At 36.5% G+C, this 215,477-nt stretch overlaps 4 protein-coding genes and 1 long non-coding RNA gene across 11 annotated transcripts; 1 reads left to right on the top strand and 4 right to left on the bottom strand.

Annotated features, from left to right (window-relative positions):
* Positions 1–1,590: 1,590 nt before the first annotated feature.
* Positions 1,591–13,126, bottom strand: LOC114248263 (lysosomal alpha-glucosidase). The gene is made up of 7 exons (XM_089736297.1): positions 13,015–13,126; positions 10,667–10,768; positions 7,214–8,147; positions 4,505–4,718; positions 3,711–4,040; positions 2,865–3,632; positions 1,591–2,139 (listed from the first exon to the last, which is right to left on the bottom strand). The coding sequence occupies exons 2-7, from the start codon at positions 10,740–10,742 to the stop codon at positions 1,621–1,623; spliced, it is 2,841 nt and encodes a 946-aa protein (XP_089592423.1). The 5' UTR covers positions 10,743–10,768; positions 13,015–13,126; the 3' UTR covers positions 1,591–1,620.
* A 4,838-nt stretch (positions 13,127–17,964) lies between these two features.
* NGR-A28 (neuropeptide receptor A28) lies at positions 17,965–60,745 on the top strand. Of its 2 annotated transcripts, XM_028181437.2 has the most exons (8): positions 17,965–18,284; positions 40,545–40,666; positions 44,743–44,848; positions 46,679–46,883; positions 47,924–48,077; positions 50,571–50,758; positions 56,433–56,485; positions 59,433–60,745. In XM_028181437.2, exons 1-8 carry the CDS (start codon positions 18,036–18,038, stop codon positions 59,610–59,612), a joined length of 1,257 nt encoding a protein of 418 aa, XP_028037238.2. In that variant the 5' UTR covers positions 17,965–18,035; the 3' UTR covers positions 59,613–60,745. The 2 variants fall into 2 exon arrangements, with proteins under 2 accessions (XP_028037238.2, XP_089592359.1); XM_089736233.1 differs by lacking the exon at positions 56,433–56,485 and having other exon boundaries at positions 59,433–59,605.
* Positions 60,746–66,895: 6,150 nt separating this feature from the next.
* On the bottom strand, positions 66,896–111,722 carry LOC114248250 (actin-binding Rho-activating protein). Its single transcript, XM_028181436.2, has 5 exons — positions 111,520–111,722; positions 86,103–86,239; positions 83,820–83,997; positions 70,450–70,542; positions 66,896–69,734 (listed from the first exon to the last, which is right to left on the bottom strand). The coding sequence occupies exons 1-5, from the start codon at positions 111,574–111,576 to the stop codon at positions 69,621–69,623; spliced, it is 579 nt and encodes a 192-aa protein (XP_028037237.2). The 5' UTR covers positions 111,577–111,722; the 3' UTR covers positions 66,896–69,620.
* Positions 111,723–113,517: 1,795 nt separating this feature from the next.
* Positions 113,518–192,635, bottom strand: unc-13 (protein unc13 homolog). Of its 6 annotated transcripts, XM_028181462.2 has the most exons (29): positions 192,199–192,635; positions 168,027–172,825; positions 165,392–165,435; positions 164,430–164,520; positions 163,634–163,642; positions 162,797–162,871; positions 162,373–162,592; positions 158,878–158,998; positions 158,205–158,311; positions 156,566–156,707; positions 156,236–156,362; positions 154,792–154,932; positions 132,424–132,602; positions 131,378–131,528; positions 129,153–129,311; positions 128,481–128,606; positions 127,479–127,646; positions 126,862–126,975; positions 125,846–126,013; positions 124,933–125,154; positions 123,801–123,967; positions 122,569–122,710; positions 121,431–121,562; positions 120,457–120,600; positions 119,663–119,882; positions 119,043–119,141; positions 118,404–118,566; positions 117,193–117,319; positions 113,518–116,436 (listed from the first exon to the last, which is right to left on the bottom strand). In XM_028181462.2, the coding sequence occupies exons 2-29, from the start codon at positions 172,581–172,583 to the stop codon at positions 116,260–116,262; spliced, it is 8,292 nt and encodes a 2,763-aa protein (XP_028037263.2). In that variant the 5' UTR covers positions 172,584–172,825; positions 192,199–192,635; the 3' UTR covers positions 113,518–116,259. The 6 variants fall into 6 exon arrangements, with proteins under 6 accessions (XP_028037263.2, XP_028037267.2, XP_028037266.2 ...); XM_028181466.2 differs by lacking the exons at positions 158,205–158,311; positions 163,634–163,642 and adding an exon at positions 158,455–158,561; XM_028181465.2 differs by lacking the exon at positions 163,634–163,642.
* On the bottom strand, positions 185,199–185,988 carry LOC149500466 (uncharacterized). The gene is made up of 2 exons (XR_016324916.1): positions 185,670–185,988; positions 185,199–185,601 (listed from the first exon to the last, which is right to left on the bottom strand). It is a non-coding gene; the product is annotated as an uncharacterized LOC149500466 (long non-coding RNA).
* Positions 192,636–215,477: the final 22,842 nt, after the last annotated feature.

Raw genomic sequence — 215,477 nt, 5'->3', positions numbered from 1 at the left:
CACCTACACAACTACTTGGCGGTTTAATGTAGTATTTTGTTTGCTTCAAAATTATTTCGAAGAAGTTTTAATGTCTTAGTACAGTTAAGTTCTTTCGTTACAAGTAACCGCAGGCTATGCTGAATTCTACTAGCGTTATGCACAGTACACAATTATATGGGTTTGACATTTGGTCTAATGTATCTAAAATCATTGTATGGCCCCCGGCAAGCGGAATCCACTGGCACCAGAACGTAAATGCTAATCCATCTTGCCATCTTGCCCATCTTGAGATTTGAGGTATCGCTTCACAGTTCCATAAATAGCGCTTATCCATTATCTAACTGTATGGAAAATAGTTTGAATTGAAATTGAAAATTATGTCATTTTACATGCGTTTTGTATGCACGATTTTATTTTGGCGAAATCATGAACTTTTAAAAACTTTCATGATGTGTATCGTAACAATATTTTGAAAAGTAGACAATTTGCTGTTATTTTCTAATTAAGTGAAAGATTATAACTTCTTAGATCGAAGGATCAGAGACTCTTCAGGTCAGAGACAATTGTTTGTCCCGGGAAAATTATAAGTATAATTATAATTATAAGTATGCAACTTGCTCCATCCACCTCAGCTGCTTTCACGAAATTACATTTTCATAACTGTACTTGTACTATTCTCAATTACCTCTTTCCAATTTTTTGGACCTCACCTCTAACATCTCTTGATTTTACGAGAGTACGCCTCTTGATGGGTTTTTGTTTTTGGAGCGAAATGATGATGTTCAATTACTTTCACCTCATGTTACGATGGGTAGCGGAAATTGCTCTGTGATTTCTGTTTTTTCGGTATACACATAAACTGTCAGACTCAGAGTGAGATTCCATGAAGAATGAGTAGGGTAGTTTATACAGAATTTAACTATAATGGTTTCTTGGAATTGCGGTAGATTATTTAGTAACAAACGGTATTGTTGCGAGGAGATAAGAAGGTCGGGGGACGTGTTAAATTATTTTATTATTTCATCATTTTTCAGCTAACCAATCTGTAAACAATAATATTCGACTAAAATATTTTTATTGTTGTAATGTTTTATTATTTTGTTTATTTTACACTGTAAATATATCTGGTATAGATAAGTATGTTATTTATTTTACAAAACTGATGTATAAGCTCATGGTTCACCTGGTGTTCCATGGTTCATCGATGTCACCACGTGGTCAACAATGAGGTCTAAGTCTTAATTTTTTTGTACAGCCGCTGTCATAATACTTCAAAGCAGAACATTGGACTGCTTCGCGGTATATATAGAAAATGAAATAGAATACGTGTGAATAAATGTCAGTTTATTTTATTATACGTTTGAAGCTTACTACCCACACAATGCTATGCCTTGTCCGGTACGTGTATCACGCAGTCTTTCAGCAAAAGATAAAAAACAACAACTTCTAAAAAAAATTATGTAAGTATCATTACGTACCCTGTTAAATACCAATGCATGTCTTTAAGACATATTACTTATAACGCCAATGCTTTTAATTAACAGCTCATCAACATTTCTCATTTCACCAACAACTTTCAGCATTAGAAGATCATAATTGAAAAGAAAATTCGATTCATAATCACACATGTTTATTATGTTAGTTATCGTAATAAAATACAATTTGAGTTTCAGTTTGCAACTGACATAAATTTATGGAGGTCCTTATTTGTTTAAAATTATCAAAATTATTCAAATCTTCATTTAAACCATATAAAATGATTTCTCTGATAACATTAGCCCATAATGCACCACTCGGTTTACAAAGAATATCAAAATCTTCTCCTTCTGCTTGTATTGTAAGGCTCTTGTCATCGGCCTTAAAAATCATGGTCATTGATTCAGACATAAATAATTCTCCTTTAGCATGGCATTTCATGTCAGTTTCTGTATTTTTTTCTTCTTCATCTTCATCGGCCTCTTCCTCTATGACTTCTTTTTGTTTCATTCTGTGTTGTTTCCTCACTGTTTCTTCACCTTCGTTTACTTTGTCTTCCCCTTCTTCTTCTTCCTTTTTCTCTTCTGTCTCATCGATTAATGTTTCATTGCTACATTTAAGAGCTATTGTAAGAGAATATTGAGAACGAAGGCGCGTATCAACAGCAGTTAGTGTTACATCCTGTAAATTAAAAATTATTTCATTTGTTGACGATGGCTTGAGGTTGCTTTAAGAATGAACTCATACGCAGGTGACTTAAACGTTTTTAAAGTTTACTTCAATATACATTTAAGGTTAGTTTGATATTTCTTATTATATACGTAGTGTCAACAAAGAAAATCTTATTACTTTAATACAAAAATATGAATTGAGCGACGTGCTAGAAGGATTGGATTTGTCCATTTTAATATTTGTAATAGTGAATAAAAAACCAAAATATTCCGAATTGATTTAACTGAGCTTATAGAGAAAATCAAGGAATTGGCTGTCAATAAAATATATTTAATTCTTCATTTAAATATTACTCTGCGTGAAACTTAATTATCCACAACACCAGCGTAGTTTTAATTTCGTCGTTGATTATTCAACGGAGTTTAGTACCTCTCTTGAGTTAGTACCTCTACTTACGTATGCGTTTATGGCACCGCGAGTACTGGGTCGTATATGCACAATTGATTCCAAAGCTGGTAAGTGACAATTAAAAAATAATAATTGACAAAAATGTCAATAACTTAATCAATGAGTGAGTGATTGAAGGTTAAGCCTGAGGCTAACCGGAGTACTTGTCTCGATATCGTTTCCCGGTTATATATGTACGAGTCTTCTTAATTTTTTTAAATATATTTAACTAGGTGTTAGAAACTTTTTGATACATGTATTGGGAATAACTCTTGGGATAAACTCACCTTCTGCAAAACGATGATAGATCCTGCACGTACCATAGTTAAGAAGTCAGATTCTGTTGTTGTCATAGTCACTGCGTCTCCTACGTTACCTTCAATTTTTAAACCACTCCATAGCTCATACCACGACTCGGATGGCAACCAAACATGTACGTGACTTTGTGTTGGTTGCAAATTCGGAACTATTAACAAGTCATTCCCAACACTAAACTGTGTGCTGGTATCCTTTAGCTGATCTATTTCTGGATATTGGAAAAACATTGGCCTGAGAAGTGGCCCATTCTGTAATACAGTGTAGAAGTAAGGGGCTAAACTGATTCTCGTTCTCATGGCATTGATCATCAAAGTCCTATGGGTCCCTTCAAAAGATAATGGGTCTCTGCCCCCATCCCTAGAATGAATTTTTATCATTGGCATGTAAGTTGCTGCCATGTACCATTTCACGCACAGATTATTATGTGTGTTGATTTCCAAATGCTCGGTGTCCCCGCAAATCGGAGACGACCATAACCAATTGCCTGATGCACCTCCCAAGGCTGCTTCTGTGATTTCTCGATGTAGACCAGACCAAGTAGTGGAGACATTTTGACGGTTAATTATGATTTTGCCGCTTAAAAATTGACTGGATGTAAACGTGGAAACTTCTCCTAGAACTTCTTTTAGAGAATCAACGTAATAGTTCCCGTATTCATTGTGGTTATGCATGTATATTTTGCCATCCGTGCGAGTTGCGTTCCATTTTGGAGTATGGTTAAAAGCAGCTTCTAGATACTGGAAAAAAAGCATTTATATTTATTTATCTTCAAATTTTAAAAGAAAGTTATTAGTGTACACAACGGTAATAATTACCTTATTGAAATATGGAAGGTAATTCTGCATGTTGTCGACTTTTTTATCACTTTCATCCAAAGGCCATGTATCTTCTAATAGCATTCCGTCTATTGGTAGATTGTACACCCACATTTTCTGAATGAATTCTAGACTAATATTTTTGTAATCTGGATAAATTACTTTTTCATCTTTCACCAATCCTTTGTAGAAGCCACCAGAATTGCTTTGAAGCATCATACTTCTAAATGGTCTTACATCGAAACAGGCAGGGGGTCGTGTGGCTGTTCTCGGGAGTACTATCTCTGGCTCTTCTTCTTCCTCTTGCTCCATTTCTTCGTGATAAATTATCTAAACAAAACAAATCTCATTAGGTTTAGGTGGACGAGCTCACAGCCCATCTGGTGTTAAGTGGTTACTGGAGCACATAGACAACTACGGCGCATTTACCGCACACCTTGAGATATCAGTTCTAAGGTCTCAGTATAGTTACAACGGCTGCCCCACCCTTCAAACCGAAACGCATTACTGCTTCACGGCAGAAATAGGTTGGGTGGTGGTACCTACCCGTGCGGACTCACAAGAGGTCCGACCACCAGTAAAAAGTGTTACTCGTTCCGAATGAACTAGGCATCCTATATGCTAGTGCTTGAGGAATATCTTAAATAAAGTAATTTTAAAACGTAAACGTTTTTTTAAATTGATACAGCAAACCGAAGAGAGAAAATAGCTTTAAAATGTGCCGAAAATCGCGCCCGTTTTTGTAGTTAGGTGCGTTTCGGTAGCAGTTTTTTAAAAACATCAAACATACGCACGTATGGCTTCATGTGTGGAATAAAACGTTTCCTGGAGTTCCTCACGGCTCGAGCACCGTTGTTGACGAGAGTGACTTTCGCCCGAGTGCAATCGTTATCCCATATGATCGGAGAAACACCACAGTGACTATCGAAGGGCACGTTCTGACGACCGAGGGTATTTATAAAGTTATTGAGTTGGGTAACGGTCAGAGCTGTGTTTGGTGTCGTTTCACTGAAATATACAATTGGAATAAAAAAAATATTATTATTTTTTGCTTAGAACGTGGACTTACTCACAGCCCACCTGGTGTTAAGTGGTTACTGGAGCCCATAGACATCTACAACGCAAATGCGCCACCCAGCTTGAGATATAAGTTCTAAGATGTCAGTATAGTTCATTTTTATTACACGATGTTATTCCTTCACCGTGGAAGTCAATCGTGAACATTTGTTGAGTACGTATTTCATTAGAAAAATTGGAACCCACCTGAGATTCGAACACCGGTGCATCGCTCTACACGAATGCGACGGACGTCTTATCCGTTAAGCCACGACGACTTCAAAAATGTCCTGATGATCTTATGTGGCCTGAAGGCTTTTCTAGTTTCACCAGGACAGGTGTGCGAGCAAAGGCTGAGTCAGGAGGGAAGGGATTTGATAACAGCTGCTCGAGAGCCTCCGGAGGAGACCTAATACCTCAATTGCAGCTGCCTCGCGAATGAATTTACTACCGTATCGGGATCGTCGCCCCCTGAAAAGATCCAGCGAGAAAATCTGCGGGCAACTCAGCGGGCTGATGATGTATATGGGTTAGGTTGCCTGTCGACGGGGCATGGATGCTTCGGGAGGTATCTGTGGAGAGTCTGCGGAAGGGAGCCACATCCGGGCTGCCACCAGTGCGGGCACCCGAACGATGACGCCCAGCACGCGCTAGAAGTGTGCCCACGGTGGGAGCACCCGCGGCGAAACCTCGTCGCGGTGTTGGGGCAGGACCTCTCTTTGAGGGCTATCGTCGCCCGTATGGTAGAGGACCGGAGTTCGTGGGAGGCCATGGCTGGGTTTTGTGACTTGGTCATGGCGCTTCGTGAGGCTGAGGAGCGCGAAAGGGAATGGGATCCCTCTTCGGCTCCTCAGCGCAGAAGGCGGGGTGGACGGCGCGTGCGAGAGGCCGCCGCTCAGCCCTCGTAGGGACTATCGAGTGCCGGGTGCGGGGGCGCCCGGCACTCGACTGTTGGTCCGGTGGTGAAGCGGTGCAAGGTGGCTCCTGTGCGCCGCTCACGGTGTGTCTCCCGAGACGAGGTTCTACGGGATTTTCCCGGGGATGAAATCCCGTCTTAACATCAGTACGGGTACCGCCTAAGGCGAGACTTTCGGCGCGCATCGCGGTACCGTTAGTTTCGTGTAGTCGGTGTGGTGGAGCTCGATGGGGTTTAGTCGGTAGTCGTTCTGCGGGGCAAGTGCTTCGCGCGCCTTTTTCAAGGCGTAGTCTCCTGTGAGAAATTGGGGGAGGTGAAGGACCTCGGTCCTTCTCTTCTCCCCATCTTCCTCTCAGGAGGCGCCGGAGTCCGACATAACCCGGTCCGTTACCCCCCTCGACCGGGTATCCGTAAATGGATTCCCCAGCGTTATTGCCTGTCGAAATTTTTACAAAGTTCAACGAGTACAGTTACTAGAGTCTCTAAGCCTGCTCCTAAGGTTTTAGAGCTGAAGGCGTTTAATACAAAAGTTATTACGAGAGACGTGTTTAGGGCGGCAACATATAAGATTGGTCCGTCTGCTCTGCTAAAAATAAGTTATACATTATGTATCAAAACTATGAAAGATAAAGTGTAGTCCATTAAAGCAAATGTTACACATGACCATACCAAGTTAATTAAGCTTGAGTTGAGTTAAGATGTGTCTTTAAAGTTGATAAACGAAGCCTCTATTTTTTAGACTTCTATTGGCACATTCTAGAAAAATACAGAGTATAAAACTAATCAGGAACAAGATTAATTTTGTAAAACGTATTTACGTTCAATGGCCAAATTTTGTAAAACGTCAATATAAATTGACATTGTGATATTTTCGGTTAGACTCTGTTAACGATTAAGAGAAAACAAGATAAATAACCTTTCTAGTTTCTTTGAAATTCAATCTTTAACGTAGATACGGACCTTTACGAAGCTTACTTTTCAAGAACTGCCCAAAGTTATTTTTATCTCCTTTTTAGTTTCAGATCATAAGCATTGCAGAAATTTATTCATTAATTTCTTTCATCTGGTGTGAATCTTTGAGTGTATTACTCGAAATAAATAATCGATGCTCTTTGGTTTTTTTTATTGAAACCTGACGATTATTGCATTAGCCGTTGTTGCTTTAGGAATTACTTTTCGTTATCATTCTTGAAATCGGTATTTCCGTAGTACTTCGTTTAAAATATTTGTTTTTGTACTATGAAATCTGGATATAATAATATGTTTTGTTTTTAATGATTGGGGGGACGAGCTCTCTGCCTACCTGGTGCTAAGTAGATACCGGAGTCCATAGACATCAACAACGTCAATGTCGCTATCCACTTTGAGACATGAGTTCTAGTCCCGGTTTTACACAGCGACTTCCCCACCCTTCAAACCGAAACGCATTACTGCTTCACGGCAGAAATAGGCGGTAGTGGTGGTACCTACCCGTGCAAGCTCACAAGACGCCCTACCACCAGTAAATATATTTTAAAGTATAAAAACTCACCTGCAGATATGGGCTCCGAACATCCAATACTCCATTCGTTTATTTACTCCGAGTAAATTCCTTACATCTCGCATTATATCCGCAGGCTTCGGACCCACAAACAAATGTAATTTCACTCCCAAACTTGTTATACTCCGGAGTACGATTTGATTTTCTTTTCGAATTGTTATAACAGTGGGTGCTACTGCCTCAACCAATATCCCGTGGTAACTATGACCTGACTTTGCGAAAATTAATGGAATCCCACTGATTCCGCCGTTATGATTGTAAAGAACTTTAGTTGTTTTTTCCAATGGTATTTCGCCCAGGCCGTACATAGATTCATTTGTCAACCAAAATGTTAGCTCCCATATGTTTTGTGATGCAACAAGAGGACCTCTGTTCGTATTGAAAATCATTCTTTCAGTAGAATTTACTACCACGTTCAATTCTGGTGAAGCAACATCGTAAAAGTAATTCTTTTCTTCTAATCTATTACCGTGAGGTATTTCGACTAATGCTGGATTGTAAAAGTTTAACGATAAATGACTTTTGGATACCTCGTCAATTGACAGTTTGATTCTTGGTAAACTATTCTGAAACGAGAACGGAATGGTCGCTACTCTGGCTGATAATACGACATCTTCGTCCCACACTCGGTCCATGACGTAGGAGAACCTTGATGGGAATCTATGGAAGCAAGTTTTGCTCCTAAAGTCATAGCAGCAATGTGGATGGCATTGCTCGGAGTTCACATTAGCATAGCCGCACGGCAGTCTTAAAGGTCTGGCTACGAGACAGGAGCCAAATGAAAAACCATCTGCGGGAGGTAAATCAATGCTGGTGAAGAATAGGAATCGGTAGATCAAAACTGGAGCAACAACGGCTACTACCAACGAAATTAATATCACTTTAATTGGTCTGTTTAGCAAAATTTTATCGTACCATCTGATCTCTGAAACAACACAGTACAAAGTCATTATATATTTTAGAGAAAATTTACTATGAATTGATGCTGGAGGTAGATTTACGATTTACTACAGGTAATCTGAAAATTAGTACATGTCAAGATACTTTGATTGTAGCCTATATTGCCTAGCCTGTACTGACTATTATAAATTTATATGGCACAAGTAAGAAGCTGGTCACAAATTACACAAGTGTTAACATAATTAGAAAAATAATAGTGCGAAAAGGTTTTCAGAATGGTACTTTCTGTATAAAGTTTACTTAAAAATTATGATTCCAACGTCAGAAACATCCAGAAAAATACAAAAATCACAATGGAGATAAAACCGTTTTGTTTTTTAAAACTAGATCCAACCTTATATTGGGGAGTCCAGATTTTAAACCACATACCTATAAAAACTGTAATGTACAATATCGACGCTTGAAAGGCAAACGTGACTAAGCGACAATGCGTGAACTTTACAGTAGACTAATTTAAAGTTGAAATACCTGAAAAAAAATCTATTTTAACGAATCTAGCTGTAGGATTGAAATGATTTTAATAGACTTAGAAATATATATTTTTTGCGCATCGAATATGGTTATTGCCTATCATTTATGTACAAAGCAGTTATTGTCGCTTAATCACGTTTGCCTTTCAAACGTCGATATGTATATACATATAATATGTAGATATATGTTCTTAGCACTCTTAAGCACCTGATACAAATATAATAGCACACATTCAAATCATCGCATTTAAGCACTCTATTCCACACTTTCAAATTTTCATTGCATAGATGCGTGAGTGAATTCACTGCCCGTTTGACGGTAAGTGGTTACCAAATTATCGTAACTTGAATGTGGATAGGATTGCTTAACGACTGTACCGCTCTTAAAAAAGACATGACTGCTTCGTAGAAATTTACAGGATTGTATTATCCACCCGTGCGGGCGTATCCCGAGGGTGTAGTGCGAGTTTGTTAACGTTCTCGGTAGCGTAAAAGTTAACTCAAATTTATATGAAGTTGGAACAGTGCCCCTAGCGCCAAACGTAGGCAAACGTTCCAACTGCATACTAATTTGGGTTAACTATTACGCTATGGAGATGTTGAAAAACTCGCACTAAGCACACCGGTGAGTTAACTTTTCTAAGCACGACTACGTAATTTTGTAGTCTAGTTTGAATATTTAGGATTCCGTTTCAGATAGCAGAAAAGATAGCCAATTCAATATGTATAGACGACGCCCGAACTTAGCTCGGTTTTTTGTTGTTGATAAATTGTGTTTTTTAGAAATTATATTTAAATACGAATTACATATTGGTAAAATGATGAAATATTCGAAGATCCTTTAGGCATTTTTAAGTGAACAAGTGAGTTAAAAAGACACAAATAATATAAATAAACAATTCATTTTCTTGGTCTAACCTTAAACCAAACACTATTGGCTTCGGGTGGCTTAACAACGCCATCTGCTGAAATAGCTTTAGTCAATGGCGGATCCAGGGGGGGGGGTCATGGGGGTCATGACCACCCCCTGAGCTGGTTCCAGGACTTAGGTGGGCCACTAATTGAATATAATGATTTTATTTATATATTTTGTCAACATACAGATTTTATGTAACTACATACCTTCAATATTTAATTAATTTAATATAATATAATAACTTTGTATAATGGCAAACGTTTGGGAACGAACGCATCTAAATTTGACTATTTGACCCCCTCCTGTCGCCAAAGCTGGATCCGCCCTTGGCTTTAGTGTTATTGTGTCTTGCTCTCAATTATGAAACGTAGTATTATTATTCACCAATAGATGTCGGGAAGAGTCATAAAGTTGATTATCGATAAAATTGATTATTGAAAACACGAATAAAACAACATTTTCTGAAAATAAATCGTAGCTAGATCGATTTATCGCCTCCGAAATTCCCTGTATACTAAATTTTACAAAAATGATTGGAGCCGTTTCCGAGATTCAGATTATATATATATACACAAGAATTGCTCGTTTAAAGGTATAAGATAAGATAAAGTGCACGAATACGTCCTACCACCAGCAAAAAGCCTAGAAACCAAGCCTAAGAAAGCGGAAATTAATGCAAAGTGTTCCGCCTATTTTGGCCGCCAAGCAAACATCGTTCCGGCTTAATATATAATATAACCGATATAATTGAGACCTGGATTTTATAGCCTAAGGTAGGTATCGCCGAACCTGGAACCACACAACATTATGTATGCTGTGTGCTAATCCGGGATAATAGAGAAATAAGATTTTGTTGGATTTGTTTTAACGATATTCACAGATTAGCTTTTCGGTCGTAGCTTCGCCCTTTTGAACTGTACTTTGTATGGTGTGGATTGAGTCTTAAGATGAAATAATTCTTTCGCGGGGTTCGAACGATTTCCATACCGAATTTCGTCAAAATCGATTCTATAGTGTGTGCGTGAAAACACAACATACAGACAGAGCTGGCTATATTGTTATGTTCAATAAAAGTGTGTATTAACCAAGTTTGCTCACGTTTAGTTTTCTCGTATTCAAATTCATAATCATCTTCTTGAGTCTCGTTCAAAGGTTTTGGTGCGTGCGGTATCATATTTCATGTTTGTTTTCTGTTTAGATCTGAAAAATTCAACGAATATCTTATTTTGAAATATTCCAATTTTTCTTATATCTATCTTAAATGTGTGCGTTGATTCTATTTTCGTTGTACTAAGCCATATCGCCTTTTCGCATTAAAAGTGTACAATTTAAAAAAATATTCGAAATTGAGTTAATATGTGGTATCATTTGGTATCACTAGTATTTTTCTCATAAATACTGTCAAAAGAGCGTAGTTTAGTTTTAGTTTTTATTTATTAGTTTACTTATGTTTTGACTACTATTAACAAAATTAATGCATAATTTATCTTACTTTAAAAGACAGATAATGTAAACAATAAAAAAAATGTTGCAAAAATGATTAATATTAAAAATATCACATGTAAGAACCTTTAAAACACCTGTAAAATTAGTAAGTTTTGAGATTATACAGTTTTAATGCGAGAAGACGATATGCTTAATCAAAGACGTTATCAAAGACGACCGCGTGTTGTCTCTACAGAATACGGTCTTGATGTATCTAAAGTAATGATATTTCAATGCTTCGAACCGGAATACTGACTGCTCGGCGGTAATTTTTTTTCTTTTTCTTTTTCCTACATATTGCTAGTAGCCTCGAGGGATTATGCTTGATTCAATCGACGTGGCATGTTTGTGTTTACTTGTGCGGGTTTAAAATACCACTAGTATTCTCGGCAGACTCTATCCCATGATCTGTAAGCGGAGTAAAATGTCCCTTCGGAACAAGGTGACACTTTACAAAACTTGCATTAGGCCCGTCATGACTTACGCGAGTGTGGTGTTCGCTCACGCGGCCCGCACACACATAAACACCCTCCAATCCCTACAATCCCGCTTTTGCAGGTTAGCCGTCGAGGCTCCGTGGTTCGTGAGGAACATCGACCTACACGACGACCTGGGCCTCGAATCGGTCCGCAAACACATGAAGTCAGTATCGGAACGTTACTTCGATAAGGCTATGCGTCATGATAATGGCCTTATTGTTGCCGCCGCTGATTACTCCCCGAATCCTGCTCACGCAGGAGCAAGTCACCGTCGTCGCCCTAGACACGTCCTTACGGATCCATCAGATCCAATAACTCTTGCATTAGATACCTTCAGCTCTAACACTAGGAGCAGGCTGAGGAACCCCGGTAACCGTACTCGTCGAACTCGACAAAGAGGTCGACGTGCAACCTAACCCATGCATCAGCCCGCTGAGTTTCTCGCCGGATCTTCTCAGTGGGTCGCGATTCCGATCCGGTAGTAGATTCATTCGCGAAGCAATTGCTCTTGAGTTGTTAGGTCTCCTTCGGAGGCGCTCGGGCAGTTGTTAGCAAATCCCGCCCCTCTTGGATGAGCCTTTGCTCGCCCACCTGTCCTGGTGAAGCTGGAAAGGCCTCCGGACCACCAGTAATCTTTCAATCATAAAAAAAAAATACCACTAGTAATTAGCCATAAATTTTGCGAGTTTGGTTTTTAATATGCAATGCCATTTCTTCATTATGGAAGTTGTTCGTAGATACATGTTAGGTTCATGCATATTTTCTTTTCCTAGAAAATTAGACTAGTCTTGTAGGATTTTGCAGTGCATAGTCGCATAGCGCGTGACGTGTACCCTAGGCGCTTTATTCTTTAAGCCACGAAAAGTTTTTGTTCTGATGAATTTGATTTGAATTCGTGCATATTAAAACTTTTCTTGCAAAAGCAAATGAACATGAACAGCATACCATACCAATATTTGATCCATAATTTTGCTCCTCATTTCATAAAACAATAAAACGCACAGCAAATCAACTTATATACATACTACACATATTGTAGACATTGAACACTCTGTGTAGTTCCAGTTTTTTTTATTTTTTTTTGTACAATGTAAATGCGTCACCCACCTTGAGATATAAGTTCTAAAGTCTCAGTATAGTTACAACGGCTACCCCACCCTTCAAACCGAAACGCATTACTGCTTCACGGCAGAAATAGGCGGTGTGGTGGTACCTACCCGTGCGGACTCACAAGAGATCCTACCACCAGTGAATGTTAATACACAAAATATTGTTTTCATAACCTAAAAGCACATCTTATTATCCGCATTACGCTTCGTCAGATTACAGAAATAGAGTTATCAGCAACATGCTTCGTCAAAAAGAATTCCAGTTTCCAATTCCAGTTCGTTAAAAAAATTTCCACTTCCAAAAAGTTCCAGAATTGTATGATGTCATAAAAAAACAATAACCGAGCAAGGTAAAAAAGTAGGCATTACTTACACAGGAATTATAACCACACAAATTGAATCAAGTATTATTTTAATATCATTTCACAATCGTACACAATAAAATCACGAATTTCCGGCAAAGCAAATCACAACAATGTTCCTTTGAAAAAAAAAAAAAAAAAAAAAAATTATTTACGTATTATCTCTGTTAAGTACCGATAAATTGATAAATTTCACGATAAGTATCGTTATATATACGTTTTATTCTATTATCGATTTAATTACACATAATAATGTTATCTTGCCTTGTTATGAAGTTAAATATTAATAAATACATATTCGAACATGCGTCCAGTTTTTTTAATAATCGACTGTCAAAGTCGGTCGTCCAGACAGTTCAAGTACTTTATTTACAAGGTGTGTTAAATGGCTTTTAGAAAACGATAAATAAGATAGCGCTAACTGTCGCTAACACATAAAGTTGCAATGATGAATTTTTATCTATATATATATAAAAATGAATTACTGTTCGTTAGTTCGCTAACTAAAACTCGACAACGGCTGGACCGATTTGGCTAATTTTGGTCTTGAATTGTTGGTGGAAGTCCAGAGAAGGTTTAAAAGGTAGATAAATATGAAAATGCTCGGAATTAAATAAAAATAACAATTTTGTTTTTCTTTTGATGTGTCTCCCCGTCGGACGGATTCCTTTTGTTTGTTTTAAGTTTATTTTTTACAAAAGCTTATGTCTTTTATTTATCGATTGAGGCACTATGAAGTCTAAGTTTACGAAGGTACTATGAAGTCAGCTAGTTCTATCAATATTTTTGCATTGTATTTCTGTAACATATTCACTTTGTCTTGGTTTTTATTGCTGGTGATCGTATCTAGATTGTATTAGGTATTGTGTTTCACGGACCAAGGCTTTATAAATCTCTGTTCTCACCGTTTTTAAAGCTCCAGACATAGGGTTATTTGTGAGGGGTTCTATAGCCATCAGTGTCGAATAGCCGACTAAGTCCTTAGACTAAGCTTAAGACCTTAGCCACTGCAGTAAGCTTTTCGGGCAACGTAAATACGCCTACGAATTCTTTTATATCTTAAATAAGATATAAAAGTAGCCTGGTAGCGTGTTTAAAATCGAAAGACGCATCGAGTCAGCGATCTTCAGAGAACAGAGGTGCGTTTAGCTTGACGTTATATAACTATTTCAAGAAACACGAATATGATAAAATACACTAATGGATAAGTATTATTTGCAATTCAATATTGGTTTCGTTCAAAACTCAAAACTTTGTTTTTGAGTATGTCAAAACCCGTGATTAGTCAAAAAAAAAGTTGGGGTTTTTTACTAATTAAAACGCTAATTAAATTAAAAAAATACACAATTATAATGCTTCTCGAATAAATAATATAATTATTCAATGACGCATAGATTCATAAAGATTTTTATGTTCTCTTTAATAGATTAGATTGCGCGACTTTACTTTTAAAATTTGAATGGCATTGATATCTGCCGATAAGATATATTATAAATATATATAATAACTAGCTGACCCGGCAAACATTGTTTTGCCATATATAAGATTTCTAGGGAATTTCTAGTGTAGAAAAAAAAACTAACTTATTGTAAGTGTGTAAGGATGTGGTAAATGAGTGAAAGAGGTATGTAGTGCTGTCAACGATGAGGGAATATATAATAAAAATAACAAAACCTCATTCAACCACATAATACCTCATTATAACAAAAAAAATATGTCCAAATAAAAAAAAATATGTTAGGGGTGGACAACCCTAATCACTTAGGGGTATGAAAAATAGATAGTAGCCGACTCTCAGGCTTACTGAATATGCATAAAAAATTTCATGAGAATCGGTCAAGCGGTTTCGGAGGAGTATGGGAACGAACATTGTGACACGAGAATTTTATATATTAGATATGGTTTGTTAAAATACCAGTCTTGCGCTGCGGTTTTACTTGCTTTAAATTTTTAATTCAGAAAGAATGAAACACATTGCGTTTGGTCCCTAGACTATGTAACTATACATAAAATCAGGAACCAGTGAACACATTATCGCATATATTATAATAAATAATATGTATGTGGCATTGTCGTGTCATATCATTTACCATTATATACTAGTGCAAGTATCATATTATGTGTTATTCCAGGTTGTAAGCTCTATCTTTTTTGATTGAGTAACAAACATCCAAATATACGAACATTCACGTTTGTGATATTTTAGTATGGATATAAAATTTTATGTAAACAATATTATGCTTCGCTGTAAATATTCTATTTCAAGCACCGATTTTTTTTTATTACTAAAACGGGTGGATGAGCTTACAGTCCACCTGTTGTTTAGTAGTTATTGAAGCCCATCTACAGCGTAAATTCGCCACCCACCTTGAAATATAAGTTCTAAGGTCTCAGTATGGTTACAACGGCTGCCCTACCCATCAAACCGAAACGCATTAATGCTTCACGGCAGAAATAGGCAGGTGGTGGAACCTTTTTTTTTTACTGCCCTTGTAGGCAGACGAGCATACGGCCTACCTGATGGTGAGTGGTTACCGTCGCCCATGGACTTGCCAGGGGCAGAGCCAACCCGCTGCCTACCGCTTAATACTCTCCACAAGCCGCGTTTGAAGAAGGACATGTCATAGCGCTCGTTAAACACCGTGGAGGGGAGCTCATTCCATAGCCGGATGGTACGTGGCAAAAAGATTTCTGGAAACGCACTGTGGATGACCGCAGTGGCTCCAGGTAGTATGGATGAACTCTACTCCGGTGGCGGGCGGTGCGATGTCATCTCGAACAATTCCTCAGAGCACTCCCTACCTACCCCTGCCCCTGTCTACTGTCTTCTATTGACGGCCTGCGTTCATTAAAGCGACTTCAACCTTTATTAGAAGAGTTCTAAATAAAAAATGGCGTCCGGGCCAATCCTGAGACGCAAGACGTTTGGGCCACGATATTCTACTTCTTCTCACACTTCTCTTTCCTTGTATCTCGCATTGGATTATCAACTTCGACTCTTGATCGTATTGTGTATTTTCCGTTTCTTACTTATTAGCACCTCGCTTTATTTCCTCAGACAATGGTACTATTGGTGAGAAATCTCATTGTGGTTTCAACAATAGTTGTCCGGGAACCTCAACAGGACACCGGGTATTTTTATTTATTTAATATGCCACAAAAACATTGTGAACTTAGGTGGACATTGTTACGTATGATAAGTCACAGATTATATTATGTTTTGTTATTGTTGTTTAGATTGAGGTGGTAAAATATGAGATTAGTATTGTATCAAAACGAATTTACTCCGAGTTTTAGTGGTCGAAGTACTTAAATAAGCCCTCACGAGTAGGTGCGATGGTTCAACTTATTTATAGCGCGGAATATTCATGCCTTTTGAATTTGAAGGGTGGGATACTGATATACAATGCAATTGGGACTTAGATCACTCTTAAGATGGGTGGCGGCATTTATATTATAATTTATAATAACTCCGGTAGCTATTTAACATCCGGGTCAATTCCTCCCTACATCCATTGACGCAAAAAACCAATCGCAAAATACGTAAATACACATCTGTTGAATTTAATGATAAATTCTCACTGTAATTCTACCGATAAGACTGCTAAATTGATACTCAATCGTTTGGACAATGCGCAAAAACAATTGACTATCAATTTTAAATTTTTATGTAAGTATACTTTACTCCACGTGTATAGCGCTGACTTTGGAATTAAATTCACGTGTTTGATGAATTATACCCGCAATCAGACTGAAATTGTTTCCCGAATTCGCAAAACGAGGAAGTGTTGTGCGGTATATAATAACAAAGGTTATGTTTTACCAACGCCTTTCATATTTCGTACCTATGTTTATGTTTTGCTTCAGATGGAGGAGGATTTTCTTAACAAGGAAGATTTTACTAAAAAAAAAAAATTTCTACTAAGCCTGTTCGAGATCGTATTCGTATTAGTGATGACATCATTCTGTGGACGAGTAGAGGACGATGATTATGTAAATTGTAGTAATGCGATTGGTCGTTCATATTGTTCCTCTTACCCCCCAATCCTCGATTCGTGTAACACATCATTTCAATCATGTAGAAAAGTTTTAATAATAAACACCTAACATTATAACTGTAGAAAAAATACGCCACAGAAAAAACAGTTTTTTATTTCTCGAAAACCAAAATTCACCAAGCCTCTCAACCAACAAATAAAATCGCAAGCCGCAACAAAGCCTTTTAATTTAATTTTAAGCACTATCTTATTTATCAACATTTAGTGTTTCGGATGTTTTGTGATCGTCCGCACGCAAGATCGAACAATATCGAAAATGATCATGTACGAATAAAAATATTAATGTCTTCTCGTTTGCAGGTTTGGTACTCAAGGTAAATGACACTTGACCTCATGACTCGTGGAGGGCGGTTACTTTCTGATCCCTGCCATTCTAATGGTTCCGTGTCATTCATCTTTTTCAGAAAAAAAAGCACCTTCGGTTTTATATAAATCGTCTCTGTATTGAACATCTATGCGTATAGCTGGCAGTAGACATTCCTTCTGAAAGTTTACGATAAAATAATATAACATACAGTAAACATGACCTAACAAGAAAGAGAAAAAATGCATAGAATTTTCCATGATAAACATATGTTTTTTTTAATGATATAAGATTTTAAATCTTAAATAATATGTTCTTGTGATTTTATTATTTAATTTAATACTACCTGGAATAATTGCTTTTTATTATGAGTCTTAGAAAACTGTCTCTTATTTAAGAGCAAGAGGATTCGGTAAGCCGCAACATCAGTTGGTGCTACGCCGCTACGACGACTACACGTCGCACTGTTAGCCTTTGCGTAGAGCTCGTAGACGTGTTCTCGAAAGCTACGGAATTGCAGTTTAAACTTATTAAAAAAAAAAAAAACAGTTGTGCTAAAAATTAATAAAATATTTTTTTTTTATTTAAAATCCAAAAAAACTTAATAATTTTGAATAGTGAAATTTTGAATTGCATCTAAACGTTTGGATTCTGTGTGCGGTGAGAGACCATGGATGAATCGACGCAAATGGATGTGACAGCTTGTAATGACACAACGTGCTCTCACACCACATCTACTCCGGAGCAGAATTTCGTTATCGGAGTATATAGCATACTGTTAGTCATTGGAGCTGTTGGAAATGTGGCTGTGCTGATCTCCTTACTCCGAAACAGGCGAAGGAATTCCAGGGTCAGCCTTCTCATGACGCATCTCGTCATAGCAGATATGATCGTCATATTCTACTTTATTCCTCTGGAGGTATGTTTTTTTTACTTTTGTTCAAAATCTTATTTTCATTGGATTTGTAGGCTGACGACAATACGGTCTACTTGGTGGTGAGTGGTTAACGTCTCTTATGGATATCAGAGATTGACTAAGTACTCTCCGCTAGCCTCGTTTGAAGGACATGTTGTAGCGGTCAGGAAACGCGTAAGAGAGAAATTCATTCTAACGTGCCAAAAAGATTTCTGGAAACACACTATGAAGCTCATTGAGCTTTTTGAGGCGTTTTTGAGATTAATTCTGAATGACACACAAATAATAAAATAGAACCGATCCTCGAATATGATATTCGGTTTTATGGAATATTTATATCAATGATACAAAAAAAAATAGGTGTAGATAAGTGAACGAACTCTCAGCCCATCTGATGTAAAACAGTCACTATACTGCATAGCGACTGTTTTAAATCAGATACTACGTACTGCATAGCCAATCTCACTCTACAATTTTTTTTCCTTTTTTTATATAAGTGGACGTGCTCACAGCCTACTTGGTGTTAAGTGGTTACTAGAACCCATATACATCTACAATCTAAAATCGAAGCGCATGGCCTCTTCACGGTAAAAAGAGGTAAGGTTGTGGTAACTACCATACGGATTTAAAATATTTCCTGCCACCAGTAAATGCCGGTTAGCGATCGCAGTACATTTTTTATTTATTTATTTTTTATCGCCTTTGTAGGCAGACGGGCATACGGCCCACCTGATGGTGAGTGGTTACCGTCTCCCATGGACTTCAGCAATGCCAGGGGCAGAGCCAAGCCACTGCCTACCGCTTAATACTCTCCACAAGCCTCATTTGAAGAAGGACATGTCATAGCGCTCGGGAAACACCGTGGAGGTGAGCTCATTCCATAGCCGGATGGTACGTGGCAAAAAGATCTCTGGAAACGCAGTGTGGATGACCGCAGTGGCTCCAGGTAGTATGGATGAACTCTACTCCGGTGGCGGGCGGTGCGATGGTAAAAACGAGATGCCGGTATCATTTCGAACAATTCCTCAGTCCCCATGGAACATACGGTACAAAACACCGAGGGAACCGAAGTCCCTCCGAAGACCCAGGGGTTCCAAAAATTGACCTAATACTCAGAGAATGCTGCTGCTTCCTGATATTCGGTAAATAACTTAGTGCTTTTACGACAATAGGCTTGGTCTAAGACTAGATTAGACTTAGCCGGTCGCACCAAGTTAGACTTTTAAGTGTGCTGCGATGATTAATCAGTACTGCTAACTTAAAAGGTCTACAGAAAAATAAAAGGAAAGTCAAGGAGAATAATAGTTTCAAGTTACGCCTAACAGAATGCGCTTCAGCGTAATCATGTTTTCTATGGAAGTCACGTTGCACTGACCCTGAAAGCAAATGCTTAATCAATTTACAATAGAGTTTCTGTAGTCAATTGACGACGGTAGGGTAAATGAGTTCATGGCCCACGTGTTGTTCAGTGATTATTACCAGAATCCATAGACATTACAAGGCCAATGCCGCCATCCACCTCGAGTCGAATTTCATGTCTATTTTATATAGTAATTACGGAAAATATATTTAGAGGGTATAATTTTTATTACACGATGTGATCTCTTCTTCGTGGAAGTCATTAGTGAATATTTCCTGAATTCGTAATTCGTTTAAAAAATTTGGTTTAATATAAATATAAAAACAGCGGCTCAGTCGCATCGCTCGTTACGAATACGATACGATTTGATTATACTTCGCATTCTATTTGAAATCCGATCGCTGACAAACTTCCGACAATCGGTGATTCCCTGAATATGAAAATCCTCACATTGTCCTAGAGGGTGCCGAGATAGGGAACATACATTTAAACACATGGACTTAAACACATGGTCTGGTGGTAGGACCTCTTGTGAGTCCGCACGGGTAGGTTCCACCACCCCGCCTATTTCTGCCGTGAAGCTGTAGCAGCGTTTCGGTTTGAACGGTGGGGCGGCCGTTCTAACTATACCTTAGAACTTATATCTCAAGGTGGGTGGCGCATTTACGTTGTAGATGTATTTGGGCTCCAGTAACCACTTAACACCAGGTGGGCTGTGAGCTCGTCCACCCATCTAAGCAATAAAAAAAAAAAAAACTTTTGTATATAATAATATACATATGGACTTTACTAAGAATCCGGCCGCTGATGTTTTGCCACTGTCCATGAGGAAGTTTTCGGTGGTGCTAAACCAATAGAAGAATGAAACAGAAAACCCGATAGCATTCAAATTACTTATGGAACTGGGAAAAACAAGCTTTGTAATGCCTCTCGAATATATATACTATACTATAAGTTGATTATTAGAATTAAGGACGCTTAAATCGGACATGAACATTATTACTTTGCCCGTTCCGGTAAGAATATCACGTGAGGATGTGCGTGAGCATTTAAAGATACAAAGGAATCCGTTTCGGTTGTATTATTTTCAACAGAATCATTTGTATTTCTTTTTTATAACCAATCTTCTTTGTGTTCTCGATATAGGCCGATGAAACATTTTAGATTTATCATAGTATGCGTCCTCGTAATATTCGTATAGGTACCTATAAATTTGACTTGATACGAAAGGCGATTGCATGCAACAGAGATGCGAATGTTGGGATGGATGTGTGGAGTAACAAGAACGGATAGAATACGGAATAAATATGTTAGAGGAAGTCTGAAAGTGGCACCTGTGACCAGTTGAGAAGTGCGTGTTTGGTATGGACCTGTCATGAGACGAAATGAAATGAGGTTGGTAAGAGATTGTTAACTATGATATAGAGGAAGAGGCGGACCTAAGAAAAATGGATGGATTGCGGAAAGACATGTGTAAGAGTGAAGTGAGTGGCGAAATGGTATATGATAGAGGAGTATGGGAAGAGAAAACAGGTTGCGCCGACCCCAGGTGACTTTGAGAAGGGTAGGGAATGATATTATATCTATTTGACTTGTTGCATTAAAGAACGTGTTTGTCGATAAGACGAGAGTGTGTGAATGACTATATGAGAGAGAGAGGAGTGAGTTTTGAGATGACGGCTGATAGAAGAGAATGGAAGACAAAAATTAGCTGTGCCGATCCCACCTAGTGGGATAAGGTGGAGAAAAAGAAGAGAAGAGATTAACACACGCAATCACTGCCCATTTGGTGTTAAATGGTTACAGGAGCCCAAGGACATCAAAAATGTAAATGCCGCCACTTAAATTGAGATATGAATTTTAAATCTCGGTTTAACGGCTCGGCTGCCCACCCTTCAAAGTGAAACGTATTACGATAGAAATAAGTAGGGTGGTAGTGATGTTGATGGTGGTGGTAGTGACCCGCGCGGGCTCACAAGACGCCCTGTCACCATCTAAAATATTACTTTATTAACGGTAGGCAGCGATTAGCTCTACCTCTGGCATTGCTGACGTCTAAGAGCGACGGTAACCATTTTACTATCAGGTGGGCCGTATGCCGTATGCTTGTCTACCAAACATATTAAAAAGTAGTCAGTAAAATATATAGATCTAAAACAAGATTATTTTATTCATCTAAAAAAATAATATTTATTCAATATCTACACAACGTTCCCGTTTAATTAGCATTGAAAAACTTTCAGGGTATATAGGATCGAGCATATGGATAGTAAATCTAAATGCGTTTTTTTTTTGTTGTGTTACTTCAGTACTATTTCTTCCATGAAGCAGTCTTGCGTTCCGGATCGATTGGTGGATTGACCAATACAGTTGAGAATTTAACCTCAAGTCTATGGGCAAGGAAAATCAAATCTCGATTTACGTATATGCCAACGAACGGAAGTTGTTGAATATGGCGGTCGAATGAGCGTGGTTACTGATTTTCATGGGCCACCAGACGGGCTCGGCTGGATCGCATGCAGCGTACGTACTGATAGTCTGAGTAATAAAAGCACTGACTTCTTATGAACAATTGTATTTTGTCTGAATTACAACATTTAATTATATTCAAGTCTGATTGAAGAGTACTGAAGACGCGTCCGTTCGCGTGTGAGGCGCTTGGGCAGAGAGCGAACAGAGTAGTTGAATGACAAAACTGAACATTAACATAGATTATTACGGCTTCGTACTGATCTAATACAGATAAACAATTTCGTTTTACAGAGTAATAATTACATGTGAATTTGCGTGAACAGAAGTGTAACTAATATTACTTCAAAATAGCTTCTCAGATACGTGGTAAACATACGTCATAATACTTCTGGTATTAATTCCGCAACATTGGCGTCCACAACACGTGTGATATGTAATGTTCATAAAAACATATTGTGGGTGGTATCGTTACGATAAAAACTTTCTATTTTTTAACAAAACTGCTTATTATGTCGTTGGAGAGCGCTTGAAGAATATTCGGGTAAAACGTGATTTGGTTGCTTCCGCAATATCAACTTTGGATCTTAATTGCAGGAGGCCCGTAAATTTTCGTTTGAAAAAAATGATTCTACAGTTTTTGCATTTTTATGAGTAAGTAAAGCCCAATCCATCTAATAATGCGGCCGATTTTGGCCAAAGCGACCTTTTCAACTCCGGTTCTAATTGTCACGGCGTGCTCATGTGAGGCTAACATAGCCGATCTTATTCCTAAAGTTGCTTTCAGACTACGCTATAGTATAGTGCCATATAGTATAGCAGCGTATACTTAGTCAATAATATATAGTACAGTACAGTGTGAACGTGTCCATAACAATGTATGGTGCTTGATATTGTTGTGCTATGAGCTATATACTACGAGTATATGCTATTATATTATAGCGTAGTCTGAAAGCAGTTTTAACGGTTGTGCACATTGCTGACAGGTGAGCACACCATTAGAGTAACAGACTTACAAGAGTAATAGCAAAAGGCGGGCGTGCTGTCAGTTCTTTTTTTTATTTATTGCTCTTGTTGGCAGACGAGCATACGGCCCACCTGATGGTGAGTGGTTACCGTCGCCCATGGACTTCAGCAATGCCAGGGGCAGAGCCAAGCCGCTACCTACCGTCATCCTATCGAGCATATAGTTCAGAGAAGTGTTTCTCAGTTTCTACTCTGATTTTCACCATCGAGCCGTACAATACATCGAGCCGTCGTTTGTTCGCACTCAAAAGGCTCAATGCCGCTTAAGCACATCTGTATACCTCAGGAGTTGTCCTAAATGCTTACGCTTACCCTCCTCAAGTTAGTTAAAGTGACTTTTATTAGGCATGATATTTCAATTAAATTTTGTTACTACTACAATTTACTTACATTAATTAAGTTGTGATAGTCATCGGATTAAGGCTTTTACAGTACAGTAAAATCACAGTAATTCAATTAAAACAATTCTTGTTCTGCCTGGTTACGATTTGTTGAGTGTCAATCAGTAGGCATACATTTGACTAGTACGACGACAAAACAATCTGGTTGATTCAATTTCGCCAGGTTGGTATCTTCGTTGATTTAACAGTTCTAAATTGTATTTTTTTTATATTGCCTATACTGATGAATGAGATTACGCCCCCACTAGTGTAAGGGGTTACTGGAGCTCATATGCATCACAAGACGAACCACCCACCTTTTTTTTTTTTTTTTTTTTTAACGCTGGGGAATCCATTTACGGATACCCGGTCGAGAGGGGTAATAGACCGGGGTTATGTCGGACTCCGGCGCCTCCAGAGAAGAAGAGGGAGAAGAGGAAGACCAAAGTCCTCCTCTTCTTCCAATTCCTACCGGGAGACTACGCCTTGAGAAAGGCGCGCGAGGCGCTGCGCGGCGTCTACCACGCAGGACCCGCCCCGCAAAACCGACTACCGACTAAACCCCATCGAGCTCCACCACTCCGACTCCACAAAACCTACGGTACCGCACAATGCGCGCCGCAGGCTCGCAGTCGCCGGTACCCATCCTGACAATAGGACGGGATCCAATCCCCGGGAAGATCCCGCAGGACGTCGTCTCGGGAGACACCGTGAGTGGCGCATAGGAGCCACCTTGCGCCGCCTCACCACGGAACCGACAGTAGAGCACCGGGCGCCCCCGCACCCAGTACCCAACAGTCCCTACGGGAGATTAACGGGCGCATCGTGCCCGCGTCGCCCACCCCGCCTTCTTCGCTGAGGAGCCGAAGAGGGATTCCACTCCCTTTCGCGCTCCTCAGACTCGCGGAACGCCATGACCAGGTCGCAAAATCTGGCCATGGCCTCCCACGAACTCGCGTCCTCTAGCATGCTGGCAATGACAGACCGCAAGGAGAGGTCCCTCCCCAGCACCGCGATGAGATCTCGCCGCGGGTGCTCCCAACGCGGGCACGCTTCGAGTGCGTGCTGAGCGTCATCATCCGGATGCCCGCACTGGTGACAACCCGGATGTGGCTCTCTCCTGCAAACCCTCCACAGGTACCTCCCGAAGCAGCCATGCCCCGAGAGGACCTGCGTAAGGCGGAAGGAGAGCACGCCGTGTCGCCGATCTGACCATGTCTCCAGCACGGGCACCAGGGCCTCGAGAGTGCGCCGGCGGGTGGCTGAGGTTTGATGAAGTTCCTCCAGCAACCGCTCCCTCCATTTAGCGTACGCCAGATGACGCGCAGCACGCCTCCACCGACTGACAGCCAACACGGCCGGGTGTCCGTCCCCGACCCAGGGACTGTGTCCTGCGCCGGTATACCGTAGCCAATACCTCGGCCTCGAGATCCCAAGGAAGGGAACCAGCGAGGGCGCAGGCGACCTCTCGGGAGATCGTACGGTACCCCCTGATGACCCTCACCGCGAGCGCCCGCTGAGCTCGGAGCAGCAGCGCCGCATTGCGTGCGGAGAGTGTGGGCGACCACACGGGAGCGCCATACAAGGCCATACTGCGCACGACCCCCAGGTACAGGCGTCGGACACCGACGCTGCAACCACCAACGTTGGGCAGAAGACGGACTAACGCACCTGCCATGCCCAGTAGCCTCGGAATCAACTCACCGAAATGGTGGTCGAAGCGCCATCGACTGTCCAGCACGATGCCCAAATATTTGAGCTTCAGCTGGACAGCGATCGATACTCCACCGACTATGAGCGTCGCGCCTGGAGGGGGTCCTCTCCGAACCGGGTGAAAGCATACGGCCTCAGACTTGTGGAGGGCCACCTCAAGACCTAGTCTCCGAATGCGGCTAACGACGGTGGAGACCGCCGCCGTTGCAAGGATCGCTGCGGTCCTGTAGTCAGCTCCGCGAGCCGTCACCAACGTGTCGTCGGCATAGCACACCACGTCGACGCCACGCAGGCCAGCACCGCGGAGGACCCAGTCGAAACCGATGTCCCACAGGAGTGGTCCCAATACCGACCCCTGTGGGACCCCGCACGACACCGTTTTTCGTCCCCATCCTCTTCTCTCGGGGAAAATCACGCTCCGCCCTGAGAGGTAGTCCTCTATCAGGGTGCGGAGACTATTGGGGATGCGGTGAAACCGAAGTGATTCCACGATCGTGCTCCAGGGGATCGTGTTGAAAGCGTTGGCGATGTCAATCGACACAGCCAACAACACGCCCCCCTCGGAGCACGCACAATCGGAGAGATGGCGAACACGCAAGACCGCGTCCACGGTCGAGCGACCCCTCCGGAAACCGTATTGGTTAGGAGCCAAATCAGGCCCAACATTTTCCAGGTGCTGGACAAGGCGATTAGCGATGACGCGCTCGAAGAGCTTACCGGCCTCGTCCAGCACGACGATTGGGCGGTACCCGTTCGGTTCGTCACGTGGCCGACCCTCCTTAGGAATAAGGACGAGCTGACCAGTCCTCCATGGCTCTGGGAACCTGCCCTCACGGAGGCACCGGCTGAATAGCCTTCGGAGGGCAGGCCCCAAACCATCGCCCGTCAAGGCGAGCGCCCACGCTCGGGACGAGATCCCATCGGGACCGAGAGCCGTGCGCTTCGCCCGCATCCTCTGCACAGCCGATTCAAACTCCGCCTGCGAGACGTCCGCAGGCTCCCCGCCATCAGCAACCCGCATCGTCGTCATCACAGGGGGGACGAAGGCCGTCCTGGTAAAATCCGGAAACAGACCCCCGACTACCCGCTGCAATGTCTCCGGCGGCAGGGTGCTGGTTGCGGGGGGAGCCCAAGGGCGGAGCACATTGCGCGCCAGCCTGTAGGGCCGCCCCCACGGATCACAGTCGAGCGAAGCTAGTAGGTCGTTCCAAGCAGCCTCCTTCGCCTCCCCGATAGCCACGCGCAGGGCCCTTATGGCCATCCTGTACACCTCGTACAATCGGTCCTCCTCATCGGGGTCCCGGTGCGTTCTTCGACGTCGATACCGTTGGTATGCGCGACGACTGACGTCACACAACCGGCGCTGGCTAGCGATCTCCTCAGTCCACCAGTGGACTCTGCGTTTAGAGCTCTAATGCGAGGCATAGCGGCGTCGCACACCCGCGACATCGCCTCGCGCAGATGCTCCACCCCCTCGCACACGTCCGCTGGCTCACCAAGCGAGTCAAGACGCCATGCCTGGACTACAGCCGCCTCACACAACCTCTCGACGTTGAGGCGCTTCTGGGCCCAACGAGGACCCCCCGCGCCGCCACCGCAGAGCAAGGAAGAGCCCTGGATAGACTCCGCCGGAGGCACTGCGACACCGAAACGAATGTAGCGGTGGTCGGAGAGCGTCTCCTCGCCGACCATCACGGCCCAACCGCGTACGCGATTCGCCACGTCGGGCGTGGCAAATGTAACGTCAACCACGGACCCGCCCAAACGTCGCACGCACGTGAGTTCTGCGCCACGATTGAGGACGAGAAGACCGCTTCCGACCAGCCACTCCTCCACCGCCCTACCTCTGGGGCACGTCCTCGAGGATCCCCAAGCCAATGACTTGGCGTTGAGGTCCCCGAGAACGAGTATCCGTTGGGAGTGCGACCTCCCAACGACGCGGCTGAGCTCGCTGAGAAAAACCTCAAACTCGGCGAGCGTCCTGTTTGGGGAGAAGTACACTCCCAATATGAATACCTCGGCCCAGAGGACAGCAACAAAGCCGCAACCTCTCTCGACAAAGTCGAACCTGGGCGGAGCACCTACACAACAACGTCGGATGATAGCCACTCGGCCCTCCAAATCGGCTGCCCAATCGGGGCTCGAAGGAACCCGATACGGCTCGGCGACCACCGCAAGATGGGTCAACCCCTCTGCCATACTCTGGAACAAAGGTCCTGAGCTCTGGCAGAGTGATTGAGATTCCCCTGCAGAAATCGAAGGACACCTGTCATAACAGGGCGTCATTCGATGTCTCCATTGCCGTACCGGGCTGCCTCTGCGCATTCTCAAGCGCAGCGGAAGCTCCTCTTCTAGGTCTCGGTCTCGGGGACTTGGCACAAGCCTTGCTCCCGGAGACGTGATCCGCCGGTCTGCCGGCAGAGGCACATACAGCACAGTGTGGCGCCAGAGAGCAGCCGGACGCTACGTGGCCGGTCTGGCCGCAACGGTAACAATCACGGCTGCGGTCGACCGACGACGGACATCGAGCGCTCACGTGCCCTAGCTCATGGCATCGGAAGCACTGTAGCTTCTTAGCCTCTAGCAGATGAGCGCGGAGCACGCTCCAACCGACCCGTCAATTTCGGTACGGCGAGGACCTTCGTCGCGGCAGCGACGGGCAACCGAACCAACACCTGACCCATCCCACCTGGGCCAGACTTGATCTCTCCGATCTTCACCGCTTCAAGAGTGCATTCGCCAATCCGGGCGAGCTCAGCGGCTACTTCCTCCGGCGTCAAGGAGTCATCCAGCCCGCTGATGCGGATGGCTGCAGTCGTCACTGGCTGGGTCACGATGACCCCCTCCGCGGACAGAACCTCACGAAGCTTTTGGGCCAGGAGATCAGCCTTGGCGCTCTGATCAGCACCTTCCACTACCAACACCTTGGCCCCAGTCACTGCAGACCGGATGCGCTGGATGGGGATTCCGAGTGCCCGGGGTCCACCTTGGCTCTCGCTTCGGCGAGTACGCTGCGGTATGTGAGTCCTCTTTCTACAGCCTCCGGCTGCAGCTTGAGCACAACAGCTTGAGAGCGCGGAGGACGCAGCTTCTTCTCTTTCCTCTTTGCAGAGGACGGGTTTTTCTTTCCCGCTTCAGCAGGTGCTACCACTGGAACCGTCCTCACTGCTTCCTCCCTCGGCCGAGTGCCCCTACGGGTGATCGTTGACCAGCTCTCGATCAAGGAAGCTGGAGCCGGGAGGAGGGTGGGCGTTCCAGGTGGAGCCACTTGCGCAGTGGCTTTTCTTCTGGGGCCTCGTATCCTCTTTTTCGCCGATGTTGTAGGTGGCACTGGTTTCGATAATGGTGCCGAATTCAGTGTAGCGTCTACGACCATAGGAGGGTCCGGTGATTTTTCGCGGCTCTTCCGCCTGTCCGCCGCTAGCGGTGGTCGCATTCGCGGCTCCGGTAGAAGCCGTCCCTCCAGCCCCGCAAAGCGAGCGTCGAGCATCGTGCCGACAGCTCGCATAATGCGCTGGAGGTGCAACCCCTCTTCTTCTTCCTCGGTGTTTGGGGCCGGGGCTGCGGCTGGTGCATTTCCTAGCACCTGCGAGACGGTAGCCAGCTCCCTCCTAATTCATCAAGCTCCTTGCGAAGCTGTAGGATCTCCTGCTCCTGCTTGGCGTTGATCGCACGCAGTCTTTCAGCCTCTTCAGTTGCGGTGCGGCCCACAAGGTCCTCCGTGGCCTCCTTGACGGTGGCCGCCAACTCCTTCAATGCACGCACATACGTGCCCTTCGGGCTACTAGATTTGGCGGCCACCGTCAGAGCCACCTCAGCACTCTGATGGAGCCTACGCTCGGCATCAGGCTTAGGGACAGATCCCTCAGCCGCTCTCTTCTTCTGGCGCGTGGTGCGCGCGCTCTCTGTGAACTCCCTCTCCTCACTTAGGGCCCTAAGGCACGCCTTCCTGGCAGCAGCCATGCCAACGCACTGCCTCGTGGTCGGAGGGCGTCCCCTTCCACGCTTTGATGGCGTCACGGCTCTGGGCTTCGCAACTGACGGGCCCTGAGCCTCCGAACCGGAGCTGCTGCTCAACCCGTCTGAGCTTATATTAAGGACCCTTTTCCGCTGTCGTCGTGTCAGCGACGAGCGGGTCGACGATTGGGCCGAACCGACTGTGGCCATGTCATCGTCCGACACGACATTGGCTCTAAAGGAGCTTACCTCAAGGTCCTTCTCGGACATCTTCCTCTGAACTCCGTCCTTCCCGGACCTGACGTCTAGGCAGTTTTTGCCCCCCCCAGAGTACGTGGGGCAGCGTGCGTCCGACGAGTCGGCCGCACGGAGGGATTCTCCCCCCGCGGAGCGGGAGGTACCCTCCTGGGTAATATCTTTTTAAAACTAGCCATTACATTTATTTCTTTTTTATATATTTTTAACCCAGGGTTCGGTTCCCTGGGACACCCTAGCGACTGGTCGCCCACCAGCCATTCATTCTCTCGCCGGGTGTCAGAGCTTAGAATTGGGTATAAAAGGAAAGAAGATAAAAATAAAACCAAATATAATCAAAATAAAACCACAGGAGAAGAAGAATAGAAAAGCGTGTAAAATAAAACAATGAACGGAAACAAAAGAAGAGAAAGAGACAGATTGAAACTTAAATTAAATTAATAAATAAATAAAATAACCAAAGGACAGTGTGAACAAAACAATAAAACAACAAGGAAAAGAGGGAAAAAGTGGAGGCCCTCGCATCTCCAGGAGAACCACCTTCAGCAAGTGAAGGGGGAGGAGAGCGTGTAACCCCCGATGCTGGTTTTGGTCCGCGTCGCTCAATCTCTCCCGCCGTAACACAACGAGAGAGAAGGAGCGATGCCCCTGTGACTATTGCCCAGAGGCCCGTGATCCGCCACCTACGGACGCGCCCGGTCGAAGTCCAGCAACTCCCCCGCAGACGAGACCCACAGCACGCAGAGTGCGCGCTGCAAGCTCGTCCACGACCGGACGAACCACCCACCTTGGGCATTGAGGACTGTGTTTCGGTTGATTGGTAATCATAGATAGTTAAGAACATTAAATTCTCTAATGCTGACATCTTTTGCTTGTCACTTGTAGCATATAGAAAAGCTATTTTAAAATATTATAAGGTGATTTAGTCCGATGAGTATTATAGTTTTATAGTGTAAGTTGATGTACAAAATAAATTGTGCGTATTGTGTTGCTTTTGTTTTTTTGTAACTTAAATTTCTAAATTTCTCTTCTCTGTTCACTTTCTACTTATATGTGATTTTGATTGTGGAAACATATTTGGTTATTGGTTTAGCTAATTTTTTAAATATTATATGTTTGTATTGTACTGTTTGTTTCCCAAATAAATAAATAATAATCGATATGAGTACACCAGGCGTCTCATCCTTTAGGCCACGACGATTTCGATTGATTAATTGATTTGATTTTTTTGATTTTAGAATGCAATCCATCTATGCGTATTGACAATAAGACATATCGGCGGTAAATGCAATTTTCGAATGCTGGTATAATATCCAAGTAAACGTTATCGATGATATTTGAGTGAAACCGTTGCAAAAATATGAATGAAATGTCTTCAACGCCATAGAATTTTCTCCTATTTGAAGCCTCATTTAGACCTCAAAGACCATGAATTTCGATAGTTTCGAATTTTTTTGTCGCACTACTTATTGGTGGTAGGACCTCTTGTGAGTCCGCACGGGTAGGTACCACCACCCTGCCTATTTCTGCCGTAAAGCAGTAATGCGTTTCGATTTGATGGGTAACTATACTTGAGACCTTAGAACTTATATCTCAAGACTGGTGGCGCATTTATATTGTAGATGTCTATGGGCCTCCAGTAACCACTTAACACCAGGTGGGCTTTGAGCTCGTCCACCCATCTAAGCAATAAAAAAATAATTATATAATATAACTAAGCAGAACGGAGTATTTTAGTTGCAAGCAAAAAAACGGGATTATACATAATATGAAATCGTGTTACAGAGGATTAAAAGGAACGGACTTATGACGTACTGAGTGTAATTGATGAAGGTCCTTTTTGTAAGTCCGACGTTGATTTGACAAGGCCGTGTTTAATGTTAGCCATTTAACAATGAAGTTTTGTATACTTATCCAAACTTGAACTAATTCTGATGCTATCAGAATCGAGTCGCTTAAAAGCGCTCGTCACCCGAGCCACAGCCCACAAATATTATTAACGTTGATTTTATTAAAAATAAATTTTAATAAATTTGAATTAAAAATAGTTTGATACAAAATGATTTTATTGTAAAAATGTCGTTCGATGTTAACATGTTTAGAAATACATGACTTTCTAGAAATATTACAGACCAAGATAATTAAAGTAATGTTGATTATGAATTTTGGTAGGCAGCGGCTTGGCTCTGCCCCTGGCATTGCTGAAGTCCATGGGCGACGGTAACCACTCACCATCAGGTGGGCCGTATGCCCGTCTGCCTACAAAGGCAATAAAAAAAAATATACATTTTATTTAAAGGATCCACGCATAATATTATTATCACAGGCAGGTATTATTTATAAACACATGACATAACTATATATTTTTTTTTTATTGCATAGATGGGTGGACGAGCTCACAGCCCACCTGGTGATAAGTGGTTACTGGAGCTCATAGACGTCTGTAACGTAAATGCGCCATCCACCTTGAGATATAAGTTCTAAGGTCTCAAGTATAGTTACAACGGCTGCCCCACCCTTCAAACCGAAACGCATTACTGCTTCACGGCAGAAATAGGCATGGTGGTGGTACCTACCCGTGCGGACTCACAAGAGGTTCTACCACCATTAATTACGCAAATTATAATTTTGCGGGTTTTGATTTTTATTACACGATGTTATTCCTTCACCGTGGAAGTCAATCGTGAACATTTGTTGAGTACGTATTTCATTAGAAAAATTGGTACCCGCCTGGGATTCGAACACCGATGCATTACTCAACACGAATGCACCGGACGTCATATCCTTTAGGCCACGACGACCTAATATAGGTAGGCTTTATATAGGTATAATAAAGCTAAAGTGTTTTTGCAGATTTATGACTTTCAAGTTCATGATTGATTGCAGTTCAGCTTCCAGTATCGATCACATTAGTGTATTTAATGCATCTATTGACAATTATCGAAATATAAAAAAGCAGCTCGAGTTGGCTAACACGCTATAAATCTATATATATAAAAAATTGAATTGCTGTTCGTTAGTCTCGCGAAAACTCGAGAACGGCTGGACGAATTTGGCTAATTTTGGTCTTGAATTATTTGTGGAAGTCCAGAGAAGGTTTAAAAGTAGATAATTATGAAAATGCTCGGAATTAAATAAAAATAACAAATTTGTTTTTCCTTTCGTGTGTCACCTGTCGGACGGATTCCTTTTGTTTGTTTTAAGTTTATATTATACAAAAGTTTAAGTATTTTTTTTATCGATTGAGGCACTACGATGTTTGCCGGGTGAGCTAGTAAGTTATAAATTTGATTTGCTATTACCGACAGACAAAGTACAAAATGTGGCCCATATAAGGATGAGAGATCTCCGTCGCCCACGGGCATCAGTAACGCCAAACGTCAATTGATTTTTCAGGTTCAATTATTATGGATACGAAAATAATTACAGTCGAAAACGGTAGGCGACACAGTGGCGGGTGAGCAGTTGTACAAAACGTGCTGTGTCGTATCCGGAATAGGATAATGTGTAAATTTGCAAGTTTAATTCCATAAAATTATCTTATGGCTCCATTGTTGAGTTCACTTGGGAACTCGTATATATCGCCTTGTTACCTTCCAGAGTGTTATAAGATGAGAAACGTGAAACGTTTCCCTCTTATTATTAATTTGGTTCGTAATGTTGCTATTATTAACTATATTAAGACAAACACATCGAGCAATTTCTTGGAATATATAGGGGATAGCTATAATGTACATAGGAAGAAATCTCGAGTAAATATGAATGGCGAAAACATCTATTTAAAGATACGATTGCCTAATAACCCTAATAATAGATACAGGATCGGCAAAATTCGGACCGTCAATCTACTGAGCAATATGCAATCGTTCGGTGAAAGAATTTGCCTTTGTCGTTTCCATGGAGAATTTCACTTGTCAAAATCGATTTGTTATTTACAAGAAGAAAAATGGTGCATTGAAAATACTACATATTATCAATAAATGTTTTTTTGTCGACATGTAAGTCTTTAGTTTTAATTCCAAATATTCAAATAGATCCAAACGTATGTATGTGGTTCCATAATTAATTTAATTGCCATTAGGTGAAAATTAACTGAATCAGGTTAAGATATATCAACGGTGGTCATTCGCTTTTGATCTTCTGATTTCTTTATGTCATTTAAGCGGAGAAAAGAAATTATGTAAGAATTAGCTGACCCAGCACATTTCCTAGTACCTCAATCGATAAATAAAAGACTTAAACTTTTGTATAAAATAAACTTAAAACAAACAAAAGGAATCCGTCCGACGGGGGACACATCAAAGGAAAAACAAAATTGTTATTTTTATTTGATTCCGAACATTTTCATATTTATCTACCTTTGAAACCTTCTCTGCACTTCCACAAATAATTCAAGACCAAAATTATCCAAATCGGTCGAGCCGTTCTCGATTTTTAGCGAGTCTAACAAACAGCAATTCATTTTTATATATATAGAAGATAGAATATCCTAAATAGGTATCAAAGCCCTTCAGGATTTTTGTCATGTAATAAAGTACTGCAAACTTTGAAAAATAACGTGCTACGTACAAACAGGCTTCTAAATTTTACACACATATACGACAATCGGCGTGAGCTGTGGTTCAAGCTTCATTACTACATTATTGAACGATGACTAAAGAAAAAAAAAAGTGATGAATCTCGGATTGGATTATACCCTAAAACACTTCCTAAAAAATTCTCCGTCCTACAAAAACTCCGACACAAGGAGTCGTGAAGCAAGAGAATCGTAATCATAAAACATATCATACGAAAAAAAACAGAGTCGTTTGCATGTGCGACCTTTCGATCGATCAAAGCTCTCCGAAATTTCAAGTGTGAAAATGCAATAGATTGTTCAATATCACAGGCAATATCCGTTCGGTACAGACATCTGTCAACGTCGATGCCGGCGAATGCCTTTGTTGATTGTACACTCACAATTGTTACGTCTCTCTCTTATAAATAACTTTTGTAGTGTAGACAATGGTGTAGTGGCCAAATTTGCTTCAAATTCCACAAATAAGTTATGTAGTGTAGATTAGGGCTGCCGAAACTACATACTTTGGAGGCTAATTAAATTCACTATAAAAGCTGGAGGGCCGCTGAAAAAGAAAATCAGTTTTCAAGTAAAAAAGAAATAGAGTAATAATATAATTTCTCCAATAATAGTAAAAGATAACTTCACTTTTAAATCATAATCATGTGAATGGAATATTACAAGAATAAAGATAAATTATAGCAAATAATAAACTATATGTTTTGACAAAGTGTTCTATTGTGCAAAATATTTATATTCAAACAAATTTTTGATAAAAACATGCGTCGCGGGCCTCATAAAAACAAGCCTTTTTCTGAACAGCCCTAGTGTAGATAATGGCACCGAATCTCTTTTCCATTCGCCAAATTTGCTTCAAATTCCAAATGGAGTTCCATTTAATGGAATCTACTAGGAATGTTGGGAATAGCCAAAACACTATACGTTAATTTATTTGTTGTGATAGGCTCCCAAAACCTAAAACAATGGTTTATAGTGAGTGATTTATAGTGTTAGTATATTAACAAGTGTGTTTAATGGTAACTTTATTATCGAGATATTGGTAGCCTGAACAGTTTCAAAAGTGCTTTTCAATCAAACTATTGCAGATTCAAGTGCACGTGTAGTCCGTTCAGTACAAATGAGGGTTATTCTATGTTCGAATGCTATAAATTGAGCGTTGTAAGGTCGTAAAGTAAAGAGTAGTCTATTATCTGCCAGTAAAATATGACGCCGACTGTTACGTTCAAATATGACGAATTTATCCAAAATAGTATACTTAGTCTGGCCATAAATATACCGTTACAATAAAAAATAAAAAAACTCTATTGCAAATAACATTTATTAGTTTTACAGTGTGTTAGTTTAATACATAAATATAAAACAATTTAAAATATAAATAGCTTATTCGAAGTGGTCTCCATTGGCTGCAATGCAGTCCTTTAAACATTGAGGCCAGTTATCAATAGAAGCACGCACTCTTTCCATGGGAAAAATTTTCACTGCCAATCGTACAGATTGTTTCAGGGACTCCAAACTATCATGGCGCTTAGAGCAAGCCGTACTCTCTAAAACTGACCATAAATCATAATCCAGCGGATTAAGATCGGGACTAGACGACGGCAAGTCTTCAGCCCTGATGAAGTCCGAAACGTTCGTTTCCAACCAAGACTGCGTAGACCGAGCTTTATGACCTGATGCCGAGTCTTGCTGGAAGGACCATTCTTGATTATTGAACATGGTGTTGTTAAGGGGCTTCACTACCTTCTCAAGAATGGTATCTTGATACACTTGTGCCGATGTTTTAATACCTTTTTCACAAAAGTATGGCCCAGTCACTCCTCCTAAAAATGACAGATTCCAAATTCAAATGTAATATTTTGTTTATTTTTAATTCTAACAGTATTTATGGCCAGACTTAGTATGTTTGAGTACGTTTTTAGGCATTGAAATGTTCTGTCCATAGATAGAGCGTACATTACAAATGTATAATATTATTATGTATGTCGGAGACGATCATTAGTTCGGCAGCTAAACGAAACGCAGCACGATTCCCGAAAAGATCGCAGCACGATTGCGGTGTCGTCAGAACTCGGCTAAGTTCGTGCTACGACAGAGCCTTTTTTTTTTAAGAGATTTTATGACCTGGTAACTAAGACCTTTAAGTCATGTCTTATTTTACTTTATTTTCTTAATTTTATGAAAAATGATAATACGGAGTGAAATGAAATGAAGATGATTAATTTGAGACATTAATCAACTGGGATGAAATATAATCGCAGTAAAATGGTGGTCATTTACTGAGATTTTTTCAGTGGACTTTTTGGAGGAACCCGAGAAGTTACGTCCAGCAGCTTTGTTTCATTTTCCCACATTTGTGCACTTTCACAGATATTAAACAGTTAATAAACCACCATTATTACACATTTAAACCTGAAGAAACACTAAATAGACAAAATAAAACAAATCACACAACTTCACTCCTCGCGTTCCCGCCAAAAAGTCCCGACAGAGCCTAGCCGATGGAGGCGCGTAGATGCCATTACACTTACCAACCGGCCTTCTTGAAGAGCGGTGACTCCGTCCTAAGAGCTGTCATTCGTTTTTGTTTGCTAACTTCAAGAGAAGATTTCTAAATTATTCTAAGACAACAAGCGTAATTGGTGTATTCAATATTTTTCTTAGCTCGATCACCCCTATTCGCCTTTAGGATGTCTGACGATGGTGTTAATAATTGTGGTTTCTCCGACATATTAGATTTTTAAAACAACATTTTTTTTTTAACGAGTTGTTTAACTACCATTATTTTACTCTTTTGTTCGTCTAATGGTTTTAGATGGTTTACTTTACTTCTCTACCGTCCATTACAAATTTGCTTACAGTATTTTTATGAATGTAATAATATTGTAGTGTTTAAAATATTAAACACATACATCATGAAGGTCTAATGTTGAAATAATTGGATGTTTTAATAAAAACATAAATTGCATTTATTAAATTTAAATTGCATATGGCTCCGAGAGCTCAATTCATTAATTACATTAAGATCATAAAATGATGTGATAATAATATAACCGCCATGACTCATAAATTATTGATGTAAAATTTTAAATTGTTCTTCTATTTGGTTCTTTGATTATTTTAAAACCTGAAAGCTATTTCATTAAAGCGCTTACCTAACAAAGTTTATTGAGATTAATGTCCTCACCGAAGGTCTCATTTATAGTGATTAATAAGGGTGGGAAGGCTACAACGCGAAGGAGCGACGCATTTACTTTGTTGAAAGTTTCTTCATACAGAAACGAAATAAATTTAATATAATATAATACTTAACCAATTTACGGTTTGATCTGAAGTCACGAGGCAGCTTGTTCGCTATGAGCTCCCGGATTTATTCGGCATAGGGTGGGTTGTGAGTTCGTCTACTGATCTAATGTAAAAAGAGACAAAAATAAGTAAAGAAAGTAATCTGTCTGAGAAAAATGAAAGTACAATATATACATGTCTAAATAAAATGATAAATAAATGTAATGTCTGATAAATAAAATCTAACTGAAAGCTGTTAAGTCCTTCGTGGAAAAACTATAATTCTTTCAGATTAGTGAATAATCGTATTATATTTTTTGTTGTGTTTATTTAATATCGTCTGAAGTTTTTATGGAGTTCCAACTACAAGTACAAAATAATGTATCATGTAAGTTGCCCCCGAGAAAAGCTCTTTTCATAATTCAGTGCCAACCAAAGAGCTTTTTGATGAGAAAAAATGGCCGCTTGAAAGTTTTACCTGTTGTGAGGTTTGACTTGAACGAAAAATTTCCATGGGATCCAAAGGGGTGAATTATAACATTAAGCTTTCTATATTAAAGGAGCCTTAGGAAGTGCCGCTTCGATTTTAAGAGGTATTTTAGAATAAAATTAACCGTTTAAATAAATAAAAACCTCGTGTTAATAATAAACGGATGATAAAAGTCATAAAAGTTACGAAATGGCTAGTACAAGTAATTATAATGCTTAATTTCACAGCTTCTGACCCGTTTTTATTTATTTATTGCTTAGATGGGTGGACGCGATCACAGCCCACCTGGTATTAAGTGGTTACTGGAGCCCATAGACATCTACAACGTACATGCGCAACCCACCTTGAGATATAAGTTCTAAGATCTCAGTATAGTTACAACGGCTGCCTCACCCTTCAAACCGAAACGCATTACTGCTTCCCGGCAGAAATAGGCAGGGTGGTGGTACCTACCCGTGTGAACTCACGAGAGGTCCTACCACCAGTAATAAAATTGTTTTTTCTTTTATATTTTATGTGCTTTTTGGTACTCGTCTCATTTCACAGTATTTATGTTTTTCTGCTCTGTTCTAATCCAAGTACACTATTTCCTCCTTCCTCAATAATTATTATCACATGTCTTTCATAGACTGCAGTCATCTTTCACATGTCCATTTACTAAGGTTTTTGCGACCCACACTGCCATGTGATATCTTAGTGACAATACATTAATCCCTAAGTAGCGACAGTAATACTTTTCGACTTGAAGTCTTAAATCTTGGAAGGATTTAAGGATGTGAAAGTTAATGGATTTTGCGGAAAATCGCAAGGAAGTGTATTTCATTTCATACTATATTAAACTGGAATTTATGTGTGTTTGGATAATAGTATCGGTCGTAAGTCAGGTCCTGATTATATCCTTTTTAATTTCAATCACAAATAATGACCAGAAATGTTTGGATAGATTTTGAATACTGACCTTCCGTGACATTCAAATTACATTATAAGAAATTGTGGCGGTTTTATTAAAAAAAAAGGGTGTACGCATGTAAATAATACAACATTTTAATATAAAACAAAACTGATTTGACCAAATAAAATGAGAATTTCATCAATGTAGTCCGAGCGCAAAAAATACATTATTGAGCCCAACCTAAACACTACTTGTCAGATCTTGATAAAATTTAAATAGAACAATTATAATCAGTCCACATAGAAAAAAGTTCTGAAAAAAATGTCAAATTAATAACCTGCTCATTTCTTGAAGTTGGTTAATAAAAGACATCTGTGGGTATTTAAAAATAATTTTACAAGTTTTTTAAACGATGATACTATAGATCCGAGATTCCAAGGGCGTAAAAGGAGAGGTCGAGCTCAGAACATCAAAGGTCATTAAATCAAAGCGGACCCGAATCCTATGTAATTCCATCGGCAGCAAAAAAATATTATTGCCTCGATTGGGGTTAAACAAAACAATGGTTAAAAGAGTGGAAAATAAAGACCTGGGACGCGGAGCTTATTGACGAAAACAAGGAAATTTCTTAATAATCGTCCGAAAAAATGAGACCCAAGAGACCTCTCAGGTTTTGTTAAAGCCGGACGCGGGAAAATTTCCACAAAACCTTTTTTAGACGGTGAAAACATAATGGTGAAGGTTACGCTCACAATAGGGGAGATACAAGGAGGCTTGCCCCACCCCCAAAGCCTGTGCTAAGCCCCAAATGAATTTGGAGTATTTTAAAGCTTCTTCTTCTTACTCTTATATCAATATGTGGGGTCGGCGCAACATCTTTTTCATTCAGGTCTATGATACGTCATCTTTCCACTCACACCTTTCTCTCGCATATATCCTCTTTCTCTCAGTCCATCCTAGTTTGAGACGATGAAAGTTTTTTTTATTATGTATTATTCATTATAACGCAACCTATTCCTTGTGGAATTGCTATATTATTTATATTTTTAACACCATCTTATTAACTTGGTGTGTATGCTTCTATAATATTTAAAAAATTACAAACAAACAATTGTGTTGTTAGTTTTTAAACTATATATATTTTTGTTGTAATTTAGTTTAAGACAGCATAACATGCATAATAAGGGTTATAACAATAAAAACACAATAAATGTAAATATCCTGATGAATTTTACAACTGATCCTTTATCAACAAGTTGGGTTAACATAGATGTCGGCAAATTCAACGTGCATTGTACTCCAGAACATGGAAATAAAAATAATTGTTGCCACCATTTTTGAAATTTAAGATCGATGATCGATAGCGTTAGATTATGGAAAAAAAATGCAGCAAAAAGAAAAACCAACGCTACTAATCCGTAATTAATCACAACACCTACGTATATTCAATTAGGCATTGGGATGATAATTTTATGGTGGTTATAATAATATAGTTGAAGAGGCTGGGGTTGTATACTCGATTTTTTATTAATTCTTCGTCCTATTCGTACACTCTTGGCAGAGTGGTCGTGGTCATGTATCAGTCAGATCTTGCGATATCGATGTTCTCGCAATGCGACGCGATGTGGCACGATGTCTCGCAGAGTGAGAGCAATCATTTATGTTGCAGCGAGTCACAGATTTTATGATAAATATTATGATGATTATTATGTTTTTTATTAATAGCCATTGCTTATTAGATTCTCCCTCTACTGTTAACACGCAGACACTGATGGAGCATTTTACCGACTCTAATTATAAAATACAAATCCTTAAACGCAGTCCAAAAAAAAAATTTTAATTTAATTAATTTGTTCACAGATAGGATGGCGAAAAACGAACGCTTGGCTCGCTGGGAACGTCGCCTGCAAATTTCTACAAGTCTTCAGAGGATTTGGACTGTACCTGTCTTCGAACGTGTTAGTCTGCATTTCGGTTGATAGGTGTGTATTTCAGGAAATATTTTATACATGTTGGTTTTAAGCTATTGCATAGCTTTTATCGCGAGCTTTGAGCGCGGTGACCGAATCAAGAAATTTCGTAACGAAAATAAAACCTAACAGTGTGAGGGGGACTCCGCCTACCATGTAGCTAGCCTTCAACACATTCACACGTTGCGCTTGTGTAGTGTTTGTGAATAAGCGCCCGGCGTGATGTCGCACTGCATGCACGTCATGAAAAGTCTGCCCATCTGTCTACTTAATGTATTAAGGGCTACTTAATGTCGGTTAGATCAAATAACACCATAATGGATAATATATGACTCATGATACGTATTTAAACGACTTCATACTTTCATAATTCGTCCATGTCATTGACAATGTAAATCTACTTTTAGAACAGATTGTTTGCATACTTCGCTAACGCATTTCATGTTATCTGAAACCCCGGAGGTCTAGTGGGTAAGACTATTCGTTATATTTATATTAATGTTACGCCGGTAAGAGTAACAACATCTATCGCCGAATAGCCGAAAAGAATATCAAAGGGTCTAGTAACATCTAGAACGCTCGAGAAGTACAACGCCATCTATTGTCAGATAGCGGAAACACACATCGAAAATACTCGACTTGTGAGGAATGTTCTTGACAATTCTAGGGATGTCGTATCGACTATAAAAGCATTGCCGATGGCACGCAGTCAGTTAGTAATCGGAGCTATTCGAAGCGAAGCAGCGAACGGATCACCTGAAGCGAAGCGGAAGAAGCAAATCAAGAATTTTAAAGTGATCGTTAAGTGTTTCTTAAGTGCTATGATATAATAATATATGCTCGTATAGAAACGAGACTGTGGACGATTTGCTTCCAGAAGGTTCTTGGTTACTTTGGTCATATTGCTCGGCAGCCACCAGACAACCTTGAAAGATTGATTGTGGTGGGCAAGGTAGAAGGGAAAAGGCCCGCCGGCCGGCCACCAAACCGTTGGTCGGATCAGATAACTGCACTCACTGGACTCTCTGTTACGAACGCCCTCAGAGAAGCCGAAAACCGAAGCAAATGGAAGCTGAGGGTACAAAGAGCCACGAAGGGCTTTCAAGGACACGACCTTCAGCAACGAATTCGACTAAGAAGAAAAAGAAGTGCTAATACAGTGTTAATTTATACTTCGGTAGAATTTTTATTTATCTCGAGCCCCAGCACAAAGCATTAATAAATGTAACCGTGTAGTTTTATCGCCAACATATGTAAATATCTGAAATAATCTTCACGATCGACTTCCAGTCCTGTGAATGTACGCAAATTATAATTTTACGGGTTTGATTTTTATTTCACGACATTATTCCTTCACCGTGGAAGTCAATCATGAACGTTTGTTAAGTACATACCTATTTCATTAGAAAAATTGGTACCTGTCTGCAGGATTCGAACACCGATGCATCGCAAGATACGAATGCATCGGGCGTCTTATCTTTTAAACCACGACGACTTCAACAATCATAAAACGACAGAAAAAGCTTTATCTTTTCATTTTTATTGTAACATTCTAAATTCAATATGTGCAAACCTCCTAAAGTATCCTAACAACATGTACAATGTAAATACAAATTACCATTTCTTTTTTATCGACTGTAATAAAAGCTCCTATCTCATTTCGTCTCTGAAATCCACATTGAAATTCAGAGCAGGCATTCTGAAGCTGGCATGGACAAACCGTACAAAAATTCTGCTTATTTATTACTTTATTGTTGTGGGCAATGCAGCCTTATTTTACCAAATTCCCCCTTACGAGTGTGTCTCAAGTTGAACGTTGAGACTTCGTCATTTTATAATTTCCGAGGAAACAGTAATAGACGATCAGGAAAGAGCAGCTAAAGCTCGTCGGGTTCGCATATCCCTTTTTTTGATTAAATTCCGAGCTTTTTGAAGGATATTGATGAAAATTAGATGTTATGTTCGGGTCAATAACAGATAGGTACCCAAAAAAAATCACAGCCTCTTTATTGTAGTACAAGCGGCCCGCTCCGGCTCCGCTCGGGTCTTTAATAAAAATTTCAACGATATCTGACGTTGTTTTATTTTGAAAATAAAATAACACTTATTGCGGCATAACTAATAGACATATGCTTCTACAAAGTCGTACTACATTATTTTATTCTATCATTCGCAGGGCACGCGATGTAAAGAATATTTTAGGTAATTTTTTTACACCTTGAGTTACATTATTGGAGTTTTAGTAAGGATCCCTAATTTTTTTCAAAAAAGATTATAGCCTATGTCACTCGGGAATAGTGTAGCTTCCAAACAGTAAAATAATTTTTCAAATCGGTTCAGTAGTTTTGGAGCCTATTCAATACAAACAAACAAACAAATCTTTCCTCTTTATAATATTAGTATAGATGATCCGAATTGAGAATCCTTGTCTTAGAAAGTATTTCAAGTAATTTAGGAAACACGGAAAATTTTCTACAGGAAACACTCATGTGTTGACACAATTGGAATGATGAACGATTTGCATGAACAAACGAGATATCTCTAAAATCAAAGAAGTAATGCAGTGTATTAATTGTTTCATTGTATAAAATTTGTTTCACTTTAAATGTTTTTTTTTTCTTAGGTGGGTGGACGAGCTCACTACCCACCTGCTGTTAAGCGGTTACCAGAGCCCATAGACATCTACAACGTAAATGCCACTATCTACCTTAAGAAATAAGTTCTAAGGTCTCATCAGTATAGTTACTCAATAGTCTTACCACAAGTAATAAAATTTCGGATTTGTTTCTTTTTTGCTTTATGTTAAACTTTAAATTAGTAGAATGTCTGTCTATCTACCTAGATTAGTTAGTCTGATTGTATTATGTATGTTTCTGATTGCAACTCTACCAAATTGGTAAAGGTACATTAAATTTAATTGAATCCTCGTGTCGAATTCACCTGACATGTAAATTAATATTTTATAACTTTGTATGTAACTGTAACTTTTTTGGTTTATTGAAGTTCTGTGCGTTCGCGTGGCTTATTCGATTGAATTGAAACTCTGTTGTTGCTGGCACTTCAGATATGTTTTATGACAATGAATCAGAAATAATGCTAACCGCCGGTATTTATACAATCATCTCGACTTATTTTAATACAAACCTAATAGGTAATATTAAACATTGTTTATCTTAATTATTCTGTTGATTATTTACGTACAATTGTTATTTAATAATATCGAATTAAATAATATAAACATATAATATAACATTAAAGGCTTATTGTGCCGGAAACTGTCAAGCGGAAGGCGCCAATAAAATATTACTCGTTTAAGTATAAATAAATATGAATCAACTAATTACTTGATTATGAAATTACTAATTACTAGTGGTCCCGCAGTAGTCGAAATTCGACTATAATTAATTGGAATTGTAAGTTTGCACACTATTATGGTTGTATTTTATACTTCTATATTCACAAATGTCGCCATGACTACACTATAAAAATATTAACAAAGACAAACAATATTTAATCTATTCTCGATTTGACAACAGACGTCAAGAACAAAAGTTTGACAACAAATAGTATACATGCGTGTGTGCGTCAAATACATGGTATGTAGTGTGTGTAATGTTTCCTTTATTGATTTAATGTATCTTTTATGCATTATTTTAAAAAAATATTAGCATTGTGCACTTCTTCTCTATATTCTCTATAACGAAAATTTCATACTCCTTCGTCCGCGCAATTTACGTAAAAAGGGATACAAACTTTTTGCTTCACGTAATCAGTGTCTTATAATATATAGATATTATAAGACATAATTATATTATAAGCATAACTATATTATAAGACAGTAATAAGTTCTGTATATTGCCTAATTATTAGGATGTACCTTAACTACTTCGTAAATAATTTATTATGTGAGGCCGGAAGTGTTACTTGATAACAGTATGTATGTGTTAATTTTTGTTATTTTGGTCTCGTGCCCTTTGTCCGATAGATTTGAAACTTTGTTCTGTCTTCAGCACTTCAGCATAGGTTTTTGCGGTTGTCGTAACAAGTGTTTTCACTAAATAGTGTATAGTTTGAAAATTTTGTTTCAGATTTTTTGCTATAATATATCCATTGAGGTTGGCCATCGCTAGAAAAAGGAGCAAGATGATGCTTTACATAGCTTGGGCGTTCGCTTTATTGCTTAGCCTGCCACAGGTGAGACATAAAAATGACAAGTGAAAGTTGAAAGAAAATTTTTACAGTAAAATATTTTTTTTTACACTATTTTTAATTCAAATTAATTAAAATTGTTTTTCTATTTTTTAGATGGATTTTCTATAAAAGCGTATTTTTTTGTTTTTTTTTAAACTAGATTTTTTTAAATTTTTTAGTTAAATTTCAATTTTTTTTATTTTTTTTTAAATATTAAATTGTCATCGGTCCTTCATAAGTATACCAAATTTCGAGTTAAACCGACGTTTTGAAGGGGGTCAAAATCATGTTCAAAGATTCCGTTACATATTAACATACATGACATACGTCTGAAGCTAATGAAAGGGTATTAAAAATTATGCAGCATACAAATAGTATTGAAGAAAAAAATGGTCTGGATGAAACGTTAGATTTTGAATACTAACAAGGATGATAAGAAATTTACATTTAAATGAGCTTTCAAATTTATTGAATTCACGGTGTGACTCCAAGGTATTTTGTAAGGAAGTTAGTTTTTCTTTAGATACTTCGCTAAAGGCAATAAATTAAAAGCTGAGCGTGCTGGAAATCAATTTTCAGATAAATAAACGAATATTTTATTCCCGATCACTCGAAACGTATCAGGGAAATCGTTTGTTTTTTTCTTTGGGAGACGTTGACTTTGCAAATTGGGGAATTTTATCAATCCTGAGTTATATGGGTCGGGCGTGAAAAGAATTACGATAGTCATTCCTAATTTGGAGAAAAAAATTGTGCCTTTTTTATCTATATCAATTCGCTGGTAGCTTATGGCACTATTTTCGCTACACTCTGGCTGGTAAGTGAACTCACGGGGCTCAACCTGAGAGCTTGCTAACGCTGGCCCTAACTAGAGCAGTGCTTCGCAGAATCTACCACCGAATCGGATTCGTGGTCCACTGAGAAGATCCGGCGAGAAGCTCAGTGGTTTGTGTCTATGGGCTCCTCCTCCTCGCGTCGTTTCCTCACTGCTGAGGGTCGTGACCATTATATGTCGACAGGATTTTGCTCCTTGTAATGTCCCGCCAGCGCCTCCGGTCATTGGCCGCATGAAGGGCGTCGTGGAATGGGATCTCTAGTATGGTGCGGATTTGGTCGAACCACCTTGTCGGACTGCGCCCGCGCGGTCTCTTTCCCTCGATCTTCCCTGTCACGAATAGTCTCTCTAAGCTATACGGTTTTTTCCGAACAATATGACCGAAGTACTTGAGTGCGCAGCGAAGGCAGAGTGTGGACAGTCTAGTCTTGATCTGCAGTTGGTCTAAGATAGACAGATTGCTTCTCTTCGCTGTCTAAGGTATCCGGAGCATTCTTCTCCAGCACCACATCTCAAAAGCATCCTATCTATGGGCTAGTTCACTCGCTTTTCGCAATTCTTCGTCGTAATCGACGAGTTCGACGAGGACGGTGACCGGAATAGTGCTTGAATCAAAGTTGTCTTTTGTAACATTTTTGTTTGTTAAGCTAATCTGTACATATATTCCAGATGTTTTCTAATAATCATATTGGCTTCAACCAGCGTCACTCGAAGTAAATAATGCAATATGATTTATTTTTTCTTCTTCATTGTAGCGAGTAGATACAGATTATAAAAACGATCACACCCACTATCAATCCCTGGCGAGGCTTAAGCATAAGTAAACTAAAAAATAAAAATTATTAAGCCTTTCCACATTTATTTTTTATTTTGATTCATTGGGGAAAAAAGTACTAAAATACATATATGTTTCTGATTATTATTACATAATAGTTCAATACATGCGTTACAAAGCACTTGAAGACACGAAGTAATAGACAAAAAGTACTTTGTTTCAGAGCGCAGTATTTCGTGTAATGGAACACCCACAGATACCGGACTTCAAGCAGTGCGTTTCCTTTGAAGCCTTCTCGAATCATCAGCAAGAGTTAGCGTATAACGTCATTTGTCTTAGCGCGATGTATTTCGTGCCTCTGTTAGTAATAACAATATGCTATTTGTGCATTTTCTACAAGATATCGAGGAACTCAAAACAGAATTCAGGTTGGTGAAATTATTATAATTTTAATTTTAAACTTTATGACTCTTACGTGAGAAAATAGTTTCTCACGTAAGAGTCATAAAGTTTAATAATAGTATTAAACTGTTATAAAAACTGTTATTAAATGATTAAGACTTTTTACATCATCATAAGATGATCATCATGGTGAGCCATCATAATAAGGTACTATTTAGTACAAGAGTTCGTATCAAATAAGTTAATAACGTTTTGTATTGGAAACTGTTCTTAGATGTGCTTGCTCGATCGAGATCAGTGAAGTACGTCTGTTTACATTTAGCTAACAAATTTAGCCTTTCGTTTGACGTTATACGACTCTAGACAGAATAAACAGTCTGGGGAAGCTCTACCGTGGACAACTTTTTAATTATTAAACTATTTAACGTTTAACGTTATCTTTAAAAGATTTAAAAAAAGCAGCAAGAAGTAAGATGCCACACCCGAATTTCTACTTCAGATTTCAATTAATAACCAAAAATACTGACTATGATCGGAAATCGAATCCAAACCCTGTTGTTACAATAGCTATTTGTTTTATTCTTCTGTTTAAATGTTATTGAATAATGACTACTGCCTTACCACCAACAAACGAAGTTCCTTATGGGACGATGCGGAGGGATACTCTAACCGGGAAAAAAGTCCGTAACGTAAGATTTTTATTAGTAATGCACACAGTGTACGACTTAACTTTGTAATAACGTACAAACAATAACATATATATATTTTTTTTATCAATAAAAAAATCATAATAAAAAATGTGTACCCGACCCGAATAATTATTTTCTTTATACCTCGAATAGAACTTAAAATTAATATTTTTATAATAAGGAACTTCGTTCTTATCCGGTGTCCCACGACACCAAACATAATTTTTTTATTTTTTTTATTGCCCGTGTAGGCAGGCGAGCATACCGCTCACCTGATGGTGAGTGGTTACCGTCGCCCATGGACTTCAGCAATGCCAGCGGCAGAGTCAAATCGCTGCCTACCGAGTGTTAAAATGTTTTTTTTTTTTAATTCCTAGAAAAGGAACCGCCGTCAAATAGCGGGCGTGTTATCCTACGTCGGTCTGACCAGCGACCCTTAGTTCGCGCTCGACGGAGGACTTTACGGATGACAGTCACTATTGTCACTGTCTTCGCTTGTTGCTGGTTTCCTTACGCAACTATGACATTATGGTAAGCATTGATACGGACTACTGTCGTACGGGTAATACGGGTTTGTACGAGATATTGGTTGTACTGGTGGTAGGCCCTCTTGTGAGTTCGCATGGGTAGGTACCACCACCCTGCCTATTTCTGCCGTGAAGCAGTAATGCGTTTCGGTTTGAAGCGCGGGGCAGCCGTTGTAACTAAACTGAGACCTTAGAACTTATATCTCAAGGTGGATGGCGCGTTCACGTCGTAGATGTCTATGGACTCCAGTAACTACTTAACACCAGGTGGGCTGTGAGCTCGTCCACCCATCTAAGCTATAAAAAAAAAACACACGCATGCATACTATTTATTGTCAAACTTTTGTTCTTGACGTCTGTTGTCAAATTGAGAATAGATTCAATATTGTTTGTCTTTGTTAATATTTTTTATAGTGAAGTCTTGGCGAAATTTGTGATTATAGAAGTATAAAATACAATCATAATAGTGTACAAACTTACAATTCCAATTAGTTAACATCGAATTTCTGCTCTGCGGGACCTCTTGTTTAATATAAATATACAAATTTGATGTAAAACCATTAAACCCCGATTACGCTCCAAGACAACCACTAATTATATGAAAAGTATCGATTTCATTAATAATACTCGCGCGAGTTGGCGTTTTCATAGCATCAGACCACCTCTACTGGAGTGAAAACATCTACTGTACCAAGTTACATAACAATACTAATACAGACAGGACAAACATACATATACATACATACATACATGTATTGATTTTTATTTAAATAGTTTAAAAATACTTTAAATTTACTGGTAGTAGGACCTCTTGTGAGTTCGCGCGGGTAGGTACCACCGCCCTACCTGATTCTGCCGTGAAGCAGTAATGCGTTTCGGTTTGAAGAGTGAGGCAGCCCTTGTAACTATACTTGAGACTTTAGAGTTTATATCTCAAGGTATGTGGCGCCATTTACGTTCTAGATGTCTATGGGCTCCAGTAATATTTAGTCTATCATGAATCTCGGAAAATAAGAATAGATTAATATTTTATTTAGTCTATCATGAATCTCGCCATATGAATAATAAGGCTGAACTGTTAACCTATGCAATGGTAGGCCATCAATTTTTCTATCGGATAAAGGAAAATGAAAACAGACCTTTGCCCTACATATTTCAATGACACCCTTTTACTCTTGTTACGTACCCACTTAGCCACATAAAAAGCTGAACACAGCTGCTGTAAAGTAAATGGACATCTACTAAAACATAAAAAAAAAATGGTTGCGTATGCAAATTTTATTCATTAGAAATACGAAGTGAAGTTTTGAATTTCGAAAACCATTGCTTAATTTTATTATTCAGGCTATTTTGTTTTCGGTATTTAGGAAATTACAATATTTACGCATTTATCTGTTCGGGACGAATTCAGCAGTATGATTGGTCCGGATCTTTGTTGTTTTTTTATCCTACCTAAGGTGATAGCCTTGAGAGGCCATTTCAGTGTAACCTTAACTAGTAGGTAAGCTCACGGGGTTCAAACCGGAGTGATACTAACACGGACCCTAGCAAGAGCCGTGCTTCGCAGAATCTACCACCGGATCGGAAACGCGACCCACTAAGAAGATCCGGCGAGAAACTCAGTGGGCTGTGTCTGTGGGTTAATTTACTCGCCGAGCCCTTCGACGAGAACGATAAATGGTAGTACCCTTATAATAGAATGTGAATAGAGTTCTATTCGCTCGCGCCACTTCAAGACGACATATTCCATGCGTCAATAGATAATAATAGTACAAGACCATAGCACAACATGATATTAATTTTTTTTTGTCATCTATACTTTTATACTAATATAATATTATAAAGAGGAAAGATTTGTTTGTTTGTTTGTCTTGAATATGCTCCGAAACTACTGAACCGATTTGAAAAAAAATTTCACTGCTTGGAATCTACACTATCCTTGAGTGACATAGGCTATTTTTAAAAAAAATTAGGGATCCTTACTAAATCTCCAAATAAGTAACCCAAGGTGTAAAAAAAATTCCTAAAGTATTCTTTACATCGCCTTTTTTTTTTTTTTTTTTCGCGTAGAGGGCCGAACCTCCTACGAGGTCCCCGAGCAAAAGGGGTGCGCGGAGTATGTGAGACTCAACGATCTGCATGGTGTTGTGTCATTCTTTACATCGCCTGCCCTGCGAAAACTATTCATTATAGATTAAAATAATGTACTACGACTTTGTAGAACACATTATTATTTACAAAAAGTGTAGCGACAGCATATGTCTGACTATTATAGTTATGCCACAATAAGTGTTCATTTATTTAAAAAAATTAAAACAACGTCAAATATCGTTTTTTATAATTTATAATTGCAAGCTTTTTTATAATTGTGGGTTTACTGGTATTATATATAATATCATATCTAACTTACAAACGACACGAACCAATTGCATCTTAATAATAAATTACTTAACAAATAACATTTCTACCACATCTGAAACGAAAATTTGTTGCCCAGGTACATGCTGGACTGGGAATCAGCTATGCGTGTTCCAAAGCGATTACAAGACTTTTTCTTCATCATGGCTGTGTCAAACTCGTGCATGGACCCCCTGGTGTATGGCTCCTACACCGTGGACCTTAGAGCTTTAATTCTGGCCCTACGGAATATATTCTGCATACGCAAGGAGCCTACAGTATTGCCAGGTTTGTCTTAATATCGATAAGTCTTAGTAAGCCTACAGAATTGCCAGGTTTGTCGTAATATCGATAAGTCTTAATACTGTTTATCGATTATTCGATATCGGAAATTGAAGCCTTAGTAATACAATTGCGTTATTCCACAGCGAATGAATTCTATTTTTATATTTTGTGGAATTACAAATGGCCAATATTCAAGAGCCAGGAGCAAGAATGAATGAAAAAAAATACCCATCTGGCGTTTTATTAGGTATCATAGGTTAGAGACGTCACACCGACTATTGACATGGTTACCTTGAGACGTGAGGCCGAAGACTCAAATATATTGATGGGCTTAAAGGGCTGCCTAACCCATTAACCCGGAATGTATGACTACTACTTAGCAGAAATAGACAGAGGCTTGGTGCTTATTTGTACGGGCTCACAGCCCTACCTACAGCAAGGTAGAAAGTTGGGGATTGATAATTGGGGATTTAAGTAGGGAGACAGCTGACTAATACTAAGGCCAGTAGCCAGATGAATAGAAGTTTGAGGATACAGTTAGATTTTAGGCAATAGCCAAAATCTTTAAGATCATGGCCTCCATAGTTGTAGTTGTTTGTTATTCTGTATACCTACTGTATTTCTTTTAATACTGAATAAATATTTATTCAAAGCTAGCTGACCTGGCAGACTTCGTAGTGCCTCAATCGATAAATAAAAGACCTAAACTTTTGTATAAAATAAACTTAAAGCAAACAAAAGGAATCCGTCCGACGGGGGACTCATCAAAGGAAAAACAAAGTTGTTATTTTTATTTAATTCCGAGCATTTTCATATTTATCTACCTTTTAAACCTTCTCTGGACTTCCGCAAATAATACAAGAACAAAATTAGCCAAATTGGTCCAGCCGTTCTCGACTTTTAGCGAGACTAACGAACAGCAATTCATTTTTATATACCTAGTCAGGTCATAAATTCTGTCACATGTTTAATGTAAAATAATTGAAACAAGTTTATTCATTATGTAACCATTCATATACCAAAATGAACTTAACAAAACATAGATTCTTATGACACTAAAGTTTATTCAAAATGACCTCCGTGATTTTGAATACAGGCCTTCAATGTGCGCGGCCAGTCGTCTATCGCAGCACGAACGAGGTCCATGTCAATATCGGCGGCTGCCTTAATCAAGGATGTCTTCAGTGACTCCAAATTGGGATGAGGCTTTGAGCACGCCTTTTCCTCCAAGTGTTGCCATATCTTGTAATCTAACGGATTCAAATCTGGACTGGCGGAGGGCCAGTCTTCGTGCCGGATGAAGTCGATTTCACACGCCACCAGCCAGTCTTGTGTGCTCTTCGCTCTATGAGCTGGCGCCGAATCTTATTGGAATACCCAGTGCCTGTTATTGAACATGGTATGAGAAACAGGTTCCACAAGGTTCGTCAGGACTGTATTTTGATACACAACTGCATTCGTTTTTACACCTTTCTCACAAAAATGTACCTCTGTTAAGCCCCAATAAGAAACTCCCAACTATACCATGAGCGAGGATGAAAAATGACCTCGTTGGACACGCGGAATACGGTTGCTCGCTTCTTCACTACTGTGTGCGTACACCTTATCATTTTATTTGTTGTAGCTCTCTTCTACGGTAAAAAATTTTTCATCCGAAAAAAGAATTTCCCGATATTTTTTTCCCGCGTACCGCTTCAACAAACCGCGGCATCTCTTCAGTCTCAGGTCCATTAGACGAGCATTCAAACGATGTCTTGTTTTTCTTCGATATGCCCGAAGCTCTAAGTCTTCATTTAACACCCTTTTCACCGTGGTTCTGCTTAAGCCCATCTGAAGGGCCAACAGTTTCTGCTTACGTTTGGGATTTCTTTGAATTCACGCCTTCACAGGTTTTATCACTGCTGGAGTCCTAACAGACCGAGGGCGACCACTTCTTGACCTGTCATCTACACTAGAGTCTTCATTTTATCGTTTGATGGTACGATAAACGAATCTTTTGGTTATATTCAAATTTTTCAGTATGTTAAAAATTTAAATTGGCGCGTAACCGCAACGATGCAACGCAATAACTGCAACACGGTCTTCTTTAAGCGTCCACTCCATATTTAAAAATGAGTAAAATTCTAAAAGTTATACATTTTTATTTTCATGAACAATTCGAAATTCGAATTCAATAAACTTTTTTGTGGCCAGCATTCTAAAAGAAAAAAATTTACTGTGTGACAATACTTATGACCTGACTAGTTATATATACATAGTCAGGTCATAAGTATTGTCACACAGTAAAAACTTTTCTTTTAGAATACTAGCCACAAAAAAGTTTATTGAATTCGAATTTCGAATTGTTCATGAAAATAAAAATGTATACTTTTAGAATTTTACTCATTTTTAAATATAGAGTGGACGCTTAAAGAAGACCGTGTTGCAGTTATTGCGTTGCATCGTTGCGGTTACGCGCCAATTCAAATTTTTAACATATTGAAAAATTTGAATATAACCAAAAGATTCCTTTATCGTACCATCAAACGATACAATGAAGACTCTAGTGTAGATGACAGGTCAAGAAGTGGTCGCCCTCGGTCTGTTAGGACTCCAGCAGTGATAAAAGCTGTGAAGGCGCGAATTCAAAGAAATCCCAAACGTAAGCAGAAACTGTTGGCCCTTCAGATGGGGTTAAGAAGAACCACGGTGAAAAGGGTGTTAAATGAAGACTTAGGGCTTCGGGCATATCGAACAAAAACAGGACATCGTTTGAATGCTCGTCTAATGGACCTGAGACTGAAGAGATGCCGCGCTTTGTTGAAGCGGTACGCGGGAAAAAAATATCGGGAAATTCTTTTTTCGGATGAAAAAATTTTTACCGTAGAAGAGAGCAACAACAAACAAAATGATAAGGTGTACGCACACAGTAGTGAAGAAGCGAGCAACCGTATTCCGCGTGTCCAACGAGGTCATTTTCCATCCTCGCTCATGGTATGGTTGGGAGTGTCTTATTGGGGCTTAACAGAGGTACATTTTTGTGAGAAAGGTGTAAAAACGAATGCAGTTGTGTATCAAAATACAGTCCTGACGAACCTTGTGGAACCTGTTTCTCATACCATGTTCAATAACAGGCACTGGGTATTCCAACAAGATTCGGCGCCAGCTCATAGAGCGAAGAGCACACAAGACTGGCTGGCGGCGCATGAAATCGACTTCATCCGGCACGAAGACTGGCCCTCCTCCAGTCCAGATTTGAATCCGTTAGATTACAAGATATGGCAACACTTGGAGGAAAAGGCGTGTTCAAAGCCTCATCCCAATTTGGAGTCACTCAAGACATCCTTGATTAAGGCAGCCGCCGATATTGACATGGACCTCGTACGTGCTGCGATAGACGACTGGCCGCGCAGATTGAAGGCCTGTATTAAAAATCACGGAGGTCATTTTGAATAAACCTTAGTGTCATAAGAATCTATGTTTTGTTAAGTTCATTTTGGTATATGAATGGTTACATAATGAATAAACTTGTTTCAATTATTTTACATTAAACATGTGACAGAATATATGACCTGACTAGGTAGATATGAACGGTAGTATCCACGTGAGGCTCATGTGAAGGTTATTTATAGTACGTACAAGTACAAGACAATCTTTTAACTTGAGACTATTGATAGAAAAAAATGTGGGCGGTAATATTTTTAATGAAAATCCGATAACAAACATAGAAATGAGACCGGATTGATATTAATTGAGTCGAGCGAGCGAAACAAAAAAAGTCTTTTAATTTTGCTTTCGAAATGTACGATTGTGTGTAATCACTCGCAGTATTAATCTTTTTAATGAGATCATTTTTAGGTTTGTTATTTTAACGTTGTAACGTTGTAACTATACTAAGACCTTAGAACTTATATGGTGGGTGGCGCATTTACGTTGTAGATGTCTATGGGCTCCAGTTACCATTTAACACCAGGTGGGCTGTGAGCTCGTCCACCCATCTAAGCAATAAAAAAAAAACGTTTTGAATATTCAGTAAAGTGTTCAATCATTGAATATTCAGTCTTCAGTCATTGAAGTCTGCCGGGTCAACTAGTACTAAATAATAATATGTTTTACAAATAGACTACGTCCAACCGGGTATCGATTCCGGTACCGAAGTCAGGGCTACTAATCACTCAAAACTATCACTTGAGATCTATTGCCACATGTACTATTTAGGTAGTAGCTACTTATTTACTTAATAAGACGTGAAGCAAAAACTTTGGGAGGGGAACAAAGGGATACCTTTTTACGAAAATTGCGCGGAGGAGGAGTATGAAAATTTCTTCACTTAAAGAGAATATAGAGAAGAAGTGCACAATACTAATATTAAAAAAAAAAAAAAAATCGGTTTTCTGTTAAGGGTCGATTCGACCAAACAAGAGTAAATCTTATTCTTAGAATAACTCGTCAGTTAATCGAGAGTAAATCAATTTTACGTTTTACCATCTACAATTCTAAGAATAGTGGGCCTATTCGGGAATTGTTACTATACCGCCCTTTCGCACGGAATAACGGAGCTATTCCTAGAATAAAGTAACGGCGTCAGTCAGTCCAACATCTGATTTCTGTCATTTCATAAATATTTATTCTGTTTTAATTTCAAGTCAACGCAATGCCTTAAATTATTATTAATAGTCTGGCATTGTATAATGCAACGTTTAAACGAAAAAAGATAAAACCACACGACAAAACTTGACAATTCCCTCAAACAAACAACAAATAAACATAATACGTTTGACAGCTGGATATCTTTCACAACAGCTACTTTTTCACACTAAAATACGGCAAAATCGAGTTGACGATTTGTATGCTCTTACACTATGCCGTTGAACAACAACATTTATTTGCCGGATTTTATTTTTGTTCACCATTCACTCTGCTATTCGCGTATTGTTAATCCTAGCGCAAGTATACGTGGAAAAAAGACTATGGATTTACTCGAGATTAAAATCTTGGAATAGGTTATTCCTCGTATAGTTACTCGAGTATAAATTTAAGTTTGGTCGAATCCACCCTAAGTCGGTTTACTGACGATGGTTGAACGTGATAACGTCATAAGAAAATACTGATGGAATGGTTTCATTTCTAAAGAAAATTTTAATTTTATTTGTTTGATAGATATTTTGTATGGACAATTGACACCACATTCACTTTTCACTGAACTTCATACTTGACGAAAACATTTAAATGTATTATTGTATAGAGAGAGACAGATGTCGAACGCTGCCGAACGCGGTGGCCGATTGTGCCTCTTTGTCGCTCGTTGCGCGCTTTCGCTTACACTTCAAGCCTTAAATGGAACGCCTCCATGAGTCATGTTTTTTCGTGCGTGCAACCGGCTCCATCGAATTATAAGATGTTGTCACGTCAATAATGCATAAAAGATACATTAAATCAATAAAGAAAACATTACACACACTACCATGTATTTGACACAACATATATATAAGTATATAAATATACTCTTGGTCTATTGTCAATTGTCAAACTTTTGTTAGTGCTTAAAGTCTGTGGTAAAATTCCGAATAGGTTAATATTGTTTGTCTTTAATGTTATTTATCTATAGTGTAAATTTTGGCAATAAAAAAAATAAATAAAAAAAAACGACCAGCACCACTTCATTTCAGATACTTAAAATCTCTTTTCTAATACACAGGAATCAAAAGACCCGAAACGATAACTCTAGTGGACCAGCTTCGTATTTCGCAAGTGAGTATTCTTAAACGTAAATAAATAAATATTATTTAGTACATATCGCCCACTAAATTTACTTATTTAAACCGCCAATTTAATACGAACTTTTTTTCTAAATCTTTTCATTTGGCGTTTGTTGTTACACTTACTTGTTGTCACGTAAATATCTCAAAGTCAAATCCGCCACTTGCCTTGTGACTTTTTTAGTCACTTTTAGAGGAACAGATAATAGAGGAACAGATAATTTCACCGACCTTAATAATATTACATACCTCAAAATGTTGTAACCGATATAATACAAGTTACAATTTAATTTTGGTCATTCTTAAAACATTATACCAATGTTTATTGTATAGGTATTGTGTATTAACGTTTATATTCGATCAGAGCGTTTCAAAAAGGTTTTTAAAGCGTATTTAGGCATTTTTTTAAGATTAAATACAAGATGGCTATGAATAGGGACGAAAACACCCTATTGCCAATATCCAAAAAAATAAGTCCAAATGCATTTTTCGGTTTTTGCTTCGACGTTCCTCAGTGAACTCTACGGATATATTTATTTGGCGTTTGTTTTACAATTACAAGTTTACAATTTCAAATTAATTTTCTGTGGAGTTCTGTTTCGAAATTTAAATTTAAAATTATCTTTTGGCTTGTTTTGTGCTCATCGTTCTGTATTCATGGTTATGGAAAAGATAAAATAAAAGCTTGATGAAGAATGAGTAATTTGATTGGGCGAACCATAACAAATAATCGCGCGCTGTGTTTTTTCTTTCAATATTGTAATTTAGTGTATCACTGGTAATTTAATAAACGACAAAATGGCGGAATTTCATTGATATTAATTTACATATTTAACTATTTTTATAATTGAAGGAAACATCTATAATTTTTTATGGATTTTGAACAACAATCTCAGGGACACAAAGTGGGTTTTCGATATTTTCGTGTATTATTACCGTATTTATATACATAAATAGTGTTCTACAATATCTAATTTTTTTACAATACAATCTTTGCAACATATATTCACAAATATAAGTTGGGCAGATGTGGATAAATATTTTATTGCCTCAGCACAGGCCTTCCCCAGATCTTTCAACTGATCCCGACGTAATTTCCGTGTCCATAAGACACCAGTAGTCGCCTTCCGTTTGAAGGGTCTTTCTTTACTTCATTTGGCCTCTCGAGGACCCAGTTCGGCTACTGATTTCGCCCATTTTATCTTTTCCACTTCAACATCAATATAATGATAAATATACCAGTACCATTATTAAGAAAAGTCATTTATTAAAAAAAAGACACTAAAAGAATACAGAAAACAATAATTGTATTTAGTTAAAAAAAATATCATTAATGTTTTTAAAATTATTATCTGCTGTATTCAGTTCTCTCGACCAAATGGCGTTCTGATCGAATATGAATAGCAGATTAAAACGTTTAGGGCCTTTATCAGCATCATCATTTGAATTTTATGTGGAGATTTGTGAACGAATAAAAAAGAATGACAATCAAATAGTCGATCTTACAATTATTGAAGGAAGAACAGATTTATCTACTGATAAGTGGTTATTGAGGCTCATACACGTGAATGTCACCACCCACATTGAAACCTGAAGTCTAAGTTTCAATCGTTAACAATGAAAACTATCTCATCCTTCTTAACATCAAATGAGCCGTGAGCTCACGATTGAAATCAAGAATCCAATAAAAAACCGTTATAACCTTTCTATTTCCTTCCGTTATAACGTGATATATGAAATCAGTATCAGATCAGTAGGATTTTCGCTTTGATGTTTATGGTCTCTGACTAGCGACCCGCCCTCGCTTCGCTTCGGAAACATTAAAACACACATGAAACCAAAAAAATAAATTTTTTTTTTTCAAAAAAAAAGTAGCCTATGTTCATCAGGGACAATGTCGGCTTCTAATGGAAAAATAATTTTTCAAATCGGTCCAGTAGTTTCGGAGCCTATTCGAAACAAACAAACAAACAAATCTTTCCTCTTTATAATATTAGTATAGATGTATTGAGTTCTAGCAGTTTGTTTTCCATGAGTTCACGTTAAAACAATCCCAGATGCTGAATTACTTAGATAAAGACATGCAATTTTTGAGAGCTTTTGCATGAGATACTAAATAACGAAGAAACCTAGACAAATAAATTGTTAGTATGCTAAAAATATAGAATTGACGACGTTATTTCAATAATCTTCGATTTATTTACGAAAGAAAAATGCAAGAGAAGTATTTTCTTAAGAAATGAATGCTTATAGCTTTACGAAACGAACGATGATGACAAGAAATCACCGCGTCAGACAGGCTCACGTTTTTTTTTTTTATGATTGAAAGATTAACGGTGGCCCGGAGGCCTTGCAATTTTACCAGGACAGGTGAGCGAGCAAAGGCTTAGCCAGGAGGTGTGGGATTTGCTAACAACTTCCCGAGCACCTCCGAAGGAGACCTAACAACTCAAGAGCAATTGCTTCGCGAATGAATCTACTACCGGATAGGAATCGCGACCCGCTGAGAAGATTCGGCGAGAAACTCAGCGGGCTGATGCATGGGTTAGGTTGCACGTCGACCTCTTTGTTTCGGAAAACAACAGTATTTTTCAAAGTAATTTGAGATCTGCGATCATTCATAATTCTCTGCGACTGTTTTCGCTGTTAACGTTTCAAAAGTTGGTAATGAGTTATTTTTTAAATTCAAATTGACATCTTACTACAAATACCGAATTAAAATGAGGCAGTGGTTTTTTTTTTGCCTTTGTAGGCAGACGGGCATACGGCCCACCTGATGGTAAGTTGTCGCCGTCGCTCATGGAGGTCAGCAATGCCAGGGGCAGAGCCAAGCCGCTGCCTACCGCTTAATACTCTCCACAATCCTCATTTGAAGAAGGACATGTCATAGCGCTCGGAAAACACCGTGCTAACTAAGTATTGTTAAATTGATTCTACAGTCAAGAAAACGAGCTCGTCTTTCGAATTCGCGTGATGACCTGACTACCCCGAGAACAAACTCCGAGCCTTTTGCATACCGCGCCCACCATTCATTTAGAGAGCGAGCGATCATCATGAAACCAACACACAGCTGCGATGATTTCACATTAAGTTCGCCAAAAAAATGGTATTCCGCTTAGAATTAATTATATTAAACTAGCGACCCGCCCTCGCTTCACTTCGGAAACTGTATTTATTATTGATTTCTCCACTATTTAATGGATGTCATTATACATATAAACCTTCCTCTTCAATCACTCTATCTATTAAAAAAAAACGCATCAAAATCCGTTGCGTAGTTTTGAAGATTTAAGCATACATAGGAACAGACAGATATAGGGACAGAGAAAGCGACTTTGTTTTATACTATGTAGTGATAATAATGTATTATTTTATTCACATAAAAAATAACGTTTTTTTAGGATAAAACTATGGCACAAATTGAGTTGCTCTATAAAGAGAAACGACATTTAAATACAAAAATGTTTTTATATTTCTTATGTTCCTTCTTCTAATGTTCCAATATTCAAATCAACAGTTATGTCACCTGTATAACATATTAGCCTCTTTATGTCGAACTCATATGGAGGCTACCTATATAATATTATATAGAATCTTTTTATTTGTAATGTAATATATGTTAGCTGTTAGAGTTTAACTTATTTAACTAAACATAAAATAATAACAATAGAGGTAAGAAAACTGTTAAATTAACTTATACTAAAACATATCTCGGCATTCGGCTTATCTCTCCTCTTAACAGCTTGTCTTTCGACAAAGGCCTCCTCTAAGGATTTCTATTTGCTTCTGTCCTATGCTGTACGTAACCATCCTGGCCCAGCTACTTATTGTGTTTGTTTATTGTTTTGTTGTAATTATCGTGTAATAGTTTCTGTTTTCTAATTCTTCTTCAGCGAATATGCGAGAACTCGTTATCTCGGTGTTCCCAGAAACTACAATATAGTTTGTGAGAATTTTAAATTACGAAATTCGATATTCTGTTATGTGTCTAAAAATTCTAATAATCTTCTAATAATAATTCAATTAGGTGTGATATTTTAAAATGTGTATGTGAAATTTTACAGATTCTAGTGAAATCGTTTTGGGTATCTTAGATCATTGTTGTTCAGATGTTGTGCATTAGTTACGTATATTTTACTGTTTGAAGAAACGGGTTTATTCATCGAAATTTTGTAAATTTTCTTAGAATACATTAAGCTAATAAGATATTTTACTGTATTTAGTATTGTGTCAGTTCTGTATTAATCGATATAATTTATAATACTTAAAGTAGAGTTGTGATCTGTTAACTAGAAAAAACGGTCTTACCAAACAAATGTTAATGAAGAATTAAAAAGAACGTTATATTGTAAGCTATATTGTGAAGTGTTATAACGTACGCGTTCAGATAATCGCAAAAAATATATATTATATCTCTATTTAAAAAAATGAAAGAATAAGTTTGCTAAAAATATAATTATCGTAATGTTGGTTCGGCAATGGTTTAACACTCACCAAAGAGTATTAAAGCCATTTATATAATATTTAGCTAATAAGGTAAAGTAAGCATTGGTCGGGTTTCTTATAAGGAGCTTAAGAGACTAAAATATCTATTTTTAAGGTCATAAATTTAGAATTCGTGAAGATTATAAATAGCGTACTTTTGGAAAGATATTTTATAGATTATTGTCATATCTTACAATCTTTGTTTTTGTTAGATGATGTTGATGATGAGCTAAAAAATGTTTAATATGAAACACTTTTAGATCTTAATTGGAAAATTATGTTTGATATTCATTATTTATTCATTATTTCAATTAAAAAAAAAATCAGTGAACGAAAATACATTTCAACGAACAAATCTATCATCTATGTGATATATTATGTATCATAGATATTGTATGAAATGTAAATACAAAAATTGTTTAGTTATAATCTTTTTTATTTTATTTTTCCCATTCAGGCCATTTAAGATAAAAACGAGCTCAAGTTTGAATTAAGATTTAGAATTAACATAATATATAAGTTACGAGAAGAAAAGTAAAATATTATTAATAAATTTCAAAAACAGGTTCCCAAGGATCGTATTTTTTGTGAAGTGAAACTTCTAATGCGACTTCCAACAAGGTTGCGTTAAACCTTAAAAGCTACCGTGGAATAGAAAGAGACAGAGCGAGAGTGAATGCGTGCACTCGAACGCATGCGCGTATTGTACCTGTTACAGGCTAGCGCGAGCATTAGCAACGAGTAGCGTCCAATATTATAATGAAGTATTTAAAAAATATATTTATTTTTCTATCGCATCTCTTATACACAGCATTCTCTATTACAAGAGTAATCTCATCTCATTTAAGGATGAAAAATGAAGAAAACCAAAATACTTACGCATCGAAAAAGAAGTTTCACTTCATTCACGTGCACCAAATTGCACGCGCACCGTTTTTTTTTGTCTGTCATTTTCTCCGTCGTCAATATAAAGATTACGTTGATATTTCTCTTTAAAACGACCGGCTTGGCCTTTAAGGTGGGCCAATTTTAATTTCGTTTAAACTAAAAAGAAGCTCCGCTCAACGTCTAGAGAGATTTAAGGCATGAAGGCTACTAAAGCCATGCTGCTTACAAAATTAATTACAACAATTACAAGAAGATTCATTCGTTTGTTATGTATTTATTGAAGAACATTTTTGATTGATTAAAGAAATTATTTATTGAAAAAAAATTCTAGAAAATTTAAAACATTATTTTGTGTTAAATGAAAATTTGTTTATACACATCAAAGATGAATTATTATGTCACGGATAATAGTTTTAAGGGTGAATGTATTCGTTTATCAACTAAAAATAAATTAGTAAATTTTTCTATGTATAGATGTGCTAAAAACAATTTCGAATAAAAAATAAACGGATTTACTTTTGTTTTTTTTATACACATCCTTTTGTATTATCGCGAATCTTGTAACAACATTTGAGTACAATTAGGCTCGCACATACTACAATACAACCGCAACAGGCTGCGACGCATCTTTATTTATTAATGACATTCTCCGGTCGTCGCTGATGTTTTTTTTTTTTATTGCCTAGATGTGTGGACGAGCTCACAGTCCGCCTGGTGTTAAGTGGTTACTGGAACCCATAGACATCTACTACGTAAATGCGCCACACACCTTGAGATATAAGTTCTAATGCCTCAGTATAGTTACAACGGCTGCCCCACCCTTCAAACCGAAACGCACTACTGCTTCACGGCAGAAATAGGAGGGGCGGTGGTACCTACCCGTGCGGACTCACAAGAGATCCTACCGCTAGTAATTACGCAAATTATAATTTTGCGGGTTTTTGATTTTTATTACACGATGTTATTCCTTCGCCGTGGAAGTCAATCGTGAACATTTGTTAAGTACGTATTTCATTAGAAAAATTGGTACCCGCCTGCGGGATGATGTGTCGCTGATACACCTAACGTTATTTAGCGATGACACGACTGCTTATTATTCGAGCAGAAACATGTCTCTAATCGCGAGTAACGAAAAAGCGACCCGCCCTTATCTATATATTAATACGTGAAGCAAAAACTTTGTATCCCTTTTTACGAAAATTGCGCGAACGGAGGAGTATGAAATTTTCTACACTTATAGAGAATATACAGAAGAAGTGCACAATGCTAATATTTTTTTTAAATAATGCATAAAAGATACATTAAATCAATAAAGAAAACATTACACACACTACACATCATGTATTTGACGCACACACGCATGCATACTATTTATTGTCAAACTTTTGTTCTTGACGTCTGTTGACAAATTGAGAATAGATTAAATATTGTTTGTCTTTGTTAATATTTTTATAGTGTATGTAGTCTTGGCGAAATTTGTGATTATAGAAGTGTAAAATAAATCATAATAGTGTACAAACTTACAATTCCAATTAATTATAGTCGAATTTCGACTACTGCGGGATCACTAGTATGCGCTAATTATAGAAATTAGAAATTATATATGTGTTTCCAAAAAAGATGCCTATTTTCCAAAAAGGATAAAACCCATATTGAAGAAATACAAAGTTCGTGAATAAAGTTGAAATTCAAGATGCCAATAAACTACGAAATTGTGTGTTTTTTATTGATTCTTGAACGTCAGAGTGCGGGCCAGCTCCAACACGGTCCTGGCCATGATTGCAAACAGACTGAACTGTCCCTATATAAGACACTGTTGTAATAAGCATCTGTCTCTCATTAATCTAACAGAGTGACTGGTATGGTGTCGGTTACTCAGTTAACATTATTTCATTATTTATTGTATTAGTTCTTTTATTAATTTTAATTTTATATTAGTAGTTGACAATTTAAATTTTAATAATTTTGATTTGGTTTCATATTTGTTTGTTTTTGTTTTCTAGTCATTCTGATAAATTGTAATTTTAATTTTATTTGAAGTCGTCGTGGCCTAAAGGATAAGACGTCCGGTGCATTCGTATGTAGCGATGCACCGGTGTTCGAATCCCGCAGGCGGGTACCAATTTTTCTAATGAAATACGTACTCAACAAATGTTCACGATTGACTTCCACGATGAAGGAATAACACCGTGCAATAAAAATCAAACCCGCAAAATTATAATTTGCGTAATTACTGGTGGTAGGACCTCTTGTGAGTCCGCACGGGTAGGTACCACCGCCCCGCCTATTTCTGCCGTGAAGCAGTAATGCGTTTCGCTTTGAAGGGTGGGGCAGCCGTTGTGACTATACTGAGACCATAGAACTATATCTCAAGGTGTGTGGCGCATTTACGTTGTAGATGTCTATGGGCTCCAGTAACCACTTAACACCAGGTGGGCTGTGAGCTCGTCCACACAACTAATCAATAAAAAAAAATAAAAAAAATTTATTTGGATGTTATGTAATTGTATGTGACATGTTATGGGCTTGAGTTGCCTGAAATAAACGCATTTCATTTCATTTCATGGTCATGACCGATACGGTGTAGAGTGATTAATGGAGCCTATAGACATCACCATCTTATGAGGTCGAAGTTTCAATTGTATCATGTAACACGCATCTGACAAACTGGAATGCACGAATGCTTCGCGTTAGAAATTGAGAGGATGGTGAAATCAAATAAAGTTAGTGTACTCAGAGCAATGCCGTCTCCGGTAAATCCCTTAGTCACCTACACCTACACCCATGTCAAGAGATGGAACGACGCTATACTAGGCCGATGCCGACAAAAAAAACTTGAAGTTAGATACTTGGAATACTTTGAAGTTGTCGTGGACTAAAGGATAAGACGCCCGGTGCATTTTTATGTAGCGATTCATCGGTGTTCGAATCCCGCCGGCAGGTACAAAATTTTCCAATGAAATACGTACTTAACAAATGTTCACCATTGACTTCAACGGTGAAGGAATAACGTCGTGTAATAAAAATGAAACCCGCAAAATTATATTTTGTGTCCGCGCGGGTAGGTACCACCACCCCGCCTGTTTCTGCTGTGAAGCAGTAATGCGTGTCGGTTTGAAGGGCGGCGCACCCGTTGTACTGTTAAAACTGAGACCTTACAAAGGCATGTCTCAAAGGAGGTGGCGACATTTACGTTGTAGATGTCTATGGGCTCCGGTAACCATTTAACACCAGGTGGACCGTGAGCTCTCTCACCCATATAAGCAATTAACAAAAAACTTGGATATACTGATGGTAGGTACGTTAGTGTGTGTAAACTAGCGTTGTAGTTTCATATCATTTTACCATCGTACATTTTATCATTTGAAAACAAAATCATCACACTCAATTCCTTACATAAGAAATTTTCATTAGAAAAATCTCCAATTTTCTTTCGCATCGAATTAATTAATACCCAGCAAACCCAAGCGCTGGCTAAACTAATTATATTTTTTCCTTGTCGTAATTTACACATGTTGCTCGATATTTTCCATAGTTCTAATATAGCATTTTAGTATTATTTTTTTTTGTTGCTTCGATGTGTGAGCGAGCTCACAGCCCACCTGGTGTTAAGTGGTTACTGGAGCCCATAGACATCTACAACGTAAATGCGCCACACACCTTGAGATATAAGTTCTAAGGTCTCAGTATAGTTACAACGGCTGCCCCACCCTTCTAACCGAAACGCATTACTGCTTCACGGCAGAAATAGGCGGGGCGGTGGTACCTACCCGTGCGGACTCACAAGAGGTCCTACCACCAGTAAAAAATGTAGTAGTATGTTACCTTAAAGGCTTAGTATGAAAATAGTCCGGATAAATATTGCTTCATTATAAAAATATATAATGAAGCATAAGATAGCACGAATAATATGTTTAAAAAAAATAACTCATTAAAAATGTTAACTATAATAAGATTAGAAATGAATAAGTAATTTGAGCATATGTATATGCAGTACACTTTTGTCAGATTTTTTATACAAAATGTTTGTAGATATTTAGAGAAATGCTCGAAGTTGTGTCGGTAATTATATAAGCAGAGGAGACAAAACTTCCATTCACGATAGCCGTGTTAATTGTTCCCTTTACATTACCAAATTTAAAATTTAGTATGCAAAATTATAGTAAACATTTTCGAAAGAGAAATACACTCTGTCTTTAAAATCCAAATTTCACGAAGTATTGTGATATTACCACCACCAAGTAGGCTGAGGAAAATTCAAGATTCAGCGACCAATGGAATCTATTCAAGTGCCAGTAGTAGTAATATGTACCAGTATAGTACCGGTACAAGTGCCAGTATAGTAATAGTAAGTAGTAGTAATCAATTACACTTCAGTTCGTTGTTACAATTTATTTTTATGTGCGTAAATCGGTAATCAAGCCAAGATCATTTGGTGTAGTATTTATCAAATACCATAGACATATGTAATGTACACATATCGTCAATGCTCCCACCCACTTTAACCCATAACACCTTTACATTTTACATTACGGTAGGCAGCGGCTCGGCTCTGCCCCTGGCATTGCTGAAGTATATGGGCGACGGTAACCACTCACCATCAGGTGGGCCGTATGCTCGTCTGCCTACAGGAGCAACAAAAAAAAAACTTCAGAGGTGTCAAGGGACACCCGGATGGAACGAAGTTCCTTTCGATTAATTAGTGAAGGAATTGTAATAATTTTTTTTAAGTTATAACAATAAATTACGGCATTATGAAGAAGAAAAAAACAATACTATGAACTAAATTACTATTGTTGAAACGCTATCTCGAGAAACTGTACTCATTACGCGGACCAATCGGATACGAGCAATATCACGCGATAAGCGCCTACACGTTGATTGGTCAGAATGACGGATCTAAAAAGTGTCGTGACAACTTTTCGTAAGATTTTTTTCCGTCTAGCCCCCTTTCACAACGCGCGATAAGGAACTTCGTTCCAAAAATATATATTTCTAATGACAATTAATTTAAATTGAAACAAAAATAATCAATTCACAAAAATGTATTTGAATACCTACATCAATAAAAACAAAGTAAACATAGACAACGTAATATGACCTTAGTTTGTTAATTTCTATTTATTTCTTGAAGCTTCTTGAGACAGTTATGTAAAATTGTATAAAAATGGTAATAAAAAGTACAAATTAATAAAATATGTTATATCTAGGTGCGTCAACTTGTTGAATTTAGTAAGACTTATCGCATTCTCTTAATCAATTTGAAAACTAGCCAATTTTGTTATCCATCTTTTCATCATGACAAATTAGCTAATCTAAAAGATTAAGAAACGTTATGTGGGTAACTAAATTTCAAAAGATTTAGTCCTAAAGGAAATTTCGATATTTATCTAATAACTTTCCCTTTATAACATAATAACGACTTAAAATTAATTTAGGGTTTTGACTAGTAAGACTAGAGTAGTACAATGATCCGAAAATTCAGATCTCAAACCATGATTTTAAATAGGTATGGTGAGGTAGCTGTTTTTGAAGCCCTAAATTTAATGTAAAATTTCAATATTATTGAGAAATAGATATTCTTTTTTTAGTTATCTATATAAATAGGCAAAAACAAAACAGCATGTTTTGTTCTTGCCTATTTGTTAACTGTTTACTGTTGTTAACTATTTCTTCTATTTTTTTTTGTTCATCCTGAATGAATCATAAAAAATATTAGGACACATTGTTCTTCCAAAGTATACAAGTAAAAATGTAAATGATAATACAAAAGAGAAATGTAAAATAAATACATATATTCCAAAACTGGAAATTTCAGTGATTGTGTTCGTAATATTAAGTCCGTAATGTAAAGCAATACAAAAGGTCACAAGAGATCCGGAACCCCGCTCAGTTAAAATTTATACTTACTACATTACGCGCTTGCATTGAAATTCAGTAGTTTTTTTTTTTAAGGAAAATGTATTTTAGTAATCTTTTACTGGAACGATTTATTCACACGAGTTATCCAATATTTGTTTTAATATAAAATAGGATCGATACATTAACGGTTTGATTGGGCGTTGTTTGTACAGTTACTACGGAAAAGACCTCCGGTTGGTTCGTTAACATACATAAATAAATAACGATTTTCATAAAAGCGTTTCCGGTTTAATATGGAACCGTTGTAATAGGAAACCGCCATAATAGTTACCATGCGAGTCCGATGGGAAAAGAAAAACATTTAGTAACGAAACTAATAAAAGGTCCCTTCTTTTCATTATATTTCTAACGACTAACCTATGCAAAACTAATACTAATGTACTTCGAAACAACAATTTTCACGAGAGATTGATTTTGAAACATCTTATCAGCTCACGACTACGAACATAAAGGGCCTTTCGGGACAAGTTGAAAAGGCTCAAATTTGCAACTTCCTTAATAAAAAGAAAGACATGCCCATTATTTATGAAAATACATTTCACAAATATTTCAAATTCGATAGAATACTTTAGAGGAGCTAATAACGTATTTTTGTAATGACGTTAATTTCAGAGGTATAAGATTTTATTCACAATAATTTGGGTATTACACATTTGAAAGCCTATCTAATTGAGACTTAAGTCTCATATCTCAATGTAGCTTGCGGCATTCACGTTTGAGATGTTTATGGACTCCGGCAATCACTTAGCATTAAGTTGGCCGTGAGTTTGTTCACTTGTCTATAGAATTAAAAAAGTATTTGATCATTGTGGCATTTAAAGTTGTTCTAAGATTTTTTATTTTATTGCTTAGTTGGATGGACGAGCTCACAGCTCACTTGGTGTTAAGTGGTTACTGGAGCCCATAGACATCTACCACGTAAATGCGCCACCCACCTTGAGATATAAGTTCTAAGTTCTCAGTATAGTTACAACGGCTGCCCTACCCTTCAGACCGAAACGCATTACTGCTTCACGGCAGAAATAGGCAGGGCGGTAATACCTACCCGTGCGGACTCACAAGAGGTCCTACCATAATTTGACCAAAGTGTTTAATTGTTGACCGAAATTCAAACAGCGCATTTTCATCTGGTTTTCTGTAGTCACGAAAGACACCTTAAGATTCTTACGAATATTTTAGCTTACTTCCTGTTACACATAAATAGATACACACACATATATATTTTATGACTGATACACTATTGAAATAACAATATTCAAATTTTGGAATAAACAATGGGAATAGACAATAAATTAACGCCCAGTTTCGTGAACAAAGAGGTTCTTGAACTTAATACGATTTGTTGTTTTGAGCAAATAATAATTATGTACGGTAATTAACATTTTCAACGAATCACGAAGTTCCAATTAAATATGTGGTATTGAAAAAATGATCATTAAATATTGTTTAATGTTTTCTCTCGATGTTCCGGTCTAGCAGCAATAACTAATCGACTAAAGAGCCTAGAGCCTATTAAATATTTTCAAGATCACGAAGTTCCAATTAAATATGTGGTATTGAGAAAATGATCATTAAATATTGTTTAATATTTTCTCTCGATGTTTCGGTCTAGCAGCAATAACTAATCGACTAAAGAGCCTAGAGCCAGTAAGACTTTTTTTAAAAACATTATATTACTATTATGTACAATCGTAATAATATTGAAAGTTAATTAAGTACTTGAAAACGTATTCATAATAACACACTTATCGGGTTAACATAATTAGTTTTAAGTTTTACAATTATAAATGTTTCACGGCAATCCTAAAGATTATTTCAATTTTTTTTCCGCTTTAATTGGGCATAGGCGACACCGATCTTCTGGCCTGAAGCGCTTTGTTGTTGCAATACGTTCTTATATCGTCGATGGGTTGCATGAGGAAAACCGGAACATCATCGTCACGTTTCTGAAAAAGTATAACACAATTTAGTCAGTCAGAACAGTAAAACGACTGTGCCGAAGAATCGATTCGGAATTTATAGCAAATTAAAATATACTATCGTTATTTTGTCATGTTATTTATTAGGTTAACTTACTGTTCCTAGCTACGTAATTATGTAATGGAATTACCTTACAACAAAAAGTTTCACCAACTTCAAGACACGTGTGCAAATTTTAAAAGTTAATCAGATTAACTTATAAAATTTGCACACATATAAAGTACAAGAAAAAAAACAATATACTATATTTTTATTCCTAATATCTAAAAGAGTTAAAAAATGATTATTAATCATTAACGTTTTTCATGATGCCTTAGTGCTATAGAAGCAGTAGAGACCAGAAAATTTCACCTGACTTCTGACAATAGCATATAAACTTATTAAAGGCGGACCTCAACAAATACGTTCACTACATTACGGTTAGGACCAATTAACTAATTCGATTTATTGATTTTGTACTCTGTTTCTTCGTGTATTCTTATCCTAAGAAAAGTTTTTACTCGCGTATGGACACCGGTAGGTTCGCGTCGCTTGAACAACAAACAAAAAACAGCATCTTATCTGTATTGTGCTGAATTGGATTTCCATTCATTAGACGATCTGCCTGTACTAATACGTGTTCCGGTTGCAAAGGTAAGGCTTGCAAGACACTAATGAAGATTAATCCAGTTCCTTTGTTACCTGAAATAATACTTCTCCTTCGAAGTACGTTAGCTGATGTTTCCGCGTTCTCAGAAGTATCCCGACCAGCTTGTCCGATATCACCGTGTATATCTGCAAAGGTAAACTCTTCTGTAATCAGCTGAATAAGAAATTTTAACAAGCCAGTAAAGTAAAATGTGTTTCATAGTTAAAGTAATTTAAACTCGATGGAAACTTGGAATGTTACACGAAATTCAAACGATTTTCACAATTGCAACTAAAATAAATTTTACTCCATTGGTATTTTACGGGGAACTTGACGTACTGTTTTAATTAAAAAATTAAATAACTAATAGTACCCGGTTTCAGCTCATTGCTTGGCGTAAAATATCGAGGATTACATTTAAATTAATATCGATTTTATAGAACTAATAACCTCAAAATGATAACAATAAATACGAGTGTGTATATCGCATTCTCTAATTATGATTTTTGAAAAGTTTCTATTTGAGTCAAATGTTAGGTACAGATAACTATTATAACTGTGTACAAATTGTACTTAGGTACATTAAACAAAATTGCTTCGAAAACATTTAAATTCGTTTGGATATTTTGGGCCTTTTCCGAAAAACCCCAAGAGGTTTTAAGGGATATTGTGTCGTACCCTGTCTCAGTACTCATTCGATTAATACGATTAGCGATTTCTGGAACCTTTCAATATGTTGAAATTCAATTTCGTTTTCAACTTTAGCTTCTTTTATATTCCTATACTTAGAGTTAATTTTCGCTTAAAAAAACTCATTGGTACATATTCTACAAATGTCACAAGAAAAGTAATGGAGTTGAGAATTCGACCACATATGGGTGTAGTGCATTCAAGTGATCATGTCCACGGCCTCCGTAATCCACTCAATACCAGACGAGCCAAGAGCTCCATCACCTATCTATGCAATCTATCAATAATAATTATGGCGTAATATAAACAAATACGTTAGAAAACGATTTGTAACTTTAATTATCGTTCATGATAAAGGGGTGTTTGGAGTCCGCTCTGACGACGGGTCTGACCTGATGGATCTGATAAAAATCAGACGATATCACCTTACGGGCAGTCGAGCTCGGAATCGCGGTCATCTCAAATAAACAACCACTAGTAAGTAGACTGGCGCCATAGTTATTTCCACGTAACTCCGAATTTTCCAGTATTCCGATTAACAAATTCATAAATAACACACAGCGTTTAAATCATAATATGAAACATGCATATTCACTATAGATTTTATAATTTAATAATAATGTATTTATGGTTTGTAATTTTTATGTAATGAGAGAAACTAAGGTACGAAACTAACTTGCAAAACGTATTACGCCTGGCCGCTTAGGTGATACGTCATTAAGAATATTTTGAAAATTTGAAAAACACTCACAGTCAGGTCTGAGTTCTGACGCGGACTGTATTTTGTTTTTTCTTCTCAAATTTCTGTTCTATATCCTGCTAATTATTTTCCCAATATCATTAATAACATTTGCGCTAGTTATTTGGATTATCTATTTCTGGTTATCTTTTATGTTTCTATTTTCTGTGTGTGATATTATGTTGATGTTTTGTTTGTGTTATGATGATAAATTATATTTGTATTCATATGGTGAATAGACTTTGATATAGAAAATATTCGCTACGATAACTACCATACAAAGTATAATTCGGAACGGAGCAAAAATAATAGAATGTGTTTAAAAAATTATGAGTTTTCAACTATAATTGCCTGCCTATCCACATTTTGTAAAAATATCGCAAATTGTAATTACAGCGTAATCTAGGCTTTTTTTAAATTCTACGATTCTAAATTTTACGATTATCCAGACAGATCTTCCTGAACTTTATGGCATTTATGTAGAATAGAGTATACTTTAATCTAGTATACTCCTGTATAATCTGTGCGAGTTTATTTCGTTTTCAGTTAAACAATATATTATTTCAATATAACTATCTACTATATAGTATAAATAGCGATCAACAAAACTCGGGGAATCGTTTTAATGTTAAAACACAATCTCAGTATTTTATCGATAGTATATCGTCCCTAATGCACATCCGGCATGAACTGGTTCCAATTTTAAATCTTGGCCGTGACAGCGTGACGATGCTCGGAATGTCGAGTGACGTCACGGCGCTGGACTCTATGAATGTCACGGTATCGCGGTGCATTCATGTCACGTTTTGGCGGGAATTTTAGTTGAATCGATTACGATAGGTAAATATTGTTTTGCAAAAAAATATGCTAAAAATACAAAAGGTCGAATGTGATAAAAAAATTTAAGAAAAAACGTGATATCAAACAATGAAAGTATTTACGTCCCACGAAAACCAAAAAATAATTCATTTTAACAAGTTTGATTTTAACGAGTTCTTCAAAATGCGATAAAAGATATTTATAAAATATTGTGAAGAAATGTTACCTTTTGTGACAAAAAGAGACATGTAAAGCTTTGTGGCTGAACTTACTTAATTGTTTCGCGGAAAAAATTATCCGATTTTATTTTCTTACTCGATGTATGTGCTGCTTCATCGTGGAAGTTTTTCGTAAACTATCAAAATAATAATGAATTGCTCCCACTTATTGGCTACACGTGTGTTAAGATATTTTTGTAGCAGCTACGCAAACATGGTATATTTTGAAAAAGGAGAAGTACATTGTATATAATTACATAATAATATTTAAATCATGATACTACTAGGTTAGTTCACATTATCTTGTTCAGCCCGAGTCCGAAGTGAGAAGACAAACAATTTATTGTCAGGCCCTCCTCATGACATATAGAGCGATGAAATCAAATTCAAATAATTCAAAATTTGCTTTAGTTGTAGTTATTGCAAAAGTTTTGTAATTCAAAATTTACCCGTGGGAGGGACTTTTTGTATCAACAGGTTTTCCCCAGCGTTTTACAGTCGAGCATTTTAAAGGTAGGATGGCTATTTAGTACAATACCTACAGTTGAGTGGCGGATATGTATACAATGGCTTAGTGTGGAAAATGATTATTTTATGATATTTGTAGCTAACGTACAATTAATTGAAATACTCTAATAAGATATAATTTAATTGAGATTGGACATTCTTTGTCTTTTCCCGCAATGGTACAGAATTCGTATCGCTCTTTTGAGCATTGATGTCATTGTGCGCATTCCCTCTGTTTCGTATGAAATAAAAATGTTGTATAGCCAAGGATCGTGGATTCGATCTCCAACAGGTTTAATTTGCTCTTTGTCTGAATTTCTTATGATTCCCATAATACAAGGAACCTGATGATGACCTGAGCTTGATGAGAGTGTGCGTCCAACTTCGTTTATATTTATGATTATTTATTGTAGGAGAACTCAAGACTGTCACTGAAAAGTATGATTGAATTTAAATGATATGTATTGGTAGGCCTTTTTTTTATTGCTTAAATGGGTGGACGAGCTCACAGCCCACTTGGTGTTAAGTGGTTACTGGAGCCCATGGACATCTACAAGGTAAATGCGCCACCCACCTTGAGATATAAGTTCTAAGATCTCAGTATAGTCACAACGGCTGCCCCACCCTTCAAACCGCAACGCATTACTGCTTCACGGTAGAAATAGGCAGGGCGGTGGTACCTACCCGCGCGGACTCACAAGAGGTCCTACCACCAGTAATTACGCAAATTATAATTTTGCGGGTTTCAATTTTATTACACGATGTTATTCCTTCACCGTGGAAGTCAATCGTGAACATTTGTACGTAACCTATATACATATATACCTACCTACCTAATATACATACCTAGTCAGGTCATAAATTCTGTCACATGTTTAATGTAAAATAATTGAAACAAGCTTATTCATTATGTAACCATTCATATACCAAAATGAACTTAACAAAACATAGATTCTTATGACACTAAAGTTTATTCAAAATGACCTCCGTGATTTGAATACAGGCCTTCAATCTGCGCGGCCAGTCGTCTATCGCAGCACGAACGAGGTCCATGTCAATATCGGCGGCTGCCTTAATCAAGGATGTCTTGAGTGACTCCAAATTGGGATGAGGCTTTGAGCACGCCTTTTCCTCCAAGTGTTGCCATATCTTGTAATCTAACGGATTCAAATCTGGACTGGAGGAGGGCCAGTCTTCGTGCCGGATGAAGTCGATTTCACGCGCCGCCAGCCAGTCTTGTGTGCTCTTCGCTCTATGAGCTGGCGCCGAATCTTGTCGGAATACCCAGTGCCTGTTATTGAACATGGTATGAGAAACAGGTTCCACAAGGTTCGTCAGGACTGTATTTTGATACACAACTGCATTCGTTTTTACACCTTTCTCACAAAAATGTACCTCTGTTAAGCCCCAATAAGAAACTCCCAACCATACCATGAGCGAGGATGGAAAATGACCTCGTTGGACACGTGGAATACGGTTGCTCGCTTCTTCACTACTGTGTGCGTACACCTTATCATTTTGTTTGTTGTAGCTCTCTTCTACGGTAAAAATTTTTTCATCCGAAAAAAGAATTTCCCGATATTTTTTTCCCGCGTACCGCTTCAACAAAGCGCGGCATCTCTTCAGTCTCAGGTCCATTAGACGAGCATTCAAACGATGTCCTGTTTTTCTTCGATATGCCCGAAGCCCTAACTCTTCATTTAACACCCTTTTCACCGTGGTTCTGCTTAACCCCATCTGAAGGGCCAACGGTTTTTGCTTACGTTTGGGATTTCTTTGAATTCGCGCCTTCACAGCTTTTATCACTGCTGGAGTCCTAACAGAGCGAGGGCGACCACTTCTTGACCTGTCATCTACACTAGAGTCTTCATTGTATCGTTTTATGGTACGATAAACGAATCTTTTGGTTATATTCAAATTTTCAGTATGTTAAAAATTTGAATTGGCGCGTAACCGCAACGATGCAACGCAATAACTGCAACACGGTCTTCTTTAAGCGTCCACTCCATATTTAAAAATGAGTAAAATTCTAAAAGTTATACATTTTTATTTTCATGAACAATTCGAAATTCGAATTCAATAAACTTTTTTGTGGCCAGCATTCTAAAAGAAAAGTTTTTACTGTGTGACAATACTTATGACCTGACTAGGTATATATGCGTGCGTGCATGCAAAATGAACTCTTTACTAGTGAATCTGTTGTGGTGAATAAGCAGAATATTACATTAAACTAACGTAGCTATGATTTCATTAAAACTGTTTCGAATAACTGTTCAATAATAAATTACATCAACTATTGAAAGTCTTTAAAGCTCTTTGTTTAAATTATAACCTAGCGTCTGATTATTAAACGTTTTGGGAGAAGTTGACAGACTTAATATCTACAATCCAATGGAAACAGATTACAGAAAATAAATTTTAATCTAATTCGTAATACTAGAAATCGTTCAAACAACAAAGGCTTTGTCTGATATTACATTTCGTTCGCTGCTTGTTTTAATGTAAAATGAATACTTTATTATTGAATAATTACGGTAAATGAATTTCCAAGAAAATGGTAATCGTCGTTCATAAAAACAGGCCACGATGAGGTTTATAAATAGCGGTCGATCTCGGGTGAGTTCTGCCACATCCGAGGGGTCGTTAAGTTATAGGCCATTCAAAGTAGTTCAACTCCGATGTGCTCTGCTAACCCATAGACATAGGAGGCGGCGGGGCATGTCAGAGTCGAACTGACTAAAGCCTCCTGTCGCTCAACAACCAACGTCCAAACCTCGCATGAGACAGAACTCATGAAGAGGCAGAGGGGGAAAGTGAAGCGTTTAGTGCGGAGCACATCTCTACCATCACCCTCCCCCTCGGGACGCCGGTCCGGCGGTCGTCGGCGCCACGACCGAAAAAAAAAAAAAACATAGACATAGAACCCAGTAAGTTTCTCGCCGGATTACCGGGCTTGCTAAGTGGGTCTCGATTTCGACCCGATGGTAGATGAATTGCTGAAGCAAAGCAAACCTTTTGAGCTTAGTGAGCTTGAACATCAGTCAGAGTAAATCCAAAGTAGCCCCTTGAGGATACTGGAACATAGATAGGTAAAAAAAAGGGTGCGTGTACTTATATACGCGCGTAAGAAGTTATACTTTATTTTTATTCAATTTATTTCTTTTTTTTTATATTAAAAAATAAATAATAAATATGTAACGTTCATAATTTAATAATATTTAGAATGAATTGTATTCAATAATAATTTTGTCATTTATATTACGAAAAAATTAATGCTAATAAAACTTTTTTTTACGAGTGTACATGCGCGAAAGTTCACCTGCGGCTATATTCAGACTCGCCAAGTTAATGAGCGATTTAGTGGGCAACTTCATTTCTGTTAATTTTGTGTCACGGTGCGCGCGCATCGTGAAATTTCACTCTCATCAATTTCAATTGAAACGTTCATTCAATTGAACTTAGGTCTGCGCGGTTTGCATCTAATGGGGTCCAAATGGTCCGCCTTACAGTGCTATCTACGCTGCACTTTAAATAGATAGTGTGAAAGTAACATTTGCAAAAAGTGTATCTCTGTTATTATGTGTATATCAAAACCGCAGTTCCAAACAGTTACCCGAAATCCAATTCAATTGAGCTCAGTGCGAGAAACCTTTATTCAATATTATCTGTTTCCTGGTAGGTACAAGTCAATTATTTAGAATACGGTTAAGTAATTGCACCAAATGAATGGAAAATAAATTTAAAATACACTATTATAGCTGCAAAAACTTAACTGCTCTTACTCTTTTTAACAGGTGTAGAAGTATTTGTGTGGTAAATGCAGCCATATTTGTTTATGGACAAACAAGGGCAGAATTTCGGCAAATAGTTACTACTAGTAACTAAACGCTACTAATATCAACCTACGTTTAAAACATTACGCTAAATAATTCGAACCCTAACGCTTGTGATGAAATGTGAAAATGAGTTGGCCGGTACTTAGTTCATATGTCAACTTTGTTTGCTCCGCTTTTACGCCTAAAAGGTTTAACCGATGTTAAATTTGGGGTAAATATTTACTGAGGCTTCGAAACCAAACAACAAAATAATGTTACACGATTTATTTAGTAAGATAGCATTGTTTTATGAGTTTTATACCATAATCAAGATCAATTTACGAACATTTCCGTTTTTTTTATTCCTTAGATGGGTGGACGAGCTCACAGCCCACCTGGTGTTAAGTGGTTACTGAAGCACATAATTTTTTTTTAAATAATGCATAAAATATACTCTAAAATAATAAAGAAAACATTACACACACTACCATGTATTTGACACAACACATACATAAAAATATACTCTTTTGTTTACTTTCAATTGGGAAACTTTTGTTATTGCTTAAAATCTATGGTCGAATTGAAAATAGATAAATATTTTTTGTCTTTAATATTATTGATCTATAGTGCAATTTTGACGAATACTGTGATTATATTATCGAATATATTATATATTATAATAATAGTGTTTGACAATAGAACCATAATAATGTTTAAACTTATAATTTCAATTAACTATAGTCGAATCTCGACTACTACGGAGCCACTAGTAATCTATATATATAAACATGAATTGCTGTTCGTTAGTCTCGCTAAAACTCGAGAACGGCTGGACCGATTTGGCTAATTTTGGTCTTGAATTATTTGTGGAAGTCCAGAGAAGGTGTAAAAGGTAGATAAATATGAAAATGCTCGGAATTAAATAACAATAACATTTTTTTTTCCCCTTTGATGTGTCCCCGTTGGACGGATTCCTTTTGTTTGTTTTAAGTTTATTTTATACAGAAGTTTAGGTCTTTTATTTATCGATTGAGGCACTACGAAGTCTCTCTACGAAGTCTGCCGGGTCAGCTAGTTGTTAATACAAACAGACGTATTAAACGTTGAATAGTACGTATGCATCTTGTTCTTTAAGCTTCGACGACATTGAAACGACGCACTTGGCACAAACGTAGCGTGAATCACTTGCATAAAACGCCAAGAATGCTGTTCAGTGAACCTTTTTACTCATCGCGCGAGCTCCCACCGAACAGGTGAAGCAGTAAATTGGGATAATTCATGAAGCGTACTCTGTCAACAATTTATTAGTGTATTTCCATTTAATGAACGATATTTTTTTCTCGAACAAAAAAAACCCGCAAGATTATAATTTGCGTAATTACCGGTGGTAGGAACTCTTATGAGTCCGCGCGGGTGGGTACCACCACCACCCTGCCTATTTCTGCCGTGAAGCAGTAATGCGTTTCGGTTTGAAGGGTGGGGCAGCCGTTGTAACTATACCTGAGACCTTAGAACTTATATCTCAAGGTGGGTGGCGCATTTACGTTCTAGATGTCTATGGGCTCCAGTAACCACTTAACACTAGGTGGGCTATGAGCTCGTCCACCAATCTAAGCAAAAAAAATATATATATATAAAAACACCGTTTTTTTTTCATTCTTCTCCAGGTTGAAATGGAAGTTTTTTTTTGCTCTACTATTCTATTCTATTATTCTATCTATTGACTATTTCAGCTTCTCGCGGAAAGGAACTCACGACCGTCAGAGAGTTCACACACTAACCCTAGCAAAAGCAGAGCTTCACAGAATCTATTACCGGATTGGAATGGCGACCCACTGGCGAAAAACTCATTGGCGTATGGGATGGGTGGTATCTCAAACGAAATAGATCCACTATATCATATTATGTAACAAAGACACTGATTCCGACCGGAAACCGAGTCAGGGCTTCGTACTAATCAGAATCACTAGTGCACTACTGCCTACTAGATCAGCGAGGATAACAAATAAAAGTAACTAGAGGTCCCGCAGTAGTTGAAATTCGACTATAATTAATTGGAATTGTAAGTTTGTACACTATTATGATTGTATTCTATACTTCTATACTCACAACGCCAAGACTATACTATAAAAAATATTAAACAAAGACAAACTATATTTAATCTATTCTCAGTATGACAACAAACGTCAAGAACATAAGTTTGACAATAAATAGTATGCATGCGTGTGTGCGTCAAATACATGGTATGTAGTGTGTGTAATGTTTTCTTTATTGATTTAATGTATCTTTTATGCATTATTTAAAAAAATATTAGCATTGTGCACTTCTTCTCTATATTCTCTATAAGCGTGGAAAATTTCATACTCCTCCGTCCGCGCAATTTTCGTAAAAAGGGATACAAAGTTTTTGCTTCACGTATTAATATATAGATTTCAGTATTATATAAACGGGAAACAGTATTATGTGACTGAGATAAAAAAAAAATATTTATAGTAATTTGATTATGCCTATTACTTGGTAGGGTTTTACAATAACAATGCAATCGAAATATAATACCTTAACTGAAAAATACTGGTGGTAGGACCTCATGTGAGTCCGCGCGGGTAGGTACCACCACCCTGCCTATTTTTGCCGTGAAGCATAAATGCGTTTCCGTTTGAAGGGTGGGGCAGCCGTTGTAACTATACTTGAGGCCTTAAAACTAATATCTCAAAGTGGGTGGCGCATTTACGTTGTAGATGTCTGTGAGTTCCAGTAACTACTTAACACCGGGTGGGCTGTGAGCCCGTCCGCTCATCTAAGCAATAAAAAAAAAACCGAATTAAAAGACAACTCTTAGTCTTTTATCCAGGTATCTGATGAACACGTCATCCTAGATCATTGACCGCGATCGTCACCTGATTTTTAATAGTGTTGTTATAAAGCGTGCATTGAACAAAAATTATATATGAGCATAATCATTTTGCGGTCGAGATTTTTTAAATGTCTTCTTATTCGGTAACGTTACCTACCCTAAGACCCGGCATGTTTGAAATTCGGGAGATCGGAAATATAAAAATCTCATAGCAGCTATAAAAATGCTTTGTAATTCTAGTTCTGGTTTACGGCTTCCTCCCGTCTCGTTACCACAAAATTTATTTCTGTTCGTCTTAATTGCGTTTTGATGTTGCGAAAATACCGATGAGAATTCTTTCTGTTACGTTTTGTTATTGTTAAATTCGGATTTGGTATTAATTGTGGTATGAAGATTAATTATACTGTTTATGTATTTTAATAATGTATAGATTCGAAATATTTTTTTTATATTCGCTTTTCATTTTTCGAATTTTAAAGATATAGGTATATCTCCCAATTATAATTTGGCATTAAATATGTATATCCGGTTGTCAGTACATGGAAATTAATTTACCTAATCTTTATAATCTTCCGACAATACTGGGCTGTCAAGTTGCAAGTAACTTTTTTGTGATAACGTTCTAGGGCTTAGTTCTAGAATTTATTAGAAAATATCAAATGGATATCACCCTATACTCTAGCTGACAAACTCACAACAAATTTATTTTTATAAAATAAAAGCATTTTAAAATTGCCTAAAACTTACTAAGTACTAATTAGTAAACTTATTAGGTATTTCCGGAGCGCTCCGAAGTACCTATTTTCTGAAACAAAGCTAACGAAGGGTATTTTAGCAGTAACCACTTCCCATCTGGCAGACGGCAAAAATATGTTTTTCGGAGAAAAAAATCTTTGATTTTTTTTTTTTTATTGCTTAGATGGATGGACGAGCTCACAGCCCACCTGATGTTAAGTGGTTACTGGAGCCCATAAACATCTACAACGTAAATGCGCCACCCACCTCGAGATATAAGTTCTAAGGTCTCAGTATAGTTACAATTACCTGCGAATTATTCACTAAGTCAATCAAGATCTCGTTTATCAAGAAGTTACTTTGAATAACATTGGGAAGTTTTAACCTAATAGTATTCAGTCTAATCAATCTTGTAGGTACTTTGTTCAAGCTCGTTTCTATTCGAAAAAAGGGTCACCATTGTTTCTATAACGCACAAGATAAATATGCAAGATTCTAAATCTCTCCGTAATGCGAAAATGGCTGTCTTTCCTCCGAGCAGGATCGGTATCATATGGGTAAGTTGCTCTGAAATACGTTTGTTTTTGTGACAAGCTTCCTTGGTTTTATTATATTTTTTATCGTTTATGCGACCTTTAAATATATCATCATAATAATATATAAATAATTAAATAAATAATAATAATAATTTGCGAAATATCTAACAATGTATTGAGTTCTAGCAGTTTGTTTTCCATGAGTTCACGTTAAAACAATCCCAGATGCTGAATTATTTAGATAAAGACATGCAATTTTTGAGAGCTTTTGCATGAGATACTAAATAACGAAGAAACCTAGACAAATAAATTGTTAGTATGCTACAAATATAGAATTGACGATGCTATTTCAATAATCTTCGATTTATTTACGAAAGAAAAATGCAAGAGAAGTCTTTTCTTAAGAAATGAATGCTTATAGCTTTACGAAACGAACGATGATGACAAGAAATCACCGCGTCAGACAGGGTCACGTTTTTTTTTTTATGATTGAAAGATTAACGGTGGCCCGGAGGCCTTTCCAGCTTCACCAGGACAGGTGGGCGAGCAAAGGCTCAGCCAGGAGGTGTGGGATTTGCTAACAACTTTCCGAGCACCTCCGAAGGAGACCTAACAACTCAAGAGCAATTGCTTCGCGAATGAATCTACTACCGGATAGGAATCGCGACCCGCTGAGAAGATTCGGCGAGAAACTCAGCGGGCTGATGCATGGGTTAGGTTGCACGTCGACCTCTTTGTCGAGTTCGACGAGAACGGTTACCGGGGTCCCTAAGCCTGCTCCTAGTGTTAGAGCTGAAGGCGTCTAATGCAAAAGTTATTGGATCTGATGGATCTGTATGCTCAGGATTCAGGAAGTAGTCAGCGGCGGTAACGATAAGGCAATTATCATGATGCATAGCCTTATTTACGCACTAGCACGAAGCGTGAATATTTAAAATAAGTGTTACACATGAGCTACTAATGAAAAAATTATAATGTAAAAAACTTTTAATAATTTATTGGATCTAATCTCATTTAAAGAAATCAAAAATGCAAAGTTACGAACGAAATTTACAAAAAGTGTTTTATTTTTATTCTCACGTAGCTTACTATATGGATATGGATAATAGAAAAATCTACTATCAAAAGAATTGCGCGTTTTTTCATTTCGGAACTGTAGTAACTTCCGATTTAATTTCTTTGTCTTATCAAAGTAAGAAAGACGACCCCTTTACTGCTTCAATGTCAGGTCTTAAGAGCTATTTTAATTAGGTGCCACGTTTTCTTGGAAGCAAATAAACCCAATTAATTAGCATAAGGAAATTTACAATTCAATATGAACATACTAAATAGGAAAATATACATTCAATATTGGTTTTTGAACTTCGTTCACGTTCACTTTTGAATGAACCTCACTGTGAGTAATTTTTTTGTTCATAAAACTCAAACAGTGTTATTTATATATCGAAGCTATATTTTTTTGTTGAGATTTCTAAATGATACGGTCATAGTAGAAGTATAAATTAACGGAGTTAGGTAAGTTAAATTACGTTTTACTTGTTTATATACAAATAAAACATATTATATTTCGACATTCATCATTCCTTGCTGGAAGGAGGGGACCTATCCACTGAACTGAAGCATTCCATCTCCGGAACATCATGAGAGCCGACCGTTGTATCAATCTTTTACCTCACCGGAGATACAGAACTTAAAATTAAATTTCTTCTATATCCCACAAGGCTATGTTAGTAGCAGTTAATATACATGAATATCAGTTGTGGCGGGTAGTCATCATACAACGCAAGATATTTGACGGGTGCCTGAATCTCGCTTACGACATTTTCAAAATAAGTTTACATATATACAAGTTCCGAACAACAACAGTCGGACCGTCGGTCTACCGAGCAACATTATCCGCTCGGTGGAAGATCTTTCCTCCATAGTTAAGCCACACTTCTTTAATATGGCCTAAAATTTTATGATGGGATATCAAGTAATCTATTGGGAATAATGGGGCCATTGGTATAGAAAAGAATAAATTAAGAAATAAATTGAGAATGTGATCAAAACTACAAAAATAAAACTATACATACATTTTCATAGAAAAATAGATGGTAGAGAGCACAATATTCAAATGTCGTTCGTGACCGAGAAAAATGTAAAGCATTCTAAACGTCGAAGATAATATTATGACAATAAAAAAGGCGAGATTAGAATTAAAATAGTTTTGCTTTTTGTACAACTCACTAAAACCGAAGAAAATAGTTATGAATGTTAACCAGTTCCCACTAAGCAGTATTATGTCTACTGCTTAGTGGGAACTGGTGGGATATGCGAGATAATGAGGCAATCAGATAATAAGAGTATTATCGGAGAACGGATGATTATTGGTTATTCGAGGTAACTACTACGGTCTCACATCCGTAATATCTGAATTATTGCAGCCTCGATTCCTATCATCTACGATACGATCCCCTTGTCAGGTTAGTAACTGGTTACTTAAGCAGTGCTAATGTAAATAGACTCACAGTAAATAATTCTCCAAATGATATAACTTTGGTGGCGTCTTGTAGTTCAGGCGGTAATAAGCTCTTGCACGGGGTCTTTCCGTATTCGTTGATGATTTCACAAAGCTCCTTCATTTCTGTACATACTCTGGCTTGTGCTTCTGCGCCTCTGTATTCGGTCATCGAACCCGGTATAGGTCTAAAACAATCATTAATATATGTTGTTTAATGAGAATATCTATCATCTACACGCGGAGTTACATTATGAAGTTGAGGAGTTATTGAGAGCAGACACTGTGTAACTATACTGAGACCTTAGAACTCGTATCTCAAGGTGGGTGGCTGCATTTACGTTGTAGATATCTATGGGCTCCGGTAACCACATCAGATTGCCTGTGAGCTTGACCACCCATCTAGGCAATAAAAAAAATACACAATTGAGCGGAATAGGCCCAGATAGAATATAGACACGAAGATTAAGACTGTACCACACTGCATCAGGAAGTCTATTGTGTATGCATGACGGGGCTGACAGATACATATTGCATACAAGCTTACGCCACCTTACCATAAAAATCCAAACTTCGCGTTGAAGACAATCGTCATACAAAAAACAACTGATTCGAGATCAAATATGAACATTCTTTTTTTCTAACTGTCACAACTCACCCATCTGGGTGGATTTCCACAAAATTATATTATAAATTATATACATATTATATTATATACATAATTATATTATATTGACATTTATAACAATTAGAATTAACTTATTTGCTTACCTATAAGCTGGCGTCATAAAATATGACAAGTTACGGTTTTTATAGACATGTAGGGACTTTAAATTAGTCTAGAAATGTGACGTGACATAGTCTTATTTTAAATTAGTGAAGGTTGTGGTTAGCCTAATTATTATTAGGTACATGTTGTTTGTTTTGTACTGGAACATTTATTAACTTTTTGGGGTTCTCTCCAGATCAGAGTCTATTGAACCATTCATTATGTAAATAGCTATGCGACTTAATGAAATCACCTGACATTACTTTGCGGTGAAATGAATTGTAAACCAATTGTTTTTGCAAAAAAATTTTTTTAAAGCAAAATATTATCCGTGTTGTGTGTAGTATGAGTGGAGTGTTGTGTGGCGTATTATCCGTGTTGTTTTTATAATTTTAATTATACTATATTAACTTCTTGACAAATAAAGAATGCCAGTATTCTTACGTTGGTAAAAATATAAAGTTGAAATTACTACTAAGGATGAACGCTAAATAGAGTAAAGCCACATAGATAAAATTAGTGACTAGTATTGGAAAGACAGATATCATAATATGTAATTCTATAACTAAACCTTTCCTAAATTGAAAATGAATTAAAAACAAATTGAACTAAAACACTTCTAATCGAAAAACGATTTGTAAATGTTAGTACGCGTAAAGATAGCATTAAAACTGAGAATCGGGGTCGTAAATAAAACCAAACATGTATCATAATATTTGTGGCATTAAGAGCATTCCATTCCGTTAAGTCATTCGGTAAATCAGTACTTACCGTGTAAATGGGATATTATTCTATTTTCGACTTCCTTAGATGTCAAGGGCAATGGCTTCCTGATTTATTATTGTTTACTACAACGATAGGGTGTTTTGTGTTTTATTTTGTAAATACAATTTGAAGTCGCACCAAAATGATATATTGTATTTCTTTAACAAAACGCTATTATGTTTGTTCGTTTTTGTAGAAACCCAAAAATTATACGGATAATAAAATAAGTAAATCCGTTCCGGTAATTTTTCCTTTCGTACCGTTAATTTTTGGATGCGTGGGTGATTAAATCACTGCACCCCTAGGTTTCTAGCGGGGCTGCCACGTTTGAGTGCGAAACTTGACCTAGTCATGTATCGGGTATCGTCCCTACCGAGTTTGGACCGATTTCGAAGCGCTGATCATTCACCCTTTGACCTTGACGTCTATGAATATAGCACACACAATATATAATCTCGGGACAGAAATTTAGATAAAAGCACTACTATAGAAATGAATAAGGTAGGTAAATTAACTGGTAAAAATGAGATGACGAGACAATCTCAGAAAATCCCTTAGAGAAATCTCTGTGGAATGTCATATAAAAAATTGTTGTCGTAAATGTTTCAAGCCGTCCTATGTGATGACGAATATTGCAAAGTCTTCTAAGCTTTAATAGTTAAATATACATATACAAATAAATGGTTTTGAAATAAAATACTATTTTTATCTGGTTGGACGAGCTCTCAGAGACTTTATAGTACAGTAAATGTAACTCACTTTCCATATTCGTCTTTTGAGAATGTAGGCTTGTGGTTCTTGTCGAATTGCCCGCTGAAGGCTGTTACTTTCTGAAGCTCGGTGTGAGCCTGTGCTTTTGTGTCGAAGGCGGATATCAAGTCCGTAAGCGACGAACTCTGAAACAAAAACAAAGACGTTTAACCCTCGAATTGTAATCTTTTGCTTGGAATTACTACTTCTAATAGTTTTACAATTATTTTTGCGAGATGAACAGAAATGAAAATGCAACTACAAATTAAAAACTCCTTTTTGACGTGACAACGTCTTATAATTCGATGGAGCCGGCTATACGCACGAAAAAACATGACTCATGCGGCGTTACCTCCCTCTGAGGCGTTCCATTTAAGGCTTGAAGTGCAAGCGAGAGCGCGCAACGAGCGACAAAGAGGCACAATCGGCCTCCGCGTTCGGCAGCGTTCAACATCTGTCTCTCTCCTACTTGAGTGAGCGATGCATTCGCGTGGACAGCTGCTATACAATAATACATTCACAAGTTTTCGTCAAGTATGAAGTTCAGTGAAAAGTGAATGTGGAGTCAATTGTTTATAGCAACGATTGTTGCGATAATTGAAAAATGAAACCATTTCATCGGTATTTTCTTATGACGTTGTCACGTTCAACTATCGTCAGTTAACCGACTTTACAGACAACCGATTTTTTTAATTATATAAGTTAATAATTTTTCGAACACATTACTTCTCATAAATGTTCATAAGTGTTCCGGGTACAGGTCGCATATGCATATTTACGTGGACCGGTAGGGAGACTCAGAAGACTATATGTAAATCTACATATGTCTCTGACGACAGCAACTTATAATAGAATGTGACGCTCATCGCTGGTTCGGACCCAATCAATTATTTTGAAGCATGTATTGGCGGTGTCATATTGATCGGTTTCAGAATTCCTACCGACCAAATAAGTCGGCATCCCGTGCGGTGAGTTTATGGGAGTTTCTTTTAATTGCCCTTGTAGGCAAACGAGCATTTGACCCACTTGATGTGATAGGTAGTCACCGACGCTCATGAATATCAGTACCGCTATGAGCACAGCCAATCCGCTGCCTACTGATTGATTGATGAATGATTGACAAGACCCTTTATCTCACATGTGACGCTTCGACCGAGTTCTGTATCAGATGAGTTACGAAGGCGCCTTGTTAAGAAATCTGATATTTTACTTGTTGAAATTCTAACAAAAGCTTTATTTCGTCTTGCCAAAAACAAAAGAGCTACGATCGCGACTGACTGCGGGGGGTGATCGCCAGCATTTTTTTTTTATTTATTTTTTATTTATAAAATTTGCCGGATACAAGTATGTAAAAAAAACTGAATTTCTTATTGCATATCACTATCAGAGCTAATCTTTTTTATTGTTCTTGTATGCAGACGAGCGCACGGCCCACCTGATGGTGAGTGGTTACCGTTGCCCATGGACTTCAGCACTGCCAGGGGCAGAGCCAAGCCGCTGCCTACTGTAGCCGTCACGCATATTAAAAGTTATATGGATAAGTGAAATATGGAGTTTTGGTAAATTTGGATAGACCAACACACACGTTGCTAACATAACACGGTGTATTTGGGCTTAGAGAAGAATACAATAGTTTTCTTTAACAATTATAGTTGATTTTTCGTTTTTAAAAATGCCAGCTGTTAGACGTTCAAACGTCGCAGAACTCGCAATGCTGCAAGTCAAAGATGCACAAGAGCAAGCCAAACTGACGAGCAATGCGAAGCGTGAGGTTGAATGGAATCGATGGCAACGAAATCAACAATATAGAAATGTTGCGCTTAAATGTTTGTATTCAATTATAACGTGGAAATCGATTACAGTTCAACCCAAATCGTTGCTATGGGACCAATTAACGTGGTGTGTCAATATTGCAAGGCATTTAAATTTAAAAATGAAGCTCCTGTTGTACTGTGTACTGTTATACTGCTGTACTACTGTCCATATTGTTGATTTATTATGTGTATGTAAGTATATTAGTATGTATTGTGTGTAAGTATGTATATTGGTATATAAATCAATTAGCTATATATTTTATATTATATGTAAAGATGCTTATAATAAAAAAAAATATACAAATATTCGTCTTCACTGGTCACTGGCTTCACTTTGGTCGTAAAATTTGATTGGTTATTGTACATTGCTTTGTAATAACAACTTTAAATTTTAAACTGTAAAGTTGAATTTGCAAAATATATGTTTATAGTTAACTATAACTACGTAGATATTATAATTGTTGAGTGTTTCGGGACAGTTCCGAGTGCTACTTTTGTATGAAACTGTGTATCTTGGGTTTTTATATATCAATGATGTAAACGGTATATATATATGTTTATTGTATGTATATATTTTCTATAATAATGAATTGTCTTTAGTACACCGCAACATACCCGTTTTTAGCGATAAGACCGCCTATTGTACAAATGTATCTGTTTTTTGACTGTTTTTTTTATGTAAATTATGTTTTTGGTGTGCAATAAAGTGTATTATCTCTCTCTCTCTCTCTCTCTCTCTCTTGGATTGTGCTGTGCTATCGGTCCAGTCAAATTGACGTCATCGGTACCGTCACCAGAGCCACTAGGTTTCCGGTTTCCGGAAATGGGCCAGATTCTAAACATATTTTTACTCATAATGACGTCATTTGGAGCAACAAAAGTTATTCAAGGAAATTTTATGACAACTTTTAAGTTAAGTATATTGTAAAACGATGAACTTTCACTAACACGTGTCTGGTGCAAAATACGTTGGCATGTTTCAATTGAAATCGTGTATCAATTGAAAGGGCGTAAAGTTTGTAGCTTTACGGGTTTGGACAATCCCGATTCTGCAGGATAGCCGTCGGAGCACCATGGTTCCTGAGGAACGTGGATCTCCACGATGACCTGGAGCTCGACTCTGTCAGTAAGTATCTACAGTCGGCATCATTGCGCCATTTCGAGAAGGCGGCACGACATGAGAACCCTCTTGTCGTGGCCGCTGGAAACTACATACCCGATCCTGTAGATCGAATGGTAAACAGTCGACGTCGCCCAAAGCGTGGTTCCAAGGTGGGTGGCGCGTCTACGTTGTAGATGTCTATGGGCTCCAGTAACCACTTAACATCAGGTGGGCTGTGAGCTCGTCCACCCATCTAAGCAATAAAAAAAAAAAAAAAAAGCACGTCATTACGGATCCTCCCAATCCATTAACGGTGCTTTTAGGCACCACAAGCACCGGTCACCGTCCTCGTCGAACCCGTCGCTTGCGACGAAGGGCTCGGCGAGCGAATTAACCCCTAGACACAGCCCACTGAGTTTCTCGCCGGATCTTCTCAGTGGGTCGCGTTTCCGATCCGGTGGTAGATTCTGCGAAGCACTGCTCTTGCTAGGGTCAGTGTTAGCAACTCTCCGGTTTGAGCCCCGTGAGCTCACCTACACACGTTAGGGTGAAGCTGAAATAGCCTCTCAAGGCTATCAGCATAGGTAGGAAAAAAAAAAAAAAAAAAAAGCTTTACGGATTGCCAGAAGCACACAGAAGTGGGTATGATTAAAAAAGTTAAATGGCAGTGCTGACAAAGTATTATGAGAGCCACGTGGTAGTGCCTCATGACGATACTACAAACAACTCGTATTAAGTAATTAGTCTGGCCATAAATACTGTTAAATAAAAACTTTTCTTTTTTTCAACTTTCTTATTTTTAATTTGGAACGCGTATATTCTTTAAAAAAACTTCTTTCATTTTTGCGCCATTTCACATATTGTTTCGTGTTCATTATTAAATTACAATATTGAATAGGGTGTTAAAGAAAATAGGATTGCAGTGATCGCCTTGCATAAAGTGGGTATGGAGCCGTTGGTCATATTCCAGACACTTCAAAAGCTTGGTATCAGCCGTATTTTCGTATATTGTACTATCAGCAGATACAACAAAACATTGGTCTGTCGAAGACCAGAAAAGTTCGAGGCGGCCGCGTGCTGTTAGAACTACAAAGGCTGTTGATGCTGTTAAAACCAGAATTCGTCGAAACCCCATCAGGAAGCAAAACATCTTATCGCGAGAAACGAAGGTTCCCGCTTGGACTCTGTCACGTATTATTAAACAAGACCGGAAGCTCTTTGCTTATCATCGATATACAGGACATGCCCTAAATCAATCTTTATAATTAAAGAGAGTGGATTGATCAAAACGCCTTCCGTCGCGACACGCAGGTGAAAGACACAGAAACATCCTCTTTAAAAAATCATGATTGAAGAACACTACAATAAGCTAAGTGATAAAGTGTTCGCTCACAGTTTTAAAGAAGCTGCTCAAGCGGTCGGAGAGGCACAGCGTGGTCAGCATCCTGCGTCAGTGATGGTTTGGTGGGGCGTGTTTTATCAAGGAGTCACAAAACCACATTTTTGTGAAAAAGGAGTGAAAACTTCAGCCAAAGCGTATCAAGATACAGTCTTAGATCATGTTGTGAAATCTCTCAGAAATAAACTTTTTAAAAATATACCGTGGTCTTTCCAGCAGGACTCTGCACCTGGTCACAAGACACGAACTACCCAAGTCTGGCTTGAAACCAACGTTGCGGACTTTATAAAACCTGAAGACTGGCCCTCATCTAGCCTAGACCTCAACCTTTTAGACTTTAAATTATGGTCAGTTTTAGAGGACATGGCCTGCTTTAAGCGACACGGCAATATTGAATCTCTTAAAAATATTTAAAGCAAGTAGTGGCGAAATTTCCCTTGGAAACAGTGCGTGAATCCATCGTGGCCAAACAGATTAAAGACCTGTACAAAAGCCAAAGGTGGCCATTTCGAATAGAATAGTTTTTTTTTGTTTTTTGCTGAGACTTTAATAAATAAGTAGGTATGCATTGTAATAATGTTACATTACTTCATTTAAAAAAAATGCATTTTCATTTGTAACAGAACTTATGGCTGGACTAGGTTTGGGTTCTAATTTGTATAAAAAAAAATTCAATAAAATCAATAATAAATTATAGTCTCCGAAGCGAAGCGAGGGCGGGTCACTAGTATGTAATAAATGTGTATGAAAATATTGAAATTGTTTCTAAATATTTGGCGAGACTGTAAAAAATACTTTATTGAAAATATTTATTATGTTACATTATTAGTCTACTGATTTGCTCTTTAAAAAAGTTTTAATTTGATTAAGACAGCTAAAAATCCACGTTTTAGTAATATTTATTGGTGTATTACTCAAAATTATTGTGCAAAAACATTTAGGTTTTAAATCAGGGCTTATTAAAACTTACGATACAAGTAAAAGGCTTCTTTGGAGGCCGCACGGCCTATTTCTGCCGACACGCAGTCACACGTTCCACTTCGAAAAGCTCATCTGTATTATGTATACTAATACACGTTTATTTTAACCTAACTCGACCTTGGACTTCACTCGTCAACTCCTTAAATATCAATACATGATGTCTCCTTGGCAAATAGACAAAGAACAAGAATTTGAAAGACAAAATGTATTTGTGGACATCATTCACGAACGAAATAAGTACAAATAACGTATTTAGCTTAACGATTATCCAATTTTATTCATGCAGAATAGAATTTGTAAATCTTTTGCATAGCAGATAACAAATCGTTTGTGAATTCTATAAAAGTCAGAAAAATCAAATTCGTTTTCTAAAAACGTGAATAGAATGAACTCGCTTAAAGAAGAAAAACTAGAGATTAAATTGATGAATTTGATTGAATTGGATTTAATATTTAATTTTGGTATTTTAAATTGGCATTTTATACACTGTCATTCCATTAGCCGAATAGTAATGAAGTAAGTATGAAGTATCAAACTTCATAATTATTTTTAGTAGTTCTGGGAAGATCTTTATCACACTAATAACATGAACGCATAACTCGTTCAACAAATCGTTTTTTTTTATATATATATTTAGCGACAGTACTAGGCATACAAATATTTATATTTTGTTTTGAATTGAGAGTTAAAGCGCTTAGTGATCCGGGCAACAAGATCAAATTATCAATATTCTTGTCAAATGCAGTATATATTATTCCCAGGAAATACGTAATACGTGAAACACGTCTTTGGAATCGTTTCCAGAGCAACCAGTTTGTAGAAAACTCCTTGGAAGCAGTAAAGCTTGGATATGTTTTTGTTGTAAACATTGAAATTATTATTTTAATCTCATCGATCCGTAAATTTTTGAAGCAATAAATCCATATTTAAAGCTTCCATTAGTGCTTTGATAATGTTTATATTAAATCAATGGGAGTTGGCATCGATGAAGACAGCCTTTTAAATAAATGGTCTCCGAACTCCGTTTTAGCGGATAATGCACGTAAATCATGTTATGTTTATATATATATATATATATATATAAACGAATTTTATTAGTAGGCAAAATTTTGATGTCTTACCTTGTGCGGATTTCTACATGTCCACTGTAAGCAATCTTGATTTAATAACGACTCTGGTTCTAAAACTATGTAGGTATATCTGTTTTTATGTATACAAGGCTGCACTAAAAGTATCAGGAATGGAATATTTCCACTGTTCCTGTCATATTAAAATCTTTTTAATTGAAAACTCCTTGGTTTTAAAAATCGAATATAATTTATTTATTTAAAAAAAGATTCTCGGTCTTGTCACGAGGTTTTGTCAAACTTGTTTAGTCGTTGAGAAAATGGAATTGACTCGAGAAAATTCAAGAGCGATGATTTATTATGACTTTCGAAGTGGTTTAACACAAAAACAGTGTGTTGACCGGATGATTTCTGCATTTGGTGATGAAGCCCATCCAAAACCACAATTTATCGCTGGTTTGCTGAGTTTCAACGTGGACGTGTCAAGCTCAGTGATGATCCCCGTCAAGGTCGTCCAAAAACTGCAGTCACCCAAGAAAACGTTGATGCTGTGCGTAAGCTGATTGAGGAAGATCGACATGTGACATACCGCGAAATTCAGGCAACTTTAGACATTGGCATGAGTCAAATACAAATAATCTTGCATAAGCAATTAGGTGTAAAAAAGTTGCTTTCCCGATGGATACCGCATTCGCTCTGTGAAGAGCAAAAAGCGGCTCGCGTTACTTGGTGCGTCAGAACTCTCGAAAGATTCCACGCAGGATCCTCAAATGCTGTATACAACATTGTATCAGGTGACGAATCCTGGATATACGCGTACGAACCCGAAACAAAAAACCAGTCACGAGTTTGGGTGTTCGAAAATGAGCCAACAAAAATTGTTCGTTCACGGAGTGTTGCAAAAAAAAATGGTGGCCACGTTTGTCTCCAAAACCGGCCATGCTACGACTATTCCTCTTGAGGGACAAAGAACGGTTAATGCAGAATGGTATGCTAGCATTTGTTTGCCACAGGTCGTTTCTGAACTCCGTAAAGAGAACTGCAACCGCCGCATCATCCTCCATCACGACAATGCGAGTTCTCACACCGCGCACAGAACAAAAGAGTTTTTAGAGCAAGAAAACATAGAATTATTAGACCATCCGCCGTACAGCCCCGACCTAAGCCCTAATGAATTCTATACTTTCCCTAAAATAAAGAATAAATTGCGTGGACAGAGATTTTCATCACCTGAAGAAGCTGTGGACGCCTACAAAACAGCCATTTTGGAGACCCAAACTTCCGAATGGAATGGTTGCTTCAATGATTGGTTCCATCGTATGGAAAAATGTGTCAAATTTCGCAGAGAATACTTCGAAAAGCAATAAATACATTTTTAAATAGTAATGTTGTGTCACTTCGTTAATTCCAGAAATTTTCAGTGCCGCCCTCGTATAGGAGATACATGTTACTTTTTATTTCACGTAAGAAGTCACATCTAGTTTTATTGGGAGGTCTGGCTTTATTGGTTAGTACGGTGGCGTATAATAATGTATATTTTATATGAATATTTTTCAAAACTAAACATATTATTTTGTACCTGTTTAAATAGTTTAATGCCGCATCTTTGTCTTCATAATTTCCAAAGTATCCTGTAGAATAATCAACCGTAAAACTAGTTTTAAATGCATTCGGACTGTTTTAATAATTACACGCATTCAATATAATTTATGGGGACATTAACGTTATTGAAATAAAAAATGAATTCACATGTTAGGAGATAAAGTTGTAATATAACAAATATTTATAAAAATCTTAAGACATGTACTACGTTCGTATAAATAATACAATTTTTATTCGAAAGTTTCTCGAAAAGTTTCTCGGTAAGCAGTTCATCTGTGAACTCTGAAGCAAGTTTAACTTATTTTTTAGGTTTCGAATATGCTAATTATAGTTTTTAGGGAAAGTATGAGCGAAAAAGCTACCGGGGAAATAGGGAAATTTGAAATTTCCCGAAGAGATTACAAGATAATTTACTTAAACTTATAAGTAGTTTTGTCGTACCAAACGGACTTATATATAGCGAAACCACATAATTACGCGGCACTGTATAAAACGCTTATGAATCCGTAGGTACGTATTTGCTCTCGAGAAAAGAAAAAAGAAAAAAAAGATTACAAGAGTTTTATTCCAGCATAGTATAAGCACTTGTACACTGACTAGCCTTATCCATTAGGTCCCTCCTTATCTGATTACCTCCGTAATGCTCTTAATATTAACTGTCCATGTGTCGACCCATCATCCTCCATTTTTTTTTATCATCTTTTGTGGAAGCCGTTCTCTAATATTTTTTGTACATTTCATTTTTCTCGTACTTTTCGTTTATTTAATTTTAATGTATGTACCAAACATATTAAATAAAACTATTATTGTTTCTTTTTAATGTTAATATTAGTAACTATTATTAGAACTATTATTATATTACTGGAACTATTATTGTTTTTTTAAAGTTTTTTTTTTATTGCTTAGATGGGTGGACGAGCTCACAGCCCACCTGGTGTTAAGTGGTTACTGGAGCCCATAGACATCCACAACGTAAATGCGCCACCCACCTTGAGATATAAGTTCTAAGGTCTCAAGTATAGTTACAACGGCTGCCCCACCCTTCAAACCGAAACGCATTACTGCTTCACGGCAGAAATAGGCAGGGTGGTGGTACTCACCCGCGCGGACTAGACTTCCTACCACCAGTAATTACGCAAATTATAATTTTGCGGGTTTCATTTTTATTACACGATGTTATTCCTTCACCGTGGAAGTCAATCGTGAACATTTGTTGAGTACATATTTCATTAGAAAAATTGGTACCCGCCTGAGATTCGAAAACCGGTGCATCGCTCAACACGAATGCACCGGACGTCTTATCCGTTAGGCCACGACGAATATTAATTACGCAAATTACAAAATAATTTTCACGAAACAACAGTGAAAATTAAGAATAAAGCAGCCTTGAATGAACAAACAAACACTCGACCGGTCTATGCCAAGCAAATCGCAAATTAATTCTGTAATGAGTCTGCAAAAAACGCGAAAAATAACGTAAAAAACCGTTTTCTGAATTGAAAACATCTGTTGTTTGAAAAAAAAAAACACTCAAACTATAGTCTTTGATTGTTAATGAATTGTTGCGGCTAACACAACGTGTTCCGTATGTTTGTGCGTCGTAACGTCAAGGTTAAGTCTATAAAAATATGGGTTTTTTGCCTACATTTGCAAATGAAGTCCTACTGTGATGAAACAGTTACTGAAATCTTCGGTTCCCTTTGTACTTTATATGTTTCATGACTCTGATATATAGTTTAAGAAGATCCCACCGTCAGAGAAAAAATATCCTAACAAAAAAAAGAGGGTGCGTGTACTTATGTACGCGCGTAAGAAGTTATACTTTTAAATATTTAACGTTAGTAATTTCATAATATTTAGTATGAATTATATTAAATAATAATTTTGTCATTTATATTACTAAAAAATTAATGCTAATAACACTTTTTTTACGAGTGTACATGCGCGAAATTTCACCTGCCGCTATATTCAGACTCGCCAAGTGGTCGTATTGTAATGAGCAATTTAGTGGGCAACTTCATTTCTGTTAATTTTGTGTTACGGTGCGCGCGCATCGGAAAATTTCACTCTCATCAATTTTTCATAACGCGCCTAAAGAAGTATAACTTCAAAAAGGATTGTGTGGCTTATGAAACCACGGTAAAAGTGAAACTTTTTTTACATTATAGACATTTAACTCTAACAAACAACATTTACATTAAACACGGACAAAAACAAACAAAATGGCATGGAGCACTGGCACAAATGAGTAATAGTCTATACACTACACGGTCAGCTGCTGCGAACTATAGGCGCCGCCATATTGGCCTTAGCTGCTCTGACGAGCGTCTTTCACTTTATCCCTACTCCGCGGCCGACCATCACGCGACATGCAACACACAGACGTCAAAGTTTGTGACGATGTAATAAAAGTTTCACTAAAGCCTATCTGGAACCATTGCACTTAATACACGTGCCTAACATTTGACGCTGGATTATGTTTGCACAGTATTTTCTGAGTGTAAATTACACGTCTTCATTCAAATGAGGTTTCAGAAGAGCTGCCAGCGGTAAAGCTTGGATTGTCTTTACTGATTTTTATTTGGGCTCACGGCCCGATTGATGCAATATGATTGTGTCCAGCTCTCCGAAGCGGAACACGTAGGCTTACAACATAAATAGGCAGGATCGAACTAAGAAGGCTCCCATTACGTGCTACTATAACTTTTTATGGAAATAAACTTTACTTTTTATTTTGCGAAACAATTCCAAATTTTCTTACGACAAAGATAACAACTTCCTACAAAATTTGAAATTTGGCATAATGGCGTTTTACAACCCAGATATCCCATAATCTACAAATAACCAATATAATTCGAAATTCTACAGAAATTGTCGTTTTGTATAATAATATATTTATATATTCGCCTACATATGTCAATAAAATGTTTGTTCTTAGAAGAAAGGTTGTGAGATTAATATATGACAGTGAAGTCACAGTAACGAGAAATGTGGGTCGTTGTGAGACAATCATTTCCGTGTCACCGAACAAAACGGATGTATGCTTTGTGATTAAATAAGATATTACAAATACGTGAGAGGACACGCTTAAGTACATCGAAGCTGTTCATAATATTCAATTTATATAAAGTATCAATTCTTTAGGTCGAATCATATGAATAACTGGATGATACTATTTCAATAACAACCCAACGCTTTATATAGGTAACATAAAAGTTTAATTCGAATGCTTGTGTGCTCTGGGAATTGTTTGAGATGATACTATCATCTCGTTTTTATCATCGCACCGCCCGCCACCGTAATAGAGTTCATCGATACGGTCTGAGCACTATGACATGACCTTCTTCAAACGAGGCTTGTGGAGACTACTTAACACTAAGCAGCGGCTTGGCTGTAACCCTAGCATTGCTGACATCTATGGGCGACGGTAACCACTCACCATCATGTGGGCCGTATGCTCGTATAAGGGTAACAAAAAAATGAAAATCTTGTAGCTATTGAAGAGCACAACAATGGCAAATATTAGTCATGCTCTCGGGGTCATTAGAACAGAGTGTATTCCGAGCCATCGCTTAGTTTTAAAAATTACGTTAAGAACATTTTTATTTTTTTCTGTTACTCCTATTTCTTCATTTTGCTAATGTTATATACTACTATGACTCTGGTTTACTTGTTAACGTTACTATTAATCGAATATTAGTGCGATTTCTCTGCTTTGTAAGAATCATTGTAAAAAAGAAGAAAAAAAACTAGCCACTAATTTGTAACACTCCGTATTAGACGACTAAATAAATAGAGAATTTAGTTGATAAATCTAAAATGAAATATAGAGCGTAGTATACGCTACGCGTGTATTGAAACATTAAAACTCATTGCATAATACGTGAAAATTCGTTCGACGGTTACCGATATAAATAATTTGTAATCCAAATAAACAATCTCGAAATATTAATTTTATTGAAAAATATTAATTTTGTATCCGTTCCAATGATTAAATTTAGTAACGGATATTCATTTTTAGTTTCAAAAATATTTGTGTTTGTTAGTACTCTAAATTAATTATTCCTGACCGATTTTGTTTTTTCTAAACGTATCAACAAATTTTCTTCTGCATCCGAAGTCATGGTTAGTACATAATAATATATTGTTTTAATTTTCTATAGTTTTCACGTTTTCTTAACAAATTATTTTTGAGATAAATTTTCATTAAACTTGAATGCTTATATTATTATGTTTATACGTATTATCTAAATTTGAGCAGACACATTTCTATTCCGATCTTCAAAGTGGGAAACGCGATTGCTTTGCTGTCACTCCAATACACTAATATGTATGTGGTAAGGTTGAGGACGCTTCGCAAATTACTATTTGGACTACTACTAAACTACTGCGGGACAAAGAAATTTTTGGCAGTATTTCACTAAATACTGATTTAGTTTAATGATAAAAGAAATTGCAAATTGCAGAGTGTCAACAGTAAAAGGAATTAAGAAAACAAAGGCTCTATTAATTTGATATTACAAACGAGCCGTGAGCTGATACGAGGTGTTTTCAATAATTAGTGATAATGCGATACAATGCGATACAATTTCCTGGAAAAAAAAAAAAAAAACTGGCAGACATAGCCCAGGCATAGACATTAGACATAGTCTTAAATAAATAAAAATAACAAATCAATTCACTTTTGTTTTAAAAAAATATAAGTAATTTGCTTGGGTCGTGTGTTTTTAAAGATATAATTGAAGTTCGCGTGGTAATAAAATATTCGGTGTTCGAATCTCAGGCAGGTACCAATTTTTCTAATGAAATACGTACTCGAAAAAAGGTTCACGATTAACTTCCACGGTGAAGGAATAACATCGTGTGATAAAAATGAAACCCGCAAAATTATAATTTGCGTAATTACTAGTGGTAGGACCTCTTGTGAGTCCGCCCGGGTAGGTATAATAATAAAAAATATATACACTCTTTGTATATGCATATGTTAACGGAAATGTATGTAATCCGTCATTGTATACAATTCCTAGGAAATGTATGTAATTCCTAAAATCGCACGGAAATGTGTGAAATAAATTATATTATACTTACACATTTCCTAGGAAATCTATACATTTCCTAAATAGCAATCGGAAATGTAAAACATTTAAGATATTGGTGGGTACGCGGGGACAGCGGGACGAGTCTTGCACTACGGTCAGTTGCCAACTTGCAATCCACTGGAACCGGCCAGGGATTTAAGAAGTGCCTTTGCAAGAAAAACTGTGCTACATCAAGATGTCTGTGTTTTAAAAATAAAGTATTATGTACTTCCAAATGCCATTCGAGCTTACCCTGCGAAAATAAATAGCTATATGGACTGTTAAAGTATTATAATATAAAGATTTACTTTTATACTTTGACATTTATAATTACTTAATTATCAGACTGATTATTTGCCAAATGAACGTATCAACAAATTTTCTTCTGCATCCGAAGTCATGGTTAGTACATAATAATATATTGTTTTAATTTTCTATAGTTTTCACGTTTTCTTAACAAATTATTTTTGAGATAAATTTTCATTAAACTTGAATGCTTATATTATTATGTTTATACGTATTATCTAAATTTGAGCAGACACATTTCTATTCCGATCTTCAAAGTGGGAAACGCGATTGCTTTGCTGTCACTCCAATACACTAATATGTATGTGGTAAGGTTGAGGACGCTTCGCAAATTACTATTTGGACTACTACTAAACTACTGCGGGACAAAGAAATTTTTGGCAGTATTTCACTAAATACTGATTTAGTTTAATGATAAAAGAAATTGCAAATTGCAGAGTGTCAACAGTAAAAGGAATTAAGAAAACAAAGGCTCTATTAATTTGATATTACAAACGAGCCGTGAGCTGATACGAGGTGTTTTCAATAATTAGTGATAATGCGATACAATGCGATACAATTTCCTGGAAAAAAAAAAAAAAAAACTGGCAGACATAGCCCAGGCATAGACATTAGACATAGTCTTAAATAAATAAAAATAACAAATCAATTCACTTTTGTTTTAAAAAAATATAAGTAATTTGCTTGGGTCGTGTGTTTTTAAAGATATAATTGAAGTTCGCGTGGTAATAAAATATTCGGTGTTCGAATCTCAGGCAGGTACCAATTTTTCTAATGAAATACGTACTCGAAAAAAGGTTCACGATTAACTTCCACGGTGAAGGAATAACATCGTGTGATAAAAATGAAACCCGCAAAATTATAATTTGCGTAATTACTAGTGGTAGGACCTCTTGTGAGTCCGCCCGGGTAGGTATAATAATAAAAAATATATACACTCTTTGTATATGCATATGTTAACGGAAATGTATGTAATCCGTCATTGTATACAATTCCTAGGAAATGTATGTAATTCCTAAAATCGCACGGAAATGTGTGAAATAAATTATATTATACTTACACATTACACATTTCCTAGGAAATCTATACATTTCCTAAATAGCAATCGGAAATGTAAAACATTTAAGATATTGGTGGGTACGCGGGGACAGCGGGACGAGTCTTGCACTACGGTCAGTTGCCAACTTGCAATCCACTGGAACCGGCCAGGGATTTAAGAAGTGCCTTTGCAAGAAAAACTGTGCTACATCAAGATGTCTGTGTTTTAAAAATAAAGTATTATGTACTTCCAAATGCCATTCGAGCTTACCCTGCGAAAATAAATAGCTATATGGACTGTTAAAGTATTATAATATAAAGATTTACTTTTATACTTTGACATTTATAATTACTTAATTATCAGACTGATTATTTGCCAAATGAAAATTTGATTTTATAAGAATAAATATAAGTTGATTTTGTGATACGTTAAAAGTTAATACGTTAAAAGGTAATAGTAACAACGTGTTTTATTACAGAAAGCATTTACTTTATACATTTCCTAATACGATATTGGAATTATATACAATTCCGAGGAAATTTATACATTTCCTAGGATATCTATGCATTAAATAGTTTTTCAAACAATATTTTATACATTTCCTAAATAGTATCGGAATTGTACACATTTCCTAGGATTTGTATACAATTCCTTGATTTCATACATTTCCGGTAACACATACATAAAAAAAGATAATCTATATAAATAAAAATGAATTGCTGTTCGTTAGTCTCGCTAAAACTCGAGAACGGCTGGACCGATTTGGCTAATTTTGGTCTTGAATTATTTGTGGAAGTCCAGAGAAGGTTTAAAAGGTAGATAAATATGAAAATGCTCGGAATTAAATAAAAATAACGAACGGATTCCTTTTGTTTGTTTTATGTTTATTTTATACAAAAGCTTAGGTCTTTTATTTGTCGATTGAGGGACTACGAAGTCTGCCGGGTCCGCTAGTATCTAATAAAAGACAATTGCGTCATACTCCTTATCGGCTTTTGTTGAATATCCCTAGTAGATATATTGTAAAGTAACCATTGCCCCGATGAGTCCTTCAATTTCGAATCGAAGCTAATTTTTTTGTGAAATATTTTATGCGTCATTTTGAACGCTGTCTACTTACCCATAATAGTGAAAAAATAAATACTATTGTCTATTTTAATATTAATTTTTCCATAAATTAATCAGAAATTATTTATTGTAATCGTTTTATTTAAAATTCACAAAAAAGGATAGCTGTGACAGGAATACTCGTTTAATTATTTATAATGTAAATGGTGATTTGTAAATGTAGACCTGAATGCTACATTTGTCTATGCGTTTCAAAGCATAGATTCTCAGCTATTTTATAGAGATTTCAAAACTTTATTAATTTAGATTATCTTGAAAGTTCATATGATACTTTGTATAAAGGATGGAAATTCCTTAATAGTTTTCCCGGCCGAAATTTTCACATAGGAGGTATGTGAAAATTTCGGCCAATTTTAGCGATGTTTACATTGTTTTACTTTCAGTTAAAATTAATGAATCATTTTGAGTAAATTTTGCAACCGAACCGCAAGCCGCTGCTGATAACAACATTTAAATGGAATTCAAATTAATGTCAGCGAAGAAAACCCTTATGAAAGTAAAATAGTATTAATGAAAAGCTCAAACATTTTAAAATCTATTATTTAATAATACATTAGTTTCTTGATACTGTGGCTAATCCCAAATTATTCCGCTCAAAATAATTTCAACAAATAAAAGCGATAGATAAAGAGGTATGTTAACACGTAAGAAACGGATTCGCGCAGCTAACGTCGAATTTCAAAAAATAACCTCGTTCATAACACAAAGATGCCCCCACCTAAACGCGTAGTATGAATTGCGTGACGTGTGACTTGGCTGTATGCCTGCGGTCCTTGTGCGTTCAACCGTCGTTATGTTTGAATGATTGCCGTTTTGACGTACGTGATTCATGCTTCCGTCTAGTAGAATTATGATTAAACTTTTTAATCTTCGCTTTGAAGTACATGTTTTGGTTTTGGCGAAATTTTGTTTACGAAAACGATATACGATTTTCCAATGTATCGATACCGAAAAGTCTGTTTTGCGTTCAGCACTATTTTGATGCTAAATTGGTTTTCAGAATATCGTCAATATTTGTTAGTCGAATTTAGGGCTTAGAATTTGAATAATTTATAAATGCATTCAATTTTGTGTTAATTGTGTCATTACCACTGGTATTCATGTCTGTTTCAATTCATAGTCTAACTATCTTAATCTATTATCAAGCGATTGTTTGAGTCAATCTTAACATGAATCCCGCCCACCTAGAATCCTGCCGTAATAATTAGGCCATAGACCTAAGTTCCCATGGCGATTAGTTGTCACCGATTAGTAAGATCAATCACTACTGACTTATATCCTATTAATCAAATGTGTACACTGATGATACATTACATCTGAATTCGGTACTCTATAATGAACACATTATTTATAGAATAATGAGAAAGCAATTGACGTTAAAAATATTTATAATAACATTAGAAATATGCATCAATACAATCGAGATGTTCGAGGATAATTTTTTGAAATAATATTGAGTTTTGTTGGTTTTGATTGAGGCATTTTTATATTAATTGATTAATGTCACAATTGTTTATTTCTGTATTTCTAAGTTGCATTAGTAAGGAAAACTATAGTAAACAGCTTCTAGTCTATATATGTAAATCTTTCCAAACCTCTTTGATAATTATATCTTGTTGTATGAAATGTGGAAAAAAAGCAGAACGCGTTTACAGCGATAATGTATGGTAATTGCTAATTTTGAATTCGATGAATCTATTGGGTGTTGCGTCGCTTTTCGCATTTGACGCTCACATAGTTTACGGTCTACTCGAAATATGAAATTCGAATGAAAATTTGATTATAATTAGCTCTTTCCAATAACCAATTTTGAGAGTTATACACAGAATTGTTCTACTGCTCCAATTTTGCAACATGTAGGGGAGACTGCGGCAAGATGAGATAGCTAAGACAAAACTCGCTGTACAAAGACAATTATACTCTTTAATTAAGTTATTTAAGAAAATAAGTATACATTTGTTTCTTAAAATTAATAATTTTATCAAGCAAAATCACAGAAGTTTTTTGACAAATAATGATTAACGATAATGAGGCGAATTTCCCATCTTGCCCCATGGATGGGGTAAGATGGGAAATGCTACGGGGCAAAAGGAGTACGTATTTTAATCGGGCAGACAGCGTTCATAAATGTGTGTCTCGTCGTCTTCTTCATCTACTCCGGCACAGGAACCGTGTGCCCAACCATGGCAAATACTGCAGTTAACCCAACCCTCGGTTGACTCTTAATGTAAGTAACCACGATAGATGCAGGCACAGTCACCGTCCTCCTCTTAAGATGAACTATCTTCCGATTCGATTTCTTTGGCGAGATTTTTAGCTTGACGCTTATTTTCAGTTCTTTTTATCTTCTTATTTCCAACTTTATGTATTCGTTTTTTACACCAATCTTCCCCTGCCATGCCGGTTTCTTTATTAAGTGGGCTATCTATATGATTTCGCTGAGCCGACTGTTAAACTATTACACGAAGTTATTTTCCTGTTAACCGTGCTTCCATAGATTGCACACATTGCGCCAACTCATCTTCTTGTTTTGCTGTAAAAACAGTTTTGAATCGTCACAAATGCTTTTTCCCATACTTAGTCGTTACCGGAATCAGTGTCGTCATCCACAGTATCACGAGCTTTTCTTACACGGCGGCGGAACATCACATGTAACTGAGGCCCGAGGAAGCCCCATCCTGTTATTAAGAACCCATAAGACCCAGAACTTCAGGGTCCCATTTGCCACGATCTGTTTTTCGTTTATAGTTCCGAACCGTTGTATCTGAGAAAAAAACTTTATGAGAAAAGCAACGATATATCTTGCTAATGTAGAAATTACAACAATATGTACTTATACTTTTTTTTATACCACTAAGTCGGCAAAGAAGCTTACAGTTCGCCTGATGGAAAGCGGCTACCGTAGCCTATGGACGCTTGCAAAACTATGTTGCAATACTATCGATAGGTAAGTAGGTACACAGAAGGTATTATCTAAACCACAAGGAACGGGCAAAACAGGATAGTATTCCGTTGGCCCCGATCATTGTGCCCCGACACACATGTATTCAAATAAGTTGAAGCAATTCTAATCTTAAATCTTACCAGCGCAAAAATCTAATCTGAATTTAAAGTGTTATTGTACTACAGCACGTTGAGGATTAAAACATTATATTAATTCAAGTACTTACATCTCTGCACATCAGTTTCTTAACCAAAAACCGAATAAAAACACTTGCAAAATCAGTTTTTTTTCTATACAACGCAAAAACGAGATCCAACACGCTCGCTCTGCTCGGACGCACTTGCGCAGTCTGAATTTCGTGCAAATGGCACCGTTACCGGTCCGAACACGATTATTCATGGACACAAGCTTATTTTCCGTCCTGCCCCGAACTTCATCTTGCCCCGGTCTCCCCTTTATTTATTTATTTTCGAATAAATATTGGCACGATTCCATTTATTAACTCCGACTGCGACATTATTAAATAAAATGTTACACATTGACTTCATTAGTTCGGTTAGCTCTAGTTTATTTTTCTTAATTCTTTAGCGTATATCATTTGTGCGTGCCACTGTAATTTTCCTATGAACCAAAACGATTTGTCATATTGTCATATTTTTTATTTTTCACAATAAAAGTGTTACGTTGACGGCTAATAAATTCGAGTAATGACCATGTAATCGTTTATTCGCGGCTTTAATTAATATAATATTACGTCAGGGGTAGATTTTCAGAAAACGTAAATATTCCTTCGTTCAATTTGTATGTTTAGCGGTAGTTATTTTAGAATAAAACATATTTGACAGGAACCTAAATCGTGCTAACGACATTTTCGAGATACGTACGGTGCGGTACGTGTTTTAATCAAATTTCGTAGTTTCATTCGATATACTGACAGTCGATCTACTGAGAAACGTCACTTGCTTGACGTAATATGTCCCCTTTGTCGTTCATTTAAAAAAAAAATGCAATTTTTTTGTTTGAGGTATTTTATGACCTGGCAACATTATAGGTCATGACTTATTTTAATTTGTATTATTTACAAATTTAGATGCTACGCTCACAAAAATGTCTCTTATTACCGGTATTTACTCTTGTGTATAGACTCTGATAAAACACATATAGAAAACATACGATATAATATAATATGACGCTAAAGCGACAACGAGGCCAAAGCTCAAAACACGACAGTAAGCACCGAGATTTATAATATTCAAAATGACGGAATTATTCAAAACTATCCGACAGACGTTGTGCTGTCCACATATATTTATTTGTTATTAATTATATGCATGGATGACCTTTTGCCTGCCTGATGTTCAGTGGTTATCGGAGTCCATAGACATCAACAACGTAATGACGCTCCCCTCCTTGATACACGAATTCTAAGGTCTCCGTTTTTACAGTACAACGGCTGCCCCACCCTTCGAACCGAACCGCATTACTGCTTCGCGGCAAAAATTGGCAGAGTGGTAGTACTTACCCGTGCGGACTCACAAGACGTCCTGTCATCAGTAATTACGCAACACAATGTGATTCTTTCATCGTGGTAGTAGTAATTCTTTTATTTTTTTATTGGTTAGACGGGTAGGCGAACTCACAGCTCACCTGGTATTAAGTGGTTACTGGAGCCTATAGACATCTACAACGTAAATGCGCCACCCACCTTGAGATATAAGCTCTAAGGTCTCATTATAGTTAAAGCGGCTGCCTCTTCCTTCAAAACGAAACGCATTACTGCTTCACGGCAGAAATAGGCAGGGTGGTGGTACCTACCCGTGCGGACTCACAAGAGATCCTGCATTTCAAATAGATACGCATTTCATTAGAAAAATTGGTAGCCGCCAGAGAAATTCGAACACCGGCACAATTGCATCGCTCGATACGAATGCACCGAGCGTCTTATCCTTCAGGCCACGACAACTTAAAATAAATATTTCTATTCTGAAACTGAAAACATTATAAATGGACTAAGCAATTACGAACGCATCGCATAGTTTTAATTTTTTTCTTTAAAAACCTTATTTAGACAATCAAGGTAAGAAAATAACGTAAAAATAAATATGGCGCCGACCACGGAGCGAGCGGTATTTCAAGAGACATCTACTAATTTTAATTGCAATGACATATAAGATTTGTATAAAATATGTAACAATAAAATTAAACTCCAGTGCAACAGTTTTATTTATTTACGATCCCAATTCTACATTTATATGGACAATGAAATCACTAGTCAATTTCCTTTCTTTGCTGAACGTGATTCACGTGATCGGGTCGTGTTTTTGTGCGCATTGTCTATGTTGAGACTGGCACTGGCAGCGGACAGATTTAGACTAGAGTCACTAGACGCTGATTCTGGTATTAAATAAAGCTATTGTCGTTGTGTGTTTACGGTTAATGGCTTCCGATCGTTAGAACGATTCCGACTAAATATCGGAAAGTGTAAAAAATATTTGAAGGCTTATTAATATATTTGGATATAAATCTTAACGCTTTGACTACCATGTAGGTCACCGGTGCCCTACGTGGCGGACTGAAGTAATTATGTCGATTTCTGTTACTAAGGCGACGAGATATCTAATAGATTCTGGGAAAGACGAATCCGAAGAGACTGAGAACTAATCTATTTCTAAGCGACCTAAAACACAAACATATATTATATTAACAAACAAAAGAAGGCAAAGTTGGGCAATTCATCAGAAATCTACAAAAAAAATCGTTGTTTATACTAGGTTTTTCCGGTTAAATATTCACAAAAACGAAAATAAAATACCTTTTTTTGGTATAAAGTTTGCTTTTGTGATAGTTATAGTAATAATACTCAATTTTTTTTTTATAAATGTTAATTCATTTTAATACTGTAAAAAAAATCCGTTCTATGAGAGTGGGGTGTTTACGTTTACACAGTGCCACTAGATGGCACTCGAGTCATAAACAACGATCAGGTGTGTTGCACAAGCCCAGAAAAACCTAAAATGTCACGAAAATGTAAATACGATGCTGATGCATTTTGTTTCATATGTGGTCAATTTATTAAAGTTCAAAAGCAAACTGTTTCATGCCATGTATTTTTTTTCGTCTAATTACGATCTAAAATATCGAAATTTTATGCTTTGCAATCAAAGTCAAATATGGTGTTGACCCGTGTTATTTATGATTGACATAACTATGAACTTCTTGAATTATAATTAATTTATACCCAGTATCAGTTCGCAATCGTTTTCGTTTCAGCAAAGTCCCACTGAGTTCTTTAATAGCAATGACTTACTTTGCGAGATGCCGAAGTCTTATTTTTATTCTATATTATAACAGCTCTGTGATATAACTAGAAACTTGAGACCTTAGAACTTATATCTCAAGGTGGGTGGCGCATTTACGTTGTGGATGTCTGTGGGCTCCAGTAACCACTTAACACCAGGTGGGCTGTGAGATCGTCCACTCATCTAAGCAAAAAATAAATAAATTTCAAACCTGATGTTATACTTCACGTTAGAAATAGGTAGAATCTGATGATCTTACACCACATGACCTTTTTACCTAGGACGGTTCCGTAATACATGGGTACAGGACTATCCACCTCAATATAAGGTATACTAGTCCCCATGCGGGCACGCTACACCCCAGCACTATATCATGCGCATGCACTAGCACTAGCTACGTAGCTACGTAGATTATCGCAATTTAAAAAGTCTTAAACAGAAATTCGAGTTCTTTATTTAATTTTATATCGACTCAATTAGTCTACAACAAGTTGTCAACTATCTATATATTAATACGTGAAGCAAAAACTTTGTATCCCTTTTTTCGAAAATTGCGCGGACGGAGGAGTATGAAATTTTCCACACTTTTAGAGAATATAGAGAAGAAGTGCACAATGCTAAGTTTTTTCTAAATAATGCATAAAAGATACATTAAATCAATAAGGAAAACATTACACACACTACATACCATGTATTTGACGCACACACGCATGCATACTATTTATTGTCAAACTTTTGTTCTTGACGTCTGTTGTTAAATTGAGAATAGATTAAATATTTTTTGTCTTTGTTAATATTTTTTATAGTGTAGTCTTGGCGAAATTTATGATTAAAGAAGTATAAAATACAATCATAATAGCGTACAAACTTACAATTCCAATTAATTATAGTCGAATTTCGACTACTGCGGGACCTCTAGTTTGAATTAAAGTAAGTAAAGTTAAATAAAACATACGAGTCGTTTTTTCGTTGAAATGACAAAAAATACGTTGTCAAAAAATACGCTACCAAATTATGGCAATAAGTCTACTACTCGCCTACTAGAGATTAATAAGGCAAAAAGGTTAAATGCCGATAAATCTTACTTGGAATTGTTTGCATAGTAAAATCTCTGGCGTTATAAAAATAACGAGAAAATTATTATATTATGTATTATTAATTTTTGGTGGTAACGCGAGGTGTCAATAGAACTGAATTTTTTTATTACGTTGATTTAGTATTTTATATTTACTATTATACTTTACATAATCAAAAAACGACGATTTATTAACCTTTAGCATCTATTGAGATAATTATACTAGTACGGGAAATTGAAACAAAACCGGCAGAAGTGTCTTTTTGGTTCCTTTTAAAAATTACACTGAAGTCTCAATATAATCCCACCATTTCAGTGACCATTATTTTATATTATTTGTTTCATTCCAACTGGTCTCAGTTTCATAAAAGAATCAAATATATCTACTATTTATTAATAGTAAATTATTATTGCAGATTTAAAAAACTTGAAGTTGGCAAAAGTAGCAAAGAAAAAAGCCGATTGCTACAATAAAAATAATCACGATTGCCTAAAAAACCTCTTCATAAAACAAATACATTGGCAAATTTTATACTTAAGCGAGTTATATAGTTGCACCCACACTGTGCTTCGCTATTCCTTCCTTCATTCTCTGAAAATTATTAAGCGATGACGAATCTTTGCCGTTGCACTATGATAAGCTGTAAATGTTATTAATAAATGAAACATGAAACAAAGCAATGAATAAATCTTGATTTTTTACGGAAAAATATATCTCATAATGTTCTACCTATAAATATTAAATATTTTTTTATTTAAAATATAAAAATACAAATATCCGCTCTATTCATTGATATGTTCTGTGCGTAATCTTGTTACTGCTTTACGTAAGATGATAAAACGCGGTGCATGTGAAATGACCCTTGACAAACGACCTTTCAGCTTAGCTCCTAAGCAGCTTTGCACTATTAACAGTTCGCTGTGTTTAGTCCGTCATTTTATTTACAAATCCACCCATTTTATTAGCTAACACTGGCAGATTTGGGATAGGTAGATGATCTTAACGCGACTGTCATTTCATGTTATCAGCTATAGCGGTCCGCTCCGGCTCCGCTCGGGTATTTAACAAAAATTACAACGATGTTTGAAGTTGTTTTATTTTTTAAAATAAAAGAACAGTTATTGCGGCATAACTTTAATAGTTAGACATACGCTGTCGCGACACTTTTTGTAAATAATAATGTGTTCTACAAAGTCGTAGTACATTAATTTATTCTATAATCAATAGTTTTCGCAGGGCAGGCGATGTAAAGAATATTGTAGGTAATTTTTTTACACATTGGATTACATTATTAGAGTTTTAGTAAGGATCCCTCATTTTTTCAAATGTCACTCGGGAATAGTGTAGCTTCCAAACAGTGAAAGAATTTTTCAAATCGGTTCAGTAGTTTCGGAGCCTATTCAATACAAACAAACAAACGAATCTTTCCTCTTTATAATATTAGTATATATTTAAAAAACTACTGCAAGCTATTTTTGCCTGCCACAAAATTTTGATCGACTAATATTATAAAAGTTTATTAGATTTTAAACGTGACTATGTTTCTTGAGGTCAACACACCAGCACGCGCTGTGTTCACGTTCGCTCAAGGACTACGGTATTACCAGAAGCACATTATATCAAACCTAATCCTCCTAAAGCTTTGTTACGCAAAAGATCTGTCACGTCTGAGTAAAAACCATATAGAAATAGTAGTTCGGGAGTTTCGGAAAAAATATCTATTTTACATGTTAAATTCTCTATATATATCTCCTTTTATCATATCAAACGTAAGTGCCACTAAATTAAGTTTTAACACGTCTTCTTCTTATAACTAGAGTAAATTTCATTGAACTCAATTCCTGTTTAATTTCATCTTCATTTATGTATAACTTATGACACAGACTGATGATCTGAATAGGTAATTACCATTTGCGAAAAGGGCTAAGGGTTGTATTTTATTCATGCTTTATACGTAAAGTCAATGAATGAATGAATGAAGGTTTCAGGATTTTAATCGCCTCCGAATTTCAATTCGGGAAATCAATGAACTTTCATTCAGGGAGTTCATATCGAATTAACATTCTCGTCCTTATCTTTCCAAAAATAAATCGTCTTTACAACCGTACCTTGATTCAGATTTATATTAAAAGTAAAAAGCGTTATAAGACTGTAGAATCTTGGTATTAAAAGGTCAGGTAATTCCACCGTGAGATCTTCTATCTAGATTACGCAGGAATGATTTCACATATTATGACCTTCAATTTGAATTCAATTTTGTCTTTAATAAACTAATAGTGACTTAATCTCGATAATTTGTATACCATACCTCACTAAAGGAATACAGAGACAGGTCTTTCAATTATTTCCTATTGACAGTAAATTCTGGTATGCAAAGACACATATACAGACCTCAATTCACAACAGAAAACCGAAACTCAGAATAAACTTATTAGACTAATAATTAAAAAAATTCACAAACTTATTTAAAATTATTCCATAGTTTATAACTATTCTACTAATATATTAAACCTTGTGTACACTAAATATTGAGTAGGTAATGGTTTAACATTGGAATTCGTGCTGGGACCGTTTTTGTTTACATCACTTACCCTTGATCGTCTCTGAATAGCATCATCTCCGGGTATCGTTAGGAAATTGCCGCTCATTTTCTCCAACAAGTCGATCCGCGTGCTTTAACAAAAACGGCCTTTGTATTGGCAAGAACGAGTCAGTTATAAATAGCGCGTTTTCGTCTTCGCAGCAACGTGCGTACGCGACGGTGGTCAGTATCTGAATGCTGCAAGCTTTTTCAGTGTTCGTTGCTAATATTTATGAATGGGTGACGTTTTAAATAAATTCTCCCCGCTAACATTTCTCGTATTGTGACGTCACTACGTCGGTGTAGGAGTGTCTGCGTTCCAATCGAATTGTTTCCTAAATAGCCCGTTACGATCAGCTGGAGTTCGCGGGGGAAGATTGATTCAGTCTTGAATGTTTATAACTACTGACCGTAGCTAAAAAAATGCACAAAAATGCGTAAACCGTTCACAGTTTATTACACAGAGAGTATAAAGCGGTAGGCAGCGGCTTGGCTCTGCCCCTGGCATTGCTGAAGTCCATGGGCGACGGTAACCACTCACCATCAGGTGGGCCGTATGCTCGTCTGCCTACAAAGGCAAAAAATTTCTTATTCTAATGTATTATAAATTATTTCTAGTGTTTATACATATATATGTCCATCAGTAAGTTCAATATTTCTTAAGCCGCAATTTGAGGTAGGACTTCACAAATTTAGAGATTTTTGATGTATTACTAACTTCACATAGTGTAAAATAGCAATTACCTCCTTAAGGAATACTTTAGAGACTCCAAATTATCATGACATTGTGTGTCCCTACCATTACTCTCTGAACTCCAAGAAGCAAAATCGAGATTAGACGATTGCCAGTCGTCAGCCTTGATAAAGTCAGCCACATTTCATTCCCGCCATGGCTGTGTCGTTAGTTTTATTACATTGTTGCCAATTTATATAATTTTTATCTATAGTCGATAAGGCAGGAATTGATGTTAAAGTACCTACTTAATAGTTTTTAAAATACGCTTTTATAGAAAATTTAACTAAAAAATTTAATTAAAAAATTATGTTCAATTAAAATTTATTAAAATGTATTTTCTATTTTTTAGTTGAATTTTATATAAAGTGTGTTTTTTAGTTTTTTTAAACTATTATTTATTTACCGTTTTCACCAAAAATAAGGTTCACTCAGTCAAATTCCCCACGAGACCTTGGCCTTGAGCAGAATACTTGCAGAGCTTTGATACTTAAGTTCTTACATCTATTTATATTATTATTTAATATAGCAAAGTCAGCCTCTGACGTCTTTTAATACAACCGACCTTATGCAAATTGTGTTCACGCCTGAAGGGTGCATACACTGGTGTAGTCATTTTTTCTATTCAAGTTAAATGTTAATGTGTGTAGATTTTATCCAGTTGTGTGAGCCTAATAATTTCTTTTTCTTCTCTGAATTCATTTTGTAGACTGTCTTTTCATACGTTTTTAATTATCAGTTTAGCATTGATAGTTTTTTTCACTTCCTTCGTACCCAAAATCTTCTTAAATGACAAATCTAGGATACTAGAACTTGTCGTGGCGCGAAGGATAATATACTCGATGTAATCGTTTCTAACAGTGCGACTATGCCGATATTCAAATGCCGGTGGCAAATATAGTTTTCTAATGATATACGTACCTAGATGATAGAGATAGGTGCCTAGATGTGCCCCTGGCAGTCTGATGTCCATGAGTAACGGACTCACCATCAGGAGGACCAATCCAGGTTTAACGATCTAACGGCCCTCCTAGTATTAAGTGGTCACCGGAGCCCATAGACATAACAACACAAATGCCGCCAAACATTTTGAAATATGAGTTCTAAGTGGCAGTTATTACAGTACAGCGGCTGCCCCATGCTTCAAAGCGAAACGCATTACTGCTTCACGGCAGAAATGGGCAGGTTGGTGGTACCTACCCGTGCGGACTCATGTATTCAGTAATTTCAAAACGAACACACAACTAGCGCTAAGTGCAATGAAAAAACCAGATATATTTGAAATACGGATATTTATTTATTTATTTTTTTTCATAAAAATTCTAAATTCAATAATGTGTTTAAACATGTAACATTTACATATATGCATTTTTATACAAAGATATATGCAATGTTTTAGTGATTTTTTTTATTAATACTAAAACTGGAGCGTAACATTTTGTGATGCGCGTGATACGATCACCGGTTACACTTACCGAACGTTTACAAAGTATTGTCAAAATATGGTGAAGTTCATGTGTCGACGTTTTGACTCGTTGGTAATGAATGAAAAAAAAAATCGGTAAAACTAAAAAAAAACCGTAAACAAAAGCCGGTTTTTTAATAACAGTGTTATTGATCATGTTGTCTATTTTGATTTTATTTCAATTTATTTTATGCACGTGTATTATCATCGCCAACGAGTCGTAGTATGATGGTCAATGAAATGTGCGCGTTTTATTGAGAAAAAAAAACCTTTTCTTAAATTCCCGTGTATAATTGTCATGTAATAACCAATCAAAACTGATCGTAATACTGGTATTGGTTCTTAGTTTTTTTCTTGTGTTAACAGTGCGTGAATTATAAAGCGACAAAAACCGATTTCATATCTCAATTAAAACACCTTTGCCTTAATTAAAAAAAACCGGTTTAAAACAACATGATTCAATTTATAATCGATTTTCTGGTTTAATGTTGAAATAATGGATCAGTTATAATTATAGTCTAGTATTTTGACATAAATCTATTCAACGTAGAAATATACGCTTGTATCTTGTCATCGTACCCACATTAAAGAGAACTATGTCAATGGCGTAATAAGAAATTTTCATTAAATTTGTCTATGACATATATTAATAAGAATCAGTCAAGTCGGAAATGGAATTATTAAATAAAATTATTTATTAAATAGTTAAAGACGAGTAATATTTAACGTATATTATTCAGATTTGGACTATAGATGAACCACATTATCTATCTACAGATATGTAATCCATGATAAACGTTAATTATAATAAAAAATCTAAGTCCCGTAACATTTACTATTGGTATACTCTATACAACCTGTATACTTTCAATACCACTTTTTGTGACCAACATTAAAAATATCCAAGAATTACGGAAAAATTCCGCGTGCTTTAAAAAAAATGATATAGAAATCAAACAATGATAATGAAAGATAAAAACAATTATGTATTATAATACAAGAATTTAAGGTGGTATTGAAAATGTACACAAACTTTTAAATAATAATATAATATATAAATAATAATGAGTAACGTACATATTGTGGACTGTGTCTTATGTGTTAGATTTTTTTTTAGTTTTCTAAATGTAAAAAAAAGAATTAAGTTACTTAATCTATTATCTAAACAATGAACATAAAAAAAGAAAATCATAACAGTTATACATGTATATTGAATTGTATTTTAAACAGTATATTGATAGAGGAGAGTATGAAGTCAACGGGAAATTTACGATATCACAATTTTTACTATATAAGAAGATATTGAGAGTACACGCAGAGGCCAAGCTTGTTGAGAAGCGATAGCGAACTTTGATTAACATGACTCATGATTCAATTATTGGGTATGCAAAAAGGAAATCTTGAAACTGTTACCTTCTTATTACACTCGCGTAATGACGTAACATCCTGTGACATATATGCCGCGTACGTCACTAAATAAAACCGGAAACGATTTCATAAAAAACCAACGTTCAACATTATGTACCGTATTTGCATTTCAGAATCGTCACATAAATAAAATGGTAAGTGTGGACCACGACAAAATTCAGATCAATCAATACGGGACGCTAAAACAATTTATATAAAAAATGACAAACCTTACATTTTAGAATAACATTTTTTTTACTATAACTATATTAATTCCATGATACAGAACACATCACCTAAACATGTTTTCGCGATAACCTACAAACCACGCGGTCACCGACAGAAAATAATATATAGAGATACGCATTTATATCATATTGAACATTCATTAACACACTCATATACGATTACCAACTCGACAGAAGCAAATACCAACAAACGTAGGAAATAATTTACATAAGGCCATATATTATTCACTGTACACATATAACGATAAGATGATTAATTAGATAAATAATGCTTTTAATATTTTAAGGATTAAGGATTAATTCATCCGTATTTTACGACAGTTTGGTCCATATCAATATTATTACTTAAATCGCGTATTTGCCGCGTCCATTGTATTAGGAGTTCAGCAAAAAGTTTGTGTTGTTTAATGTTTTCAACTCAACGAAGGTCGAATTTTAAATGGGATTCCTTCGATTTGCGGATATTTTTTTAACATGGCAACACTGTTTCTAATACAGTGTTGAGTGTTCTTTTACCGATCGCCTAATGCAGCGGAACGCCGCGGCGCCCTCAGCCGCCTACGGTCAGTCTTTTCTGCTAATGTTAATGAAATACGAATTTGTGCAAATCATACCCCTAGTCGCGTAACTTAATACAATAATTTTATTTACAAAACTCATCTCGAAATCGAGACTACAAATGATATAACGAGCACTGACCGGGAGCCGCCGGAGCGCCGAATGGTTATTGGTACTCTGTTTTATTGGCGTCGTCTCTCTCAGTCGCACTCGTTGTGCGTTGGGTATGTCTATCTCTGTTCCCGAGCCGAAACTCGGGACGTGAGTTCGGGCAGAGCCTTCGAGTGTGAAGTTGAGCGATTTGCTGAATGCTGTGGCCCTTTTGGTTGTCAGTTTTGTTCACGAGGGTCCTTGACCTCCGGCCGGCGCCTCGGCTCTCATCTCCGACTTTAATTTGACGAACTCCCTAGCCACTTCGTCGCTGTGTCTTTGAGAAAGTATCCTCAGGATCGTCCAGCCCGTCTCGTCCATCTTCACCCTTGTACCGAGCGGTAGCCAGCAGGCACACGAACCCTGCTCATGAAACGAATATTAACTATATTTTAAATATATATTTTTTACAAATTTATTAGTATATTACACCCGTGATCAGCAGATGAAGTAAAGGTAAGTAGGTCTATTTTCATTCCCAAGATTCAAACTATATTCATATCGAATTTCAACAAAATCAGTTCAATGGTTTGAGTTTGAAAATGTAAATAATGGTTGATGCGTAATGTTCAATATCTAACCATATTCTAAATATTTGTAAGCGACGACAAATTTTGTCTTAAATTCGACGTTTATGAAATAAGTTAATAAAATCAACGAATTAATAGAAAAAAACTGTCTACATGAAAATTCGTCCCGCAGCAATAGCGAACAAACAGATGGACCGATCGCTCAAAATATGATAGTTCATATTTCACTTTCACTCTTTCATTCAATGTACATACACACAGATAGAACACACAGTATAGTGACAGATGATACTGTATAGTGATAGAACATACTGTATGGTGATAGATCATAGTGATAGAACACACTGTATAGTGATAGAGCACACTGTATAGTAATAGAGCACACTGTATAGTGATAGAGCACATTGTATAGTGTCAGAACATACTGTATAGTGATAGAACACACTGTATAGTGATAGAACACACTGTATAGTAATAGAGCACACTGTATAGTGATAGAGCACATTGTATAGTGTCAGAACATACTGTATAGTGATAGAACACACTGTATAGTGATAGAACACATTTTGGCGGTACGTCTGTTGTGTGGTACCTGCTCCGCGATGTCGGCGAGCCGCATGACCGCGACGCCGACGAGCCGGTCCTCGCGCGCGAAGCAGTAGTCCCGCACGCAGACGTGCAGCTCGAACAACTCCAGCTGCTCAGTGGCGCTCACCATGCTGGAAGCATATACTTATACGTATTCTCCTCAGTTTCAAAGTCGAAGTGGTCATTTCGAAGTCGAAGAGGTAATTTCGAAGTCGAAGAAGTCATTTCGAAGTCGAAGAGGTCATTATTTTTAATACGCTTTTTTATTAGCCTCAGACGTATGTATGTTTGTAACGGAATCTTTCTTTGAACATGAATTTGACCCCCTTCAAAACTTCGTATTAACTTGAAATTTGGTATACTTAATAAGGACTATGACAATTCAATATTAAAATAATAATTGAAAAAATTGAAATTCAACAAAAAATTTTAATATAAATGATAGTTAAAAAAAACTAACAAAATGCGCTTTTTTCTCCTATCGACGCCGAAAGTTCGGTTTTCTTCCCGCTGTACAGGGAAGAAAGTGTAACTTTTTCTCCCTAGGTACTGACAAGTGCGCATGTGCGTTAGTGTCTACGTCTGCCATTGTTGTGCTCGGGTAATTTGTAATATTGTGTTTAGTGTAAAAGTGAAATAAACAAAAGGCAATAAAATTAAATAGTGAAGTATTAAACAAAGATGAGTTCATCAGACAGTTCTTATTCAATTAGTAGTAGTTTATTGAAAAATTAATAAACAGTTAAATTGTTTTTTTTTTATGAGTATAGTTTTTAATTGTTAGTTAGTTTTTAAAGTTATTTTAATTGGTATATTCATCTTTACATCAATCTGATTTGGTAGATTCTACATTCATTTATTTTGTGTTATGTTTTTTTTTCATTAGAGCAGTTGTTGAAATTTCATTGAACGCTTACTTTACTGTATTGACTGACGATTAGTATTGATAACCATTTAAAAAAATATCATAACTTTTTCCCAAATTTTTTATTTGTGTAACGCTAAATGGATTTAGAAGAAAGATTAGTGGTTACCAGCACCAAAAGACAGCCAAATTTTTTTATTTATTTTTAACACCGTAAGCAGTACTGTTAGCAAATTTAAATTATTGTACGGAATTTTAAACGAAAAAACTTATAAATGCGTTGAAAATAACTCCTATAGAAATATCTAGAAGAATATGAAATTGGTCTGTCCTCTGCACGAGTTACTTACAAATGGAAGGTTTCATTGAACTTTGGACTCCAGTTGTTGCTCTTGGATTTGGTGGCGAACTTCCTCTTCTTGTCAGCCAAGTGAGGGCCGATCAGGTTCACCTCTATAAACGGACGGAACATTCCACTCGCGATCACCCACTTGAGATCGTTTGCCGCAACCACTGTAATCGCAACACATTTTTATGTACTGAATCGAATTTTTGAAGAGAGAATCTCTTGAAGATAAACAAAAATACGTATGACGTCATAGAAAACAAAACTAATCAGATTTTTTTAAGGGAGCAAAGTATTCCGTAGCCCTCTTGGCTCAAAGTCAACGGTGAAGCTAGAAAACTGTTCTATGCTCATGTGACATGTAACCTGTGTGTGCTTGGTATTGTGGATTTAAAAAGCCTCCCAAATGCATTTTCATAAATAAACATGTAACATAAGCAAAGATTAGAGGTAAATAGCATGATAGAAAAAATATATCGATCAAGGTTCTAAAGGGTTAACCTAAAAAAAAACGTTCTAAATATCTAAAGTAGTTTTGGGTGTTGCACGCACGTTGGCATATATCTATCATTTTATTTTTACAAATTAACTAACCATTTTATTTGTACATCTACTATTATGTTCTTTGATAGAAAATAAGTACCTTTGACAGTGATTTTATGTTCTCCCGTCCCGGGATGTGTGAAGAGGTCCACTTGCAGGGACACTTCGCCGACGCTACCCTCCTCAGCAACAGCGGCGTCTAAATATTCATCGAAATATACATTAAGTTTGATATTGCCAAGTGAAATTTTTATTAGGGTTGGACAGTAAAGTATGCCACCTCATAGTCCACGGTGTTATACGGAGTTTGGAGATCATTGAGAACCATATTGAAACATAAGCTTCATAGTAAAAACATCGTTTTAGAGAATCCTTTAAACAGGAATTCATTATTATTTCTTTTGGCTTATAAGAAGGTAAAAATTCTTACCTAAATAAGAAAAATATGTTGTTTATTTATTTATTTGGGTTACATAATGGACAGTCAGGGCTTAAATCGTGTTCTTTATATAATATGAAGCTACATTATATCCAAGGAAAACTTCCAAATTAAGAAGCCATGGTATTTGAGTGTTTTCTTACCATCATTAACTATTTGTAACTTTTTATTATTCTCACTAAGCCCACGTATATAAGTTTCTATAATGAGATTCTAAAGCAATAGGCGAGAAGAAAGTATATTATGCAAATATATTTATTGCTTTATTTCTCCAAGATCACCTTGATTCTGTTGGCTGGTAACGAAAGTCCTGATCAACGTGTCAGTCGTCTGCGTGTACAGACTGAGGGCGTATCTCAGCGACTGGAGCTCTGGACTCTTTTCCAAGAAAGTCTTCTTGAGTCCGTTGCCGCCGGCGTGGAAGTACTGCTTGATGGTGTCCAGAGCCGCGTCCAGTACCGCGCATTGCTTCGGCGTTAAGCTCTTCTCGGCTGACAGATGCTGAGGAAAAATATTATTGAAAACGAAGGTAGTTTGGGCTTGACAATGGGCTGTAAGAGTTTAATGGTCGCAAATAATTGGGGAAGTTTTAGCATGTTCGTTCATGTTCCTTCATCGCCTTGAGTTTGGTCATTAGCTTGGAGCATTGGAGCTTCTTGTATCGTGGACGACATGGACAGTGAGAGTGCTTCTTAGTTCTCCCCTCCATAATGATGTGGTAGAGTCGCGGCAGCCACATGTCTTTATAAGTATTAGTTCCCACCCCCCACTCCTTTCAAGAATGGGGTTTCATACCCGCTCTAGTCAATATTGTAAATGATAGGGAACGGAGAAGAGGACACGAGCGAACGAGTGCGAAAGATTTAAAAAAAAATGGAGGAGAGTAGCGGCCGTCCGCATGAAGAAAAAAGACGGAGAAAGAAAAAGCCACTGCACTACTCAAGCCTGCAGCTCATCACGCCTGCCTCGATAGGCAAAGAGCTCAAGCCCGGGCAGAGTAAGTTCCCTCGAGGCCCGTTCGGCGCCCCCACAATGGGACGCGACGATCCGACGCTAGGTGCGGCAGAAGACATACTTCTTTAGAAATGTCCATGACGCCGGAGAGCGCGTGCTTCACGTCCTGTTTGCCGACGGTGCTCTTGAACAGCTGCGTCATGTCCTCTATCTTTGCGTTCGCCGCTAAGTTCTTGGCGTTGTTCGTTAAGTTCTTCAGCATCATCTGTACAAAATACAACAAGTATTTCAAAAAAAGCTTTTGTATTTTTGTATTGTTATATTTTTATTTGTATCGCTTGCAGTCGAATCTGGACTTTAAAGTAAAGCAGTTGCGTTGAAAATTGTGTCTTGTTTAATCTACATTAATGCTAAAATACATGTCATTTATGTTTTATAGAAATCTATATCTAATTTTGAAGTATCATTTGTTAATATATTTTTATGGCTAATATTTAGATTCATATTAAAAAAGTAAGGAGTTATCAGGAGATTACAACTGAAATTCTAAAAATTGATTCATGGATTAGGTATAATATATATGTACATATGCTCCTAATGTACATTATAAGTTATACACGTCGTACATTTGACTAAATTAGCATTTCATAGTAATGCAGAAATAAAAAGAAAGATTTTGGAGTCACTCAATATAATGAACTCTAAATAAAAAATTTAGAAGCCAATGGATTCTTCAAAAAAGTAATTTATTTGCGAATTGCTCTAATTGTCTTAAAATTATGTTTAGCACGACGTAACTATTCAACTTCAAAGCGTCAATACATTTAAACAACCCATCTATACTAATATATAAATCTACAGTGGCTTTTACGGATGTTCCATTATATAACTACTGAACCATGCATCCGATTGACTTGAAACTTTGTGTCTATTTAGAAAATACATGTACTTAATGGATAGGCTAATATTTATTTGAGTGTTGGACCTAATAATAATGATAATAAATAATAATGTTAATTTTAAATTCCCAGCGAAACGGGCGAGTACGGCTAGTTTCTTATATAGGTATTATTATGGCTGATATTTTAAACGAACCGTTTTGTCCGTCATTGGTGGAAGTACGACGGTTTTCTCTAATATCTTCATGACAATCTTCCACAGCTCCTTCAGAAGGCGCTTAAGGACGGTCTTCTCGCAGGACTCCGCGTACATAGTAAGAGAACCGTCCTGTAAATTAAGATCACGAATTGGAGTGTAGAATTGGTAAAAACAATAAATCTTTTTTTTTATTGCCCTGGTAGGCAGACGAGTATACGGCCCACCTGACGGTGAGTGGTTACCGTCGCCCATGGACTCCAGCAATGCCAGAGGCAGAGCCAAGCCGCTGACTACCTATCGCTACCTAATCGATAAAAGAGAATTTTTGCTTAATATTTTGTAACTGGTTTCTAAATGGGTTACGGACTCACAAAGGGGCTAGGACCGATAGATCTTAGAGTGCTAACTGCACTTATCTTGAAACATAAGTAAAAAAAATTATTTTAATTAATTACGATTATCTTCGAAATCTAAACGAATAACTGAGATACACGATGGTGGAACTTACTTCTAAACTGAATTTTAGATAGTTATAATTTACAGTATTTGTTAAATATCTATATATTAATACGTGTAGCAAAAACTTTGTACCCCTTTTTACAACAAATTGCGCGGACGGAGGAGTATGAAATTTCCCACACTTATAGAGAATATAGAGAATGAGTGCAAAATGTATTTTTTTTATACTACTTATTTATTGTCAAACTTTTCTTATTGGTTATAGTCTGTGGTCAAACTGCGAACAGACTAAATATTGTTTGTCTTTAACATTATTTGTCAACAATAGAACCATAATAGTGTACAAACTTATAATTTCAATTAACTATAGCTGAATTTCGACTACCGGGGGGACCAATAGTTTTTACTTTAATCGCTGGTGTTGGCGTACTGTTAGCCTGCGCCGATAAGAGGAGCACTATCTCACTTTTTATTTATTTATTGCTTAGATGGGTGGGCGAGCTCACAGCCCGCCTGGTATTAAGTGGTTACTGGAGCCCATAGACATCTACGACGTAAACGCGCCGCCCGCCTTGAGATATAAGTTTTAAGGTCTCAAGTATAGTTACGGCTGCGTTCTGCTACGGTCTGGCGCGAACCTGCGATGCGATAGTCTCATAAGTACAAAGTCGCTTACCAAGATATCCATTAGGGGCCGGAGCACCTCATCAGCCTCCTGGTGCGCGGGATGCTGCGGGACGCCGGGCGCTCCGCCCCCGCCCACTTTCTGCAGCAGGTCTCCTAGATCCTTCACGCTCGCTGTTATTCTGAACTCCAGGCTAAAAAATCGAATTAAAATAATTTAGACAACAAAACAAAAAAAAAACAAAAGGTTCCAAAACAGTGCTACCCTTCAGAAGTATCCTATATCTGTCTCTTACGTACTAAATCCCCACGTCCTAATCCTGAATTATTATTATTATGTATATGTCTGTCTTTTTCATTAGCGTTGCTTTTTGTTTCATCGAATTTTTCGTCATAGCGGTACTAAATCAGTCATCTTAATTTCAAAGTTTTGCGCTATGACATGTCCTTCTTCAAACGAGGCTTGTGGAGAGTATTAAGCAGTAGGCAGCGGCTTGCCTCTAGCCCCTGGCATTGCTGAAATCCATGGGCGACGGTAACCACTCACCATCAGGTGGGCCATCAGGTATGCTCGTCTGCCTACAAAGGCAATAAAAATATATATTGAAATTTTAATTCATCGTTGATTTTTATCTATTATAGTACTAATAATAGGCGTCATTTTTTACTTTATGGCATTAATAAGGCACATTGAGTAAGTAACGGTTTGCCACGGGTCCAGCTGAGCCCCTGCCTAGCGATAAACACAATTTAAAGTGGCCAATAATACCAATCAATAATTGTTCGAAACCAATCCGTTAGTTTTTGAATTTTTAACCCGGCAACACGGGTCGCGATTTGACGGTGCCGTCGCGATTTGACATCTGTCACTTGTCTTGCTTCTCGAACGGGACGGTACCTGTATATTGACGGTCTACGCTAAAGTTTGTATCATCGCTAATCCTTATCCATTCCTGCCCTATACCCTTCTCCCAAAGTGATACGGCGTGAGAAGACGAAGGCATCGGTTCCGGTGAGTGATTGCATGATATTTTGCTAAAATAGTACATACGGCGCCGCGAATCGCGGCACATGTTCGATGCGCACCTCGTACTGTTTTCCGGAGCCCTAGGCTGTCACGAGGTCGCTGGGTGCGAATCGAACAATAATAGTAGGTTTTCATAAATATTCATTATAATTTCTAAATTCGGATTTAATTTCGTGCGATTGAAACAGTTTATTTTTTTAGGTTACGTTCCATATAAAACGAACTCAAGATATGATTTTATGGAATATTTCATGTACCTATTAGCGAACATGGATGCGAGTTCGTCCAGCGTGCTGTTGAGGCGCTGCTGTAAGTCGTGGAGGATGTCGGCCGCGTCGCGCTCCAGCTTCGTGCCGCCCATGGCCTCGAACATCTTCTCTAGCTGCACTCGCAACTGCTGAATGTTGTTCATGAGGATGCAGGCCTGCTCGCAAAGAATAGCATTACAGTATAAGGTTTTGAGTCAGGTAATGTAGAATGAATCTGACAGAAATTCAACAATCTTTGGTTATCAATTTTTTGTATAGCGTTTATATTAATACTAGCGACCCGCCCTCGCTTCGCTTCGGAAACATTAAAACACACATGTAATCAAAAAAAAAAAATTAAAAAAAGTAGCCTATGTTCATCAGGGACAATGTCGGCTTCTAATGGAAAAAGAATTTTTCAAATCGGTCCAGTAGTTTCGGAGCCTATTCGAAACAAACAAACAAACAAATCTTTCCTCTTTATAATACTAGTATAGATTCGCAACGTTATTTTTCTAAAAACAAATCTTCTGTTTGTTAACTAATTTTTATAGTTGTCAATGAGCTTTAGTGTTGTCAATGTTACCAAAGATCAAAAAAAAAATGTTTTTTCTATATGTTAAATTGAACAACAACAAAAACAAAAAAAGTAATACTACATACTACTAGTAATAATAATAATCAGTGACTATGATCCAATTTCCGTTGTAAGGCAAACTCCACCAGTATGTAAAAAGATTTGACTAATATAATTTTTTTATTTTTTATTGCTTAGATGGGTGGACGAGCTCACAGCCCACCTGGTGTTAAGTGGTTACTGGAGCCCATAAAAATCCACAACGTAAATGCGCCACCCACCTTGAGATATAAGTTCTAAGGTCTCAGTATAGTTACAACGGCTGCCCCACCCTTCAAGCCGAAACGCATTAACCACGCGGACTCACAAGAGGTCCTACCACCAGTAAAAATATTTTTGCTCTGACACTAAAATGGAAAAGATTATGACTGATATCTACGCACTGTTTGTATGTGTTTATTCTATTGTTTTAATTTCATCATTCTAACGTGCTAAGGCGAACCGATCGTAATCCATAAACAAAATAATCTCAAAGCTGTAACTCAAAATTAAACTATAACTTACAACCCGTTCTTCTTTCAGATGCTCTGGGAATTCTTTCTTAACGATATCCGAATACGCGACCAGCACCTTCACTATGGTCTTGGCGAAACGTTTCATGTACCGTTTCCATATTTCAGGGTCGGGACACTCCAGCTTCGAGACCACGTCGAAGCATTGCGTTAGTTGCGTGAACACGTCGACCACTGAGTTGCTGAAGAGCGCGTGCTCGCTGGACTTTTGGAACTGAATAATATATAAAATAATTTATTTGATTAGGATAGGATAGGAAATCTTAATATATAATAAAATAATTTATTTAGTTTCTAATAGGAAACCATGTATACCAAACTAATTATAGTATTCATTTTATGAAAATTTTTTAGTGCAACATCTATATATTAATACGTGAAGCAAAAACTTTGTATCCCTTTTTACGTAAATTGCGCGGACGGAGGACTATGAAATTTCTCACACTTTTTTTTTTAATTATGTATAAAAAATCATTAAATCAATAAAGAAAACATTACATACACTACCGTGTATTTGCCACAACACATATACATACACATATGCTTTGTGTTTATTGTCAAACTTTTGGTATTGTTGAAAGTATGTAGTCAAATTGAGAATAGATTAATATTGTTTGTTTTTAATATTATTTGTATATAGTGTAGTCTTGGCAAAATCTGTGATTATAAAAGATAATACAATAAATCGTTTTTGACAATAGAACCATAATAATGTCCAAACTTATAATTTCAATTAATTATAGTCGAATTGCGACCACTAGTTAGTCAATTTCACAAAGATACAAAAAAAAATGGATTGAAGTATACAAATTTAATAGCTTAAAACCAGAAAAAGACACCCAATTAAATATAAAAAAATCTGAAAACAGTTTTGATAAGATAATTGAATTGTATTCGAAACTCACCCCATCACGTTTGTCTCTGTTGAATGCTCCGTTCAAATATTCTAAGGACACGTCGTCGTTTTCATTCAGCCACTGCATCACGAAGGGTTCGAACCACGCCGGATACTCCGGCACAGCGCCACAGTACGGCGGGACGTCTTTCACGTAGTTCGTATGCAGCCATTTTACCTATTATACGATAATATTGGTTCTTTACATGAAATAAAGAGTATAGCCGGCACATTAGAGTCGAACAGCCAAAAATATAGAGTACTAGCCGTACTCGCCCGCTTTGCTGCGCATTTAAAATTAACATTATTATTTATTGTCATTATTATTAGGGAGTCCAAGACTCATATAAATATTAGCCTATCCATTGAGTACATGTATTTTCTACATGGATACCAAGTTTCAAGTCAATCAGATGCATGGTTCAATAGTTATAACGGAACGTCCGTAAATTAGTTAGAAATCTTTAGGGAAGGCTTTTGTCGAGAGACAAGCAGTTTCGAAAACCAAAACATCGAACGCCGAACGTAATATTTTTAATTATAAGTTAGATTTAAATTTAAGGTGAAACATATTGTTGAGCAAAACAGGAATAAAGGCTTATTTCATTTTATTTTTTATTTATTTTTTATAATAGGTATTGTTTCTTTAAAGACTCCAACAACGCTATTAAGTAGCTTAACATGTTTTCGTAAGTGTTTTTTTTTAATAATCTACCTAATCACGAAACCATTCACTATAGAATAGAAGTAATTAATAAGGTGTCCATAAGACTTGAACAGTTTGCTTTTATTTCCTTTTATATTTATTTCCGATATCTATGTTACTATACTCTTTACTGTTTTCGTAACTAAGGAAGGTTACAATATACTTTTTTTTTTAAATCTGATTCAATTTGTTACAACAAAATCATTGATATCTGTTGTCGCCATCCCAAATAGATGGTTTTTAGTTTGTAATTTCTCGTCCAATTGAAGTTCATGCGCGAAATAATGTAATTAATAGTATTTTTAAAATTTAAAACATACTTTGAAGTGGAGATTCATGTAGGCGGAAGACTTGCAGAGTCTGTGTTGTTCATGTTCCTCCAGAGCGTACTTCATATCCACTGCGAATAACGACCACATTGTGGCTGCGGACAGCTGCAAAAGACAACGTAATACTATAACTAACACATTAACACCGATCAGTACTGTAATTAGATCCTGACGATTCCCATTCTCGAACTTACTCTTTATGATCTATTGCATAATATCGTTCAAAAATATGCCGTACAGAATACGGTCTCCTATCGTATTTTGAGAGAGAAGGAGACGTCCGAAATAGATTTTCTACCTTTTTCGAATGCAAGCATTAGAGCAGGACAAACATCCTTTTTATTTCCATTAATTTTCAGGAGCTTCTCCAATCATTATTTTTTTGTTGAAATTGACAAAGACCTAAGCGGCCTTTGTTACATGTCATAAAGCTTACTTTGAATAATATTTAGTTCTTTTTGTTGTGGTTTGCAAATATTAGTGTATTAGTATAATTGGAGAAAGGTATCTTAGTCGCTCTGAAAAAAAAAAACTTTAAAAAAAACATTTTTTTTCTTCAATGCTTAAAGATTATCACGAGTTTCCTATCTGAAGATTAAAAACAGTACCTGTCCAATATTAAGCTCCTGCGGAAACTGGTTCAATACGGGAGCGTAGCTATTTCGATCTTCTTCTATAACAGACACTATGAGAGCTATTAATTTGTGCCAGAAGTCGACCGAGTCCAACTGTGGTCCGTGGTCAGCTGGGTCACGCTTTGCTTCATTGGGGTCTACCTGTAAGTCGTTTCAACAACACATAAATTTATAATATATTCTTTTATACTATAGATGTAGTAAGTAGGGCGCGTGGGATAAGGAACAGAGTACTAATGAGTTATAGTCTAGTTTGGTCTTGTTTATAGTTTTCAAGTTTTTAAAAAAATCTAAATCAGTACTATAGGCTATCTTGCAAGCGATCTCTTTCAGGCAGCCGTTAAATATAAAACAATGAAATCAATTGTTATCATGTATTTATTTTTCTTCTTATTGTTATTATATATTATTTGACAGATTATGGTTCAATAGTACTAACGTAATTTAGCAACAATTTAAACACCTACTATTTGTACTAAACTTTACTTTTGGATCATTAACTCAACATAATTATTAATCATAAATACTCGCTACGAATAAATAATAATATTTATTCGTAGCACACTCGTAGTAAAATCACAGTAAAATTGAAATAAGTCTAGTAGACATTTTAGTACACTGACATTTAGATGTGGCCTGACAATCGAATCCAATACCTTTTAACGTTTCAATAATTAAATAGAGTTTAAATAGTTTATAGCCTTTAATTCTATCCTAATAATAAACAATGTTTTTGATAATAGTTGATTTTACTAAAATACTTAGTTACAAAAAAATCAAAGTTTTCCAAGGGCTTTAATAAAATCATTCCTTCAGAAGTAACTTTCGAAAACAAATTAATAATAAACATTGGAGATGAGATTAATTCTGAAAAATCTCTTGTTTTACGTACGGCTCGCTAATCATTGTTACAAATGTCTATATGCAATATGAATATCAAAATGTTATATGTTTAAATGTTAATTAAACTGTTACCTGAAATTCTCTGTTGTAAAGTTCATAGCAATTTTCGAATAAGAACTGGTATGTTGACCTCAAACAGGCTTTCACGCAGTCTTTAACCACTGTGCTGGCTCGGGGAGGACTGCTCAACTCTTGGACCTTGAAAAGAATAGAATCAGTCAAATTTTGTGTACATACCGAAATAAAATCGTATTATCACCCTACATGGGTAGATACTGTCAGTTGATCAATTTCAACCACAGACCAGCCGTGTCTCAGGCTTAAAGTGTGAAACAGCTTTTGCATACTGCAAATGAGTATTCAACAGCTGTCTCAAGCTAGTTAGCGACATTCATGCCGAGATGTCAATTGGCGAAACTAAGTTTAAAGGTTCTGTTAATATATCTATACTAATATATAAATCTATAGTGGTTTTTACGGATGTTCCGTTATAACTACTGAACCGTGCATCTGATTGACTTGAAACTTGGTATCCATGTAGAAAATACATGTACTTAATGGATAGGCTAATATTTATATGAGTGTTGGACTCCCTAATAATAATGACAATAAATAATAATGTTAATTTTAAATGCCCAGCAAAGCGGCCGAGTATGGCTAGTATATTTATATAAGTGTATGTCAACCTCACAAAATTGTGTAAGACAGTGGGAGGATACCTGAAATAAATATTTGAATAATTACCTTCATCCTAAAGAAAGTGATGCTGGTCAACAGGTCAACAGTAGACTTCAGGTCCATGAGTTTCTCAGCACTCGAAGCGGGGAAGTTGTTTCGATACATCGAGAGATCGATTCTGAGAGAGTTGTGAAGTTGATCGAGCAGTTTCACGAATTTCTCTTTCTGTTAAAAGAAAATGAATACTTTCTAATAATATATTGTTCCAAAAAACCTTTTTCTCACAGACCAGACTTCAATAAGTCTGAATTCAGCATACTCAACTATATAATCTAGTTTGTGCTTTAAATCTAGATATTCATATTTAATTTCATTTTATGTCTTATTTATTTATTTGACAAAGGCGAAATAGTTCCGTACTTTTTAATAGTCTGTTATCAACCGCTTTTTTTTAATAGTTAATGTACCAGATACTTGGTCTTAAACGATTACCGATGCCAATAGACATCACAAGGTGAATGCAGCTCCCCGCCATGAGACATGAGGTCTAAGTTTGTACAACGATTGAGATTGACGAGGTTTGTACATGAGACATCAGGTCTAAGTTTGTATACAAGTACAACAATTGTTTCACACTTCAAACCGGAACAACATGGAAGCAAGAATAGACAGAGTGGTGGCACCCATCCGTGCAGACTCACAAGGCGCCCTGCTACCAGTAGGCGCCCTACCATCAGATCTTGCTCTAATCTGTGCTCTGATCTGCTTTACTGGTGGACGTATTGTGAGTCCGCACGGGAAGGTACCACCACCCTGCCTATTTCTGCCTTGAAGCCGTAACGCGTTTCGGTTTGAAGGGTGGGGCAGCCGTTGTAACTATACTGATACCTTAGAACTTATATCTCAAGGAAGGTGGCGGCATTTACGTTGTAGATGTCTATGGGCTCCAGTAACCACTTAACACCAGGTGTGCCGTGAGCTCGTGCACACAACTAAGCACAAAAAATTGCATAAAATCAAAATTGCCTAGTCTTAGAACTGGACTAATAGTATAGTCATTAGCCTCATGACATAGGTCTCCCCCAAGGCATCTCATACCATGCGACTCGTTGGGACTCTCGTCGCGATCTACTGCCCGCTATTCTCCGTATATCGTCGCTCTATCTTGTTACTGGGCTTCCTACAATACTACGTTTACGGTTCAACGGTCAATGTCAACGGTTATTCGACAGATATAACCGGCCCATTGCTAATTCAGCTTGATCATGTTTTAAACTATGTACGTATATACTAATCCAGTAGTAGATTATTAATTATAAGCCGCGCCAGTAAAGAAACGAATCGAAAATGGCGTCTATGTACCTACACTGACAGATGGTAGGGTCAACAACTAAAAAGAAAGACAGAAAGAAAAACTTGCTTATTGTAAAAAAAAAAGAGAATGAACTTTACTTTATGCCCTGGCAGAGGGGGAGGTCTCTCATCTGGGATGCAACTTGCGTAGACACTTTTGCTGCCTGTCATCTAAGTCGCACAACTCAAAAGTGAAAAAAGTAGAACTCAACAACAAAGTCAGAACTGATATTTTTTTTGCATGCAGTACGCACCGTGTGCGACTAAAGACAGCAATAGTTTAGAGTGAGAGCGCATGATCGCCGCCGCCATTTTAGATTCGTTTCTTTATTGGCGCGTTTTTTTTTTTTTTTTCCTACCTAAGCTGAGAGCCTTGAGAGGCTATGTCAGCGTAACCCTAACTTTAGTAGGTGAGCTCACGGGGCTCAAACCTGACGATGTTGCTAACACGAACCCTAGCAAGAGTCGTGCTTCGCAGAATCTACCACCGGATCGGAAACGCGACCCACTGAGAAGATCCGGCGAGAAACTCAGTGGGCTGTGTCTGAGAGTTAATTTACTCGTCGAGCCCTTCGTCGCAAGCGACGGGTTCGACGAGAACGGTGACCGGTGCTTGAAGTACCTAAAAGCACCGTTAGTGGATCGGGAGGATCCGAGATAACGTGTTTTGGGCGACGTCGACTGCTTTCCATTCTGTCCGCAGGATCGGGAATGTAGTTACCGGCGGCCACGATGAGAGGGTTCTCGTGTCGTGCCGCTTTATCGAAGTGGCGCATGGACGCCGACTGAAGATACTTACTGATGGACTCTAAGTCCAGGTCGTCATGGAGGTCGACGTTCCTGACGAACCACGGGGCTCCGACGGCTATCCTGCAAAAATTGGCGCGGCTTATAACCGATTGTATCGAATTCTTAAGCAATGCTATGCTTTTGTTTACCCCAAAGTTTGAAGCCGCGAATCTATCTGATGCAGAGACAGCCGATGACGCTGTCGTGTGCGCGTAGTAGGCATTAATGTTAGCTAATAGCGTAGACATTACAGCCGGCACTCCGGGACAAAGGTACTTCGTTGAGAGACAGTGGAAATGTCTGGAAAACAAAACAAAATCTAGATTAAAAATTAAAAGAACGCCAATCTGAGATTCTGTGTCACTCGTCTCTGAAGTAAGATTTTTTTACAAAAACTATTCCAGTAACTACGTAATTTCATCTCACACCTTTCATGTTCATCTCCAAGTCAGATTGACGGCATAATATTGTTATATTGGCATTGGGTATACACCCACACATATGAAGCTTAATGGAACACAGCGACTCAGATATAGGTGATAATTTAGATGAAAATCAAAGCAGACTTGTAGTAATACATCTAAAAGAGATATCGTTATTTCTGGTCTCTGTGAGATAACATTAGATCAGGTAGGCAAAATACTCGTCTACTATTGTTAGTAATCGAATAGTAATGGAGGGGAGCTCATTCCAAAGCCGGATGGTACGTGACAAAAAAGATCTCTGGAAACGCACTGTGGATGAACTTTACTCCGATGGCGGGCGTTGCGATGGTAAAAACCAGATGATGGTATCATCTTTAACAATTCATTAGAGCAGTTCCCATGGAACATACGGTACAAAATACTGAGGAAACCGAAGTCCTGCCCTCCACGGTGTTTCCCGAGCACTATGACATGTCCTTCTTCAAACGAGGCTTGTGAAGAGCGTTAAGCAATAGGCAGCGGCTTGGTTCTGCCCCTGGTATTGCTGAAGTTTATGGGCGACGGTAACCACTCACCATCAGGTGGGCCGTGTGCTCGTCTGCCTACAAGGGCAATAAAAAAAAAGAAAAGTCCCTCCGCAGACTCAAAGTTTCCAAACGACATTTATCAGCCTCGACTGTGCCGGTGGCATTACTGATATCAATACCGTGGGCAACAATTAAATGGTATTGCATCGTTAGCCCATCTGCGTTTGATATTACAATACGTACGTCATTGCTTGGTATATAGCCTCGATGCCGTATCTCATAGCGAATTCGTCTACAATCTCCTCGGGATTCTCATTGAAGTAAACCTTCCAAGCGTCGTCACCTCTTGCAGCTGGTAATGTCACTGCGCCTCCATTTTCTTCGCACAGATAGTGAAATAGGTTTTCATGGAGGCAGGTATACTAAAAATAAACAGAGAAGCTTTTGTTAATTATACCTTGACAAACAAAAAGACAGTCGTATATTAACATAATATATTCACATATCAAATTGAATTTATATTTAGATAACGTTGTGTGCATTTACTTAAATTAGACTGGAAAGTAATTGATAAAAAACGCGTACCTGATATGACAATACCAAAAAAGTCGCGAACATTAATCACGTGATAATAACGAATAAAATTAATTACTAAGTGCAATTTTATTTAAATGAATTTGCTGATATTTTATTAGGCGAAGAAATAAACGTACAGCCGTCAATATTTCTTATACCGGTTTAGAACTTTCCTTATATTGTAGTTTGGTATATCACAAGAGTAAATAATTCAATTGAATGAAGTTCGGAGATTGTACGAAATCAGCTATTCAATCAAGATGAAATACGGAAACATCCCTAGGCGTACCTCGAGCGAAGCGAAACAAAAACACATCGATTCAAAAACTTCCCAAAATGAAATATACCAATGTTTATTTTCAATTTCGAGTTTCTAACACGGTACCGAATTCACACGGGAAATCGCGAGGCAGACCGAAAATAAATTGAATTCCACTTGCGTCTGACCCGAACTGACAGTGATAAATATATGACAGAATATTGTGCAGGTCCCCCCGATACAACGAATACTCCGTTAGGGTCCGGAAACTTTGCCTCGGCCCAATGTTAAGTATTGAAATTCGGGCGAAAACGGAACTTGATTTCGGTGATATCTTATTTTGGGACATCGGTCAGCCCTAATCACAAAGCTTTTCTGTTGCAAAAGCGAAAGGGTGAGCCAATGAAATTTTGGATCTTCGAATTTAATCTTTTTTATAAGTGTAATTATTACCAAAAGTTTTCGACTATTTTTATTTTTTAGTAACAAAACATAAGCCCCAGTAATTGTTACTGAAGTAGACGTTATTTTCATTTAAATCCATACAAAAATTATCGCAATGTATCAACCAAAACATATTCAAAATTCTCAATTAACCCATAACTTTTGTTATAGTCCTTCATCATATTTAGGTACGAGTTTACACCTTCCTTAATACTCTGTAGTAACTGGAGGCTACATTACAAAACAAGTTGCGTAACTTCGACACATGAGGCCCATTTCTCAGTTGTAAAGGCTACTTTACTTTTCAAACCGCGAAAAATAACAGCTTTGCGTCACAAAAGAGCATGACAGGTTTGATTACATTTCAAAAGCCACAACACTCTCCAATTGTGTTTTTCAGATGTCGTATTTTGCAAATATCATTAAATTATCTGTATGCGTTACGATTCTTTGTAATTCTATCTAACGGTATGTAGAAGCTCTAAACAACAATTGAATATGCAATTTCGGAAAGGGCACATCTCTGAAAATGTAAAATGTTCAGGAAATGAAAAAAAAAAAACTGATTATTTTCTAAAGCAGTGTAAAATTTAAAATATTAACTTTTTAGATATATTTTAGTATTAATTAGCAATTGAAAATTACTGGAATTATTATAAAATGGGTGTAGGTACGCCTCGAAACTACATGTATATGAAAAAACGTATTTAACAAGATATGCGACATGTGCCCTCTTCGAAATTGCACATTCAGGTTGGCGCATTCATTTTCGAGGTGGGTGGCGCATTTACGTTGTAGATGCCTATGGGCTCCAGTAACCACTTAACATCAGGTGGGCTGTGAGCTCGTCCATCCATCTAAGCAATAAAAATAAATAAAAAATTCAATTATAATTACGTGTGAAATGATCATTAAATTGTCAAATTAACGGCAAACCTAAGCTCCTAACTCATAGCGTTCGTGTACCATAATTCCGAATTTCGCCGAAACACCGAAAAGGCATAAGCGAGATAGGAATTATAAACAAATACGAACTTCGAAGTAAACAAAACACTCAAGTCACTTAAGCTTCGACAGTTAGCAGCTTCGAATTTATTACAATCATTTTCGCTAAGCACCGCCGGTATTTCGAGAGAGTACGCTTTCAACTTTTTTTTATGAAATATTATTTATTTTTCTTTGAGTCAGTGCTCGTTCTTCATTTTTGAAAAACACGAATTCATCCTTCATATTACGTATTTCAAGTATTACCGGATTATATATTTACATGAAAAAAAGTGGTGTTACGTTATTTGTAAGATCCCTTTGGTAGTTTCTTTGAAATAAATACGATGACTTTGAACTGAATTGAGTAACAACAAGTCGTCGCGTCCTGAAGGATATGATTTTTCTTATTGCATAGATGGATTGACGAGCTCATAGCCCACCCGGTGTTAAGTGGTTACTGGATCCCATAGAAATCTACAACGTAAATGCCGCCACCCACCTTAAGATATGAGTTCTAAGGTATCAGTATAGTTACAACACCTGCCCCACCTTTTAAACCGAAACGCATTACTGCTTCACGGCAGAAAATGGCGGGGTGGTGGTGCCTACCCGTGTGGGCTCACAAGAGGTCCTACCACCGGTAAAACTATAACCAGTCTACCTCTTCCCTGGGGACCTAATGGGCTATTCTAGATGCGCCCTGATGGTTAGGCGAGCTCACGGGCTCAATCTGAGAAAATTTGCTAACACTAGCAAGAGCGGTGCTTCTCAGAATCGACCGATGTATCGAAATCGCAAACCACTGAGAAGATCTAGCAAGAAACTCAGTAACCTGTGTCTGTGAGTTAAAATTTCTACAGTAAAAGTTACTAATAAAATGTATAGCAATTAAATTTATTAAACATCCCTCAATCCAACTTATATTCTGAAATAAATAATACAACTCATTTGATTAAACAAACTGAAATAATTCGTTCAGAACGGTCCCACCAATATTTCGGAGTTCATTTAATTAAAGGGACCCTTAATAAATCAAGTAAAGATAAATTGGTTTAAACGGAACCCGTCCTACCTTACAAGAGGTACCAAGTAATTTATAGGTACGTAGCCCTCCACTTGTACCTACAAATCCTTTAGAAATGTAGCTCTAACGAGGTTAAATGTTCAACATTGATTCAGGTAAATAAAATTGAACGGTGGAATATATTTGATTATATAACTGAAGTGTACATGTATTTTGAAGTATATAAACTATGTAAATCAATTTATAAATAGGCAAAGACAAAATAATTCAGTACTCTGTTCGACAATTCATTACTATATTTAGTTAGTTTAGTAGTTACTGAAAAGTTTTGGTTTGGAACAATTAAAAAAATAAAAACACCCTTTTTCCCATTTCTAGTATAGATATTAGATAAAATTTATCTAAACCTCTGACATCTGAACATCCGAAACTACATTTTATTTTGTTGACACTATTTGTTGGTTTTTTTAAGCATCTATCCTAAAGTACAGAGCAATTTCGTTTAAAACTTATCTATTTAAAAGCTTGTGATTAGACCTAAATACTGTTTATGTTTTTATTATATCTTAATGTAAAGAATAATACACCAATATAACTTGAACTCAAATTTTGGCTTACGCAAATACGTTCATACAATTTTTTTTTACAAATATTTGCCTATGACTTCATTTTCGTCAATTGTTTTAATAGCTGCCCTCTAATCGCTATGTTTTGTAGCTAAAATCTTTAGAAGCTTTATGTTTATAAGAGTAAAGGATATTATTAATCAAACATGATTCCACTGTTGAGAGACGTCTTAAAATAGAATCGAGAGCAAAAGAACAATACAAAAAACAAACAAACTTTAACTCCGCTTTACATAAATGTGGGCGTCGACTTCGAGCTTTCCATCTACAAAATTGAATTCCATTCGATTGACCTTTCAACTACTAATCTAAAAGCGATGAACTGCACGAAGGATAGCCCATAACATTAGCATACACACAGCTCAATTTGTCTCCGCAAAAGGTAGCCGGGGGCAAGTTCACGCATCGTTAATTTGCAATACCCCGTCAATATATTCCGAGCAACCTTTACAAACCATTTCAATATAAATTAAAATTCTTTTATACCCCTTTTTATTTTGGAACGAAGCTCCTTATAGGACGATGCGGAGGGGTACCCTAACCGGGAAAAATGTCCGTAACGTAAGATTTTTATTAGTAATGCACAAAGTGTACGACTTAACTTTGTAATAACGTACAAAAAATAACATATTTTTTATAAATCATTGTGAATAAAATGAAGTTGATAACTTTGTAAGGTGGTTTTTATTTTATTTTTATCAATAAAAGAATCATAATAAAAAATGTATACCAGAATAATTATTTTCTTTATACCTCGTATAGAACTTAGAATGAATATTTTTATAACAAGGAACTTCGTTCCTATCCGGTGTCCCACGACACCACATATATTTTTTTTATACCTACACTGTTTCATTTTTTTCGTTTCTAAAAAAACTTATTCACAATTTTTAACTTCAGGAATAGCAATTACATATGTTATACCAATTGTGAACTTTGGCTGACGCCGAAAACAGACGTTCTTATGAGCCACTGTATCGTAAATGCTTCCACGCTGATGTGTGTATATTAAACAAAACCATTGCCTACTGTTTCCTGTATAATCTAATTTAGCATTAAAATCGATTAAAAACTAACAGCTCTATCTATACCTTTGTAGATTAATATCAAGAATAAACATTAGACGGAAACTGTTAGATTAATTAATTTAGTATTCATAGAGAAATGTTGAAATGGTTGTTGTCGGTTTAAATTTAATACGATTAAATAGCTTCGATTTCATTGTCCGTTCAACAGAATCAAAATTGATTTGAGGTACCCGCTATGCATAATGTAATCGTGTATTTTCTTTATTGGAAACTAAAGGAGCTAATAGTTATGGACTGCGTATCTCTATATATAAAAATGAATTGCTGTTCGTTAGTCTCGCTAAAACTCGAGAACGGCTGACCCGATTTGGCTAATTTTGGTCTTGAATTATTTTTGGAAGTCCAGAGAAGGTTTAAAAGGTAGATAAATTAATGAAAATTCTCGGAATTAAATAATAATAACAATTTTGTTTTCCCTTTGATGTCCCCCCGTCGGACACATTCCTTTTGTTTGTGTCTTTTATTTATCGATTGAGGCACTACGAAGTCTGCCGGGTCAGCTAGTTTATTTATAATATTATTTTAGTTGCATTTAATATTTGTGTTATTTTTGCAGCGAATGTTTTAATCTTGTATTCTTAATCTATACAAATATATATATCTACGTTTTTAGGGATGTTTCGTTATAACTACTGAACCGTGCATCCGATTGACTTGAAACTTTGTATCCATGTAGAAAATACATGTACTTAATGAATAGGCTAATATTTATACGAGTGTTGGACTCCCTACATCAGCTGCGGGGGCGTTCATGATGAGAATCTTTGTAGGGGTGAGAAATAATAATGTTAGTTTTAAATGCCCAGCGAAGCGGACGGGTACAGATTGTGTTTTGTAAAACTGTCTTCCAAAATCAAAGATTACACCAAAGTTTTTTTTCTGTGAATCTCTACAGAAGCAGTCCGTACTATTTTATAGGCTATCACGTCCCTAGCGCGTTGTAGTAATGAAATATGTAATATAATGATTTAATTTTCTCAGGTAAAATATAAAGTACCATGCGTTGAACGTACAAACATTATATTTTGTGTACGAGCCATCAAAGAACGTGGCTGGGGCGCACACAGCTGTAATTGCCGACTCAATCGCCCCACTGAAAACGGATGGAAACGAGCCAAAGGGTTTCCAACACTGAAATTATTCCCTTTGCCTGCCCGCTTTTACAGTTAAAAAGAAAATTACAAGGCAATTTTGGTGACGCAAAAGTATACACTCTATTTATGATTTGATTCGAGTTGAAGTTGTTAAGAGAATGGTGTTTTATTTTGGATTCGTGTTTATGTTCGTTATTTGAGTTCTATTTGATTTTGATACGTTTGCAATGAGCCGGCAATAAGATGTGTTATGGCCTCGGACTGGTAGCACCAGCCGACCTGTTAGCGCCGCGAAATAATATTGCGTTCCGATTTAAATAGGACACACAGAACACCAAGGGAATTAGGACCTCAATCAGATTTTGTCATGGCAGTGGCTTTTTTGCGTAGATTGCCTGAATGATGACTCATGGCTCACCGATAGTCAAAATCCAGACTGTATTGTGTAATCGCTGCGATCATTGTATAGTAGTGGTCACTACTGATGTATAATAAACTCCACCACAAGTTTATACCGGATGGTGATTGCAATACGCTTTTGTTATACTCAAAGAACTTTTTTTTTTCGTTTTTTGTTCCTACCTAATCCGGTAACCTTGAGAGGCTATGCCAACGAGTGGGTGAGCTCGCGGGGCTAAAACCTGACGACGTTGCTAACACTCACCCTAGCAAGAGCAGTGCTTCCCAGAATCTACCACCTGATCGGAAACGCGACCCACTGAGTAGATCAGGCGAGAAACTCAGTGGTCTGTGTCTGTGGGTTAATTTACTCGCCGAGCCTACCTACTACTTTCTTACCGATTATCGAGTATGGTTCTTAAGTATCATTCGGGACCTCTGGGCCTAAGGAGTTAATTCGGTTCTTTTTGTGTTTTGTATCCTGTATGCCACGGGTAGTTCTTTATTCTAAACGATTGTCTGAGAAAATCCCTATTTACCGTTGTCTCGTATTACCATCACAACCGATTGTTAGTGATAACTAGAATTTTGAGTTTTATCTGATGCTCTAGCTGTATAATGTATCACAGACGCCTGTCCCTAATTGGAAAACTATGAAACAGTAAATAAATTTTGGTAGATATTTGATGAAATTCCCATTCGGATTTTATTTAGTTAGTCTTTTACTTATTTATTTATTTATTTAATGGATCACCAACAAATGAAACACTGGCTTAAACATAGGGTACAAAAATATCAAAACATGACATGTGCTCACTTAATTATAGGTAATCACATCATTTAAACAAAAACAATATCTTTTATATAACTCTAACAATCGACCATAAAAACATAATAAATAAATGGAAATAAAAGACCACGTTTTTGCGTGCGATTTATTAGTATTTATCACGCATTTAACATAAATTTCATTTCATTCCCTTTGAACTTCCATCGTTATACTAAACCACAAGATATTCTCATTCAAAATCATGTCTTAACCCTTGCTGTTTAAGTTGAATTTTGACTGGAACTTCAAAGACGTCGGACAATGATTACATTGATTTAGTTTTCGCTCAAACACAAAAGCTTCTGTAGATGACATAACAAAAACTTTATGTTAACTCCTTGGTTAGTTCAGAGTTTTGACTGTAAACTAATTTAAATAGACAATTTCAGAAGGAATTGAATTTGTAACTTCGGAGATTCCGAAATACTATATTCATTTAATTATTTTCAAGTCATCAAACCGACGGGAAATTGTGAAAATGTTTGTGATAGCGTCAATAAGAATTGCATGACATAATAAGTGTAAGATCGCAAGCTGTTACCAATTTCCTCTCTGCGCACACAAATGTACTTATGATTTTCTTTTACAAAATATTACAAGACAGAATATTAAAGATGAAAACATTCTTATAGTCACCTAATTTTAACTATGTTAATGTTGTTTGTATTATTGTACTGTTTGTTACACAATCACATATTATATTTTTTTTATTGCTTAGTTGGGTGGACGAACTCACAGCCCACCTGGTTTTAAGTGGTTACTGGAGCTCATAGACATTTACAAAGTAAATGCGCCACCTACCTTGAGTTCTAAGGTCTCAGTATAGTTACAACGGCTGCCCCACCCTTCAAACCGAAGCGCATTACTGCTTCACGGCAGAAATAGGTGGTGGTACCTACCCGTGCAGACTCACAAGACGTCCTACCATCATGGTACACTTGCACATCTTAATTTAAGCGTGAAACTCTAATTCAAATACTACGTACAATTTATGAAAATACGATAAATCAAATAATTTAAGATAGTGTGAATTCAAACGGCCCTAGAAGATCAACAGAGCAATACAATATGCAAATGATTTAAATGATTGTTTTACGAGTGTACACAGAATACAGAATGAAGTTACTGTTGGTCTAAGTTTCTAGTAAAATTTTAAAATTAGTTCTGTATTATTCAAAGATAGTTATCCCAATCTTCATCGTTTTTCGTTAATTATTAACTATCGAAAACATTTCGGGAATTTATAAAACACTAGCTTTTGCCCGCAACTTCGTCCTCGTGGAATAGTTCACAAATAATGCTTTATTTTAGAACAAATTTGGTTAGCATAAAAAACGTTATAGTGAACCAACCTTATCATATAAACATATGCTGTCGCGGACTTTTTTTTAGATCTTTGAAAGGGGAACAATTCTCTCATACATTATTTTAGCGAAACTTTAACCGTTTTTGCAACGCACGAAGCAGAAGCTCCAAAAAGGGAAGAAACCCCTATTTTAAAACATTCTTTATTGGTGCTCCGCTTGTATTGGTTTCAGCGTGATGTTATAGCCTTATAGCCTTCCTCAATAAACGGGCTATCTAATACTGAAATAGAATTTTTCAAATGAGACTAATAGTTCCTGAGATTAGCGCGTTCAAACAAACAAACTCTTCAGTTTTATAATATTAGTATAGATAATCTAAAAATATATATAATTCCCGCATTACTTTCGTTCTGAACAACGCGTTATGCTTTCACTGTTCCAATTTTAACATAGTAAGTAAAGGAACTCGTTAAGCGGCCCAGTGCTCACGCAATATGTGCAGATGTGTGAGATAATTGGATTATGTGCTTAGCACAAACGCTCGCTTCAGTTTCGTTTGTCGGTGGAAAATAGCTCTTTGTACATTCGGTTTGTAACATTACTTTAAATGCTATGTTAGGCTTTAGGAATTAGTCGTTGTAAAACGCTTCCCGTTTCCGCGCTGAACTTGGGTTCTATTTTTGAAATTTATTACTTGAAATCGTGGTTATATTAGCCGAAAAAGTCCTATTTAAAAACTCCTGTTTAAAAACCTTTTTAATACGCTTTTATTAGCTTCAGACGTATGTATGTTAGTTAGTATGTAACGGAATCTTTGAATATGATTTTGATCCCGTTCAAAACGTCGGATTAACTCGAAATTTGGTATACTTATTAAGGACTGATGACAATTCAATATTAAAAAAAAATTGAAAAGAAAAAGTTTGCAAAAATTTAAATTCAACTAAAAAATAAAAATAAATAATTGCTTAAAAAAACTAACAATATACGCTTTTATAGAAAATCCAACTATAAAATTGAAAATAAATTTTAATAAATTTGAATTAAGAATGGTATAAGAAAAAATGATTTTATTGTAAAAAAAAAACTAAAAAATAGAAAATAAATTTTAAAATTTAGTTAGATTTTCTATAAAAGCGTATTTTGTTAGTTTTTTTAAACTTATTTATTGTTAATTGCCTTTATAGGTAGACAATCATTCGGCCCGCCTTACACTGAGTGGTCGCCGTCACTTATGGACGTCGGTAATGTCAGGGGCATAGCTAAAATGCTGTATAACGCTAAGACCTCGTTTGAGGAGAATACCCCTTGAACCGTGTAAGAAAATTCATTGTAAAGCCTGATGTTACTGTGTACATAGTGGTTCGTGGTGGTAGGTAGTATGAATGCCACTATACCAGACCCGCCATATACCGTGGTGGCAATACTTGATTTGGGGGAAACGGACAGACCCAGCCTCCTCAAATTGATCACTTTAATTATCCATCTTTCTATCAAATATTTTTATAAATCGGATGACTATACAATTTATTTTCTATGACATAGCATTCACGAACCCGTAAAGCAGAACACAAAGATGGTTTATTTTTCTATCGTTTTATTTAATTAATAATTCACGGTTTATTATATGGTGTTACACCGTCGATGGTGTTGCAATTACCGCTTCAGGGCACGATGTGCGTGTTTGAAGTGGCCGCCTATCATAACTGCAGGCAACAAGTGTAATTTGCCTGTCAGGCAACGCCACGGCACGTCCGTTGCGATTAGCTAAAGATCACGTCATAGCGTAGGCTGTTGAATTTCGAACAAGCTCAATATAAGCTATTCTTTTTTGGTCACACCATTCGGTTTTTGGTTGTTTTTTTTTATTGCCCTTGTTGGCAGACGAGCATACGACCCACCTGACGGTGAGCGGTTACCGTCACCCATAGACTTCAGCAATGTCAGGGGCAGACCCAAGCCGCTGCCTACCGTTATTGGTTTGTTTATTTTCGGCTGATGATAAGTTATGTTTTTCAGCTTGTGGGATATCTGTTGAAGTAATACGTACAAAATTTGTATTTATTTACAAGGTAGTCATAGTAACGCAGAACATTAGGTGAGCTGAGAAATCAACTGTCCATCCTGATTTTAGTCTAAGCGTGTATGGATGCGGTAAATCACCCCAAAATCAAAGGTCAAAGTCTTAAAGTATTGCGTTAATTGTTACAGGTTGCTGCTTTTCTACAGATATAAGTAACACAATGCTGACGCACATTTTGAGTGCTGACGTATTTTTAATATCGAAGACGTTTGCTGTAAGCTGAAATACGTGCGTGAAAGATGGTAGTAAATAACAAAAGAACGAAAAGCCAATATAAAAGCCTTATCTTAACGCACGATCAAACAATACACATTTATTCCGCTTCATTACGTATTTTCATAATATCTCCTTGTAAATACGTTAAGGAGCATCCCATCAAAGATTCTATGCGAAGTTAATGAAGTGAATGAATTATGCAAAGTTCACAGGCTGACGTTCAGGTTGCGTAAGATTGATGACGTGACTCCAAAGTTTCAATGGTGTATGGAATTTGTTAAGAATACTTAACGACGTTTATTCAAAAATTTATTCGTGAACTTTTCTTCCGTTACTCGTAGAAAGAATCAAGAAGGCCATTTTTTATTTTTGAAAAAAAAAAAAAAGAGTCAGTAATACAAGCCGTATTGGGGCTGCTCGGCGAGTTTGGGAAACGTTGAACAAATTTATTTTTTAAGTTAACTTTTTCCAGTGATTTCTGTTTTGTTTTACGATATATGACAAAATTACTTTAAATTTACCATTAAATAATCGAAATTCGGACGTAATCTCTGACACCCCAAAGATTTAGATGAATTTTATATCTTACGTTTGCTGTACTTTTTTTTTTCATGCCTAAGCTGATAGATAGCCTTGAGAGGCTATTTCAGCGTAACCTTAACTAGTAGGTGAGCTCACGGGGCTCAAACCGGAGTGATGCTAACACTGGCCCTAGCAAGAGCAGTGCTTCGCAGAATCTACCACCGGATCGGAAACGCGACCCACTGAGAAGATCCGGCGAGAAACTCAGTGGGCTTTTGCTGTACTGCTATTGTTAAAATAACACTATTTCATAAAAATAAATTGTAAACATTAAAGCGGCATTCATGGCTATCAAATAAAAATCTATCCACAATCGAATAATAAATTTGAACAGGTCAGGATTCACTGTTCAAATAAAAAAACAACATACATCTTTTAATTTTAACTAGATGTCCCGCAGTAGTCGAAATTCGACTATAATTAATTGGAATTGTAAGTTTGTACACTATTATGATTGTATTTTATACTTCTATAATCACAAATTTCGTAAAGACTACATCTATTCTCAATTTGACAACAGACGTCAAGAACAAAAGTCTGACAATAAATAGTATGCATGCGTGTGTGCGTCAAATACATGGTATGTAGTGTGTATTTTCTTTATTGATTTAATGTATCTTTTATGCATTATTTTAAAAAAATATTAGCATTGTGCACTTCTTCTCTATATTCTCTATAAGTGTGCAAAATTTCATACTCCTCCGTCCGCGCAATTTTCGTAAAAAGGGATACAAAGTTTTTGCTTCACGTATTAATATATAGATAAACAATGTATTTTAGCCTCAACAAGCACGGTTACACATTCCATATTCAAGCAAGGATTTCTCTTGTGGGCCCGAAAAAACTAGCTATTCAAAAACATGTGTATATAATATTATATGTTCAGCGTATGTATTGACTCAGTTCAGAAACACTAAAACATCTTTGAATATAATACTGAATTGAGTTGAAGTTTGAATCCGAATCCCGTGATATAATATTCAAGGTCCATTACCTTTTAGTCTAACGAGGCAATGTAATAGCGTACATAGTAAATGATCACGATTGACTTCCACGGTGAAGAAATAGCATCGTGAATTAAAAATCAAACGCGCAAAATTATAATTTGCGTAATTACTGGTGTTAGGACCTCTTGTGAGTTCGCGCGGGTAGGTACCACCACCCTGCCTATTTCTGCCGTGAAACAGTAATGCGTTTCGATTTGAAGGGTTGCCCGTTGCCGTTGCACTATACTGAGACCTTAGAACTATATCTCAAGGTGTGTGGCGCATTTACGTTGTAGATGTGTATGGGCTCCAGTAACCACTTAACACCAGGTGGGCTGTGAGCTCGTCCACCTATGTAAGCAATAAAAAAAAGTCCACCTAGTATTGAGTGGTTACTAGACTACATAGGCATCACAATGTCAATGTCGCTACCCGCAGTGCATCGCGCCATAAATACGCTGCGAGCACCGATCCGTGCATACTTACTACATTTAAGCCTGGTGTAGTGGTAAGTGACATGGTCACTACACAAGGAGGTCGCGGGTTCGAATCCCGCCAAGGGAAGATATTTCTATGATAAATATAAATGTCTTTTCCAGGGTTATGGATGTATATTAAATATATGTATGTGTATAATAAAAATCTTACATTTATTTCCGTTATCTGATACCTGTAACACAAGTTCTTTACGAGTTTATCACGGGACCAGTTAACGTGGCATGATTGTTAGTAAATATTTAAGTATTATTATTATTTCATTTACATATGCATTCATTCAACTACAAATCATTGATGATAAAGGAATTCAGATAAACTAGAGATCGTTTATAGTCGCATAGAACATTTACTAAATTCTATGACTTGACCGAATGAATAAATCGTTCTAATTAAACAAAGCGCGAGAGAAATACCGAACCGCTCCTCTCGATGTAAAGGCTTTCGTTAATTACGGTCACTATTGTCATTCCCGAAACGGACAATTTCCTTTTACTCCTTTCATGAACGGGGACAATTCTTTCGAACGTAAAATTCGGGAATTTTGTTCGACAACCTTTACGCTATAAACGAAATGGCGGATTAAGTTGTTTGAGAAACAAAGCCTGGGGTCATTGGGTGTTTTGATTTATTTCTTTGTTTTTCCTATGCAGATACACATGGTTAAAGAATAATGGATCAATTCAAAGAGCTAAAGCGATGTTCTCGGGAGATTTGACCGAATCTTAAAAGAATCTAAATTCTTCACTGGTGGTAGGACCTCTTGTGAGTCCGCGCGGGTAGGTACCACGGCCCTGCCTATTTCTGCCGTGAAGCAGTAATGCGTTTCGGTTTGAAGGGCGGGGCAGCCGTTGTAACTATACTGAGATCTTAGAACTTATATCTCAAGGTGGGTGGCGCATTTACGCTGTAATGTCTATGGGTTCCGGAATTTATGACATCGACCCCTTTGAGCTGTTTTTTATTCATAATTATCCAACCGTAACGGTATTTTCAGCTTACTACCCATCCTACTTTATTTTACAATTCATTGTTTGAGAAGTGGGTGGAGTGGTCGGTTTCGTGGAGTAATTTTGTTCTAAGATGAGTGATAGAATTTGTAACGTGTCCATATTATTGGGATTGTAAGTTGAGATGAATTTTTTTAAATTTAATTTGAACGTTTCTGTGTCTTCTTATTGTGGTCTACACTATATTTCAATCACTCATATAAATGTATACAAGACATTAGGACTAATTATATTGCAAAATATTAGAAAATTTGAAACAAGAATATACAATCTGTGATCAAAATCTACCTTTAACATGATAGACATTTGTTAGAAAATCCTCAAGCACCAAAAAATCTCATCCACATTTACGTTAAAGATCCATATGAATTATTTGTGGATTAAACAGACTCATACATCCACGATAGCAAATTTTAATGAAATGGCGAAAATCTACATAGCGTTTTGAACTGTAATGAAACAGTGTAGTGTTTATATTAAGTTTTTCCTGCGCCCTCGTTTCCTTATCATCATCATTAGTATCAAGTTCTCGTCGGCGGAAGAAAAATCGTTGGTTTTCCTTGTTAATCTTGTGCCGGTTAGCTTTTCTCGACGAGTATTTTTTTTTGTTCCATCTGACTTAATTCACATTAAACTTTTCCGTACGTGCTTTTAATGGATAAAATGTAAGCAATTTTATTTTTACGTTTACCTACACCGATTTAAAAAAGTTGAATTTTAATCATTTTTTTCTAGATTGGAGATTGAAAGATTATTGATTAAAAGATTAAGATTATTAAGTGGCACCTGTGACAGAGAAGCTGAGGAGTGCGCGTTTGGGATGGTATGGACATGTGATGAGACGAAACGAAAATAAGGTTGGTAAGAGAGTGTTAGCTATGAATGTGGAAGGATATAGAGGAAGAGGTAGACCTAAGAAGAAATGGATAGATTGTGTGAAAGACGATATGGGTAAGAGGGGAGTGAGCGAAGAAATGGTATATGATAGAAGAGTATAGAAGGAGAAAACATGTTGCGCCGACCCCAGGTGACTGGGAGAAGATCAGGATAATGATGGTGAGATTGAAAGATTATTGATTGACATACTGCATGCCTTTTGATAATAGATGGGCTGAGAGCAGAGTCGAGTGTTTATATATTGGCTTGGTTGAATGAACGATATCATCAAACAAATAAATAACAATCGAACTGAATCTTTACCTCGTAATTCAATAACACCGAAAATTTTCACTGAAATACCAGTTACTTGAATTAATTCGAACGAAGCTTAAGTAAATGGTGCTTAAAAGTATAAAATTCTGCCATCAAGCACGTCGGCGAGTAATGCAATTAAAAGTTGGTCGCGTGCGTCTCTCATGACCCCTTTGTCGGCAATTACCGAGGTAAGGGCTTAGCTCGTCACGTACAACCAACATAAAAATTACACGTAGTAAGCTAGTAACACATTTATGAAGCACCGGTAATATAGTTTCAGTTGAAAATCACATTCAAACTGTAAACATACTTAGTCTGGCCATAAATACTGTTACAATTAAAAATTAACAAAATATTACATTTGAATTTGGAATCTGTCATTTTTATATGATTCCTCATTGAGTTTTCTCATTTTGGCGCCAATACATTGTACAATATTTTGCGATATTAAAATGGAGTGGGGTGTTAAAGTGAACCGAATCGCTGTAATTGCATTACACAAAGAAGGTATGGGGCCAAATGCAATTTTTAAAACTCTCCATACGCTTGGTATTAGTAAAATGTTTGTGTACCGGGCTATTAAAAGGTGCAATGAGACCTCCTCTGTTTGTGACAGAAAAAGATCTGGCCGTCCACGTAGTGTTCGTACGAAAAAGGTGGCAGTAAGGGAAATATTTCGTGAAATCCTGTCCGAAAGCAAAAGATTTTATCTCGGAGATGAAGATTGCACCTAGAACCATGTCGCGTATTTTAAAAGATGACTTAGGACTTGCAGCCTATAAGAGACGTACTGGTCATTTCTTAACTGATAATTTAAAAGAGAATAGGGTGGTAAAATCGATTGGCATTCGTGTTGAAGCGATGCACCGGTGTTCGAATCCCGCAGGCGGGTACCAATTTTTCTAATGAAATACGTACTTAACAAATGTTCACGATTGACTTCCACGGTGAAGGAATAACATCGTGTAATAAAAACCAAACCCGCAAAATTATAATTTGCGTAATCACTGGTGGTAGGACCTCTTGTGAGTCCGCACGGGTAGGTACCACCACCCCGCCTATTTCCGCCGTAAAGCAGTAATGCGTTTCGGTTCGAAGGGTGGGGTAGCCGTTGTAACTATACTGAGACCTTAGAACTTATATCTCGAGGTGGGTGGCGCATTTACGTTGTAGATGTCTATGGGCTCCAGTAACCACTAAACACCAGGTGGGCTGTGAGCTCGTCCATCCATTTAAGCAATAAAAAATAAAAATAAAAAACAACTACTGAAGCGGTACGCAAAGGGAGGTCATAGAAAAAATTTGTTTACGGATGAGATTTTTTTTACAATTGAGCAACATTTTAACAAACAAAATGACCGTATTTATGTTCAAAGCTCTAAGGAAGCTTCCCAATTAGTCGAAAGAGTGCAACGTGGGCACTATCACTATGACTTCAGTGCTGGTTTGATGGGGTATTAGCTCTGATGGAGTGACTGGGTCATACTTTTGTGAAAAAGGTATCAAAACATCGGCACAAGTGTATCAAGATACCATTCTTAAGAAGGTAGTGAAGCCCTTTAACAACACCATGTTCAATAATCAAGAATGGTCCTTCCAGCAAGACTCGGCGCCAGGTCATAAAGCTCGGTCTACGTAGTCTTGGTTGGAAACGAACGTTTCGGACTTCATCAGAGCTGAAGACTGGCCGTTGTCTAGTCCCGATGTTAATCCGCTGGATTATGATTTATGGTCAGTTTTAGAGAGTACGGCTTGCTCTAAACGCCATGATAATTTGGAGTCCCTAAAACAATCCGTACGATTGGCAGTGAACATTTTTCCCATGGAAAGAGTGCGTGCTTCTATTGATAACTGGCCTCAACGTTTAAAGGCCTGTATTGCAGCCAATGGAGACCACTTCGAATAAGCTTTTTATACTTTAAATTGTTTTATATTTATGTATTAAACTAACACACTGTAAAAGTAATAAATGTTATTTGCCATAGTTTTTTTTTTTCCTTTGTAACAGTATTTATGGCCAGACTAAGTATATTGTTATAGCCGTAGGTGACCAGACGAACTTCGGCTCATATGGCATTTTGATTAAATTATGATGTCATATTCCGTTTAGTTGTTTAATCTTTAACTCAAAAAAAAAAAAACTTAAATAACATTTATCTACCGTTAGGCGAGCACATCGCGCAAAATCTACGGAATAGGTTTCGATAATTTATATACAATTTTATTTCTCAGATCATAGTACTTATCAACACTTTCTTTTAATTTTATAATATAAAGTTATCGAAATATGAAGTCTGTAAACTACTTTACAGTAGTATCCCATGTTTGGTATCATTGATTCCCTAAATCGCACTTTGGTTTTATTATTGGTTTCCTTCCTACCTAATACTTATTATTAGTTTCCTAAATCGCACTTTATTTTAATAGAAAATGCAGTCCAAGCAAATAGTATAAATGGTTTCATAGCATAATACGAATGAATTTATATGACCATTGCGCTTATAGAGTTAGACACGAAGAAAGAAAAGCTATTGGTTTCCAACGCCATCTCTTCTTACATTGCTTTCTGTTTATTGTAAAAAGATCCAAAAGACGCTCCGAATGGCAATTTTGTATTGAATATACGATTCGAATGCTGCAATTCAGAGCATTCAGCACTCAAGACTTACATTTAAACAGTTTCAAAAGTTCATTCTTAAAGATGTCACTCATACCTTGCTGAAATAACGTATTCGAACCTTATTCCATGACACTAGATGCGAGAATCCATTTGCAATAAAAGTACCGAGTACTAAATGTATCAAACGATAACTTTGAAACAGAATAAATTCATGTCTCATTACGAGGAGAGGATAAAAGATTTTTTTTTTAAATCGTACGGTGTAAAAAAGGAGATTTTTACTTGAGACCTTTAAATAGCACAAAAGAAAGCGAAAAAAATGCCTACAGCAGCTGAATTCCTTTGCGTTGGCTTAACTAATTTACATTCAAGAACGTTTGCTATAATTGTAAAAGGGGTTAGGAGCTGGTTATTAACCGAATTAGGGTAATTACTCACGACATTTGACCTGGCCAAATCACTGTGAAATTGTCGTTTGTAATAATTGGTTTATTTCGTTTTTATTACAACTGAAATTTTGCTTTGTTGCATAGTTAATTTAATGTAAATTACGGATCATTAGAACGTTCATGACTAATTGTTTTAACAAAGCCATGTGTGCCTGATTCTTTCGTTTGACTAATTACCCTAAGAATGAGGAGTGAGCGTAAGATAATGAATGTCCACATACACCAACCAAGGTACATACACCAACACCATCATCCTGTCTATTTCTCTCGGGATGAAGTTATGCACCCAGTTTGAAGGATGGGCAGTCATTATTCATAATGATTTGACCTATTAGAATTTTGATTCTCAAGTTAGGTTAGAATTCATGTCATATTACTACCTCTATGGGCTCTTTTTTTTTTATTGCCCTTGTAGGCAGACGAGCATACGTCCCACCTGATGGTTACCGTCGCCCATGGACTTCAGCAATGCCAGGGGCAGAGCCAAGCCGCTGCCTACCGTTTAAAGTTACCACTAAGCACTATAAATATACATGAGCCTAAAGATACAAAAGCTTTTCCTGTAATAGCAATACAAGTTTACAGAACTAAAAGTATTATAAAGTTCTCCTTTCCCGTAATGCAGCAACGTTGGTAACATGTACAGTTCAACTATTTGCACGAATTCGAGCGTTTCATTTTACTGAATTCCATTTTAAAATTCTGAAGAAGGAATTCTCGGCGCTCCTTTCTTATAATGGATACAGAGAAATATCGTGATTCGAGTCTCATTCGTTGTCAATAAATGGGACCGGAATAAAACGTGAAATGCGAATTAATAGCTTAAAAACGAAGACATTTTATTTCACAGGAAATAAATACTTATACATAAATTGTTACGTTTTATAATATTGTATATTGTGGCGGGATAAATATAATATATTTGAAAGAAATGATTATTATTATTATTAATATTATTACAACAGGTAATATAGATAGTAAAAAAAAAAATTATTGCTTAGTTGGGTGGACGAGCTCACAGTCCACCAAGTCTCAAGTATAGTTACAACGGCTGCCCACCCTTCAAACCGAAACGCATTACTGCATCACGGCAGAAATAGGCAGGGTGGTGGTACCTACCCGCGCGGACTCAAAAGAGGTCTTACCTACCACCAGTAAAATTAATAATGATTGGTTTGTGAGTATTATGTTTAATGTTTTCTTTTCTCATGACTGAAATCTGTATTAAATTAAAAAGATGAAGGAAATTAGACGCCTGCTACGTTAAAAATTTGATTTTCATTGACTTTAGCTCCTTTTTCTAGGTAAATTTCGACGATATATGTTTGTTATTCCTTCTATTGAGTAATATGATTTACAAATTCAAACGCAATAATTTGAAAGTATTTAAAACGTCACATATTATAAAATTTAATGTATTGATAAAAATAATAAACGAGTTATCAATTCGTAAAAGCAGATTTAACTATTTGAGTAATTTAAATATTTGAAAAACAACTATACGAAATAATCGATAATAATCATGTGTGGTGACCATGCTTTAATTTTGACACTTTTCTCTTATAACAATGAAAAAAGACTGAAATAATACTTGACCAACACAGGATGTAAATATCCTGAACTCTTCTATTTAGATCTTTGCCTAATTATAAATTCTAGATCTTGATAAAAATGAATGTAGTTTATTTTATTTTATTTTTATAGCTTAGATGGGTAGACGAGCTCACAGCCTACCTGATGTTAAGTGGTTACTGGAGCCGATAGACATCTACGACGTAAAGACATCACCTACCTTGAGATATAAGTTCTAAGGTATCAAGTATAGTTACAACGGCTGCCCACCTTTCAAACTGAAACGGATTACTGCTTCACGGCAGAAATAGGCAGGGTGGTGATACCTACCCGCGCAAACTCACAAGAGGTCCTACCTAATTCAAAATGAAATAAAAAGGAGGCTTATTCAAATCTTTCAGTAAAATTCGAAAATCACGAATAGTGGACGCACTTAGATGAATTATGCAAGCACATCATCTGGGCTGAGCGAACACGCCACGGGACTGGCTAACTTTCTGAATACGTTCACTGAACTTAGAATGGTTGACGTTAAAGTTTTTGAATAGACTTCCTAAGCGCGTGTCCGAGAGATGCTTTACTAAAGTTAAACAGAATTTTCATTTTGTTTTATATTAACTTTTACATTTAATAAAAGAAAAATTTATACTAAATTGGGATATTTAGTGTTTTTTTTTTACCTAAACTGATAGTCAATTTAAATTTTGTTTAACTATATATAGAGTTTTCTACAACCGTACTACATTTAATGAAAATATAAATAACGTAAACCGTCTATCTCTCATTCTACCAAAATGAAAAACAACATTTATGTTCTTGTCTGTAAATATTTAAGTTCAAACTATTTAAAATATTATCAATGCCAATACGCTCCGATCCCTATATTCCGATATGTTAAATGAAATTTCATTAAAAACATGAACGCTAACATGCCACACGGGACATAATTCGATTTTAATTACTCTGTTTTAATTGGAAAATGTGGTTCATTTGTACTTTAATATAATTAAAACCATTAAGCTGTATGTTAATATGTTTGTGCATGTTCATATATTTTATTAGGCTGAGTAGTTAGCGTAAGATTTGACATGGACAATAAACAGTAAAAGGTAATAAAAAATATAAAAAGGTTCCAGAATTAAAAAGCCAATGTTCATACCATACTCGTGACTTTATTATCTCGTAAAACTTTAAACGGACCACAATCTGCATCAAAAAGCCCCGGAAAATCACCCGGTGAGCAAATGGTGGCAAGAAATTACACATCCAACAGTTTCGCTTAGTTGGCCGTCGCAAACTTTTCACATTTATCCCGCAAAGTTGGTACATTGCGTCCGCTTTTCGGCCCAGACTGGACTTTGCCTAACTCCTTTTCTGATTCGATTGTTTGCCCGACGAAATCCAACTCGAATACTGGCGCAGTAAAACGGGCCAATTCGAATTAGTAATAAAAGGACGATTCGAGCGAAAAACAAGAGAAAGTCGTGTCCGTTGTAATTGTTTCTCGCCAATTTCGCGCTTTCGTGATTTTATTCAATGAAATGTACCTATGTTTGAATAGTAGGTTTTAGATTTTTTAATACAATATTATAAAGTATAATATTTCACTGGTGGTAGGAACTCTTGTGAGTCCGCACGGGTAGGTACCACCACCCCGCCTATTTCTGCCGTGAAGCAGTAATGCGTTTCGGTTTGAAGGGTGGGGTAGCCGTTGTAACTATACTGAGACCTTAGGACTTATATCTCAAGGTGGGTGGCGCATTTACGTTGTAGATGTCTATGGGCTCCAGTAACCACTTAGCACCAGGTGGGCTGAGAGATGGTACACCCACCTAAGCAATAAAAAAAAATGCTTAAAACAAAACATTAATTTTAATCAATAACGAAAATCAATTGAGAGAACAGTTGTTAATTTCACGGATAGTTAGTCGAAGACCATTCGCAGTTCAATTTGTCGAATGCAACATGTGATTATGGTCAAAACTGGCGTGAATCCAAGGCATGGTGCCAATTTTAGGCAACCTGTTGACGTTTCACGCTAAATTACTTACGAAAAAGCTTTTCATTAAATTATCACTTACAGTATTTGTTATGGTCCCAATCATAATAATATGAGGTTCCTCTAAGTTTACAAGAAGGTAGCTTGGTAAGTAATTAAATAAAACGGCAACTTATAAAGTAAGTGTTTTTGTTTTGATCTACCATTTAATGGAGCATCTCTATCTATATCTTAAAGGAAAAATTTGTCCTGGTTTGTAAAACTCTCAAAAATTTTATTCATTTTTGATCCAGTTTTCAATGAAACTAATTCAATTAAACCTAATGACTAACTACGCTTTGAATAGCTTAAACTAAATCGCCATAATGATTTGGTCGTCAAAATACTTGCTGTGACAAAGATACTAACGTTATCCGAGAACCTAACCAAAATCTGGAGGCGCAATAGTCAAAATGACTAGCCGGCAGAAAAACAGAGCCATGGAAGGTTAGTTTAAAGTAATTGAGATATTTGTAAAGCAAATCTTTTGAAATGCACAAACACTTTAAAAATTCCTTTTTTTTTTATTCTTTATTTGTACACACAGTTAATATAATACAGTAATTGCGATAAGATATAAAAAAAATGGCGAGCTTAACTCAACAATTGAGTTATCTACCAGCTGACCGTTCTTAAAGAAGGAAAGCTTTACGTGAGTAAAGAGATGAGTACAATCTAATTAATTTAATTATTGATACTATAGACAATACCAATGCCAATTTATGCCACTTACTTGTACGTGATAGGGAGCGACCTTTTCTTCACCCTTGATTTCTACATTGATGTGAAGTCTTATAGCTCCGGATACAGCCGATTTATCCGTGCGCTTCTCAAGATTGTACCAGACGTCCATCTCACCGGATAATGTCCGTACCTTTATAGAATTATATTGCGTTAGATTTAAATACATTTTTCTTTTTGTGGGTGTTGGAGAAAGAAAAAAACAACTTCAGGAGTCGACGTAAGTCGTATATGTCCGTGTTTAGTGAAAACAATGCTCTCAAACATTTCGCCGTGTTACGTACAAGATTTGCTATTAAAATACTTGGAGTATAACTTTGGTGCGTTTCAAATTTTATGGGATTTATCTACAGATTTTATAACATAAATTTTATGGAAGCGCTTTTTTTCCTACCTATGCTGATAGCCTTGAGAGGTTATTTCAGCGTAACCTTAACTAGTAGGTGATCTCACGGGGCTCAAACCTGATGACGTTGCTAACACGAACCCTAAGAAGTGCCGTGCTTCGCAGAATCTACCACCGGATCGGAAACGCGACCCACTGAGAAGATTCGACGAGAAACTCAGTGGGCTGTGTCTGTGGGTTAATTTACTCGTCGAGCCCTTCGTCGCAAGCGACGGGTTCGACGAGAGCGATGACCGGGGAACGCTATATAAATCGCTATAGGTATATCTGTATCCATGATTTGTATTTTTTTTTTATTATTGCTTAGATGAGTGGACGAGCTCACAGCCCACCTGGTATTAAGTGGTTACTGGAGCCCATAGACATCTACATAGTAAATGCGCCACCCACCTTGAGATATAAGTTCTAAGGTCTCAATTATAGTTACAACGGCCCCACCCTTCAAACCGAAACGCATTACTGCTTCACGGCAGAAATAGGCGGGGTGGTGGTACCTACCCGTGCGGACTCACAAGAGGTCCTACCACCAGTAATTACGCAAATTATAATTTTGCAGGTTTCATTTTTATTACACGATGTTATTCCTTCACCGTGGAAATCAATCGTGAACATTTGTATCTACGACGACACAAATATTACATTTTCGTAAAGAGGAAAATATCTGTTCAAATTCAAATATGTAATTTCATAATTGGCTAAATAAGTATAGGGATTCACGTACTTGATTCTACGGCTGAATAAATAAAAAGTCGGAGAAAAGCAAAACTCAACAAAAATTCTTAGTTTTCGAACAAATGGGAGACTACTTAGTCATTATCCAATTTTGTTTGTTTTTGTTTGAATTTTCAGTGAGTTAATAAATCTTCAATAGTGATGTTGTTTGGTACAAAATATTCATTTTCTTGCTATACATCTGCGTTGGGCTAATTTAAAATATTCTTTAACTAATTTGCAAGGAAATCTTTTTTGAAATATATTGTCAGTTTTCGTGAAAGAAGAAACGCATTTTCAAAGAAATCACGTATTTTACCTCAATAATGGTTTGTCCTAAGAAGTCGTCAGATTCCCTGGTTAGCTTTTGGCGTAGTTTCGATTTTAAATCATTGTCTTCATCCCACACTCGCACTTTGATTCGATCGGAGGAGTTGTGGCACTCACTGTTATGGGAAAATTGCTAATCTAAATTTAACAGTTTTAAAAATTCTAAGGTGATAATTTGTTGTTTGTGGTTTGTAAAAAAAAATGGCTAGTATATGAATTTATTAATAATATAATTTGGATAACATAATAAATTTGGAAACTATATTGTTCAAAATCTTACTACAATAAAATACCTATTAGCTTACTAACAGCAACTTACAAGTAAAACTTCTCATTCCAAACGGGGTTGAGTTCTTGAGGCATAGTTCTAGTCCTTTTCTTCACTTTGCTTACTTGAACTGTTACGTAAGGATCCGAGGTCCCACTCTTGTCCTTCGCTATCAAACCCTGAGCACATATAACTGCCCCATAAGGGCCAAATTAGAAACTATTCCGATCTCCAAATAGCGATAAAATGGTAACGATTAAAATCGATTGGTCGAATGTTACGAATCCTTCGCATGGATGAACTCACATTATAGCTAAGAGGTATAACATTATACCGAGCTTTAGAATCTTTTTGGTCGAGTAAATCTGACCAAGCATAATTCTGCTCAATCTTTTGGAAATACAAAGCGCTATTCACGTTTACAACGACAAGTTGCCTGAATTTTAAGCTTTTCAATTACATGATGATTAAAATGATGTTTATTCCAAAGTTCCTAACATTTGACTACTTAAATTTAACGAGTACTTTTTATTTAGTATCTAATAAATAGGCCTTACCTTGCATCAGCTCGCACCTTACTTACCAAACATTATCAGTGCTACTTGAAGTACTAAAACCTTTCGGAAATCTATAAATGGGGTAGTGTGTGATCAGTATGGGTCAGGATCAAAGACTCTAGCCAACTACCAAACTTTGTATCTATGCCCAAATTCGATATCTAAATTAACTTGACCATAGCGCCTACATTATCGCAACTTCTATTACAAACTTCGACCAAGAAGAAAGTTTCAAAGAAGAAGTGTACAGATATGCGCGGGAATGAAGTCTATGGAATCGGGTCTATTGGAATTTTCTCAAATCGAAAACTCATTGGTAGTTACAGCTAGATAGGTCGGAATTCAGGGATAATTGAGGATCCGTCATTCGGCATGCTTCCTTCTAAGAATTAATTCAGTTAAAACAATCTACATAAAACAAATGGAAGTTTTGTTTAACAAGTTGTTGGACTGTAACCAAATGAATTATTAATATCAGCTATTGAAAACAGTGAACAAATTCTGACGTCACTTTGTTAAATGCAATCATTGTTTGCATCATTAAATTTGTGATTTTCATGCAATCTGTGTAATATTAGCAGACGCGCTGCCGTATTGTGGTTTTGCAATAATTAATTAAAATTAACTGTGTCGTTTCAGTGTAAAGGGAAAATAAGTTCAGTGTACGTGGAAATTAGGGAAATAATTCCGAGTGATAATGCGTTGGATAAATGGAATTTCCCTTGTGTCGATTATACACTATCAAACCAAGCTACGTAATCTCGATACGTGTGATTTAGAGGCGGTGCATTAACGACCGTGATTTCGGATTGATATTCGAAATTAAATATGCAGAGAAATTTTTTGATATCTGCTTTCAGACAAACAGACAAAAACTCTTTAGTCTTTATCGGTAAACGTTAATTATTTAAGCTGAAACTTTCTGTTTGGCGTTTTAATGTCATGACTTTTATATGTATATATAGTTTAGCGTAAGCAAAGCTCAACACAATAACGATTACTTTTATAATATGGTACATCGGTTTCGGTAAGCAGATTTCAAAAAACATGATAGAGTTGAGGCCAAGATAGTTTGTCTAATAGATTCAAAACTGCGAGCGCGCGGACCATAGCCGCCAAAGACCACAGCAAACCTGTGATGGCGATCTTGCAAGACCATTTTGAAGTCCCTTCAATGGTGACTTGCTTGGCTTGTTCGAGACTGTCAATGTGAGTGTCTGGATCGACGTTAAAAGTCCGCCTTCGCCACATGAAACGAAAGATTGAATGCGATTTAGTGTTATGTGTGTGTTGTGTGTTTGTGTGTTGTTCCTCGATCGTTGCTCTCGGCTGGTCCTCCTGCGATCCTAAAATAAGAGGTACTTAGTTGAGGGTGCCTCGAACCTGTTATGGCAATCTTCGCGCTCCACTTCGAGGTACCATCGAGGACTGATTGCTTCACCGTACTCATGTGTGCTGCATGCCCCTCCTGTTCGATGCTGAACACGCGTCTGTCACATACACACTCGTCTCAGCTGTTACCTTCGTTTCTAATCCCTTACTTCATATTGAAGGAAGACAATTTGCAAATCTACTGTATAAGAAACGAAAGATTTGCTTCTAAGGCATTTATTTGTTAAAATAACGTGCTATTGTTCGTGAATGAAAAGTTTTGAGGTTTGCTCTAAATTGTGCGTTTATGTTGTGTTTACATCGCAATAAGCAAAACGTATTTACCTGTCCGTCCAAATCTATAATAGCTTTTATAAAGATGATTATTTCATAAAAACCAACATTAATTGGAACTATTATTGGAAATATAAATACCTGATGAGTTCGAATATTTCGGGCTTGTCTCGCTCTCGTTGTTTCATTCTTTCCTTCATTGCTGTTATAATCGAATTAGCTTTATCCTCCGCGCCGTGCTTAGAAGACTTCTCGGCAGCCCCTGCGAAACACACTGCTCAGGCGGTGCCAAATAGTCCTTGAAATCGCGGGACGCGCCACAATGGCCCCCCCGCCCTGCGCTCAGCGTCGCACCGACAACTCTAAGCTACAACCCGAATAGAACCAAATTGAATTTCAATGAACTGTAAATTATTAATATCAGATCTGATCAGGTCGTTGACCTCGAGTGGCGCAAGTCGGAGCGAGTCTGAGCACGGCGCCTTGTCAGTAAACAGACATTTCAACACATCTTATATAGCTTGTCAGCTCTATTTACATTAACAAAAACGATTAATCTTTAGAGCCGACCAGCTATAATAACTTATTGTATTGAAATGTTGAAGTCCAATAAAACATCGTTTGCAGTTTTATTTTGTTTTGACTGTATCAGTCCCATTAACAATACGAACTCGTCATTGCGTGACTCCACTTAAAATATCAACTTTTCTAAATTTTAAAAGTTCATTCGTTTGGGAGAAACAAAGTAACATAAAGACAGTGAAATAAATATACAGGAAAGTGAAATTTCTATAAATCAGAGTATACAACAGAACAAATAAAAAAACTAAAGGACCACATATAATATTGAAGTGGACAAACACTGGATTGCGTGCACACATTACTAACAGGCACATTTTACAACTTGTGTTGTCGGGATTGCTTTCGGCGCTTGTGTAAAAGCTTCTATGCTGTACTGTTTATAAAACGGGTGTGTTCGAAAGTGTACATTGTAAATAGTATAGAAAAGTAGATAAAATAAGACGTATTATTAAAACAGTTTGAGGGTTATATCGGCGCTGGGCGGGGCAACCCGAAAATAAATGAACTAAATCGAATCCCTATGCTACGTGAGTTGCTTAGGTCTATGCTTTGAACTTAAAACAGAACATTTTGTATGCATGCATTATTAAAAAAATATTTTCATTCAAAACATAAAAGATAAAAATAAAAATAGACGCTTTGTCATTCGAAAAATACGAAAAGGATTTAGGTTAATTGTATAATAGGGCGGGGAAACAACATAGCAAATAATACTCGTTAAAAATTCAAAGTATAGACCGTAATAGAATGACGCGCAGTCGATTATCTTCTTAAACAATATTTATTAAATCGAATTCGCGGAAATTTTAAAGCAACGACTGCCCGCCCTTACACACGTGCAAAATTAATTATGAAATAAATAAATAAAAAACTATAAATTTATTACGATATAATGAAAAGAGAATTAAAAAAAATGTGTTTTGAATATTAATAGCCATGCACACCGATGAAGCGATGGATTATTAGAAGGGTATACAAACATGCTTATATTATATGAGGTCACAAAAACATGAAGGAGAAAATGAAAACAAAATATCACAAGTAAGAAAACAACGTTAATAGAATAAATAACGTATGTAATGTAAGAATAAGAATGATTTTTGTTTCAACGAATTTCACGTGATTCCTGATGCTGCTAGTGTTCGCCGGTGATCCTGCGTGTGTTGATTTCGTGAATTATTTTTAAACATTGATTTGTAACCAATTCATGCAAAATTTTATTCATGCGTTCAAATTGAGCTATATACGAGGTTTTTTCTACGACATTTTTTGTACGTGTAAACGTTTTGTATTCATAAATTTACCTTTCAATCAACATCACCTAGACAGCGAAACTAACAAAGATGTTATATAGCTAACACCGAATTATAAGTGAAAAATTCGTCACCGCACCGTCGTTCTGTGTGAAATATTATAATTAAAACGTAAAAGTCTACAAATAATTTAAAAAAAAATTACGGTAGTTAATACAATAGTCCAATTTAGGTGAATAGCAACTGAACCATCCTTGGCCACGGAAACTGTAAAATATTTCAGTCATCGAATATAATATAATATTATAACAATATTTATAATTTAATAACAATAAACAATATGATAACAATTAAAAACTGCGAAATTAAGAAAATATAACTATTCAAAATATTCCCCGAATGCTAGTCAAAGTATTTCCGCTTTTCGACAAAATAATAATCATTGTATAATCTGTTGCGGAATTGTGGAATTCAAAAGAGAATTCTTTCATTCATGTCAAGAGAGAAATCCTTTACACGATTTTTAATTTTTGTCTTCCGGGAATGTATATTCAAAGATCTTGTTGACCATGAGTGACTCGTCGTGCGCATCTCGACTCGTGTTGATCATAATGAGAGTTCAGTTTCTCGCTGCTAACTTAGAAAACCGAAAGTTAGACACTGACATGAAGTGACGAACTTTGATATTTAAAAAAAAAACGTCTAAATGAGTCGTATATTATCAAAGGTGACAATCTGTGCATTAGGACAACAAAATGTTATTGATATGTCAATACAGATTGATTTGAATATAATCGTCTCCTTCAAAGAATACGGTTCAAAACCTGCATTAAATAAAGGTTAATAGTTAACCTGTTATTTATCTAAGATGTCGTTCAGAAGAGTTTTGTGACTGCCGATGGAATACAAAGTCAATAATTCGTTTTTCTGATTTACCAATAATTGTCCAAAAGTCACATTGCCGGCTTTGATAATAGTCGACTCAAATATGTATAACGAAAAATATCTTGTAGAACTATAAACGCAAATGTACACGTCTTAAGACAATGTTAGTTAAATAAAAGAATTCGGTTGCTTATCACAGTTCTGTATTTTGGAGTTTACTCCTTTAGAATCGATTTACATATATAGGCCCGGGGTATGAAAATTATGGGGACCAAAATCGTACTAGCATGTCACACGAAATGCGTTATGCGCATGTCACACGAAATGCGCGCCGGGCTGCTGCGCCGGCAGTCCGCCACAAAGCCTCGTACTGATCGCGCGTTTCTCTCATTATTGTATTTTCATATATTTGTTAGTCGTTTGTTTTGTGTCTCGTTAATTTGTTAATAATCTGTAGTGTATCGTGTTGTCGTAATATAGAACTATTTCTCGTATTGTTTCGTTTATTTCGTTTAATTTTTTATATCCAGTAAACTCCAGTCGTGCGTCGGAGCGGACACACACACTTTTTTTTTTTTTTAATAAATTTTACTGGCTTGGAAACAAAGTCTTTTAAGCCAATCACGATTCTGTGACAATAATCGTGATTTATAACAGCAATTTGTTACTTAAGCGTTTATAGTTAATAGAACACCAATTTGTGGGGGGAGCATTAATGGGTATTTGTTCGGAGCTATCGCCGTGATGACATCTGCGCAGTCTGTGAAATATATTTGTAAAATTTATTCACTATTTTTAACTGAAGCACGTGTATTACTACGTATTAGTACGTGTAGTACTATTAATTCAATTAAATCAGCTATTAAATACCCATTACACTCTTGGGAATAATTTTATGTGACCTAAAGATTCTTACTCTGAAGGCAATCAGCGTTGAGCAAGTCCTTGCATTTCTCATGGCATTTGACCCCGCACTCTGTACACCTGACCCCTTGTCGTGCGATACCCCATAGAAGCCCTTCACACTCGTAGCAATAAGTAGGGGAAGTGGCGGTCCACAGCACAAAGTTGTGAGGGGTTGTTGAAGATATAGGGTAGATGAGGGCTTGAAGTGTCTTCTTGTAAACGTGCATTTTCTGGAATTAAATCTCCTTGAATATTTGAGAAAATTATGTATTAAGAACTTATGTATGCCTTATTAAGTTGTCTGTAGAGTTGCTTATTATGTGATAATAAATAAATTACTAAATAATTTTAAATTAAATCGATGATGCACAACTTTTCAACCAAAATTATTAATAAATAAATTTTGTACGTGATAAGAATATAATTTCACTCACAAGCTCTTCATCATTAAGTGTTGCACGATGTACCGCTGATGTTAATCCAGCATTCCTTTTCGTGGCAGCCATAGTCTAAACATCAGATCACATATTACGATCACAAATATACGGCTTAAAATAATTTGCTAATTTAAGCTTTTCTATTCGTCGATAAATTTGTCTATATTGCTGATGATTTTACTACCATGCCTTCCAAAGCTGATTGAGGTATTTTATAACGAAATAAAGTTTCAATGGAGTTGATTGTAAGCTGAAATGTGAAGCAAGTGTGTGTTCAAACAGAATTGTGTCTGAAAAATATTATAGTGCATAGAATTATTATAAATTAACGAATGTGTAAATTCATAGACATTATACTGTTTCGTTGTTTGAATAAACATGATCTTAGTTAATAAAATGATTTAATGCAGATTATTCGACATGTTGGATAAATATAACTTTGTATATTGTTATATAAAACGTAAGAGTACAAAACAAGGTTAAGGTTCCGATTCATTCATGAGGTGGAAACTGTAATAAATAGGAATAGTCATTGAGAATCGAAGCGTGAATATTCAGTCTCAGAAAACACGTGCATCTTCCAGATTCAAATTGAACAAAATCGTTCAAACTTCATGAGATCCCTTGAATTTTATGTACAAAAAGAATAAAAAGTTTTCGTACCGTTAAACATTTTTTAATCGAAAAAGCAAAACATGCAAAGGCATCGGCTGTATCATTCCTTGAATCATTTGCAAGCAAACTATTTACATCGAAAATATGAAATATAAACATTCTTTTTCATTACAGCAAAGAAACGCATGCAGATAGAGTCTGTTACTGGGATAGAAATACCTTGAGAACCTGCGGGTCCGTGGTGAGGGGTAAAATGCAACGAGATCATTAATTTTACATCAGGAACACGTCATAGGTATTTGGTACTCTATATACTAAGGTTTTCGTCGGTGCCTAACACGAGGTCTTTGAACTTTTACTTCACTCGGCAATTAAGTACGGTAGAAAGCTTCAGAGCTTTATCAGTTGCGGATAGAAGTCAAAAGTACTGAAGATCTCGTCGAAACTAAACGTTGCTAAGGTCAGGATATAAAGAAAACGTTGAAGGCCATCTAAGTAATAGAGTTGATAGAGAAACACATGTAGATAACATTGATAAAGGTAGATAGATAGGATTGAGTTGAAGGTTTTTTGAAGATTTTTAATTTGAACAACCAGTGGGGAGCAACGCTACTTTTAGCTTATAAAATTAATCATTTTTAAAATTTATAAATATCTATAATTTTTTGTACATACTAAAAAAGCTATATCGTGAAAAGGCTATCATTACCTCCCCAAAAGTTGTTCGAAAAATATAATAAATCGCGTATTAGAAGAAAACATTTATTACGCGCCTAATATTACCAAGCTTCAGGAAGCGAAACGTCGATGCGAGCTGTTAACATTTACGACCACTTTCAGACATCTACCTTCCACATCGGAGAACGTAGATAAAGCTTTATTATTTCCAGGAAACCTTTAAAAAATCGTGGTAAATAAAATTTGTTCCGAAACACCCAGACTAGATAGAGTGCGCATTTCTATAGGCGCACAGAAGGCTGTCAAAGGAAAAAAAAGTAATAAGAAAGTTACTTACAAGTTCTGACACAAGAGGGATCGATTTTCTTCGAGGCCTGATGTCGGGCATGCTGTCAATGTTACTGTAGAACGGATTATCTCCAGGGTGCCTATAAAAGTTTAATGTCAATAGAACAATGCATTAAGGAGTGCATAACTATAGTTTAACAAGTAAATTTTCTCAGCCTGTTGCGGTTGCTCCAATTTAAATACGGTCTATTTGGAAGTCGTCGTGGCCTAAAGGATAAGACGTTCGGTGCATTCATATCTTGCGATGCAATGGTGTTCGAATCCCGCTAGCGGGTACTAATTTTTCTAATGAAAAACGTACTTAACGAATGTCCACGATTGACTTCCACGGTGAAGGAATAACATCGTGTAATAAAAATCAAATCCGCAAAATTATAATTTGCGTAATTACTAATGGTAGGACCTCTTGTGAGTCCGCACGGGTAGGTACCAACACCCTGCCTATTTCTGCCGTGGAGCAGTAATGCGTTTCGTTTGAAGGGTGGGGCAGCCGTTGTAACTATACTGAGACCTTAGAACTCATATCTCAAGGTGGGTGGCGGCATTTACGTTGTGGATGTCTATGGGCTCCGGTAAACACTTAACATCAGGTGGGCCGTCAGCTCGTCCACCCTTATAAGCAATAAATAAAAAAAGCAAAATTATTTTAGAAGTTAAAACAAAGAGCCACATACATTCGTCAGGATTTGGTGATAGCTCATTACAATTATTGAAATAAATTTATTTTGGGTCTTCTAACCAGGGCCGGACTTACCTTAAGTGCCACCCTAGGCACTAGGAACTAGGCACTAGGAAAATTGCTACTAACTCTTATTAGGCTAGCTATTAGGTTGTTTTCAGCTTTCCGTGATTGCATTTCTACTGTCAATAGTATTAGCACAATATTTTTGTCATACATTGACAACGATGTTTTTCCCTTGAAACTGTGTATATAATTATTAATTCACATACCCATTTCCTCGGCCTGTTTGGTCACTAAATCCGGTGGATCCATTCTAAAAACAAAAAACAACAACAAATTAAAAAAGAAAAATAAAAACTAACTAAAATAAAAACTTTATTAAAAAACAAAATAGCTATTATTTTAATATTGAATTTCCATAAGAATTTGTTGAATTGTTTGATCATAAGGTATGTGTACATTTAAATTTTTTTTAAATTACGGTGTGTTTACCAACATGTCAATTTATTGCAAATTTGATATTTGCATTGGGAATTGTGGATATATAGAATAATTAATTAAAAAGTCCAACACAAAATATTTTTATGGAAATTCAATCACAATTGTATTAAACAAGATTAATTAACACAAGCTTTACAAAAATACATACAATGTAAGAAATACATGGATTGTTTTAATTTAAATTAACATTAATAAATCGTTGGATCAGGATCTGTATTAAACAATGTAAAAATATTACGCTGTCCCATTAATTAATTGTTTGAAAGTAACACCCTAAAACCATTATCTTGCTAACTCGGTTCCAAGCATTGGCTAGTTACAAACAATCAGCATCGGCAATAGCTTGGATTATATATAAACCAGTTATTATTAATATCTAGGAAGGTAAATCAATTATGAATTTCAAAAAGCCTAAATATGCATTTAAAAAAAAGTTTCGATTCCTTGTTACACAGTACAGTAAAATAGACGACGGTCTAAACTACACATGATGTATATATGTTATATTTTATACTTTTCAACCGAAAACCTTGATTCCTCATTACTGATTACGTTTCTCTTCAAATTACATGAGTCTAGTAGCTGCTTCAATTACACTTTTTACATGACGAATGTATCGATAAATCATTTTGAATGATTAATAGTCTAATGTATTTTTCTAATTCTATGATAAAGCCAATAAAATTTTACAAATAGTAGTGGTAAGTCAGTGCTATTCATAAGAATAAAACTTTGTTTAACTTTAGCCGAAATAAGGAAATATTGTAACAAACACTCAATTCACTGACTTTTTTGGTTTTATAGTCAAGAACAATCATAATTTATGTTCTGATATTTACTATAAAAGTCGATAAAAAGTTTAAATGATTTAAATAAGAAGAAAAAAAGAGTTTATCTTGTTTCATAAATCTTTTAAAATGTTATTATATGTATGTGTTTATTTAACAAAGTATAATTTAATTCTAAGCAATAATATTTCAACTCCTAAAGATTTTTTACTAAACATTTTTCCTAGTACACAAAGTGCCAGCTATGTTATACAAATACGTGTGTGTGTGTAAATAGTTATTAATGGATATATACTAAGCTTAAAAAATTCTTACACATTAGAGAATGACTTTACGAGTTTATATGAACAAAATTGATTAGGATATAAACTAATCGTTAGTTTAATTATTATTTTAAAAATATCTACTGTTACGTGTTTTACTAATGATTAAATGAATGGAAATTAATGTCAGTTAATTTTATTAACTCCAATGATTTGGAATTGCTTCTATTAGGATTCAAGAAAATAATCGCAACATGAAGAAATAATTATGTATGTATTTTGAATGAATTTTATATTTAAAAATAATTGCTATTTTCCAAAAATATTCCGAATTCAAATGTTCTATAAACGTTTATTATTCTTTCTTATCAGGTTTCCAATAATTAAATATGTAATTCATATATTTTTTTGTAAATAAATCTTGACTATGTGATATGAGATGATATGAAATCGAGTGATTTTATACATATTTCGATTCGTGTGCTTTGTGTTTTTGTCTATCAACGTTCACCAGTGAGTAAATAAATTTTAATAGACGAGACGATAAAGCAAGCGCCAAATAGGGCTTTTAGTAATGACCGCTCAGTCTCCGCCGGGACTTGAGCTCATTTGTAAGCCAAAAATATATTACATCACTAAATACACTTATCTATTTTTATTTTAATACTGAATAATGTATGAAAGCTGTATAATTAATTGGAATACAAATGTTTATAAAGCGAATAAATTGCTTTTAAAATTATATATTTTCCGCAGTTCGAGTATATTCGTAAGCGTTATAAAATACCATGTAAATAACGTAGTGTATGCTTTATATCTATATAGGTATTATACTTATGACTTCTAATTATTGCCAATGATAAATACAATCAGCTTTTATAGATTAATTATTATAAAAATGTTTTATTGTATGCGTTTAAATGTTTCTCATTGTAATCTACGTAGTCAAAAACCAAAATGAATGTTGAATAGTTAAAATAGTAATGGTTGAATAATAATTTGATATCACAACCACAGCTTAACTTTTTATTGGATACTAAAATAATTCCGTTCCTTCATTTTCATTTCTGGAAATTATCAGTGGTGTTAACACCTGACACGGGCCACTTATTTCGTAAGTGTTAAGAGAAAAAAGTTTTATAATCTAGCTTACTTATGATTACAAGTATCATCATACTATAGTAGAGTTTAAAGCAGATCAAATGTTATATTTTGCGTATAGCTCTGGTTATTATCAGTCTAACATAATTTTGCTATGTTCCACGATAGCCCTAATAGCCCTTTCTAAAAATTTAAATTCAAATTTAACTTTTAACTCTAATTTCATGAAACTTTTGCATGAGATAACTTACACTTGCGCTGACTTTGTCTTTTTCAGCAGACGGCGTTGACGCTGTAGGAGTTTCCGTTGTCTTCTCTTCGGCTTTACGATCTTTCAGAGCTTTCAAAAGTTTCCATTTGCTTCCAACAGTAGTGTCTTGCTGGACTGGTACTTGCCTTCGCGCTGGAATTGGTGACGGAGGCATATCATATTCGTCATCCATTTCATCGCCACTTACAACAGGACTATCAGGTCCTGATGTTTCACCTGATCCAGTGTCGGCGTAAGATTTGTCATCGTCAGACTCTTGGTCGTGGTCTTTAGTGCTATCAACACTTTCTTCGATAGAAGGGAAAGTTGTTATATCTTTCCATGTTTCTTTCATTGGAGATTCATCATACTTTGTCTTCGTTTGAGCCGTTTTCAATTTCAATTCCCTGAGTACAAAAGACATTTTTTCTTTCAAAACTTCAGGAGGGTCTTCCATAATATCTTCAAATTCGGGCTCTTCCGGTAACGTGTCATGTCTATCAGCCTCTAACTGAGATTGGTGCTCCATTTCTTCCAGCTTTCTCAATTCATAACAATACCATTCGTCTTCAGAGTCAATACTGTCTTCTGTACTTTGTCTTCTAGACGAAACTCTAGATCCACTTCTCCAAGAATGCGTGCTTCGACTGTCATCATCATCATGCTTGTTTGGAATTTCCAAACTTTGTTGATGTCTAGGCTGAAATTTATTCTGAATGCCCCGACTACTTTGCATTGACGGGCTTCTTTCTGTATAAATCGTATTTTCTTCTGATACTGAACTATTTACGATCTCGGGTGTTGTGGGCTTGCGAATTTTTTTTTCTTTTGATGTCATGTTATCATCGTTACTTTGTTCGTGCAATTCTTTGTCTAATTTAGGAGGTGATATATCGGACATTTGTTCATCTGATATAGATGTCGACTTTCTCAAACGATATTTACCCAGTGCTCGTGATACCGCAAATTCTTGTGAGCTTGCACTGTATGGTTTGTTTCCTTCACTTTTTTCATCGTCTGATGTAATACTCGCTTTTTTGACATCGCCTATAGTTGCAAATATAGAGGCTGGCGACTGGTTAGGGTCAATGGTGTCCTCTTCGAATAAGTCAACGTTTGAAATATCTGTGTCAATATCCAATTTCTCTAATTCCTGTATGTTATCTTTTTTCATCTGACTAACACGAGCAAAATGGAAATCTATATCATCACTTTTATCCCTTGGTAAAGTATTATTAGATGGAAATTTTTCTTCCTCCTCAATTATGCATTCTGTGTCATCATCCTTAAATTCTATACCTTTTTCCTGTAAATCCTGAATTAATTGTTGTTGCTCCACAATCTCCTGATTATTGACTTTTCTCTGTTTTGGTTTAGATGCTACTTTAGCAAAAACATTATTCTCATGAGCAGAATCAGAAAATACACTATCGCTGTCTTCAGATTGGGCACTGGAGCGGCCCCCTGACCATTCGGTCTCAGAAGTTTCGGGGTCCGACAAAGACTGATGACTAGCTTGATGTTTTCGTCTCGCTTTCTGTAGTAAGCCGGACATCGATGCCACCAAATGATATTTCTTTTTTCTCCTCTGAGCTGACATTATTCTTTCTTTTAATGATTTCTCCTGGATTGGTTGTTCAACGTTGTCTACGCCAGAGGGCAATGAATGTGATCTATGTTTTTTAGGAAGATGGAGGTCTGGTAGCCATTGGCTCATGGAAGACATGGCAGACTTTAACGACGAAGTTCTTTTAGGTTTCTTTAATTGTTTTTCTTGGATTTTACCCTTTAAATTAGAAGAAATTGATAGGTACCCAGATTCCGAAACCAGCATGCCACCCGATTCTACGTATTGATCTTTTCTAACTTTTTGATGATCGTTCATATTTTGCTTTTCGTATCCTTGATTTTCATGCATCACATTTCCATTACGTTGATCAAATTGTTGTTGCTTAAAATACTCTTGTTGCAATTGAGTTTGAAACTGCTTTCTTTCTGTTATGCTTAATGAATGTGATTTCAAGCTCGACGTTTCAAGTGAGCTTGTAGGTGACCTACTTCCTCCTTGCCAAGAAAGTTGATCTTCTAACGTTATTCTTTTGGGAGAATCATATCTTGTTGATGTTGGATAGTAGGAAAGAGCATCAGTAAGGTTACTGGGTGGGTAACCAGTTCGAGTTCCTGATACTTTATAACCATTTTGGAAGTACTGGGATTCACTCACTCCCATAGTGTTTGCTCGAGTCAAAGTTCTTTTATTATTTGTATTGGCTACTGACATAACCACAGTTTGTGCATGATAATTAGGTTCTGGAGGATAAGGATCAATTGATGGTCTTTGCACTGATTCAGAAATTTCATTACTATCTAATAATTCGGAAAAATTCCTTTCGTCAGGAAGCATACCTCTTGGGGTACTGTAAACTGTTGTAAAAATTGGTTGTCTATTTCCAGCGACAGAATATATTGAGGCAGCTTCTGAACTATAATAATATTCACCAATATTGGTTACTTGTGTCATTTGGTTGGCTACCGAAAAATGCATTTCACTTTTGTAATAATCACTTTCAATCTTATCTTGGAATTTTTGTAAATCTCTTGAACTACATACGTTTTTCAACAATTGCTCGTTACTTCGTAAGTTATAATCAATTTTCACATTTTTGTTTTCGTACATATATGAGTCGACTAAAGTTTCTAAATATGGCTTAGGTTCAAGTTCATAGGGCATTCTTTGCACTGATTGAGGTGATGTCATTTTCATTTTGTAGACATCGTGACTAGCATGTGACAGTCTGCCTGTTTTTGGTGATCCGGGACTCTTTTCTAAGCTTGACCACCCGCTCATGGATGACAAGCCAGAATCAGATTTTGCAGCGACAATGTTAGTACTGTCTCTCTTGACGTGTTTTGGTGAAGTTTTAGGTGATTTAGGTGATCTGGGACTTAGCCTCATGTTATCAGATGTCATTACATTCATCGTTGATAACATAACATGATTAGCTGATAGATCATTATTATTTTCTAAACAAGGAAAAACATCAGTTGTATTTGGAGCTGGGGGAGGTGGACTAGGAGACTTACGTAACGCACTTTCATTGTACGTCAAATCTAATCTAGTATCAACTGGATCATCATATATTTCATTTACCGATAGAGGAGAATGTTGTTGGGAATTCGTTTTGTATAAATCTGACAAAGTTTTTTGACTTATTTTGTTCGAATAATAATTTGGTCTGGAACCATCACATACTTGATAAGTTGAACTGTATTCAAATCGTTCTCTTGACAGAGCACTAGGTGATTTTGATGTCTTTGCTGCATTTATTTCAGCATTTGCAACAGCAGAACTGTATGCCAAACGACCAGTTACTGTAGTGTATGGCTCTGTTGTCGTTCTTTCGGGGACGAACTTTCGACGAGGCGATAGATTTTGTTGTAAATAATCCATTGATCTTTCAGCAACAACATTATCGGTGAGTGACAGCCTAGATGGTGATTTATCTCTACCAGTACCATCTTTAGGAATATTTAGCATAAAGTCATCAAAACTTTTCATCATTTCATTCATTCCCCAACCTTCACCTCCCGAATAAACACCCTTCAATTGTTCGTTTATTATATTCCCGTCTTCTGCAAGAGCTTTTGCTTCAATTTCCCTATCAATTTTTGTAATTTTGGGATCTGGTGTCAGTAGCCTGGTTTTTAAATCCCTAATCTCTCTAGATTCGTTTTGTAATTGAGATGTTAACCTATCTAACTCATGTAATTTATCTACTGTAATTTGATCTATAGTGCTTAAAGTTGATAAATGCACTAAATCTCTTTCGCTGATGCCGGGTCCTCCTTGCATACCGCGATAATCTTTATAGTCAGTCGAACTATAAATTTGTCTTGAACCTGTAGGAACAATTTCAATGTCTGTTTCTTCTGGAGCTTCCCATATCATATCCAATTGTGAAGTAGGTCTAGAAGCATCATCACATACCAAATCGTCTCTATACGCTTGGTTTAGACTCTTATAAAATGCTTCGTTGGATTCCATTATTTCTTCTTGACTATCCAAAAGTGCAGAAGTTCTTCCTATATCCAACCCTTCTTCTATACCATCCTCCACAGTTCCATTTCCTAAAATTTCTCGGATAACTTCGAGCCGTGTCATTGGATCTCTAGCAACAACATTTCGACACGTATAGAAATCGAGCAAAGTTGATATTACACCCTGTTGATCTGCGAGCAATGCTTCTAATCTTTCCAACCGTTCCCACATTCTCACATATTCTTGACTTAAGAGATCGAGGGCCCTCCATGCATATTTCAATTCCGTCTCGAGGATGTTAAGACGTGTGCCGAGGCGTTCCATATAATCGTTGATGATGTAATCGCCAGAATAAGGTGGTAAGTCTGGTGGAAGAGCAAGGGAACCACAGTCGTCCATATCGACCTCGGCACCCCCACTCCCTCCGCCCTCGCTTCCCTCCATCCCGCCGCCTGCGCATGCCCCAGCATTGTCGTGAATTTCGCGCATCATCTTCGGACCGGATAGTGGGTAGCACATTACATTTTTCACTATGAGTCATCCCATATCGTTTTATCGTTTACACTATTCACGTAAATCTGTTCTTTGTATTCGACATTTTCCAAAGTCATTTTAGCACACTGTAATAATGTTCACGCACATTATTTGTTACACTTTTTTTGTTTGTTTATTGCATAAATCGTTTTTAAAGTTTCAACACTATGTGTTTTATTTTGTACTGAGACGGAATTAATTGTATTTATTGCATCAAATGTATATAACTATAATGTCAAAGAAAAAATACGTTAGTCACTGTATTATAGAAAAAAACACTCGTATGTACATAAAACTCGATTATGTACACACTAGTGCTGCAGGAGTCAAAGGATTACCTCAACGGAACATATTGACTTGACAGAGTACGATCGAAGCTATTTACGAGAAGGAAATAGTTCAGAAAAATGTATTATAACTCGTATCTATAGTCAACATTTTCCTGTCGGAGGCAGCTAGGCAGTTCGTATTTGATTCCACGTGAGTTTAATCTACCTCAGAGGTGGAAGGCGTTGCTCGGCAAGGATAGGAAATTGGATAAAATGAAAGGAAATTAATGCCGAGTTTCACCACCGCTTCGCTTAAATGACCTTGTGACTATTAGATTAAAAACTCTTAGACGTAAACGGGAGACCTCGTTGTCATTATGAAATTTTAATCAAACGACTCAGTCAGAATATTACACGGTAACACGAAAATCGTACGTAAGTAGCTTTTTTTTTTTTTTTTTCTTTTCTGTTTGCATTTCATTATATCGGTAAACCTGCTCATGGCCTGTCAATAATTATCGGGTTATTGTAGCCTGTAAATATCTCAAGATGAACGTCATCTTGAGATATGAGGTAGAAATCTCCAATGATTTTATTTCGTCTGTCTCACCTTTGAACTCTGAACGCATGGCTATAAAAAGCACTATACAATACAACATAAACATAAAACAGAAAAAAAACATATAATACATCTTGTTCCAAGCTTCTGTATTTTTGCCTAGAAGATTTTGTACCGAAAAAGGTAATCTTGAATGGTTTTCCTTAGTACGCATACAAGTCAGATCCTAAGCTAACAAACTGCTCGTGACCGTCTTTTCCCGCCATTGAACTGGTATTTTAGATAAAACATTTGCGGGTGAAGTAGTTTTACCTCATCTATGTTACATTAGCGTTTAAGATTACCTAAGCGTTGTAAGGAAATGTTATTTTCTTAGAAAACGTAAACGGTACTTTATATATTTTTTCATTCTATTAGAATACTTTCAAACTATATCTAATTATTTTTACGTCAATTCATAGCTTCTACGCTACGAAAGTCTTAACTAAAAAATACAAACATTACAAAACGAATAATTAATTAGCGTTCCGTAAATGAGTCCTATAGGGTACGATGCAAAGTAATCACCAATTGTCTTTCCGCTCACGAAAACAGAGTAAATTAATGGCAATGAACCAACAACGGTGTTGCTTGGAATGGCAAAACCCAATTGAAATGCCTGGATACCGGCCAAAATCAACAAAGAACTTTTCTTTGGCGCTAATTGAATTTGTAAACCACACTCTCGGTCAAATTTCAAAAGTAATGTCGCTGTTTACAATACCATTCAAAATACACAGTGGTGGTTTTCAAAACAAAATGGCTTCGCTGATTTAATAACAGGTCTAACTATATATACTAGAGGTCCCGCAGTAGTCGAAATTCGACTATAACTAATTGGAATTGTAAGTTTGTACACTTGTTTGTGTATTGTATTTTATACTTCTGTAATCACAAATTTCACCAAGACTGACAAACAATATTTTATCTATTCTCAATTTGACAACAGACGTCAAGAACAAAAGTTTGACAATAAATAGTATGCATGCGTGTGTGCGTCAAATACATGGTATGTAGTGTGTGTAATGTATTCTTTATTGATTTAATGTATCTTTTATGCATTATTTTTAAAAAATATTAGCATTGTGCACTTCTTCTCTATATTCTCTATAAGTGTGGAAAATTTCATACTCCTCCGTTCGCGCAATTTTCGTAAAAAGGGATACAAAGTTTTTGCTTCATGTATTAATAATATATAGATTTTGTGGACAATAGTAGAAGTAAGCGACTAAATAAGTAAGTAAGTAAACAACATTAACTTCACGTTCGATTTGTTTATTTTTTAAGGAAAAATGGAGTCCTTTAGGACTACAGTAGAGTCCTGTAGTATTGAGGGTTTATTTAAGCGTGTTATAATCATTATTCGTTAAGCCCTTCTGTATACTAGAACAGCGTCTAAACATAACTAGCTCTTTATTGTAATAGCAGACGTTAAACCAATCTATGAAGTATGCATTTGAATTAGTACAACAATGGGTCCAATTATAGCTGCGATAGCGCAAGATCTTGTGCAGACTATCTTGTGAAAATAAGAATTCAATTTTATAAAACGGAGTGTGGTTTTTCATTTAATATCAATTACTCTAAAGGATAAATATTTTTAAGTTCGATAAGCTGTGAGATCAAACGCCTTTCTCCTCGATATTTCAGGAAGGGTCCACAATTTTCTACCTGCAGCGATCTTTTCAATTTCCTCACTAGGGTTGGTTGTGGTTAAACATAAATTCAACTTGTAACGCACAAAGAATTTATAGGGTATTCGCTCTATTAATTTGTTCCGTATTTTGCTCATAAACCTTGTCAAAAGAACTGCTGAAATAAATATATTGCGTTAGGGTTTCATTGTGCTTTTACGCTGATATTTTCTACAATGATTTATGTGCTGTTAAGAAAAGTAGCTTTCGCTTAGTTTCTTTAAATTTTTATTCTTGGCAACAAGTAAGAAAATAGAGCCAGAGCATTTATGCGGAATCCATTTAAATTTAAGGAAATTAGTACCGAAATTATACTGTGTTTCAAAAGTTTATCTTCAAACTATAATAGACATTTAAAATTACATGATTTTCAGTTATAAGTACAAATATGATGAATCAATACTGTACTGAGACCTTAGAACTTATATCTCAAGGTGGGTGGCGGCATTTACGTTGTAGATGTCTAAGGGCTCCAGTGACCACTTAACACCAGATGGGCTGTGAGCTCGTCCACCGTTCTAAGCAATAAAAATAAAAATCAGTGAAACCTAATTTTGATAATTTGTATGTCACAGGAGGTTACTGTATTTGGATGTTACTGGATTCCTTTTTACTAATACACATTTAACAGAGTGAACATAACTTTACTCTTGAATTGACAGCGTGCACACAGATTATACCGGAAACGGAAAATGATGCAAACAAAAACATAGATTACTATTAGACATTGCTTAGTAGATATTTAACACCTAATAATAATATAATTAAAAAAAGCAATGTTCAAAGAGCTAAGTAATACGAGATTTAACATGACAAACATCAATAAATCACAAGGTCGACGCGTGCCAACAGTCGGTCAGGCATTAACGTTGTAGATGTGGACTCCAGTAACTACTTAACACCAGATGGGCTGTGAGCTCGTCCACCAATCTAAGCAATAAAAATATAAATATAAAAAACAATCAAAACCTAATAATAATAAAATTAAAAAAGCAAAATTCAAAGAGCTAAGTAATACGAGATTTAACATGACAAAGATCAATAAATGATAAGGTCGACGCGTGCCAACAGTCGGTCACGGTGTGTGTTCGCGGCGCACAAATAGACTGAGGATTACTACAGCTGGTGTTGCGAGCCTGAACGTGAATGCAGGTGTTGGCAATGGTTCAAACTCCGACACAGATGGCGCATTTCGTGAACACTACTGAGAATTATGACGCCAAAACTTAATGAAGCCTTCACTGTATCGAACAATCTGTAGGGAAGTAATTTTCTATAGTATACTTTTTTTTTATTGCCCTTGTACGCAGACGAGCATACGGCCCACCTGATGGTGAGTGGTTACCGTCGCCCATGGACTTCAGCAATGCCAGGGGCAGAGCCAAGCCGCTGCCTTCCGCTATACTTTCAAAAAATATACTTGATTATCGTTTAATTATAAAACAAATACGTAATAATTGAGTTTTATCTATATATTAATACGTGAAGGAAAAACTTTGTAGCCCTTTTTACGAAAATTGCGCGGACGGACGAGTATGAAATTTCCCACACTTATAGAGAATATAGAGAAGGACTGCCGAATGCTAATATTTTTTTAATTATGCCTAAAAATACATTAAATCAATAAAAAAACATTACACACACTACCATGTATTTGTCGCACACACGCATGCATACTATTCATTTATTGTCAAACTTTTGTTCTTGACGTCTGTGGTCAAATTGAGAATAGATTAAATATTGTTTGTCTTTATTAATATTTTTTTATAGTGTAGCCTTAGCGAAATTTGTGATTATAGTATGTGTAGAAACATACAATTCCAATTAATTATAGTCGAATTTCGGCTACCGGGCGACCACTAGTTTTCTTAATTTACTAGGTTATCAATTAATTGTAAAATATTTAATGTATTACATTTCCTCTGAGCCGCTAAATAACAACTGAAAACTCAAACCAGCCGCGTTATATGAGAAGAGCTAGAAAATATTTTGTGTGCAGAATGTTTAAAGCGGAAAAAAAATACAGAGAGAGGCATTTGCATGGAAAGTATAAGCCAGGATTGTCAACCGACGATTTTGAGCGTGAATGTGCTTCCGCGCAAACTTCACAACACCTCACGCTCATTTCATCCACTGGCTACGTTTTTCACGTGTATCATCAACTCTTTTGTCATGATTTTTTTGAAATAGTAAGCGAAATTTCACCCTTTATGATTGTTTTAGAATATGCTCTGTCGAAAGATTTTGACGAAAAAAAACTCACTGAGATAAAAAAAAATATTGCTTAGATGAGTGGACGAGATCTCAGCCCACCTGGTGTTAAGTGGTTACTGAAGCCCCTAGACAAATACAACGTAAATGCGCCACCCACCTTGAGATATAAGTTCGAATGTCTCAGTATAGTTACAACGGCCGCCCCCATCCTTCAAACTGAAACGCATACTGCTTCATGGCAGAAATAAGCAGGGCAGTGGCACATCATAATATGATATTACTTACAAAATTGTATTTGTGTTGCTAAGAAAAGTATTGATGGAAAATGAATTTACGGAAGTTCATGCCTGTAGTTTGGAATGGTGATGTGGATTATGCATATTACTGGTCGTAGGAGGTCTTGTGAGTCCGCACGGGTAGATACCATCACCCTGCCTATTTCTGCCGTGAAGCAGTAATGCGTTTCGGTTTGAAGGGCGGGGCAGCCGTTGTAACTATACATGAGACCTTAGAACTTATATCTCAAGGTGTCTATGGGCTCCAGTTACCACTTAACACCAGGTGGGCTGTGAGCAAGTCAACCCATCTAAGAAACAAAAAAAATGAAACTGTCAAGAACAACAAGCGCGATTTTTCTATTAAAATTCACAAAACTGTAGAACTCACATCTTAATTTCGTAATAAAGAATACTACTCTTTACTTTTCTCATACATATTTCTCTGATACTCACATTCGCTTCAGTCTAGGTAAAAAATATTCCGATCCCAGTGATAAGGTCACGTAAATCAAATATTGGTAGGTAATAAAATCTCGGAGCGCCTGTGTCAGAGATATCCGATATTACGTTTTATATAAAATAAATGTGCACTATGTACTTTTATGTTAGCATATTCTCTCCTGATGAAAATACATAGTATTTTAAGACAAAAAATCATCATTTTCACATTGCAATAACAACAATTCAAACTGTGCAAACAAAAAATAGGTTAATATTAAACACTAAAACAGTATCTTTTCTTGACACGTTCTTATTAGCTTAATATGTATCTAACGGAATATTTGAACAACATATTCACCGACTTTAAGACGTTTGATCAACTTGAAAATTTGCCATGCATCAAGGACCGATGATAAGACAATCATTTTATAGCTTCGTTCTAATATCCTGTCAACAGGATAAAATAGGATGGAATGAATTGTTAGATAAGTTTAGACTAGACAAATTTTTTTAGATTTTAAAACTACGTATTTAAGCATCAAAAATGTTCTCTACCCCTGTCGTGGCGTGCAACCTCTTTGACAGGACATTAGAACTACACATAGACACAGACTTAGACAGAGACTTGACAAGAGTTCGAAAAGAAATGGAACGAGGGCGCACGTGACCAGCGGCACGCTGTACATTTTTTGACGTCCTTAAAGAAAGACACAAAAAGAACGAAGCGATCGTTCTCATATACATATGAAAATAGTCGACAAAAGAACGAATTGACCGTTCAACTGATCCTTCGAACGTTCAAGTGGTAATCGACCGTTCATCCCCCAAATAAGGTATTAAATAATAATCCTTTGCAACACATACAAAATTTACAGAAACAAATTTTCGACTGTGACCTACTTCTTTGCACGTAAACCATACCTCCACGGGCTGCTGACTTTTTTCGTTTCGTCAGCGGCAAGCCGCGATCCCTGGTCGCCTGTGTCAACAACCTTTCTACGACAAATGAGGAGCAAATATTATCTCTCTCGAAGGACAATCGAATAAAGACATTTGTAAAACTAGAGTTTGTGAAGTTTCATGTGTTCTTGGTTTTTTTTATTATTCTGCTAGGCGGTTGGATGAATTTTACGGCTCATCTCGAGTTCGATGGTTACCAGAGCTCAAAAGCCCCTATAAATCAGGAATTAGTCAGTTATTGAATACAATTTTGCATAAAACTGTTTTATTCAATCCTAACTGACGCGACGCATTTTGATCATGCTAACAAACACATTCTTCATGTCGAGCCCTAAAACGATAAATCACTACATAGTATAAAACAAAGTCGCTTTCTCTGTCCCTATATCTGTCTGTCCCTATGTATGCTTAAATCTTTAAAACTACGCAACGGATTTTGATGCGTTTTTTTAATAGATAGAGTGATTGAAGAGGAAGGTTTATATGTATAATAACATCCATTAAATAGTGGAGAAATCAATAATAAATTACAGTTTCCGAAGCGAAGCGAGGGCGGGTCGTTAAGTTAAAATGTCTACATAAGTCATAAACACAATTCAAAATGTCATTTGTAATCTATACTTAACACACAAAAAATCGTCAAAAAATTGCGCAATATAGGCATAACATGGCATAGATCATCCGCGAATTTCATGAAAATTAATCACATGCGTCGGTGTCAGATTTTCGGGCGTTTACAAAAAAAAAATCGACGTAATCTGTCTAGTGGCGAACATTGAAACCGATTTTGCTGTTCAAAAGAGCCACGTGTGTACATAAATCGTATGGACTTTATTTAAAAATTTACACATTCCCATTTATATCACTGCATGCAGTGTCGGTACCTGTAATTATGTTAGCATTGTGATATTAGTGTGTGTATTACTTACAATGTATCGCGCTGATGTTATACCACGTTGGTACCTAACCAATAAGTAAATAAAGTATGCGTAGTACGTTTGATACGTAATACGCGATCAATTATCAACATTCAAGGTCTAAGATGGCATGCACGACAGTAAAAATACCTGACTGTATTTATTTTTATTTTAGTCGTGTTTATAATTATATTATTTATGGTTTTCGACTTTTTTGACTTCTTTATTGTTTTCTCGTCAACACGAACGACTCAGAGTAAATGTTTAAAAAAAATTCAATGATTTGTGCCATTTAGTGATATACCATTTATTATCTAGGTTCTTTTGTTAAACAGGAGTTTTCATATTATTCCAAGAGGATCGAAAGTTTTTTTTAGTTTTTTTTATTGCTTAGATGGGTGGACGAGCTCACAGCCCACCTGGTGGTGTTAAGTGGTTACTGGAGCCCATAGACACCTACCACGTAAATGCGCCACCCACCTTGAGATATAAAATCTAAGGTCTCAGTATAGTTACAACGGCTACCTCACCCTTCGAACCGAAACGCATTACTGCTTCACGGCGGAAATAGGTGGAGTGGTGGTACCTACCCGTGCGGACTTCCAAGAGGTCCTACCACCAGTGATTACGCAAATTATAATTTTGTTATATAAAGTTGTTATAAAAAGCTAGATAATGTTAATTTGGCATATTTTTAATCTTTATTGTTTCATTCATGTTACCGGATTCACTAATTATCAATCTAAGAAACGATAGAGAAGAGAAATACTTAATAAACGCAATTCACAAAATTTTTGCGCGACATTTAAAAGTGATTTTGGTTAATATACACATGTACATTAATTAGAATAAATATTTCTGATGTGTCCAGAGTTAAGTAAATACGTAATTCACACATTTGCTTTAAGCATAGTTCTAGATGAATCTATACAAAATTAACTTTAGAAACAGGCCGTTATTTTGACATGGGCCCGAAAACAATGTCAGAATTGCCGTAACTTATTCATCGACATTACAATAGTCCATTTCACGTAGCTAATTTATTCAAGAAAGCCGCCTCACTGTGTACTAAGGCACACCGTTACTGACACAGCGTTTTGGTACTTAATGAATAATGTCAAAGGGTTTATTTTCAATTGGCGACTGGCACTAGAATTTCCGAGGCCCCGTACACACCCTCGCACACCCTTTGTATCTTGTATGCGACGTTATCTAGTCTACAAGCTGTTTTCCGGTGCGACAATTTCATAAATTAAACTGCCCTGTCGTGAATACTTCGACAGTTATGTTGTGTGTAACTTGATTTAGTGAGCTTGAGATGCAAGTTATTAGGAGAACGTAAATCCTAGTTATATTTTTTGTTGATATGATTTTGGAACGAAGTTGTTTATGGGACGATGCGGAGGGGTAGCCTAACCGGGAAAAAACGTCCGTTACGTAAGATTTTTATTAGTGATGCACACAGTGTACGACTTAACTTTGTAATAACGTACAAAAAATAACATAATTTTTTAACATTCATTGACCGCAATATCAGAGCGTTCGTTTGCGCAATACACTAACTCTTATGCAAACAACCGTGAATGAAGTGTACCACAATAAGTTCGCACGTTACCGAATGACCGTGGGTTGTTGCGAAACCTCCAGTTTTATTTTCTTTATACCTCGAATAGAATTTTAAATTAATATTTTTATAATAAGGAACTTCGTTCCTATCCGGTGTCCCACGACACCACACATCTTTTTTTTTTACCTTTACGCAGTGGCTGCAAAGTGTGGTTCCAAAGCCGCACGTGCCTTTTTGGCTCCTTACGTACGGATCTGGATTTAATTTACTAATTATTTAGTGTAATAAAAGTTTACTAAACAACCAGATTTGGCTCCCAATTTTGTTTAAAACTTTTTTAATATTAATATTGGCTCTTTGGCTAATAAATTTACCGACCACTGATTTTACTTAACTATGTGAATCTTTCCATCTGAAACCTTTAAATTTACGCATACTTCAAAATGTCCCATTAAGCTGTCATTTTTCACATGTATTAAAATCGATGAAATTTCAACAATTTTATTACTTTGACTTAATACTCTGACCAGGATTACCAGAACTAAAAAAATAATAATTAATTAGGTACTTTTTGTTGTTTTTAGGCTACGTCTTCTCTTTTTAGTGTAGATAGTATGTATTGACTGTTGATGACTTTTTTGCCTTTACGTATTAAATGATTGGGATAAACTTGACTATGACATTGTCAATCTCTGTTAATTACAGAAAAAGTAATAATCACGAATCTCACTCACTGTACATGAATGTATAGCTCACGTTTCTAACTATTCTTTGCGTGATGCATACGTGTGCTAAATGGGAATCTCGCGATTTGTCATTATTCAAACTAAATTCGATTGTTTGAATATGACAAAAAAGTCAACTCTAGCCAAATGGTCCGTATATTTGTCTGGGTTCGAAAAAAAACAACAAAAATAAAACAGAACCTTAGTTGTAGGATCTATGTTAGTTATAAACTATTTTTCATTACTACAATCAGCAATGTCTTTGTAATCAAATACAACGGCAGAGCTGTTAATAAAAGCGATTTACTACTCGTTCGATAGATTGGAAGATTGAGTTATTATTCCACTTCCACTGGTTTATTTAAGGCACACTTTCCTTTGTAAATTGTCGCAGTCCTTTGAAACGAACTATTTTTTTATCGGGTAAAATGACCGGCAAGTTTATATGACGTGTTTGTTGGATCACGCAAACCACTACGGGGGTTGCCACGTAAGAATTAGTATAAAATTATTTTAAAATGAACAAATCTAAGCTTGAAAGGCAAACGTGACTAAGCGACAATGCGTGGACTTTACAGTAGACTAATTTAAAGTTGAAATACCTGAAAACTAAATTTATTTTAACGAATCTAGCTGTAGTAGAATCTAGCTAGTAGCTGTAGTATTGAAATGATTTTAATAGACCTAGAAATATATTTTTATTGCGCATCGAATATGGTTATTGCCTATCATTTATGTACAAAGCAGTTATTATCGCTTAGTCATGTTTGCCTTTCAAGCGTCGATATATAGATTTTAACAAATTCACGGTTTGACTTGTATTCAGAAGATACGGGCGAATGTTTAAGATACAACATAAATACTCCACATTAATTGTTTTAGACAAAGTCATATTTTTTTTCCACAGGAGAAAATCGCCGGATATATGGGAGTTGAACCTCACTAAAAACTCCTGCCGCTCACAGCCGGCGCCCTACCCCGGACCGGGTGGGAACCCAGTCGGAGCTATTGAGACGGTGGGACAGGGTTTACGCTAGACAAAGTCATGGCTCATTTTAGATCGATTGCCAGAGACAAAGCGTTGGAGTCACAATCTTATGGCGGAACCGATACTGTTTCTCAGCAGGAATTGGTAGGACGGTAACACACACACAAACCACACACACAAACACAAATACACACACACAAGGACGTACAATAAGCCATACCATAAATCGTTTAGGCTTCCTTCTACAGTTTTTTTTTAAATTTCATAAGACAGCCTTGATGATATCTTGCAAGTAATAAATTTATAAGTTGAATAACTGACTTAAAGTTCTATGTGAGCTGCGCTGTACGCACGCAAATGTAATATTACAATCTAAAGTTTTTTAGCCGCTAAGCCTTATTTAGGTCAAAGCTTTTTAAAATTTCCTTTGAAATCTTGATGTTCACCGGTATATAACTCGGTATATAAGTGTACATAGTTTATGTATAAGATCTATTGTGATAATGTTGGAAACTACTAAATGTTTTCACTTATTTTTCAAAGGATCACTTTAACTAAAATGAAATGAAAAGCTTTTTGAGTTGTCACCAAAAACGGAATGTAGATTATTTATGTTATTCTTCTTGTTTTGACAGGCTCCTGTAAAGTTTAATACTGGTAACATTTAGCTAAATTGAAATAAAAATAATATTAATGGGCACAAGAGTTCCTTTTTTAAATTAATTTTTTAATCAACACGCGATAATGTATTTGACGATACCATCATAGTTGGTACGCAGACATATAAGTGTATAGGTATAACAATATTGGTAAGTATTCCTCAGTGGCAAGCGTCGGCAGACTAGATGGCGGCCACTTTCGCCACGCCTCTCAGAGTATAAACATTTCTAACAGGATATTTATCCTCAATATTCTTACAGTGTTTATTAATCATAGAGATAGCTTTAGAAAATGTGTCATTCCGGTGGCATGCGACGATTACGAGTTCCTAACAGTTTGTTACTTTATTGTAATAATAAATTATGTGATTGAACTGATAACGCATCCGCTTTACATCCGAAGCAAACTTCTCAAAACAAAGAGCCATAAGGTCATTTTATGCAAAAATATCTTTCATATAATTCAGATGTAGATTTGGATTATTTTTTTTTATCGGGACGTATAGACGAAAATATTTTGCTTGCTGAAAGTGGTTTGATAGATATTTATAGAATACATTGAAAGAGTAATTTGAAACGTTCAATTAGAAGTGTCGACATCAAGGATATCCGGCCAGCTCTAACGCCGAGGGATATGGAAACTACACAGCTGTGGTACATTAATTGTTCACTTGCGTTCTTGGATCATTCAATCTATCTAAAAAGGTTTTTATTATGGTATTCCTTTTATACACCAATCGAAAGTCTTCGATTTAAATTTTTATGAAAAGTTTGAGTATATTCCTTTTCTTGGGATAAAAAAGCTCTAATAGCACGCTCTGGTTAAAAGCTCTAATAGCAGTTATAAACTACCAGTTGACTTTTAGATCTGTATGTACCTAAATTCACATATCCAGCGAAAACCCTGTTGTATTTATAATAGTAGCAGATTTACCCGTCGTTACGCGAATCTTGTCATTTATCATGATAAGCGGTGTGTTATGTGTTAATTCAGATTATAAATACTATTGTGCGAAGTTCCATTCAAACCAGTTTAGCTATTTTCGAGGTATCGAGTCACAATCATACAAATTATAATATTCATAAAATTATTATAAATAAATTGTATTTTAACGTACCTAATAAATACAAAACTATAACAGTAATGTGTTTGTGCATTGAAAATATAGCTAAAATAAAGACTACTGAAATATTATTATCTCGGAGTATTACGCAAAAAAATAGTGCATCGATATGGTTTTAATTTACCTCCGTTACTTAGGGTTATTTATTAATTTAAGATTAAATATATTTTTATTTCTCGAGGAAGCTAGAGGTATTATCATAAATACGCGTTTTCCCACAGCGATGTGCAACCGATTTAAATGAGTTTCCGTTTTAAAATATATATAATAATTTATTTACGTGTGTCAATTTGTATGGAGCAAATATTTTATAAAAATGATTAATATTATGTACATAAATATAATAATATGTTGTAAGTCAGAGATAAGTAGTAAACAGTAGGCAAAAGTGTTTATACATATTATTTATCACTACTCGTTACATTTATATATAGATATGGAATGATTAATTATATCAATTCCTTACCCGAAGCTGTGAGAAACGTCCGTTGATACCAGTTACAGCTTTTTTTCCCGTCGAAGAGTTGACCTCTTTAAAATCCTAGCTAGCGCCATGACAGTACCCATACCTGCCGATACAAGCTCTTCTAATCTCATAACTTTAAAATCCTAGCTAGCGACATGACAGTACCCATACCTGCCGATACAAGCTCTTCTAATCTCATAATATATACTGTTACTTGCAAGCTATGAATTTCTTCTGTAAATAAATCATTTAACTCATGATAATATCGAACAATTTATTCGGGTCAACTTAAACACAACTTATTAGGTCAGGCGGCGTTGTACCAACACACCAATTACGTAATCGTTAAAATTGAACAATAATGGTACAATGACATGAGTTTTTGACGCCGCCTAATAACACTTTTGCATTGACTTTTGTTTCCGAAAAATAAAATTGGAGAAGCTTTATTTATTTCCTAGATATTTCACAGAAAAGACAAAAATGGAATTTTAAATTTTACAATTCTACATATTATTACAGACAAACTCTAAATTAATATCTTTAGTTTTAAAAAGCAAAAATATATTATAAATAAATAAATAAATAAATATAAATATTTACCAACAATCACGCCACGTTAACTAGTCCCGTGCTAAGTTCGTAAAGAACTTGTGTTACAAGTACCAGATAACGGAAATAAATATAATATTTTTATTATACACATACGTATATTTAATATACACCCATAACCCTGGAAAGACATTTATATTTCTCATACAAATATCTTCCCTTGGCGGGATTCGAACCCGCGACCCCCTTGTGTAGTGACCATGTCACTTACCACTACACCAGACAGCCGTTAAAGCTTCTTATCGCGTAGCTTGTTGAGAATTAAAAACTAATTCTTTTGTTTTTCATAATTAAGCTGGATGAAGCGCAGTAGATAAACGCGGGTCGTAGTGACGTTGGGCTTATAGCCGCATCTTCCTTTGCGTACGATTTTTCTTAATCGAAATCACAAAAGGAAAATTCCAGTGAAGAAAGTGACTATTCTTTTATTGCTTATATGGGTGGACGAGCTCACAGCCCACCTGGTATTAAGTGGTTACTGGAGCACATAGACATCTACAACGTAAACGTGCCACCCACCTTGAGATATAAGTTCTAAGGTCTCATGTATAGTTACAACGGCTGCCCCGCCCTTCAAACCGAAACGCATTACTGCTTCACGGCAGAAATAGGCAGGGTAGTAATACCTACCCGCGCAGACTCACAAGAGATCCTACCACCAGTAAAACCACCAGTGAAACCAGCACCAGTGAAATACAGATATTCGAATACTAAATATAGGCGTCAAATGGTCCATATTTCAGTTTTCATTCGTTAGATTCTCATCAGCCTTGCCCTGCGGCTGATATTGCTGAGCAGAAAACCTGAATTCAACCGAAGTATTGTGCGCTAACCGACCGGATCCGTTTCTGGGCGCTAATGAGAACGCGTCACGAACCTCCGAGGTGCCATCCGTAGTAAAATTGACCTCGATTCAATGAATGGGAGAAAATTACTTTCGAATCTTACGCAACGTTTTTGATCGTTTATTTCTTATTAATAGCTTTCTGAAGTTAACAATTAAAGTGAACACGATACTATTTATCTATCTATATATATAAAAATGAATTACTGTTCGTTAGTCTCGCTAAAACTCGAGAACGGCTGGACCGATTTGGTTAAATTTGGTATTGAATTATTTGTGGACAGTCCAGAGAAGGTTTAAAAGGTAGATAGATATGAAAATGGTCGGAAATAAATAAAAATAACAATTTTGTTTTAATAATAATAATAATAATATGTCCCCCTACACCGCAAGAATTATGTTATATAGGTATATGTCAGCGCAACGTCATTATTTAGTTAACTAAAAGTAGTTAAAGATAACCGTTTCCGTAATGTAACCTATGTCAGTAACTGTTTATGACGATATTCAAGAGAATTCATGACTAAGCTACCCCTACTTTCTACTATAAATACGAGTGACTATTGTCGCACAAAACATAAGACCAGTGCTAGCAACACCTCCTGGTTTAAGCCCGAGAGCTCGTCTACACATTAGGGTAAAGCTGATATAGCATCTCAAGGCTATCAGCATAGGTAGGGAAAAAACGCACTTAACATTCAGACTCGAGCAGCCGGCTGGAGCAGAGCTGTCTGTTATTATCGCTGTACACTTGAAATGCAATAAATGGAATTAATCGGAAAAGTGAGTCTTAATTGCTATCACTATAGAAGGCAATGATAATGATGAAAGGAATGGCGTCAACAACGCTGACGCCATAAAACCAGATTCTCCGTCATATATATTTATATATATTGTTATTTGTGCGCACTAATCTGTTAATTAGCAGCTAATGCTAAACGCATTCGCTACACGTTAACGTACACATATAAAATCTAAAGAATAAATTCAAATTGATCTTCAAGTACATCGGAAAAATTTGGAAAGAGTTTGCAAAGAGATGAGTCGGCAAAAATTAAATTACATCGCTCTCAACTACGTCGATCGGATTAACGCTTCCCGAATGAAAATTATTTCTTATTTTTTCCAGCGGAAAATGTCGTAAAACGAAACGCGGAAATGATGATTCTTAAGTTTTTTTTGTATACGTTTCAATCTCGTTTACAACTTAGAAACATTTCCGTTTAATGTTGATTGAAATACTTTTTCATACGTTATTATTTAATTTTTTTTTCAATTTCGAATTACGAGTAGAATTATATTTTCATATTTAATTCACGTTTGCATTAAAAGAACAACATCTAAAAAATGATTATATTCCGCAGAATTAAAACCATGAACGAATGAAAACACTTGTTCAAATCAAAACAATAATTTACTTAAAATAAATTAATATCAACACATTTACTCGTATACATTCGGAATTCGAAAGCACTTTTTTAAATAACCCAAATGTCAAACTAACGAGTTTATCCAATACTACAGAAACAAGCGAAAATATTCCTAAAGTCAAACTGTTAGAGGCATTTCATTCACAAACCACCCGAACATTAAATTAGTAACATTTTCAAACAGCATACGTTATGAGGACTCAAACTATTATTTATATAGATAACTAGCTGACCCGGCAAACGTTGTGTTGCCTTAAATAAGATTTCTAGGGAAATTCTACTGTAGAAATAAAAACCTCATTTAACCACATAATACCTCATTATAAACAAAAAAATATATCCAAAAAATTAAAATAAAAAATAAATGTTTGGGGTGGACAACCCTTTTCACTTAGGGGTATGAAAAATAGATAGTAGCCGATTCTCAGACCTACTGAACATACTATTGATACACAAATAAAACCAACAAAACATGGCTAAAAAATGTATAGTATTGTATAGCTCTCAAATATATTAAGTGTATAATCTATGATGTATAGTGAGTAAGTAAGACAGGAGACCGGCTTCGTCCCCATCCCTACTACGTGATGTTTGCTGGATCAGTGGTGACACCTGGTGGGGATAGCTGATCGATTGATAGTTGATCAGTAGTCGACCGGCGAGCGCGGGAGATCAAATTCAATTTAAAAAAAATCATAATTAAAGGAACTTGAAATTATAAACTCTGAATAAGAATTTATCGTACTACAATTATAATATTTGATTGCCATCTTGCAATCTTATTGCGGATGGAAAAATAGGGGTTGATCGTATAAGAGTGAAAATTGAGAGTAATATGATTTTTTTTTATTTTAAGTCATGATAAAACTAAATAAAAAACTTGCCAAAAAAATTAAAGTTTATAATTAACAAAAAATAGGGGTTCATCATAGAGGGATGAAAAATTGAGAGTAACATCAGATTTTTTATTTTAATTCATGACAAAATAAAAATAAAAATGAAAATCTTGCCAAAAAATTTAAAGTTTTTAATTAGCAAATAAAAAATAAGGGTTGATCGTAGAAGAGTGAAAATTGAGGATTGTATGTATTTTTGTATGTTGTATCATAAAAAAATAGAAATTAAAAATTTTGTCTAAAAAATAAATAAAAAAATTTAGGGGTGGACTACCCCTAACATTTAGGGGGATGAAAAATAGATGTTGGCCGATTCTCATAGATACCGGATAAGCACAAAAAATTTCATCAAAATCGGTCAAGCCGTTTCGGAGGAGTATGGCAACGAAAACTGTGACACGAGAATTTTATATATTAGATTTTAATACAAATCTAATGTTAGATTTCTTGTTGCCGAGTGTAGTTATAAGATCTTTTCCGGAAGTTAACATTCACGTGCACCCCAATATATCTATTAGTATGACTTATTAATGAGTCGACTATAGATAAAGTTTTTTTACGACCGTAATAATATGTAGAATATCGCTATAGAGTTAGCAATGTAAAATAAATTTATTCGACCTAACAATTCGTGAAGTAAAACTACTAAATTATCTAGACTGAAATCTTTCAGAGAACGCTCATTTCACGAGTTAATGTTACGGAATTAACCACTCAGATCCTATTCACATAAACATTGGCTTCAAACACAAAGCCGGTACGAGCTAGGTCAGCACAATGTCATTGTACAGTCCTCTATACGTAAGATAGGACAGGCTTCGGTTGTAATCCTCTAATTGTCTGTCGACGGATCGGTCAGGCCACATTAATTACACGAGACTTCAGCCAAATCGGCCATCAATCAAGGCAGAGCCCCGCATCAAGATCCACAACATCCATTAGTGTCAACTTGATCTTATCCAGCTGGTTTACGCAAACTTTTAATTTATTTCGCTTTTTACCGTTTTATAATTGATTGATCACTTGGGAAGCGATGCACTTACAAGTTACCTTTTTTCATTTAAGAACCATATTGGTATTCATGTACAGGATATTATTGTAACTATTAAGCATTATTAGCTTTGAATAGGCTGCCCAACCATCCAAAATAATGGAATTCGGTCACAATGACTTACAACTTGAAATAAACAACAGAATTATTTATTCATTTTTAGGAAAACTAAATATGTTCTTTCCGCTTTTGATGCATTATTAATTTATGTTCGTTATTCAAAAAAAATATGAAGAGATTAACATTGTATATACCCTACGACAGGTTAAATGTAGTGTAGTGACTATTAGTATAGTAATTTTAGTGCATATATTAATTTATAAATTCTATATGTCATTCACGTCTAAGCCGTATTTACAAAAGCAAAGCTTAAATATCATGACACAGTGAAGGTGAAATATAATAATGTACTATATGAATAATATCGACATTAGTTTCTTTTTCCATAGACGTGTGGCTGACCACAGCACGTGGTGTTAAATGGTTATCGAAATCCATCAATCAAATTGGAAATTTCAGTGTATTCTGAGACTTTTTCTTTTTAAATAAATTATTGACAATTTGATGACATCTTTGCTGGTGGTAGGATGTTGAAAGCCGACTCGAGTAAGGACCACTGCTCTGCTTATGTCTGCCTTTTGCAATACGCATGAGCTTTTAAGTTCATGTCTCAAGGCAAACGGCAATGGCGCCATTGAAGTGGTCACATTAAGTGATTCAAGTAGTCAATTAATATTAGATTGTCAATAGCTCTAAAAATGAGGATTACAAAAAAAAAAAGCATTTTGATATTATAAGGAAAATGAACCATTTCGTCAAATGACTTCTCGTTATTCAATACTCTTGCGGACAGCTATACAAGTCGTTCTCAGAATCTTGATTTGCTTCTTCGATTTTCGCGGCTGGGTCATTCAACTCAGAAATTGTAATGAAAAATTAAAAAAAGGATTATTTGAATATTTAAGGTTTGTTTTTCGTAAATTAAATAATTAGTATTTTTTTTGTTTCTTATATTTCGAATACAACGAAAAAAATTGTTCGAGGAATTTTGAAAAGTAGTCAATGAAATAGGAACATAAAAACTGGATAATTAGTCCAATTTATAACAGAGAATGTGTTAAATAAGTCAGTTTTTAATGTGAAGCAATGAAGCTTTTTTTTAATTGATTTCCTAATACTAGTAAATAATAATAATATAAATAAAATAATATATAAATAATAATGAACAATAATTATATAAATAATTTTAATAATAAACATCTAGTAACTTTCGTAACGGACTTCACCTATATTATTATAAATTTATGTTCAACATCCACAATAAGTGTAAATAAGTGTAAGTGTAATAATAATTAGTTCGCTTTTGTATCTTTTATTTTAGTTTTTCTTGTATGCTCCACGTCCGTAGCAAATCTTGTAGCGGCTATGCTACGAAGCGTCTACGCGCTACGCTCTGAATGAAACTTTAAAATGATGACGACGATACACCTCCATCAAAGTTTTGGCATAGTTTAGAACTAATTACGAAGTACTCGGTGAGCTGTAAATTTACGTAAAACCAGTTGGGAATGTGATTAGTACTTAAGATTGAAATATTATAAGTATAAATCAGAAACTTGGGTAGAGTTTGAAATGACTGCGTCATTTAAACCAGTATATCTCATTTGTTTTAAGTTATTCTTGCCATAATTAGAAAAAAAAACAACTTCATGCGTTCAGATTTTAGGCGCGCAACGTTTGTTTTAAGAATGACTGAGTTCGATTCAATTACAGAAACCAGGCCTCCGATTACGAATGTAACGAGAATACATTCCGTCAATGAGTTTTGTCATTACAACGTTCGTTATATAATTGATCAACTAATTACACTAGAGGAATATCCGCCGTGTCACACACGATTAATCACGTGGACATCGGCGGCGTGAACCGTCACTGCACTGCACTATCACATGTGATTTGTTTACCGCACGATTATCGGGATCGGGTGGGATATGGGTGTCGGAAGGCGGTCGGGCCGCCACGCGCGGCCGACTGTGTCGTATGGCCGATAGAGTCGCATGAAGTGCTGAGGACGCGGCCGCCTGGGCCTCTGGTAGCCGATGCACTGGTGCGCGCGCCGCCATCGACGCCGCCCGCTCGATATCGAAGCGCCGCGCCCCTCGTCAACGATGTATACCACCTGTGCGCTCCGTCACAACACCACGCCATGATCTTTCGCAGCCGACACCAACGATCTTATCCCTAGCAGAGTATTCGTGACCTAACGTATAAGATGCTTAGTGTATTTGCGTTGAGTGATGCGATTATACCAGGGTTCAATTACCGAAGGCGGGTACCAATTTTTATAAAAAAATTACCTAATTTGCGTGTGCTCACCAACGTCTTCTAAGGAGTAATTTCGCTTTGTAGATATCGAAACCGCAAAAAATAAAAGTTTGCGTAAACAATGGTAAAGCGTGTAGCCACTTCCATGCTTTTTGTTCCTGCCATGAAGCAGTCATTCCTTCCAATTTTATATCATATAACACCATTTTAATTTGCTTACGTATATGTAGGTAGACAAAAAAAAAACAATAACCCATCCCACGCTTTTACCGGTTTGAAAGATCTTAATTCCCCTGGGCACCGCAATTTGTAATAAAAACATTATCTCAACTACTAATGTTTTTCATGATAAACTTTACATAGTATAATTGAAATGCCTTGTAGAACAAAATCCGACTTAGCCTGCCTCGAATTACGGCGTAGCGCAAAATCCTCAGTTTATCAGACTACGTTCCTCCTCGGCGGTGCTTAAAACATAAACTATAGTTCACACAGCTTAAATTAGGGCGGATTCCGCAAAACTGTAATAACAGCGTTTATGTATAACAATATTTTACACTTGCGCACAGATAACATCTAAAGTTAAGGTCACGTAGCGCCGGGGCCCTCGCTTTGAACGCAAACACTTCGAAGCTGTTTATCTTGTTCATAACATGATAACACCCGAAAAGACTTAGGCACTTGCCGACACAGGTATAAAATGAAATGAAACCTGAAATGTTAGCCGAGAGAAGAATTTTATAGTTTTATTACCACTGAAGAGGAGTGCATCTACAGTTATGAAGATTATATCGAAATTTATTTTTCTCGTGTGGATTTTCTAGTGTTTTATTTAGTTACTTTGCTTTTAATGTCTTGAGTGGCCAGTTTCTTTTATATGGTGCTTTCATGAGATTTATTCTCTAATAATGAACGAGAGAGATAAATATACTTTTCTCTTGTTCACTTTTAAATATTTGAATAAAAATTGTGTATACGACTACTAAATCAGACGTCGAACATTACAAGCAAGCATGTACCACTAATAAAATGCGATCTTAATTCACGTGCGGTCACCCCACACCCACATAAACTCTCTCCAACTAATACAATCCCACTTTTGCAGGATAGCCTTCGAAGTGACATGTAAGGAATTTAGATCTGCACGACGACTTAGATTTAAACCTAGTACATAAGTAAACTAGATTACTAAGTAGCTGAGCGAACACTTCTTCGAGAAAGTGGCACGGCATGATAACCCTCTTAACGTAGCCGCCGCAAATTACATCCCGGACCCCGGACGATGGAGCAACAAACAACCGCCGTCGCCCTAAACATATCTTTCCGGGTCCTCTCGATCTACTCTCGACGCTTTAGGCATTTCAAGCATCGGCTATGTACCGTTCGCGTAAAACTCGTCAAATGTCCGACGTGTAACTTAACCCGTACTGAACTACTCGCCGGATCTTCTCAGTTAGTGGCGATTGCGATCTGATGGTGGATTCAGCGAAGTACTGTTCTTGCTTGGGCAGATGTTAGCAAATCCTTTCAATCTAAGCTAAGGTAGTTCTCCTTCAGCCACGCTGAAGCCAAAATAGCCTTTCGAGGCCACTGGCAGATAGATAGGCCAAGAAAAAAGGTCACATTTCGTAGTGACTTCCTCGGTATAAAATGTACGTACCTATTTGTTGTGGTTTAATACTATGACAAAAAATACCAAAACAAATAATTATACCAATCTTATACCTTTAAACGAGCAATTCTTGTATATATATATAATCTGAATCTCGGAAACGGCTCCAACGATTTTCATAAAATACAGGGGATTTCGGGGGTGATAAATCGATCTAGCTACGATTTATTTTCAGAAAATGTTGTTTTTTTCGTGTTTTCAAAAATCAACTTTATCGATAATCAACATTATGACTCTTCCCGACATCTATTGGCGAATAATAATACTATTTTCCTTAATTGAGAGCAACTAACTGCTAAAATATCTGCTTAAAGACACAATAAGATGGTGTTATTAAAAAAAATACCGAGCAAAGCTCGGTCATCATCTAGTCATAATAATCTGATGCGTGGCTTAGGAACGTATAGGACGAATATACAAAGAAAAAATATTTTTTAATAATTTTGTTATATTTCTTGCGTGATAACTATAATTATAAATTAAAAACCGTCTTGCATCAGACATGAACAATGAAGCCAAAGGCGCCTGTCTATCAGTGACACAATAAATAGGGCATCGAACTCTTATCCGGATTAAAGAAAACGTCGGAGTGGCTTTACTCTAAGACCGGCCTAGATAGTTTTAAAATAGACTTCTGGCTTCCGACGTTGTGAAAAGTTTGAAACAGATATCTTTTCAGGGCATAGCTCTATCCTGGGACTTAATCGAATCCCATTTTGAATTTTAGACGCTATCGATTTGAGCTGGATTTCTTTTCATTCTGTTTTACTGGTGGTACTGTATATGGAGCGCCGAAAAATTGTTTGTAGCGGTTTCCATCTTTGTTGTTTCCGCCACAAAATTCGTCCATATGCGTTCGATTAATAAAACAAATAAACAATAGCTAACCCGATGGACGTCCTGTCTAAAGTTCAATATATTTAATTTGTTTTTTGAATGAAATCAATTTCATATGTAAATTTATGGATTTATCAATCAAACTTCAATCTTATTATTCGAATTGTAAAATTATCTGAATTGAATGTTGTGTGTACCTTAACTGACAATAAAACAGAAATATATATAGGTATTTTTCTTTAAATATTTTCGTTATGCGCCCTCTTGATTTACTATAACTAAATAAACGAGACTTCGTGACCTGAACAATAACATGGCTGGTGTAAAGGTATTTATCCGTAGCGACTAGTAGCGACAGGTACCATTTTGTTTTTTTACAAAAATACGTACTTAGCACGTCTTTGCGTATCTCTTCTACAATGAAAGGTATAAATAACGTCGTGTTTTAAAAATCAATGCTGCTAAATTTAATAATTTGTGTAATCACTGGTGGTATTTGCATGATATGTAATTATGTAAAAAATATTATAAACATTCACGGTACCACAATCATGTCCAGTCCTGCAGCTAAGCTGTGATGCATTCGGGTCTGAAGATTAAGAAAATCGTTCTACAATACAATTCCAAAACACAATAGTGAAATGTCGATACTTAACAACTTAGTCGTCCATGAGCACGAAAACTGTATAGTATTTTGAATGTCAGAAATAATATAATGTCCATTAAAAAAACGCGAGATAAAGCCATCAAAGTATTTTTTTATTACGTCTATGATTCTCGAAAACCGAAGAAAATACTACAATGCAATTTAATATTCGAATTCGGATCTCGAGGTGAATGGCGACATGCATATTATGATTTATTTGAGACCCAGTAAGCCAGCATGATCCATCTAAAGCCATAAGGGGTGTTTTTTATTTCTTTATTTACCATATACGCAGACGACGAGCAATCGATCCACTTCATGGTGAGTGGTTACCATCGCTCATGGATATCAGTAATGGCCTATATATTACTAATACTCTATTCATGCTTATCAACCATTGTTAATGTATTGATCATTAAACAAAAAAAATCGATACGTACTCCAAGTGAACAAGAAACATTCGAGAACATTGGAGGACATTCGAACAAGCGGTACTGCTAAAAAAAATATTACCACTCTATCCAAACACTCGTAAATAGTTATTACAAGGCTACCACCCCACCTTTATGACCGTTTAAGCCTGCTCTACTGGTATAACGATATTCGATATTTAGGTAAACGGCAACGATCGGAACAAAAGGTCGTAAATCATATCGTATCTCGAAATAATCGTTAACACGTCGTCGATTTTGCTTTAAGCACTTTCGTAAAAAAAGCACAGTACGTATGTTTATAGCTTTTTAGTATTTAAATGTAAAGTAATTTATATTAACCGACTTTTTAATATACAAAAGTGTGCAATGGTTAAAGTGGTTGATAAATTTATTAAAAGCTACACATGAATTCGTTTCAAAATAATAGGCCTACCCAAAAACTTGTTCCTTTAAGATACTGATCATTTGAAAGGTCATTTATTTTTATTCGTTTTTCAAACGAATTTTATTATAAAAGTAAGGAATTCTATTTTCAAATCCAGTTATTATTTATTGATTATTGTTTTGTTATCATTACATTTGTATCTTTTTCATCAATATGGACACGTGAAAAATAAGTGTAATAATGGAATACGTGTTCCATCGTGGTTGCAATTCCGCACCAACAGCCCACAACATTAATGATGTGTACGAAGTGAAAATAACAAAAGAACGCACAACTCGTTTTTGGTTTGAATGACTTCGAGCTTGAAAGAATGCAGCACGGAAATTTTGATCTAAAAAATGAAACCCATGGTCGCCCGAAAACTAAAATCGACAACGATGAATTAAATGCGATAGTGGAAGCTGACGATACTCAATCTACCGCTGAGTCAGCAGCAGTTTTCAATGTTAGCATCAAAACAAAATTGGCACATTTGCGTCAAATAGGCAAGGTAAAAAAACTTGATAAGTGGGTATAACGACTAGCGCGACGGATGCATTAAGGTATGCCTTGCGTTGCTAAATAGACATAGAAACTGAGGGATTTTTAGATGCATTGTCACTTGCGATGAAAAATGTATCCTTTTTAATAATCGTAATCACGTTCATTAGACCCTGATTTTGCTAAAAATTACTTTTCCTCCTGTGGAAAAAAAAAAAAAACCCCTAAAATGTCATCGCCACTGTTTTGTAGTCTGGTGGCGGTATAATGTGGTACAATACATCACAGTTTCGTACTAATTAGCACCAGCATTACTGCCTATGTGTACTGTGAAGATATGGACACAATGATGGTGAAGCTTGCAAATATCCAGCCCGCCTTTAGCCACGATACGGCACAACAGACAGTCTTTAAGTAAAGTCAAATTAAAGTAAAAACAAAAGTGCTTATTATTTAGGAAATGTGTTTCGAATTTCAAATATTTGTACAACAGACATATAGTTTTTAATTAAATCAACTAACTCGTGACTCGATGATTTTCGTAAACACAAATTATATTAGGTAATATAAATGACTGATTTTAAGGAAACAATGCACGAAATATGAAACTAAATCAGAATAGTACGAGGAGCTATTCAAACAGACAGACCGCATATAGAAACGTAACAGAGTAATGCAATTTCTGTGTACGTGGCGAAAACACGCCACCGGATAAAAAGGGTCAAAATATAAGTAGAATACAGTGCATGAATACGTTTATTTCGGTCCTCGAAACAGACACAGTGGTATCAAATGTGTTTATAAAACACAGTGCGCGTTGTGTTGCTGCAAATTTTGTCGTGCGCAATATAAAATACACAGAATGTAAATTAAAGGCAGAATTCTTTGGGGGTTCGATCATCAAGTTTGAAAGAGTATATGCATTTTTTTAAGAACCATTGAAATTTTAACAAGTTATAAAAACCGTAAAATATTATTTGCATAAGTTTTTTACTTTGCAATATATTTAAATGTTGTAAAAATGAGAAATAAAAGTCTAATATTAACTTACGTGCGTGTAATTGCAAGATTAGATTGAAGTTAAAGCAGACAAGAGCTAGATAGAATAAAATCAAATTCGTTATTGTATTATAAATACTGTTATTTAATAAGTGATTGCAGTTAAGATGCCGTGCTTACCGTTGGGTTGATCATCGCATTTCAATTGCAATACCCAATACCAAGAAGAGGGTAGACAGATATATCTGCTTCTGACATCCTATCCGGACTTTTTGCCGGGAACGCGAGGAGTGAAGTTGTGTGATTTGTTTTATTTTGTCTATTTAGTGTTTCTTCAGGTTTAAATGTGTAATAACGGTGGCTTATTAACTGTTTAATATCTGTGAAAGTGCACAAATGTGGGAACATGAAACAAAGCCGCTGGACGTCACTTCTCGGGATCCTCCAAAAAGTCAAATGAAACAGTCTCAGTAGATGACAACCATTTTACTGAGATTATATTTCATCCCATATCATCTCATCTCATTTCATTTGATTTCATCCCAGTTGATTAATGTCTCAAATTAATCATCTTCATTTCATTTCATCATTTTTCATTAAAATAAGAAAATAAATGAAAATAAGACATGACTTAAAGGTCTTAGTTACAAGGTCATAAAATCCCTAAAAAAAAATTACAGCCTATCCGTAGTTTTATCCTACACGATCGTCGAGAATGTCGAGGTGAGGAACCCCTTAATTTTTTTTTTTGCCGATATGGGTGAACCAGCTCACAGTCCACCTGGTGTTAAGTGATTACTGGAACCCATAGACATCTACAACATAAATGCGCCACCCACCTTGTTATATAAGTTCTAAGGTCTCAGTATAGTTACAACGGCTGCCCCACCCTTCAAACCGAGAGAATACTCTATATAATAGAAGTTAACGCGAAAGTTTAAGACAATTGTACAATAAAAAGGTATCCACTAAAATATTTATGAAACGAAAAAATTTCTAATCTTACTAAATATCTTACGCTATGAAAAATCTTGCACATTTTCATATTTCGAGGTTCGAGACTGGCTAGTTATGAGCGTAAGTGATTCACCGCAAGCCTTTTATGAAAAGATTTGATATATACGAAAGGAGTTAGGTGAGACAGAGAGGAATGTAGCCCCAATCCATCTATTGGCCCCTCGCTCGTTTAATAAATAGTTTAGTAAAAGGCGAAGGTCGTGAATATTTTTTTTTTTTCGAAGGCACTATTTTGGTGTTACATTTTTCGTCTTTTTATTCCTTAAGATGAAACTGAAAAGGAAATGCTCTCCATTACCTTTTTAGCTTCATCAAAAAGGATGCAGAGTCGTTTGGTCGTCGTTTGGGTTCTGAATCTGTACAAAAGTCAAATATTGTATTAAGTTGTCTTGTCACAAAGTTTTATACTAGTAAATAACATAAGCATCCAGACCAATATTGACTAAAGAGACTGAAACAGTCTGAATGAAATTTTCAATAATACATATATAATTAAGCTTCAGTCTAGTATTCCATTTATCATAGTTAATTTTGTCGACAAAATGAAGAGCCTGAATAAAATAATCACTTTTGGACATATTACAGGATCAGCATTAGTTAGACTAGTGGTTTTGTCCTAGTCTAAATTCCAAATTTAAATAATAATAAAATCTCTGTCTTTCCATTTCATGGTAATATCATGATCATCATCATAGGCACGAGATATTCAATAATTCGTATTATAGACCATAAATATTTCAGATAATATAAAATATATATATCCTATATATTATGTCAGAGACGACAAAGATTTGTATAATAAGAGTATCGTAAAATAAGAAATGAATTGTCAGAGCATCAGATTTTAGGCGTACTAGGGTCTAGACTTTACGACGTGGATCCTGGCCAGTTATCTTGAGGATATTTCGGTAAATGGATGACTTACGACGAAGTCTGGCCGGGTTTATCATAGCAATCCCTGAATAAATTCCATATTTTGCGAATTCTTCGAAAAATATATATTACGTTTGAGTGAAAATAAAGTTTTGCATGGTAATAATATCATTATATCACTTTTATTCATACACTAAGGATCTTTAGTAAAGTTTTTTGGTCAGATTCTATGTAATATTATTCAGCGTATCTATTGCGCATACTTCTTTAAACTCAGTAGTACAAGCAGCAGATACCAACCTGAATACCACAGCTGTCTTGTGTACTAGAAAGTCGAGCATACTATAAGTCCGGGTACCCAAAACAATGATGGATCCATTTAGAAAGGTAACACAACCATGCAGGTGAGACGGTGAGACTTCAACATTAGAATTTTTAACAACATATTTATTGATATAATTAAACCTACTTTTTTTTTATTGCTTAGGTGGGCGGACGAGCTCACAGCCCACCTGGTGTTAAGTGGTTACTGGAACCCATAGACATCTAAAAAATGCGTAATGCGTAAATGCGCCACCCACCTTGAGATATAAGTTCTAAGGTCTCAGTATAGTTACAACGGCTGCCCCGCTCTTCAAGCCGAAACGCATTACTGCTTCACGGCAGAAATAGGTAGGGTGGTGGTACCTACCCGCGCGGACTCACAAGAGGTCCTACCACCAGTAATTACGCAAATTAGCGGTAGGCAGCGGCTTGGCTCTGCCCCTGGTATCGCTGAAGTCCATGGGCGACGGTAACCACTCACCATCAGGTGGGCCGTATGCTCGTCTGCCTACAAGGGCAATAAAATAAAAAAAATATATATATATAATTTTGCGGGTTTGATGTTTATTACACGATGTTATTCCTTCACCGCGGAAGTCAATCGTGAACATTTGTTGAGTACGTATTTCATTAGAAAAATTGGTACCCGCCTGAGATTCGAACACCGGTGCATCGCTCAACACGAATGCACCGGACGGACGTCTTATCCCTTAGGCCACAACGACTTCACAACATTCACAACACAACATTCAAATGTCGACGAATCACATCTTAATTGTCCATGACCACGAATACTGTATAGTACTCGAAACTTAGCAATAAAATGAAAACCATAAGTGCGAGACGAAAGCGCAAAAATAGTTTTAATTATTCTATGATTATACCACGGTAAAATACTTCGGTCAGTTTATCGCTAGACCAACGTGGTGATTGTTTCAAAAATTACTGTTTTTTTGTTTATTGCCTTTGAGCATACGGCCTACCTGATGGTACGTGGTTGCTCATGGTCATCAGCAATGATAGGAGCAAAGTTAAGCCGCTGCATATCGCCGAATATTCTCCTCCAGCCTCGTTTGTAGAAAGACATATTTTGTCAAGGCAATTAACGGATTTGTTAGTACAAATATAGTACAAATTAGTACAAATATACTTGATAGCATGACCTATTTAAAAATATCAGAATTGTGTTCATATAACTTATAGTAAAGGAGTACCGCGACTTATGCGGCTTTTAGCGTTGGCTTAAATTAATTCAAATTCCGTTTACTTCCCGCATGAAAAGTGGTTTGCTTTTAGTGGGAACCTCGCTAGTTTTCACTGAAAATGCTTTCAGGTTTTAATAAAGTTACAAACTTGGGTTATGTGCTCAATGCGTTTTCACCTTCGAATTGAAATAATACAATTTTATTTTATCAAAACAACGAGTCAGTACGTCTTAGGAAAATATTTAATTACAATGCTTTCGTTTATTATTCCTCTTTGGTGAAAAATTAATAAAAAGAGAAAGAGAGTCTTGTACAGAGTAACTTGTCAGTCTCGACAACGCTCTCAAAATATTTACAAATTTCCTAAGTTTGGTGATCCGTAGATAGTAATAATTTTTTTAATTATCATTAATATTCGTATAAAAATTTAAACAGTAATAATAATCTGTAAAAAAATTATTTCATTTAATATGTTATTTTATTTCTAAACGCCTCATTTCGACATACCGCCATGATTTAAATTTAAAAAAAAAACTAATTTCCACAGACTAAGTAAAACAAAAAGTTGATTAATGATTCAAAATGTTGATAAATTAAAGCGGAATTGCTTTAATTACGGCTCAAGAAATAGCTACGTCACTATCCCTCGGAGATTTAAAACTACACGAAAGTAAAAAAATGATAAGCACTGAGCTCGTCATTCTGACGACAATATTCACAATAAAACATTGCAGTACGTATTACATTTGCAGTAGGCAACGACTTAATGTGCTCCTAACATTGCTGATGTCCACGAGCAACAGCTACTACTTACTATTAAATAGGCTCGTCTACCTACAAAGTCAATAAAAATAATAATTCAAGGTACAGAATAACCTTAATGGACGATTCCCAATTATTTTTTAAGAGCACCATAAAAAAAACTATACTACATAGAATAACGTTTTTACAACTCTTCATTCAGATAACTATAAGAATTGGGTCATTCTGTTGAACTGACTTTTTCATAAATCCCCCAGTCTGAGTTCCAGTAAATAAAGCTCAAAAGATTAGACCTGAATAGTTCATTCACTGCCGAGAGCAGATGTTAGAGCTAATAAATTACTTGAAAACCGGTTAGTTCGCGATTCCGCCAGCAGGAGAAATGTAGAATCGATTCCCTGGAACAGACACTTGTCTCTTGTAATACGAACTTTAAGCGCCGTTTGAATTTGAATACTTTTTCGATATTACGATTCTAAGCATTTTGAAGGTGGGTAAGCCCACGACCTATCCTGTTAAGTAGTTATCCAAATCATAGACATCACGACGTGAATATCGACACACAATTTTAGACAGTGGTGGTAGGACCTCTTGTGAGTCCAGTCCAGAGTACCACCACCCTGCCTATTTCTGCCGTGAATGCAGTAATACGTTTCGATTTGAAGGGTGGGGCGGCCGTTGTAACTATGCTGAGACCTTAGAACTTATATCTCAAGGTGGGTGGCGCATTTACGCTGTAGATCTCTATGGGCTACAGTAACCACTTAATACTAGGTCGGCTGTGAGATCGTCCACCCATCTAAGCAAAAAAAGACATCAGATAGAGAGAAATAGTCAAATTGTGATAGTCGTGCGAATTCAAAAGAGGCCCTGAGAGAGAGAATTTAAGTATCGTTTCACTCCATCCACTACGAATGAAAGTTCCTAAGTTCGAACGTGAATTAGAGAATATATATTCGTGTCGGTTCTGTTCAAATGCTACAGTGATGCAGTTTTATTTACAGACCATTTAACCAGACTAGACTGAACTACTTTAAAAATATCATGTACGTTGGATGCTTGAATCTAAGTCTAGTTTATTGTTGTTTTGAACTTTCTCATTTAAATCTCTTGTATTCAGTTGAACAGTGTTTCGGTTTGAAGGGTGGGGTAGCCGTTGTACTATAAAACTGAGACTTAGAACTTATGTCTCAAGGTAATAACTAATCAACAAGCCTTTAAAAAAATATGTTCTACTTATATTACTGTCATGTTGTTTAATAAAGTATACATTACTTCAATTTACAGTTCAAAGTTACTGGCCGGTATCTGTAAGTATGGAACTTTTAATGAGGGGCTTTAGTTAGTCTATTTACAACAAAAAGTATAGTTAAATTATTTCGGGGCCACAAAACATATTCAATACACAATGGATACGCGTTTAGGGTCGAAATCCTTGAACCAAATCCGCACAAGTTTTGAGAGATTTAAGTATTACAGTACAATATCGACATTTTCTTTATTTAATTGCTCCAGATTAGCAGAAGCGTGGACGAACCGGTGGATATTAAGTGTTTATTGAAATCCATACGTATCGCAATCAAATCTTAATGATATTGTACAATGGATGTTCTAACTGTTTGTAGAGGCGGTTTGATCTTATATCTTAATTATCTTATTCATGTTTGTAGTTTTTATTTGCTCCCGAAACCTTCTAATAACAGTGAGATCGTTAGATATATTGCCCAAGTAGTGTAATAGAAGGAAACCAAAATGAATCAAGCAGCAATCACCAGCAAACCAGAATTTAGTATATCAGAGAAAAAGAATCTATGAATATCAATCATGCAAGCCGTTACCTTTATACTCAACCACAGAGACTACTCGCGGAAGATTACCGACAAGCAATTCTTATTTTTGTCACTCCCTGTGTCACGCTTCCTGGCAGATACACGAAAACCGTTGTAATTTATCATCAAAGAAACGAGTGACGGCCCTCTACGTTTGAATTTTTCATATTACGTTTCCCCTTTGTGAAATACGTGCTTTTAACTGTAATACTGGATTGTGGAATCAAATTATAAGCAATAATTTGACATATTTCCCGTAACAATCCAATTTATATGTTTTCTTCTTACAAAAATACAATGTCACTTACATATTTTATTTATCTAAGCTATGGATGGCATAAAGACAGTCATCTTTTTTGACAGTACAAAGAAATTTAGAACTGATTCGGCATGAAGGTTCAGCACTAACATGAATAGGCAACGAACTAAGGGCTTACTCTTTTCCAAATGTATAAATTTCGTAACATTATAAAATTAATAAGTATTTTAAAATCAAAGCATTTATTAAGTGTGACTGGAACTAGAAGAAACAGAATCACTTTACCGAACACTTGCAACGGCAGCGGCTTGACTCTGCCCCTGGCATTGCTGAAGTCCATGGGCAACGGTAACCACTCATCATCACGTGGGCCGTATGCTCATCTACCTACAAGGAAAAAAAACACTGTTCTGTGCATTGTTCGCATTGTCGCGGTATAAAAAACAATATCAAACACATGCGGCTTCGTCCACAGAGTCGCTGATGGTTTGAGCCGTCGCCATTACGCCTAATAGCCACGCGAATTCTCAACTACAACTAACTGAACCAACTTTGTGACGCTTTGGTAAACAACTTTACCATATACTTTGCAGGCGGAACGTTTCAATTAGCCACGTAAGCCGGCTACTATCGTTATCTACTATTTGACACTCGGCCCTGTATCGGTGTAAAAGTAAAAAGACAGCGAGGTAGGTAGTGATTCTAAAAAAAAGGAAAAAAGAAAAATTTCGAAGCGTTTCACAATTTCGGTTGCGTGCGAGCTTTCGGTCCGTTTGACTCAGTGTCATTTGTAAGTTCGTTATATTGAACTGTTCGATATATTCCTGGAGCTTAGGTTAGCTATTAGATATGCTATTGAGAACATAATAAGACCTCTGTGAAAGTGAGTTTCTTTGTTAAATATTGATTATTCAAGTCCATCAGCGATGATCTTTTTTAACAATCAATATTCTTCATCAGATCTAACAATTTCGTAAAAATAACTTGAATTCAGTACTTTAGTTGAAAATATCAGAGATATCAAAGTTATAAATGTCAAATTAGTCACAATCTGTTTTTTCTCTTAATTATTCGATACTAAAAAGTGGTTTCGTTATATAATTAATAATAATATTCAAAATCGCTATCGCTTGTGATAAAGCGACTGTATTGCTCCAAATAACAAGGCGAGACAGTCTTGAAGTAATCTCAGATCGATAATGCCCGCATTGAATTAGTAACTTACCGAATACGGAGAGCTGAGATCGGAAACTGATTGTTTCGGGAACGAACCACAACTAATACGGCCTTCGAACTTTGGTCTTCGTGGATTCAAATTAAATATCTTCTAGTATTGTTCGTATTTGTATTCATGCGTGTTTGTTTGTGCCCCGTGTCTTAGTATTCTACCGTGCTTAAAGTGGACTCTTTTTAGCGGCACACTTCGTAGTGCCTCAATAGATAAATAAAATACCTAAGCTTTTGTATAAAATAAACTTAAAACAAACAAAAGGAATCCGTCCGACGGGGGACACGTCAAAGGAAAAACAAAATTGATATTTTTATTTAATTCCGAGCATTTTCATATGTATCTATCTACCTTTTAAACCTTCCCTAAACTTCCAAAAATAATTCAAGACCAAAATTAGTCAAATCGGTCCCGCCGTTCTCGAGTTTTAGCGAGACTAACGAACAGCAATTTTTTTTTTTTATTTTTTTTTTATTGCGTAGATGCGTGGACGAGCTCACAGCCCACCTGATGTTAAGTGGTTACTGGAGCCCATAGACATCTACAACGTAGACGCGCCACCCACCTTGAGATACAAGTTCTAAAATCTCAGTATAGTTACAACGGCTACCCCACCCTTCAAACCGAAACGCATTACTGCTTCACGGCAGAAATAAGCAGGGCGGTGGTACCTATCCGCGCGGACTCACAAGAGGTCCTACCACCAGTAATTACGCAAATTATAATTTTGCGGGTTTGATTTTTATTACACGATGTTATTCCTTCACCGTGGAAGTCAATCGTGAACATTTGTTGAGTACATATTTCATTAGAAAAATTGGTACCCGCCTGCGGGATTCGAACACCGGTGCATCGCTTCAACACGAATGCACCGGACGTCTTATCCTTTAGGCCACGACGACTTATAAATTCATTTATATATATATATATAGATAAATCATAACTATCATAACAAGAAACATGTGTTTACAAACTCGTATATAAATATAATTTGCGTAATTACTGGCAGTAGGACCTCTTAAGAGTCTGCACGGGTAGGCACCACCACCCTACCTATTTTAGCCGTGAAGCAGTAATGCGTTTCGGTTTGAAGGGCGAGGCAGCCGTTGTAACTATACCTGCTGAGACCTTAGAACTCATATCTCAAGGTGGGTGGTGCATTTACGTTGTAGATGTCTATCCTTTCCTTCCTATTCGTACACTCTTGACAGAGTGGTCGTGGTCATGCATCAGTCGGATCCTGCGATACCGATGCTCTCGCGATGCGACGCCATGTGGCACGATGTTTCGCAGAGTGAGAGCAAACATTTATGTTGGAGTGAGTCACAGATTTTATGAGGTCGGTCCATCGTGTTGGAGATCGTCCGCGAGATCTTTTTCCCTCGACTGTAGATGTCTATAGGCACCAGAAACCACTTAACAATAAAAGCAATAAAAAAAGACAACTAGACTGATCATGGAATCAAAGTTTTTTACAAATAGAGTTCACAAATACCTCCATTTGTACTAATCGTATCAGAATAGGGAATCGCGTCGTACGTTTCCAAAAAGAAAAATTATCAACGAAAAAAAAAACCTCTGTTCATTTTTAGTGGGCACGAAAAATCTAACTTGCAAATTCGAGAATCGAATCGAAAAGCTTGCGTTTTGTTTGCGTTCGAAATTCAACTCTGCTATTGACATAACGGTCACACGTTGACCCTCCGTTCAACGTCATTCGATGCGGCTCGCCCCGACCAAAGCAACAAGTACCAATTTTAGAATTAAATAACTTTCCCAAAACACTACCTAGAGAACGTTTATATTTATAGTTCTCGTTAACGTGATTGTAAACACGCGCGGCTTTTATGGCGCTATATCAACGACAAACAGTTGTTCCGGACACATTATAATCGTACACTAAACGTGGAACACAAAGGCTAACAGAACCTTATATAAATATAAATTCGGGTCTGCACTTATGTATGTAATTCTAAGAGAAACCGCATTTAGTTCTCAAAATGTCTGATTTTAAATAAGACCGTCCATAAATTTGTCAACTTATGTATTGTGGTGTATTTTAGGCTAATAACAGCGTTTACGACGAATTATAGGGCTAGGATTGGTCTATGCACCGACAAAGACCACTGGATGGTAAACGACACACGATCCTTTGAAAAATGCACCAACGATCGTTTTGTTTTCCAATTCAACTCGACCCGTCCCTCTCCGTCTTGCTATGTATATTCAAGAGTCTATTATCGCGCAGATGACTTGAAACACAAAAAAATAATCACTTAAGTTAGACCATATATAAATTAGACGATATTCGGAATTGTATTCCGATATTGGTGTTAATTTAAGATGATGAACTGCTGATCATTCTAATGAAATAAGAGGAGCATTGAAATTAAGTATTTTGTCTTTTTTTTTTTTTTTTTTTTTTTTTCCACAGGAGAAAATCGCCGGATCCCCACCCGCGCGGCAGGTGGGGTATGTGGGAGTTGAACCTCACTAAAAACTCCTGCCGCTCACAACCGGCGCCCTACCTCGGACCGGGCCGGAGCCCAGTCGGGGCTATTGAAACGGCGGGACAGGGTTGACGCAGAGCACATTACATCCATCCCACCGTCCCACGGACGCCGGACCGGTGGCCGCCAGCGACACGACCACCGGTTCCCTCGTTCAGCGGGCCGAGAGCCCGCTTTGATGGCGCCGCGTTACACCTTCCCCCAGAGCGGTCGGGGGAACGCGGTCTACCATCACCCGGCTTCCTATTGCGGGTGAGCGTGCAGAGCACGCCACCCCACGTCTGGGTCCCTCCCCGCACAAAACGGGTGGGACCCCTAGCTCTTAGGGGGCCAGGTCACGGATACGACCCTGGTCCCGACCCCAAGTATTTTGTCTTAATCTTAATTCGATCCGTGAAGTTCTCATTCATAGTTGTTCTTGGTCAAAACCTTCATGTATCAAACTGTCGTTTGTTAAATTATATTTCAAAGCTACTACAAAAAATAGCTGCAAGTATAATTGACGCGGTATAATGAATGGTGAGGCTCAGACGAAAATCTACAAATACAATCGACACTTATATTTAAAACTGTACCATTTTAAAAGGATTATTTCGAATGTAAATTCGATTCTATTCAGCTACGATAAAATTAATTCGAATATCGATTGCCGTAATGAAATTCTAAAAATAAGCTTAAACTACTGAAAGCTACAGTTGATGACGTCAACGCCATAGTCATTCAATTTATAAGAACACGTACGTATACTACAATAAAAAAAAAAATTATAAATTATTTAACATACTTTCTGGCCTCGCCAGGTGTGTAGGCGGACTCACGGGGCTCAGTCTGAGAGGTTTTACTAACACGTGTCCAGCAAGAGCAGAGCTACGCTAAATCTACCAATCGGAATCACTGATATTGGTCTAGCAACGTGGACGCACTACAGATCGGTACCTTGTCAACATTTTTGGCTTGAAGTGTTTAAAAATATATTTAATTTTAGCAGCTACTCTAATTGAAAACCGTCTAATAGATACCAGTTAATTTTCACTGGTAAAAACGTTGGTGTATCTCAACAAAAATAATTAGACAATCCGAACAAGAAAGGCAAGACTATATATATACTAGCACGGATATAGTGGCATCGCGTGACCATCTAACGGGTCGCAATCCGCTTGTAATCTGAAGCAATAAACGTTTTACAATCTGTACGAAATAAATTTTTAAGGTGTCTTCATTTTTGTTACAGTACCCAACAAACGAGATAGACAGAATTTAATTTATGTCCAACATTAATTTAGAAAAAAACAACAAAATATTCAGATCTAAGACATCAGTATTAACTGGTTTACACATTGAGATACGAGTTCTAATTTTTTTTTTTATTGTTAAAGGAGCATACGGCCCAACTGATGGTGAGTGGTTACCGTCGCTCATGGACTTCAGCAACGCCAGGGACAGAGCCAAGCCGCTGTCTATCTTTAAGTACTCTCCACAAGGCTCGTTTGAAGAAGGATATATTCAAGCCGCGAGTATAACGCCTGCCCCACCCTTCGAATCGAAACGCATTACGGCTTCGCGGCAGAGATAGGCAGGGTGGTGGTACCTACCCGTGCGGGCTCACATATACTGTACCTGGAGATAATTACTTGGTTTTATCCTTTATTTTTAACTTCCATTGATAAAAAAAGATTATTGTTTACCGAGATTTGAGTAATTAGATATTTTGCGACGGACACTCGAAAATATTCATAAAATATTTCATGTTTTTTTTTGATTTCATACAAATGTGTGTGTTTTGTGGAATGATCTCTTAAATATTACTGATTATTTAATTACTTTTTAATAATGATTCTGTCTGTGGAATCATTGAAAGAAGAATAAAGATTTTAAAAAGTTCAAATACTAAAAATTTTCGAATTTCATTAAGAACCAAATTAATTAAGCAGTAAGAACAAGTAAGATAACAGCTCGGATATCCGGGTGCTCGCGTGACTACCGGCCTACTTGAACAAAAGAATAATGAAGCGTTTTCATTTTATTCAATTTATTTTGAATCCATTGTTCGTTGTCTTATCGTGATTGATAAACTTATTTCATTAGAATTAAATATGCAGATTTCTCTACTCGAATGAATATGCCTCAATATTTTATCTCACCAAAGTTTTTATAAGTTGAAGTCGTCTTTTTTTATTGCTTAGATGGGTAGACGAACTCACAGCCTACCTGGTGTTAAGCGGTTACCTGAGCCTATAGACATCTACAACTTAATGCGCCACCCACCTTGAGATATAAGTTCTAAGGTCTCAGTATAGTTACGACGGCCGCCCCACCCTTCAAACCGCAACGCATTACTGCTTCACGACAGAAATAATCAGGGCGGTAGTACCTACCCGTGCAGACTCACAAGAGGTCTATATACATATATATAGTTTTTATTATATTTTAATTTAACCCCTTACGTAACTTTCGACGTAGAAAGAACATCGCATACTAAATTCAAAATTATGTAACACGCTATTTTTTAATGTTACGAATAATGAATGTTCTTGCTAATATCTTGATTGGAATTACGAATTCTGAAATTTAAATACGTTCTGAAAGACTCGCCTTCGACACTTTCATTTCTAGAAAATTCCATTGTCTTATTACATTCATAGTCCGAAGCTTTATAGTAATAACTCAGAGACGAGGTCATTGAGCGTACATTAATAGTCTTCAGCACATCACGCTACGCGACTTGGATGTTAACACAAATTCCAGGACAATACCATCACATATTACATAACGCGCGAGGAATTTCAAAGCTCATCACAATATTTTCGTACGCCCCAATTACTGGGGCTCAAGTGTGTCCCCTGTCAGGAGACGACAAGAGGTCATAATTTCAGAGCCCATGGGGACTTTGCAGGTAATTAGGTATTCGACTTGACGCACGTAGTACGTACAAATCTTCGGTAAAAACAAACGAAAAGACCCTAGTTTTTTATGCCCGAACGTTTTTTCACGAATTGCGTTATTAATAATAAAAAATAATGCTTATTAATTAATTAGATTGTACTCTTCTATCCACTTATGTAAAGCACTCTCTCTTTAAGAACGGTTAGCTGGTAAATAACTAAATTGTTGAGTTAAGCTCGCCATTTTATAACTTTTCGCAATTATTGTATTGTATTAACTGTATATACAATAAAGAATAAAATTATATTTTTACTTACAATTTAAGAATTTTCTTTACCAAGACCCTAAATAAAATAGTATTCGCGTAAAACTTTCCAAATGTATAATTACGAGTTGCGGGAGTAACATTCAAAAGGAACCATTTCACTGAGTTAGGGAAGGTCAAATGGACACGGCGTAATTAAAATTTTAGAAACCCCACGAGCTGTTAAACATTCTCTGAGAGTCTCCCGTACAACAATTTGAACGATGACCTCGTGAAAATTCGTGAACTGTCGCCGTCTTCCAGTGTTTGCATTTGTTTGAGACGAAAGACTTTTACTAAGCAGACTTTTATTAAGCTGACTTATTTTTATGCGTAATTTATTATCTAGTTTAAGTTGAATATCGTTAATCTTAAGAGGAAATTCGAAAGTCGAATAATTTGAAGAATACTTTTTTTTACAATTGTCTCCTCTGTCAGGCCTCAAACAGAGCACGAAAAGAAAACAGCAGTTATTGAAAATACTTATCTATACTAATATTATAAAGAGGAAAGATTTGTTTGTTTGTTTGTTTCGAATAGGCTCCGAAACTACTGGACCGATTTGAAAAATTCTTTTTCCATTAGAAGCCGACATTGTCCCTGATGAACATAGGCTACTTTTTTTTATTTTTTTTTATTTTTATTTTTTTGGTTTCATGTGTGTTTTAATGTTTCCGAAGCGAAGCGAGGGCGGGTCGCTAGTATAAAAATAAAGACGTTAGTTTCATTCTTAAGACACATTTTGGCTGTATGTTACGGATTCCTTATGTTTTACTCTCAATATGTGTTTGCTGGATGTTTAAAAAAACAACCGAAAAAAAATTCAGTTGCTAATTCTTACTAGAATTTATGAAATGCTGATAGATAGATAATATCAAAAAAATTGCTATGGTATAGTTGCGAGTGCCTGTGCAAAATCTTTAAATAGACAGAGGCATTAAAATTATAGTCCATCTGATTTAATGCCTGGTTCACTCTGGGTAGTTGCGGTTGTTTTTTTTTTTTGAAAAAACCACGTCTATTCTGTTAAAAATACTAGGATAGAATTAAAAACCTTTGTGGAAACACGTAAAAGACGTTAATGCATCAAAATACATCTCATGTACGAGATTATCTGAAATAACATAATAATATCTAGTTCACGTAGCGTCATCGAAATTGCGAAACTATTCAACACGTTTAGTCTGCTGTCGCAACGTTATTAAATGCGCAAATAGGTTAAGCTAAAATAATCTGAATTGCTGAACCAATTTAATGCCTAGAATTTATAGGGCTGTACATAATAATAATAAATCGTAATGTATTATCGAATCATTTATTGGTTTTTCATTTAAAACTAGAGTTTTTAAAGTATTCTCATAAAATATATTTTAACTATTGCTTCTTGTATTAAATTTGACTAGGATTTTCTCTAAACAGTCGTACCGATAGACCGTTATCATGTGAGAATTTCTATCCTTAAAATTCCACCATTTAAAACATATTACAATCGTCAATATGTTCATACCAGGCTCCAATTTACAGCAGAAATAAATAGATTGACGTCGATTGGTTCACATCCACATTTTCTGGTGGTAGGACCTCTTGAGAGTCCGCGCGGGTAGGTACCACCTTCCTGCTTATTTCTGCTGTGAAGCAGTAATGCGTTTCGGATTGAAGGGTGGGGCAGCCGTTGTAACTATACCTGAGATCTTAGAACTTATGTCTCAAGGTGGGTGGCGCATTTACGCTGTAGATGTCTATGGAATCCAGTAAACCCCTAACATCAGGTGGGCTGTGAGCTCGTCCACCCATCTAAGCCATAAAAAAAAAATCCAACTTATTCTCCGACTCCTGTATCACCCAGATAATTTTCCAGTTTTATTAAATTATCTCCGTATTTCAACTCCGAATATCAGATATTTTAGTTCAATATCGTATCGTGCTAATCAAAGAATCGATTCTAATTTCACACAGTTAACAATCAAAATCGTTTGCTCTCATTAGAGTCGACAGTTATATTTTAATTAAATTCTAACTATCGACAAACGGCAAGTCGGTGTGATATTAATTGAATGAAAACTCATTATTTGCGTAATTGAGAACCAATCACGAACAGTTTGTTGAAGCCAAGTACTACAGATTCTTGTAGACAAAATACATTGTTTTTGGATTTAATAGGTACTATCATATAGTTGTTAAGGTAGCCGTCGGAGCGCCATGGTTCCTGAGGAACGTGGATCTCCACGATAACCTGGAGCTCGATTCAGTTAGTAAGTATCTACAGTCGGCATCGCTGCGCCATTTTTGAGAAGGCGGCACGACATGACAACCCTCTCATCGTGGCCGCTGGAAACTACATACTCGACCCTGTAGAGCGAATGGTAAACCGTCGACGTCGCCCAAAGCACGTCATTACGGATCCTCCAGATCCATTAACGGTGCTTTTAGGCACCACAAGCACCGGTCAATGTCCTGGTCAAACCCGTCGCTTGCGACGAAGGTCTCGACGAGCGAATTAACCCACAGACACAGCCCACTAAGTTTCTCGCCAGATCTTCTCAGTGGGTCGCGTTTCCGATCCGGTGGTAGATTCTGCGAAGGACTGCTCTTGCTAAGGTCAGTGTTAGCAACTCTCCGGTTTGAGCCCCGTGAGCTCAGCTACAAACGTTAGGGTGAAGCTGAAATAGCCCCTCAAGGATATCAGCATAGGTAGGGGAAAAAAAAAATTAAGGAAAATTGACACAAGTGCGGCATTGGATTCAAGTTATTATTCAATAAATTTATATAACTGAGTACGTATAGGTTATTTTTCGAAATATAGTATTAATAGATTTTTTTTTATTGCATATAAAGACTCACAAGAAATAAGGTTATAAGACGGTCAGTGTGCTTTGTGCGATTTTTTTTACTTTTCGATCGCGTAAAAGCTAAGTCAAATTTGTATGGAGTTGGAACAGCGCCCCTAGCGGCAAACGAAGAGAAGCTCACAGTAGTCGCCAATACCTACTTGTACAATTCGGAAAGTGAATGACGTCACCGGCTCCAATCCTCCATGATTAAATTGTGACTTCAGAATTTCATTTAAATAACAACTCTCCGGCTCTTTAAGCAGAAATGTATTATTGCTTCGCAGCAGAAAAGGGTAACATAAAAAAAGATATATAAAAAGACAGACGCTTTTGGGTCCACAATACTTACCATAAATAAACATACTCAATGATTAATATGTAATATAAAGTATAAGATGAGTTTTTCCAAAATATAATAACAGAATCTACAGTAAGTAGTCTAGATCTAATTTTATCTTTTAGAGGACGTATGCTATAAAACTTTGAAATTAAAATAATAAAATTTTTCTGCAGATATTTTCAATTATGTTTAGATATTAAATACTTACTGAAAGTACTGTATACCATAAATTTCGTCCGCGTGGCTTATTGCTTTTTTATTATATTTCTTAAGTGTATTAGTTTAGTAGATGAAGCACAAAACTCTTTTAATGTTAATTTTTTTCTTTTTTTTTATTGCTTAGATGGGTGGACGAGCTCACAGCCCACCTGGTGTTAAGTGGTTACTGGAGCCCATAGACATCCACAACGTAAATGCGCCACCCACCTTGAGATATAAGTTCTAAGGTCTCAAGTAAGTTACAACGGCTGCCCCACCCTTCAAACCGAAACGCATCACCGCTTCACGGCACAAACAGGCGGGGCGGTGGCACCCACCCGCGCGGACTCACAAGAGGTCCTGCCATCAGTAATTACGCAAATTATAATTTTGCGGGTTTGATTTTTATTACACGATGTTATTCCTTCACCGTGGAAATCAATCGTGAACATTTGTTGAGTACGTATTTCATTAGAAAAATTGGTACCCGCCTGAGATTCGAACATCAGGTGCATCGCTCAACACGAATGCACCGGACGTCTTATCCGTTAGGCCACGACGACTTCACGACGACCTAATTGGTTAACGAACCATTATTATTATAACGTAAATACCGTTACAGACTTTTAGGCGTGTAGTCGATTGTGCATTACATTTCTATTGCATAACAGTTGTCCCACCCTTAAATGACAGCAAATAATTAAATATTTTAGGTAACATTCGCTGATTCGCCAGAACGCAACCA

Source organism: Bombyx mandarina, chromosome 21 (genome assembly GCF_030267445.1).
Source record: "Bombyx mandarina strain Sakado chromosome 21, ASM3026744v2".
Taxonomy (NCBI): domain Eukaryota; kingdom Metazoa; phylum Arthropoda; class Insecta; order Lepidoptera; family Bombycidae; genus Bombyx; species Bombyx mandarina.
The sequence above is the reverse complement of the archived record's forward strand: the minus strand, read 5'-3'. Positions and strand labels throughout refer to the sequence as shown.

Bases quoted from the DNA above. Each gene is read 5' to 3' on its own strand.
- LOC114248263 (XM_089736297.1), bottom strand. From the start codon at position 10,742: ATGATACCGCACGCACCAAAACCTTTGAACGAGACTCAAGAAGATGAT. The intron at 8,148-10,666 runs GTGAGCAAACTT...GTGTTGTTTCAG, and splicing joins TGAATACGAGAAAACTAAAC to AGATCAGATGGTACGATAAA. The intron at 2,140-2,864 runs GTGAGTTTATCC...TTTAATTTACAG, and splicing joins CTATCATCGTTTTGCAGAAG to GATGTAACACTAACTGCTGT.
- NGR-A28 (XM_028181437.2), top strand. From the start codon at position 18,036: ATGGATGAATCGACGCAAATGGATGTGACAGCTTGTAATGACACAACG. The intron at 46,884-47,923 runs GTTGGTGAAATT...TTTAATTCCTAG, and splicing joins GAACTCAAAACAGAATTCAG to AAAAGGAACCGCCGTCAAAT. The intron at 56,486-59,432 runs GTGAGTATTCTT...TTGATTCTACAG, and splicing joins ACCAGCTTCGTATTTCGCAA to TCAAGAAAACGAGCTCGTCT.
- LOC114248250 (XM_028181436.2), bottom strand. From the start codon at position 111,576: ATGAGCGGCAATTTCCTAACGATACCCGGAGATGATGCTATTCAGAGA. The intron at 83,998-86,102 runs GTGAGTTACATT...TGATTGTTTTAG, and splicing joins TCAAAAGACGAATATGGAAA to ACCTATACCGGGTTCGATGA. The intron at 69,735-70,449 runs GTAACAAAGGAA...ATACTTTTTCAG, and splicing joins AAGGAGAAGTATTATTTCAG to AAACGTGACGATGATGTTCC.
- unc-13 (XM_089736378.1), bottom strand. From the start codon at position 172,583: ATGTGCTACCCACTATCCGGTCCGAAGATGATGCGCGAAATTCACGAC. The intron at 117,320-118,403 runs GTAAGTAACTCG...ATATGCTTCCAG, and splicing joins TTCAATGAAACCTTCCATTT to CATGGTGAGCGCCACTGAGC. The intron at 116,437-117,192 runs GTACCACACAAC...TCGTTTCATGAG, and splicing joins TCGCCGACATCGCGGAGCAG to CAGGGTTCGTGTGCCTGCTG.